General features: G+C 33.6%; 3 protein-coding genes and 1 long non-coding RNA gene across 6 annotated transcripts; 1 reads left to right on the top strand and 3 right to left on the bottom strand.

Moving 5' to 3' along the window:
• Nucleotides 1-4,270: 4,270 nt before the first annotated feature.
• On the bottom strand, nt 4,271-164,170 carry LOC126746624 (tetratricopeptide repeat protein 7B). Of its 2 annotated transcripts, XM_050454954.1 has the most exons (16): nt 163,938-164,170; nt 141,149-141,300; nt 111,998-112,125; nt 111,744-111,806; nt 95,250-95,458; nt 95,051-95,177; nt 81,497-81,671; nt 54,426-54,623; nt 45,186-45,384; nt 44,964-45,132; nt 33,828-34,110; nt 33,620-33,770; nt 33,326-33,564; nt 25,497-25,693; nt 12,451-12,597; nt 4,271-4,638 (listed from the first exon to the last, which is right to left on the bottom strand). In XM_050454954.1, the coding sequence occupies exons 1-15, from the start codon at nt 164,062-164,064 to the stop codon at nt 12,465-12,467; spliced, it is 2,550 nt and encodes an 849-aa protein (XP_050310911.1). In that variant the 5' UTR covers nt 164,065-164,170; the 3' UTR covers nt 4,271-4,638; nt 12,451-12,464. The 2 variants fall into 2 exon arrangements, with proteins under 2 accessions (XP_050310911.1, XP_050310912.1); XM_050454955.1 differs by lacking the exon at nt 111,744-111,806 and having other exon boundaries at nt 163,938-164,169.
• LOC126746625 (uncharacterized) lies at nt 24,495-25,352 on the top strand. Its single transcript, XR_007663936.1, has 2 exons — nt 24,495-24,669; nt 25,093-25,352. It is a non-coding gene; the product is annotated as an uncharacterized LOC126746625 (long non-coding RNA).
• A 10,427-nt stretch (nt 164,171-174,597) lies between the features above and the next one.
• LOC126746230 (uncharacterized) lies at nt 174,598-195,813 on the bottom strand. 2 transcript variants are annotated; one of them, XM_050454384.1, is made up of 6 exons: nt 195,645-195,813; nt 188,246-188,420; nt 184,938-185,150; nt 184,533-184,867; nt 175,223-175,497; nt 174,598-175,128 (listed from the first exon to the last, which is right to left on the bottom strand). In XM_050454384.1, exons 1-6 carry the CDS (start codon nt 195,796-195,798, stop codon nt 174,796-174,798), a joined length of 1,485 nt encoding a protein of 494 aa, XP_050310341.1. In that variant the 5' UTR covers nt 195,799-195,813; the 3' UTR covers nt 174,598-174,795. The 2 variants fall into 2 exon arrangements, with proteins under 2 accessions (XP_050310341.1, XP_050310342.1); XM_050454385.1 differs by lacking the exons at nt 184,533-184,867; nt 184,938-185,150; nt 188,246-188,420; nt 195,645-195,813 and adding an exon at nt 183,065-183,147.
• An 11,679-nt stretch (nt 195,814-207,492) lies between these two features.
• On the bottom strand, nt 207,493-225,408 carry LOC126746229 (DNA translocase FtsK). Its single transcript, XM_050454383.1, has 3 exons — nt 225,244-225,408; nt 208,565-208,788; nt 207,493-208,053 (listed from the first exon to the last, which is right to left on the bottom strand). Exons 1-3 carry the CDS (start codon nt 225,253-225,255, stop codon nt 207,678-207,680), a joined length of 612 nt encoding a protein of 203 aa, XP_050310340.1. The 5' UTR covers nt 225,256-225,408; the 3' UTR covers nt 207,493-207,677.
• Between the last annotated feature and the right edge of the window lie 18,385 nt (nt 225,409-243,793).

Here is a 243,793-nt window from a genome sequence, read left to right as displayed (position 1 = left end):
ATACGTAAAGCTAAGACGGATTGATGGAGAAGGTTCTGCGAGGACGTCAATGAAACGTCTCGCAGTGCAAGGATCTACAAAGTGCTCAAGGGAACGTGACCAGGAGCTTGAGTCGATAAAGCGCCCAGATGGCACTTTCACACAAACCAGACGAGAGACGCTTGAAGTTCTGGCACAAAGATACTTCTCCGGGTCTGAAATGCTTCATCACTTTGAAGAAAATTGCTAGGCCAGAACCTTGGCGACCATAAAAAGAAAACTAGCTTTTTACCAAAGACATAATTTTTCCCTAGTGCGGCTAAAGATGCTAATTAATCATTTCAGCCCTTTAAATCAGCAGGAGGGGACGGAATATATCCAGCACTTCTTCAGTTTGGGCTGGACTTACTTTTACCCCACCTGTTAGTGCCCTTAAAGGCAATCTAGCATGGAGGTACATTTCAATGTGCTGGAAAGCCACTAACGTAACATATATATCGAAAGCCGGGTGACCAATTGCTGAGGCATCTTCGCTCAGGCCAATAATCCGGCCATAATGACATCTTTTTTGTTGAAGTCTTTGGAGAAGGTCATTAATGTGACACATTAAAGATGTGGCGCTAGAGAAACGCCCGCTTAATGGCCACCAATGCAGGTAAATCAACAGACTTAGCTCTCAACGATCTTGTAACGAGCATCAGTAACTCGCGGAAACAAAAGGAAGTGGCAGTGGCGGCCTTCTTAGACATAGAAGGCGCCTTCAACAACGCACTGTCACGCTCACTCTATGAATCGAGAGGAGCAAGAGGAGTCAGCCCTCGTATTAACTGGATCGAAGCCATGCTAAGTGACAAAAGAATAACGACCACCTTACAGGGCGAACATGTACACACTTCTGGGCCGCAAGAGGTTGCCCGCAGGGAGGGCTATCTCCCCTCCTGTGGTCGGTACTCGTTGACGACCTGTTGGCCATAATTCGACTATGGGAGGTCGAAGTCCAAGCTTACGCAGATAATCTAGTGATCCTGATAAAAGGAGAAAAAAGAAAGCAATCTCAATAGCACTACGAGAAGTGCTGAACATCATTCTAAAATGGTGCGATAGGGAGGAAATGTTCATTAATCCGCATAAAATAGTAAATAAGTCCCTATTTGTATAATAATGTCCAATAGTGCCATTCACCAGAAAAAGGAATATGGGAGAACTCAAACCGCCAATCCTGAGAGGTGAAGCCATTCAATTTGCAATGGAGACGAAATGTCTTGGGATAACCTTAGACGAGGTGCTTTATTGGAACTCACATCTTGACAAAACAATCCAGAAAGCAAAACTGTCCCTATGGAACTGTAGCAGGATATGTGGCAAAGTCTGGAGAATGAAAAGAGAGAGTCCCAAAAGAGATGCAGTGGTTATACTGTACCATGTCATAAATGGCATCTCGGTAAACAACGTCTGGATGGAATTAACTAAATTGGTTGAGAAGGTGTGCAATTACAGCACACTTGGTATGTCATCAGTCAAATTATCGAACTCTTAAAGAGGGTGGACTTGATTGGGGAAGTATAAACAGCTAGCAGTGAGCCACAATAGACCTAGGGTCGCAGTGGAGGGATCCAAGGTGCCCCACTTATAACAAACCTAACTTAACCTAGTTAAGTTAATAAATTAAGTTAATTTAGACCTTCACAAAGCTTATCCTTCAGGATTCGATGTTATCGATGTGTTCGAAATAACAACCAAAGGATCCACAAATTATTTATGCTTCCTCTACAGAGCACTCAGCGATACACACTACAGAACGATTTTCAAAATCGACGATCTAGTCATGGCTAAACGTAGCTTATACGGGTGCCAACCAGAATCCCTGATAGACAGGGAGAGACAGAGAGATAGAGAGCCTCCTGCCTTTTCTGATCTGCTTCTCGCGACACCTCCTAACTGGACAATATTACCGTACATGCACCACCAGGAACACCAGATTACAAATTATTAACCTCAACGTGTGAACTAGAAATAGAAAACTCAGGATTCACTCAGGCCGTGTAGGGTTTGGCATTATGGATCAGCCAACTGAAGACATTTAAAACAGGATCTCTCTTTCGTTTCCTTGGAATGATGTCTGTTTCAGGACAAATTATTCTTCAACGTGTGCGACCAATTCCATTTCAGAGGTGATTTTGGCAGGTATGGAGGTTTATATTCCGAACAGCTAGAAAAGTCCTTCAGACTTCAAGCCCAAGACATCTCAGACAAACAAGCCCTGCAAATCACGTCAACTTTGTTGCCTTGACAAATGCCTGCAAACAGACGATCGATACCTGCAATGAAAAATATAATGAGAGCGAAGAACAAACTTCTTAATTGCCTAAATGGATCAAGATCGTTTTGGTCTGTAGCAAAAAATTGGTCAAGGTTTCGGTAGGTCAAAAATTCCACCATTGACAAGAGAAGATGGTTCCATTGCAACAACCGCGGTCATTGCAATGGAAAAGGCAGACTTGCTAGGTCAGACGTTCGCATAAAACTCTACCCTAGACTCAGAAGACAAAATACCACCGACTTTGCTAAAAAAGGCTTCTTTAATGCCAGAAATAGGCTTCTGTCACCGAGATCTTGAAGAAGTTCGCAAAGGCTTGAAAGACCACCGGCTCTGATGGAATACTGCCAATAGTATTAAAAAAGTGTGCAGTCGTGCTGGCACCACAATTGTGCAGACTATTTTCTCTTTTATACAGAAGAGCTCTCTTCCCTGGAGACTAAACATTTGTGCGGATTTAACCGGTAGCCAAAAAGAAAAAAAGACGGTGCCCATCAATTACCGTCCAATTGCTTTAGTCGGCAATGGTCAAGGTAATGAAGAAACTTGTCAATCAGCAAAATCTGAAATACCTGGAGTCGACCAACATCATTAGCGACCGTAAAATGGTTTTCGAAAACACAGCTCTACTGGCTATCTGTGTCTAATACTGGTCTGTCATGCATGTTTAAAACGAGGCTATCAAGAAATATAATCAATTCCGCACATGAAATATCCACTCATGAAATATCCGCTGTGGATATTTCAAAGACATTCGATGGGATCTAGCATGAAAACCTCCTAAACAAACTGTATTCTTATGGTTTGCCACCAATTTTCGTTGCTTGATTTGAAAGTTTCCTCGAGAACCGATTCATTTAGGTTGTCATTGATTGGCACACCTCGCAGAGGTTTCAAATTAACGCTGGTGTCCCTCAGGGACGCATCTTGTCCCCTAACCTGTTCCTGTTTCTATCAACGACCTTCTTGACAAGACTTCTAATCCTATTTACAGCTCTGCTGATGACAGTACATTGGTTTCTTCCTTCAAGTCTCGGTCAACCAGATAACTTCAGCCGACACCCAGTGCCATAGGCGTTTTCAGGTAGCCACTATTAATGCCGACCTTAATATTATTTTTATTGATTGAAATTAACGCAGGTAAGGCTTAGACTGCTATATTTACAAACAGGGCTGCCTCTGCGGCCTGAGCCTTATTCTGTCCGGCTTTACTTTACCGCTGTTCTCGTCAGTTCGCTTATTAGTTATGAAGATTGATAGCAATATGTGTCGGCATGATCATGTAGCGGGAATAATCAAAGAGGCTTCTTAAAAGCCTTAAGGGTCTCTTTAAAACAAAAAGGCTGTATACATCGCAACAGCTTTTAACGCTTTACGTTAGACTTAGATTCATCCATTTCTGGAGTATTTCTCTCACATATGGAGCTCTGCACTCAAATATACTGTGAAGCTGCTTGATTCCATCCAGTACGTCTTATAGGAGATCCAGACATAACTAGAAGCTTGGACAGTTTGGCGCATAGAATGAAGGTGGCGAACTAGATTTTATTTTATCGATACTATTACGGTAAATGCTATTTCGAACGGGCCTAGATCATTTCACCTAGAGCTATACGCGCAAAATTTTATCAACTGATATCCACAGACACCTTTGTGGTACTGGCGCTGCTCGTAATACTCGAGTACTATAGCGTTTGCCCTTTTATGCCAGTCTGTATGTTAAATAAACATCTAATCGGCAGTGGTTGCAGATTTTGCAGAGTTCTGTAGAAAACACCTTTTCAAAAGCAAATATGTAATAATGGCTGAAATTGTCAAAAATAGGTCAAAACCACATAACTTACCTTTACTAACCTTAAGAAGTTGAGGAGAATAAGGCTACATCTAGATAAAACTGCTGCTTTGCTGGTAACGTTACGTAATTTGTACCTTCTACGATATTTTACGAATAAAAGGATAACAGAAAAAAATACGTTTAACATGAAAGATTTTTATTAACGATAAAATGACACATTTAGTTTCAAAAATGATAAACAAAATATACATGACAGAAAACAAAATATATACAGGTAACAAAAAGGGATTCATAAAAGTACTATCACCAATGTAGAATAAATTATTATTTGTTAAATTACACATATGATTTAATGTGACGCATTCGGCTTAACAATAAACTAACAAGTAGTTACTAGTATTGGGATACGAATGGTTAATACAATTAATATTCTTAAATGTATATTTAAATATAGAAATTTTAGAAGACTCCAAAAACTTAATATCGGTACATTTTCTAACGAGTGCATATACTGATCCGTATCATTTCTTATCCTTTAGGATAATACCTAAAATTATTAAAAAATTATTACATTATCGGGTAGATTAATTCTTCTGCTTTACGCTTCTTTCGCTTTGTAACAATGAAGGTATAGTTGACGTCAGTGATTTTTCAACTTATTTTAAAGCCGCCATAATTCGAACCCATATGATCTTTTATTCTAATAATAACTAAATCTTCGAACTTGTGCAATGCATTTATGTTTAAATTTAACAGGACGTTTCGGTTGGTATGTATCTCCAACCGTTATTAGGTGTAAACTAACAACAACTACTATTCTACGGACTTATATAATAATGATGTGCGTAGGCATGTGGAACTTTTGGTCATGCGTGAAATGCATTATATTGTGCAGAATCTTGATAAAAGAGGTCTCCAGATGTTGGGAATTTTGACACTGGGCTGGCTGTAGATTCCTTGATTTTACGCGATGGACGTTGCTTCACGAAACTCTCTTTTTTCCAGTGTTGTTCCTTACATAGAATTTTTGCTTCTATCCAATGTATGTTGTGACCGTTGGGCCAAGCATGTTCTGCAATTCCTGATCTGGAAACTTCTTCTCTTCGGGTCCACTTTTGGAGCGCTTCCAAGGATCGTTTTGTCTCGCCAATGTATGAGTCAACGCATTTACATGGTATTTGATATGCATATACAGTTTTTAATTCCCACCAGGCTTTCTGGTTTGGTCTTCGACGCAAAACCTCGTATGGTTGTATTCGACGTAAAGGCAATTTTCACGCTGAACTTCCTAGCGATTATCCTGATTTTCTCTCAAGTTCCCCTGATGTACGGGATCGTTACAAATCCTAAGGATTCTCTATCTCTTGTAATTCTCTTCTTTTTGTTACCGCTGCTTTTTTATTTGTAGTTTTAATCAACTTTAGTGGGTACCCATTTTGTTGAAGGACCTTGGTGGCATTTTCTATCTCCGTCTTAAGGTCATGACTGTTGTTGCAAATTGTGGCCGCCCGTTTATATAGTGACTTGATGATTCCCACCTTTGTTGATTCCGTATGATTCGAGTTATAGTGCAAGTACTAGCCAGAATGCGTGAGTTTGCGGTAGACTGAAGTTTTAAGGCGTCCGTAATCGTTTATCGCAAGAACGTCTAAAAAGGTTGCTTACTCAGTTTCCAACTCCATCGTAAACTTGATGCTGGGTCTAATGTTGTTGAGGTGTTCTAATGATATTTAAAAAAACCTCTAGAAAGTTCGGATGTTGGCAAATCATTGTTGGCAATCAGAGACATTAGAGACCGAAAAAGGAACACCGACATCAAGATCCTTCCAGTGGACAAGAGCGACACAACAGTCATAATGGACGTTTAGAACAACAAAGTTGAAGAGGTCAAAGAACAAAGGTGAATATCGGCTGTTTATTAAAGATCCTACACCAACAGTATAGGGAAGATTCTACAGGGCACTCAAGAAGTATTCAGCTGATATTTCGGATGCACGGCGGACCAAAGTCACTCCACACCACAGGAAACTATTACACTTCTATGGACTTCCCAAGGAATATAAGGATACATAAGGAATCGATGCCATTACGACCATTTACCAGCTTCAGGAATTCGCCAATATTCGAAAAACCTCCAATACAACGAAAATCTAGAAAATACTTCTAGGTTTTTGTTGAACATCATTAGAGTAAGGGAACACGGAATCATTCGTCAAAAACCCAACCCACTTGGTTGAACTAATTCAGGCCACCAATATCGGACACGTTGACAGACTAGTAAGCTTTGGTGTTAAGAGTCTGTATACGAATATGCCAATCGAAGAATCCTTAAACATCATTAAGGAAAGGCTCAGGAATGACACGACCCTGGCTGAACGCACTGGATCACCACTTGAGGGAGTGATGGGGCTTTTGGAAGTTTGTCTTTGTAATTCCTACTTACCTTTAAGTCAAAGATAGGTTTTACACCTAGGAGGAAGGACTCCCAATGGGATCCCCACTATCTCGAGTCGTAGCCAATATTTAAATGGAGTGGTTTGAAGAGCACTCTATAAGAACAGCGCATTCTAAACCCAAGATGTGGCTTCGATACGTAGATGACACATTCATCATGTGGGACAAAAGCGACGCAGAGCTAACGGACTTTCTGGAACACCTCAATAACATTAGACCCAGCATCAAGTTTACAATGAAGTTCGAAACTGAGTCAACCCAACCCTTTTTAGACGTTTTTGTAAGAAATGATAACAGGCGCCTTAAGACCTCAGGTGTTGAAGTCCAAACCAGAAAGCCTAGTTGACATCAAGAACTGTATATATCAAATACCATGTGAATGCATACTCATACATAAATGTTTACTCATACATTGGCGATACCAAACAACTCTTGGAAGAAAAAAGGAGCACCAAAAGTGGACCCGAAGAAGTTTTCAGATCAGGAATTGCAGGACCCGCTTGATCCAACGGCCACAACATGCAGAAGCAAAAATTCTATGTAAGGAACAACACTGGAAAAAAAGAAAATTTCTTAAAGCAACGTACATCGCGCAAAACCAAGGAATCTTTAGCCAGCCCAGTGTCGAAATTCCCAACATCTGGAGACCTCTACTGTCAGGACTCTGGACGATATAATGCATTTCACGCTTGACCAAAAATTACACATGACTACGCAAATCATTAGTATATAAGCCCGTAGAATAGTAGTTGTTAGATCACACTCGATAACGGTTGGAGATACACACCAACCGAAACATCGTGTTAAATTTAAAAATAAAGACATTGCAACTTCGAAGATTTAGTTGTTACTACTGTACCATTATCTACCACTTTCAAAACTAGACCTTTTATTCTATTGAGCAAATTTAAATTCCAAGATTTTTAAACGCGGACGTATAAATCCTGCAAAAGTAATTTTGAAAAAAAAAGATTTTAATTTCTTTAAAAATTGAACGTTTAATGAAAATTCTTTATATATTTAAAAAAATCGGCACGTAGAAAGTAAAACAAGGCTCCAGACTAAATTATAGACACCTGAATGATGCTTGCTAACATATTCAGAGCCTTACTGCTTTTCCTTTCTGATTTTGTAATAATTTAGGAGACCGCGTATACGAAGAAAATACAACAACGTTTACAGTAAAATCTTTAACAGTGATTTGGGTAGTGACTCAGTCGGGTTTATAAAACTTTTCTTTATGCGTATTCATAACTCATCTGATCATGACGTTTATCTATTTTATATATAATTTATTTATATAGGGTAAAAAAATACAGAGGTCCAAAAAAGTTATGAGCAACACTATGGTGTTCTATTAACTAATTCTAAAGTCATGAATTGGCAATTAAGGATACGCTGATGTATTAACTTAAAAGTTATAAGTTCGGCATAAGTGCTCTGAATAGATTTCGAATGCTCATTTTCCAGTAATGACAAAATAAATGAAATAGAAACTGCAGAAAACCATGCAGGATTTGGCTTAGATTTTTTTGCATCGGTAATTAATAATATTAATATTTATCAAAACTTAATTATAATGTTAACTATATGGTTATACAATTTTAAGATTATGGCCCTATTATTGACTCTTTATTCACATTGAGTTGATTTGGGGACAACTCGATAATCTAAGAAGCATAAGATGCAATAAATGTCCGAAATTAAACAGCAGGATTATAGAGGTGATGAAGGAAGAAGTTAATAAAGAAGATCAGTGGACAACATCTGAGAAAATCATCAGTTATGAAGAAGAATATAGGAGGTTACACCAACCATATAATTTTCAGTGACTGGCTTCCCATAAATTTAAAAAACCAATCAGAAGGCTAAGAAGAACTTCCAGAAGATCTAAACTTTAACTTTTTTTTAAGTAAGGCGAATATTTAATTAGTTAAAATCAGTATTTGATCTTAATTTATATTTTTAGATTCTTAGATTGTAGACGACCAAAAACACATTAAATTGACTGCGTTATCTTTTCATCTATTAAACGCAGGCTAACTTTAATATTCTAATGGTAATAATTTTAGGATAACTGTGTATTTGTGGCTGAAATATTGATGTTAAAAAACATGATAAAACAGAACAAAACCTTTGTAAAAACCTAAGTTTGTGTTTTATCTTTAAATGTAAAGCTTCTTGTATACTTCTAACATGTATCTATTTGAATATATTTAATTTAAATTTCACTAATTTTTGCTACCTGATTTTATTAATTAAAGTATCTATAGGTGTATATAGTTAGTTTTAGGAGAGAGAGGGGCAGTATATTAATAAATTTGTATGGGAGTTTGTAATTCGCGAAGATGATTATTATTGTACCCAATATGTTCTCTCAATAAAATACTTATAGAGTTTACTTGTTATATTTTGATATTTTTCCAGGACAAAATGCTAGCAGATTAGCAAAGAAATCCTCATTACCTCACTTTTATATTACTAAAATGATAATTTTTATGCAGCTGAAAATACCTGAAAAAACAAATAAATAAAATATGAATAACAATAAAATTTTAAATACAGTGTGTCCAAGATAAGGATGTCTATCATGAAAATCTCGGCAGCTATAGGAGATACGAGGTTGATTAAATTAGAGAAAAGTTGCGCATTTTAGAGCCTAACAATACGCCGTTTTGAAAGTTTTAAAATTTTGAGTAGTTCCGGAGATATTCGCAAAAAACCGAAATTTGCCGATTTCGTTTTAATTTTTTTCTGGCGTTATTTAAAGAGATATGGAAAAACAAAATACACTTTCTCATGGCCACTTTTTAAGCTCTAAAAAATTACATTGCGAGATTTTTCGTACGACGTTTCGTTTCGAAGAAACCATCATCAACTTAATTTTTTTATATGGCGCGTAAAAAAGTACACCCTGTATAAAATAGCACATTTCAATTCGATTATAATGATGCGCAATATGTCCCTACAATATTTAAATGTTAAAAATTGGATTTTTATTAAATTCCGATGGTTTTAATGTAGTAGGCAGTAAAATGATGACACTGAGTATGATGTAGTAGGCTGCTATTACTCATATTTTGAAAAACTAAATAAAAATCACGTTATTGACAACTTAAAAACTTTATTCATATACCGTCACGTAGCTAGGTCACGTGATTATTTTAAAGAATTAAACACATTATTAAATTAAAAACTACCTACTAGAAACCCAAAAATACTAATTTAAATCATAGTAATAAATGTTCAAACAAATTACCATTATCATACCATTATTCTTCAAACACAGATAATATCTTTTAACAGTAGAGTTTAAAACCCTTCTTAACACATCAGGTGTAATGCTCTTAGAAATGCTTCAAGAACTTTTCTTCTCAGCTGATCATCACCGCACACAATGCTGATCTGGCATTATGTACGGGCGCACCATCCTGCTGAAACCAACAGTTTCTAACCTTGGCAAGCGGTAAGTTGTCCAAGGATTCTTCCAAATGGCGTTCCAATAAGTTGCGATACCGCTCCGAGGTAAGGGAATTGTCGTAAAAAAAGGGGCCTATTAAATCTGTTCCAAAAATGCCAACCCACATATTAAACCCGAAACGGTGCTGATGTCTAGCCATTCGGTGTACTCGGGAATGATCGCTTGAGCAATAATGGGTGTTCTTCCGGTTAAAAATTCCATTATTTGTAACCATGCTCTCGTCGGACCAGATAATCCTATGGGGAAATGTTTCATCCTCCTGACACTTCCTAGTGTACCATTCACAAAATGTTCTGCGCCTTTCTTTGTCACCAGGCCTTGACAGATTCTGAATTTAAGCGGGTGGTATTTATGTTTTTTCAAAATGTAATGGGCAGTAGATTTTGGTATTGCAGTGGTATTTTCAATTTTTCTAACAGATATTTCCGGATTTTCAGTTACAGCTAATACCACATTATTTTCTTTTTCTTCATTGCAGGGCTTATTTCTTGACAATACTAGCTTCTTAAACGCACCATACTGTTTAAGATTGAAAACCAATCGTCCGAAAATTTTTGTACTAGCTTGTTTCCTGTCTGGATAGTTATTTAAATACATACGACCAGCTTCAACGGCGTTGCTGTAGCAGAGGATATAACATTTCAACATATCAAACTTTTGCTCAGGTAAAAAAGCGTCAAAACACAATGTCAACTAAATTTATTAAATTATTAAAACTATTTACTTCACTTAAGATAAAAAGAATAGAAAATAATCGTTATAATAAAAACTACTTTGACATTTAATTTTTATATAATTTTGACATTTTCTCAACGTCATTATTTACAATTTAAATATTGTAGAAACATATTGTGTCATACATCGTTGTAATCTTAAAAAAATATGCTATTTTATACAAAAATAGCATATTTTTGTATAACTTATACAAAATTAAGTTGATGATGGTTTCTTCGAAACGAAACGTCGTATGAAAAATCTCGCAATGTTATTTTTTAGAGCTTAAAAAGTGGCCATGAGAACGTGTCTTTTGTTTTTCCATATCTCTTTAAATAACGCCAGAAAAAAATAAAAACGCAATTGGCAAATTTCGGTTTTTTTCGAATGTCTCCGGATCTACTCAAAATTTGAAAACTTTCTAAACGGCGTATTGTTAGGCTCTAAAATGCGCAACTTTTCTCTAATTTAATCAACCTCGTATCTCCTATTTATAGCTGTCCATGATAGACATCCTTATCTTGGACACACTGTATATGTAATTACAAATATTTAAAAAAAAATATTCAGTTACTACCCTGTAAACTTCCTTGAAAAGAAATATGTTCGCAATTTTTTAATATATATTTTTGACTTTATATAGTTTGAAAATGTTCATTTGGTAGAAATAGAATATTTTCAAGATGCGCTACACATGAAAGAAAAATGAATTGACCACGGGTGCATACGTTTAATCTTTTTGGAGTATAAACTTATAGTGTGTACCCACTCGTAACAAAATCCTAAATATAAAACAAAATGCTTAAAGCCAAAATAAACATGAGCAAAGACATAAAAGATTTAAATACAAACTCATACACCAGCATATTAGTTCATAACCAGTTCCAAAAATACATTATTATATTTCTGTGAAAATGGTTTTCTAGATAATAATGTATTAATATATCAGATAGATAAGATTGGTATTTGTAAATATTAATATGTGTGAAGTATACAGGACACAAACGCCCAGACTATTGCGCTCACATGAAAGGAAATAGATTATCGTTAACGGCAACTATACCAACCGTTTTCAAGCATAAGCTAAATACGATTTGAAATATTTATATATTTAGTTTGTTTATATAAATGGCAATTAATTTAATTAGTTATGATAATAATTTTTGTTCAATTTGTGAACTCGTCCCCAATATACTTGTTTTGGATATTGTGTTTTTGAGCAACACCAATATCCACGAAAAATAGAATAAAAAAGTTTAAATTGGTTTTATTTAATCATTTTTGGAAATTGTAAAATGTAGATGCATTAAAAAGTTTAAAGGCAAAATGCTAACTGTTAGTTTTTACTCCCTTTCTTGTATACTTTATGATTTACTTATTTAGATAGACTTACATTATGAATTACTTATTTTATTGCGTATTACGTTACTACTCAGATTTTTTAAAAATCTATTATACCGCAAGTAAATTGTTGTATTTAAAACTTATTAAACTTAAATTAAATTAAATATAACGAAAGGTATCATTAAAGATTTAAGTTCATATTTCTTTTAAATACGTGAATAAGTCTATTTTCTTCTTCTTTTCAATTTTTGAGCGCGTGAGATAGTATTTTCTAAATTGATTTTTACTGTAAATGACGTAATACCCAATAAAATAAGTAACTCATTATGAATTCGTCACAACAATACAGATTTTACTTAGACTTACATTGACTAGAAGTTTTATTCAAAACACAATGGCACGGAATTAAATGGAAGAATAGGGTTATTTTTTTCCTCCATTAGGGAGGTGGCCATAGCGCTGCTAGCCTTTTCGTATTCTCCTAAAGCTTCTAACACTTTTCCTAAGTTATACCTGAAAATAAAAGGGCCAATGCAGTTAACTAATATAAACTTGTTACAGCATAATTAACAGAATTAATAATTATTTAAGCATTTACGTAAAAATTTAAAAGGGGAAACGGGTGTAGAATTAATATCGTACGTAAAAAATAAGAATTATACTAACATTTATCAACTCTATGGTAAAAATATTACCTTATGTGTTAATGTTTATTAGAATTAACTTCTATTTACAAAATAGCAGGATGTACCCATGAATGCGGATATTTTTTTAATTTTTTATATTCTGACGTGGTTACGCCTATTTTAATTCTTGGTAATGTTTGTCTAGATCATTTGTTCAGCATTTTTATATCAGACCTTTTTCTCTTATTTTTTTGTTATTAGTCTATAAATTAGTAGGTTTCTTACACCTTTTTCCCATTAAACGATTAATAAATAATAATAATAATAATTATTATTATTATTAATATCATAATTATTATTATACCGTTTATTTTTTACAACACAATCAAAACAATAGAAAGTTAACGTTTTAAGCAAAAAAATTTTTAAATACAAAATATGAAACTATACTAATAATATTAAAACGCATAAGTAATACATTTTAAAAATTAAAAAAACACACTAATCTTAATATAAAATACCTAGACTTATAATTTTAATTAAATATGATGGTACAGCAATATCCAATTAAAAAATAACAAAAAATATTTAACATTTCTAGGTACAATAAAAAAAGCATTGTTTAATCAACTGTATAATTTTTTAAAAGCTTTTATTGAACAAGGTCTAATTTAAAAAATACACAAATATGGTTATAACTTTTAAACTATTCACAATTGCATAACAACATGAAGCATGATTTTGTTAGGGTTATTTTTTTACATAGATCATCATTTATTTAGTGGTCAATATTAGAATGCATTTAATTAGTCAACATTATTATTATATCCAATAAGATTACAAATAGAAAACCTTCTATCTGATTTAACCATTTATTCTGCATAAATAAAGTACAAAGTGAATGCACTGTATAATACAAAAGAGTGATAACATGAAATTAATAACAAAATGCCTTCTATGAATTAATTCTTAATTTGGTACACAGGTAACTTGTCGCACTATTACCATTTCATGTCTTCATTGTTGAATCTCCACAATTGTTCAATTCACTCAGTATTGTCTAGCAGGCAGCAGTCAGAGAATGTCTTGTGTGATGGAAAATTTCATAGCTATTTGTCCTCATCCATTCTGTGAATAATTTAGGGAATCAATTGCTGAATTATCCTTTTGTTTTGTTTTCATGCCTTATTCCTTATTAGGGGAAAAGACCTTTGGTACTTACCATATGATTGGAAGTGTACTAGGAAATATTAATTGTATTAATTTATTTTCCATATTTTATTAGGAGAAAACAAACACAACCATTATAGATTTTTCAAAAGTAAACATGTCACTTTCACTGTTTTACAGGTTATGTCTGACATTCAAATTGTGGACATTGCTGTTTCGGTTAGAACACGGCAAGTCAGTACTGCGGTTCTAAAATTACGATTCGACACGATTACTCGATATGACCACGAACTTATAAATATACCTGGACTGCCAATTCAATGAAAAGTAAATGACCACTACTAGGGGGCCGCCATTTTGCGTGATTGTGTCCTTTCGATGTTGGTCACTCTGACAAATTTTAATTGTGCCAACTGTAGGGAAACAAAACAATTAAAGTTTTTGAGAGGTTATGTTTACAAAAATACAAAATAGAAAGTTACATATAGGTAAGAATTTAAGATAGTTGCGTTAGATCTGTGATTTTTCTGGTACTTCTTTAAGAATTTCGTTAAAATTTGTGAAAGAAAGTAATCCTCACCTAAAATAAGACAAAATTTCAATCAACTTGGAATAGATGCATGCACTTTAAAATATTTGTTTTATCATTCTGATAATCTTGAATCTTATAAATCCTAATACCATTAAAATCATGATATTCATTTAATTTTTTGCTTGTGTTTACTTAACAAAGTCAGTTAAAAACACTTATTTTATTTCTATTTTTACTATTACGAGTTTAACTTTTCTTCCATGTACAGTGTTTCCGCATCAATAGGTACAACCATCTATAAGAATCAAAATATAGATGATTTTATGAGGGTTTGTAATTATAAAGGGTTTATATAGTAAAAATATATTATTCTGTCAACAACTCAATATATGTATTATTCTATTATAAACCACAGAACACAAATATATAGTTATAAATAACACAGACGGACAATTCAAAATAATTCGGTTTTGAGAAACTGAACCAAATACCTTTAAATAAAGATGGTGATACATTATTCACGTATTAAATAAGGAAAAATATACATCGCCTGTTCCAGACGACATATCCAAGCGTCATTTACAAATCGCCAAAAACTAGGCAATCCGCTATACTCACACGTCAAACGTCAACTTCATTAACGTCATTTAATATATTTTTTGTTGGCAACACTAAAAATTTTCAGAGTGACCAACATCAAAAGGACACAACCACTATAAAAATTGCGGCCACCATGCAGTGGTTAATTTTGGGTATCGTGGCCATATGCATTAGCAGTCCAGGTATATTTATAAGTTCGTGGATATGACTGATTCTAAATAAAATTTTCAATCGTGAGTGTCTTGCGGATTGCCTAGTTTTTAACGATTTGTCGACGATACGCTTGGGTATATCGTATGCACCAGACAATATAGCTTCTACCTTATTTAATACGTGCATAATATGTCAGTTTCCTTTTTTAAACGTATTTGTTTCATTGATTGTTTACCAATACCAGGTTTTCATTAGTATATCAAGAAGCTTACTTAAACACAACAACTAATAGATTTAATTCGACACTATTTTCCACAACCTTCTCTTAATAATAGAGACAGAGGAGTAGAGTTACCATTGAATGGGCAGTTTTGGTATGTCAAGATTTTATGCCACAGATTATTACCAAAGAAGCATTGGACAAGATTTTAAATTTGGAATTAGCAAAACTATTGCAAATCGTTGGATACATAAAATTACTGAAGTAATTGACAATCACCTTGCTGACCGATTCATTAATTTTCCAAATATAAGAGATTAGAGACAAATTAATAAATTAACACCTATAGATAGGTCCTATTGATTTGAACAGAAAGTTTTTGTGTTCATCCACATTTTGGTTTTAAACGACATTTATTTATTTTAAAGAAATAATATAGGCATATATTTAAATAAAAAAACACGGAGACGAAAAAAATTAACAAAATAAATGAAGATTCTTAGGGTAAGTTCCGTAACCTAACCTTCGTGAATCGTCGTCGGTTAGAAGCGGTATTTTTACGGTTCCTGAAAATATCGGTTTGAAATGGACCGCTCAGTGCTGGGATTCTAAAATCCCGACTCGAGCTCGATACGATCACGACTTCGAATTAGATCGCGACTCAGTCGTGACGACAAGGGTGATTCTAAATTTCAATCGTCGGCTAAACTCGTTTTATTCGATTTGATTTAGGTTTCTTGGTAAATATTTGTCATTTTCCCTAATATTTGACAAATGGAAACGTCAATTGTCTTTTTTATTGATAAACAGTAATCACTAAGAATTTTAATTTATTTTGTTAATTGTTTTTCACCTTAGTGTTTTTTTATTTAAATATATGCCTATATTATTTCTTTAAAATGAAAAATGTCTTTTAAAACCACCACTATTCATTGGAAAATAATAATTCAGTTCATGGAAAATCACAAAAACTTGTGTTCATCCACTTTTGGTTTTAATATGGCAACATGGGTGCAATCAATAGGACCTATAACACCAGGGAAATTGGATCTCTCTATAAATATTAATTTATTAATTTCTCTCATCTGTTATATTTGAAAAATTAATCGGTCAGCAAGGTGATTGTCAATAATTTCAGTAATTTTATGGATTCAACGACTTGCAATAGTTTCGCTAATTCCAAATTTAAAATCTTGTCCAATGCTTCTTTGGTAATAATCTGTGGCACAAAATCTTGACATACTAAAGCTGCCCATTCAATGATAACTCTACTTCCTCTGCCTCTATTATTAACAAAAGGTTGTGGAAAATAGGGTCGAATTAAATCTATTAGTTGTTGTGTTTAAAAAAGCTTCTTGATATACTAATGAAAACCTGGTATGACTATTGGTAAACAATAAATGAAACAAATACGTTTAAAAAAGGATGCTGTCACATTATGCACTTATTAAAAAAGGAAGAAGCTATATCGTCTGGTGTTTACGATATACCCAAGCGTGTCGTCAACAAATCGTTAAAAACTAGGCAATCCGCAAGACACTCACGACTGAAAATTTTATTTAGAATCAGTCATATCGAGTAATCGCCTCGAATCGTGATTTTAGAATCCCAGCCCTGGTTTCTTGTTGGTCGTTGGTCTTGTTTTCGTTTGTTAATATTAGGTTTGAAATTCCATTTGTGTATTATAGATACCTATAAATTATTATTTATAATACCCATAATGAATGCAAATGAAAATGCTGTTGGTATATTTGAGCTCCTGCTCCTAAACAGTGATAAAAACTTTAGTAGTAGGGATGATGAAGAAATAGGTCCTGTTTAGAAATCTTTATTTTATTGTTTCTTGGTAAATGATTGGAGACTATTGAATGGGTAGAACATTGAAAATAAATGCATTTCAACCTTATAATAAATATTAATTTCAGCACATATCTATATTCAAAATAATTAGGCAAAATAATCTTACTTTTTTATCGCATCTAATATACAGTATCGCTCTGTATAATTTCTTTTAAATATATGCACAGATCGTCTTTTTTCGCATCGAGCATGCCCATAAGTGATAAATTTGGCAAGCCCAATTTGAGTGGGGAAAAAGAACGAGAACGGACTCCGGTGTGATAAGTGACGGTACCGTCACTAATTTCTGGATTCAACCCAAATACTTGATTAATTGTGTGTGGGTGATGAATTGAGTAATCGCCATTCCAGTAACCAAGTCCGATTTAGAAGTCTTATCAGGTAAGAGCTTGTGCGTATGGCGTCGCGCCGATTAAATCAATTTTTTTCTACCTTATATTCACTCATTCAATTTCATTATCTATTTCCTGCATTTCAGGTCCTGTGCGTAAGTGTTTTTTCAAAAATGGGGGTTTGTACCTTTTTAAAAAAATATATAAATACCTACCTCCATTATATCAAGATCAAGTCCTGGATTAGAATTGTAGTCAAATATATGAATGAATATAAATGAATTGAATGAAACAATCAAATGATCAAATCTCATAAACAGAAAAAAACCATGAAAAAATCAAACCAAAACTTCATAACACCTACAAATCCAGGATTTCCAGATGTCGTAGATTAAACTCAGAATAAATACGTTTAATCCACGACATCCGTACGAATAACCGAAGGTACCGATAAAAATGATCATTCGTTTCGGTTGACATTTCCCACCAATTTTTCAGGAACCGCGTTTCATAACCGAACCAAATTTCAGAAATTGTATAGTTATGGAACGGTAACCGGCACAACCGGAGGAACCGGTTAAGTTACGGAACTTACCCTTAGTGTTTATCAATAGAATAGACAATTGACTTTTCTATATGTCAAATATTAGGGAAAATAACAAATATATACCAAGAAACCTAAATCAAATCGAATAAAACGAGTTTAGCTGACGATTTAAATTTAGAATCACTCTTCTCGTCACGACTGAGTCGTGATTGTATCTAGATCGAATCGTGATTTTAGAATCCCAGCCCAGGATAGCTGCATGTATTGACAATAAATTTAAGAATCTATTTTACGAGTGATGTCTCACCTGGTGAAAATCACGGTAATTCTGCAGTTTAGCGGCTTTTGTTAAAACTAACGAAAAATGGTCGGGTTTTTTGCAAAATTGGTAGATTTCGATATATATTTTTCACTAAGAGTAAAAAGATTCGGAAAGCCAAATTTTATCACGAATAGGGTGTTATCACGCACTAAATCACTCACTATGGGACATGCATAGAATAACGTCATTAGAATAACCCTGTATTCGATTAGTTTTGTCAACAAATAGGTGACAACTGAGGTTAGGTTAGATGTGGTGTTGCCAGTTCTGTCGTCTACTGCGTTTTGTCACTCTGCAGCTTCAGCCTTGTCCCCAGTGTGGCTGACTCATGAGTACCTTCTCTAAAGTGGCGAATTCATTCTATAATTTTTAGTCATGTGAAATGTTAGGTATTATGCGTAAAATAAATTGACAAAAACTGTTTTTACCTTTTCTTGTAAGTAAATCTGTTATTTTCATGCAACAAACATACCGAAGACACCCATAATGTATTATTAATTTTTACATTTTGGTCCGAATTAAAAATAATATGATTCTGCAGTTTAGCGGCTTTTTCAAATTTGGCGTATTTTCACCGGTTTTCTTTTTTAAATAGCTTAATTTTATCTGGAAAAAATTAATAAAGTGGCGGAAGGTGTATTTTGCAAATAGTTTCTTTATAAACAATGTGAAGTACTCACAAATGGAGGTAAACTGATTTATTTAAATTTTTTGCTCTTTTTTTTGCATAGATTTAATGACAGTCGCTATCTATCAAATGGGTTGTCGACTTTGGGAGTATGTGTGCAGTGTTTTGGTTTGTTCCGTTTTAGGGATGCGCCGAATCATCGATTCGGCTTCGGTATTCGTCCGCTTCTGCCGATTTTTTAACTATTCGGTTTCGGCCGAAGCAATTTTTTGCTTGGCGACCATACGGCGCGAGCCGCGTAAAAACTTGTCGAGACTCGTCGTTCGGAAGTGAACTGTCAGCATTTTCGAGCGTGTTTATTTAATTCGGTTCGTTTCTCTGTTGTTTTATGTGCGAGAGGATTAGCTCAGTTTATTTCAAAATGGAAAAAAGGAGTAGTGATGTTTGGAGTTATTATGTGATATCTGAAAATAATAATAAGTATGCAAGGTGTAGTAAGTGTAATTGTGAGATATCTAGAGGCGGAATTGGTAAGAGCGCTACAACAACATCAATGATTAACCACCTAAAAAGAAAACATAAAGACGATTATAAGGAGTTCCAAGGAAAATCTGCGATCAAAAAGTTAAAACAGCCAACATTTGCTGATTCTCTACAGTCACGTACTAAATGGGAAATTGACGATCACCGTGCAAAACCTATTCATTATGCAATAGGTCAAATGATTGCTTTAGATAATTTACCTTATTCTATTGTAACTAATTTGGGTTTTCAAAGATTGATGTTCAAAGTTGCGCCCCAATATACCTTACCCGGCAGAAAATACTGTTCCTAACATTTATGACCGCTTAGTGACAGTGATAAAAAACAGTTTATTAAATGTAGACTCTTTATCGTTAACATCTGGGCTATGGACTTGCTCTCACACAAATGAGAGTTTTATTAGTTTCACGGGCCATTGGTTTGATTCTGACTTTAAGTATAATCATGTGGTGTTGAACTGTAAACATTTTCCTGGAAGTCATACTGGTGAGTCAATAAAAAATGTATTCTTTGATATGTTAAATATGTAGAATATAAACATTTCCAAAGTTCATTTGATGGTACGAGATAATGGTGCTAATATTGTAAAGGGCTGTAACGATGCTGGGATCCCTAGTGTGTCATGTTTTATTCATACCCTTCAATTAGTGATTACCCAAACTATAGACACTCAAAGATCTGTTTTGGATTTAATAGCAACTTGCAAAAAAATGGTGGGACATTTTAACCATTCATCTGCCGCATGTACAAAATTAAAAGAAATTCAAACAGAGTTAAATAGACCATGTAATAAGTTAATTCAAGATGTCCCAACTAAGTGGAATTCCACCTTTTTAATGATCAAAAGAATATATGAGCAAAAGAGAGCTTTAACTATCTATGCAGCCGATCATAATGTGGATAATTTAACATCAAACCAGTGGGTGTTATTAGAATCATTAATAAATCTTCTACAACCATTCGAAGAGATTACAAAAAAAATTAGTTCGAATGAAGCGTTGATATCGGAAGTTTTGCCAACTGTTGTTACGTTAAAAAAATACTTGATGAAAGACCAGGCTGAATTTTTTGGGGTTGGAACAATGAAGCAAATCGTTTTTGATCAAATTTCAAGGAGATTCGATGTTTTATTTAAAAATAAATTCTTTGTAATTTCAACTATATTAGACCCTAGGTTTAAGTTAGCATTTTTTCAAAGTGATAATCTTGAAAATTATAAACAGTATATAATAGATGAGTATGAGCATTATTTTTCAGTACAAGGACAATCAACTAACTCTGACGATGATGATATCCCATTATCAAGAATTTAACAAACAGTATATTTATAAAATAATTTATCTGATAAAACTAGTGAAGAAGTAGGATCATCCCAAAGTAAATTATGGCAATGTTTTGACAAAATTGCAGCTAGTTCTGCAACCAAAACACCCAATAAAAATAATAAAAATAGCATTAAAGATGAATTTGAAATGTACCTGTCTTTACCTTTAATTAATAGAACCGAGAATCCAACTACTTGGTGGAAAGACCGAAAAACAGTTTTTCCTTACTTCAGATAGTTTTAAAATTTCTTACAGCCCCTGCTTCTAGTGTATATAGTGAAAGGTCCTTTTCGGAAGCAGGTAATATTTATGATGAAACTAGAAGCAGACTACTTCCAAAAAATGCGGAAAAGTTTCTGTTCATCCACCATAATTTACCTCTTGTAAATTTCCAGTACTGAAAAATAATGCTCTTTTTCATGTTTTCAGTTCGTTTTTTTTTATTTTTTTTTTTTTTATTTTTTTTTGGACTATGTTTTTTAGCTTTTATGAGAGTTATTTTTTTGTTTGTTATAAATATATCGAAATAACATTTCCTATATTTGGGTTTTTAATGTGATGTTTTTATTAATAAATGTTTAAAAGTCATGTTTATAATGACATATTTTTTTATTTTTCCCTCTTGCTTAACAAATTTAATGTTCGCTCAATAGCTTTAATAACAATTCGTTGCAAAACTTAAACAGATTCGGTATTCGGCCGAATCGGAAAAATTACGCTTCGGCGCATCCCTATTCCGTTTGTCTATCACCGCGAGGGGAACATAAGGCGGTGCGCACAGACCATAGATATACCAAACCCAACCCAATCCAATCCAATCCAATCCAATCCAATCCAATCCAATCCAATCCAATCCAATCCAATCCCATCCAATCCAATCCAACCCAACCCAACCCGACCCGACCCGAGGAGCTTACGCTTAGCATAAGCTCCTTGGTTGTTGGGTGTTGATGGAATGGGATGGGATGGGATGGGTTGGGTTGGATCTTAAATTGCTCAAGCACCGCTCATCAAACTTTGCGTATTTTTACAATTTTTTTAAATGGCTTAATTTTACCCAGAAAAAAAAAGTGGCGGAAGGATACGATATAATTCGCTGCAAACATGTGAATTTTGATAGAACTTAAAAAAAAAAAATTTAAAAATGATGTACTCCTAAAAATAAATTTTCAATTCAAACAAATTTGTGTTTATTACATGTAATTGACATTTTAAGTGATATGTAATAAAACTAGTGTATAATGTTATGCTTTCGAGGGGTCATATAGCTTTCTCACTGCAATAAAAAAGTCATGTAGCCTCTCAGTGTGATGTGGGAAGCGTCTTCGAAAGCAAAATTCGGCAAGGTAACCCGGGAAATGGTCTTCTCTTCTTCCATAGTTCTTCTCTCTTCTCGCCATGTTCGTTCTATATTTTGTGTATGCGCTCCAGTTGCAGGGTCCACGAAATAGCATGAATGGTTTACAGTTTGGTGCTTGTAATATTCTGCATGAAGTCCCGTATAAGCTTTCTAATAGTCAGACATTATGGTGGTACCAGGTAACATTTTTCTTCTTTCTTCAAAAATTTGAACTACAAACATTCTCTGACCAACCAACCAACCAACCAACGTTCAAAACCGCCAAAAAGCCATTGACCCTCGATTATTCTCCCACAATTGTACTTGCGTTTACCTACTTTCGTCTCGTCAATCTCAACAACTACTCCCTCTTCGCCCAATTTCCCATCATTAATTCCAAGAGATTAATCAATCAGAACTTCTCTACAAAAACTATTCCAATCAACTACACTATGGTCTGACAAATCAAATTCATTCATTAAAAAAGCATGCTTTGGAGGATTAATGTCAAGGGTGTAGGCTGCAAATTGAGTGATATCACAAATGGACAAATGCGATTTATTAAAAAAATGTCCCTTCTCTGATACTTTTTTTGAAATTACATTTAAGAATTTTTATTTTTTTATTCCCTTTGATAACCTGACTACGCTGGCATCTCCAAAATAAATCTTTAGTTAAAGTAGACTGTTGCAAGCATTTCGGGCATTTTTTCTATGGTAGAAGTACACCGTGATTGTACAGATATTTAAAAGTTTGATTTTCCGACATACTGAATTAAGAATGACAATTTACGATTTGTGACATGACAAAGTAGTGAAATTCGGAAAAATCATTTTTAACAGTGGATTCAAAATAAGGAAAGTATTTAAAAAAATTGTATTGTTTTAAAAAAATCAATGTATAAATACCTTAGAAATGCTGATAATTACTAAATGTTTGAAAACAATTAAGCGAAAAGTTAAAAAATTTGCTCCGACTTTTTCTCGCAAAGTGAAGTAACGTTGACAAAAGGTTAGGGTCGATTCTTTAGTAATGCACAGGACATGAGCTGCCCTCTGCCGCTTCTGTGCGCAGCGCCTTATGTTCCCCGCGCAGTGATAGAGGAACGGAACAAACCGAAACACTGCACACATAAACTCTTAGAGTCGACAACCCATTTGACAGATAGCGCTTGTCATTGAATTTATGCAAAAAAAGCAGCAAAAATATTAAATAAATCAGTTTACCTTCATTTGTGAGTACTTTACATTGTTTATAAAGAAACTATTTGCAAAATACACCTTCCGCCACTTTAATATTTTTTTTTAGGTAAAATTAAGCCATTAAAAAAAAAACGATAAAAATATGCTAAATTTGACGAAAGCCGCTAAACTGCAGAATCATAATATTTTTAATTCGGACCAAAATCTAAAAATTACCAATATACAAATACATTATGGGTGTCTTGTGAAATTATATTATTTTATTTTATGCATAATACCTAACATTTCACGTGACTAAAAAAATACAGAGTGAATTCTCCACTTTAGAGAAAGCGCTCATGTGTCAGCCAGACTGGAGACAAGGCTTCAGCAGCAGAGTGACAAAACGCAGTTGACAACAAAACTGGCAACACCACACCTAACCTCACCTCAGTTGTCATCTATTTGTTGACAAAACTAATGGAATACAAGGTTATTCTAATGATTAATCGCGTCCTATAGTGAGTGATTTATTGCGCGATATAACACTCTTCGTGATAAAATTTGGCTTTCCGGCACTCTTAGTGAAAAATATCCTATATATATATATATATATATATATATATATATATATATATATGAAAACCCGGCCATTTTTTGTTAGTTTTGACAAAAGCCGCTAAACTGCAGAATTACCGATTGCGCTGGCTTCAGTATGACCGAAGGCTAATGTAAATAGGCTATTGATGAGTATTGAAGGGGGGTTTAACGGTGATAGATTAGGACTTGCTGGACTTTGTGTGGGAAAGCGAAGTGCGAACATTAAAAAATGTCGGATTAAAGTTATCGGCTAAAATTTTGAATTAAATTTTACCATCCGCTAATGTAGTGGGATTTACTTGATCGACGATGTTTCGAGGTATTATCTAAGCATAATATTTTTGGAAAATTTCCCTTCGAGAGATTTAATTTTCGGAAATTTGATGTTCGACTTAATGTCGTTTCAATTTTCTTCACCTGCGTCACCTAATTGAAAATCCTGTTAATTCAGGTTAAGTTTTTTTTATTTGTGCTAAATTACGACCAACCATTTTCCTCGCATCGTATTTTCCTTGCAAATTCTTCCTGGGGGTTGTTACACTCAGAAAGTACGGAGCAGGAGGCAGCCCACCAACAAAGGAACCTGAGGGACGGCGATTTTGGCAAAGTATGTAAATATTGTTTACATATTAATTAATATTTTTTTCCTGTCAATCTGAATCATTGAATAATTAAACTAATTTCATAAAGTGATAAGTTTCAAAAGATTTTAATTATCTTTGTGAAGTAAAAAATTCTTGTAGTTTAATTTGAAATAAAATGTTCTATATTCATTTCTCTGTAAAGTGAATGTATTAAATAATTTGTAAGCTTGCTGCAATTGCGATAAGTAATTGAAACTTGTAAATATAATTTCAATCAATATTAAATTGATATAAGAATAACATTTCAATCATTCTCAAGTCCTTTTAAAAAAATCTATCACCCTTCTAAATCACAAGTTAAAAATGCTTGTTAGTTTATTAATTATGTAAATTCTAAAAAATCACTGGAGAAACTTATGATTTTTGAAACTTTTTGAAATTTACAGTAACAAGTTGGACATACCTCATGGACCTGCAGTTTGGTGGAGTGTCTCATGCTCCGCTATAAGTTACAGTTACGAGTTATGAGTTGAAGTAGGAAGTAAAGAGGAATTACTTTGCTGAGCTTATCCTTTTCTTCAATACTGACTAGGGTATTATTAGGGATTGCATTACCAACTCAATCATTACCCGCCAATTCAGGTTATCACATAATTTAGCAATGCATATTATATAGCATAACTCAATATATATATTTTTGTTTTAATTCTGATTGAAAATTACTCTTTCTATCCCCTGTTTGAGTTTGACCCATCACTTTTGGGATCCACTGGATATAGGACCTTATTTTCCACATTTCCGAAAGTTAAAGTGAATAATTAAAACACAAATGTTTGTCATTCATACTTACCAAGTAACGGTGTTATGAGGCTCAATTTTGGCTGCTTCCCTTAAAGTAGTCTCAGCTAATCCTTGTAATCCCAAATAGTGATAAACCAGCCCCAATTGTTGCAACGATTTTACGTGAAGTGGATTTATTGCAACTGCGTTTTGAAAACAAGTTTGGGCATCGGTCCATTCTTCTTTATGCATATGTAGCAGTCCTTTCTGTAAAAATAGTCTTTTTTAAAGCTTATTCAAAGCAAGTTAGTTCGATGTTTAATAAAGTAACTATATTTGTATACATTTTTACTGGGCTTAGTCCAATATAAAGCATTATACAGTGCGAACGTAAAGGTTGGAATAAATTCATTTAAAATTCAGGGGTATGTTTAAAAAAAAAACGCTCGGACATGTCGATTTTTATTTTTAACTGCGGGTTTTCTTACTATATTTTTATGTATACAGGGTGGCCCAAAAATAACTTACGGTCATCAACGTAATTTTTTTAAATGTAAACACCTATTTTTTATTTTAGATTTAGGTTCTACATCAAATTCTAAGTACATTTCATGTACCATGTCCTATACCTAAACTCGACCGTTGACGATTGAACACAATAAAAGGCTATTTTTGGAAGAGTTATTTATATCAAGCAACCTATCAGTTATTGTTTGGTTATTTACATTTGTGGTTGGTGTTTTTGATTGTTAACTTGTCATAATTTGTTGACATCAAATAATTTTGAGTGAATTTAGTTTGATTTAGATGCCTAAGCAAAGTTTTGCTTGTGTTAAGTTTATCAAAAGATAAAATTAAAATTTCAAAAAATGGTACGTCTTAGTGAGCGAGAGCGAATAGAGATTTTGATGATGATTGGTTATGGAAACAGGATGCGCACTCAGATGGAAGTCTGTGAAATTTATCAATTGCAAAATTTTGAAATACAAAAATGTGTTTTTTGGCCCCTAGGGATATTTATAACCCACCTAAAAATCCCGCTGGGATATATTTGTCCCACAATTTTTTGCTCTCCCTGTATATATTTTTTTTATTTTAACTAGTATATATTGTCAAATAATCTCTTAAAATACCATAACTCGCAAAAACATCCTTAAAATCATTAAAAATAAAATTGGGTCCCAAAGGGTTAATAATGCTCCTTTTTCATTTATCAGTGATTTTCTCATAAACGGTTAATTATATCGAAAAAATGCAAGCAACCAAAATTTTAAATTTTTTCATAGCTAACTAGATGGTGTTGCTAGATTTTTAATTTTCTTATGGGAAGCATAAGATACTGGCCATCAGAAGGGTAAAATCCCCGAGTCGATTTACATCATTTTAGCCATGGAAAATGAAACGAACCCCTAAAAAATGGATTACTAAAGTTACGGTTCCAAATAGCTGTAGCTCCGAGGGAGAGCATTTTAGGACACATGAAAAAAAAAACCATATTTTCACTCCAATAATACGCTCTGAAAATATTTTTACCGAATTTTGTAACAGCCTGTATATACTTTGGACAATCAACCATAATATATCATATTTTTTAATATAAACGTATTTAGCCATATTTTCATTTGTATATCTGAATATAAATTGTGACTTAACAAAAGCCCTTGATTGCGCAAGTCGCCGGGAATTTCTACGCAAGATAGAAATCTATGGGGTAAGAGAGTGGACTGGTTTTAATTAGAGATATAAAAAATTGCATCATTTCAATAATACGATTATCAGGTTTAGAGAGATCTAAATATTCGAATTTTAATGTGAATTATAAATCACTCATATTCATAATCATTCTGGAGGGTGCATTGGCAACTGTGATGTTGCGAAAAGCTTCGGTTTAGGTCATGGTAAAATCGAAGGCGTTAGCGTAATTTTTAGTTGATTTATTGAAATCTAAGTAACAAATTGATGATATAACCTTTCGAAACCCTTTCGAAACTAGCAAACTTATCTACGCAGCATATACGTGCTGTTTTTATGCAGGAATAACAACAATATAGATTATAATAATCTTTGGCCTTTCCTTGATATTCTTAACACATAGAGGAACATGATTGTAAATTTTTTTACTTATGTAAATTAATGAGTTTTTGGTAAGGGAAGACGTAGGAATAGGTAGGGGAACATCATTTACACGACGAGTCAAATGGCCAGTGTCAGAGGGTAGTTTGGGAATTTTGTGAATAAAAGCAGCTGTTTCTAAGATAAAGAGTGAAAAAAGAGTTAGGATTTTTTCAGAAATGAAGAGGGGTTTGCAAGAATCTCTTAACTTGTATGTAAAATATGATCTTCAAACCGAAGGCGACCATCAATGGTAATTCCCAGGAACTTGCAGCACTCTTTATTCTGCAAGAGGGAATTTTTGTCAAACATCAGACCCTGAACATCGCACTTAAACCCCATAATAGACGTCTTTCTTACATTAAACATGAGCCTGTTGGAAGCACACCACCCTGATAAAATCTGAAGGTCTTCAAGGATACAAGTCTTAATATAATCAGAATTTTTATGGCTCCATAGTATGGTAGTATCATCAGCAAACTGAACCACCTTGCCCTGCAGTTTCAATGAACTCAAGTCATCCACATACAGTAAAAATAACAGTGGTCCCTGGGGAACGCCGCATTTTAGGGATCTAGAAGCAGACAAACGCCCAGACACTGTAACCTTCTGAGTACGATTTGATAGATAGGACTCAAACCATCGCAACGCTATGCCCCTAAAACCATATTTATCGAGCTTAGATAACAGTATTCCATGATCCACACAGTCAAATGCTTTGGATAGATCACAAAACACTGCAGCCGATGACTCTCCAGAATTCAAGGACACATAGACGCTCTCCAAAAAGCTAAAAACAGCATCATGAGTCCCTTTACCGGCTTAAAATCCAAACTGATTTGCAGACAAAATGCCATTATGATGTAAAAAGGACAAAATTCTGCATTTTGCAAGTTTTTCAACTATCTTAGAGAGGGTAGACAAAATAGAAATGGGACGGAAATTACAAGGCTGATCCAAATCTCCACCCTTATGAAGAGGGATAACCACTGCCTCTTTTAAACATGAAGGAAAAATGCCAACTAATTAGTCAGGTCTTAACTCCGGTTCAGATACTTTTCTATGGCAATGTCTAAAATCATTAATAATCGACCAACACTCTCTTTGCCTATTTGATGACATATTTAAGCGATCCCTATAATAATTAGATTTTGCTGCTTTAATTGTCTTTCTGTACAGACTACGGTATTTCTGATGATATACAAGGATATTTTCATTTGTGACACAATTTAGTCAAAAAACGGAGGTTTTTAGCTGAAATTCTAAGGCTACAAGAGGCCTGTTCTAAATGGGTTAATAATAAACCCATGGTTTTCGTTTCTTAGTTTTAAGCCTCATTTTAGGAAAGCACTGATTGATCTTATCACACAGAACTTGAAAAAATAAAGTAAATGGGTCAGAAGCCGTTGCAAGTGCATTCCAATTTACCGAAGCTGTAGCAGCAAAAAAAGCATTGAAATTTCTCCTGCTGAAAATTCTTCCCATATAATAAGATGAAGATAATACAGTATATGGTACAAAAATTGACGTCCCTCCAATAGATGTAGAAGTGAAGTATAGCGGGTTAAGGACAGAAATTAAACCTCAAAATTTGAAATTAGCCGACGTTTCGACGTTTATTTAAGTCTTTTTCAAGGCTGAAAAAGATACAATTGGTACAAAATGGTGAAAGCAATAGTTATTAATACAATAGTTAAGAAACGACCCAAACAAAAACACAAATAAACGGAGACTAAAGCATAAAAGTTAAAATTAAGACGACTTACCAAATTTACATTAGAGGTTTACGTAACAACTAAAACCTAGTGACATCTCCATCATACATACACCACAGATACAATCGTTATATATTAAAATACGCAGCACAACCACTAAGTAAAACCAAAAAAAAAAAAAAACACACAGCATAAATAAACTAAAATTGGCTTATGTCACAGAATGATTCACAATAAATAAGTAGTACGTATAGTAATTATAGTAAATAATGGCACCTTCTTAGTCAGTGTTTAGTAGTAACTGTACGCAGAATTTGTTATCAAGCATAAATGATACACATTCTTTTTATGTCTGTAAAATAGGTTTAATTACCTGGGCTCGTTGAAAAGTTAAGTACTTAACAGTTTGGATTTATACAGCTTTAAGATGTGATTATATTGTGTACTTAAGCCCTGAGTATCGGTTCGGTGATTAACAGAATTATGTAATTGGATGTGTATCATTTCACTGATATTGCGTTTAAGATAGTGCCTCTCACTATCAACTATGCTAACATCATTAAAATTGAAGTTATGCCCTGTGGAAGTGATGTTGTGCTAAAGCGGTCTTATCTTTTTTGTTCATATTTATGACTCTACAATCATATTGATGCTGATATAGTCTGTTCTTTAAATGCTGCCTAGTGATACCTATATAACACTAGAATTTAAAATACTTAAAAGAGAAGTACGTGGCAAGGTTTCTTCAGTGTAGTTGATATTAAAGTCACCAGCCAATATAACCTTAGAGTGTAGGGACAACTGGGATAAAAGATAATCAAGTTTGTCCAGAAACATAGCAATATCTCATGTAGGTGGCCTATAAACACAAAGAATATATAAATTAAAACGCTTACAAAAAGAAAGAGAGAATTCAAAAACATTATCTAACAGAAAATTATCATACTTATCAATATCACAAAAAATCGTTTCAATTATTTGCCTAGCCAAGATCATGGTTCCTCCATGTATAGATTGTTGACGACAAAAATTTGATATAGGAACATAATCAGATATTAAAAAAACACTCACTAGGCCTCTAAATAAAGTAATTTATATATTTAAATTATTGTTATACATATTTAAAAATCAAGAACATTTCTCCAAAGTAAGTGGTTTTAATAAATATAATGTTAGCTGTAAAGATGCTTTTTATTTGCCAAAATTTAACTTTGTTTATTTTAAAAAGACCCCCTTTTATGAAGGAATTAGCTTATTTAATCAACTCCCTGCTTCGTTAAAACAAAGAGATAACTTCAACATATTTAAAAATAGACTAAAACGGCTTATTATAAGTTCTGTCGTCTATGAAATCAAAGAATTTAGCAACATGCTGAAAGTCACTCCTGCCTAGTCAGTGTCTGTACTTTATTTGTACTGTTTGTTGGTACTTTTGTGATTATTATAGTTTTTAAATTTTAGATGTGTGCAATTAGGTTTTTTAGAATAGTTTTACTCTTTTAAATAATTTTTTTAAGTTTTAAATAAGTTTCTTTCTCCTGACTTGTCTTATTCTATTTTATATGTAGTATCAAATGATCAGATAAATCAGTAATCAGTAAATAATTATGACCTACATATTACAACTCATCACCCCCCGGAGAAGAAAAAAAAATACATAATTTTTTTCTTTTTTTAACTATGGTATTTCTAATTCTATTTTGATGCACCAAAACTGACATTATCAATATTTAAAAAAAATATTTGGCGATGTTTTATTACATTATAAACGTATTTTATTAAACTGTCACATAATTATTATATATAAAGCTTTAAAAAAAATTATAAAATAAGATTTTTTATAAGTCAGAATTAAGTTAAGTAATATTTTATTGTTCAATAAACAAATTTGTAACAGACTTTATGTGCTGCTTGGGCGTTACTTTTGTTACACCCTGTATTTAAGGAACGAACGAATGGAATGCATAAACATTTTTTAACGTTAAGTTCCAAACCATTGTTCCCTGACCACGAGATAATACCATCTAGATCCTCGTACAAGAATTGGGCATCCAATTGGGACTTTACAATTTTCTATGACACTGCATATCATTGATAAAAAGATTGAGTAAAATAGGACCAGGGTGTGAATCCTGAGAGATATCAGAGAAAACATCAACTTCATGCGAAATAAAGTTACTAATTCTTTTCTAAACCCCATTCTAATCTGGTAGAAGAAATGAAATTTCCAATTGTCGGGCTATGTGTAACCAATCTGAGTTGCCAAAGCTGCTTGACTGCCTGGTCAGCCGTAGAATTGCCTGGAGTTTTAAATCTTTATTTAATCCTGAGCAATTTGAATTTATAAAAGCCAGATCTACTGATGCTAATTTCGTGCTGAATGTCAACTACCTCTACCGCTGCTTGGAGAACGGACTTCAGGTTAACTCGACATATATAGATTTTTCCAAAGCTTTTGATCGAGTCGGCCTCTTCTTCAGTGGATCTCGGGATTCATTAGAAGTAGAACCCAGATTGTTAATCTTGGAGGTACATGTTCCACTGAAATTTTGGTGCCATCTGGGGTACCACAGGGCTTCCACTCGGGCCCTGTTTTGTTTTGCCTCTTGAAAACTGTCGCGTGCCAATGTTCGCTGATGATGTGAATCTATTTAGGCTTATCACATCCCTTTATGATGCTGTGCTTCTGCAAAAGTCACATCAATTAGGTGACTGGTAGGGCAATGAAAATGCTGGATTTTATCCAACGGGCTACAACTGATTCGTCTTTGTTTACTTTTAGATTACTTTATTGCTCTCTTGTTAAGCCCATCTTGGAGTATGGCTCAATTCTGTGGTCCACTTCATATAACTGCTACATTGAGCAGATTGAAAAGACTCAAAATAAATTTTTAAGGGTGGCTGCTTTTAGACGTGGTTATAGGAGACAGGACTATTACTATCAGTGGGTGAGGGATAACCTGAACTTACCCACATTAGAGTCACGAAGGACATTACTCGACTTATGTTTTATGCATAATATTTTAAATGGTACTATAGATTGTCCCGAGTTATTGTCTCTTTTTAAACTTAGGGTGCCTTCCAGATTGAATAAACAATCAGAAATATTTTCAGTTCCATTCCACCATACCAATTATGGTATTAATGAGCCAATTACACGAATGGCTCGAAGTGCTAATGGCCTGTCGAGACAGATAAGCTTTTTTGACTCTAGGATTACATCTTTTAAGGGGCAGTTAAAAAATATTATTTTATAGGGTCTTTAATTAATTAATTCATTTATACCTTTCATTGATTTATAGATAGTTTTGTATCTGTGTATATAGACTTTTTCTTGTTGTCTAGGGGTTTTAATTTAAAAAAAAGCAATAAATCCTTTACTTAAAACTAAGTTTATTGTTAATGGAATAGTTGAAAAAAACAAAAACACTGGTTCACAGGTAAGTATTTCTGGTAAGTACGGCAATAAGGTATAAACTTCTTTAATTAAACGTTTTAACTTCTTTAAACAACATATGAGAAAAAATGCGTCTTTAGTTGGCTTTTGGTACGTCTTTTAATAGAAAAAAAAACATTGGCCTCTTGCGTCTTTTGGTCTCAAACGTCTTGCGTCTTTTGGAACAAAAAAAACCCGGCTCTTACCTTTTATTCCCGTCTTTTAATTTAATAGAGAAAGTAACCCCGTCCTATTTCTAAACAGTTCGTTTAGAAACGTACTAGGAACTGAATTTAATATTTCTTTATATATAAATTAAATATGTGGTTTTACATTATTATTGGTTATTAAATAATTGAATCACATATATATGTTTGTATAGGTATGCTATGTAATACTTTTGCTAATGGATGTAAATAAATAAATAATTTGTACAAGAATGCGTTTTGATATAAAGTTTTTAATCTATAGAACATATTCTAGGACAGCCTGTATAAGCAGCAAAGGTTGAATACCGAGACCCCTTCAGAATTAGTTTAAATAAAAGAATATAAAAATAATACTCTTATTACGATTACTATATTACTAATAAATATGAAAGATTCTATAAAATTATTAAAAAATTAATTCACATACCATATGCATAATGTGATGACTCAAAGGATAAATATGCATCGCTTCTTGTATACATTGCTGCACGTCTGTCACTTGACCCAATGCCAAATACAACTCTGCTAACAGAAGCCACACCTCTACTTGCAACATCCACGCCCTTTGGGGACCTGGGCGTGGACTGAAACTACTTAGAGAACTGGCAACCTCGCTTAATGCCTGTTCCACCCTGGTTGCCGCAATGTTATGAAGTTGAAGAGAGCCTGTCAAATAATTTATACTTAAAAATATATTCATTGAGAGTCTTTCAAGTCTTACTTGAGTCTTTGTCCGACATTTCAGATGTATACAATTGGAAAACAGATCTGGTGTCACTTTTTCTGTCACACTCGGGCATGTCGGAGATAGTCTGTCCCTCATACAAACTTTTCCATAATTCCAACATTTGCTTGGCTGTTACTAATGCTACCTAATATAGAAGCTCTTAGCTGCCATGTCTTAGAATTACAAACAAAATATTACATACCTCTCCACCTTTCTCATGCAACTCCAAATGGGCCTTTACATACATCAAATTTAAACAGTCTGGGTATTCCTCTAAGGCATCTTCGACAATTGACAGAGCCAATTTAAATTGACGTTCAGCTGTGAGAATTAGAGCCAACAAATGTAGAGTCGAAGAATGTTCTGGTCGCAAATCCAGGCTGACTCTTATATGCCGTTGAGCTTCTGATATTTGTCCCAAGATAGCCAGCTGAAGGCCCAGAAAGTATCTGGCGAGGTGATCATTTGGCTCGAGTTCTACAGCGCTAGAGCGGAGTAAAAACTTATTACAACCAGCTAGCTTTACTAGGACATAATGCAAGCAAAATTATATTGAGAAATATTCCTACAAAAAAAAATTAGTGCACTTGAGACCACGCGACTGGAGTAGAACTTTTTTATTTTATACACTGACTATGATAGTAAAAGAGAAAGAAAATGTGCGCGCGGACGGCTCTCTCTTTCTATCTCCACTAACCTATATCTCCTTATACAGGGTGTTTCGGGAGGAAAGGGAAATATTTTGGGAACATATTCAGAAGGTCAAAATAAGATAAATTAACCCACATGTTTTAATCCGATTCTTAACAGTTTTTTTAAATAATCGGCTCTAAAGAATTTTTTTGTAAATTTTTGGCATAATTACGTTTCCTGTATTTCTAACTCACATTGCAGGTATTTCCTCATTGTTTGTTAATACCTATTTTAATTGACTGGTAGTTTTGACAAGCATGATTTGTCTGGTATAGATGTGACAACTTGAATTTAAGGACGCATTTAAAACGTTGGTAGACAACGATATGAGTCTAATAGACATCCAAAAGTTCTATTACCTCAGGTCGTCACTCGATAAAAATGTTCTCGACATAATTAAGTCCATGGATGTGTCAAATAACAATTACAATATTGCATGGAAGTTTCTTGTTGACAGGTTTGAAAATAAAAAATTGATAATCCATAACCATATTCGGGCCATTTTTGATCACCCCACTTTGGTGACCGAGTCATATTCTGATCTCAGAAATCTATTCGACTCCATCACAAAACATATGAGATCCTTGAACAGTCTAGGTGAGCAAACAGAAAGTTGGGATCGATTAATTATCTACATTTTATGTAATAAATTTGACCTAGATACTCGTAAAGATTGGGAGTCCTATAAATATCCTGGTGAATTACCCACCATGGATGACTTAAACAATTTTTTAAAGTCAAAAAGTGAGGTTGTGGAGAAACTAGAAATCTCCCAACTTAATAAGCCCGTTCAACAGTTTGCTCAGCCGACACATTTCAAGCATCAAAAAAGTCAAAGCTATGCAGTTACGAACAATGTAAATACAGATGTTCCATTTATTAGAAAGTGTTTTTATTGCCATGATTGCAACCACGGTATATACAAGTGTTCAAAGTTTCTAAGTTAAAGTGTGCAGGATCGATTAGCAGCCGTAAATAGGCTTAAGTTATGTCTCAATTGCCTTCGTAATTCCCATTCCCATTGGAAATACCGAAGGCAAGCAAAATTCTTTCCCTAAATCCATTTATAAAAGATGGCATTTTACACGTGGGTGGGAGAATAAAAAATTCTAGTCAGCCTTTTACTAAGAAACACCCTATGATTTTGCCACAAAGACATATCTTAACCACCTTGATTTTGTTTGACTTGACAAGAACATGAGCGCTTGTTGCATTGTGGTGTGCAAGCATTGCTATATACTGGCCGAGAAACTTATTGGCCAATTTCAGGGCGCAATAGCTGTAAAAAGATTGTTCGGGATTGCATCCATTGCTTTCGTGCAAAACCAAGAGACGCGTCGTATTTGATGGGCGACTTATCTGAAGTAAGATTGACGTCAGATTCAGTTTTTCATAACAATGGTACCGATTTTGGAGGTCCTTTCCATTTAAAGGATCGCCAAACTCGCAATCCTAAGCTTATATCTGTTTGTGTGCATAAGCACTAGAGCAGTGCACCTTGAACTCGTGTCGGCCTTGACTACTGAAGCATTTATAGCTGCCTTACATCGGTTTATTATTCGACGTGGTAAACCACTTACAATTTTCTCCGATAATGCTTTGAGCTATGTAGGAGCGAATAATGAGCTTTCAAAGGTTTATGATTTTCTAAATAAGAACTCAAATGACATTGCTAATTATCTGGTAGATGATCAAATAAAATGGAGTTTTATCCCTGCGCGCTCACCTAACTTGGGGGAATGTGGAAAGCGTGAATCAAAAGCGCAAAACATCATAACAAACGCGTTATTGGAGATACTGCTTTAACTTTTGAAGAATTCGGTACCATCTTAGCACGGATTGAAGGTATTTTGAACTCGCGCCCTATTTGTCCAGTTACTGACGACCCCCAAGATACACCAGCACTTACGCCAGGCCATTTTTTGGTAGGAAGGCCGATTACAAACCTTCCTGAATTGGATCTACAAGACATTCCCAATGGTCGCCTTTCCAAATGGCAAAGACTCCAAGCAATGGTCCAGGACTTCTGGAAAAGATGGCAGGTCGAATATCTGGCGGAACTCCAAACTAGGACCAAATGGAAACAGCACCAGTCCAATCTTCAAGTTGGCACTCTCGTGTTACTTAAAAATGAGAGCGCACCAGTGCTTCATTGGCAGCTAGGAAGAATCCTCAGTTTACGACCAGGGAAAGACGGAGTTATCCGTGTCGTTGTCATAAAGGTCAACGGAGGAACTTTAACTCGTGGGGTCAATCGAATTTGTCCGTTGCCCATAGAAATGAGCGACAATGTATCTCAAGACATTCAGTGATCAATCTTAATAATAAATTAATGATACACATATATGATCGTTAAAATAATTTTATTGTTTTAGTTGGTTTAGTATACCTAAATTGGAGTGTACTAGAATTAAAATTTTAGTGACTTTGTTTACTTTTATACTTTGAAGTATTTAGGTAAAATATGAAATTAGTTGTTTAACCACAATTTATCCTGTTTTTGTTGTTTAGTTGACCATTTTGTTCATTGCTAATTGATAGTGTTCATGTATTTTTAAGTATGTCACTATTTAAGAATGTAATTATCTTTTAAGTTCTGTTGAAAATACATGGTACTTCCAAGAGGGCCGGCATGTCCTTTTATAGATGTGACAACGCCGCGAAAATTTCATGCAACCCTCTCTCTTCAATACGACATGGCGTGTTGAGTTGCCATCAGTCGGAGCATCACTTAATTTAAGATTTTATACAGTCCACAAGTCAAATTAATTATTAATAAAACAGTGGAAGAGTGGCAAAGTGACTATTCTTCACAATTTCCCCAACATGGTTGTCAGTTTGATTGATTCTGAGCATTTCAATTTGAAAAGAGCAAAGTTTCTATTACGTAATGCCTCACACATTCACCCATAGGGAGTATGCTGACATGATATTCGTGTATGGTTTCTGTAATGGTAGTGCATTACATGCTGTTGATAAATACCGACTTCGTTTTCCAAATCGAAGAATTCCTAATCGAAAAGTTTTTCAGAAATGCTCAGGAAACAGGAATGTTTCCAAGCGTAAGAATTAATTCTGAACGAGAGGCGGGACTAAATGTGGAAAATGAAGAAAATGTTCTGAATATGGCTGAAGAGAACCCGGGTGTTACGAGGCAGATTACAAAAGAACTTCGATTAGCATCACATGTCAATGTTTGGAAGACACTTAGGAAAAACGGCTTTGAGCCTTTCCATATTCAACCGGTTCAACATCTTTAAGAGGGTGATTATAGCTTAAGGGTTCAATTTTGCGAATGAATCCAACAAAATCGAGGCTTACATAAATACATTTTGTTTAGCAATGAAGCTCATTTTACCCGCAATGTAATTAATAATCGACACAATGAACATCAGTGCTCAGATGAAAATCCTCATGCCACGTTTGAACGAAACTTTCAACATCGATTCAGTGTTAACGTGTAGTGTGGAATGCTGAACGACAGTTGTTTGGTCCTTTTGTATTAGATGAGCGTCTTACTGGAGAAGGATATTTACGTTTTTTGAAGACCATTTAATACACATGTTGGATGATGTTCCGCTAATTGTTCGACACCGAATGTATTTTCAACACGATGGAATCCCGCCTCATTTTAGTCGCCGAGTGCGTAATTTCTTAGACAATCGTTTTCCTAATCGTTAGATTGGTAGAGGAGGACCTCAAGTTTAGCCACCGAGGCCACCAGACTTAAATCCACTGGATTCTGGCCTCTGGGGGTGGATGAAAGCTCTAGAAACACCAGTAGAAACCGTAGAAGGACTCCACAATCAAATTTTGAATGCTTCAAATATTATTAAAAACAATCTCCAAGCAATTAAATGTGCAACACGAGCGGTTAACAAACGTGCTGCAGCTTGCCTTGAAGTTGGTGCGGGTATTTTCGAAAACATTTTAAATTAGTGGAATTTTGTTTTTTTTTTACCAGTATTTGTTTGCGTTTACTTTTAAAAGACAAAATCTTACAAAAAAACTTTAGAACCGATTATTTCAGAAATGGTAGAGAATCGGATTAAAACATATGGGTTAATTTATCTAATTTTGACCTTCTGAACATGTTTTCAAAATATTTCCCTTTCCTCCTGAAACACCCTGTATACACACAGTTGCAAAGGTAATAATTCGTTTCTTGGGGCAAAGTTTTTTATTAAGTGATAAACATTTTTGAGCCGTTATAGGCTGCTTTTATTTTATTATAAATATGCGTCATACATTTTATTGAATTGTCGATTATAAGACCCGATAAGTTGTTCGTGTCGGTTATCAAGGAGATGTTAATATTGTCGAATTGAATATTAGTATAATCGTAAAGAAAATCTCTTTTTTGTTTGTTTTGCTCTTTTATGACAGCTCGAGATTTTATTGCATTTAGTTTTCAGTTAGATAAGATAAGAATATACTTTATTGTTAAGAAATACAAAGTTTTCTATCAACAAAAGCAGGCTAATGACTAAATCGTAACAATCTGATTTGTAATTATACTCCAAACTAAAACTAGATTAAAACATGTAGAAGTTGGATAAGCACAATTAGATACAAAACATTTAAAAGACAGTTTACAGATTAAAGTTTGGTAGAGTACAATAACACTTTTTAAATTAAAAAAGAAAAAACAAATGGATACAAGTATAAATATGCTTAAAATACAAGTGCTAGGTTCTCAATTATGTGGGTACATATACAGATCGTGTTTTCGTTCGTTACTTATAGGTAACCGCATAGAGGCGAAATTTTGCAACGTCGCGCGTGTACGAGTGCCTGCGACAGAGCACCGCCCCGGCCGGCCCGAGGACGGGATTAGTAAACATTTGACTTTCGTGGGAGCTGCGTCGTTTGGCGACAAAATGTCCCAAAATATTACGCGAAAATCCAGGCATTTTTAAAATATTTATTCTAATGCGGGTTTTACAGACATGACAATGTGTATAGAATTGTAATCTTAAAATGTTTAATATGCTGTGTTTTGCATAATGAAAATTAAAGCGTTATTCTAATAAAAAATAAAATATCACGTTGGTAAATAGGGCGTTTAAAGTGCCATCAATAAAAAATGGCCCTATAACATTGTCGCCCAAAATACCTGCCCAAACATTCAATTTCTGAGGATACTGGGTACGAAACTGAAAACTTCTGTGCTCGTTTTCCTGAGACGAATAACGAACAATGGAAGGATTGTGTTTGCCATGTAATGGAAAAGAAGATTCATCAGAAAACAAAATATTTTTTAAAAAATATTCGTTTTCATTTGCCTTTTCCATCATGGTTTCACAAAATTCCATTCTTCGCCACTGGTCTTCAGGAAATATTTCGTGAGTTTTTGAATACTTGAAACATTTGTACCCATATTTTTTCCGTATGAGCAACAGTTTTATTGCTCATTCCCAGTTCCTCTCCAACACTTCTAGTGGACCGTGTCGAATCAAGTTCTAGGGTACTGCAAACTATTTCTTCCCGCCGTTCTATATCCTCGACCACTTCAACAGGTGGTTCTTGACGTTTTGTGTGGCATTTTTTACAATCTTAAAGACAAAAAGATGTCTCAAAATTTGTAACCACATTTAAAACCGTTTTTGCACAAAGAATCGGTCTATTCTCAAATGTCACGAAAACAAATCTCTACATTATACTGCCGAATTGCCTCCATAAAACTATTTAATTAGTTGAACTTTTCGTAAGGGGTATAAACAGCCATAGTGAAAAAAACACGAAAATAACGCTCAAAAATTATTTGCAACGTGCAGTAACACAGCAAAGTGAGGTCTGCCGACTCCCGGTTCAAAAAATAAAAACGAAAAATTCCGCCGCCTGCAAGCCGAAACCAAGCGGTGTTGCCATTATTTTGGGTAATACGTAGCTCACGATAACACGATCTATATATATTCAAAATCTTTTGTCAAAAAACTCTCCCATGGTATATAGATTCCTCCAATAAAAGAGTTTTTAATTTTCCTCAAAACTGCCCGACAGAAACAGCACGTCTAATATTCTTAGGAAGATGATTAAATATTTCCCTTCCCTCACATATAAATGGTTTGTGAGTAAGAGTACTTTTCGGTATCGGTAAGGGAACAGTAAATTTTTGTCTGGTTGAAAGGTTGGTTCTGTTATTATTTATTTTCTGATTGCAGTATTTATAAACAAGACTAGCTGTCTCAAGAATGTATATCGAAACGAGAGTCAAAATTTGGAGTGTTTTAAAATGCGGTCTACAGGACTCTCTCTGGTGAACATCTGCCATAAAACGAACTGCTTTTTTCTAAAGTATAAAAGGTATTTTTAATAAATATTGGCTAGCTGAACCCCAAAAAGCGATGCCATACCTGATATGGGATTTAAAAAAAGAAAAATAGACTGTCCTGGCCATTTCAACTCCCAACTCCAACTTTACACACCTAACTGCAAAACATCCCGAAGAAAGTTTTTTGCTTAATTTTGCTTTAAAACGCAATTGGCTGTCAATGTGAACTCCTAAAAATTTTTATACAGTTTTACTGTCAAGAGGATTATCCCTAAGTTTTATATTTTTTATATCGCGTTTAAAATTATATTAGATTTACCAACATTAAAAACAAGGCGGGTCGCATCACACCACCTTTTAATTTTTGTGAGGTCTTCCTAGATTATTTTTTCAAGAGTGTTTGGGTGTTGGTGGTGCCATACGACAGATGTGTCATTCGCAAAGAGAATAATTTCACCAAAGATAGTTAAATGAACGAGATCGTTAATATACATTAAAAACTAACAGGGGACCTAATATCGAACCTTAAGGTACGCAACGTAAGTAAAAATTAAACCACTACAAGACAGACGCTCTAAAGCCATAACGTTCCAGCTTCCGCAGCAAAACTTCGTGATTGATGCAGTCGAAAGCCTCCATTAAGCTCAGAGTATACCCTATCCAAAAAAGAAAAAATAGCGTCATGGGTACTTTTAGAGGATTAGAATCCATATTGCTTGGGTGTTATGAGCTTAAATTGAATATTTCCACATGCGCTTTATAACCACTTTTTCAATAACCTTCGAGAGTGTAGGTAGCAGGGAAATTCGCTTATAATTTGCAGACTCACTTGTAGCTCCATCCTTGTAAAGAGGGATAAAAATCGACGATTTAAGACACTCGGGAAAACTGCCTGTTTAAAAAAAATCGTTAATTGACGAGCACAATGAGATAAGTGCATCATGTGGTAGTTTCGTTAAGATTTCCGCCGTAATCTCGTCATTGCCGCATGATTTTTTTTTTAATTTTTTATATGATTGACAGCCTCTAATAACTCCCACGACTCAACATTTTCAAAATAAAAAGAGTTTGGCACAGATATACCAGACACAAACTCTAAGGGATCTATATCTGATAAAATGTTGCTAGCCATCTCGCTAGCCACGTTACAATAGAAAGCATTTGAAGTATTCCCGTTAACTTTGATCTCTTTTGCTTGTAATGACTTACCATTACGTCGAAACTCATTTATGATACTCCGGCTCTCTTTTTGTAAGCTTTTATTTACCATAATAGTTCACTCAACATGTAAATTTTGTATGTAGATTATTCTTTTTTGTATGGTAAATAATGAACGTTATATTATTAGTATTATTATATATCTACTCTACTTTTTAGAAAGGGACTTCAAAACGACCACTGAACAATGGAAAATTATTGTTCAGTAGATGGAGGAGAATCCGGTCCTTTCATAATATGGATAGAGATAATGAAAATGTAAAGGCCTTGTGGGAAAGTATGGTGACCCAATTGAATTCTATGGGGATGGGCTTCCTATCCGTGGAAAAGTGGAAGGCAGTAAGTACATATTATATGAATAAAAAATTCTATATATGTATTCTCAAAGATATAAAATTCAATTAAGACTTTTTGTTTTATTTTAAAAATTTGAGCCATAGTTTAATAATTATTTTAGGCTATTGGAAGGTGGAGATCAAAAACCAAATCAAAGGCAAGTGCACTGAAATTAGAAAGAGAAAGGACTTGAGAAGGACCATCCAAGGCTGTCCCTCTCACACCAATTGAAGAATGCTTGATGGGTTTATTGGGATGGAAGGCTGTGACTGAAGATCTTAATCAGGAAATAGGTCTTGTAAGTATTTAATTCTGAAATCTTAATATTAATATTTTCTTAAATTAAATCTTAATATTTTTTTTAACAATCATCTGTGTCTATAATACATCCCATTCCGGGGCCTTCAGGCATAAAATTGCCAAATCTTATCTCCATCGATCGATTTATTAAATACCATAGAGCAAAAGCATAATCCCCAAAATTCCCCAAGAGGGACAAAAAGGAAGAAGTGTTCAAGGGGTTTTAATGAAAACACAAGACGCATCCAAAATGTTAACAGGATGCACGAAGAACAAATGAGTTCTTCTTTTTTTTGTCTATCTTCAGCTGGCTCTAATATGGCAATTGATGCATTGATTGTACCCATACAATCAATGCATCCTATGGTTCCAGGAGACTGAAAGGCATCCATAAAATCTATTCTCTTCTGTTGTTTTTCTGCTGTTGATATTGGGAACTTTATCCAGTTATCGGCAATAGCTTCAACTGCATTACACACTTCGGATAAGGTTTTACTAACTGACAGTTGAGCCATTGATACTTTGACTTCATTACCAACACATCTTTGATAAGATCTTTAAGGGCAGAAACTCTTAGTGCAGTGAAAATTCTATTAACTATTGTAATTTTAGTGCTTCTTTGACCCTGATTCATATGTGGAGTGAGTTCTTCAATTAGGTTTTTAGCTAAATCCTTGCTTAGACGAAAATTTTTTCGAAATTCCCTTTCAGGTAATTCAAAAACATTGCTTGTGTCCCGTAATCGTCTTCTTTCGATTCTTAATTCCATCCTTTGTTCTTCCTCATCCATTTCTAAGGCAAAATCTAAGAAATTAGGATCCATCATAAAATTCGTCGTCTTATTGAGAACCTTTGTAAGAAAGTCTACTTCAAAAGCCTGTATAAGATGTAACTACAAGAAATTGTTTTCCTTCCTAAAACGTGGACACCGGATAAAAACAAAAACAATAACAAAGCAAACTTAACCAAAGAGATTGATAATGTCGAATAACATTTCCGTAATTGACATTGTTGGCTGATGAAAAATCCCATTAGCCATAAAAATAGGCTAATGTTTGTAGATTGGGTAGTATAAGAATGTCTAAAGCCGAACGATGCCGAATGACATAGAGAAAAGGTTAGCGAGTGCTTATCACGCATAGAAAGAAATACTCTTTCTATATTTTTTCTTGTCTATTTCTATGTCTATCGAGTTACAGAGTTCCACTGCTGTTTTGCTAGTTTAATTAATTTTTTAAAAAGATTTCTAAGCTTATTGCAGTATGCAACTAACCACTCAACTTTAAAAAACTTTCGCATATAATTAAGGCCTCGTAAATTTACTGCCGATTGCCGAAGTTGTGATCCTTGGATTATTAAAAAATGTTTTTAAGATCTAATTTAAGTTTCTATTGACACTCTTTTTAACCTGCGCAGTTTATTAGTAAATATACCTATGAGTTTTCTGCATATTACTGTAAGGTGGGAATATTGCAGAAGACTATTCATATATGCGACATAAACAGAAAATCATAAAAGAGACAATATGGGCCTTTGTGACACACCTCTTGATATTGGCATGCTAGACTTCCGTCCCATTGTGTACTTGCTTATAGAGACACTGCCAGACCTTTTCCTGAGGAAATTGTCAAAAAAGTAGTGGACAAGGCAAGCATTCTTTCTGAATCGGGAGTGTACTCCTTAAAATGCGGGGATTACAACGCAGTATATATTGGCCAATCTGGTAGGAAAATCTCTACACGCATTAAAGAACACGTTGCGTTTTTTAAAAAATATAAAAATACCAATGTCACTGATATAATATCACCGTTTGCTAACCATTTGCTGACCTCTACACATAATCTTTCTCCAGGAGCTGAAATGCTTCATGAATGTCCTAAAGGTAGGAAGCTTGACCTTCTGGAGAAAATGGAAATTACAAAAGCTAAAAAGAGTCCTGTTTTCGTGTGTGTGAATGACGTTTTTACTTTTGAACCTAATTTAATCTTCAATAATTTAATTTAGCTAAATATTTTTTTTTACATATTCTTCAGCTTACATTGGTTAACGTGTTAAGTAATTTAGCATTAGGTCTATATAGGTTTTACACCCATACTTCTAACCTTGTGGTACTGGGTTCGATTGTCGAGTCTATGTTGTTGCATTCTACTTTTTAATTTCTTATTTTGTACAATTATAACCTAAAAAATTATTGTTTATTTATGTAGTGTGAAATGTGTGTATGGCTTTTAAAGTTTTTTAAGGTAAGTTTTTAGTTTTGTTTTAAGTAATATTTTTGATTTTAGGCCTAATGATGCTCTAGCTAGAGCGAAACACGTGTAGCCTGTAATTATATGTTGTGAGACCGTGACATGTTGTGTTTTCTTTGTTTTCGTTAATTTTGTATGTTGGTTTCTTGGAGAATAATGGATGAGATTTTTGTAGTCGTATAAAACTACCCGCAACGCACTATTTCATATTACAGGAATATATTGTAATGAACATCTTATTTTTAGAATTATCAGGTTTTATCATTACCTTTTTAGATTATCCAAAGCTTTACATCTAAGGGTATCTTGTTCTTTCTTCAACAAACTTGATTCTGCTCGCAAATAATACCCAATACCCGCATATAAATGGCATCTACTTAAAAGCCCACAAGGATTCTTAATTTCCATTTCACGTGCTTGCTGACTAAATTCAATACCTAAAAATCATAATATAGACTAAACAAATTTTAAATGTCAAATTAACTGTTACCTTCATCAAGCCGATTAAGATGTTCATAACAAAGTTTAGCTGCCAGCAAGCAATTGCTGGCATTATCACTTTCTAAACGAATAACTTCCCGTAATACCGATAAGGCGTGCTCATAGTTCCCTATTGAGATTAGAGTAAGAGCCTGCTGTCGCCAGAGGTGGGGATCTTCGAAAGAGAACTTCATTGATCTTTCTAATGACTAAAACAAATAAAATAGTTAGCCTAAAAATTATGAAAAAGTTCAAAAAGCAATCAAAACAAAGAAGTGATAATTATCTTTAATTATTAAAAGAAAAGATCTCAAAATTAAGCAAATTTTTTATATAAAAACATCACAGCGTTGAAATATTTTTTTTTATCCGGCTAAATAAGTTATAATGTCTCTGCATTCGAGTAATTGGGCAGTCATCACCATAATTAGTTTGGCGGCAGTGACATCTAAACAGATCATTACTTCTCGTTTTAAGGATGATGGAAATTTAGTCGGTCCAACAGATTTGTAGTATCAACTAAACTATTTGTGAGCTTATAGACGTGCATAAGCTGACAATGTCTTCTAAGTATCCAGATCCGGGTGAGAAATATCAATACCCCCAATTACTTTAATAGGTTTGCATATGGTCTGGCCTTATGAAAAGTAGATCTCAATGACGAATGCACGTTGCTCTCTCGCCCAAAGCAAACTTTTTTGCAACTGACGATAATTAACAAACAAAATTTCCCCACCAACCCTCTCTGTTAAGCGTACTAACGCGCTGCAACTACCTCCGGTCGCGCCACCATGTAAACGCCACATTGGAAAGTCTTTTCAATGTTTTTCCACGAAAAATTGGAAAGTCGATTTTACATCATTGTCTGAGAGATGGTGAACTCAAACAACCTCGCCTATGGTTTACAGCTAGACTTATTATAGACTTACAGCTAGACTTATTATAGGCATTCAATGTTTTAAGACTAAATAAACTACATATATAAAAATTAGAGTTGTAAAATATGAAAGCGGTAGCAAAAATCGTCAGCAAAAAATTAGAACTTTAAAGTAAGCTCAACTCACCTTTGTAAGACGCAAACACCACACTAAAGATTAGTGGGAAAAATTTAGACACAGCCTCCACGAAAATATGTGTTAAACCATTTAGGAGGTGTTTTGTTCTCTTACGGTTTAGATACATCGCAGACAGTTGTTGCTGTTGCGTGATCCTTATTTAGACAAGAGTTTACTCTGATTCTTATGTAGGCAGGGTCAGACAAGGATGTGTCCTATCGCCTTTGATATTCAATTTATATTCCGAAAAAAAATTCAACGAAGCCCTTAACAGAATAGAAGAAGGTATCCTTTTGAATGAAGTCAGACTGAATAATATTCGATATGCCGACGATACCATGGTGATATCAGATAGCTTGGAAGCACTGCAAAACTTATTTGGAACTTATCGCGCTTTTCAACAATATGGTCTTAACATCAATGTAAAGAAAACAAAACAAATGATCATCAGCAAAAGAGATATAAAAGAAAACTAAATTCCTGGGACATGTTATGAAAAATAAAGACCGATACTCACTACTGCAAACCATAATACAAGGAAATGAAGATATTGGGTAAAATAGGACCCGGAAGAAGAACACTATAATAATAACAATAATAACATATATAATAATAATAATAATAATAATAATAATAATAAGAATAATAATAATAATAATAATAATAATAAGAATAATAATAATAATAATAATAATAATAATGATAAAGAAAGCTAGAAATGTCACCAATAACGACAGCGGTAAACCACCATCTAAAGGACAAGTCAGGGAGTTTTGGGAGTCAACGACCAAATTCATAACTTTTGGTACAAACGGTTTAAATGCACTCATACACATTTAGCTCGTCATTTCAACAGATTTTTGCAGGAACCAACCACAGTACCAACTTACATTGCGCAAGCACTAACATATTTGCTGCCAAAAGATAACGATACCGAAAATTCTGCAAAATATAGGGCTATCATCTGCCTGCCTACAATCTATAAACTGCTTACAGCATGTATTGCAAAAATTATTTATAAGCACTGTGAAGACAACGGAATTATCGCTCTAGAACAAAAGGGTTGCATTAAGAGGTCTCAAGGATGTAAAGAAGTTACTTATAGACACTCTAGTTATGGAACAAGGAATACAGAAGCAGAGAAACTTATACACCGCCTTTATAGATTACCGTAAGGCTTTCGATATCGTTCCACACACTTGGCTGCTTAAGGTCCTTGAGATTTATAAAGTCGCTCCACCGCTTATCAATTTATTAAAACATATGATGGGTATCTGAACCACACAGTTGAATCTTAACTGCAGAAATAAAACTTTAGCGATTGAGCCTATTAAAATACAACAAGACCTTTTCCAGGAAGATTGCCTGAGTCCCCTCTGGTTTTGCCTGGCTCTGAATCCCCTCTCCCATATGCTTAATCAAAGTCAACATGGATTTACCGTTAAAGATAACAGGGAAAACCTATATAATATTACACATCTAATGTACATGGATGATATCAAAGTCTATGCTGGGACATCAACGCAACTCATTGCTGCGAACAATTGAAATATTAATTTCCCACGACATTAAAATGAGCTTTGGCATCGATAAATGCAAAACTCAAACAGTTATCAAAGGTAAACACAACACCAACAACTTTGAATTACAAGATGGTAGTCTCATTCGGGCTATGGAAGAAGGGGAAACTTATAAGTACTTGGGCGTACATTCCATACAGTCAGCCCATACAGAGCACAAGAAAATGAAGCAGAACCTCCAAAAGGAATATATCAATCATCTTAAACAAATTTTAAAAACTAAACTGAATGGTAAGAACATGATTAAAGCGGTTAATATCTACGCTATCCCTGTCTTAACGTATTCTTTTGGAGTCATTAGGTGGACAAACACTGATATAGAGGAGATTGAGAGGAAGACCAGAACAACCCTCACGACGTTTCGAGCACACCACCCTCAGTTAGCCATCGAAAGACTTACTCTTTCCAGATCCAAGGGTGGCAGAGGTTAACAGATATTTATTTTCTCTTCAAAAAACAAGTAGCAGATCTTCAGAAATACTTCCTCACTATGAGAGAAACCTCTTCATAGAGCAGTGGTGCTAGCGGATAACAGATACATACCCTTGAATCTCCGTGCAGGTATAGCAGAACACATTACTGTAACAAGATCAGCCATTAAAGTTAACACATGGAAGCAGAAGGCAATACACGGAAAGCATCCCCACGAACTTAATGCCGAACATGTCGATTATGAAACGTCGAACTACTGGTTGACTTGTGGAGATCTATTTCCTGAAACTGAAGGCTTTATGATGGCTATACAAGGCCAAGTGATTGCTACAAGAAATTACCTTAAGTACATTACTAAAGATGAGAAAGTAATCGACGATCGATGTAAAAAATGCCTGCGCGTACCGGAGACAATTCAACATATAACATCAGGATGCACATCTCTATCAGCTGCCGAATATCTGCACCGACATAACTGTGTGGCAAAAATTATCAAGAACTGGCAAAACTTTATCATCTAATTGGCGAAACTTGCCTATTACCAGTACAAACCAGAAACTATACTTGAAAATGACGACTTTCGCCTCTACTGGGACAGAACTGTTTTGACCGATAGGACGCTGACTTCAAACAGACCAGATATAATCTTAATAAACAAAGCCCAAAAGAAAACCTTTCTAATTGACATAGCAGTGCCAAATACCAATAATGTCCTAGAAACGACACACACACTAAACTTGCTAAATACGCAGATCTGGCTCACGAGAAAAAACAACAATGGAGGCAAGATAATGTATATATACTTCCTCTAGGTATTTTATCCACTGGAATTGTCTCTTTAACACTGTCCAAAAACCTTAACGCATTAGGTCTTTCCTCCTGGACGATTGTCACTATACAGAAATCTGTTATACTGAATACATGCAACATTGTTCGAAAGTTCCTAAATCTACCATAGCAAAACTCATCTTGCCTTCAGGCCAATGAACCGAAAATTTGGTCATTTTGCAATTACATTTAATTGAATAATTCAAGATTCGCTTATCAAAATTTTTTGAAACTTTGCACGAGGGTTTGCCAGATTGGTCTCTTCAAAAAGTTACTAAAAATTGAAAGTTAAAATATTACACTTTTTCTGTAAAATGTACAGGGAAGCCAATAATTGACCCTCTTAAAATTTACATGGGATTGGAAATATTTCTATGTTCCGCTCGGCGACGCACCACCCGGTATACTACAACTGTTGCCCGCAGAAAACTGAGCAAAAGGTACAAAAAGAAATACATGTATATTATAAACTTTGATCAAAGCATCACATAAGACGTTACCAAACACCATGCTACTAAAGCAGTAATTTTACCTTTTTTTTTAAAGAGCCCTCCGATAAAGCTTTTAGATCTGCAGGAATATCATTATAAAGCCGATAAAAGTTATAAGAGAAAGATCGCTAAAAAAAACTGGTCTTGTGGGGGGGTGGGGTAATTAACCGTTTAAATATTAAATTTAAGTTATAAACGTCTGTTCCGTATTTAATCTTCTCTAGCAAGTAAGGAGGACACTCATTAATTATAATTTTTTAAAATAAAACGAAAGAATGTAGTTTGCGTCTCTTCGCCATATTTAACCAGTTATAGTCTTTTAGTTTATGAGAGACCGGCTCATACTTGAAGTAATTTTCCAATTTGCCAAAAATATAGCACTAACACCCGAAAACTGAACATTTTTGCTAAATAATTGCATCTGTTTTATGAGAAATTAAGCACTGTACATCAAATATAAAATTGCATTAATAACCCAATTAACTTAGGGTAAAAGGATGGGAGATGGACCAGGAGGGTAGACGGTCCACTCAAAATATCCGGCAAGGTTTGGCAACAGGGCAAGACTAACCTGTCCCGTTCTGTTGACTGTTTCTTAGCGTCAGTTGCCTTTGAGACCACATGGATGAAACTTGTATGGTGAAAATCGGAATCGTATATCGGCCATCTTGCTTGGCAAAATTGACAGGGAGCTGACAGACAGTTGTTGACATTGACTGATAGAACATCATTTGTCATTGTCATACCATTTGAGTTTGTTTTTCATTTCAATGAATGCCAGCGTGGGTTGAGTTTGCTATTTGTTTTAAGCATGTTATTTTAAATTCATAACTTTTTTTCTAAAAAGTTCTCTTTCAATATTGGGAGTAGTATTTTAATTAATTTGCGGCAAGCAATTCCAGGTTTCTGGTAAGAAAATCTGATTTTATTTATTACTATTATGTTTTTGTATTGTCAATCTTTTAGTCTTTAATAAAATCAAATTCAGTTGATTTCCATGAAGAAGTTTCACTTTTCAAGTATTTAATTTTTAACTTGATTATTATAAATACATATTACAAAATGTCTGGCCTCTCATTTTCTACTCAACAATTAAAAATTGATTGAAATTTTCCTGACCTTGATGTAAGAGTATGTATATTTTAAATGTTTCTGAGAAACAGTAATAAAAGATTATTTTAATTTCCTTCAGTTCATATTACAAGAAAAACATGGAGAGGGATATGCAATGTAAATATTATTAAGACTTTGAGCTATAGAATTTCTTCTGTCAGTTCTTCTGTAAGTTCTCCACAAATTTTAATAATGCTGATACCCCTGGCTTTGCACTACAATACATATTTATTTAAACATTTATTTTGTCTTTTTTTTACATTTATAAGGTTTGCACTGTCTATTTTTTTATTTTATTTCCTGCTCGTATCATACCACTTCCTGTGTTCACTGAGACAAGACATAGGTATAGCGGCCAAGAGACCTGAGCACCCAGAATGGATCAGAATTAATCTTTTTCTTACAACATGTTTTTTAAAGAGTTTCTTTTTATTTTATGTAAACATCTATCCTTGAATTAAGTTTTTAGTAATATTATAGTTCCAAGATATGTTGTTAGTATTATAAGAGACGAACAAATTATATTCTATGTAAGTGACATATGTTTATACTAAAAAGTTGTTTTCATTTTGAAAGAGTTTATTTTGTTTTGTCGATGGATATATTGTTTCTTTCGATAATACTCTGTTATAGAATTTTTAATTAATTTTAAAAATTAATATATAGATTATAATTTAAATAATTTTAAAATCTGTTTAATTTTTCTTTAGGAAACAGATACAAGTACATATTAAATAAGAATAATTCATCCTCTATGTGTCAATAAAAATTCAGATTCTATGTGTCAATAAAATGAGGATATTATTAACCTAATGGAAATGCCTTTAGATGTATTATGAGAAAATAGCACAAAAATGTTGACCTTTTCTAATCTGTATAAAATTAGGGTAGTTCAGTGCTAACAAAATAATTTTAAACATTTTTAGATTAATTCTAATTTATATAATGTCTATTATAATGAATTATTGAATATTATGTATATCATTTTAAGTATTTTTTTTCCAGGAAAATTAAATAATAAATGTATTAAAGCAAAAAAAACATTGTTTTATTTCCATTTGTCCAATTGGTGATATGTCGTACACTATTGTTAGTACACTTTCGTAGATTATTGCAGTAAATTAACCTATTTAGATATGTAAAATAAAGCTGAAAAGTTTTATTTTTGTTCAGATCAATATCTGATGCTAACACCTAAACAAAAAGGCTCTTTTCTCTTTGAGTAAGCTTTTTGATTAGGCGTTTGCTTTAGATATTACGATTAAATGATAAGATTGTCAGATTAAATAGAATGTGATTTCCCGCCTTAATTTGGCCACGCCTTTCTACCATTTCGATTGGTCCAATTAGACACGTCAAACTGTCAAGTTAATTACAACAGAGCGAGAGGCCGCTAGCTGATTTGTCAGCGACTGGAACGCATTATAACGCACCTTCGCGAATGTTATTTACGATAGTTGACATCACCACGTGCAAAAATTTTATATCAGTTTTGAGAATCTTATTTTTTTTTAAATCAGGTAAGTTTAACCGATTTTTGTTGGATTAGTGTTTAAATACCGTATACAAGGTGTACTAGAGAGCTCTCCAATCGTAGCTCTAATCGGCATATTTTAGAAGCTAGACACTGGTCCATCTATCCTCAAATAGGAGGATAGATGGCTCTCTTAAGTAGAGGAGAGTTGGACCAGCCTATTTTATTTTAGGATTATGCCCAATAAATAAATCCGAAAACAAAACGCACCTAAAAAAGGTTCTTGGACGGCTTGGATGCTGTGAAGAAAGCCGATATGGGCATTAACGAAGCCGCGAAAGCATTTGGAATCCCAAAAACAACTTTTAAGCGCAGATTAAAGGCAAATAACATCGATAGCTGTAATCGTCTGGGGCCAGATTGTTCTTTGGGATCGAACGTCGAAACAAAAATAGTCAGTCACATAAAAAAATTGCAAAATGCAGGCTTTGCACCCACCAGAACCGAAGGTAGAATCATGGCGTTTAATTTAGCTGAACGATTAGGGATTCCAAATAAATTTAATAAAAAAGAAGGTATATAAAAAAAAATAATAAAAACTACATTGCTAATTTATTATCATCTTTTTTAGGTAAAGCTGGCCAGAAATGGTTAGAACTGTTTTTAAAGCGAAGACCTGAAATTTCAATCAGAAAATCCGAGAACACCTCAATTGCGCGAGCTTTGGGAATGTCAAGAGAAACCGTTAATAATTACTTTTCGGATCTACAGAGAATTATGACTGAACACAATTTTTATGATAAACCCGGGCATATATTCAATACAGACGAAACAGGATTACAGCTGAACAATAGGGCTGGTCAGGTACTAGCCGAAAAAGGATCAAAATGTGTTCCAAGCGTAAGCCCTAGGGAAAAGGGTGAGACAATTAGTGTCATAGCATGTTGTAGTGCAGAAGGCACTTTAATCCCCTATATTGTATTTTCAAAGGAAAAAATAAAAAAGAAGACTGGCATGAAGGTATGCCACCGGGTTCTAAAATTAGAATGTCGGAAATATCTACTTACGTTAATAGCGAGCTTTTTTTAGAATAGTTACGAACATATTATCTACCCTCGGGTAAAACTTTACTAATAGTAAATGGCCACACGTCCCATACGACCAACCAGGACGTACTAGAATTTGCTGAGCAAAATGATATAATTTTGTTTTGTTTACCATCTCATACCACTCACTACCTGCAGCCTTTTGATCGCGCCTTCTTTAATTCTCTTAAAAGCAACTTCTACGCTGAATGCCGTTTTATGGTTCAAAATAGCCCAAACAGGATCCTTAATCGTCTTCAATTTGGTAAGCTGTTAGGTCGAGCATGGGGAAACTCAGCAACTGTTCAAAATGCGGCCTCTGCATTTAAATCCACTGGGATTTATCCATTTAATCCGTTAATTATCCCGGAATATGCTTTTTCAATACAGACACCCCTTGAAAGTCCTGAAACAGAAGCATTACACACGGTCCAGGCGGATAACTTATCAGTTAGAGCTGAGTCTCCTTAACCAGGCCCCTCCGGAATTGAAAATCTAAAAGCCTTACCCATCAACCCTAACAAGTCATCAGTACCTGATGAAGATACAACTCCCGGAAAGGCTCTTGATGAAGTAACGCCTGTACCTGTTTTATCTGCAGCAGTGAAAAGAGTTCGTAAGAAAATATACGGAGAGATAACAGCTAAGGAATTTATAAAAAATAAGAAAGATGCACAACTCAAAAAGAACGTAAAACCTGAAAGAAAATTAAAAAGTAAGAGAAAGGTGATTGAATCTTTGTGTCGGTTGCAAGGAGGACTATAATTAAACGTCTAAAAAAGACGAATGGCTGCAATGTATGATTTGTAAACGTTGGTTACATGAAACTTGTTCTGGCTTCGTTAAGCTTTGCAATAAGTGTGGAAAGACTGTAGCCACTAAAAAAAAGAAAGTATAGCATGGTATGTCTATCCTACCCCTAGTGGTCCATCTCATCTCCACAGAGCAGGATAGATGGACCAATGGCAAATTAATATTTTTAATGCCTAATTATACCAAAAGAAATACCTATGTTATGTTATATATATTTTTTCCAATTTTGTTATTTTTTTTTATTAAAGAAGCCCGTTTAATTTTTTAAAATGTGGTCCATCTCTCCTGCTTTTACCCTATAGTAATCGCTTTTACATGTAATTGTGTTAAGCCATGAACCAAAAATACTACACTAGAAATTAATCGAGTCATGCCTTACCTCTTGTAATAAAGCGATTTGTCCCCACCGAACGGTAGCAATAGTGAGCAAATCGTATACAGTGGTAGCGTCCTGTCCAGCACTTAATCTAATATCTTTGAATTCCGGACTTTGGGAGAGCACCGCATTTTTCACAGCCATTGACTCTGCAATCAGCAACACTAGGATCACCTCTTCGTAGTCACATCGTGGAATAAACTGAAAATATAATAAATATTAATAATTTTGTTTCAAGCCAAAATTATAAAATTTGAGAATGTGTATATTATTTAGACCATATGGTTTCTGAAAGCGGTTTTCATCCTCAGAAGTAAATTGAACGCTAATTTAATATGTTTTTTTTTTCATATTTCATCAAAACAGCAGAAGGTACTAAAACGTAGCTTTTAATACATGTAAGGATTTAGGTCATTCTGTTTTTTTTAATACTATGATCCTCAGTAAATTCCACAGTTACCTTTTATGTACCTGCAACAAGGCAAAGGATTCTAGTTTTATCATAATACAGAAAAAATGTCCAGACATTTCTAAGGATTTTTATTGAACATAAGTTTTAAAACTAAAGAAATACCATATAAACTATTTATAAAAAACTAAATATGGTAACAGATCAGTTACTGGGCTAAGAAATGCGAGTCAGCGGCAAATTAATTTTAATCACTGGATAAATTAAACTTTTTGAGATATTATTCCAAGGTAAACAACGCCTGCATGCGTCTTCATAAATTGCAAAAAGTGTGTAACCCTGCCTGTGTCAAATTTGTCATTCACCTTTATGTCAAATTTGAACGTTATTTAACAACCGAGTTAATTTTATACTGAGAACTTTTGCTTTTTAGCTTACGCTAGTGATGTTTTTATTTTTTTTAAGATATCCTTGACAAGATCAAATCCAGGTCAAATGTTGCAAAAGCTCTTAAGGGCTGTTAACTCAAATTTTAATTTTCGAACAGTTTTTGAGAAAAAAATGAAAATCACTTCGGATTTAAATTTCGCGTACTCTTCGATATCGTTGTAAAAACTCTGGCTTACCTTAGAATATCTCAAAAATTTGAATTAATGGGCTAAGAATTTCCTTCATTACAAAAATTTTAAAGGAAATCATTTTGGACCTACAATTGCTTTTTCCGAATACATCAATGTAAACTATTTCCAGTCATTTACAAAAGGTTCAAGTACAAAATAAGCACCTAAGTAACTTAATACTTTGTATGCCTACATATAAATATATTATTAAAGAAATCTGTTAATCTTGACCACGTTTGGATTCCAGCTCTTTCTTAAAGTTGAAGAGAAAGAAAATATCAGTTTTTATTTCAATAAGAAGGGTACAGGCTAAAAAGGGGGAATGTCAGTTTTTGCTCATTTTGAGCTGTTCAGTCCGTTCAACTTTTAATAGACAGAAGTATCACCTAGTAACATTATACAGGCGAAAAAAGGGAAGAGTCGCCAGATATCGACAATTTAAATTAAGCTGTACTGGCTAAAAAGGAGGAGAGTCCGCGCGCCACATGCTAAGAAGGGGGAACGTCACAAATGCACGTTATTCAGGAACTGTCAGAAGGCTCTCTTGACTGCAGTTACTTTTATTTTCTGATTGTGTTTACCGGTTCTGGTGTTTATTTATTGTTCGTCAAACTTGTGGACTTTGAAGACTTTGTTGTTATTCCAGTTCAGGGAAAAAAGAGAAAAAGTTACGAAAGACTAACCGATGTTTCTAAAAAATTTAACCTACAAAGCCACGTGACAGGAAGCGACTGCCAATGTAAACGTCTCAAGTGTTTTGATAAAGTTCCACTTAGTGCAAGACAAAAGATAATAAGTGAGTTTAATTTATTAAATCCGTGGATGAGCAAAACATCTATTTGTGTGGACTTATTAGTGTCTGTCCTGTACAAAAGCGACGTCCACGTAACGCAGAAGAGGTCGCAAGATTACATGAGAGTTAATTTGCTTATCGTGTCAGAATCTCTTTAGATGGTGAGACAACAGAAGTACCAGTTTGTTTTAAGGCTTTTCTTTCCTTACATGGTATAACCAAAAAAAAAAGCTTGAAATTCTCTAGAAATCTTTAAAAATGATTGGTAGCGCCCCAATTGATAAACGAGGAAAACACTTAAATAGGCCTCTCAAGTTGAAACAGGAAGCTAAAGATCTAGTAGTCAATCATATTAGTTCTTTCAAAGGACGGACGACAAAGCCATTACAGCCTAAAGGATTCTTCAAAAACCTACCGAAGATTTAAATATCAGAAAAGTGTACAAAATGTACAAAAATACCGTTACAGATCAAAAATATTGTGTGTCATATGAAACATATCGATCTATTTTCTCACGAGACTTCAACATTTCATTTGTCATTCCAAGGTCGGATACGTGCAGTATCTGTGACGAATACTTGGCAAATATTAGGTCCCTAGAAGGAAAAATGAAGAATGTGTCAGAAAATGCCATAGAAAAAAAACAACTAGATGACAAAATCACTACCCTTCAACAGGAAAATCTACTTCACAAGCATAAAGCTGAAGTATTTTATTCAAGAAAAAAGGCTGCAAAATTATCTAATCGGGTATCTAGTCGGGTAAATGAGAACAAAGAAGCAATATGGTTGGATTTTGCTAAAAATCTGCCAGTGCCCAACATCAGCACAAATGATGATTATTATAAGAGACAGTTATCTGTATTCTCTTTTAATATTCTTGTTTTGTCGACTAGTCAAAGTATTTTCTATACTTAACCTGAAACAAACGGTCGAAAAGACTCTGACGATGTATGTTCGATGTTGCATCATTTTGTTTACAACTTTCTACCTAGTAGTGTTCGAGTCCTCGATATATTTTAAGACTCATGTGGGGGACAGAATAAGAATTACACAGTTATCTGTTACCTCCATCACTTAGTGCATGTGCAAAAAACGTTTGATGAAATCAAGATCAGTTTTCGCATTAGAGGACATTCATTTATGGAATGCGACAAGGATTTTGGACTAGTTCAGCAAAAGTCGCATGTGAAACTTCCAAATGAATGGGCTGAAGTTTTCAGAGCTGCACGAGTAAAACCAAATCCTTTTGATGTTAGGGAAATCACTTTCGATTTTTTTAAATGCTGGACTACACATTTTTCTACACTTTACAAAAATAAGTGTCCAATGAAGATCCATCCTATACGTGAACTAAAAGTCGTTAAATATCATCCCAGGCTTGATCGATCAACATGGCATGGTATATGGAAATCGGCTGTTTTGATTGAACCGAAGAAAAAATTTATCAATAATTTACCAAACAATTTGTTCGAATTACCAGGCCAATTATACAAAGGTACCTAACTATACACACAATATTATTTTCCAATGTTAAGGATGTTTTATCTATTTGCAGGACTACTGCCTATAACACTAGCTAAGTACCTGCAGTGCGTAATGAAATTCTGTCGCAATCCAGCCGCTAGAAAATATTTCTCTACATTGAAACATACCAGAAATGTCAAAGACGAGGCTTCCTTTCCAAAAGCTTCGTGTGTAAGAAGCGCAAAAAAAAGTGTTTGAATTTTTTCTGTATCTTTCTGTATCTTTCCCAATTAAATGAGAAATTCGAATTAACCTTTGCTGTTTTGCTTTAGAATTGCTTGTGTATAAAAAACTGATGATACCACAAAACTACAGTGAAAATATGTGACATTCCCCCTTCTTGTTCGTTACAATCTGAACTTTCGACTTATTTTTTGCTCTAAAAATTTTTTTAAATGGAATTTTATTATTATGTTCTCAATTCCAATCCCAAATAGACATAACAAACTAAATCCATTAATACATTAAATACAAAGTAATAAAATAATAAGTTATTGGGTTTTAAAATTAAAAATTGATTTCCTGAAAATCAACGATTTTTGACATTCCCCTTTTTAACCTGTACCCTTCAAGTGTTCAAAATGTTGTGTTATTTTGCCGTCAGTTACATTTGTGACAGTCTTGGAATAGTGAAAATTTATTTGTTGAATTGAAGATTTTACTTCCAAAATGGTTTACACACTAGCCGAAAGAGTGGTAATTATTCTAATTTATGGTGCCCAAAATCAACGTGCTCGGCAAACTGCCGTCACGTTTAACGTCAGACTTTCGGAGAAGATAATTTCGCATAGGTATGTTTTGGACCTTGTTACTAAGTTTACTGAAACTGGATCTGTTGCAAATAAAAAACGTGATCATCGGCGAATTTTGGATGAAGCCGCTCAAGTTGAAGTTTTGGGTCATTTTGGAATAAATCCTAATACTTCATTACGCAAAATTGTTGCTGCCACTGGTATTTCATTAGGTTCTGTTTACACAGTTACCAAACTTCATAAATTTCATCCATTCAAAATGAAAATATTGCAAGAGTTAACCGAAGGCGATTTCGATAGGCGAGTTGAGTTTTGTGAAAAAATGAGAAATCCTGAAAAGGTTGAAATATATTTCCAGCAAGACGGCGCTCCTCCTCACTAGGTTCTTCCCGTTCGGCAATGGCTAGACGACGAGTTTCCAGATAAATGGATAGGGCGAAGAGGGCCTATAGAATGGCCTGCTAGATCTCCTGATATAACGCCGTTAGACTTTTTTCTATGGGGGCATTTAAAATCTATTGTGTTTACTCCCCAACCTGAAAGTTTGGATGAACTTCGTCAACGCATCATCGACAGCTGCCACAACATGTTTTTGAAAATGTCCGTCAGGAATTTGAACATCGCCTATATCATTGTTTGGCCAAAAACGGGCAACATTTTGAACACTTATTAAAATAAAAACTGATATTTTCATGTTTTTATTTTCTATCTGAACAAATTAAGATAAACAAAGATTTTTCTAATTTTCTCGAAAACGAATCGACCGATTTAAAAAAATCAAACGTCAAAATAAAAGAGTTCGAAAGACCTTTTAAGCAAAGTGAAGTAATTTTAGGTTAGAAAGTTGTCCCCCTTGACAAACGTTTTGACGTATTTCGGCGTTTTTTTTGAAACAGTGGTTTTCGATAAATCCATGGTGGGAAGTTTTCAAATGAACACCCTGTATATGTATATGTTATTCGGGTATATCAAAAAAGGGTATTTATTTTATTAAATTTAAAACTACTTGAGATGCTAAAATGGCGTTATAGATAATTTTTGTTGTGTAATAAATTAGTTTCCAGCAAAAAAAGTAGTACATAATGTATATTTACCTTAACTGTATTGCCAATCTTTGTAAGTAAAGTCTGATGGATCCATTAATTGTTAAACTTTTAATTAGCAAAGTAAAAAAACAAGGTTAAAATTCACCACTGACTTCACTGAATAAATATTATAAACTGAGGAAATACAATAAACCTAATTAGGTCCTTAAATATTAATCGCACCTTCGATTTAACGTGGCTAGTGTATAGAATATTGAATAAAAAATACACGTGCAGCGACCTTATTTTTGCCCAATAATTTCTAAAACGAATTAACTTTATTTAACGAAACGACTCTTTATTTAAATTTAGTTGTCAGTTTTTTTAGAACATTTACCGCATCATTCGTAAAACCATTAAAGTACTAAAGAACATATTATACATTCGAACAACAATACCTGCAATAAGGAAACGTTATTATCCGTTTTAATTACATATGATTACAGTTTGAAACCAAATATTTAGCAGCAAATTGAATATTTATGTAATTCGATTACTGATATTGTCCATGTGACGTATGCTGTTAACAATAGTCCTGCGATTTTTTTTCTGATCGGTTTTATTAAGGTTGACATAGTAAAAAGCTGTTCCCAGCCTTGAACGCGGTTTATACAGGGTGATGGGTGATTATGTGACAATTGCAGTCGGTCCACAAGCAAGATTGTAATTGAGGGGGTCAGAAGCCAAGGGGTCCAAGTAAATTAAGAGTTTTGAGAATGTTTGATTTAAAGTTTTAGGTCATTAACACGTTAACTGCCACAATACAATTTTTTTTTACCCCACGAGCCAGAAGCTATTTTTTATTTGTTTCACTTCCAAAATAATAAAAATGATGACCCACAATAATTAATTACTTGTCAATACCTGTCAAAAATTGTGTTTTTGAACATGAATCAAGTGTGTCTCATAAGGCCTGGCTGACGAAAATTGCACAGTAGGCCACGTGAATCATACTTGATTCAAAACAAAACTAGCCTATTCTTGTTGTTTATCGTCATTTATGTGTGATCAGTCAAACAGTAAAGAACTAAAAACTTGTGTTTTGAAAAGGTGTGTGTTTTGATATTTGTTTATTAGCGGTCTTTATTATTGACTAAGGTATGATTTTGTCGCAAATCTTGTTTTCCAAGCTAATTTTAGTTTTTGAAAAGATGGATAGTTATAATAAAGAACAGCAGCGTCTTCAAAAGCTGATGAACGAGATATTTTCTGATGAAGAGCCCGATCCTTTCGGAGAATCCTCAGATGAATATGAACCTGATAGTTCGCCTTCATCATCTTCATGTAGTTCGGAAAATAGCAACGAGCCATTAGTAAAAAAGAAGAAAACAATAAACATGCGCACTTCAGTAGGATTTCCAGATGTTGGTGGAGAAGGTTCCAGTACGCAACTTCTTAACAGAGCTGATGATCCACCATTTTTCCAAAACGTAAATAAAAATGACGTAATTTCGGAGAGCATAGAGGCAGTTATTCAGCAGTTTCAGTTAGATAGTTCAGATGATGAGGAACTTGTTCCAAGATTAATGAGGCAAGAAGTGACTGGACAATACCTAAAGAACTTTCCAGTTGATATTCCTAAAAGTGGTATTGTAAATCACTTATTTCAACACATTGATAAGCCCCGTTTTTTTTTTCAAGCTGATGGTGGATAACAATTTTGTAAGTAACATTGTGACGGAAACTAATCGTTTCGCTGCGCAGAAAAAAGAATCAACACTTTTAAAATGATCCCGTATAAATAAATGGAAAGATACTAATCCTGAGGAGATTTTAACTTTTATCGGTCTTCAAATTTGGATGGGCTTACTTCGTGCACCTAAATTGGCAGACTATTAGTCCAAAAAGAAAATTTATGTAAACCAAATATAAAATGTGACGTCATGCAATAGGTTTGAGTTGTTGTTGGCAAATTGGCATTTTCAAGATAATGAAAATGCTGATAGTTCTAATAGATTATACAAACTTGGACCCCTTTTGGACCAGCTGAAAGGGAATTTTCAAAAGTTCTATATTCCCAAAGAGCAAATATGCGTTGACTAAACGCTTGTCCCTTTTCGTGGAAGGCTGGCTTTCATGCAGTACATCAAGAATAAACGGCATAGGTTCGGCGTGAAGTTATACAAATTATGAAGGAGGATATACTTATGATCTGAAAATATATTGTGGCAAGGAAAAAATAGATGCATCAAGCGTGCCAACTAACGTTGTTATGAACCTTTGCGAACCACTTTTGGACTGTGGGCGGTGCATTTACGTAGATAACTACTACACAAGTATGGAGCTGGCTCACAAGTTACTAGAAAGAAAAACTCATTTAGTAGGTACGCTTAGAAAAAATCGTAAAAATAATCCAAAAGATCTTATAAAAAAAAAGCTGAAGAAAGGCGAAGCATATAGTCAAGAGAGTAATACAGGAGTTGTAATTACAAAATGGCAAGACAAACGGGATGTCCTTACTTTATCTACCAAGCATACTGAAATGATCAAAGTACCAACATGGCGTAATGCAGATATAGAGAAGCCAGATGTCGTTGCTGACTATAATACAATTTTATTTATCGATTTATCGGACCAAATCAAAGCATATTCCTCAGCTTTGAGAAAGGGAATTAAATGGTACCGAAAAATTGCAGTGTTGCACGTACATATTGTTTAGGGTAGTACCTGGACAAAAAATGACAATAACAGCATTTAGAGAAGAAGTTGCTACATCCCTTTTACATCTTTCCCAAGAAAACCAAAATGAGCAAAGAGATTCACAAATAAACGCAAATCGAGTGAAACATATTTTGGAAGACGTTGCGCGTTGGTACTGCTAACCGGCGAAGATGGTTTTTGTTATTCGAAATTATCCCAAGAAAAGGGCAGGTCTGTGGCAGCTAATTTTTTTTTTAAATTACCATTGATTTATATGGCTACTGAGAATCACCGGCGAGCTACATGCTAAAATTATAATTACAATAGTTTTCCTGTGAGACACACTTGATTCCCGTGGCAGTTAACGTGTTAAAAAATATTTGGTGATATTTTATATTTCTGTTTTTATTAAATATTGTAATTTTAATGTTTCAAAATGCATTTCACAAATTCTAGATTTTTTGGTTTATGTAAGGCTTTTTTGCGAGTTAAACTCATAGGCCAGTCACTTAAATTCATTTGCCTTAAAAATAAAATACATATCAATTTACCAAAATAAATAAATGTTTATTCTAATATAAATGTAAATTAACATGAACTCAATATAAAGAAAAACATATTAATCATCATCGGATTCAAAACTTCTGTATCTGTATCCTCTTCTTGGGTAATATTAATTTGTTGTTGTTGAAGCCTTGTAGCTGCAAGAGATTCTGATACTTGGCCAGTTTGATTTTTGGTGGGGTAACATGCAAATTTGGCAATGCTACAGTGGTTGGCTGATTCCTTGGGCGTCCAGTAGTATTTTTTTGTTTTAGGTCCATTATATTAAATGCGATTTCTTGGTTGTAGACTTCTTTATAAAACATCTTGTAAGGTTCGGCTTTTTCAAAATGCAACCATTGCATCTTACTAAGGCCTACAATGTTTGGTTTCATGTAGCTATCTATTGGAGATATTGACTTAAAGTGGGCTGCATTTTAACCACAATATATACAATAATTTGCGACTAACGCCTCCCACAAAATGGATCCAATCATCAGGAGTAAATATGTTTGTAAGCTTCCTTTTTGATTTTTCTATAAGGGCAACATCCTGGTCGCACTCCATGAACAAATGGCCCGAGACAAGAAATTAATGATCTACGCTTTTGATGTGGGTATGTTGCACAATATAGGTCCAGAATTTCACCATATTTTTATTTTTATTTTGTCCGCCGCAGTTGTCACTGAACGCGTCTATATGGATAATAGTTGGTGGCAGACATCCAATATATTTCATTAGACATGCTAAAACCTCCTAAGACCCTTTCGCTGCCATTCCCTCATGCCACATATACATGTTGCCAGTACCAGTAGCTAGATCATGTATTCCAAGGTTGTATGTCCAAAGTTATATAACATATGGCACGACGAGTTTGGGAGGATTCTTTAGCTAAGGTAGTGGTCTGATTCTTCAAGGATTTAACAGAAGACACTTTCCCTTAATGAATCTCGTGGTTACGGAGTAAGGCTCTCTTTTCTTCAGAAACTGGATCTAGGGCATCCATTTTGATTTTTAAAATATTGCAGGTTGAGCAAGTGTCGGTGTAAGGCCGGTGAAAACTAAGGTTGAACTGAGTGTTAAAAATATCCCGGTATTTGCTGCTTTTTACAGGATCTGTTCGTCGTTGTGAACAAAAGTCTTTATACAAACTGTACATTTTTGAAATATTTTATTCTGGAGATAGATATTTACGGTTTGGGTTATCCTTTCTTGTATAATGGCTAATAAACTTAGGAAAGGATTTTATATGCTCTTTCACTAAATTAATCGTGTCCTCGCTTAGTTTATTTCCAGGAGTATGACGACCTCTTTGATCTGTATGGGCGATTCTTGTTTCTTTATGTTTACTGACAGCGTTATAGAACCTCTTCTTAGAAATATCTATAACGCGATAATTTTTCAACATTATGATTGTGCTGACGTTTTTTTTGAGAAACTGCAAGTCAATTGGGTCGTTTAGGAATATCCTTATAAACACATGAAACAATGAATGAAGTGTGCAAGTCCCAACCATTTTGCTTCTTTCCGAGATCCCAGAAATCTGAAAATATAGACATGCGCACTTCTTCGGTAAAATTTTTATTACATTTGTATCTATCTACAAATGTGATTGTACGGTTTAACTAATTTTGCTTTATGAACTTCACCCCGCCGTCCAACGTATCTTTGGCCAGAGTTACGATTTAGTTTTGCTTCGGATCGTTTCTTGGATGTACTTGCTTGAGGTTCTCTTTCTGCTATGCTAAGCTCTGAATCTGAAGAAGACTGTGAACTATTTTGATTTGTAATTTTTTGATCTAAACGGATCTAAAATTTAAAAAAAAAAACGTCAAGAAAAACATATTTCAACAAATTATATAGCACTTTGAGAACTTACCATTTTGGTCTTCATCAGAAGTAACCATTTTGACTTAAAAAACTTCAAAACAACTTAAAAACTGTAAAAACTTGCAAAACTTAACATCTTCCACTTCGCGCGTAATCTACTAAATGACTGATGCTTGAGTGGCAAAGGCGTTCAAGCGCACTTAGTTCCCTATGCCAATTAACAATACGGGCGACTGAATCTGCTGATTTTCTCAACAGTTCATAGAGAGCACTAGTATTAAAACGCACTTAGTTCTCTTTGCCATGATATAAAATAATGTTTCACCATTCAGTTTTTACACTTAGATCGATGTCTGAAAAAAAGGTCACTTGGACCCCTTGGCTTCTGACCCCCTCAATTGGCCTCTAATTTCAACAATGATCTGACGATGTTGGTGGGATCTAAAATTACAGATTTTAGCATTGAACGGTATGAAGAATATAGTATATCCATTTACCACACAGTGACCCACTATCAATACAACTCTATTAGTGTTTTTTTCTGTATTTTTATAAAACGCTAAATTGAGGAATACCAGCTCTCACCACATCCTGCGCTTCTAGCAAGTGGTTCAAGAATGTCACATACCTTGGGCACTGAGTATATTGATGCGACAATAGCACTGGTTTTGGTCGCCTGACTTATAAATAGGTTTTAGGAAATTCTGTTGGAAATTCCAGTGGTCCGGGAAAACTCCAGTTTAAAAAGAGTGATTGAAAATGTAGCACAAAGGTTTTACATTATAACATTATTTTAGGAATAAAGATCGCATTCCACCGTCTGATCCAAGACCCTTGTTAATATTTAAGGATGAGAGTTTAGTAAATATATGCGATATTTTAATGTGAAGGTGAGGGATATGGCGAGGTGTCAGATGTGGACAATTCATGAGTGGGACACTTTAACACTATGGTGTGAGTATGCTGTGAAAAAATAATCAGCAAATATGCTACCAATCTCCTCTCCAGCATAACTTGTCTTATCTAAATATCTTTATGTATTTGGAAAAGGGCTATTTTTCCTTTTATGGTTAACCAATAATCAAAATTTCTTTATGTTAGAGCCAATAGCTATTTGAGTGCAATAAATATATTGCGTATTCCTGTATCAGATCCTTGCGTAGCTGTCTCTGTTGTGTCGAGGTTCACTTTTTCTTCTTTGAAGGACCACCCATGAGGGAACTAAACTCTCCTTACTTTTTTATGTATTTATTTAAATTAAAAGTACAAATTGAATGCTTTTATGCTTCCTACAGCCTAAAGTTATAAATCGAGTCGTGAACGTGAACGTAACGTGAGAGAAGCGAGAAGAGTCTATCTTTTTGACAGGACCGCTGCAACATCAAACCAACGCGCTTCAGTTATTCACGCTGTTGTCGCGTTTTTCACTAATTCTTATTTACTGAGACGGAACATGCCGCCCCCGTTGAAAAGTCCTACTTTTCAAAACAAGTATACTATAGTACTATACAATAGTACTAAAGATAGCTAGAATCTATGATAACATAACATGAAATAAACGAAACATGGATTCTTAATTTTACATAATTTAAGCACTTTAACGTTTATAAGTCTTCCACTGGTAGAACACAAATCTTCGATAAGGATCTTCTTGACGTTGTCTCATTAGCCAGGCGAACTGAAACAACCCTCACGACGTTGTCCGCTCCTGGGTGCAACTCCACAATCCGCGCCATAGGCCAGCGCAAAGGTGGCATATTGTCCTCCACCAAAACCACAAGCGTGCCCACCTTTACCGTGTTCTCGAAGTTTTTCTTCCACTTCGTGCGTGTCTGGAAATTGGCCAGGTATTCTTTCGACCATCGGGTCCAAAACTGTTGATACAGCTGCTGCAACCTCTGATACCTGGATAATCTGGATACGGGAATGTCTCGTACATCGGCTTCAGGAGAACTGGCTAAAGAATCGCCTATGAGGAAGTGGGACGGTGTCAAAGGAATGTAGTCATTTATATCATTAGAAATCGGTACGAGAGGACGCGAATTTAAACATGCCTCGATTTGCACTAGTAATGTGTACATTTCATCAAAACGCAGCGACGAATTGCCCAAAACTCTTTTTAAGTGAAACTTCGTTGATTTCACTGATGCCTCCCACAAGCCTCCTACATGGGCTGATCGCGCCGGTATGAAATGCCATTTTATTTCGTCCCGTGCCAAAAATGAGGTAATCGTCTCATTGTGCGCTTTGCTATTTAATAGTGTATAAAGTTCCATAAAATAATTGTTCGCTCCAATGAAATTGGAACCGTTGTCCGAATATATGTCGCTAGGTTTGCCGCGTCGAGAGCAAAATCGTTTTAACGCGTTAAGAAAGCTATCTGTCGTCATATCCGTTACTAACTCCACGTGGACTGCTCGCGTCGCGAAACAAATAAAAATACATATGTATGTTTTAATTAACTTACTTCTGCGTAATGTACCCTCTTTGACATATATCGGTCCCGCGTAATCTACCCCACAATTCGTGAACGGTCTACTTGGTGTGACTCGTGAACGCGGTAGAGACCCCATTAAAAACTTACTTGGTTTTGGAGCTACGCGGTAACATCGTACGCACTTGTGAATTATTCGTTTAACTGCATTCTTGCCGTTAATTGGCCAAAATTTTAGTCGAATAACTGATAACAGGTTTTGAACACCCGCGTGTAGGTTTTTTAAATGTTGCTCTAAAATAATAAGGTCAGTCAACTTATGTTTGTAAGGCAAGATTATTGGATGTTTCTGATAATAGTCTATATCAGAGTTTGTCAATCTACCTCCTACCCTGAGAATGCCATCGCTATCTAAAAAGGGGTGTAGACTGAGAATCTTACTATTACTGCAAACATTTTCCAATTTTTTAAGATTCGCGATTTCTTGCGTAAAACATTCACCTTGTGCCTTTCGAATTAAAAGTAAATTAGACTCATGTAGCTCTTCGACGGTTAATACATCGGAAGAAGCTTTTATTTTCTTTAACGTGCGATTTTTAAATCTACTAATATAAGCTACCACTCTACGTAATTTGTTCATAGTCGAGAACTTGTCAAAAATATTTATATAATTTTCTAACGCTTTACTCGCAACATTTAACGATATTGTTTTTGTTTTTAACTCAGGTAAATTATCCATCATATCTAAATTTTCATCGAGCACACAATTTTGAAAACCGTGTCTTAGAAATTCGGGTCCGTAAAACCACATTTGGTTTCCGATTAGTTCTTTTGGGTCTAACCCACGTGAGATAATATCTGCAGCGTTTTCTTCACTTTTGACGTGCCTCCAATTTCCTATACTAGAAATTTCTGTAATCCTTGCAACTCGGTTAGCTACAAAGGTCTTGAGGTTACATGGTTCAATTTTAAGCCACGATAACACTATAGTCGAGTCCGTGAAATAAATAGTGTTACCAATGTCAATATCGAAAATTTTCCTAATTTTGTATACTAACTCCGCGAGTAAGTGCGCTGCGATTAACTCTAATCGAGGTAAAGTCTGTTTTTTAATAGGTGCTACTTTAGATTTTGCCGTTAGAAGTTGTATTTGTTTTTCGCCGGTTTCGTTTACAGAGCACAAATACACACATGCGCCGTACGCCTTTTCAGAACTATCGCAAAACCCATATAGTTCGATTGTCGCTGGATTAGAAACCAATACTTGACGATTTATTTCGATTTTATTTAGAAGAGGAATTTGTGAAAGAAATCGTAACCAATATTCTTTTAAATTGTTGGGTAATTCATCATCCCAATCTAATTTAAGTTGCCATAATGTTTGAATAAGCAACTTTGCGTTTATTATGGCTGGGCCTATAAGTCCGAGGGGATCGAATATTTGCGATATAACAGAGAGTACTGAGCGTTTTGTAACTTTATTATTGCTAATTTTAACGTTTACAGAATATTTTAATATATCCCGACTTGCATCCCAAAATATCCCTAATGTTTTAAGTTCTTTCTTGTCGTGAAATATAACTAAGTTTTCTTTTGGTTTTTCGGTTGTCTGTAAAATATAGTTTAAAATTGACCTTTCGTTAGATGACCATTTTCTTAAGTTTAAGTTGGCCTGAGATAAAACATCCGTGATTTCGTGATAAATTTCTATTGCTTCACTAATCGAATTTACGCTTAAATATAGATCATCCATGTAAAGAGAGTCTTCAATAATTTTTGAAATCCTAGGATATTTTTCTTTATTTTTTATAGCAAGCTCTTTTACGCACCGGGTCGCTTGAAATGGTGCACTTGCCGTCCCATACGTCACCGTATTTAGTTTATAAACTTTAATCGGTTCATCGGGATTCGTTCGCCATAAAATCTGTTGAAACTCACGTTCGCTAGGATTGATTAAAAAGCATCGATACATCATTTTAATGTCCGCACAAATAACATATTTTCTAAGTCTTGATCGCAAAAGAATCGAGAATAGATCTGATTGTATCGTCGGTCGGGCTAAAATTATATCATTAAATGAAACACCGGTTTCACTTTTCGCGCTCGCGTCGAAAACTACTCTGCATTTTGTCGTTACCGAGTCTCTTAAAACTGCAGAATGTGGCATAAAAAATGATTGATTTGCGATCGATTGGTCCGAGTCTAAATAACATTTAAAGGTCATGTGCCCCAAAGTTTCATATTCGTTCATAAAAGCCGTGTATTGATCCTTTAAGTTTTTATTTTTATTTAATCGCGTTTCTAAGTGTCTGAATCGTTTGAGAGCCACTGATTTAGATTCGCCTAGTTCGCCTTCAACATTTTGATTGAACGGGTATTTTACGATAAACGTTCCGTCGCTACTGCGCGTCGTCGTTTCTTTAAAATAGTTTTCGCAATATTGTTCATTTTTTGACAATATTTTTTCATTCGAAATTTCTTCGAGTTGCCAAAATTTCTTTAAAGATTCGTCTAAGTCCCGATTCGTAATTTTCGCAAAATTACAAACTGTTTTTTCGTATTGTTCGTTAAAACTTAAATTCCCGCTAAAAATCTATCCTAAACAGGTTTTTTGTAGGATTGGCATGTTATTTCCTAGTTTTATTTTTCCGCTTTCGAGCAATTCAAAAAATATGCCAGCACCGAGTAACGCGTCTATTTCCTTTGGCACATTAAACTGTTCGTCTGCTAAGTTAATGTTTTTAGGGTAATTTAATAAGGACTTATCAAATTTAAAAAGTGGCAATTTTTCTGTTATAACGGGTAAAACTAAAAATGATAAACCTATCTGAAAAGTATTAAATCGCGATTTTATATTTGTGTAAGCACGATGCGAGATATTCGTCACGATTTGGTTAACTCCAGATAAAGGTAAATTTATTTCTTCACATGATAAATTTAATTTTTTACATAGGGATTGGCTAATTAAATTTGACTGGCTTCCCGAATCGAGTAAAACATTGCATTTATGCCAACACCCGATATTGTCGGCAATAAATATCGTTGCAGTCGATAATAGGACGTGATTTTTATTAAATGTCGAGAAAGAAATAGATTCATCAGACATTCTTGGTTCATTTATTTCATTATTATCGTTCTTATTTACATCCTTACAATTAAAACCATCCATACTGCAGAAACTATGAACGCCCGGCCTGATTTGATCCCTCATGACATCAGCTCGTCCATCCGAGTCGCGTGAATCATCGAAGTTTCTTATTTCTCCATCCCTTTGATTTACTTCGCCGTGTCTTGACGGCTGCTGCGCTTGCTGCTGCCACAGCATAAAGAAACCAGCAGTCGCACTCCGCTCGAAAATGTAAGCGAACTAATAGCATCCTTAGCCATACCGCAGCCATATTCTCCGGATGCCGAGCTCACTGTTTATCAAACTGTGTTCATAGGTGTATCGTCTAGTTCAGCGCCGTACTTAGTGACTATTTTGATAGCGTTTTTACAAAGCGTAGCGTTTGTTATAAAAACTTTTCTGATTTTAATTAAAATTACTCAAAGAATGGTCTCTTAAATTTATGGTACATACCTAATTAACTTCCTGCACGTATTCTTCTATATCGTCGTTGTTAGATGTAGAAATGCGATGTTTATTTTTGTTTAAATATTTTGTTAATGTATGAACTTTAATAATATTAAAAAATAAATATTTGTACTATGTAGGTATTTTTATTTTACAAGATAATAATATCTAAAAAAATGTTTAAGTCCGGCTCTAGCCAAGGCAAAAGCCGCGTGGACCGTAGCGAGTGTCAGCGGCATCCCTACTCTAAGCAAATATGCCGCGCCTGCATTAGTACACATGCACCGAACTCGCTTATTCAAGCCAATGTATTTTTATTGAAGTGCGACTGCTGGTTTCTTTATGCTGTGCTGCTGCTGCTGATTTTCCCGCTGCGACGTCATCGGCGTGGCTTCGGTTTCTCTCCGTCCGAAGTGGCGCTGGTGAAAGGAAGTGTTGCCGTTGTGAGGCGGAGGTTTTCTCGTTGCGGGTCGATACTGATCGTTATGCAGAGATGTGTTGTGTTTTAATTCACATTTCTTACACCCCCTGGATTTACAATCGAATTTTGAATGCCCCGGTCTCAAGCAATTCGTGCATAACCTGTGCTTTTTTACTTCGTTATATTTTTCGGATAACGATAGATTTATAAAGCGAGGACAGTAATAGATGAAATGAGTTGTTTCGTGGCAAATATAACATTTGTTTTCAAAGGCATTCGGGTTAGGGGTGGAATAAAAACACTTTGGGTTGTTTATATATATTTTCTTTTGAGGTTGGGGATGTGTATTTTCGCGATTTGCCGATTTTGTACTGTCAAAATTAATGTTAATTGCCTCAAGCGTGAAGCATTTTTTAGTTAAAAATTCGGTTAATTCTTGCAAAGTTGGTAAACTGTTGTTCGATTGTTTATTTTCCCATTCTCTTTTACTTCTGTCATCAAGCTTTTGTAAAACGATGGGAATTAGAAGCGTGTCCCAATATCGCACGGGTAATTCTAACTTTTCAAGGGCCGTTTTATGTTGGTGTAAAGTGTCGAGTAGCTTTCGTAGCTGGGCGGATGATTCTTTTACTACGTTTGGCAGATTAAACAAAATATATTTACATGGTGATTTATGATTGCCCTTTTATTTTCATAGCGGTTTCTCAATAAATCTAACGCGATCGTATAATTTACCGCGGTTACGTCTAAAGAATCAATTAGTTTTAGCGCGTCATCTTTACAACAAATCTTTAAGTATAAAAACTTATCGATTTCACTGAGATCGTGCCTATCATTTACCACCGAATTAAAAACATCTATAAACCCATACTCTCACGAGATGTGTTCCATGAAAATTTGGCAACCCCAGGTCTGGTAGTTTGGCTACAGCGGCCGTGCCCAATGCCAACGTTTGCTGAGGTTGAAGCATTGCCAAACCGGAAGAATTTATTTTCGCGCGTTGATTAAATTCGTATTCGGATAAAAGTTTCTTCGCGTACGAGATAACCCTATAAAAATTCAGATTCTGTGTCTAAACGGTAGTCTTTTTCTTCTGGCAATAAGAACTCTAACCGTGTCTGAATCCGATCAAATTCCGAGAAGTCCTCTTCAACACTCTTTAAACGCGTTTCGATTTGAAATATTTCGTCTTTATATTCGCGCAAAAAATTAGAAATCCGATCTAATCTTTCACATATTACTTCACGTGCGTGCTTATACTCCTGAATTTCATCATCGGCAATGGTTATATTTTTCTTACCCATTTTTGGCTCGATTCTTGTCAAAATGGCTCTTAAACTCGATAATACTTTCGTGTCAATATGCCAAATGCTTAGGCAAACGAGATATACCGTGTAAAATCAACGACCGTTTAAAAAATTCGTGTAAATTAACAATATACGATACATAAAAATATATACGTGAAAAATCGAGTGATTTGGCAACGTCGCTTGACGCTCCGATTACGTGTACACACAACGAGAACAAGGAATTTTTGCAAAATGGCCGAGTCAATAAAATTATGAAATATGCGAATACCAATTTCTAACTACATAATATGCTACGGAAACGAGAATAACTAACGAGAAAATACGTGAAAGAAGGATTAACGTGAAGGATAGGCTGGATAGGAAGCATAGAACGATCTAACCTTATTCGTGTGTCGAGATGCAGGGCTTCAGATTTTTCTATTCGCCGCCATTGTTTACCACCATAGGCCGTGTTGCTTGGATCTTGAATCCGCTCGATTGGACCAAAATGTTGTGTCGAGGTTCACTTTTTTCTTCTTTTAAGGACCACCCATGAGGGAATCTAAACTCTCCTTACTTTTTTATGTATTTATTTAAATTAAAAGTACAAATTGAATGCTTTTATGCTTCCTACAGCCTAAGTTATAAATCGAGTCGTGAACGTGAACGTAACGTGAGAGAAGCGAGAAGAGTCTATCTTTTTGACAGGACCGGCTGCAACATCAAACCAGCGCGCTTCAGTTATTCACGCTGTTGTCGCGTTTTTCACTAATTCTTATTTACTGAGACGGAACAGTCTCAACCTACAAAACTCCCGATAGTCGGTAACTGATCGTCTTTGTTTTTATTTTGTATGCATTCTTTTCTTTTCGAGGGAAAACGGTTTTTAAGTTCACTTAAGAACCATACTGGGAAATTCTAACCGAGTATTTTCAGAGGTACGAATATATCAATTACAACAAAGATAATTTCATAGAAAATTTTTAGCACTGTTTCAAGAGGCTTATTCAAAAGTAAAAAAGCCCAGTCAAACTGATCCAAAAACATTGCAATCTCGTGCAAATTGGCAGACTTAAAATCCCTGTAGAATCCATGAAACGCGAGACCCTCTTCGGCCCCTACGACGTAATACATAGTGGTGGGTGAACAACTGGAGGAAGTAAAAAATAGTCTGCTTGTTTGACATCTGTTGAAAACTCTTGTGTTAATACCAGATCGAGAAGGCTTTTGTGTGAGGTTAGATATAAGTTATAAAATTACATGTCTTTGACATAACTTGTGCACTTTTCAGGTCGTGCTCTATTTGTTGTTACTGTGAAGCTAAAGCTGCCGTTTTCCCATATACAAGGAAGTTGAAATCACCCATAAAATGTAAAGTAGAATCTGGCACTTTAAGAACAAGTGAGTCCAATGTTTCAGAAAAAATAATGTAAGATTGTGCCAACGAATTTGAAACAAATATAACTGAGACAAAAACGTGTTCAATATTATCAGAAACTTGAAGACGTTTACTAGGTATAGACTTGTGTATAGCAATTAAGACAACTCCCCCTCTCTTGACGACACTGGCATTGTTTGAACGGTCCTGGCTGTAGATATAAGTCAGTGAGGCCAAGTTATGCATTATATATGCCGCTATGCAACCAAAATTCTGTAAATACAATTATGTGATTATGAAAGGCTGCTGAGTTATTTTCCACATCCAACTAAGTTCTTAATTCTTAAATGTTCTGGTAATATACGAAAAAACTTTTAGTAGAATTTGGTCGTCTTAGTTTTTGTGGATAATTTTTATCCATTCGATAATATTTGCCTAAATTCAGCTCCTACTGTGGCCTCCGCCTCTGCCTGCATCTTGGTCAGATCTAGACCTTAGGCAAAAATCTCTACCTTTTAGATTGGTTCTGGAATTAATAACAAGTTGTGCTTCCTCTTGATTTTGAAAAATGACTTTTAACAGTCCTGAGGCTATTTTTGTTATATTTTCTCTTTCGGACTGTGTTTTTTACTTCTACATTGGAGATATTAAGAGAGTTGAAGAGAGTATTTACACTGTTTAAGTCCTTATTTTGCTCAGGCAAGTTGTAAATAATAACATTGCTGACACGGCTTTGGCGATCTTGAAATTCAACAAAAAAATCATTATTTAATCCAATAGAGCTAGAAGTGCTATTAAGACACGTGTAGGTGTAGGTGGTTTGTTTTTGGGAACTCCTTTAACTGCCTCACTTTCTCATTTATTTGATCAATAGCTTTTAAAATTGAGGGTATTTGTACCCTAAACCCTACCCTTTAACTTTATACCGTGCAAGTTACCCATCTTGAGGTAATAGACCACACATTTTTAGAGAGTGGCCACTTATATATGGAGGCCGATTCGATGCATGGCAGAGAAAGCTAAAAAATTTGTCCCAATCTACACAATTCAAGATTGGCTTTCTATATTTTGAATGACAAGGTAAATGAGTTAAAGTTTTCTGACTTTTATGATCTAAAACATTTGTCATCGATTCTAATAGAGAACAAAAATAAGGCTACAAAGGGTAAAAGTATAAACTGATTGCTTATAACAAATCTAAAGTACACTAAAGAAAATCTAGGAATTATATACTTTAAGTATCAACATTCGGATGATTATAAATCTATCAATTTAAATAACAAAGAAAAGCCTCAAACACTACCTAAGCCACTTAAAAAGTTGTATAACAAAAGTTTACCAGGTAGTGTAAAAAAATTACTTTTTAAAACTATGTAAGTCTTGAGCAATACCAGAAGAATTTCGTTTATGGTACAAATCAATACCAACTTCGTCAAAAACAGAAGATGTGACTCAGGAGCCATCCGTGGATGATAGTGGTACCGTAAAGTGGGGTGACTTCGGACGGCGCTGGTGACTTCGGACATTGGGGCCTTTCGGTTTTTATCGCGTCCAATCGGCTACCGGCGCGGCGTCGTAAAATTAAATTTGCTCCATGTAAATATTTTCTCCTTAGTTGAACTTATAGTGGCAATGAGAGTTGACGTAATGACAAAATTAAGGGATCCCACACAAAGCGCCATGGCGGACAGACAGTGTTATCGGAAGAAGAGGAAAACGCTTTTGTAGAAGCGATATTACTAGCGGCTAAATGGGGTTTTCCGCTAACCGAACTTGACATTTGTTAGATTGTCCAACAATACTTAACAAGGCAAGGTAAATCAGTTAGAAAGTTCAAAAATAATCTCCCTGGCATAACTTGGGTCAAAAATTTTCTCCCTCGGCATAGGACTCTAACGACAAGGTTAGCACAAAATATCCAGAGAAGTAGAGCAGAAGTAAATTGCGCTACTATCAATAAATACTTTGAGGACCTAAAAAAAAAAACAATTAAAGATGTCCCAGCTGAAAATATTGTCAACTATGACGAAACAAATTTTAGTGACGATCCAGGAAAACCCAAGATAGTGTGCAAGCGAGAATCTAAACATTGCGATCGAGTCATTGATTCATTAAAAACAAATATGAGTGTGATGATGTCGGCATCAGCTTCCGACGAACTTTTGCCTCCGTTTGTGGTTAATAAAGCCGCACACAAATATGAAGAGTGGGAGCAAGATGGACCGACTGGTTGTCGCTACAGTAAGTGGCTGGTTCGAAACCACCACATTTGTAGAGTGGTTTGGCCAAATTCTCCTGCCATATTTTAGGCATAAAGAAGGGAAGAAGGTTTTAAATGGTGATAACCTTTCAAGCCAGATTACCCTAGATGTGATACAGGATTGTCAAAAATATGGCATAGAATTTACACTGCTTCCCCCTAATTCGACACATCTATGTCAGCCATTAGATGTTGCATATTTTGCTCCTTTAAAGAAGCATTGGAAATCTCTACTTACAAACTGGAAAATGAAAAGAAAGGAACCATTTCAAAAATCAGATTTTCCTCGATTTTTACGAGAAACGTTAGATGCACTGTATGATTCATCAAAGAAAAATATTTTGTTTGGGTTTAGAGCAACTGGCATTTATCCACATGATCCAGAGGCCATTTTAAAAAGATTGCCTCAAAGAAAAGATGTTGCTTTAGCCACCAATTCCAATTCTCCCACGCCATCATCCATACGAACTAATGTGTCCGAGACATTATTAAACTTTTTACAAAAAACAAGAGCACCAAAGGTTCGCCCCAAGGCAAGAAGAAAAAGGATTAATATTAACCCGGGGCAACAAGTTGTACCAGCAGATTTTTCTAAGTCTGATCCGAAATTACTACAATTATTAGATCATGATAATCCAACTCCAAAAACAAAAGAAAAAGATGATGCCGACTTGTCTGATTCAGATCTTCCAATAATCGAAGATCAAGGTCCACTTTAGGAAGCCGAGAGACTGATAAAGAGACCGATAACATTTCTTCCACTGATTCAGAAGATGAACTTCCCTTGTTGTTCCTGAAGGAAAAAATGACAATTCATTAGACTGATAGCTTTGAAAATTTAGTTCCTAAAGTTGACATATTTGTAGTGATAAAAGTGCCTTTAGCCTTCTCTTCTAAATATAAATATTTTGTTGCAATGATTAAAGAGGACCTTACATAATCGGATAGCCCTTCATATTTAGTTAAATTTCTAAGAAAGAAGAAAGGCAATGATGGCCAGATATTTTTTTATTTCTCTGTGATAAATGATGAAGTTTCATAAGACTCCGATATCGTCAGCATTTTAAAGCCTATTCCTTTCAGAAGAAATCGATATTTTTTTCAAATCTACCTCAGGATATTAATTTAGAGTAGGTTACAAAAACAAAGGTAAGGACACAAAGTCACGGTCTCATCAAAGAGTATTGTGAAATTTGATGAGACCGTGACTTTGTGTCGTTACCTTTGTTTTTGTTTGGTCTCTTAGAGAAAAATGGATGATACGTTTCTATTAGAGTAGGTTGTTTATTTGTTTGTTATTTTTTTATTTTCTGTTAGAAGAAATGCTTTGTTTTTTATTTGTTTAGAATTTATTTTAAGTTAAGTTTCAACGTTGTAACATTTATATTAGAACAATATATTTATATATTTGAAGATAAGTGTTTTAATTACACCACTAAGGTTTAAAAACACTTAAACAAAAACAAAGAATAATGGGCTTAAATTCGTTTAAATAGGATTTTAAGTACTGTCCAAAGTCACCTCGAAAGTGGAGGTGATAGAAGAAAACAAAAAAAATCCCCAAAAGGTGGTAGAATAAAAATAATAGTGGACATTTACAGGTTAATCTATATATATAAAAGAGTTTGTCCTGACTCACTGACTCATCATCGCAGAGCCCAAACTACAATAGCTAGAAACGTGAAATTTTGCCAACGGGTTCCTTTTATAATGTAGGCACCAGATAAGATCGGATTTTTCGAAATTTCACCGATAAGGTGTAAAAAATGGGAAAATTGTTACCCGTGACCTCGAGAACTAAGGGGGCGTGGCTTCGAAGTTGGAACGGAGACTGCCCGCACCAACGAGTCGCAGGCATCAACTTAAGAAAAGAAAATTAACTGCAACAATGTTTTTTTTATAATGTAGGCCCCGGATACGAACGAACTTTTTGAAATTCCAGCGATAAGGGATGTTAGCGATATGATAAATATCGCATAGCGGCATAAAACTGATTAATAAATACGATTGAAAAAGTGCCTCTGTATTATTTATATTTTGGTAGACATCCATCCAAGGCGAGACCATGCGAGACTGATACCCGAGAGGTGACTCGACTCAGTCTTACCGCTCGCTCTGCATCTAACGAATCATTTTTAAGATTATTTGTGTCTTGGTTTTATAATAATTATATTATATTAATCGCGCCCATTGACCTCAAGAAAAACGGCGTGGCAATTGTGGGTTGCATGTACTATCAATGAGGCGAGGCTTCGGATTTTATTTTTGTGTATTGTGGCTTGCATTTACTATTATTGGAGGCATTCTTCAACTTTTCTTTTATTTTCACGCGAGCAACGCCGTGGGCATTCAGCTAGTAATACACGTATCTCTACGATTTTTCGCAAAATGTTATTAAATTTATTGACGCAGCTATTAAAGAAAAACCTAAAAAAACTGTCCGAAGTCACCTCACTTTACTGTACTGATCCTGACTCGTACGATGAATTCACAAAAGAGAAACATCAAGAAGAGCTGGATGATTCAGATGACGACAAGCCATTGTTTTCCTATGTCACAAGAAAGTGACAGGAAAAATATTCTAAGTCCATTTTTTATTAGCCTGTGTTAGAAAGAAAATAACAAATGTTGTTTTGACTTAAATATTTTAGATTTTTTTTGTTCTTTGTTACAATATACCCTGTAGTACATAAAAAAAAAATAACAATAACTCTAAAAACTATAACTGTATTTTACATGGATATTGAAAGTTTAAAATGCATTTTCTCGAAACCTCTCTATGAGGACTTTGTGGATTTTCGCCGTACGCCCACGATATTAAACTCAAAAGTCTACTATAGGTTACTATTTTAGAAATTCTTGAGAATGGACAAATACAGGGTGATTCATTAAGAATGGGCTCTCTGAACTGGAGATACTACATACCAAAATATAGCGATTGAACTTAACATGTCTTATACAAATGTTGCAGGTTTACGAGACACAGGGTATTTAAAATTCGAATTTTTATTTAAAATTTCTTAATAATTTTGTGATTTTAAGCAGTATCGTTTTGAAAATTGGCGACTTTATATGTTTTGACATGAAAATTGCGAATTTTCAGGTGAATTTAGCATTATTTATATAGGGCATTAGTTACACCCTGTTTTTTAGGTAAATTACAACATATCTTTTTTGCCCAATCAGTTATGGCTAAAACGACTAGAACATCTAAAAGGCAGTTTATTTTTAAATAAAAAAGATTCTCTTGTTTATTTCATGTAACTCTATCAGTTTTTAAGTTATTTGCATTTTAAACATTCAGCGTAAAGAATCCTAAGCCACCGTTATTACATTGACTTTCTTTCAAGTAGGCTTGTGTCAGCACTTATGCGCAGTTTTTCCTGTAAAGAAATGTTATGACAATTTTACTTCACTAAGTAAGAGTGTATTATTTATACTAAAAATTCTAAAATAAGAAAATGCCACGTCATAGTGAATATTCCAACAGTGAAATGCGTGATATGATTTGCGTTTTTGCTCAGTCAAATTACAGTGGACTTGGTGCAGCCAGAAGGTATTTAGAATTATACGCAAATCGAAGACAACCCAATCACAACTGTTCAGACGTATTTATATCCGCCTAGGCGAAACAGGGTGTTTTCGTCCTACAACCTTAAATGGTGCTCCAAAAAATATCAATGTCGATGATGAAGAAGAGATTTTAGCTCGTATTTCGGAAAATCCAGATCTCAGTACTCGTCGGTTAAGTACGGCAACAGGAATAAGCCAATCGTCTATCTGGAGAATTTTAAAGAAAGAGAATCTCCGTCCATATCACTATACTCCTGTCCAAAATTTGCTACCTCAAGATTTACCAGTTCGCCAATAGTTTGCTCAATTTATGTTAGATAAACAATCCAAAAACCAGGAATTTCTGAATGACCTTCTTTTCACCGATGAGGCGACGTTTACTAGACGAAGTGTTTTTAATTGGAAAAACAATCATTTGCGGGACTCCGAAAATCCACATGCTTGAAAGGAACGACATTTCCAGCATGAATTTCAGGGTAAATATTTGGTGTGGTGTGAAATCTGGTTTTTTTTGGTCCTTTTGAGCTTCATCCTAATGTGAACAGGCCCCTCTATTTAAACTTCCTTGAACAACAGTTAAACCCACTACTAGAAGATGTACCACTAGCCATAAGGCGGAACATGTGGTTTATGCAAGACCGCTCCGCCACATGTTTCTCTGCCAGTACGGTGATACCTGAATGAATATTTTCCTCACCCGTGGATAGGGCGTAGCAGTCAATTTGTTTGGCCACCTAGAAGTCCAGGCTTAAACCCTCTAGACTTCTCAATATGGTCACACATGAAGGACATGGTTTACAAAAATACTACAAAAATTCCAGCGAAAAATTACGATAGAAAATTCAAGAAGCTGCTAATATTATCAAAAATATTTGACAAATGTTATTTAATATTCAAAGATCTTTAAGGAGACGCCTTAAAAAGTGTATTGAAGTGGAAGGCGGGCATTTTCAGCATTTACTTTGAACTTTTCTTTTAATATTGTTACTGATTGTTATTTGTTGTCTTTACTATTGTTACCCAGCATAGCAGTAATTTAAAAGAATAAATTCCTATTAAGCCAATGTAATAACGGTGGCTTAGGATGTTTTACGCTGAATGTTTAAAATGCAAATAACTGAGAGAGTTACATGAAATAAACAAGAGAACCTTTTTTATTTAAAATTAAACTGTCTTTTAGATTTTCTAGTCGTTTTAGCCATAACTGAATAGGCAAAATAGATATGTTGTAATTTACCTAAGTAACAGGGTGTAACTAACGCCCTGTACAAATAATGCTAAATTCATCACAAAATTCGTAATTTTCATATCAAAACACATAAAATCGCTAATTTTCAAGACGATACTGCTTAAAATCACAAAATTATTAAGAAATTTCTAATTAAAATTCCAACTTTAAATACCCTGTATCTCGTAATCCTGCAACATTCGTATAAGACATGTTAAGCTCAATCGCCATATTTTGGTGTATAGCATTTCCAGTTCAGAGATTGTACAATGTACATTCTTAATCATTCACCCTATGGGAAACCGAAACTAGTACGATAATTGTTAATTAAAAAATCATAAACGAGTGGAGGACGACTTAGTGTCTTTTATGAAAGAAAAAAACAGAACGTACACTTGCCTGCTTTTTAAATCCAAACCTTATTACAAAACATTAAAACAGAAAAACAAGTGCGGAACGTACTCGCGAAAACTAAATGCGTATTTATACAAAGCATAAACTTTCGAAATATTACAAGATCAATATTTAGCCCTTTAATTTATGGAATAAATACATAAATGCAACATGCCATAATACCAAAATATTTATTATTCGAGCACAACTCGTAGCCCATTACCATTAATTGTCAGGCCATAATAACGTCGTAATTTAGAGCGGTACAAGGATAATCAATGAAATAAAAGAAAATGTTTTCAGGAGAAAAAACATTTAAGACTTACCTGATTAAGTGATGCATAATATTTCGGTCTCCAATAGGATGATTTAGCTGAAACATTTATCGGAGGTTGATATTTGTCTCCAACAAGCCCTTGAAGCAATAACTCGGCGAGTTGGGTCATAAATTTCAGACGTATGCTATTTATACCGTGAGCCTCTATTGCACACAAAGTATTTCTGTAAAAAAAAATACAACTTACATTTGTTCGGCCGTAGAGCTAAAAAGTAGAATTCTTGGAAAAACATCACTAAAGTCAAATAGCTAGATAAAGCTTTTCAGTTCATACCACACATAGTCTGTCACGTAACATTAATGTTGTAAAATAAAAATATTAATAAAACACAATAATATAAAATGCTCTGAAATTTATTAAAATAATATTAAAATTCAAGAATTACTTCATATTAAAATAACATAAAAAATTACATATAATAACCATATGTAAGTAAGGCCTATACAGGGTGTCCCATAATCAACATCACACGCTATAACTTTTTTAGTTTAAAATATAATTTTTTTTAAGAAAATGTTTTTTTAATATTGTGAAGAAATATGTAGTGAAAAAAAAAGTATTTTTTATAGTTATAGGACCACTACCCAAAATTACTTGAAAAACTAGCACCGACAAATTCATACCCTAAAAATCACTCCAACTTTTTTTTTCAAATGGCACCACCATTATTTCTTCCATTGTTTGTCATGCTTGTAAAATTATTAAATAAATTTGATTAAAAAAAAATCATGTGTTAACATCAACGTAAGGCACAGAATATCTTTTATCGATTTTCTTATTAGTTCCCTCATGCCTTTGTTAAAAACCTTAGCAAATTTTCAAGTTATTAGTATTTTATTTAAGTAATTCAAACAAGTTAGGTAAAAAGAACAAGAGTGTTTGTCAATAACGCTCCAAACACAATTGACACTAGTTAAAAATTATCAGCGGCTAAATTAAAACTAGCGTATTTTTAAATATTTGTTTAAAATTAGGGTAGTTCAGTGCTAACAAAATAGTTTAAAACATTTTTAGATTAATTCTAATTTATATAATGTCTGTTATAATAAATTATTGTATATTATGTATATCATTTTAAGTAATTTTTTTTCAGGAACATGTTAATTGATTATTGCAGTAAATTAACTCATTTATACAGGGTGTCAATGAAATGGTGTAAAAAAATTCGGGGGGTGATAGTACTCCTAAAAATTTTAAAAAAAGTTCCTATAACTATAGGGTGGAAAATGCATATTAAGGGAGTTAGGGGCACTAAAAGGGTAAATTTAAAAAACGGTTTTTTGAAATTGTAGGCTTAAAAAACAAGATAAAATTTCGAAAAAAAATCCTCTGCCATAAATTTTGACCCAAAATCAAATGGTGATACTGAAAAATAATTTGGAAAATCGGAAAGGGTAGTTTTTGCAAGGGTAGGGGGTTAATTCGTGAATAACTTTTTTTAGGTTATTTTCTTCGCAACGTGGGTTCATTTTTTAAAAACTACATACTTTTTCCTACAAAAAAGGTACTCTTGTTGCACATCGCCCAGAACGATGGTTTTCGAGAAAATTGAAGGCAAAAAGTTTGCTCTGATGGGCTGCTAACTGGTTAAACAACATAAACTTATGAAAGTTATGGGGTTTCAAAAGTAAACAAGTAGTTATTAAATAATTAATTGAAAAATCTAAATTTCATGATTTTTAAAACATCGTATTGCTTTAAAAAAACGAAATAAACCAATTACCAAAATTCCTTATTAAATGCATACTTATTTGATTCATTAGCCTAGTTTACACCGCGAGTACCAAATATTCAATACGCGGACCCAATCCCCTATTCTCAAACTCAACGTGCGCGAGTTGACAAGTTTACACGTAAATTATTCCAAATTGTGACTTAATAGGTTTGAGAATAATGTAGAGGTTTTAGTCCGCGTACTGAATATTTGGTACTCGCGGGGTAAACGTAGCTATTGAAGGTATGCGGTCTTATCACTTTATTTATTTTGCATGTACGCAAAAGAAATGTTCTGGTTCATAAATATTTTTGTCAGTTGATTGTTGTTGAAGTGTGCGTAAACGTAAAATTTCACAAATTATGGAATACCCTGTGTGTGAACTGGCAGATATGCATTTTATTTATGGAAGAGCAAACGGAAACGGTCTTTTGGCTAAGCGCTTGTATGTCCAAAAATATCCAAATCGCAGGGCACCTTCTCACCGGATATTTGCGAGAATTCATCAGCGCCTAAGAGACACAGGTTCATTTGGACATAGAAACCAAGACCGTGGCCGTAACTTGATGGTACGTACACCTGATGTTGAGGAGCGCATTTTAGCACATGTAGAGGAAGATCCGGGGATATCTGTAAGGAGAATTGCAGCGCGGGAAAACGTGAGTCGCCATTCTGTGTGGATGACTCTTAAGACTCAACTCCTGCATCCGTATCACATCCAAAGGGTACAAGCTCTTGCTCCGGCAGACTATCCCGCTCGAGTCATCTTCTGTCGTTGGTTATTAAGAAAACAGGTACAAGATCCCCTTTTTTTGGCAAATATTTTATGCACGGATGAAGCTGGGTTTACAAGAAATGGAATTTTCAATTACCATAATACACATCACTGGTCCGATGAGAACCCTCATGCTGTTGTGGAAAGTCGACACCAAATTCGATTCTCAGTTAATGTTTGGGCGGGAATTCTTGGCGATAGACTTATTGGACCATTTTTTCTACCCCCGAGGTTAATTTGACACCTTTTGAAAAGTCGCTTGTCATTTATAATAATAAACATTTTAGGCTAAATGGTCAAAGTTACCTTAATTTTCTAATACATGATCTACCAGCACTTTTGGAGGAAGTTCCCATAGCACAGAGGCAGATCACGTATTTTATGCATGATGGTGCACCAGCTCATTTTCCGCTAGCGGTGAGGAATCATTTAAACCAAGTTTTTGAGAGGCGTTGGATAGGACGTGGTGGTCCACAAGCTTGGCCAGCAAGATCACCAGATCTTAATCCATTAGATTTCTACTTCTGGGGCCACTTGAAAACTTTGGTTTACTCAGTGCCGATTAATACTGAAGAGCAACTACGTCAACGCATTATCGACTGTTCCAATCAAATTCTTACAACCCCAGGGATATTCCACAGGGTACGCAGATCATGGAGAAGAAGAGCAGATGTCTGCATTGAAATGAATGGTGGTCACTTTGAACATTTACTATGAATGAATTAAGAAATGCATTATTTTAATAAGGAATTTTGGTAATTGGTTTATTTCGTTTTTTAAAGCAATAAGATGTTTTAAAAATCATAAAATTTAGATTTTTCAATTAATTATTTAATAACTACGTGTTTACTTTTGAAACCCCATAACTTTCATAGGTTTATGTTGTTTAACCAGTTAGCAACCCATCAGAGCAAACTTTTTGCCTTCAATTTTCTCGAAAACCATCGTTCTGGGCGATGTGCAACAAGAGTACCTTTTTTTGTAGGAAAAAGTATGTAGTTTTTAAAAAATGAACCCACGTTGCGAAAAAAATAACCTAAAAAAAGTTATTCACGAATTAACCCCCTACCCTTGCAAAAACTACCCTTTCCGATTTTCCAAATTATTTTTCAGTATCACCATTTGATTTTGGGTCAAAATTTATGGCAGAGGATTTTTTTTCGAAATTTTATCTCGTTTTTTAAGCCTACAATTTCAAAAAACCGTTTTTTAAATTTACCCTTTCAGTGCCCCTAACTCCCTTAATATGCATTTTCCGCCCTATAGTTATAGGAACTTTTTTTAAAATTTTTAGGAGTACTATCACCCCCCGAATTTTTTTACACCATTTCAATGACACCCTGTATATGTAAAATAAAGCTGAAAATTTTTATTTTTATTCAGATCAATATCTGATGCTAGCACCTAATCCCTTTTCTCTATAAGTAACCTTTTTGAGTAGGCGTTTGCTTAAGATATTACGATTAAATGATAACAGTGTCAGATTAAATAAAATCTGATTTCCCGCCTTGATTTGGCCACGCCTTTCACCATTTTGATTGGTTCAATTAGGCACGTCAAACTGTCAAGCTAGTTACAACAGATTCCGTTGCTAAGCGAGAGGACGCTAGCTGATTTGTCAGAAGAATTCTGTTCAATCAGTTTGTAGGCGCGTTAGAGGCTACATTGATTTTTGGAGGCAGTGTTTTTAACTCTTTCCCTCTAATCTCTTATTGTTTGTATGTATGTTATTTAAGGGTAAGTTGAGCTTACTATAAGTTGTATTGGCTTACATCATCTGCTTTTTGGCTAGAATTTTTTTCATTTTGTGCATGCTTGTCTTAAATTTCTGCCTTCAATTAAAGTAATATGAGCGATACAGGGGAGGGGGCGGCCCCCCCTGCCTAAGGTAAAAAGTTCAGAGGAATGTGTTGTAGGTAATGCTGGCATTCTTCAAGATTCTACAAATGCAAAACTTAAAAAAGAACCAATTCTTCATTCACAAAGTGATAATGGTCCATTTTTAGTTTATCTGGAATCCACTGAAAAAGTGGGCTTCAGTATAGGCAAGTTTAATAACATAAAAATTGCTAGAGGTATCTTTAACCTTAATCTTAATGATGTAAAAAAAATTAAAAATAAAGGCCTAAATAGAATTTCTGTAGAATTCATTAATTATCAAGCAGCAAATAACTTTGTAAAAAATAAACCTTTACTCAATAAAGGCTATAAAATTTTCATTCCTTTCAATTTTGTGACATGCAAGGGGTTAGTCAGGCAGATAGATTTAGAAATAGGGGAAGGAGAACTCTTAGAGTGCTGTAAAACAAATAGTGCAGTTGAAATTCTTGAAGTCAGGAGATTAAATCGTAGAATTGTTACTGGGTCAGTCCTCTTTACGTTTAAGGGTGTTTGTCTTCCTAAATCTATAAATTTATATAGGCTCGAAAGACCAGTATCCATATATAATATATCTGCATTGTTTTAGATGTTTGCGCTATGGACATACTCGTACAAATTTCAAAGGCAAAAAGAGGTGTTTTACCTGTGCAGAGGAAAAAAATAGCAATGAAGAGGAGCACTCCTGTTGTGAAATTAAATGCTTATATTGCAAAAACACACATACGTCAACAGACAAAAGCTGTCCAGAGTACACCAGACAGAAAAATATTAAAGAAGTAATGGTTTTTGAAAATATTACTTTTTATGATGCTAGTGAAATAAACTACATCTATCAAGAGATGGATTTGTATATCGTCCTACAGAATTCCCAAGCTTACAAAATACAACTAGACAAGACCCTTCAGAAATCACAGAGAGAGACGCACACACCATGCAAAAACAGCACCTGTAAAAAGATCTTTTCAACAAGTTGTCACTGAAAATAATAGGAAAAACGCATAATCCATAAGGGTTATGACAAAAAAGCACATAATGAACAGTTATTGTTTCCAATTCAAGACCTCAAAAAGAAACTAGAGCACCTATTTTTCCACAAATTTCAGAAAATAATTTAAATACATCATTGCCTAGTACTAGTGCAGTTCACACTTATGATTTACAAGAACCTCCTTACCCTGATGATGTCGAGCACATTATTAACGCAATTTTAAACACCTCAGAAAATAATAAAAGATTAAGCCAAAGTATATTATATAACCAAAACCTTGACTGGGATCGATCCAGTTTTCAATCTGATTCAACCTAAAAGCCTACCTTGCTTCTCACTTTTATGTTGAACAGAAATAAACTAAAAATCATCTGCTGGAATCTGAGAAGTATAAATTCCAAAAGGGACAATTTAAAAAGCCTTGTGCATAAAGAAGGTCCCGATATTGTTTTAATAAATGAATCATGGCTAAAAACTAAGGACACATTCAATCTAACTAAATACATATGTCACAATCAGGCAGGACAGACATGATGGTTATCGGGGAGTGGTCACCTGTATTTAAAAAAATCTTAATTTTAAGGAAATCGAAACTTTTTCATCAGACCACACACAATATATAATAGTAGAAATAGGTCATTTACAAGTGGTCAACTTCTATTGTAATTCACATAACAATATATCTATTGAAGTTTTGAGTAAATTGATTTCTTATAATGCTAAAAACATTATAATTATGGGACATTTTCACTACCATCATCCCTTATGGAATAAAGTCACACCTAATAAAGGTAGTAGAATTATCAGTGATTTTATTCAAGATAATAGACTTGTGATTTTGAATGATGGCTCACCAACTTTGTTTCAACTAGCCCTTGCAACACCAACTGCCGTAGATTTAAGTTTGATAAGCGGAAATTTAGCTACACAAGCTACATGGAATATTATCAAAGACTGTGGTAACAGTGATCATTTTCTCATATGCGTTATTCTTAACGATAACGGTGATGTTAATTTACATAATAATATTACTAGTACTTATAATATCAGAAACTTCAAAAGCGCAAATTAGGAAGCCTATCATGATAAACTCTTAATACAGCTCTCAGATCTTAATTATAATCTGGATTACGACCGATTAATATCTATCATTTTTGAGGTTTCTGAACAAGTAATTCCAATAAAATTGGTTGGAACACCTATGAAGAGCGGTAATCCATGGTGGGAAGATGAATGTACATCATGGGTTAGAGAAAGGAAAAATGTCATAACAAATTTTAATAATGTCCCATCTACTGAAAACTATATTATGGCTAAAAAGATAATTGCAATAACTAGGAAAAAACTAAAACATAAAAAAACGAAAAATTCAAACTTTTTTGTGGCACTTAAATAGGAATTCGAGTATCACATATGTTTGGAACAAAATTAAAAAATTTAATAACAACTCTAAAACGTATATAAGTGTACCTTATATTATATAAGGTACACTTATATATCAGGTGTTTTGTGTATGTTATGGTCTGATGATGCTCTAGTCGAGCGAAACTTGTAACCTTCGTTATTTTATTAAATGTATTTGTGATGCTGTAGATTTCGTATTTTTTACTTTTTATAAAAGTGTATGACCAGCATCTTTGGGATAATGGATGCATTTTTCGAGTTTAACAACTCTAAAACTCTATATAATCTACTTATTATATATAAGTAGTTAATCATGTAATTTCAGACAATTTTAAGCAATCCATTCTAGACAATATGTCAGTTATAAATATAGACCCAGTTTCAACCTAGTTCCGACCCAGGTGACAATTTCTTGCATTTTTCCTTAAATGAGTTAAACCTGGCCTTAAATAAAAAGAAATCATCTGCACCAGGTATGGATGATGTGTCCTATCAAATGTTTAAATGTCTGCCCTTTAAAGCTAAACAAATTCTTTTAAATATCTACAATAAAACCTTAATGGGAGGGGAAATACCAATATCCTGGAAAAAATTCAATGTTGTTAGTATCTTGAAACCAAATAAAGATCTAATGGACCCTGACAACTATAGACCAATTGCATTGTCATCATGTGGTGCTAAAGTTTTAGAAATTATGCTCAAGAATCGTCTGGATTAACAACTGGAACATGATCTAAAATTTTCAAATAGACAGACAGGTTTCCGTAAAGGAAAGGGCATATATGACAATATTGCATTTATCACATCTTATATTAATGATGCATTTATTTCCTCTGAATCAGTTATAGCAGTCTTTTTAGACATAAAAGCTGCATATGATAATGTAAACATTTATAAAATGTATAATAAACTACAAAACATGGAAGTGCCCAGTCATATGTGTAATGTAATCTACAGACTTTTTACAGACCTACTACTGTATTGTAGGAGTAATAATGGGTCATTCTTGGGTCCAGTGCTGACAACTATGGGTCTTCCACAAGGCTCCCCTTTAAGTACCGTCCTATTTAATATTTATATAAAAAACATTTTTAACTTAAATCTGGGGGATGCATTTGTAATAGGATATGCCGATGACTTGACAGCAATAATTAAGGGCAAAAACGTAGCTACAATGATTAATAAAATTAACATTGCCCTGGAACGCATAAATTTATATATACAACCTATCCTTATCGATTAATAAGTGTCAAGCAATGTGGTTCACTAGGGGGAGAAAAAGTGTCACCCACCTCCCATATAAATTAATAATTCAGTTATCCCCTTTAAACAAAATGTCAAATATTTGGGAATAGTATTGCAAGAGAATCAAAAGTGGCCACCTCACATCTTAAAGATTAAAAATTAAGCAAAAAAGTCAATGAACGTCAAGAGCATTGTGTAGAGTATGGTGGGGTGCAGATCCAAACACCCTTTTGACTGCCTTTTTTGCTTTGGTACAATCTCATCTAGATTTCGGTTTCATATTTTTTAAACCACGTGCAAGAACTGCTCTTAATGGAGTGGACGTGGTGTTTTACGAGGGCTTACGCATATGCATGGGATGTATGCGCTCTACGCCCAGAGTGGCATTATTAGCGGAAGCATGTATGATAGACCTAGAACACTGTAGCGTTTTATTTTTCTATTTTTTATGTTCACTAACGCTCCATTGACATTTCATTAATTTCAATAATTACATTAATAATTTCAGTCAACTTCTTTTATTCATATTTCTTTAAATTCACACTGTCAACGACACATTACTACTGTAACGCATCACTCTCCTGGTTTAATTATCCATGCTTTCTGTTGACGGTCCGTCACTTCTCTGATTGGTCATAATTAATATTTTCTCTGATTGACTGATATTGATAGCTCAGGCGACAGGTGGGGTCGTTATCGATTTAGTCGGTACTGCGTCCATTTTTCGACGACTTGTTCCCGTGTTGCAGGTAGGAGCGCACCCAAAAGGCCAGTTTTTTTATTTCCGAAGTTTGTGAAGCAAGAAGTAGCCAATATGGTTTATAATTTATGGTTCTTAATCTTGTTCCTTTAGGGAACCGTTTATTTCATAATTCTGGTGCAGGATGCCCAAGATTTTGATGGATAGATAATGAAAGTGAGAGTATAGCAAGATGAGTGTGTCACATTTTTAACGCCATTCATTTTTTATCGACAATGGCAACCGTTATTTTAGGGTTTTACTTTTCCGTTTTCCTCTTTATTCTTCTTCAATTGTTGATGGCTGCAGGCTTTTGATTTCCCCGGGAAATTGCTGAAACGGGTGGAGCTGGAGCCAGAGTTAAAGTTAGTATTAGAGATTTCCAGTTCGGATAGCTAAGCTACAAATGGCATACATTCACAGCTTTGGTTTTGAAGGCTAGCCGTTTATTTCTTGGAGGAATATACAGGCCAGTTTATTCCATTTATTTAAATATTACTAACCATAGATTTGTCTCACTTATTTACATTTTTATTAATATACCTTTTATTTCAATTTAACGTTATAAATATTTAATCAATGTCATAATTTATTACGTCAATTTCTTATCTATAATATTAATTATTTTTTGTTCAGTATTTTTCAGTACCCTTTTTGGTAGTTAGTAGATATAACACGGTTAAGGCTGATATGCTTTAGGTAAAAAGGTACATGAACTTTGCCCTGCGTAATACAAATATATACTAAAAATTTTAATAATTGCAATTTATTTTTCAAGTACTGAAATCTACCTAGTAGCGAACTCATAATTTAAATGTTACTTTTGTCAAATTTATTTTAATCATATCAACATTACTCATATTTTAATTCATAGCAAATTGATGTAAATATAATTTGGTTATATTGAGATTTTTTTGCCTCTTTAAATTTACCTTATCCAGGGTCATTTAATTGTTAATTGAAACCTATATACCAAGTCTTTTTCTTAGTTTTCCTTCATTTATAAAAAAAAACCCAGTAGCGCCCTCTTATTTAATAGTTATAATCAAGTTTAGATTCTTTAATAGCCAGTCATAAGTGAACCTTCGAACAATCCCAAGCGTCCAATAATTCTGAGCTACCGTCTGCAAACTCTTGGCAAAATAGTAACACTGCAAAGTTAACGCCACAACACAGAAGAAAACTACTGGGTCTTAAACTAATTTCCAAATTTTTATTAATTACAAATCACCCTATTATCCAAATCATAAATAATATTAGATCTAAAATAATGCATAGACCTAAGTTTTGGAATAACAATATAACTCCATATTTAGTGACTGCATTTCAAAGCTACAGACCATACATAACCCTACTCTATAGAGGAGCAAAATTTCCATGTTACGAAATCCCCTTAAACATTCTAAGTGGGCCTCTAAAAATTATTAAATGTAACTTAAAAATTGGGAGATATCATGACAGGAAATAAATTTATAGACGAAACCAACATCTTAAAAACCTGCAATATATTTATTTATTTTGATGCTTCAAAAAAGGGCAACAGGGTGGGATTTGGCATATCTATCCCATTCTTGAACTATAGATTCTCGTCACGTTTGCCGGATAATCTTAATATTTATAAGGCCGAAATAATTGCTATTCATGATGCTGTAGAAACCGCTATCAATCAACAAATCAAGAGAGCAATAATATTTTCAGATTCAAAAGGTGCAATCACAAAGCTCAGTGGTTCTTTTTTTACAGCAAATTCTGAATATTGGGTTCTTGAAACTAAGATTAATTGCCATGACTAACAACAATGGCTATGATATTAGACTGTCTTGGATCCCAGGTCATTCAGATATAACGGGTGGTTCAGAAAGTTGTTCATTTTTCGACGCTTCGTATAAAATTTGGTAGGGGGGCTAGAATCGTGCGAGCGTGCTCAATCGATAGCTTGGTTCAGGGAAATTTAGTCACCATGCAACGCTATACGGGAGAGCAACGCTCGTTTTGTGTACGAGAGTATTTCCGTAACAACAATTCGGCCACCATTGTGCGCCGTAGATATCGGACACATTTTGATTTGCATGACATTAACCAGTGCCCAAGCCCACAGCTGATCGTAAAAAGGGTACGTAAGTTTAACGACACCGGTTCGACGTTAAATAAACGAAATTTGGGTCGGCCAAGGACAACGAGAGTTCCCGAAACGGTTGCTCGGGTGAGAGCGTCTATACGCCGAGAACCGACCTTGTCTTCTCGCAAGCGCGCAGCGGCATTAAATGTCACCAGATCGTCGGTGCTGCGAATTCTTCACAAAGATTTAAACATGCATCCTTACAAAATTCAATTAGTGCAGGAATTAAAGGAAAATGACCCTCCTGCAAGACTTTTGTTCGTCAACGAAGTAATGAATCGATTTCAACGATTCAACAACATTTTTTTCTCCGATGAGGCTCATTTCCACCTAAATGGCCATGTGAACACACAAAATTGTCGCTACTGGTGTGCAACAAACCCGCAGCAAAAACATCAAAGGCCCCTGCATAGCCCAAAGGTCACGGTTTGGGCTGCAATGTCGGGATCAGGAATAATCGGTCCCTATTTTTTCGAAGACGCTCGAGGCAACGCAATTACCGTGAATTCGCAGCGTTACATAGACATGCTTCAAACATTTTTCACTCCCTTCAGGAGTTTGAGGGATACAATCGAAACACTTGGTTTCAGTAGGACGGTGCCACCTGTCACACCTCCAACCTGTCTTTGCCTATCGTTCAGGCGCTTTTTCCCAATAAATTAATCTCCCGAACATGGGACATTCAGTGACCCGCCCGAAGCCCGGACCTGACTCCCTGCGATTTTTTTTTTGTGGGGATACCTTAAGAGTAAGGTGTACAGCAACCGACCCGCCACCCTGAATGATCTAAAGGCCAATATCCAGCAAGAAATTGAAGCGATAACTCCAGAAACTTGCCAACGCGTTATTGAAAATTTTAGGGCTCGGCTTGAGGAGTGCCAGGAAAGAAATGGGACACATTTGGACAACGTAATTTTTAAGACATATATTTCCCAAGTTTTCTGTAAATTTTAAGAATAAATTTGTTACAATTGATCAACGGGTTTTTTTAATTTAATTTTATAAAATTAACAACTTTCTGGACCACCCAGTACCAGGCAATAATGAGGCAGATAATCTGGCCACTGATTTAAACATCAGGATATATTCAACATTCTAAAGCAGGAAATAATAAATACATTTAGGGACAAGTGGAAAATTTTAGTGTTAAACTATCATCGCAGATATGCTAGGGTACAACCCACATTTACCAACAAAAAATGGTAAACTTAAACTATAAAGACAGAAGACATATCACAACAATTATTAGAATGCGTACAGGACATTGCCTGACTAACTCCCACCTTTATCAAATTAACATGAAAGATAACCCTTTGTGTGATTGTGGTTCATGGGAGGACTTGAACCATAATTTTTTTGGGTGCCCAATTAATCGCGTTATTAATTTTGACCTATATAGGATCTTTGTATTAAAGAGAAGAGTATCACCATTAACTATGACTGATATTCTATCTGCTCCAGACGATGAAACAATAGAGATAATCATGCGATTCATAAACATTAACCAGATTAAAATCTAAAGCTCAACTTTCCAATTACCTTGAATTATCCTATAGTCCTGCCTTAATTGCTTGTTTTAGTGCATTGGTGTGGTCATATATTCTCTTTGTTGTATCACTAATATTCCTCCTATTTTACAGCCATAGATAGAAACAGAATACGCCTAGAGGCCCAATCATAAGTTATATGTGCTTATTAAAGAGTTACAGTGCAGCAAAGTATCCTGAGACTCCTACATGGTCCAGAGCCAGATAAAGTAGGATCTCACACAAATTGGGCTGGCAATTGCCTTGCAGCAGAGCCATCAAGTCAACAAGACAAGACAGTTTGTATGCAACCACCACTTCTCTATATATTCTGTGCCGTTAACTTCGATGCACTCTGATGCGACCCAATAATAAAAACATAGGCGCCTAAAACAATCAACCATTAGACCGGCAAGAGCTCCAACGCTAGCCCAGATTAAGTCAGTGCAGAGAGAGAGACCGAACGGTCATATTTCAAAGAAGTTTTTCATATAATGCTGTCAAATATTACAATGACCTGTCCGCTGATCTTGCCTCGTTTTCTGATATGCAGTTTGGGGCTAAATACAAACAATTTCTGCTGAGATATTTCCTATTACTGTAATTTTTGTGATTTGCTTATTTTAATTGGGTGGGGTAGACAGGGTATTATATAATTTTTTTATGGTTGCGCCATATGCTTAGTTTAATATTCTAAACATATTCTTTACTTGATTCAGTCCAGTAGCTTTTAGCTAGTTCAAAATTATGATAACCGGTAAATTGGATACAACTTGTTGAATTTGTGTACAGTTTGTTTATTAATTACTTCTCCTTACTAAACTCAAAGATACAAAAATTCTATAAAAGGTATAGAAAATAATAATTAATAATTACATGCTTCTTGTCTGGCATTTCAAGTGGTAATAATGACGCAACACATTATATGCGACGTTGCCACCAAGAATATTAAAGTGGAATGGTCATTACGAATAAAAATAAGAAAAAGCAACAGCTAGAATGCGCAAAGTGGGGATTAAGTAAGTTGTTTAAAAATTGGAAAAATATTATTTTTGATTAATTTGATTTTTATAAATATTGATAATAAATCTATTGCACCATCTAATTGAAATTACCTTACCCTAATGTACCCGTGTATTTTAAAAGCATACCTATATCTTTCAAGTGCAAGATCTGCCTTTCCATGCTGCAAAAGCACCACTGGAGCCGCTTGAAGAGCCTGTTCCAGAACTTCACCTAATGCTTTTTGGTGACCAGGTGGTAAAGGAGAATGACTACCTAAACAGTAAATTAAGGAAAATTATAGTACGTATTTGCAGATTTTGCGTTTCTTACAATTTTATGACCTACCTGTATTTCCTGAGCCAGTCATTGATGTAGAATTTATTTCCTTATCCAAGTTCTGCATATACAATAGGCCCAAATCGGAGGCTAAGTCAAAACATCTGGCCATTTCTTCCTGTTTCTCCGCTTTCTTAAACTTGCTTGAAGCCGATGTATCCTTTTGTAAGCAGAGGCCTTTTATTGCATATGATTCCGCAACTATTTTTAAACTTCGCCTGGAAATAAAAAATATTGTCTGTATACAGGGTATTTTTCCGGAAACTTCATCGAAGGATATACCTAGTAAAACTTAAATGAATACTAAAATATTAAAAATTTGGCATTGAGGCACGATCATTGGAGAATATACAACTAAAACATTCTGAGAGTTTTGGTATATGCGGTTATAGCGGAAGTAAATGGCAACTTTGTTAATGTAAACACTAACTTTATACGTTTTAGGATTCTGCAGGAAAAATCTAAATATAATTTATATATACCTTATCCTATACCTTAAGTCAATGGTTTTTGAGATATTTTAAATTTTATGTGAAAAATAATGTTTACAGGGCGCCAAAAAATCATAAGCAGATATTCATAAACAATCGAATTATTTTAGTTGTGTGTTCTCCAATGATCCTGAAATAAAGCAATTTAAAATAACAAGTTTTTTTCCTTCATATTTTAAATACAGTCACTCAGTTACAGAAAATAATGATAATAAGAAAAGTTATAAATAAATTTTAACTACGAAAATATATTATAAATTTATTATTATGTGAAAAAAACACTTAACATATATTATACCTTGCAAAATGCAATCAAAATCAAAAGATTAATAAAATAGATTAATTTAATTTAAGATTAAAATTAAATTAATACAATTAGAAAATTAATTATTAGGTTAGTTTACAATCAAATTATAGCAGCCGTCTGGCGGGGGCGGACATAACCTTTAAAATCTTAAATGGAAAGGGAGGTGGAGTGATACCTCATTTTAAAGGTATTTTAATTACCTTTTCAAAGATACCATATACTTTATCTTTTTATGAATACCTTATAAGAAACTAATTAAAACCGTAAAGATATTTATTTTTTTAAGTAATAACTCTTGTAATTAAATAGAACATAAAAAAGTAAAAAAAGTAGCTTAATTTATAAAATGTTCAAAATGTTATCCATTTTTTTCCAAACAGTAATAAAGTGTGCTCTCAAACTCCTCTCTAAAAACTTCTGCCTGTATTTCTCTACACGCAGCTGTGATTCTTCTGTTTGAATCTTCCAAATTACTAGGTTAAAAATAATTTATTTTAAATACCCTCATAAAAAAAATCTGAAGGTGATAAATCGGGTGATAAGTCGGGTGTGGTGAAGCTCGAACTTGTTGAAAATGTATTCAATTTTATTGCAGAATCATATTACCTGCTGCATCAGTTTGATTTTCTAAGCTAGATGTTGCTAAGGGGTCTATTGTGTCTATCAGCAGATTAAAGTAGAGTTTACTGGTTAGACTTTCTTCAATAAATAATGGTCCTATAATAGAATTTCCAAGAATACCAGCCCAAACTTCCAGTGGTGCAGCTTCATCCAAAACACGGCGATGACCTTCTTGTTTTGTTGCAACTGAACCAGTTTCCATAAACTTAGCAATTAATTTTAAAACATATTTATGATTTAATTGCCTACTAGGATATCTTTCGTTAAACAATGCTGCCGTTCTTCTTTCACATCTTTCACTTTCCCCGTAAATAAGAATATCTTCCGTTCTTTGCTTAAGATTAAACACCATATTTTAAAAAATACTTAAGAGCGCACAACGCTTGACTTTTTTGAGTTTTTTTGACAACTTTTTAACTAATTTGTCAATCGTTAATAAACTAATGATTACCACGGTACTTGCGTCAAAGTGGGTGACTTGAAATCAGAGGGTGAAGTGAAAAAATTTACGCGGTCGGACGGATATTTAAGTTATCACATATGCACGGGAGCACGCTGTATAGGCACTGCCGCGCATTTGACCTTGGTACATGTTTACTTTTAGCACAGCATAAAGAAACCAGCAGTCGCACTTCAATAAAAATACATTGGCTTGAATAAGCGAGTTCGGTGCATGTGTACTAACGCAGGCGAGGCATTTTTGCTTATAGTAGGGATGCCGCTGACACTCGCTACGGTCCACGCGGCTTTTGCCTTGGCTAGAGCCGGACTTAAACATTTTTTTAGATGTTATTATCTTGTAAAATAAAAATACCTACATAGTACAAATATTGATTTTTTAATATAAATAAAGTTCATACATTAACAAAATATTTAAACAAAAATAAACATCGCATTTCTACATCTAACAACGACGATATAGAATAATACGTGCAGGAAGTTAATTAGGTATGTACCATAAATTTAAGAGACCATTCTTTGAGTAATTTTAAAACAAAAAGTTCATATAAACATATGTCCAGAAATTCTTCGTTCTCAATATACAGGGTGTTAAAATTTAACAACAACTAAAATATATGCCACTGACTTTTGTGCAATTTTTATTATGTTCTGTGGATTATAAAAATAAAACTTTTCTGTGTCTTGAATTTTTTTCGTATCTTGCTTAGTTAATAATAAATTCCAAATGAAACTTTTCCCCAAATTCCTTGTGTGATCCAAGGATATGCAATTAAGTGGACTTTTTTTTTTCTCGAAAAATAAGCGAGATACGAAAAAGTTGTATTTGTATTTGAGTAAATCAAATAACATATTAAAAATGGCACAAAATTGAGGTGCCCCAATTTTTTTGCCACAAATATTTCTTCAGGTCCCGTTCGAGATTACACTGGACCTAATAAATTTAATCATGTTAGGGGTAAATTAGCTCCTTAATGTTATAAATAACACCGCCATAGAACTTGCGGACCTATGTTCATATGAACTTTTTGTCTTAAAATTACTCAAACAATCGCCTGTTAAATAATTTATGGTACATACTTAATTAACACCCTGTATAGTAACGCTTTTAGATTAACATCTGACTACATAGTAGTTTAAGGATAACTAATTATACAAATAAAGTAATATATAATATAAAGTAAAAGTATACAATTTTGCAACTCTTTTAAATATGGCAACACTGTTAAAATGGCAGAAATATAAATTATGTCCTTAAAAATCCAAAAAAAAAAAATTACATTGCTGCAACTTTAATTGATGCTTAATTATGTTATTTAAGCCATACAGCCAAATTTGCAGCTATTAAAAACTTTGGCAAAGTCAATTATTTTGCTTCATTAATTTATTAATTTATTTAATTTTTGACATACCTCTCTTTTAATACAAAAGTTTTTATAAAAAACGCTACGCTTTGTAAAAATGCTATTAAAATAGTCACTAAGTACGGCGCTGAACTAGGCGATACACCTATGAACACAGTTCGATAAACAGTGAGCTCGGCATCCGGAGAACATGGCTGCGGCATGGCTAAGGATGCTATTAGTTCGCTTACATTTTCGAGCGGAGTGAGACTGCTGGTTTCTTTATGCTGTGCTTTTAGGCTAAAACTTGTCGCGCCATTCTGAATTAGTGTGCCGTAGCCGTAGGTCAAAGTATCTCATAAAAATTGTTGATTTTGTGAAACTTTTACTTCTGAGCCATAGTTGGAATTCAGTCAAAGGTATGAATTTTTAATATTAGATGGAAAAAATAGTTTTTTTTTGAAGATGTTATCACAGTTTTGTTTTAAAAAAATATTCCACATTTTTTTTTTTTATTTTTTACTTTTGGTTATATTTTTAGGGTGACTTGAAAAATCATACCACAGAAATATAAGAAGAAAATTGGCAGACGGCGATATGTGAATTATACAAATGACAACCTAGAAAGTGCTCTAGCCGCAATTAGAGATAGGATGTCCTATTCCGAGGCTTCTCAAACATATAACATTCCTTTGGTGACCCTATGGAAGAAGATTAAGAATAAACACCAGAAAAAGTTTGGGGGACATCCTGTTTTAAGTAAAAGAGAAGAAAATGCCATTGTAGCAGCTTTTGTTACGGCGGCAGAATGAGGCTATCCATATGAGAAGAAGGATATAAAATTATTAGTTAAAAACTACTTGGATCGAGCCGGCAAACAGGTGACCAAGTTTTCTAATAACATGCCTGAAAAAGATTGGTGCACGGACTTTCTTACAAGGCATAAAGATGTATTAAGGTTCGTTTAGCTGAAAATATAAAAAGATCTAGGGCAGGCGTATCAAGAAAAGTTTTATATGAATATTTTGATAAATTGGAAGTTTCTCTCAAAGACGTACCACCAGAGAATTTCATAAACTATGACGAAACACATGTTGTTGATGATCCCGGAATGCCTAAAGTTGTTATACGAAGAACTATGAAGCATGCAGAGAAAGTTTATAATTCCACCAAGTCTTCCCACTTAGTCATGTTCTCTGTAACAGCGGCTGGACTTTTGTTACCTCAATACGTTGTCTACAAAACTGAAAATTTGTGGTCCACTTGGACTCAAAGTGGCCCTGAAGGTTGTATTTCCAACCGCAGCAAGTCTGGGTGGTTCGATCAAAGTTTGAGGATTGGTTCTTCAAGATCATTGTTCCTTATTATAGACGTCTAGATGGCCCAAAAACTATCATTGCGGACAATCTAGCAAGTCAGTCAGGGGCTGTAATAAAAAATGCAAGGAAGAAAATATTAGTTTCATTTTCTTACCAGCAAACAGTACCCATTTGACACAATTATGATACCTATATTATATAGTTATAATATACAGTTATGGTCGTATAAATAGCACACTTTTTTAAATTGCGATAAAAAATATTAAATACCATTTTCTATTTTTTTTCTAATATATTTAGCTTAGATGTTCTACAAAGAGTTGTATTTAATTAAAATTAAAAGAGTATTTTAAATATATAAGAAACATAACAAAAAAACTAAAGAAATGCTGGCCATTTAAATAGCACACTTAAAAAATATTTACTTTCACCAAAACCAATTTAATATTTTGTTGGGTATCCTTTATTTTTTATAACTTCACTTAATCGCTTGGGTATTGACTCCACCAATTTTGCACACACGCTTGCCGGAATACTGTTCCAAACCTCTTGGAAGTTTTGCCATAGTTCATCCAGATTTGAGAGATTTAATACCTTAATTTTGGTTTTAACGTGTTCCCACAAATTTTCCAGAGGGTTCAGGTCTGGGCTTTGTGGCGGCCATTCCAAAACATCTACCACATTTTTAGTAAACCATCGTTTTATTGATTTTGCAGAATGTTTTGGATCATTATCGTGCATGAACTTACATGTAATTGGCATAAAATGCTCCATGTATGGTTCCATAACATTCTGCAAAATCTCCCTATACTTGTATTGGTCCATTATTCCCTCTATACGATGAATAGGTCCAACACCATGCCATGACATTGCTCCCCATATCATAATTGATCCTCCTCCATGCTTAACAGTTTTAATTGTGTACCTAGGGTTTAAGGCACGATTGGGAGGACGTCTAACATAGCATTTTCTATCATTTCCAAATCTATTAATCTTGGTTTCATCGCTCCATAATATGGTTTTCCAAAAATTAATGTCCTTATTTATATGTTGTTTAGCAAATGCCAATCTTTTTTTAATATTTCTTTTTGAAACAAGTGGTTTTTTCCTAGCTACACAACCTTTGAGATCTTTTTCACATAATCTTCTTCTTATTGTTCTTGCAGAAATATTGACGCCATATTGGTCTGCTATTTCACGTTTTATTTGGGCGGAACTTAAAAATGGATTACCCTTGCTTATTCTAATAATAATTTTATCCATGTTATACGTGGTTTTTCGAGGCCTTGTTAATATTTTCTTGTTCATTGTGCTTTGAGTGGTCTCATAGAGAGCCAGAGCATTATAAACCATTTTCCTAGAGCAATTTAAATCTTTTGCTATAGCAGAAATAGAAAAGCCTTAATTTTTCTTTTCTATAATAAGAGCTCTCCTATTTGGTCCACAATGTTTCTTTCTACCCACTAAAAACAAAACTACTCTTGACAATATTCAAAAATTTAAAAGTTAAAATAATACTTACTAATTAACACTCGATATATTTAATAAGAATGAAAGGTGTGCTATTTATGTGTCCAGCCTTAAAACGTTAATATTGGAATGAAATTCTGTATGTGCATATATTTTTAAAATAAACATAAAGTCTTGCATATTAGGCGGAGATTAACTGCTTAAATATTTTCTTATCAGTCAGGAATTTGTTTTTTGTAAGTAATATATGAAAAGGCTAAGTGTGCTATTTATGTGACCACAACCACAGCACAGCATAAAGAAACCAGCAGTCTCACTCCGCTCGAAAATGTAAGCGAACTTATAGCATCCTTAGCCATGCTGCAGCCATGTTCTCCGGATGCCGAGCTCACTGTTTATCGAACTGTGTTCATAGGTGTATCGCCTAGTTCAGCTCCGTACTTAGTGACTATTTTAATAGCATTTTTACAAAGCGTAGCGTTTTTTATAAAAACTTTTGTATTAAAAGAGGGGTATGTCAAAAATTATTAATGAAGCAAAATAATTGACTTTGCCAAAGTTTTTAATAGCTGCAAATTTGGCTGTATGGCTTAAATAACATAATTAAGCATCAATTAAAGTTGCAGCAATGTAATTTTTTTTTTTTTTGATTTTTAAGGACATTATTTATATTTCTGCCATTTTAACAGTGTTGCTATATTTAAAAGAGTTGCAAAATTGTATACTTTTACTTTAGTTGGTACTTAATAATATAACAAAAATTCGCAGATGTTAGAATTGTTTTGAATTGTTGCCAACTATTTATCTATATTTATTGGCCTAAGAGTTTCTATTTGTTTTGAAATATTACTTTATTTGTATAATTAGTTATCCTTAAACTACTATGTAGTCAGATGTTAATCTAAAAGCGTTACTATACAGGGTGTTAATTAAGTATGTACCATAAATTATTTAACAGGCGATTGTTTGAGTAATTTTAAGACAAAAAGTTCATATGAACATAGGTCCGCAAGTTCTCTGGCGGTGTTATTTATAACATTAAGGAGCTAATTTACCCCTAATATGATTAAATTTATTAGGTTCAGTGTAATCTCGAACGGGACCTGAAGAAATATTTGTGGCAAAAAAATTGGGGCACCTGAAATTTTGTGCCATTTTTAATATGTTATTTGATTTACTCAAATACAAATACAACTTTTTCGTATCTCGCTTATTTTTCGAGAAAAAAAAAGTCCACTTAATTGCATATCCCTGGATCACACAAGGAATTTGGGGAAAAGTTTAATTTGGAATTTATTATTAACTAAGCAAGATACGAAAAAAATTTAAGAGACAAAAAAGTTTTGTTTGTATAATCCACAGAACATAATAAAAATTGCGCAAAAGTCAGTGGCATATATTTTAGTTGTTGTTAAATTTTAACACCCTGTATATTGAGAACGAAGAATTTCTGGACATATGTTTATATGAACTTTTTGTTTTAAAATTACTCAAAGAATGGTCTCTAAATTTATGGTACATACCTAATTAACTTTCTGCATGTTTTCTTCTATATCGTCGTTGTTATAGATGTAGAAATGCGATGTTTATTTTTGTTTAAATATTTTGTTAATGTATGAACTTTATTTATATTAAAAAATCAATATTTGTACTATGTAGGTATTTTTATTTTACAAGATAATAACATCTAAAAAAATGTTTAAGTCCGGCTCTAGCCAAGGCAAAAGCCGCGTGGACCGTAGCGAGTGTCAGCGGCATCCCTACCATAAGCAAAAATGCCTCGCCTGCGTTAGTACACATGCACCGAACTCGCTTATTCAAGTCAATGTATTTTTATTGAAGTGCGACTGCTGGTTTCTTTATGCTGTGACCACAGCATAAAGAAACCAGCAGTCTCACTCCGCTCGAAAATGTAAGCGAACTAATAGCATCCTTAGCCATGCCGCAGCCATGTTCTCCGGATGCCGAGCTCACTGTTTATCGAACTGTGTTCATAGGTGTATCGCCTAGTTCAGCGCCGTACTTAGTGACTATTTTAATAGCATTTTTACAAAGCGTAGCGTTTTTTATAAAAACTTTTGTATTAAAAGAGAGGTATGTCAAAAATTAAATAAATTAATAAATTAATGAAGCAAAATAATTGACTTTGCCAAAGTTTTTAATAGCTGCAAATTTGGCTGTATGGCTTAAATAACATAATTAAGCATCAATTAAAGTTGCAGCAATGTAATTTTTTTTTTTTGGATTTTTAAGGACATAATTTATATTTCTGCCATTTTAACAGTGTTGCCATATTTAAAAGAGTTGCAAAATTGTATACTTTTACTTTAGTTGGTACTTAATAATATAACAAAAATTCGCAGATGTTAGAATTGTTTTGAATTGTTGCCAACTATTTGTCTTTATTTATTGGCCTAAGAGTTTCTATTTGTTTTGATATATTACTTTATTTGTATAATTAGTTATCCTTAAACTACTATGTAGTCAGATGTTAATCTAAAAGCGTTACTATACAGGGTGTTAATTAAGTATGTACCATAAATTATTTAACAGGCGATTGTTTGAGTAATTTTAAGACAAAAAGTTCATATGAACATAGGTCCGCAAGTTCTATGGCGGTGTTATTTATAACATTAAGGAGCTAATTTACCCCTAACATGATTAAATTTATTAGGTCCAGTGTAATCTCGAACGGGACCTGAAGAAATATTTGTGGCAAAAAAATTGGGGCACCTCAATTTTGTGCCATTTTTAATATGTTATTTGATTTACTCAAATACAAATACAACTTTTTCGTATCTCGCTTATTTTTCGAGAAAAAAAAAGTCCACTTAATTGCATATCCTTGGATCACACAAGGAATTTGGGGAAAAGTTTCATTTGGAATTTATTATTAACTAAGCAAGATACGAAAAAAATTCAAGACACAGAAAAGTTTTATTTTTATAATCCACAGAACATAATAAAAATTGCACAAAAGTCAGTGGCATATATTTTAGTTGTTGTTAAATTTTAACACCCTGTATATTGAGAACGAAGAATTTCTGGACATATGTTTATATGAACTTTTTGTTTTAAAATTACTCAAAGAATGGTCTCTTAAATTTATGGTACATACCTAATTAACTTCCTGCACGTATTATTCTATATCGTCGTTGTTAGATGTAGAAATGCGATGTTTATTTTTGTTTAAATATTTTGTTAATGTATGAACTTTATTTATATTAAAAAATCAATATTTGTACTATGTAGGTATTTTTATTTTACAAGATAATAACATCTAAAAAAATGTTTAAGTCCGGCTCTAGCCAAGGCAAAAGCCGCGTGGACCGTAGCGAGTGTCAGCGGCATCCCTACTATAAGCAAAAATGCCTCGCCTGCGTTAGTACACATGCACCGAACTCGCTTATTCAAGCCAATGTATTTTTATTGAAGTGCGACTGCTGGTTTCTTTATGCTGTGCCACAACTGTAGGTATCATAATTTATACCTATATTAAAACATTAAGGTTAAGTTTTTTAAATTTCTGAAAATATAAATGTTTTTTTTATTAGCAAGCTTATTTGCAATATACCTATATTATATTATATTCACATTACAATTATATACCAGGTGGTGCGTCGCCGAGCGCAACATAGGAAAACTCATGTAAATTTTAAGGGAGTCAATTATTGGCTTCCCTGTACATTTTATAGCAAAAATGTAAGATAACTTTTTGAAGAGACCAATCTGGCAAACCCTTGTGCAAAGTTTCAAAAAATTTTAATAAGCGAATCTTGAATTATTTAATTAAATATAATTGCAAAATTAGCAAATTTTCGGTTCAGGTAAAACCAAACGGGCACCAGTAAAATGAATATTGTCACTGACGTGAGCAAAAGTGTCAATAAATCAGTGACAGTCGATATTTGAAAACAAGTATGAATTATTCAATCGACGAAAAAATAACCATAATTAAGTGGCATTATGCGGGAAACAGTTTTAGAGCAGTATCTGAAATGTTTTCAGTTTATTTCCCCACCAAGCCCATTCCGTCCATTTCAACTATTAAACGTATTGTCAATAAGTTCGAGTCCAAAGGTACCGTAATAAATAATTGTAAATGTTCAACTCAGGATATCGAAAATAGAGCCGAAGAAAGAGAGAACAGAGATCTTAATATTCTACTGAGTGTGGAGAAAAACAAGATGGTTAGTACGAGGGTTCTTGGGCAAGCGGTAAATAAACATCATACAACGGTATTGCGGACTTTAAAAAAACACAAATATTATTCGTATAAATTCGAAAAACATCAAGAGCTGCAGGAAGGAGATGAAAAGCGAAGAATGGCATTTTATTTTGAAATGATGGAAAGAGCAAATAATGATAAGAATTTTTTAAGAAATATTTGTTTTGGCGATGAATTGGACCCGCCTTGGAAGAAGTTGTTCAGGAAGATTAAATGATCTGGTACCAAATGGATGGTTGCCCGGCCCATAATGCCCGTATGGTTTTTTTAAGCATTCCACAATTTTTTAAAAGCATTTTCCAAGCACTCTCTGCTTGAAAAATGCTTTTAATGGCAATATTATTGGTCCACGGTACTGGATACTTTGGCCAGCCAGATCACCTAATCTTTCACCGAATGATTTAAAAAGTGTAAAGTTTGAGAATCTAAACCACTTACAAAATGCTATTTCGTTAGAATGTAATAAAATTTCCCAATATCAACTTAGTAACGTTAGAAATGAATTTTATGATCGGTTAGGTTATTGTTTAGCTGTTAATGGGGGGTTGTTTGAACATTTGATTAATTGATGTTTTTATGTAATTTTCTATTATTTTTAAAAAAGTTATTGTATTTTATTTTATTTTGCCACACTTAGTAAAATATTAAGAGTTCTGTTCTGTTCTCTCTTTTTTCGGGTCTATTTTCAATCTTCTGAGTTAAACATTTACAATTATTTATTGCAATGTATTTGGACTCGAATTTACTAACAATAGGTTTAATGGTTGAAATGGACCAGATAGGCTTGATGGGAAAATAAATTGAAAATATTTCAGTTACTGCTATTGGTTTAATTAAATTCTAAGCATGATAAAATTATTTTTTTAATAATAATAATACTAATTGTTATTGGTTTAACTTCATCGTTATATTAAATAAAAGTTTAGATAAAAAAGTAATGTACGTGTCTTACTTTAAATGTATGGTTGTGAGATTGATAAAACGAAAAAAAAAACATTTCTTGTATTCGGCTGTACGTTAGATTTGACAAAGCTTTATAACAAATTGTTTGCTGGTGGCTGGTGTCTGGTTTTACCTGAACCGAAAATTTGGTAATTTTGCAATTACATTTATTTGAATAATTCAAGATTCGCTTATTCAAATTTTTTGAGACTTTGCACGAGGGCTTGCCAGATTGGTCTCTTCAAAAAGTTATCCTACATTTTTTCTGTAAAATGTACAGGGAAGCCAATAATTGACCCCCTTAAAATTTACATGGGATTTTCTATATTCCGCTCGGCGACGCACCACCCGGTATATTGATTTTTTAAATCATACTTACTAAAAACACAAAAAATTTGTATGTTTTTGGTAATTTACAGTCTTAAAAGCATTGGAAGTTTCAAAAAAAATAGCGGTCAAAATCATTTTAAAAAAGCATTAGAATTTAAGCTATATTTAAAATATTCATGAATTAAATAGCTTTGTACTGCAGTTTTCGTCGTTGAAAAAAATCTATAATATAAATAAAAATACAGCAATTTTTAAAACGCGTTACTCAAACTCCGCTGGTAACTTTTCAAAGGAAACAATTCGATTTGAAAATTGTTAACTGTGAACCCAACCTAACCCAACCGCGATGAGTTCACACTGTGTTACTCGACCGCTTCAGTAACAGTTTTTTTCAGAACTGAAAATCAGGGTAACTATCGAATAGCATTTACAAATTAGCAGCATTTGAAATAGCAGCCCATCTCTATTGGCGACCCTGCAGCTAAATGCATTCCTGTATACGTCTAGGCAGTAAAATGGTTTGTAGGACTTCATCAACATAACGCGCAGTAGTCATATTGCCTAGAACAGAGAGAATGGGTGGAAGGCAATAGCCTCCCAACCTATTACTCCAACAGTCCTGTGTACAGGGTGTCCCATTTTCGTGCGTTTTATGGGGTATCTCGCTTATGCGTGGAGATAGAAACTTAAACTAGCGGTTTTCGCGACAGTTTGGTACTCTTTTGTGAAACTTAATATGCCGTTGTCAAAACTTTGATAGCTTTAATAGTTTTTAATCTACAGGGTCTTTTGAAAAATTTTAGATTTTCTAACACTCCTCGTATCTTTGTTACTGTATAACATATTGAAAAAGTAAAACTTGGTTTTGATAGGATTTTTTCCGTATAATTTGATTCCAGCATCCAATTTATTGTTTTTGAGGTTTTTTATTTTTGAGAAAAAAAATAAAACATAGTTTTTTTTTAATGGACTTTAAATTGGTCGTATTTTACCCTTTTTAAAAATATATAACACTATGCACTTTTTTTCAAAAATAAGCAAATAAATAACGATTTTAGAAATTTAAATACAAATTTTTATATAGTAGGCCATGAATTAATAATAAAATTTATAAAAATTAGGTGCTTATAATCAAAATTACACCGATTTGTATTAAATACATATATCTAATTCTACATAAAAAAGAAGGAAACTTATAACTTAGAATAAAACATTAAATAAATTAACAATAATTATTAAGGAAATGCCACTACATATATAAAATTATAAACATTGCTCAAATTGTAACCCATTTTCTCTAATACACAGCCGCCATAGCTTTTGGATTCTTTCCAAGGCTTTCAGGATAATCATAGGGCGACTTCTCAAAGGCATATTTTATAGCGCCAGGCATATTTTGAATTGAATCATATCGCCTTTTGTAAACCTTATTTTGAGCCTCATAAAAAAATCCAAAATCGAAAGGTCAGGGGACCTAGGTGGCCACCGAACAAGTCCATTTGTCCGGATCCAATGATTGGGGAAATATTCATCCAGCCAGTTTGTCATAGCTCGCGCATTGTACGCTGGAGCTCCATCTTGCTGGAAATATATATTTTGAACTTGAGCTAGACCAACATCATCCAAGAGTTCGAATAGGTTGGCGTGAAGAATTTCCAAGTAGCGATTAGCTGTTAAGCTACCTTCATACATAACATATGCAATTTTTCTTCCAAAAATAAATATCACCTCAACTCACCTCACCCAACCGGTGGCAACCAAGCAACCAGGAACCAAGTGGGTGAGACACTCAACCCAAATCCGGATCTACAGCAACACTTGCTAGAAAAATATTTAAAAGTTTTGAAGTATTATGATACAAATATACGATTATATTACGATTATAAGCACCTATCACATTTGTATTTAAATTTCTAAAATCATTATTTATTTGCTTATTTTTAAAAAAAGTGCATAGTGTTATATATTTTTGAAAAGGGTAAAATATGGCCAATTTAAGGATCTATAAATATACAGGGTGTTCTATTTAAGAAAACTATATTTTATTTTTTTCTCAAAAATAAAAAACCTTAAAATAAATAAAAAAATTATTAAAATAGTAAAATGTATGCCGGAATCAAATTCTACGGAAAAAATTCTATCAAAACCATTTTTTACTTTTTCATTATGTTATACTACAGTAATAAAGATACGAGGAGTGTTCGAAAATCTAAAATTTTTAAAAAGACCCTGTAGATTCAAAACTATGACAGCTGTCAAAGTTTTGACAACGACATATTAAGTTTCACAGTTTTTTTACAGTTTTCCCGTAGTGTTTCTTATTACTTCGTTGTTAATTGTTACTTATTCTTGTTGTTAAAGTTCGCTTTTTATTTTTATTGATTTATTCATGCCAAAAAGTAAAAAAACTCTTACACAAGTAAAGATACAGAAAAAAACCATTACAATTAACATTACAAAGTAAAAATACATCAAGGATTAAGCATTAAGTAAAACTAACAAATACAAAGCAGCTTTAACAGAAATACAATATAAACATAAAAAACACAATACTTCTAAAAAGCTACAGTGGAGTGAAGAAATTCCTCAAATGAGTAAAAAGGTTGTTCATTAAAAAATCTTCTGAAATATTCGTTTCACGAGCATCAGCAATTAAAGAAGTTGTGTCATCCGCGTAGAGATAAAATACAGAGCCAGTATCGCAAATAGGGAGATCGTTGACGTAAATCAAGAATAAAATAGGCCCCAGAACGGAGCTTTGTGTAACTCCATGTTTCAGTGGTAAACGGCTGGTTTTAAAAGTTTTATATTTGTTTGTTGTTGTTATTAAGTGTACTGACTTACTATAATGGCTTTTTGGCAACTATTTAAGGTGGAGGAGGAGGATAAACCTTGGTCAGAAGGGGCTGGATTGAACACTTGCAGTAGTGAAATTGCGGACAGTTTTGAGTTTGAACAGAAAGATCTCCATGTGCAATGCCAAAGAATAACTTTAAACATGTTTCAATGTTTAAAACGAGAAAATTCTGATCAGTCAGAGAGATTTATTTTAAGACGCATTGAACAATTAACTTTAATTCCGATGTCAACAATATATCGTTTTAGTAAAGCGGGAGATGTAGATCATTCCTTAAAACGGAAAAAAATTAACCAAAAGTTCCGTAAAGTTGACGATTCAACTAAAGATGTTATTTAGCGAATCGTTTACGATTTTTACAAAGCAAATTTAGTGGAAAAATCAGAAATGGTTCATGAGAAATTAAGTATGTATCCCGACTATTCATACAAAAGTTTGGAGACACTTCGAGGCATTTTAATAGAGTGTGGATTTAGACACAAAAAGTTGGACAATAGAATGGTGATTATGAAATCTCGGCATATAGTTGATTTACGACAAGAGTATTTAAGGAGTATAAAAACATATACAGAATCAAATCAAAACATTATTTATTTGGATAAGACTTGGTTTGATACTCCTGATGTGTTAAAATATGGTTGAGTAGATAATAAAAAAAAATGCGTCTTACATACTCCATGTTTCAGGGGAAAAAGACATGACTGCGGATTTGTTTTAAAAGTGGTTTTCTGAACAGCTTCTGCCTAATATTCCAGAAAATTCAATTATTGTAATGGATAACGCATCATACCACTCCAGAATCCTGAGCAAAATTCCTAATACAGCGACTAAAAAACAGGTATACTAAATTCAATGAGAATTAAAAGTATGGAAATCCCAGAAAAGATACTCATAATAAAGATTTATTAACCATCATTAGGAGACATAATTTAAAAAGCGAATACGTAGTTGACAATATTGGCAGATCACATGGGCATACAGTATTAAGATTGCCACCGTATTACTGCGTATTCAATCCAATGAAAATGGTGTGGGGAACTATAAAAGAACATAAACCAAACTTTCATTTATCGGTAAAAAAAATGTATGTCCATTCACGCTCTAGCCAATTCTGATGTTCTTCGGCCCATCCTAATCTCCTTCCGCGATTTCCAAGGAATAGTACTAGAGCTTTAACAGGACGTCTGACGTAAATATTGTTTTCATGTAACCTGTTCCTTTGTTTGAAGCAACATTTTGAAGCTCTTAGCTTGTTGTTAGGGTTGCGTAATGCTTGAAGACGAATAAACCTATCATGTACAGGTACTGTTAGTCTTATTGGATTAGTACGTCTTTCTCTCACATCACCAGTCTCTTCAAATCTCTGCCACAACCTTCCTAAAGTGCTCTTGGTAGAATATACAGCTTTTGCTATGTCGCGGATGTTCATTCCACCCCGTATCATACCAACAGCTCGTAACTCTGGTTCATAATTAAGATGTTACCTTTGAATATTGACTATGTTGCTCAAATTCAAAACAAATTCCCACTACACTAGCAGCGGAAACTGTATTGAATACATTTTTGAGTTTACCAAATATATCTTGAAGGCCTTAAAGTATTTATTTGATATCAACAGGAAAAAATTAGTATAATAAAATATATTCAAAGGAACGTCCAACAAATAATAAACATAATTTATCTTGGAAAACAAATTTTTCGTCTAAAAAAAACGAATTTTTTTCCTTGTGCCTAGACCATTTTGAGGTATGTATTATTTAATTAAAGAAGTTTCGACCTATTACTAGATTTTATATTAGTTTCTTATAATGAATTATTCGTTAGATGAAAAACTGCAGATAGTAATGCTGTAATACAAGTGTCAAGAAAATAGCAAAAAGAAAAAGCGGTTTAGTAAGTGACCAAAAGAAATTAATGGAAAGAATTTTAAGTTCCTAATTCTGGCTTAAGCCTGCTGGTAAGAGGAGAATCAAATCTTCTAAGAAAAGATTTGATAGTTAACAAAATCGTCATATTGATTAAACATTTTATTAATTTTTTTTTCAATTTTTATCGCACATATTTGAATATCGGTAGAACTTTTTTATTAATTGAAGAATTTTTTCTGAATGAAAAAAATACTTTGTTATTTTTTACCTTTTTTCATTTATTATGGGCTGAACCTGCAAGCTACCTGAACTGAATAGATCTGGTATGAACCTAGAAAGATATTGATAATATAAAAAAAGCCAATTGCCTAAAACTAACCGGCAGTGAAATTGTTGTGCGCCTACAGTAAAAGTAAGTGAATATAGAAAGAAAAATAAAGCTTCATACCACAATTAAGATATAAATAAAAAATAACAATACAAAATTGCAATTTCAAAACTATTGAAAATTATGCTACTTACAGAGGCAATTTTTTCTCAGATAAATTTTGCAAATCTGCCAATTTATAGTTTTGAAGAGCATCTCCATACTGGCCACAGGCATAATGTAATTTACCCAAGAGTAAATGAGCATCCATTGCTACTCCAGCCTGAAAAAATAAAAACTATAATATATAAACTTTAGTGCAGAACTTAGAAGGAAATTATCTAAATGTAGCATGTTATTCTTACAGTGGGATTTATTAATATTTAACAATTTCCTTTTTGCTGTGACACCTGTCAAGTACCAAATCCCATCGATTTTTATAAATTTGGATTCAGTTTTCATAGGCAACTTTATGTGACGGTTAATTCAAGAAATATAAGCAAAACATCACTTTATCAGCGTTATCTTTAAATTATCGTCTTTTCCTAAGGAGGCGATTTAGGAAAAAAATATATTTAAACTTTTGTCTTAAAAAAACGTGTATATCACGCCCCTGAAGTATCGGCCCAGACTTTTATGACACCCTGCATATTGATTATTTTCAGGTATAATATAAATGCATACGTATTTTTACTCCGAGAAGTATAATTGCCTGGTTTTTGCCAAATATGCAAGGATTTTTCGGATTTTTATAAAGCTGTTTAGAAATTATTCGAAATTAATGAGAATAATTTACTGCTTTACTTATAAAGTATCGTATTTTCAAGATATTTATGTATAAAAGACAGAGATATGAACTACGAAACGATGTTTGTAGAAGATTTCCGAAATCTAAGGAAAATATATCTATGGTGGATCTAAATAGGGTGACCTATTAGGAGAATAAATTTGGAATTTAATAAAAATGTACAGTTATAAAAACTAAAAATCAAATCGGATTGGAACGAACAAAAATGTTAACGTATGAAGTAGAAATATCGGAGTTAGAAATTAGTGAACTATATTAAAAGCAAAGAACGACTTGCACGCCAGTAAATAATTGAATGTTGGAGACACCATTACACTATTGCAAGCATGGCAGTTAACAACAAAAATGCTGCTTATCGCAAATGGCGCCAGGCCCTGCAAATCGTGTCAACTGTGTTGCCTTGAGAAATGCGTACACGCAGACGATCGATACCTGTTAAGAGAAATATAATAACAGAGTGAAGAACAAACTTCCTAATTGCCCAAATGAATTAAGATCTTTCTGGTCTGTAGCAAAAGCAGTTGGTCAAGGTTTCTGTAGATTTAAAAATCCACAATTGACTAGGGGAAATGGTTTCATTGCAATGACCGCAATGTTCGCATAAATCTCTACCGTAGCCCTACAAGGCAAAACATCATCGACTTTGCCAAGCAAAGCTTCTTCAGAGATAGTCTTCCGTCACAGAGAACTTAAAAAGGTTCTAAAAGGCTTGAACACTAACAAGGTTTTCGGCCCTAATGGAATACCGCCAATAATATTAAAAAGGTGTGCGGTCATGCTGATATCACCCTTGTGCAATCTGTTTCCTCTTTCATACAGAAGAGATCTCTTCCCTAGAGACTGGAAGCTTGCGCAGATCCAACCGATACCAAAAAAAGGAAAAAAAGGCTGTGCCCATCAGTTACAATATGATTGCTTTAATCAAGTAAAATTTTGAAATACCTGGAGTCCACCGACAGGGCAATCTGGCATGAAAACCTCTTAAACAAACTGTATTCTTATGGTTTCCCTTTAACTCTCGTTGCTGTGCTTGGAAGCTTCGTCAAAAACCGATTAATCCAGATTGTCGTTGATAGACACACCTCGCAGAGGTTTCAAAGTAATGCTGGTGTCCCTCAGGAATGCATTTTTTATCCTCTACCCTTTTCCTCTTATATATCAACGACCTTTTCGATATGACTTCTAATGCTATTTACAGCTTCACTGATGACAATTCATTGACGTCTTCCGACCAGATCGCCAGCTAGCAACTATTAATGCCGACCTTAATCGTCTTTTGAGTTTAATGCAGCTAAGATTCAAGCTCCTGTAGTTTACAAAGAAGGCTGCCTCTGAAGCCCCAAGCCTTATTATGACTCTTTTTAAAATGAAAGACTATATTCGCCGCAACCGCTTTTAATGCAATGAGTATTACTTTCAGATATAGAGCTCTGCACGCAAACACACATTGAAGCTGTATGATTCCATCCAGAAGAAAGCCATACGCCTTATAGGATATCCAGAGACTAGAGGCTTGACAGTTTGGCGCATACAAGGAAGGTGGCGGACCTCATTCTGTTTCATCGATATCGACCATCACGGTAAATGTTCTTGCGAACTGGCCCATAACATTCCACCTATAGTCGGATTACCGAACAGATAGAGTAAATGATGTGCGCGAAATATAGGCCCGCCCATCGATGCAACCTTAACAGATTTAGACGAGGAGAATTATGCCTACTTATTTTAAATTATTTTACCGTACAGCTTTGCTTTGTAAGCAGCTTTTTTTTTTAAATATAATACGGTCGCCTGTAAAATGGGTCCAAACCGATTTTGAGGTTGTGCCAGGTAATGATATAATAATCCCTTTTAAGTATTTTGTTATGCAAAGTTATGTTAATATATTGGGGTTTACCGAAAAGGGATAGGTAATCCTTTTAAGTAATCGTGCCAGGTCAAACATTTAGAGTGTAATTGGCGAGGTTCATCAGAACCGAGCGCTACCTGAGCGCTGGAAGTTTTGCCTATAATAAGTAACCAATAAAAATTGTCATACCTGAGCAACAATCGAGCGCTTTTTTCTGATGAACCCGGCCATTATAAAATATAATTTTATGATCATAATCTGGTTTTGAGAATTACTTAAGTAGCCTTTATCTTTTTTTAAATATGTGTTTTAAAATGAAAGAAGGAATAACAAGTTAGGGGCTGCGCTGGTAGACCTGTGAGATTTAAATTTATAGATTGAATATAAGTATATATTTGTTCCTTATTTAAAAAAGGAACAAATACTACATTTTTTACACATTATGTTTATAATTATGTAAAAAATTAAAATTAGTTTTTACCTAGGTAACATTATTTAAAAAAGCAACATTTTTGTTTTTCTTTTTGATGAATGGAAAATCCAATATATTAATTTAATATGGTAATTTCATATTTGATCGATTATTAAATAATCCAATATGTTAATTTGTTAACAAACAAATTAACAAATTAACAAAAAAATAAACACAATCTTAACTTTTCAGTATTGCGAAGATTCAAATATTCGAATAGCAGAAAATTCAACCAAAACGATCTAAAGCCGCTCGACTAATAAAATTAAATAAAACCCCAAGTCATGAACCCTATCGAGGCTCTAGGCCACACCTCCGGCGCAGAACGATCACGTGACCACTCCATCTGTTCGGTAACCCAAGTATAGAGCTATACATGCAAGATTTACTCGACAGGCAAATGCGCCTCATGAATATCGAATACATCTGCAGACACCTAGAATCAACTCCCAAAGCTCCTCCTTCTCGAACACTTACAACTTACAAAGCTTTAAGAAAAATATCCACTAAACACCTTCGTCGCAATGCGCTACTTGAGTATCATAGGGTTTGTTTTTTTGTGGCATGCTGCTCAATAATATTGGACACTTACTAAAGTCACATTTGCTTACTCATTGAGTGTACCCAATCTCTGAAAAATTCTAGTAAGTTCACCACCACACGCACTGCTTTGGAAGAATTTGGAAAATATCTGTATTGTTTATAGAATTGGAAATAACTAAACATTGGCGATCGTTCAATCTTCAGTGGTACACTACCGTCTTTTAGACACAAGTCTTTTTTTGCTCATTCGCGCTGTGCCTGTCCGAAATTAATTACAAGCAAAAAGTAGGAATGCACTAAAAGCATTTTTTAAACATATTAATTCTATGCTCGAAAACTATACCTTATTCCTTTTTCCGTAGGACTTAGGACTAGTTGTGATGAGTTGATAAGGCTATGGAGCTGTGGCGGCTAGTCACGGCGGAGATAGACACCGGGATTTGATAGACTTAATTGACTTAATATATTGGCGTGATTGAGGGCGGTGGCTAGGTATTTGTTCAGTCTTTTTTAAGAACTCTTGCAGTGTTGTGAGTAGGTATAGGTTCCGGAGGATCACTGAGATTCTTGCGTATCAAGGAGCTTTCAGGATTATACGAAAGGCAATGTTCTCGACGGCCTCGAAACGTTGTAGGAGGCGTGGGTGGATATCGGCCCAGGTTGGGGAGGTGTTTGTCAGGAAGGTGTAGTAGATCCTGATTTTAGTTTTTTGGGAACGTCAGCTTTGGAAGTTAAGGAGAAAATAGCCGAGGCGAAATTGACGTTTGGGCTTATATGATATTTGGAGACCCAGTTGGTCGAAGTTTACTCCTAGGTATTTGGCTTGATTGGACCAGAAGAGGTCTGTGGTTTTCCGACAGAGTTGAGGCGGAGGAGTAGATCTACGTTTAAAAAAAATAGCCTTGATCTTTTATGGATTTCCCTGAAGATGCCATTGGTCTATCCAACTATGGAGTTGGGTGAGGTGGGTTTGGAGTCTGTATATGATCCAGTTTTTTCTGGGGGCGATGGAGGAAATCGCGGTGTGTTGGCGAATTGTAGGATTATGTTGTTTGGGTGGGTGGGACGAAACCAACCGGATCAGGTGGATGGGAAAATGGAGGGAATCCAATTTCTTAGGTACAACCCAAACAGGTGAAGACCAGGGTGATGTTGAATGTCGTATGATGCCTTGGTCTAACATTTTTCCTACCTGTGTTTTCACTTCTTCTTTGTGGATTTGTGGGTACCTATAAGATTTGGTAAAGATCGGTCTGGTGTTATTGGTTTCGATTACATGTTTAACTTCAATGGTAAATGTTAAGGTGTCTCCTTCGATATAGAAAATATCTTCAAATTCCACTGCAAAGGAACTCGGTCCCATTATTGCACAGGCTAGTTATTCAGGCCTTGGTGGAATCACATTTAAGATACTGCGTTCCATTCTGGAGTTTCTGGACCCAATATCTTTTTCAATCCTCTTTTGTTCTACCAAAAAGAGCTGTTCGGTCATTGTGTCTGGTACATCCACATATTCATTGCAAACAACTATTGATTGAAAATAAAATCCTCACCCTACCAACTCTTTTTGTTTTGGAAAGAGTGTGAATTGTTCACAAACATCTAATTCATTCTTGTTTTCCCCAAATGCCAGAACTTATCAAACATGCCAGGAACATGATTTATGTTTGCCTATTCCTCACTTTAGTTACATAAAGGACTTCATTATTTATATGGGCAATGAAATGTATAACCACTTGCCATTGAGTGTTAGTTGTATTGAGAATTTGAAAATGTTTCGAGAAGTGCAAAAACCTTTTAACTGACCATGCATTTTATTCTGTTGATGAATATTTGTTGTTTAATATCGAGTAGCATCGTCGCTCTATTATGCTTTTATGATTCTCTAATTTGACCAACAACTGTATTAGCAAAATATTTCTGTCATTGTTAAATGTTGATATCCTTGTGAGTTCTATAACATTTTATTGTGTATCTGAATATTATAGGTATATTTATTTTATGCTTTGTTAATAAGAATTAAATAGGGGGGAGTGGGGCAAGTGAATCATAGGGGGCAAGTGCGTTTCTAGAAATATGTCGAGCAACCGGCATCATAGCACGACAATGATCAGTGTAGTGTACATGTCTATTAGCACGTATTGTGTCCTTAAGCATTTAGCTGAAAATTACTAAAATTAAGGTAAATATTAAAATTTTTTAAATTTTGCGTGTTGTTTTATAATATTTTAAATTTGCTTAACACCGCGTTATGCTTTTCAAGATTTAATTTTTTATATTTACTGTAGTATAAAAAGTTCTTATAAATATATTTTATATAGTGCAGAGGAAAAATGGTGTGTAACTACGTGCGCAAAACCCAAAAAGGATCATCCTCAGAAGATGCCATTGGTGGTGCCTTAGAAGAGATTCAAAATAAAGAGATGTCAATTAAAAAAGCTAGTGTGGTTTTTAGTATTTCAAGAACCACCTTACAAGCACAATTAAAGCGTCGACAGCTCACTCCACTTGTAAACCACGGCAGGTTCAAACCCGTATTCACTGAAAAAATGGAAAAGGAATTATGTGAACACATAATTTTGTTGGAAAAACTGTTTTATGGACTTTCGACCACAGATCTTCGAAGGATTGCATTTCAATTTGCTGAAGCCAATCAAATAAGTCATCCTTTTAATAAAGATCGAAAACTTGCAGGAAAAGACTGGGTGAGCTCATTTTTAAATCGTCAGAAAATCCTCTCCATTCGAAGACCTGAAGCAACCAGCATTGCAAGAGTCACAGGATTTTCCAAATCTAGGGTTAATGATTTTTTTTCAAAACTTAAAAAAGACCTTGGACAAGTTTAATTTTCCACCGCATCGGATTTTTAACTGTGATGAGACGGGGATTACCTGCGTTCAAAAACCGGGAAAAATTTTAGCTGAAAAGGGAAGAAAGCAAGTGGGAAGATTAACTTCTCTAGAGAGAGGAAAAAACACAACTTTATTAGCTTGTGTCAGCGCTACAGGTACGTTTATTCCACCATTTATGGTCTTCCCTCGTGTTCGAATGAATCCTGGTTTTTTGAGCGGTTCATTTCCTGGAGCAGTAAGATTTCCTGCTCCATCAGGCTGGATGGATGCTGACCTATTTATTACATTTTTAAATTATTTTATAGGCTGCACCAAAACAACAACAAATTGTCCAAGTCTACTGATACTAGATGGACATTTAAGTCATAAGTCCATTAATTTAGTAAACCTGGCTAGAAAATCAGGAGTTTTTATTATAACCTTACCTCCTCACACATCAAATAAGTTGCAATCGCTGGACGTAAGTGTCTTTGGACCATCTAAAACCTATCTGGCAGGAGAAAGGGATCACTGGCTTACAAATCATCCAGGCTCTAGGATCACATAATATAATATGCCTCCTATTATTAAAAATGCGCCTATTAAGGCTTTTACACCAATAAATATTATTAAAGGTTTTAAAAAAACAGGAATCTACCCATATAATCCAGATGTGTTTCAAGACAGTGACTTTGCGCCAGCCGAGAACATTCTTCAAAAGGACTGTAGGACAGAAAACATTAGTCCCGTCGAGGGTCCCGTAATAAGTGATGAAGTCTTGTTGAGAAAAGATGATAACTAGAGTACTTCTAAAGAATTAGTAAACAATTTTGAACAAGAGCAACCACCATGTAGTTATGTTTCAGTTTTAACTTTAAGCCCAGTTCCAAAACTCTCTCAAAAGAAAGAAAATGCCAAATCCAAATCTAGGCGCATAGAAGGATCTAAAATAATAACCAGTTCTCCTTACAACACTTTAACTGCCATGCCAAATTCAATGGAAGGGTGACGTGCGCCAAGGTTATTTTTTTATAGAAAACTATTTAAAATGGCTCTGTAACACCCACTCATATGTTATAAATTTTAGTTTTATTATTATTATGCCCTTAGGGCTAGTGTATAAAATATATACACGTGGCGTAGAAGTGAAAAATTATATTCATTATTTTCGTCTGGAACGTGGTGCAGTGTAGTTCTTGTGTCGCATATACCACATACGGTGTTTTTGTTGTTGAAATGGACACATACGAGGAAGAACAAGCTAGGTTGCGTATAATGTGGGAGGAAGATTCTGATATGAGTGTGGATGATCCTTATCAAAATGATTCAGAGGATGATTCTGACTCTGAGTTGGAAAGTTTCAGTAGCGGAAGTAGTACTGCAGTACCAACTAAACGAGCTCGGAGAGCCAATAAAAGTATGTTCTTGTAACAGTTGAGACGTATCTATATTCTTTTATTTATATTATTTTTTATTTAGATAATATGTCTCAGAGTGATATAGAAAGTGCCTCTGACGATAACAACGGTTTACCTGAGCCTGCGCAGAACTCGACTAGAGGTATTTAGTTATAATAATACTTTTTTACCCAGTGAAATATACATTTAAAAAAATTAATAAAAATAATAAACGCCGGCAGCTATGCTCTCACGTCTCGCTCCCGCCAACCGATGTAAATTCCTCAAATATTTTGTTTTTAGTCAGGCGACAAGAGCGCGGCGTTGCCGTATCGTACCTTTCTCGTAGAATGTTGTGTATTTTTCATATACTTTTTTAGATGATTTATATATTTTTTTTTGATGATGACAATGAAGACCATACAGATGGGACATAGTGGTTGCGAAATTTTGGTTTTTAACAAGATGTAGGCCTAACACCAGAAGTTATAAACTTGAAAAATGAAGATGAATTCGTTTATTTTCGACTTTTTGTGGATCACGAAATTATGCAGATAATTGTCGAACAAACTAATAAATACGCGGATAAGAGGAAACAATCGCTCACTCTTCACGCCTAAATAAATGGAAGGAGACTGACTTTGGAGAAATGTACTGTTTTTTGGGAATTTTGATATGGATGGGTTTGGACAAAAAACCTAAACTGGCTGATTATTGGAGAAACAGCGATTTATATTGGTCAAAAGCATCTGGATATATGTCTAGAAATAGGTTTGAAACTTTACTACGAATGTGGCATTTCGCTGACAATGATTCATGCCAATCTGATGATCGACTGCAGAAAATTAAACCTATAGTAAACTTGCTAAACGAGAAATTCAAGAGGTTGGTGCTACCAGACGAAAATGTATGTATTGATGAGACAATGGTGCCTTTTTGTGGACGTCTCAAATTTCGCCAATATGTAAAAGGGAAACGGCATAAATTTGGGATAAAACTTTTCAAGCTCTGTCTGTCTGGAGGATATACCTATCACTGCAAAATTTATTGTGGTGAAGATAAAACTAAAGAGATGGCAGTGGCAACAAAAGTTGTTTTTAAATTGTTGGGGGATTGTTTGGATAAAGGGGCGACTTTATATACTGACAATTGGTACACAAGCATAGAGTTAGCAGAAAGCTTTTTGATAGAAACACACATCTTGTAGGAACGCTTCGTAAAAATCGAAGAGGTATTCCCAAAGAACTATTGACTACTAAAATAAAAAGGGGGGAAATCATAGGTAAGGAGAAGGATGGCATAGTTATTTTTGAATGGATGGATAAACGCGAAGTGCTTATGCTTACTACCAAGCATCAAGCAAATCTGATAGAGGTTCCTGGAAGAGTCGAAGGTAAAACAAAACCAGAAGCTGTAGTTGACTATAATAATGCAAAAAGTTTTATTGATGTCTCAGACCAGTTATCGTCATATTCAACCTCGGTTCGGCGCAGCATCAAGTGGTATAAAAATGTAGCTTTTGAATTACTTACTGGAGCTAGTGTGGTAAACGCGCATTATTTATTCAAAAAAAACAATCCCCAAAAAAAAGGAGGTATTATCGATTTCAAGGAGAAATTGTGCGTAAAGATGTTATCCATGGGAAAAGCTATTGCTCCACCTAATCAGCCATCTGCACCAGTACACAAACTAATTCAGGTAGAAAAAAAAGCCGTTGTGTTATATGCTATCAAAAAAATAAAAATAGTCAAGACAGAAAATATGCTATACCTAAAACCAAGCAAGTTACAACTAAATGTGAGTCATGCATTAAAAAGTTTCTGTGTTTAGTATGTTTTATCAACAGGCACAATATTTTGCCTAAAATAAATAATTAGGCTCAAAGTAGTGTACTTACGTTTTCTGTGTTTTTTTTTCTTGTTTTTTATGTAATGTTTCAAATAAAGTTCCGCTGTCAAAACTAAAAACTGTTTTTTATTTCAAAGCAACAAAAAAAATATAATACAATAATCAACAAAAAAATAAATCAAAACTCGAAGCTAAGATCATTTTGTCATTGCCCCACGCCATGCTAAACGATATCCAATAAGAAATGCACGTAAAGCGTTCTACTCGAGGATACACGCGGCAAAAATTTGTTAAATGTATGTGTATACCAGAATATACACGTGGCGATATCGGACAATCTATTGTGTATACTATGGGATACACATGGCAGTTAAAGTGTTACAAAGATCAATCAATCAATTGTGTAGGCAATTTGGCAACAACGATTAAATTATGAAGTTCGAATGTTTTTCTTAGAGTTGTTATGGTTAAGTGCTTATCGGTGTTCGCGGAAAATGCCAAGGCGTCAACATCCCGGCTGAGCTTTGAGAGAAGACCGTCTCGACCGTTTTAATTGGAAAGATTGAGTTTAGTTGTTCTTTCACTATAGTTGGTAGTTGAAATAATTTTAAAACCGTCTATTCGGTCCGCAAGTTGTTATACCTACTTTAATTTGTCATCCGCTATATATATATATATATATATATATATATATCTCATTTAATTTTAAATAAACCATTCTGACGAAAATTTATTGTTTTAATTGTCTGAGAGATTTACCCAAAATGCCCTACAAACTTCAGAAGTGAGATGTAAAAAAAGAAAGGTGGCAATTTTAGTAGTGTACGCGGTTCGCGGCGGTTATGTGACAAGTTTTGTTTGTGTTGGCGATTGGCATTTTTTTATTCGGTGAAGTAGTGACGTCAGTTGTGTTGGGAAAATAAACAAAACAAGCATTGGTGCGTATTGGTTGCGTTTGTTTTTCCTAAGTCGTCACCTCAAGTGGAGTTGAAAAAAAAATGTCGGCGCAAGATTTTACGGTAAATGAGTTGAAGGAGTTTTTGAAGCTCCGTAATTTACCAGTAACCGGCAGTAAGGCTGAACTTATAGACAGGCTGGACAAAGTGTCCGAAAGCATTTGGGAAGATTTGGTCAGCGAAAGACATCAAAGACAGGTCGATGTTGCTGCGTCTAGATTGGCTCAACATGAACTAGAAATGTTGAAACGTGAGCAAGAATTGGCAAGAAGGGAAATTGAACTTCTACGACGAGAACAAGAGTTGTTAAATTCTCGTACGACGCCAGAGAGGTCTGATAGCAGAAGCAGCTCCGCAGCTAGCAGTACAATCAGTATTCGAGCAATGGGCGATTTATTGAGTGATTTTGATGGCTCCAATAATTTTGGAAAATGGGAGCAGCAGGAACAACTTCTGCGAGCATCTTATCAATTGGATGATAACGCTGTCAGAGTTTTAATTAGCTCTAAACTAAAAGGTCGGGCTTTGTCTTGGTTCCATTCAAAGCCAGCTCACCTAACAATGGATATCACCACTTTGTTAGATAACATGCAACACATGTTTATGCACCGTCCCAGTAAATTGTTAATGAAGAAAGATTTTGAAAATAGACATTGGAGAACAGGTGAACGATTTACGGATTATTACCATGACAAGGTAATTTTGGGAAATCAGGTGCCGATTGAAGAGGAAGAATTGATAAAATATATAATTGATGGGATTTCGGATCGACAATTACGAGATCAGGCTCGTATTCAACGTTTTCGTTCAGGAGCAGATTTGTTAGAAGCTTTTGAAAAAATCACATTGGATTACAAGAAAGCAAATGAACGGGAACGTAAAGTGAACAGTGCGGTTGGCAATAAAACTGTTCAATATTCAAATCCGGGCGTTAAACAAGTAAGGTGTTTTAATTGCCGAGAAACGGGACATATTTCGACAAAATGTGTAAAGCCTAAGAGATCTTTTGGTGCGTGTTTCGAGTGCGGGTCAACATCACATAAGTTGAACGAGTGTCCTCGCCGTGTTTCTCATCAACCAGTTAGAGGCTCACAGGAGGAGCCAAGTGCCTCAACGTCAGCCAATTTGCTTCAGACGGCTCATACCAGGCCGTATATGGTTTCCGTAAGTTATGAGGTATTTTGTAAGACTGGACAACACTGTAAGTACACATTAAGTGCTATATTAGATTCCGGATCACCGATTAGTTTAATTAAGGAAAGTTTTGTACCGTTAGAGGCGAGATCCCCGATTTGTTCGGATGATAAAGGGTTTTGTGGTATAAATGGGTCACCATTAGAAATTATAAATATTTTTTACACTAAAGTAAAAGTTGAAAATGTTGATGTTGAATTAAAATTTTATGTGGTACCTGATCATACAATGGCTTTTATGGCTTTACTTGGGCGTGATTTTTCTACATTACCCTTTATCACAGTCACACTGGGAGATCGTATAATAATAACTAAAGAAAGCACTGAAAGCTATTCAACCAATGATTTAAATTCGGCAATTCATCAGATTATGAATATTGAAGTTGATTCGGATTCACTAAAAGTGTCGGAGGAATTACAAATTAATTCCAGCATTGATAGAAAGTTTGTTGAAGAGCTTAGGTGCATGTATTTTGACTATTTAAAGATTAAAGATAGTGGGCTGAGTAAAGTTGATTTTGAAATGAAAATTGTGTTGAAACACGATCAGCCCATAAGTTTTAGACCTAGACGTTTATCGTATTCTGATAAAGAAAAATTACAGTTAATTTTGAATGACCTTTTAAATCGCGGTATCATAAGACCGAGTGAATCACCGTATGCCAGCCCTATAGTTTTAGTGGGGAAAAAGAATGGTGAAACTAGATTATGTATTGATTATCGTGAATTGAATAAAATCACAATTAAAGATAATTTTCCAAGTCCGTTGATTGACGATAATATTGATTTATTAAGGAATAAAAGATATTTCACCTCTCTTGATTTGAAAGACGGTTATTATAATGTGAGAATAGCCGAAGAATCTGTCAAATTTACATCCTTTGTGACTCCCATGGGTCAATATGAATTTCTTTTCTGCCCTTTTGGTTTAACAAATGCGCCTAAAGTGTTTGGGAGATTTATTAAAAAAGTTTTTTCTGAACTTTTACAGAGTGGTGAAATGATGCAATTTTTTGATGATTTTTTGATAGCAACAACGACCTTGGAAAATCACTTTGAAATATTGGAAAAGGTATTTCGATTGGCAGGCCAGGCAAAGTTAACATTTAGATTAGATAAATGTTTCTTTATTCAGACTGAAATTGATTACTTGGGGTACCGTGTTAGTTACGCAGGTATTCGACCTACTGACGAAAATATTGCGGCAGTATTAAATTATCCGGTTCCCCGAAACGCCAAGGAAGTATTACGGTTTGTCTCTTTAGCAAGTTATTTTCGCCGTTTTATTCCATCATTTTCTACGGTGGCGAAACCCTTATATGACCTTGTTAAGAAAAATGCTAAATTTGAATTTGGTAGTAAACACCATGAGGTTTTTAAAATTTTGAAAAAACATCTCGCGAGTAAACCTCTTTTGTCAATTTATCTCCCACTGCTGAAACAGAATTGCATTGTGATGCTAGTGCCTCTGGATTTGGGGCAATATTATTGCAAAGACAAGAGGATGGTCTTTTTAAGCCAATTTTCTATTTTAGCCAACGCACCACTCCAGCAGAGGCAAAGTATCACAGTTTTGAACTTGAATGTCTTGCCGTTGTAAATGCAATAAAACGATTCCATATCTATTTAGGGAGAATAAAATTTAAAATTATTACCGATTGCGATAGTTTTCGATTAACTCTTAGTAAACAACAAGTCAATCCGCGAATATCACGTTGGGCTATGTTTTTGCAAGATTACGATTATGAAATATGTCATCGTCCGGGAAAACGCATGAGTCATGTTGATGCGTTGAGTCGATGTCATAGCGTTTTAGTTATTGAAGCTAACACTTTTGAGCAAACTCTTTCAATTTGTCAGAATCGTGATTTAGAGATAGGGAAAATCCGTAATGAATTAGAGAACGCGGAATCTAAATTCTTTGAATTAAGAGATGGTCTTGTATATAGAAAAAATAAAAATAAAGAATTGCTTTTCAATGTTCCTCAGTCCATGGAAAACAATGTAATTAGAACCTGTCATGACGATCTAAGGCATGTTGGATATAAAAAGGTGGTAGATAGTATTTTAAAAGTATATTGGTTTCCGAAACTGCGCGAGAAAATAAAAGAGTATATTGCCAATTGTTTACGTTGTATTGAATTTTCTCCTATTAGCGGAAAGCCCGAAGGACTTTTGCATAGTATCGATAAGGAAAAGTTACCTTTTCAAACTTTGCATATCGATCATCTTGGTCCGTTAGAAAAAACATCAAAGGGTTATAAGCATTTATTTGTTATAGTGGACGCGTTTACAAAATTCTTAAAACTATATCCATGCAAATCGACTAAATCAGAAGAATGTGTGAAGCATTTGACGGATTATTTTAGGGCTGATAGTAAACCTGGCCGTATTATATCTGACCGTGGTACAGCTTTTACCTCTGTTCTGTTTACAGACTTTTTAAACTCAGAAAAAGTTGATCATGTTTTGATAGCTGTAGGTACGCCGCGCGCGAACGGCCAGGTTGAGAGGTTCAATAAAACCATAACCCCAATGATCGCGAAATTATGTGAATTGCCAGAAAATTGGGACCGTGTCTTGGACAAGGTTGAGTTTGCCTGTAACAACACGGTATCTCGAGCGACAAATAATACACCAAGTCGATTGTTATTTGGAATCGATCAATTAGGTAAAACAAATGATTGTATTAAATTAATTTTAGAGGATAACTGTGAGAAAGTGCGGAATTTAGAGCAAATTCGGGAAGAAGCATATCAAAACATAGTGAAAGTGCAAAAGTGTAACGAGACTAGTTATAACAAAAAGCGTAAAGAAGCTTCAGTATATGATGTGGGGGATTACGTAATGATTAAGAATGTTGATACTACTGCGGGGGTCAATAAAAAATTTATTCCAAAATTTAAAGGGCCTTATATATAGGCCTTATTTTAGTTATATATTTTTTTTTGAGTAGATTTAGTTTTTTTTTAATTTTGAGTAAGCCGGGACGGCTTATTGTCAGTTTGGCCGATTTGTAGGCAATTTGGCAACAACGATTAAATTATGAAGTCCGAATGTTTTTCTTAGAGTTGTTATGGTTATGTGCTTATCGGTGTTCGCGGAAAATGCCAAGGCGTCAACATCCCGGCTGAGCTTTGAGAGAAGACCGTCTCGACCGTTTTAATTGGAAAGATCGAGTTTAGTTGTTCTTTGTATGTATTTCACTATAGTTGGTGGTTGAAATAATTTTAAAACCGTCTATTCGGTCCGCAAGTTGTTATACCTACTTTAATTTGTCATCCGCTATATATATATATATATATCTCTCTCATTTAATTTTAAATAAACCATTCTGACGAAAATTTATTGTTTTAATTGTCTGAGAGATTTACCCAAAATGCCCTACAATTGGAAGAAAAATTAAAACCAGTGAAGGCTAAGCAAGTAAAAAAGAAACTAGACGACAAAGCAGGGAGGGACAAGTATGAGCCCTAACAACTATATATAGGAACAAATAATCATTTTACGAATAAAATTCCAGTTTACCGTAATTCTTTTAATTGATTTTTTTTATTTAAAAATAATAAATTAATAACATTTTTTATGTTTTAGAGAATTATTTTTAATAAAATTTTGATGTTAAATAATATTTATTTAATTGTTTGATAATCAAAAAATGTTGACAACTAAATGTTGGAACGTGGGTTGCTTTTGCTCAAATTTTTCCAGTTTTATTAGCATGACGCGAAGATAGCTTTGAATAAACAAAAGTAAGTAGTGCGTTGTCAACAATAAAAATTTTGATGCGTCATTTGACCATTAATAATCAATTACTGTCATTTTTATTACGAGTAAAATACAATAATAGCTCGTGGAAAACCTACTGATCTAAAAGTGCGAGAAATTATTATCCGGCAGTACCATAAAGGGAAAACAATGCGAGAAATTTCCAGTGAATTAAATGTTGCAACAACTACTATATTTAATATAATTAAAAAATATGGTGAAACTGCCAGTATTGGTGTTCGCGGCAAAAGTTCAGGACGTCCAAAAGTTGTTTCTCAAAGAAATGTAAGGAACTTGATTAAAATTTGTAAGTCGGGAAGAAGAAATACTCTACGAGAAGTAACTGCAAGGTGGAATAGAGAAAGTGGGATAAATGTTTCCAGAGAATGCTGGCGCAAATATATCCACAAGAGCGGTCTTAGTTTTTATAAGGTATGTTTAATAGGCTGTTCTGTGCTATATTATTTTCATTTTTCTCATTTTTTCGCCTAGGCCAAAGAAAAACCATTGTTAACGGAGACTCAAGAAAGGAATCGTTACATTTGGGCCAAATCAAAACTCTCGTGGACCAAAGAAAATTGGAGCAAAGTTATTTATAGCGACGAAAGCAAATTTGATGTCTGTGTCGGAGATTATCGAAAGCGTGTGATTCGGGACAAAACAGAAGCATTCCATAAGGATTGTCTTAAAAGGACTGTAAAGTTTCCACAGGGCATCATGGTGTGAGGTTGTATGTCAGCTAAAGGGTTGGGAACGTTACACTTTATTGATGGCATAGTAAATGCAGAAAAATATCAAGACATTCTCGAACATTCGCTTTTACCAAGTGCAGCAAATTTATATCCATCTGGAGATTTTATCTTTCAACAGGACGGTGCCTCATGTCATACTGCTAAATCTACCAAAAAATGGATAAGGGAACATAATATTAAAGTTTTGTCACACCCCTCTAGCAGCCCGGATCTCAATCTAATCGAAACACTTTGGCACAAAATGAAGCAACGCCTAAGAAATAGTCCGCAGCGTACTTTGCCACAACTATGTGCTAAACTACAGGAAATATGGGATAGTTTCACCCCTGAATTTTGTGAAGGTCTAGTTGGTACAATGCCTCATAGAGTTAAGGCTGTTATTCAAGCTAAGGGCGACGTTACGCCTTACTAATTTGTATTTTCCTTTTTTAAAACTCACTTGTTCCAATATTTAGTTGTCAGCATTTTTCAATTATTTACCAAGTAATTAAATACTAAATAACTTAAAATATATAATTATAAAAACAATATTAAACATTATAAAAAAGCTTGTTCATTTCATATTTATGATTAAAAAAAAATTAATAAAATATTTTTCAATTCAAAATAACTGCTTGGTCCAACATATAGTTGTTAGGGCTCGTACTAGTAATGGAAAAAAATTAAAAAAAGGACTTTTAAGCAAAAGAAGCAAAGTGCCACGTCAAGAGCAGAAGAGAAACAACACAACATAAAAACAATGCCGGACGAAGAGAAAAACACATTATGCATTTACTGTCATGGGACCTACGAAGGAAGAGACTTGTTATGAAGAATGGATAATGTGCATGCAATGTGGTGCCTGGTTACATGAGGACTGTTCCGATAATGAGCCAGGGACTAATAATTATGTTTGTGACAATTGTCGTTGATTAATTAGCATTCGGGCTCACTTTCCCCATATGGGTGACTCACTTACCTCTATAATTTGGGACAAGAGAGTGATTTTTTGTTTTAAGTTTGATATTTTTTCAAAGAGTTAATGTTTAGTTTATTTTTAAGGTTATGTTAGTTTGAAACCAATTAAACTCGTGTTACAAACGATGAAAGTTTTTTTATTTCTAAAACTTAGTAAGGTATACGCCGCAGAGCCTTAAGGTGTCTCACTTGCCGAATCCTCCACTATGTTGTAATTTTTGAACAATAAAGTATGTTACCTATTTTCGAAAAGCTTTTGAGGTATCAAGATTTTTCAATCCTTTTTGTAAATTTTTTCCAATCGAAGCTTTGTACGCCAATAAGCTTTAGTTTTTTTGCTGTTCGGATTGAATTCATAGAACTATGACAGTACATGAATAAGTGTATGAAATGATTCTTATGTTTATATCTGGAGTGTGCAATAGGAGAGAATAAAAAAGCCATCCTGAATACAGACATCTCTGATTAAGTTTAATTAAATTTCCATAAATCCATGAGGAACATACTTAAAAAGCATAAAATTCATAAATTCCCTTAGGTTAAGTAAAGTGACTGCATAAATGTCTTTCTGTCAAAAGTAATAACACGTATATTGACATGGTTCAAATAGGGTTGGTTATTTTATTACTTTTGCCTATAACAACCCAACGAAATGTGCAACCTATCCCAAGCTTCACCTTTCAGTATCGCTTTATGGTATCTATTTTACAAAAAAAATTACAAAATTTGGAGCAAATCTGCACAGGTACTATTGTTAATCAGTTTTTTGTACTGACCTCTGGTTCTTGCATTTATGGAAAAAGCGAACTTCAAATAGTGTGTTTATATCATTCTCGTAGACCTCGGTATAGGACCGTGCTCAATATTTTTACCCCACCTAATTATGAAAATCCCAATTATTTAAATGCGTTTGATCAACATGTAATTCATAACGATATAGGACTCCTGGAGTTAGAGAAGCCAATAAATGCTGCACGAATTAGATATGTGAGGCTACCTTACGGCGGACCATCAGAAATACCTTGTACGAAGGCTTTCATAATAAGTTGGAACAAACCTTGGGAAGTTAATGCAAGGTCTTATACGAATCATCCAATGTTCTCCTTAAGAGTTAAACTGCAACCAAGAGAGGTGTGTAATAAAAAATTTAAGAACTTAACTTTTGGACCTAATGAAATGTGCTCCGATTGTACATCCGAGTGTAGGGACGATATGAAAATGTGTAACTTTCAAAGAGGGGGCGCCGTTTTCTGTCAAAAAAAACAATACGGCATAATCAAGTTTGGATGTGGTTGGAGAAATCAAAGCCTATTAGGAATAACTACTATAAGTCCGCACGTGGAATGGATTCAAACCATTTTTCAAGAACAAGAAGACGCCATGAACACTTGTTCAAGATTAAACGTTCTAAAGAAAATTCAAATTATTGTATTATACTACTTTGTTTATAGTTCTTATTTAATAGTGTGCTGATTTAAATTTATAATTAGGACAAAAGATATATTATTATTATTGATTATATAGTTAAATAAATAAATAAATAAATAAATTAGGCCTTTATTTTATACTCGGCAAAGGGCAGCGAATGCTCTTAACTTAAGCGAGTACACATAAAATTACGATATTATTATAACTACTTTTAAAAAAGTAAATAAAACACACAGAAAATATTTAACTAACTTAATATACAAAAATATAAACAAAAATTTAGACAATTTAAAAAAAGAGAAAAAAACTCACCTAGCGCATGACCGACTTGGCTTAAAAATACAAATACTTTAAAAAAAATAATGATATTCTACAATAATAGCAATATAAATTGTCATATCTCATCGCGGCTAACAAGTATAGCACGTATATTTTGCTATTAATAAAAATCTGCCTAGTTTTCAAGTTAAACGTTGGAAAATATAATTTTTTTGCACCATTCGATAGTGTGAAATGTGTAGAGTTGAAATGCGCAATGTGAGCTGTAATGAAAACTTTGATCAACTGACCGCTATGAGGGAGTCTATCGTGGCATTAAAAATTGAGCTGTTAGACAAAATCGATATACTGAACACTAAAATCAGCCATCTTGAGACTCAAACGAGGACTCCAAGTGCTGTTTTGGAGCCAAAAACGTTGGAAGAAGTTACTGCCAAAGCGGTTTAAAGAATAAATAGATCTAAAAACGTCTTCATTAAAAGGATTCCAGAATCTCTTGGTGACATCACAACTCGTAAACGAAAGGATACTACGGAGGTCATGAAAACATTAACTGTCATAGATGAGCACGTATCAGCTCCAATTTCCTTTTTGAGATTGGGCCAAGTACCAAAACCCGGAGGACGCCCTCGCTACATTAAAGTTACCTTTACTGATGCTAGCACGGTAAAGAAACTGCCACGTCACAAAAATAACTCCTGGATAATGACCTTACCCGCTCTATCAAAATATCAGATGACAAAACCAAAAATCAACTTAACTATTTAACCCAATTACGAGAAGAACTTGAACGTAAAAATGCTAGTGGTGAAGATAACCTTACCATCAAGTATATAAAAGGGGTACCAGAAATTGGGTCTGTTGACACAAAAAACGATCAGATACATCTTTTCTCCGATGAAAAATCTTATATACAAACCTAGGCAATTTATTGGCCAAATACAGCGAGTTTGTCTACAAAATGTAACTAACAAACCCAAATCTTATTTTTATAACCGAAACATGGCTTTCAAATAAAATACCTGACTCCTTGGTTGACTTACCCGGGTATACTATATTTAGAACAGATAGAACAAACAAACCTGGGGGCGGAGTTTGCGCCTATGTAAGCAATCAAATTTTAATTGATTTTTCTTCACAAAAGTTACCATTTTCTTCTGAGAACCTAGACACCCTAATATTAAAAATAGCAAGATATTTCTTTTACTTTTATGGGTATCTATCGGCCCCCCGCAAATGATACCAGTTTGGAAAACAACAAAAAGCTTTTTGAAAAGATGCAAGACTTGTCAAGGACATGTGAAAATTTAGTAATAGTCGGTGACTTTAATTTTCCCAGTTTAAAATGGCCGCTTGCGTTATTTCCTGAACCATACAATTCTGAAACCTATTTTAGTGACTTAATATTAAATAGTAATCTGTCCCAACTCATCACTGAACCAACCAGATACAGACAAAACCAGGAACCATCGACCCTCGACTTATTACTAACAAACGAAGAATCTCTTGTTTGCACAATTAAAATCGAGGACCCTATTGGAAAATCAGATCATAATATAATCAATGCAGAACTTCAATTTTCTACAAAATCCTACAATAGAAAACAGAGCACTAGTCAAAATAAACCCTTAGTGACAAATTTCGAACATGTCTGTAATGATCTAGGAAAGTTGGACTGGGACCAAATGTTTATATCCTGTGAATCCTCATCTGAAATGTGGTTAGTTTTTTATAATATTCTTTGCGACTCTATTACTTTGAATTCTCAAGAAAAACCAATGCGACAGGAAGCAAAGAAACCTTGGAGAAATAAAAATCTTTCTAAGATGGTTAAATGAAAGAAACATCTCTGGACAAAATATAAGCGTTCAAGAAATGACATTGACCTTACGAATCATCGTAGTTTTTCGAAAAGGCTTACAAACTTAATAAAAAACTCCCGCCAAAATTTTGAAATTAATTTAGCAAACGACAAAAACCCCAAAAAACTATTTAAATACATTCGCTTCTCAATTAAATCAAGGGTTTCAATACCGTTACTAAAAAAGGGCAACAACAGCATGTGTGAAAATGAAATGCAAGTCGCGGAAGAGTTGGCGAGAACATTCGAACAGGCATTCACTAAAGAGCCTGAACAAGATGTATTACCTACCCCACACTGTCCTCGTACCTTAAACTCACTAACAACAATAAATATAAATGAGGAAAAAATTAAACAAAAAATTCAAAAACGATTAGTCTGCAGGTTTGGACAAATTAACGGCAACTATACAAAAAAAATGCAGTGAAGTGATAGCTGCGCCTCTTGCAAAAGTTATGAAATACTCAATGATTAAAAACCCTGTACCGAAACAGTGGAAAGTCGCATCGGTCACGCCAAATTTTAAAAAAGGCGACAAGTTATCAGCAGGCAACTATAGGCCGATAAGTCTAGTATCGATTGTTTGCAAAATTAGAGTCCATTGTTCGAGATGAAGTGCAAACATTTTTTACTGAAAATTATGTAATACCCAATATCCAACACGGATTTGTAAGGGGTCGCTCTACGATTACTAACCTGCTTCAATGCCTTAACCAGTGGATAACAGCCTTAGACAAGAATCAACCAATAGATGTCATCTACCTCGACTTTGCTAAGGCATTTGATAGAGTTCCCACGAAACGATTGTTACATAAGCTAGAACATCTTGGCATTAGAGGAGAATTGTTAAATTGGATTGAAGACTTTTTAAAAAATAGAAAATTTAGTGTGAGGGTGGAGGGCACCATGTTAAAATTCTATCCAGTATCCAGCGGAGTCCCTCAGGGCTCCGCTGGATACTGGATAGGGACGCGGACAAGTGTGTGGTGTTACATTTAGGAAAAAATAATCCCCAGCTACCCTACCAAATAAATAACATTGAACTTAAAAAAGTCGAATCTTATTGTGATTTCGGAATAATAGTAACTAAGGATCTCCCTTGATCCCAGCATATTGCCTCAATTGTGAAACGTGCAAATTCTATGTTGTATCTGCTACAAAAAGCTTTTCTTAAAATTCCATTCACAATTTTATGAAATTGTATACCACGTTTGTCCAGCCTATTATTGAATATGCAGGTCCCATCTGGTGCGTGGACTTGGTGCGCGACAAAAATTTACTTGAATTGTTGCAGCGACGCGCTACACGATCTACGTATGGTTTGCGTATGCCGAGACCTACCTACAGCGAGAGACTTTCAAATGCAAACTTGCTAACTTTTGATAAACGAAAGCTTCGTGGTGATTTAATTTTTACATTTAGAATCCTGTATAATTATTTGGGCTGTGATTTAAACGAACTATTTGAAAGAAATCGGGATATTAGACTTCGCGGTCACACTTTAAAATTAAAAAAACAGATGTATAAAACAAAAACACGTCAAATGTTTTTGCCTAATAGAGTGTTTGATGTTTGGAATTCGTTACCCGTAGATGTCATAACTGCTCCTACTGTAAACTGTTTTAAGAATCGTCTGGATAAATTGGACATGTTTAGTGTTTAAATTTGAAAGCTGACATTTGAAGATTTATTGAAGTATATTGTAATGCCTACTTAGTTTATAGAGCTATACAGAATGTAAATTCTTGGCTTTTATCTAATAAAATAATAATAAATAAAAAAAAGGAGAAGAACTAACAAACAAATAAATTGATGAAATAAAATTAAAATTGTTCCTAAGTTGAACAAAGTCATTAAGTACTCTATTTTATTATTGACTTTCAACCAATACTGTTTTTAATCCTTTTTTGAAGCTTTGAAAAGACTTGTTAACATAGTCATTAATATTATATGTATTTATTAGCTTTGATGCACAGAAAGAAAATGACCTTTGAAAAATTGCAGTGCTGTAACGGGCTATATCAAATTTTAAAACCGTGCGTGTTGTTCGGTTATGTCTAGAGATTCCTGTTTTAAGTTTATTACGTAAGTAGGCTGGATAATTGTTTTTTTAAAGTTTAAACAAGAAACAACAATAATGAAGTTTTTTCTCTATTTTGCACATTGAGCCAGTTTAATTCTTTCTTTTTTAGAGTAACACTTGGTTTTTTTAAAAATTTTAATTTTTTTTTGCATGTATATGGAGTAATAAGACTTAATAAACAGATTAATTAAACTTGTTAAAATACATTTATTTGAGGTTATTAATAAACAATACATTGACTTATTGTATTTTGCATGTAAGGGTTGACTTAGTGTATTTTACTTGTATTTTTTTTTTAATAACAGATTTATTGTACTTCTTTTTAACTTTTATTTTAGCAAAATGAATACCTAAAATTAACACTTTACATGGGAAGATAAGCACTAGTGTTAGTATGGTATTAAAAACAAACTTTAAGTCAAAAACTCTAAAACTATTTTATACATTAAACTATCTAATCATGTTTTGGTCTTCTTGGTCAGTATCATTTTCAGCTGGTTCGGCTGTTACATCTAAAACCGAAGATGAACAAGGCAAAGTGTGATACCAGTCACGTAGTGTCGGCGGAATAATGTTTCTGTCGCAAAGCTTTAGAAGATCTTTTTTTTTAGCCACCGATATCGGCAGTTGTCTTTGATATATCTTCAAAGCTTCTCTCCTTAGTCATTCGATTCGAAGCTCGTCTGGTCAATCCAATATTAATTTGTTCATACTCATCGACAAAATCATACTTATACTGAACTATATTTGAGAACTACTTATCATATTTAAAACATTTTACTTTTAACCAGTTAACAATAGTTCCCTTTTGGTCTTTATTTTTGTTATTTATAGTAAGTTGAACCAATTTTTTCAAATCCAAAAATTCGTTGAATTTCAATTCTCGTGTTTTATAAGGCGATGTATCACGCTTCCTTCCAACTCGTGCCATTTTAAATACATTTTCATATTCATGGATACTGTAAATATCAATATGACGTTTAGCTGACTCAATGGAGCTGTGCATCGAGTCCATCTCCATAAGAATGTCCGCTTTCCATAAACTGTTGTTCGATAACACTAAGTGTTGGGTGAACTTTCACAATATGTAGAAGGAGAGCTGTGACCTGTACATTTCTATTTTGATCTCCACATGTGTCGGAAAAATAGTTAAATATTTCACCTCGGGAGATAATGAATTTATGTATAAGGATAAGCAGGTATCAATTTCACAGCTTCCACGCTTTCCATTTATTTCGGTCCAAAAGTAACAAAAGGCTTCGTTTGTGGAGCAGATTCATAAGTTGTAAAATTATATAAGTTAAGTTTGCGAAGATAATACAGTAAACTGACTTGTGATGTTGGGATTTGGAGCACGCTTTGCATATCACATGTTATAGATTTACTTTAACTTTACTAACTTTTATCACCAGTTGCTATTTTTTTATCTTTATCCTTTTCTTTCATAGACTCTTTCCTACTTTAACTCTAACTTTTCTTTATCTATAGCTGTTGCCTGTTGATATTCGTTGCAAGTGGGACATTGGTCTTTTTTTGGTTTAAAGAATGATAGATTGTATTGGGTGCAAAATATTCTTCTATATGTAATAAGACTTACTCCCGGCGATTGATTTTTTTTACATTCTACCATAAATAAATCAAACATTTTCTTAATATTTAGATTAGGATCTAAATAAAGCCGTTTAGTGGATTTTCTTGTGTAATGGCTCTCGCCAACAGGAAAACTTTCAATGTGTTCTTTTACTCTTATTATTATGTCTTCTGGAGTCTTATTAGCTGGAGCTTTTTGACCTATCCTGTCTGTACCACTGTGCTCACGAGTTTCACTTCTATTTTTAAATGCATTTAGGATTGGAATATTTGAAATGCATAAGGTTTTGCAGAAAAAAGACAAACTTGATGCCAAACTTCCTTTTTAGAAAAAAAGTATGACTTTGCATTACTCCTTTGTTTACTTTCCTCTCCTTTTCGAAGCCGCCGATATTTTACTTCTTTTATTAAAACATTCATAACTATAAAATCTTTTTGCCAGGGTAGGTATTCCAGATTTCAAAATGTCTGGCATAATACCTTACGTTCATCGTCAGAAAAATATGTCGAACATTTATAACGGCACTTCTCACAATTCACTGCCTTGGGAATTTTGAGAGTTTGTATCTTTCCTGTTACACTTTTATACGGTTGACCTTGGCTTCTTTTCTTCTTTTCTATATTTCTCTTCCAGCTTGAAGGCCTTGCAGTGCTCCATCTAGTTTTCTTTAAGCTAGTTTCATGTATAACTTCAGTTCTAAACTCTTCACCATCTTTGCCTTCTTCACTAGTTACTGAACTATCATTGTTTTTTTCTGGTACATAGTCCTTATCTTTTAAAGAATCGTCCGAGTCCTCTATATCCGAGCTATATTTCGTTACTTGGTAATTACCAGGTCCGGTACATCCGGATTTAGCCCAGAGGGAAAGTTGCTTTGGTTCGGAAGACACTGAGTATTAAAGCCGTCCACATCTAAGCCAAAGTTCACAGACGCGATATTGCTTGGTACAGAAATTTCAGTTCTTATTTGTCCGTCTGAAGACACGCTACTGTGACGCTGGCTTAAACGATATGTCACAATCAGTTGTATGCTCAGTTCTTGAATTTAAAGAAATGCTTTGCGATGACTGTCCTGAACTCCGATGTTGTCCTGAAGAAGATCTAAAATAGTCCAAAAATTTTTAATTTGTTCTCTTAATTTAATTTTTAAACTCTATACCAATTAAAAATATTTAACATTATTTTTTTAAAAATTAGGTAGGTATCTACTTTAAAATGTTTTTAAAAGTTATCTTAAACTAGGCAATTTTAACTTTAGAGCATATTTATTAGGTACAAGAAATATTAAATAAACCAAGTGGAAATGTACTGATTACTCTAATGCTATATTATAATAATTGTCCATTTCTTACCCGGGAAAGAGTCATCTGCCTTCACAGGAGATAATGTGGTATAAGTTCGGTTTCTCGAGTCTGTACAGTTTATTTGCGTAGTGGAGTCTGCAAAAGAAATATTCAAAAATAAAAAAAAGCGATTATTTATTAATAACTCAAACAACTGACAGCACTGTAGATATTTAAATTATATCGAAAAAGTTATTAGTTAAGGCCAAAAAAAACTTAAACAATGTATTTAAAACACTAGTATAAATAACAAACCACTTACCCCTGACACTATGCTGAGCCCTTAATTGTTGAAATATTTTGTCCACACGCTTCATTATGCACATCACTCAAACTCTACACAAGATAAACTCTTTTGTAGCAAATTCGATCTAAATCAACGAGATTTTGCAGGTCCATACGAGTCATATGTCCGTTATTATGCGGTAAAATACATTAAGTCAGAATTTTTGGCGATGTCCGTACAAAACGCTTACAAGAAATATACATTAAGTCAGTTAGTGTATTTTGCCAGAACGAAATACGTTATTATTGACTTAGTGAATCTATGATTTCTGCAGAATAATGTAATAAGAAATTCTCAATCGACTTAATGGATTTTACCATTAACAAATTTTATGAAATGTAACCAGGTGGTGTAAATAACTTAAAACTGAAAAAAATTGACTTAGTGTGTTTTGCTTGTAACCCGACGATATGCTCTTTGAACTACTTTAGATACCTGCGTTTTAAATCTTAAATTTGTGTCAAACACAATACCTGAGATTTTATGTTCTTTTAAATTCGAAATATTCTCACCATCTATCATGAGATCACAGTTCATACGACACCATGATGCCAAGCGGCCAATATAGATGACTAATTTTAAACCATTTTGTTTTTAATAATTATGTACTGCGTCCAAGCACCGACCCAATGATTCCCTGGATTCAAAAACATTATCCTTGGTAAACTGTATATAAATTTGTGTATCGTCACAGTATTTGGCCATACGACAATTTCGAATTTTATTTTTTAGGTCATTTATATAAAGTATGAAAAGTAATGGGCCTAGAATGGATCCTTGGGGAACAACTCTTGTTAAATCGGCTGGCGCAGAGAATGAGTTACCCACCCTTGTTATCTGTGATATATTCGCCAGGTAATTACTAAAAAAACGCACAGCTTTCGGTAAGAAACCATAAGAAAAGCGCTTCGCCAAAAGCAAATTATGGTGAAGAAATCTGACAAAACTAAAGCTGTTGTCTCGCACTTATCGTAAGTATCAATAATATCGTCCAAGACTCCAAGAAGAGGTGAGGCAGTACTATAAAACCACGACGAAATCCTGACTGCGATTCCGAGAGCAAATTATTTTTATCAATGTATTCAATCACCTGCTTGTATATAATCTTCTTAAAAATCTTGGACAATACAGACAGTAGGCTGATTGGTCGTAAATCAGAACAATCATTCGGGTTAGAGATCTTAGGCAGTGGCAACACTATTGCCTTTTTCCATAAAGAGGAAAATTCACCTTTCTTAATGCAAGTTTTAAAAATGTGAGTTAACACCGGTATGACACTGGGACAGCACATCTTAGCCATCTCTAATGACAAACTATCAATGCCACTGGCATTCGATTTTATTTTCAAAATAGCTTCAGATACGCCACCAGTAACCAGTTCTACTTTGCCACCCAGATATTCCCGAATGGTCTCCGCTGTAACTGGTGTAGACACCTGACCCACCGATTTAACAAAAAACTGATTAATTGCTTCCGGATTTTTTAAGCTGTCCGGTAGGTTTGAAGTAGAATTGCTATTTACTTTACTATAAATATTAAGATTGTCCAAACTCTCTTATTCCTATGTCTATGCAAAAAATTAATATAGGCCTTCTTTTCATTTTGTTTCCTTCTAAACCATGACTATGTAGGCCGATGAAAAGGTCTTACAAAGTTAAAACAGCAAAGTGAAAATCGTTTTTCTAAATTAAATAGATTAAAGTAAAAAAAGTCGACTTTCAACGCATCGCCTCTGATAATCCCAATATTTTTCATTAATTAATTCTAAAATTAATAAGAACGCTGTTAATCACTTCTGACCAAAATTAGCTGACCTCAGGAATAATTCAAGTAATCAATAATTCAGGCAAATTTCAAGATTAAATAAAAAGTCACTTCATTGGGGCACGGAAATAGAGCAATATTTGGATGAAAATTAATTTTCGGAATCCTCGTTAGATGAATAATACCTAATTTTATTTTAATTGTTTTCCTTACATTTCATTTAAAAAAATATATCATTTTATTTTTAATATCTCCTATATTTTTTTTAATATATTAAACTTAATTCACGAAAGTTTTTTTGCTTTTGGTTTCAGATTTCGCAAATAAAAGTAAAAACTACTCTACTTGAGTTAGACTCAAAAAATCTCACATATTATCTTGTTGATAATAAGGTATGCCCTGTTGCTAAGCGCATTCTATTACGAATTGTTCTATTAAGTGGTATAAGCATTTTTATAAATACCAGAAAATAGTAATATTGCTTACTGCTATTCATATAGCTTTGCTACCGCAAAATTTTTACAAAATCAAAGTTTTTTAAAAACGATTTTCTAAATTAGAGAATTTAGAGAATTAGAGAAAATTAGAGAAAATAGAGAATTAGAGAATAGAGAATTTTTGTTATTAAGTTTTTTCGAAAAGTAAAATAAATAAATCAAGTATTTGGTTAAAAGTTAAAAAATTCAATAGTGTGCTAGATTTTTTTGAACATTCTTTATAAGAAATCATTTTTTTCGTTGGATTTTTACAGATACCTACATACTTACATTGTTAGTATCATAGCATTTTTACTATTATAAATATTTTACATTATTCGCAAATATAAAAAAGCATAATTAAGATATTTATACCTTGTATTTCATCCTGTATAATGTTTGCATTTATCCATTCTTAAAATTTAACGCTTTCTAGTTCTTGACAAAAGTGTATGAGTTTCGATTTTAAAATTAAAATAAATATAGTCTTAAAGCAATGAATTTTGTCCTCATTACCCTATAAGACAAAACACAGTGTGCCGGTCAGTGCATCGGGTTATATAGAGAACGGATATGCGCGGTACTCTAACAGTAGTGGTAGGACGCGTATTAAACGCGATGATGAAATAATAATGAATGCGGTCGCGCGTTCATTAACAAAATAGATACTTTCCTAAATTTCTGGGCAAAGCTTAGTTGTCAATATGAATGTTGACAATTATAAATTTAAATTGGAAAAAGAACCGAGTAATTCTATAGATAGATAAGAGAATTACAGATAGTTTAGTAACTTCGTTATATTACAAAAGTATTAAACTCACCTTTACTCCTGCTTCTGTTATAACCATGTTAAGATATCTCTTAGCCTCAATTAAACCCATCTTCGCTTTATTAATATTTTGATCTATGGGCGGATGATCTTCTAGGAAGTTTTCAAGTTTTCCTTCTCCGATTAAAAAATCTGATAAGCAAACTAAAATTACAAAGGATTAGTATATAGACAACATAAAAACGCAATATTTGGTGCATATAATCGAATATATTTATGAATTTTGTTTAGTATAAGTCAAATCATGGGTACTTTGAATCATTGAGGGTTTTTGATATACAAACAGAACATGTTCAAGACTATTATTATTATATTACAATTATAAATTAACAAGGTTAATTAAATATTATATTAGAATACTTGAAATCTTGTATTTTTATTTTCCATATAATTAAATAATATGTTTTTGTGTACATAGAATCATACAGTTGTTTTTATTCCTGTAATTTAAGTAGACATTATTACTGAAAAATTATTATTTTTTGCATAATTATGATATGTGTGTATCAGTATTACCCGAGAACATTTTTTGAAGTAGAGAAAGCGGTTTAATGGTACAAAAGTTTTTTAATTCTTTGGTTTCAAAAGTTAAATTTGCAGGTTATCTTCTATACATATTTGCCCAATTTAGAGACCTACATTAAATTGCACATTCAGCTTGTGTTTTCTTGGTTAAAATAGATTTGTATATGGGAACTTTGTCTCTTTTTGTACAATATTTTATTAACATAAAAAAAATAAAAAAGAAAATATGAAGGAACAAGTATTGATGACAATCTGTTTTGAGTGGAGTACCTGCAGGTTGTGCATTTAGGAGTTTTCTCAAGTTTGGCCCGTCTTAGAACTCCAATTTTTCGCGCTTTATTGAATTCAAATTTGGTGCTGGATTCGACCACGACACCTTCTTTAGAATCTGATGGGTTGAACCTTGCCAAGAGTTATGGCTTAAAAATGTCAAAATTAGTTCGAATTATTACACCTTCAGTAGAGGGCCAAAATTTCTTCGCGTTAACAAGGCAACCCGCGCTTTTCCATATTTGCGTTCTGCGCTTCCCAGCTTCTAGAATTTTGCAGACGTTTCTTTTTATTTTTACTGCCGAATTTTTGAGTTTTAACAAATGCAAAATTACGTTATTGCACTGCAGAAGAAGTTAGGTCATTCAGTTTAAAATTTAATACCTTTTTTATTTTACAACTAACATTTATTAAACCTAAAACAATGTAAAATGTACTATGTTCTCTCACTGCAAATTTTACTTTTCCTCAATATTACATAAAGTAATAGCCAAAATCAAAGTCAGATATAAATCAAAGTACCAATAATCAACAGGGACATATTAAATATATAATTCATTACACAGAGATGCTGGGATACTAATAAATAGTCACTAACCGCTTAACTAATTAAAAACGCATATAAAATAATATAAATATCAATGAAATAAAATATATGTATATAAAATTTGAAAATATAAAAAGTTGTAAATAAAAATTGAGGATAAAATATTTCGCAACAATCATTTACATATTTATAAGAAGTAAAATAGTAAATTGTCAGCCAAAAACAATAAGTACTAAGTCAAGGAATAACAACATATTACTCTTAAACTCGTTTTAATATAAAATGTTTTAAATGAAAACTCTAAACTATTTGGAATGTGATTATATAGCTTAATTCTGTCATAGGTTATAGATCTCTCAATTAAGGATGAGTGGGGACTTGGAAGATGTAAGTTGTGTATTCGTCTCGTGTGGATAATATTGCTACATTTTAGTTTTTCACGATTTTTGGCGAATAAGTGATGCTCTTTCTACAATAAATAAACAACACAGGGTTAAAATTCTCTCCTGTTTAAATAGAGGTCGACAAGAATCTCTACTAGCACCTCATAAATATCTAACAACATGTTTTTGAATTAAAAATATGGAATCAAAAAGATGCTGGCTACAAAATCCCCAGAAACAAACTTCATAATTATCTCATCCTAGATGCCATAAGCGCATAATATACATTTTTCCTATGGACTTTTCTAGTTCACTAAGAGTAATTCTAACTGCATAGCAACCAGAGGATTTTTTTTTCCAAGAACATGTGCCTTAAAACTTAGCTCACTGTCAACAGTAAAAACTTTAATGCAGGTCATAATAGTAACATTGTTAAAGGAAGTATCAACAGGCCGGTCAGATATAAAGGTTACAATATTAGTTTCGGCAAACAATGTAAAATTGAGACCAAATGCCTTTAAAAGATCACAGAAAGCTGCTGCAGCAGGCTCCCCATTATATAAGGTCTCCAAAATCTAAAAATGACATCATTTATCTTGCAGTTTGGCTGAAATCCAAGTTGTGGAGTACATAACACCTGTCTATCAAAGTCTATATCATGTCTATCCAAGAAGGAACATATCGTCGCCCAGATGTTAAAACCTCGTAACTCAAAATATATCTATTTTGAGATATAAGGTTTACCGTGACTAGAAATCCATATTTCATCGATTTTAAAACCAAGTAACTCCATTAGTTAATAAAGATAATGTGCTGTCCTAAATTTAAATTCCTCGTATCTCGCGAAAGGAAAAATTGAGGTGTCAAAACCTCGTATCTTCTTTTGATTTCATGTAAACGCGTGTGTTGGTTTACGCGGCGTTTAGATGGTTTATTTTTATGTGTTTTGATTAAAAATATTGTTAATTAAGGTAAGTACAAATGTTTTAAATAATGTTATGAGTGTTAAGAATACGGTGTTTTAAATGGTTTCTAATTTTATGATTTATAAAGGCAAGTTTAAGTAAATATTATTTTGAGGTTAGGTTGCAAAACTTTAGTTAGAACTATTTTTTACATTTTTTACTAGTTTACAATAATTTATTTAATATTTAATGGGTATTACTATATTATTATGTTAAAAAAAATTGAGATACGAGGTTTTTAAACTTACCTACAATACTAAAAAATATGGATATTGTGGAGATACAAGTTTTTGATATCACGTAAAAAGTACTATTTTCACAATAAATCAAACAAAACATCCATTTTCTTAATTTTTAATTTACTTTATATATTACAGGTGTCTTTAATAAGTGAACAAATGAGATAGTTGAGTTTAAAGGAAAAGGTTATGCATAAATCTGGTATCGGTACTCTTGATGCCAAAATTTTTGATTATTCGGAAATGGAGGATAATAGCTTTATCGAACCTAATACACAAATTCTAAATTTGACCGTACAATCAGAAGAATTATCGAAGCCTAGCTCATCATATAATAGTCTAGTACTTTTACCTTCTGAAAATGAAAATTTCTCGACTAATGGTTGTTATACTGAGCTTACGCCGGTACCTAATGTTATTATTGAGGATTTAACAGTAATAACAGAAAATCCATTATTAAAAGGTACAGAAGAAATGCTTGTAATATCCTCTAATAAATTAAACTCTAATCAGGAAAATGCATTCAGTGATTCAGAATCTAGTTTTCGACCATCAGGTAATAAAAAAAAGCAAATTTTTTATTAATATTAAAACAAGCTAATTAAATAAACCTTACTTTTAGATACTGACTGGCATTCGGATGCATCCTCAGACCACCGAATAAGTGTGATCCTTTAAAGCCCGGTGCTAAAAGGGCGAAGAAAGCAGCCGCCGATCCACTTACATGGCAAGTAAACAAAACTAAGCATCAACGCATGAAGGGCGAAAAATACGTAACTTATAAAAAAGAAAAAGATGGTGGCAAGAGCAGAGTTGAATGGAAATCGCGACAGTTGGGAAAAAGATGTGAATTAAAAAAAATGTCAAAAATCTAAAACAAAAAGGCAGTGTCATTTAATAGGCGAAGAAGAAAGGCAGGAGCTATTTCGACGTTTTTGGGCCGCCATGGACTGGAAACAACGTAAAACTTATGTTAATGCAATGGTAACTCAATGTAAAACAAAGCAAAAGACTACTAAAATAAAACTAAAAGGCAAACAACGTTCTTTTATCACTTGAAAATTGAAGAAAAGTTGCTTCCAGTCTGCAAGAAACTATTCTTGTCTACTTTAGGGCTGGGTCAGTGGAGCGTCATTAACTGGGTAAAAAATAGTAATGCTGGAATACCGAATATTACTGAAAAATATCCCAAGAAAATTAAACTGGCTAATGAGAAAAAACGTGAAGAAATCCGGAACTTTTTTGAAAAACTTTCTAAACTGCTCTCTCATTATTGTAGGGTTTCCACGAGCAATTTATACTTGGAGCCAATTTTTCGGTCGTACTCTGAAGTTTATCAAGTTTACAAGAAAGAGGTTGAAAATCCTAGTGGCAAAGATATTTTTGTGGCGGAAATGAAGAAACTAAACATTGATATCTTTCAGCCACAAAAAGATCAATGCGATCTTTGTTTTTCACACAATTTGGGTCATATCGATGACGATACCTATAATAAACACATAGAAGAAAAAAATAAGGCAAGAAAAGAGAAGGAAAAAGATAAAAAGGATGCTATTACTTAAAAGTCTGCTATTACTATATTTACGGTCGATGTGCAAGCTGTACAGCTTGTGCCACAATTGTAGTCAAGAATGCTTTATTTTAAACAAAAGTTAGCATGTCACAATTTTACAATTTATAACGTGGTCACAAAGGCTGTAATTTGTTACGTCTGGCATGAGAGCCAGGGTGGCATGGAAAGCAACTGTTATGCTACATGCTTAATTGATTTTTTAGATAATGAATTATCTAAGGAAGCAAAAAATAAACCTATAATATTTTATAGCGAAGGCTGTGCCGCACAAAACAGGAATGCTTTGCTTTCGAACGTACTGCTCGATTATTCCATTCGTACAAATACGGAGATTATGCAAAAATACCTGGTTAAAGGACACTCACAAATGGAGTGCGATAGTGTACATTCAAGCATTGAAGCCAGAAAAAAAATCGAAACATCTATTCCCCATCCAATTATGTGTAGATTATTGAAGATTCAAGACGACGTTCAAATCAGGACCATACAAAGTAAAATACGTTGATGATACACTTTTCTTAAACTTCTCTGATCTAAAATATTCCGACTCGATACGTCCTGGGAAAAGAACTGGTGACCCTTGTGTTACAGATATTAGAGCACTAAGATACACAAAGTCTGATGGCATTCAGTATAAGTTAGACTTTGAAGATAAGTGGATTCCAGTTCCTTCACGAAAAATGCTGTTAAATGATAATAAAGCTCACAAGAATTTATATAATAATTCCCTGCCAATTTCTCGCGATAAGTATAATAACTTACAAACTCTTAAATCTGTAATTCATAGCGATTATCATTATTTTTATAATTCATTGAGTCACGAATAGTTTTAGTTTTTTTTACGTTATTTAGCAATAACTAAAGTTAGTTTGCTTTGAGCTAGTTTGGTTTAAGTTAAAAAAGCTTACTTTTGTTGTATAATTTTTTTTGCAAGCAAAGCAAATTATTTTGCTTTTAAGAATATCAATCAACCAATGTAGAATAATCAACATTCAACCAAATAAAACAATATTTAAAAATTAGTAATACGCATCTCATTTAATCCATCAACATTTATTTTAAATTATTTTCATTGTAAAAAAAATATGCGGGTCTTATCATCTTAAGTACATTTCGTAAGTAACATTAAACTAATTGGCAAAATTTTAAATCAAACAAAAAATCGCTAAACATGTGATAAGTTTTTTTCATTTCCTGAAAATTGTGGTTTTTTTGAGATACAAGGTTTCAACATCTGGACGACGATATTCGTTTTTTTACTAATTTCTCAACAGTTTTAGAGAGAATGGATAATAATGAAATTAGCCATAAATTAGATAGATTCTCTTTAAAAAAAAGGTTTCACTAATGCAAAAAGAAATGCTTTATTAAACAATTGGATCATAATTATATGAAAACTTTTAACTGGATAATTTGGCAAAAAAAACATTTAATTTTAAAGAAATACATATTTTATGATAACTTTTTTGTGACCCACCTTGCATAGATAAAAGTATTTTTAGTCTCTAGATTTTTGGCACCCTTACAACTTTGCCATAGAACTTTTTACTATTATGTCATATAGGTTAGACACTATCTTTGCCATACGCCTTATTTACGCACTAACCTTCATTGGAGACTTTAACTATTAACTTTTCTATTCCCCAACTTAATAAGTTAAATGATTTTATGGCATTATGCAACTTTAAAGAACTTAATAGATTTAAAAATCCCTACAATAATATATTGGATCTTCTGATAAGTAATTTCAAGTGTAAGGTTGCTAAAGAAAATTATCTAATTGTTTCTGAAGATAAATCACATCCCAGTGTCATTATCTCTCTAGTCTTGAGAGAACATATTGTCATATTTGGCTGTGAGAAAAGTAAGTTTTTAAATAATTTTTTAAACTTTTACAATCTTAATCAACACAACTCTGTTTATAACAAAATGCAAAGGCAACTAGATCTTGTACTGTCAAATATGAACATTTTAGACTTAAAACATTGCGATAGTCCAATTTTAGAGGATTCATACCATCCCTCCATTAGTATGACTCTGCCTATATCACAACAAAAGAGAATAAGTCTTCCTCACAGTGAGCATATCTATGATTATTCAAGGGGTGATTTCTATAAGTTGTATAATTTATTGAAGGATGTTGACTGGTCAGATCTTGAAGTTACTAAAGATGTAAACATATGTATTGATTTATTTTACAAAAAGGTATATGAATGCTTGGATCAAGCAATACCGAAAAAAACAGTAAAGAGCGACATTTGCAAAAGTAGTAGCTATCCAATTTATTTTTCTACAGAATTAAAAAGAAACATAAAGTTAAAAAGTAAACCCCACGGACAAATAAAAAAGGGGATGCTAGTTTGGAGGTCAAAAAGCAGTTTAAAACCTTGAGAGCCACAATCAAATATCAAACTACACAAGAAATGCAATTGTATCATGAGACAGTTGAAAACAATGTTTTTATTGACCCAAATACCTTCTGGGACCTTATAAGATCTAAACGTTTAAAACCTAATATTCCGACAGAGGTTTCATTTCAGGGTCATTCTGTTAGTGGTGCTCTAGACATTGCTAATACATTTGCTGCATATTTTGAGTCAGTTTTCCGGCAGTCTGAGGAGCCTAAATTTGAAGAATGTTCCAGCAGTTTTATGTTTTCCTTTATATCTGACGACGACATTAAAGCAAGTATCAAAAAATTAAACCCAAAAAAGGCCACTGGTAACGATCACATACCTTCCTATATTTATAAGGGATGTTCTGATATTTTGTGTGCTCCACTAAAAACAATTTTTAATCTGTGTCTAATGACGAATACATTTCCTGAAATGCTGAAGTATGCAACAGTAACTCCAATATTTAAATCGGGAGATGCATGTTTGGTTAACAATTATCCACCAATTAGTGTTCTCAATTCTCTTGCAAAAATTTTTGAAAACATTCTATACCAAGATATCTTGCACACCTTTATAAATAAATTTGCTCTACAGCAGCACAGTTTCTTGCCGGGAGTCTCAACTGTCACCAATCTTGACCTTCTGACAGAGGCAACAGCTAAGGCTATTGACAATAAGGAGCAGTTAGATGTGATCATGACGGACTGTGGAAAAGCTTTTGATAAGGTTGATCACGGTCTGTTGATCACTAAATTGGGTAAATTCGGTTTTTTTTCTGTCCGCATATAAATTTATAGCTTCCTATCTAAAGAAAAGAATTCAACGGGTTAAGATGGGTAGAGAATTATCTGTGCAGTACATAGCAGTGTCTGGAGTGCCACAGGGCAGTAACCTTGGTCCATTACTGTTTGTGATTTTTATTAATGACTTGCCAGATTCTGTAGAATGTTCTGAGTGTGTCATGTTTGCAGATGACTTTAAGTTATTTAAACATATATCATCTATTAAAGATTGTGATGAGTTGCAGAGTGATTTAGACTTCAGTGTCTGAGTGGTTTAAGGTCAATAGAATGTCATTAAATGTTGGTAAATGTCATGTTTTAACTTTTACACGAAAAGTGGAATGTACCAAGTTTAATTACATGATTGATAATTTGTCACTAAGCAGCAAAAGTGAATGTAGGGACCTTGGTGTGTACATGCAGTCAAACTTTAAATTTAACCAGCACTATGAAGCTATTGTCAATAAAGCATATAAAGTTCTTGGATTTGTAATTAGAAACACTAAAAACTTTAAGCAAATAAAATCAATCATAATGTTATACAATACATTGGTTAGACCCCATTTAGAATATGCCTCTGTTATTTGCTTACCACAGTCATTGGTGCATATTGATATGATTGAAAAAGTGCAAAAGAGGTTTTTAAGGTATCTATATTTAAGAACTCATAATACCTGTCCCTATATGATTTCTTATGAAAGTATGCTGACTGAATTTAGTATGGTTAGATTAAGTATTAGACTCAGTTTAAATGATGTACTATTTATATATAATATTGTCAACAATTTAAAGTATAAGAAATGTTCCTTAATTAACAACATAACTTTTGTGGTTCCTAAAGTAAACTTAAGAATAAGAAATAAAAAGCTGTTCCAATGTTTAACTCCAAGTAGTTCACCTATAAATCGAATGATGTACCAAAGTAATGAATATATACAAAAATGTGATATAGATTTCTTTAATAGTTCTGTAGGACAAATTAGATCTGTGATTTTAGGTAGTTCAAAGTATAAGTAGTACACATATTTGTTTTAGAACCTGCTATATGTATTTGTATGTTTTTTATGTTTTTTATATTTTTTTTATATTGTTAATTTGTTTAGTTAGTATATTTTAGTTGTAGTCTTTCTTTTTCTCGCCTTTACTGGCTTAGTAAGCACTCTTAACATGTAATTATATTTCCAATGTATTTGTGAGAGTGTAATAAATAAATAAATAATATGACTTTTTTTTATAAGCATCTATATCATATACTGAACCACACAGTGCCTCTTTTTAAATACAACAAAAAAAAACTCTGTCTTGTACACTAATGCCGAGACTAATTCAATTATCAAAAATTTGCAAAAAAAAGGATAACTTCATAAAACAAACAAGAAAAATAAACTTCACTCTAACCATATAGCATTCTTTAATATTAGAAGAATAACAAAAATGAAACTTGATAATGCATATAAATGCTATATTAACATTTCTTAAAATCCTGCTTTGGTGGTTTTAGGTTGGTCCTCATGCACCCCAATGCATTTTCAATGATTTTGCTAATTTCTTTAAGAGTTTGTGTGTACTCGCCACATCAAATTCTTACATATCTTGCTTCTCTTCCATACTCCTACTTCCATAACATATGGATAAATCTTTTAACTAAAAATGAAGTTGAAACTACACTGCCAAAAATGAAAAACAAACACACAGTTTTTATTGTTTGAGATTATGCACAATGTTTACAACTGCTCTGCTTCTCATATTTAGTCTTGCTAGAAGAATGTCCACTTTTCCAGAGGTTTGGAAGAGTGCTAAAACACCAGCACATAAGAGCAGTGCAACAGGAAATATTGAAAGTTTTAGACCTGACTCCATACTGTCCAACTTTTTAAAGGCCTTTGAGGTATATATCTATAACATCTTGTTTCATTGACACAAAAATCATGGTTCCTTCTGTAAAAGATCAACCATCACAAATTTCATGTGTTTTTATAAAAGTATACAAAGTTATGGGACATAGGTGACAGTTGGATGTTGTGTATGCAGATTTTTCAGAGGCCTTTGCTAAGTTGGATCATGGTCCTAATAAAATTATATCTATGGGTTCCTTTCATGGCCTTGTTCTAACACTGAGTAGTGCCTATCAAGAAAGCAATCTTGCATCATTGATCTTCTCTATATTTGTCAATGATATCACTAGTACTGGTATATTTGAATATCTGGTTGTTGATTACTTGAAAATATTTCACATTATAATGAGGATTGTTTTCTGCTCAACTCTATGAGCAATCAGCAACAACAAACTCACATTTAAAAAACATATTGATGAAGTGTTAAATCTTCCTTATAAACTCTGTCAACAAAAGGTTGGACAATCTTTTTAGATTATATAATAGCCTAATTAAATCTAAATTACTTTATGCAGCAATGGTGTGGTTGCCCAACTATAATGTCCATATAGGCAAACTCAAATATGTGCAGTGCAGGTTTTAGAAATATCTATGCTTCGAAATTGATGGAATATACCTGCTGAAGGCATATGATTATAAGTTACTTCTACAAAGATTAGATTTTTTATCTTTGAGGCATTGTGCTATTCTAAGCAACCAGCTCTTTTTATTTAAACTATGCAAGTTTAAAATTGGTGCAGCTCATCTTTTAAAGAAACACCTTATCTTATCAAGAAATGTACCTTCATATTGACCTTACTTATGATTTAATATGTCACACAGCAACATTGATATTGACCTTTTTAATGGTACTATAGCTACATTTGAAAACAATACTACTTCGATGATTATAACGTTATAACCAACAAATCTCTCTGTCTATATAAACCACTTATTTAATATATTTTTTTTTGTCCGTACTATACTCTGCAGTTGTAATTGTAAAAACAATAAATACACGTAGATTCTCGCAAGTTGGAATTAATAATTTCAAATTTCATTTCAGAAAAGGTATTGTTTTGAATCCTTATGAAACTAATACAAATCTTTTGTTTGATCAGTTTATGATCCATTTTAATTGGTGTTTTAATGCAACAAAAACAACATTAGGTAAAATAAAAAGCCAAATTGAGTTCTCTGAAGTTTTAGCAAACTTAGACAAATTAAAACCGTTAAATTGGTTAAGAAAGCAGACGAATTCTGATTTATTAAATAATTATTATAAAAATTTAAAGAAAGTTGTTAATAAAAATATACAAGATGAAAGGCGAGAGTTTTATGAAAGCAAAATTTGTAACTCTAGGAATAGAACAAGAATGCTTTGGAACATTACAAATGAAAAGTTGGGCAGACAAACAAAAAATAACAAAGATTCCATTATTGCCATTACAGATAATAATAAAAAAACCGCAGAGTTGTTCAGAGACTATTTCGCCAATTCAGTAAAAAACAGATTAGATAATTCAAAATTAAGTAATAACAATTATAGTGTCCCACAACAATATATAACAAATACTTTTTATTTTAAGCCTGTAAGTTTAGGCGAAATCTCTTTGGTTGTAAAAGGTTTAAGAAATAAATTTTCCAAAGGACTTGACGAGATCCCAGCAAAAATTTTAGAACAATTCTGTGGGAGAGGGAGTATTTCCCATGCAGTTGAAGTGTTCAAAAATTCTGGTGTTTAAAAAAGGTGATCCTAATAGAATTGAGAACTACAGGTCCATTTGCGTTTTAAGTAGCTTCTCCAAAATATTTGAAAAGCTTATGCATGATCCATTAGTACGATTTCTTGATAAATATAATATTCTACATTCTTAGCAACATGGTTTTTGAAAAAATATGTCTATTGAAACAGCTTCTCTTGAATTAATTCAATATGTCTGGGATTTCAATATCTTTTGATTGGCAAGTAGCTAAACTATCCAATTTTACAACAAATAATTTATGTAAGTCATATAACTTTAAGAGATCTGATTTTCCAGGTCTCTATACATCTTTGTATAATGTAAACTGGTCGTTTCTAAATCATTTAAATAACATTAATTTGGCCTGTCAACTATTTTATGATAGGCTTTATCAACTGCTTGATTTGCATGTTCCTTTATTTAAAATTAATAAAAAGAAGAGGTGGTTTCCATCCTGGTATTCTACTGAACTTAAACACAATATAAAACTTATTTGCAAAATATCACAAGGCATTTAAAAATTCAGGTAGTAACTACCACTTTACTGAATTTAGAAGATTTAGAACTGTTGTTAAATCACAGATAAATACTTGTTATGCATCTTATATAAATGAAATTCAAAATAGTATATCTACTAATCCTGCTTTATTCTGGTCATATATACAAACAAAGAAGGGTGGTTCAAGAATACCAGGTAGAATGCATGACCATAACGGAGTGTATGAGAAACCGAATCACATAGTAAATGCATTTGCGTCCTATGTCCAAAGTGTTTATACCTCTATAAACAATGATGAAACTGACCATCTGTTATTCAATCCAAATGATAACCATGTAGTTTCAAATCTCTGTGTGCATATAGATGATATTTCTGAGTTGGAAATTGAGCAAACTTTCAACAATATGAAGAGTAAGTCTAGTTCGGGCCATGATCTTATTCCCTGTTTTCTACTAAAAGATTGTAGTGCTGTTTTCGCTGAGCCTCTTAAATATCTTTTTAATTTGGCCTTAAAGACATGCACATTTCCGTCATGCTGGAAACTGGCTAGGGTATGTCCGATATTGAAAAAGGGGAATGCTTCTGATATTGCCAATTACAGACCAATTGCGATTCTCAGTAGTTTTGGAAAGGTCTTTGAGAAAGTCATATACAACCGTATGTTTCCAGCAGTTCACAGACTCATCGCCACTCAGCAACGTGGATTTATGCCCCAACGTTCTATAATGTTTAATCTGCTTCAATTTACTCAATTTTTAAGTGATGCTATTGATGACGTCGGCCAGACTGATGTAGTTTACACAGACTTCTCAAAGGCCTTTAACTGCATTGATCATTTTACTGTACTTAAAAACTATGCTCTTTTGGATTTAGTCCATCACTTGTCTCTTTTTTTAGATCATATCTTACTTCAAGGCAACAATTTGTTTCTTATAACGGCTTCAAGTCTGAGTTGTATTTGGCTTCATCTGGGGTGCCTCAAGGATCGAATTTGGGGCCTTTACTGTTCTTACTTTTCATCAATGACCTTTCCCGCGCCTTAACTTGTGAAAACTTACTGTTTGCCGACGATTTGAAAATATATAGCAGAATCAATAGTATTGACGACTGTGTATTTCTCCAACATCAACTTAATATTTTACACACCTGGTGTATAAAGAATAAACTTAAAGTAAATATATCTAAATGTAAAGTAGTGACATTCACTCGGAAACGTAAACCATTAAATTACGTATACAGTATCAGTTCTGAAGAATTAGAGCATTGTGAAAATATACATGATTTGGGGGTTATATTTGATACCCACCTGACATTTATTCCCCACACTCAGTCAGTCCTTTCATCCACAAATAGAGTTTTAGGTTTCATAATGAGAAACTGTAAATAATTCACTAATATTACATCTCTTAAAACACTGTTTTACTCACTAGTTCGATCAAGACTTGAATATTGCTGCTTAGTGTGGTCCAATATATCAGATTCATGTTATGGCTCTAGAGAATGTTCAAAGAAAATTCCTCAGATTTTTGCATTTGAAGGAAACTGGTGTCTATCCTCAAAGAGGATTTGATAATGCTCTTTTACTGTCTCAGTTTAATATCGATTCTCTTAATTTTAGAAGGATGCTTGTTTCTAATAACTTTGTATATAAGCTTACTCACAATCTTATTGATTCGCCCCATCTTTTATCAATGTTAAACTTTAGAGTACCAAGATGTAACTCACGGCTTACCGAAACATTTTATTGTCCTCATTCGAGAACTAACGTTGGTAAGAAGTCAGCAATTTTTGTTATGACCACAAATTTTAACAGCATCTCTGCTTTGTGCGATATACATAACTGTTCTCTTAGACAAGTAGGTATTTTCACTAGGGAAATTTTCTCCCCTCTTATTTAAGTTAGATGTGTAGGACTTATACCTTAAGCACATATTGTATTTTTCAGTTTTTTTTTCATATTTTATATCTGTTACTTGGTGTGCTAGCTTTGTTCTGTAAATGGTTTTGTACTGTTGAACAATAAATAAATAAATAATATTGAAAAAAGATTGAATGTAGTGGCTTTTCTGTTTCACCTATCTCGAGCTTTTGAAACGATTAATCCGATTTTTATTAAGCATAAATTAGAGAGATTAGGAGTGCAACGTTGAGTATTGAGTTGGGTTATATCATATATGACTGACAGATTCTCTGTTGTAAAAGTGGGTGATGATTTCTTAAGTCAGTATAACTGCGAACTTGGAACTCCACAAGGTAGCACTTTGGGGTCGTTGCTTTTCCTACTATATGTTAACAATCTCTCAGAATTCATTGGCAATGTTAAATTGTTCATGTACACAGACGATACTACTATTGTAGTTACAGGAGAAAGTATGGAGAAAATCGAATTCAAAGCATGCTCTATTATAAAAAAGTTTAACCATTGGTGTGAGGGAAATCACCAGCAACATGCTGAAAGTCACTCCTGCCTAGTCAGTGTCTGTACTTTGTACTGTTTGTTGGTATTTTTGTGGTTATTATAGTTTCTAAATTTTAGATGTGTGTAATGAGGTGTTTTTTTTTATAATAGTTTTACTCTTTTAAATAAGTTAATTAGGATTATCAGTTTCTTTCTCCTGACTTGTCTTATTCTATTGTATATGTAGTATCAAATGACCAAATAAATCAGTAATTTTCAGATTTCAGTTGTTTTTGAGTCATTTCAATTTTTATAGAATGTTAAGTTTTTATACACTGTTAAAATAGGTTAGGGTCAAGTGGGGTAAATGTAAGCAGGGGTAATTGTAAACGCCATAGGCAATCTTTTTAAATTTGCCGCTAAAACCTTATATTTTCCGGGCACAGTCTATTACCCCCTCCTTTCATACTATACAAAGATGCAGGTGTCCGCAGGCTCGATTTTAGTTTGTTTTGTGCTTTCATTCCAACCATAACAATAATTCTGTTTTTCCATTGGTGGCCACTGTGTGAATATTTATGTGAAAATTTAATTTTAAAGGTAAGTACTATAAAATAAGCTTTGTATTGTTAAAAATACCCTAATTGTTGTGCATAAATATATTTTTAAAGTGAAATATTACCTTAATATCCAAAAAAAGGTGTTTACATTTACCCCGAAAAAAAGTGAATGAGGGTAAATGTAAACGTATGGGGTAAATGTGAACATAAATTTTAGTAAATACATTTGTTTCAGATGGCGAGAAAGTATATTAGAAAAACTAATGAGCCAGCTTATACCAAGGAAGACCTAGAAAATGCCGTTCGAGATATGCAGAAAAGAAATATGTCTTACAGGCAGGCACAAGAACACTACTCTGTACCAATTTCCGGTATTTCCCAGCGCCTTAATGGAAGAAGAACCGCCATTGATTCTACAGGGTGAGGTCGTAAATTAACGTTTGCTCATGACACAGAAAAGAAAATTGTCGATTGCTTGTTGGCTCGTGCAAAAGCTGGATTTCCGTACGATAAGGACGAACTGTTGGATCTCATTCAGGAGTATCTAAAAATCACGTAATATATCTACACAGTTTGTTAATGACCGCCCAGGTATAGATTGGTATTACTCATTTTTAAAACGGCATAAAAAACTTTTATCTTTAAAAAAGCATGAACATCTGCAAAAATGTCGGATAGACGCTAGAAGGCCGGATGTAATTTACAAGTTCTATGAAGATTTAAGCAACGCATTTAATCAATTCCAAATAACATCTCCAGAACAGGCATGTTTCCTTTTTAATGCGGATGAGACGGGCTTTAAAAGTGACCCAAGTCGATTAAGGGCAATTAAAAAAAAAGGTCGCGAATCTACTACAGTCCTAGCATGTGTGGGAGCAGATGGTTCTGTGCTTCCTCCTCTTATTGTATTTAAGGGCGCTGGTGTACAAGCACGCTGGGTGTTCGAGAAAGCGTATCCTGGAACTCTGTATGCAGTGTCAAAAAACGGTTGGATGGAGGAACCACAATTTTTCACTTGGTTTACCAAGGGTTTTATCCCTCATATAAAAAATATAAGACACTTTAAGAATCTTCCAAACCAAACTGCGGTGCTAGTATATGATGGACATATTAGTGTTCGCATAGTTGAAGAAGTATCTCTAACAATGTTTTTTGTGAAGACTTTTTGGGAGAAAAACTTATCGCGTATGGAAAGAAACAAATGGGTAAGGGAACCGGAAGAGTGTCTAAATCGGAATTTGTGGAACTACTAGCCGAAGTTTGGTCTCATGCAATAAAACAAAAAAATATTGTATCTGGTTTTAGTAGTTGCAGGATTTTTCCTGTTGATAAAACAAAATTTCCGATAGCCTCCTTTAAACAGCGTGAATTAGAGCAGTATCTGCAGAATCAGAATATTTCATCAAGAGAACCTAATAATAGTTTACGAAAAATGGACAGCCCAAGAAATAATTATGAATTTGAAGTTCCAGAATTCGAAGAATATCTACAGAATCAAAACGATTCATCTAAAGAACCTAATAATGGTTTACAAGAAACAAAAAGCCCTAAAGATACTCCTGAAAATATCCCACTTGGTATTTCCGATAATCTCCACGACGATTCAATTACGTCGCTAGAGGTGAGGGTAGGAACTCCAACACTTGACCAAAAAAAAACAATCTTGTAAACACCTTACCACTGAAACTGGTATATATGTCACTACAATAGTAAAGCAAGTAATACCAAGATTAGGACAGCAGACATATGGTGAAATTTTAACAAATCAAGACGTCCTTGATAGGCTTAAACAAGCACACGAAAAGAAAATGAAGAAACCCAAACAAGACAAGCAAAAAAGGAAAACACTAGAAACCGAAGAAAAACTAACAAAAAAACCTAAAAAAACAAAACAGTCAATCAAAAAGAAAAGCAAACAAGATAGTTCAAGTGAAGATGATAATATTGATATAGAAGCCATCGTAAGTGACAGCGAAAGCCCTTGGGATTGGGAAGATGAGAAAATTGAAGACCCAGTTGATATAAACAAGACAGCTCTTTCGGATTTAAAAACTGGAAGTTTCGTTCTGTTTGTTCAGTCGAGACTATCATAAATAATGATGTTGAAGTCGTAGGATTAAGAGCTATTGATGACACCAAACAAAATTTTGCAGTCAATTCTAGCGATTTGAGTTATGTTAAGCATGATCAAATACTAGGTGTTTTGTTTTTCCCCATAATTAAAATGAAAGGAGAAAGGATATATTACTATTTTGAGAAAAGTGTTCCAGTAGTAGAAGAGTTCTTGTATTACATTGCTGTAAGAGTACCAACCTTTTTTTATTACTAATAATAAAATATTACCAAGTTACCAAATGCTATCAAAGTTTTCCTAGGTTTTTACACAAATCTATATGGTTTTCTTTATTATTATTTGTTATAAGGCAAAAAAATAAGTTATTTTGCATTCTATTTTTAGTATTTTTTAATACTTACCTAAATAAAAATCAATAATAAAATAATAATAATAATAATAAACGACTTTTTATTAAACTCGGCGAAGAGCAGCCAAAGCTGTTTGCTTAACTGAGCACACAGAAATCAGCAATACATAATATTATAAATTACATGGTATAAATAGTCCTAATTAGTTACAATAATTATGATAATGAGAAATTTACAAAATTCAATCCAAATATATTTAAAAGTTCACAACCCTGGTATAGAACTATATTTACTCAGCATAAACCCTTTTACGTTTTTCTTAAAACTTCACAAACTACAATTTTGAAGTTTATTATGCAACAAATTGTTATATAATTTTGAAGCAAGAAACGAAAAGCTACGGCGAAAAATAGCTGTGCGATGCTTTGGTATATTTAAAAGGGTATTTTGACGTGTGATACGATCATGAGTGGAGAATCTAAAAGTTAAACGATCTCTAAGATACTCAGGCGCTCCACAAGAGATGATTCTATGAAGAAGTGTGATGCGAAGTGTACCGTCTCTCGATCCTGCATATTTAACCACTTTAGTGCAGGTAACTTGTATCTGACGTGATCACGGGCCCTTAAATTGTAAATAAAACGTATACATGAATTCTGCAAGCGTTGTAATCTTTTTTTTGATGTTACAACCAGGGCTGGGCCATACACAAAATCACAATAAGCAGTATGAGAGAGAACCAATGTTTCGCATAAAACCTTTCTCAATGGCAGTTCGAGTATATCTTTACTTTTGTACAGATTCCGCAATGACATATACGACCTTTGAAGGACCCTTGCCAATTGGCTGCAAAATCGTAACTTAGAATCAATTATGATGCCGAGATTCTTAAATTCTCTCACGATCGGGATTGGAGTTTGGGATACATGAATAGCCAAATTATTCATTGCCCACTCATGATCAGGACCAATGTATATTACGACTGACTTCGACGGATTTAGTCGCAACCCAATATTTTTAGAATATTCAGCTACTGACTCTAAACACTCATTCAATCGAAGAACAGCTTCGTCTGCATTTGCCTTAGAAAAACTGGTATATATTTGGCTGTCATCCGCGTATCGTTGAATTATATAATTATTGACAATAGAGTCCACGTCACACATATAGATAACAAACAGCGAGGGTCCCAAAATCGGTCCCTGTGGCACGCCTTTAGTCAAAGGGTTCAAAGATGATTTCCCATCCTCAAAACGCATTGACTGAGTTCTACCTAATAGGTAGCTCTCAAAAAAATGAATGGACGAAAGAGAAAATCCCAAAGAACTCAACTTAGCGCACAGAAGCTTGTGATCTATCGTGTCAAAAGCCTTGCTGTAATCAAGCAGAACCAGTGCTGTAGTATTACCCTTATCAGCTGCTTCATATATGTCATCTAGGACGCGCAATAAAATAGATGTTGTACTATAGCCTTTACGAAAGCCTGATTGATTAGGGCTAAGGAGAGAGTAGTGCTTTAGATAAGTAGTCACTTGGGCATAAATTAGTTTTTCCAGGATCTTAGAGCACACACATAACAAACTTATAGATCGTAAGTCAGAAAATGTTACTCGTTATTATTTTTGGGCAAAGGAAGAACCACAGATGATTTCCACAGATCAGGGAATTGGCCACACAGAAGGCATTCATTAAAAAGATGTGTAAGAAAACGGACTATAACCGGACAGCAAAGTTTAATCATTTGGATCTTTATACTATCCAACCCACAGGCATTTGATTTAATAGTAAAAATTGCATTTAATACATCAGTTTCTAAACACAGTGTAAACTGAAAACTGCTTATTGGATGTATCTGTTTATATTTTTTTTATTATACCATTTATTTTACATATTGTTAACGAGTGTATTAATAAAAACTACTTTCCCAAATGCTGGAAAGAAGCCTTTGTGTTGCCATTGCCGAAAGTGCATAATCCAACTGATTTTAGTCAATTTAGGTCTATTAGTATTTTACCAACGTTTTCAAAAATTCTCGAACGCATTCTAGACTCTCAAATTCGTAGTTTTCTTAATAATAATGATATTTTACCACCTAAGCAATCTGGATTTAGAACAAATTATAGTTGTACTTCGGCTATGGCGGACGTTATTGATGACGTAATTCGGGCTAGAGATGAGGGTAAGATTTCTGCTCTGGTGTTGTTGGATTATACTAAAGCTTTTGATTTCGTTAGCCACTCAATTTTAAAGTCTTTGTTTCATTATATTGGCTTTTCTGATGCTGCTATTAATTTAATTGCCTCTTACTTAAATAATAGGATTCAACGTGTTAAAATAGATAACGACATATCTGATCCTTTGGAAGTTGAAAGTGGTGTGCCTCAGGGTAGTATTTTAGGACCCTTGTTTTTTATCATTTACACGTCTAGATTTTATTTTCAATTAAAGCATTGTGCCCATCATTTTTACGCAGACGACACGCAGTTATATTATTCATTTTTACCAGGAGATTTTAAAATGGCTGAGTTTAAAATTAATCAAGATTTACAAGCTATTTGTGATGTTTCTTCAAAGCATTTATTAAAATTAAATCCTTCGAAGTCATCTATAATGTTCATAGGTAATCGAACTAATGTAAATAATATTTTAAATGGTATAAACATTAAATTGGGGGACGAAAGAATTCCAGTTGTTGACAAATGTAAGAGTTTGGGCCTTATAGTAGATAATAATATTCGTTTTAAACATCACGTGTCTAATATTCTTAAAAAGGCATATCTTGCTTTGAAATTAATTTATTTGCATAGACACTATTTAAGTAAAGATATTAAGAAGCTTTTATGTGATTCATTGGTCCTTTCACAATGTAATTACTGTGATGTAGTGTATGGCTGGTGTCTTGATTATGAGGATAGGGGTAGACTGCAAAAGCTCCAAAACTCTTGCATTCGACTAATATTTGGCATTCGTAGGAGAAACCGCATTTCCCATAAACTTCACGAACTTGGATGGCTTAATATGCATAATCGAAGAATTGCTCATTCTTTAACATTTTTTTATAAATTTTCCACACTTCAATAACATAGTCAAGTCAGCCCTGAGAAGGCTTGGGTTCATAATTAGAAGTTCTCAGAGTTTTACTTTGGAGTCTACATTAAAACTGCTTTTCTGTTGCTTTGTGAGATCAAAACTGGAGTTTGGCTGCATTATATGGAACCCGCTCTATCAGAATCATGTTGGTCTCCTTGAATCTGTTCAGCGTAGATTTGCTAAGTTTTTGGCCTTCAGGCAGGATGGCATATATCCGGTAAGAGGGTTTGATCATCGGCAACTATTGGAACGCTTCAATCTACATCCATTACAACTCAGAAGAATGATCTTCTCTGTAAAATTCCTGCATGGGTTACTGAATGGATTCATTGATAGTCCTGTACTTCTTTCCGGTGTACGTTTCATGGTGCCTAGGCTTAATGCTAGACATCCCCTAACATTCTTTCTGCCAAGGCCTCATACTAACATCCTGTTGAAATCGCCACTATATACAATATGCTCTATATTTAATCGGATCTGTCACATGTGCGATATAAATTTCTCTCCGGTTCATGTGATTGTCGATATCTTGGTGGATCATTACTCTTGGGATTAAGACCCATGTGTTTAAGTTATAGTTAGTAGGTATATTGCAGTTAATTTAATTTAATTTAATTTTGTTGAATATGTGATTATCTTGTTAAACTTTTATAATTGGGTTTTTATATCATATTAATAGTTATTTGTTCTAATTCTTTGGATAACTTTTGAGAATGTGAATTTACTTTACTCTTTTTCTTTTCTTTTCATTCTTTTAGGTTTGTTTGTGTGTGTTTTTTTTTTAACTATATTTTTCATTGTTTTGCAACTGTTTCCTGTTATTGGGCAAGTTGCCTGTTGGAAATAAAGGCTTATTATTATTATTATTATTATTATAAAATTTTAATATATCGTAGTCCGCCCTATCTCTATCAAAAAATAACTTTTAGAAATGATGTACACCATTTAAATTTAAGAAGAAATACTATTCTCATTCCGAGACATAAAACACAGTTATTTAAACGATCATTTTCTTACAATTTTGCTTATCAAATAAATTCTTTAAATTTGGATCCGGACCAATTATTAATTTCTTGTAATACTTTTCGTAGGAGGATGATTGTAAATCTAATGAATCAGCAGGGTATATAATTTAAGTTCTTTTTTTTTTTTAAACTTTTTGAATGGTTGTTTTCTTAAGTAATTTATTGCAATTTTTGGTATTGGGATCATTTTATTTATTTATTTATTGTCTGCAATAATTTTTCTATTTTTTGTTATTTAACAAAAAATTTAATCTGTTTTTTGGGTATTTGCAGTGTGTATTGTTTTGCTTGATGTTAAACTGTCAAATTTAGAATTTAGAACTCTTATGTAGTATTATGTAGGTTTATTAGGTATAGGATTAAAGAAAAAGCTGTATTTAATCAGTTATTAGTTAAGCGTTAATGTTAATGAGCGTTACTGAAATTACCATTTTTTTTTTTTAATGAAGTGTGGGGCCACAATGTTAAAGACCAGAATCTGCCATGGCAGAATTCTGAATTTGTAGGCCTTTTATTTGCGTAAATTTATTGCTAGATTTTGTAAACTTGTATTTTTTTTGTTTCTTCTATGCAAATAAAAAATATTTATTATTATTATTATTATTATTATTTATTTATACAAATGTCAGTGATATCTATCGCTAAAGCATCAACTGATTCTATAAAATTTTGGTATTGTTATATTGTGTTTTTGTTTCCCATAAATATTAAGATCATCTAGAGCTTTCCATGTATCTTAATGCCTTTTACTTTTTAGGGGTAAATGTAAACAGCCTCTCAAACTAAATAGGAATGTTTTTTGTACTTCAGTAATTCAAATGTTTACTATTGCCCCACAAATTTTCTTATTTACTTAAATGGTTTTTGTAGTAGCTGTTTACAATTACCCCAATACCATTGGGGTAAAAGTAAACAGTGACAACTTTTTTTTTTATTGATTTTTTTTTTAATTCTTAACTTTTTTAATGTTTTTTTGGATTTTCGCAAAATATAAGGTCTATGCAATATAGTAAATTAATTGTAGCTAAAATATTTAATAAACAGAAGTTGCGCCACACAGATAAAAACCATAAATTTTTAAACTTGACAAAATCATTTACAATTACCCCACTTGACCCTACCTAAAGTATATAGTTTTTAGTTTTTTTTTTTAAAGATATCTGTTTTGTATAATTGCTTTTTGATCTGTCAAGCATAAGTTTATTTTAGGTAGTATTTACCTTTCTTCCGAAGCCAAAATCTTGACATGGCAGCTTACTTTATACTCTCAGGAGCAGCAATTTAAATACACAGGCACAATAATAAGACACTAATAGCTATTAGACAATATGATAAATATAGCAAGAATCAAAATGTAAAGAACACTGATGAATCTCAATGCACCAAACCAACCAGTTTGTCTAATAATATTAAAAAAAACTGAGTTAATTAATATCATAATTATTTAAATAGCAAACACGCAATTATGGTTTTTTTAGCTCCTTACCAAAGTCTGGAGATTTTTCCTTCAATTGCTGGGCTAGTTCAATAACTTTCAGCCAGTTGCCATCTTCTCGGTTTTTCTCAATTTCCACCTCGATTCTAGTAGTTGCCGACTTTCCTCTAGTAGTCATCGTTGGCAAATCTCATAAGATAAGCCCAACTTTGTATAATTAAAACTTTGTTTAATTTTTATTGTATATTTATATTATGAGAACATAATAACAATAAAGACATAACCTATTTTTCGCTTGGGAAAAATTGACTTTTGGTAATTTGACTGACGTTACACGTTATGCTGCCTTCACACTCGATTTGAAAAGACATGTAAGAAACCGTATTTCTAACCTTGCTTCATTTTTTTTGTTGGATATCGGTCAAAAAAATCTTCTTTAGACGATGGATTTATAATTTTTATTAACGTTTCGATCTGTGTGAGTTCATCCTTAGGACTATATATTGTCTTCGTTAATAATAATAATAGTTGTAAACCATAATAAGTACAAGGATATACAGTAGGGCGGGCCGAAAAAAATTTTTTTTGAAAATGTATTTGGTATAATGTTAAAAAGTTGAAGGACATAAAAAATATTTACCTGTTTTTTTAAATTTAATTTCCTCTTATTTTTTACTGCGCCCCCCGGCTCTTAAAAGGGTCAAAATTTCAAGGTCATATTTTTTTTTTGTATAGTAGTTAAAATTTAGGTATTGACGTATAAAGTATCCACAAAAAAAATTAAAGCGAAAAAATGATTTTTCACCACGCGCCATCCCTTAAGTATATAAAAACAGCTCTTCACTTGAGAATTTGATGAACTTTTCTAGAAAAGTTTTATTACAGGTGGCTTTATTTGGTAAAGTATACCATATTTCATCAATTACTCAACCCAGAACTCACCACGAGGAGGTGGCTGCCTAATCGAGTTCTTTAATTTGTAATACTCTTCCTTATTTTCATATGATGGAAGATCACTTCTACCTTCAAATTTTATTCGAATGTAGCCATCTCTTTTGTCATGGCCACAAACTTTCCCTGATGCTTCAGTGATAATTTTAACACATCTCTCCACAGCTTGAGTGTGACATGGAAATTTATTTAACATAATGACCGATTTTTGCTGTATTGCTTCCGTCAAATCCTCATTTGAAATGTCCATTAATAAAGGAGGTTCGGTGACAACGCATCTGTTCCAGTCTATAAGATCGGTGTAGTCTCTTCCATTCCAGTTGAGAGCAGGTATTTTAAAAACTCTTAGATTTTCTTGACTTTAAAATTCGACGAAGCCCCAGTTCTCGTATATGACTCCACGAGTCAGTAATCATTCCTAACAGAATGTTTTTGGGATGGGCAAAGTAAGCGTTAGTGCTTATGACATTATCAATTATTTTCTTTATGTTTTCGGGAAATTCTCTTGCAAAAAATGTCGAAGAGGTAACTCGTTGGCGTGAAGCAAACATATCAGCCATTGGACGGGTTTTCCAATCTGCTTTTCCATTAATCTAATCACACCACCTTTCCAGCCCGTGTTAACATTTGTACCATCACAACCGATTGCCCTAATGGAGTTTAAACTTATTGATTTGGCCTTTAAACAAGAAATCATACTTTTTACAATATTGGCAGATATTCCAGATCCTTTAATTGTTAAATGGTCAAGATACTTGCTTTTTGGTTCTTCTATAAGAGCTATGTATTCTTCTTGTCTGATAACACGGCGTCCATTACTTGGAACCATAGTCTGATCTTTTCTTCCATCAAAATAAATTTCTTGTATCTTAATTTCGATATCACAATTTGGTTTAGTTAGCTTTCTTTTCTTCTGTAGTTCCCTTCTAATTTTATTTTTGTCAATTACATTGACTGGGTTATCTGAAGAAACTAATCCAAAATCTTCAAGGGTAGCAGTGGCAATTTTTGCCACAGTCCTATTCGAGGCACCAGTCATATCCGCCATTTTTGCAACATTAGATAAAGAGACTCGCATTTGGGTTTTATTTTTATTTAAGGCACTTAATACTAAATCATTTTCTAGAGAATAGGACCACCTAAAGTTTTCGTCTTGTGATATATCATCATATTCTTCACTAGAGGAACTGTCTTTTAATGGTTTTTTTGAAGTGGTATCTTTTTGGTAACCTGAGGGTGATTAGGCTATGCGTAAATATTAGTGGACAGGGCCGGCGTAAGTTTGGTTTATAGATGAAAAATGATTTTAGGTTGGGGCGCGGTTAATTATGATAATATTAAGATTATAGATATTTTTGCGATATTTTATTGGTGTTTTAAATATATTATTTATGAACTATTTACAGTTATACCAAATCCAAAATATTTTTTTTATTTTAAGGTCATTGGGGCGCGGTCAAATTTTATTTTAATTTTGAAAAAAATACAACATTAGTTTTAAACCATTCCACAACTATTTTCACTATACCAAATAAAATTTCGAAAAAAACATTTTTTCAGCCTTTTTCAGCCCTCCCTAATATACAGGGTGTTTGGAAGGTGAGTAGCCAAACGGAAATGGTGAATAGGTGAGGTTACTGGCTATTTAAAACACATAGTATAGTATTTTTTTTATTTTTCCTCAAATTTAAGGAGTAATATATTTTTTCCTTTTTTTATTAGATTTTCCCCGTTTTTTTTACTTTAACCTTCAATTGTTTTTTTAATTTTTGGCCAAAATGGCGCACAATTAATTTTATTTTAAAGACTAATGTTGTCTCATTCAGATTTAGGTTATAACTGAGAAATATTAAAGATATTTAAAAAGAAACTAATAGTGGAGTAACAAACTTCCTCAAATCAATAGAAAAAAAATGTTACGTCAACTTTACAATGGAAAAAATAATAATAAATAAAGTTGTGTGATTTTAAAATGTGTTAAAAAACTTCTCTAGTTAATAGTCTTTCTAACGATGTGCACATGTAACAAAAATAATTAGGTAGCTTACGAAAAACAAATAAGTTTGTCTTCAAGGACGCTTGAACCAATTTCTTGAAAGCCACCTAATTGAGCAGGTATAAACTTATGTCTCTTTCTAACACTGCTAAACCTGTTGTGAATACCCAGAACCATCGTACGTTTTGGAGATCGGCCGAAAAAGGACGAAAATGCGTATAAATTTACAAAAAATATTTTTATCGGCTTATGTTGACTCGCCGCTTTTTGCAGGATAAGTTGATGGGCATAGCAGTGCTAGCAATAAAGTGTGCATTTGGGTATATTTCTTTAATTTTTATTTATACTCCTAGGTAATACATACATAGATAGTATTTAAAGATGCGGCAGAGAATCATAAAAGGCATGATAATCATGTTCAATTACTTTTTTTAGTTCTTGCAAGTGTTCAAATTTTTGCTTTGTTATTTTTATTTCAGCTAAATGTAGTTGCTGCGGTTCAGACGGAAGCTCTGTAGATTGTAGTTTATTGCGACTTTGACGAGGTTTTTCGAATTCAATCCAATCATCGCTGTGATTCAATTTGTACTTCATGATGCCGGATGGCAAATATAATAGTCCACGTATATCTGTTACTTTTGCGTCTCTTCCAGGTTTTATTGAACCAAAACTGCCTTTAACATTATCGTATTTTAAAAAAAAAAGTAAAGTTAAAGTTATGTACCCTGTATGGATGATGGTCTCTTGCCTGCCTCATTCCACTGATATTCACATGGCGCATAAATTGGGGGCTTAAAGTATGCTTCAAGCGAGGAATGAACTGAGTCAGCCTCCATTATTGTATGCCCATGTTCTAAGATGAGCTGCTCTATGGTAATATTTAAATTTTTTGCTAAATTATTAAGGGCACTAGAAAGAATCTTATTGCGGTTCTGATACCCGCAACCATCGGATATCAGAACAACATGCTTGTAAGTTTTCTCTTGAATAGCATTTTCGATGTAATGAACAATGCACGTTGTAAATTCGTTTGAAGTTACACCGCCATTGCTTTCGTGCCAAACATAAAGATCCACACTTTTGTCGTTAAGTGCGTAAACTGTAAAATTATGGATTTGCAATTTCTGTTTGTAATATACTGCAGACGCTTCCAACTTTGGCGCCAAAAGGACACTTTGCAAGTCCATTTTTACAATTAGCTTTTCATTCGAGGCAGATTCTTTTGCGCTTTTTTACCTGTATTCCACGAGCAACATAGATCACATTGATCCTTCCTAGGTTTGTGAATAGCAATTTTCTCAGATTTTAAGATATTTGTAAATAGTGTATGTGATACTGGTTCTATGTTCTTTTCTGTGCAAAAATTAACGTACACTTTATAAATATGGAGGGTTGATCTAAATACAGATTCAAGGTACATTTTTGTAGAAGAGCTCCGACAATAATGACTCGGGACCTTCGGTAAGTCTTTCAACCACTGACGGGCTTGCATTTTCATACATTTTCTTACATTTGATTTAGCCTGATTTGCAACATAATTTTCATCCGAGTTTTCTTCACTGTCCATATCTTCTCGGTTATTGCTTCTTCTCGGTTTGATGAAAATTGCTGGTCCATCGTTCAAACGTATTTCGTCCCAAATTGAAAGTATGAAGTAGCATTGTTCTGCATACTAACACTTTTTTACCTGAAACAACAGAACCAATAAGAAATGGTCATTTTACTAAAATAAACAAGATGTTACCAGTTTCCAGTGGGAGATAACAAGAATGAGACTGTTTTTTGCGATTGTCTGTTTTATTGCTATTTTCTTTTCTCCTTCTTTTTATATCTGTGATCGAAACTAAACCTCTAAGGTAAGAGTTTCTTGAAACCCAGCTTGGCAAACTCCAAAAATAATCGAATGCTTTCTTTCTTAGTTCTTGCGTTATTTGATGACACAGAAAACTCTTGCTTGTCTTTTTTCTAGATGTTTTTACTATGACAGCATCTACATTTCATACATCTCTCCTTCCTTACTTTGTCATGCCTTATAATTTCTTTTTTTGACCAAGTGTACCCTATGTAGCTCTCACTTCTCAGTCTTTTTAGTTTAGTTACTTCTCGGGATTTTTACAGCTTGTTTATGGTGCTACTAGCTTCTGCAAGAATTTCCCTCTCATTTAGCAAATTATCATGATTTTCTTCTTCTAACATTTCTATTTCTACTTCGCCCTCAACGTCATGATTAATATTTTCGTCATGTCCTGAGCAGTCTAATACTTCTTTGTCATTAATTTGGATTATTAGGTTCTGACTTTTCATTTCATGTAGTACATCAGGAGACAACATAAAATTTTCATTAACTGGGACCTCAAATAATACAGTCGGTTGAGCATCTGCATTGACTACCTCAGAAGTTGTTTCATGTACATCTATAACATAAAAACATAATGACAATGTACTAATGTAAAGTTAATAATTATCTTTAATTTGACAATAACCTAGAAAAATAGCAGATACATAATTTTTAAATTTGTTGCCTTTTATATTGCAATTTATATCCACAAAAACACCAACAAAATACTACTTACGGATAGTTAATTCTTAAGGGTTAGATTTATTAAGGTTCTTTGATAATAGTTCACCCGTCAAAACACCAGCATTCCACCTGCCAAACAATGTCATCCACCTTCTATTTACATTGTTTGAGAAGTAAAATGCTGGTGTTTTGACGGGTGATCATTCTAATATATCGTTGCACTGGACTTTACTAATTAGGAATTCTTCTTTTGGGGACCAATATTGCAAATTATGAAAGTTGGTCCCTCCCTTGAAAACTTGGATTCTTCTGTCTACAGTATGTTTTTCGAGAAATCGCGGTTATCCACGTCCATATGTAGCAGAAGGCGGCAAAACTGAATGCGTCTTTGGTAGTCGTTTTCTTCAAGATCTTGCACGGGAGTGTAATGAAAGGGATGCTTTCCGTTGGCATGAAGAACAGACCAGACCTTCCATACACTTAGATTTAGATTGGCAGCTACAGTCCGGATGCTCGTTGTGGGATTTTCGTCAAAAGCCTCCAGAATTCGTTCGTCATCAGCAACATTACGTTGTCTGCGAACTCCATGTTCACGGTGATTTAGACTACCAGTTTCTCTTAAGCGTCTCAAGGTCGTTTCAAAATTATGACGATTAGGTTGGCGTCTATTGGAAAATGCTCTTGGTAAATTCTTTTTGCTTCTCGTCCATTTCCATCAGCTCTATTATATGCCATTAGGATATCGGCGTACTCCTCGTTTCTAAAGGTACCAGCCACAGTAACAATAAAACAAAGTTAACGAAAATGAACAACAAAAACCATATGCGTAGAGCGGAGTTAAAAATACGTGAAGTAGCGGAGAAAGACAAGTCTCGAAAAAATAATACTAGGATTATGGTTAGTGACAGGTAACAGTTTAAGGTAGCGGGGCACAAAGGGAGTGTCGCCGAATGATAAAGGAGATTATTACGTAACAGGTTTAGCTGTGTTAGAAAGAGGTATAAGTTTATACCTGCTCAATTAGGTTGCTTTCAAGAAATTGGTTCACGCGTCCTTTAAGACAAACTTATTTGTTTTTCGTAAGTTACCTAATTATTTTTGTTACATGTGGCATATCGTTAGAAAGACTATTAACTAGAGAAGTTTTTTAACACGTTTTAAAACCCCGCAACTTTTTTTATTGTTATTTTTTCCATTGTAAAGTTGACGTAACATTTTTTTTCTATTGATTTGAGGAAGTTTGTTACTCCACTATTAGTTTCTCTTTAAATATTTTTCTCAGTTATTACCTAAATCTAAACGAGACAACATTAAGTCTTTAAAATAAAATTAATTGTGCGCCATTTTGGCCAAAAATTTAAAAAAATTGAAGGTTAAAGGAAAAAATATATTACTCCTTAAATTTGAGGAAAAACAAAAAAATACTATGCGTTTTAAATAGCCAATAACCTCACCTATTCACCATTTCCGTTTGGCTACTCACATTGCAAACACCCTGTACAGGATTTTCGCGGTCTTAGAAGTTTTTATTTATTTTTTTTACCATTTACCTTGGGAGATGAATCATCCAAAAAAACATAAAATGACGTAAGAAAAAAATTGATGGTTTTCGAGATATTTTGTTGAAATCAAAAAGTATGATCATTTGATGGAAGAAGGGACATTCAAATTCAAGTAGTTAGTATATTGCAAGTAGCTTAAATTATATATTATTTATTTGTACCGTTCTCCTTTAGGCTTAAGAGAATTTTTTGATTGTCTGGACTATATTCTATCAAATATTTCATCTGCTTCAAAGATTATTTTGGCCGGCGATTTTAATATTAATTTTAATGATAAGGATTCTTTAAACACTAATCTTCTTACTAATATGCCTGTTATATATGGATTAGAAATGCATGTTAACAAACCAACGCGGATTTCAGATAATTCTAGAATTTTGATTGACTATTTTTGTTCAAATTGCAACAATGTAATCTGTTTAATGTTGAATGCAGGCATATCTGATCTAGAGACTTTCCACTATAAATATTTCGGTGTGTGTCAAAGCAGACATCCTAGCGTATTGCTGGTAGAATATTTAGTACTGCTAATTTTGGTTAAGTATCAGAGATTGTGTGACAGAATAGAATCACAGAATTTAAATCTTACTTCAGATCCTACTGCTAACTTTTACAAGATGTTTACTGAGATATTTCTTAAGGCGTTTCCCATACAACTAATTAAGAAAACACCAGAAAGAATATGCTCTGGCTTACTAAAGGTTTGAAAGTCAGGAAATACTCTACGGTCTTGAAGAAATTCACCGATAACGTAAGATTTATTAATTATTGTAATAGTTATCGTAATATTTATAGTAAACTCATAAAGTCTGCTAAGGGAATATACTACTACTTAATAAGGCCAAACATAAACAAAAGGAAAGCTGGTCATTAATTAATGAATTTCGCAAAAACTCATCTCATTCTAACCCTGATCTTAATCCACACCACTTAAATACCTTTTATTGTAATGTAGCTAATAACCTAACCCAAAGTATGACATCTACCGCAGATCCCCTTTCTTATCTTAAAGATCTTTCTATTCCTCGTACATTCGCTTTTTATGATACAAACCGGCAAGAAATTAGGATAATAGTCGCCGAAATTTAAAACGAAAAATCTAGTAAAGAAGATGATATCTCTTCTAAAGTGCTCTTGCGACTACCCGATAAGGCCCTTGACTCTCTCTCTATCGCTATTAACCATTCTTGGTGTGTCTCCAGCTTGCCTAAAGTCTTCTCTGGTGGTTCCCGTTTATAAGGAAAATCGATGATCCGTCGAACTATCGCCCAATCTCCTTACTTCCAACCTTATCAAAAGTTATAGAGAAGCTAGTCAAAAAAAGAGTCTGTGATTATCTTCGATCTCTTAAAATTATAACACCAAGACAATTCGGATTTTAATCATCTAAAAGTACTCAGGATGCAATTTACAGCTTCTTCGAGAGTGTTTGCTTTGGTGTGAACCAAAGTAATGTGTCGGTAGCAGTTTTCTGCTATCTATAAAAGGCACTTGATTGCGTGGATCGCGGAATTCTAATGTCTAAGCTGGAAAGATATGGGTTTTGTGGAGTGGCACACTCATGGTTTAACTCCCACCTTGAAGGCCGAAGCCAATCAGTTATGCACTTGGCTGAGAGATCATCAGTCCTTAACATCAATTGTGGAGTCCCTCAGAGCTCTCTTCTTGGGCCACTTCACCCTATCTGCAGACGACACATCTATCCTATAGAAAGTGAAAAAAATTGTAAGGCTTCTTGAACTTATAGCTAGCTAATGATCTTAAGATTAAGGACTGGTTCACATCTAATCGTCTTTCTCTGAGCCTGAGTAAAACTCACATTATTGGGTTTAAATGTGACGTAAATGGTCTTCTCTTAAATGGTCATGCATTGCCAGAAACTACAACATCTAAGTTTTTGGGTATAACAATTGACCAGGAATTACGCTTTAAAAATCATATATTATCATTAGGAAGAAAGCTCTTAGCAAGATATTTTGCTGTGCTAGTGGTTAGGGAAAAATTAGGCCTAAATAGTTTACTTCTCATTATTTGAGTCTCACCTTAGGCATTGTATCCCATTCTGCTAATCAAGACTCACTAAATATAGTTTTTGTTCTTCAAAAAAAAAGCAGTCCGCTTTAATGTCAATATAACACAAAGAGAATCATGTAGACCACACTTTGTGACTCAAACAATTTTAACTCCTACCTCCCTTTTCATACTGGAGACATGTTCCCTTATCTTTAAAAACCGTGATCAACTCGGAGAGCCTATTCCTCAACACGAAACACATCAAACTAATTTTTTTCCTTTACCGATACCAAATTCATCACTTTTCACAAGGCAAAAATAAAATGATCGTTTACATTCTGCGTCAAGTTTATTTAACACAATTTGTACAGCATAAAACCCACTGGCTAATTTTCAGTCTCAGTGTAGAAATATGTTCACAAAAGTTTAGTTTAATATGAGGTGACAAAATCCAAGAAACCTGGCGCCGGTATGTATTTCCAATGGCTTTTCCTGAATAATCATTTGGTCAGTTGTCTAAGGTTCAATCTAAAACATTTGAATTACACCAATTTTTTACCCTAAACAGAAATTTTTACCCTATTCAGAAACATCTTGCATTAATAAATGGCCGGAGTCATTAATATACAGAAAAAACAAGCACAGGCTCCTCTGGAATTCCATGGTCTATGGAACACATATTGGTAGCACTCCCTATAGATGTTGATTTCTACCAGATAGGATAAATCCAAACCAGTCAGGATCGACGTCTTATTCATATAGCTAAGCCAGCAATGCAGGATTTACATAATCAAAGGCTCGGGAGAAATCAGAAAATATAGCCGCGACCGCCACATCGTCAACATTCAGACTAAATATTAAATCAAACTGATTGTTACTTAAAATGTCGTATTAAGAAAATCCAGGAAAACCATTATACCTTTATTGTCTCCCGAAAAAAGTTTCTTATTTAAGCTTTAAATATGGTTCTCAAAATGCACGGAATTTAGACTACCGCAACTTTACATTTAAATGTCAAACTACATGAGTTTTAGTTAACTTAAGGCAAGGACGGTAAGAATTAATCAATTCTTTAAACACCTTAAAGTTATTCAAGATGGATGTTTTATTTCTTTAGTCTCTTCATGCAGCGATAATATGGTGCCACCAGCAAGAAGAGTGAGGGTCTTTTGCAGAACTTAAAGACCGAAGCCATTAATGTAGAGCATAAACACATTAAGTCCGAGAACAGAGGTTTGCCGATTTAGCTAGAGATCTTGCTACTAACTTAAACACTGCTTGACTCTGACAATCATCGCAAGATTTATTAATTAATGAATATTAATAATCGATTTCGATATCTTAAGAGCTTAGGCAAAAGTACTATAGGACTCGCACAATCAATCATACCTTGAACATCTGTGATCTACACCATCGAAAATAACCTAAAAAGCTAAAGGTGGCGTAATGGGAACCTGTTTATTTTGAAAAGCGAAGTTATCTATATAGATAACTTAGTAAGTAACTTAGAATATTTCTATGGCAAAGAATCTACAGATCAAACTTTTACAGATTAAAAGTTTATCAAGATAAGGCAGTGAATACTTTAGCTTTTTAAGAAAATAGTGCCTTCCTATAATATATATATATATAGTAAGAAAAATCTGCGTGTTATAAAGAATCTCTTAAAACTGTTCAATTATTCGTTTTAGTATTTTTCTATATGTTGTTTCATAAAATTAGTACAGGAGAGTTACTACATGCCTTACAGTTCACTTATACTATTAGTGCAAACTTTATGCTGGCCTAAAATCAAATTTAAATTACATAACTTGCTACAAGATTATACTTTATATTTTTTTAATTTTAAGGATATTATTTCTGATTCTAATTGTGCTTTTTCTTTAGCCATTTTTCAATATAAGTGACAATTATCTCTATAATAATGCTATTGCAGGCGACCAGCAACCCCATTAACCAAATCGTAAAAGCTGCTTGTAATTGACTGGGAGTAAGTGGGTGGACCCCAGGATCTGTACCATCTTGGTCATCATCTTCATCATTGGGCTCGTTTTCAGATGCCGTATAATCTTCGCGAAAAATTTTAGACTCGTACTGTTTTTTTATTTTTTCGCAAACACCTCCTTGAATTATAAACCTTTGTATAATATAATTCAAAGGATCTTCTAATAAAGTATCTCGTCTCATCATAAAAGCAATCTAAAAATTTAAATATTTAGTATTAATAGATTTATTTGAAAAATGTAATAATTTACATATTTTTCTCAAAATTATGTGACTAATTTTTATATACCTGTTGAATTAAAATTGATTTAGGTGTAATGTATATTTTAGGTTGCCCATGTTTATCCACGAATCTAGGATCGTTTATTGAAATTAAATATTTTACAAATAGCTTTCCTGCTAATGTTGTCATATTTTTGTCATTTGCAACTTTGACTAACCAGTGAATGTACGTATCGTTGACATCATCTCTGGTCTGATATGTTTTTAATAATATTTTAGCAGTTTGGGTCCTTGACACTTCAAATATTGGTTTATATTGTTTTAAAGCTCCAAGTACCAAATCTAAAAAAATTAAAAATAATATGATCTTTATAACAAAGAAATAAAACTTAAAGTACTTCCATAGAAAAAGTAAGATTTATTCCTAAGCAAATTTGTTCTCCACAATGAAGGCATGAATTATAAGTAAGAGAAAATGACATAGTTATGAAAGATATATATAAATTTTTCTACTTCTTAAATTGTTATTACATAACTACATATATATTCTATTCACATCAATATTTAGGTCTTGTTGTCTCATCTGCAAATAAAGCAGTTTTACTCTTTTTGGTTGCTTTAACAATACCATTTATGCAGGGTGTCCCATAGCCTAATGGACACAGAGCAGCAGCATATCCTTCGCTCAAAAATATTACGATTTGACCAACTTTTTCTAGTTCAAAAACAGATTATAACCCAGATACAGGGTGTTAAAGTTTGAATTTTATTTTCGTTATTTTTTAGTAAGTCCTTCAAAAAGTAGCTAATTGGCACAAAATTTGATAGTACGGATTTTTGGGGGCGAGAAGTTTATTATAGATATTTATTATTATACAACGTTTTTGTGCCTCAGTGTATAAGAGTTTTTCATGAAAATCTCATCTCTTCAGTTAATATTAGTCTAAAAAGGTATACCTTTGTCGAGTCGCTCAGAGGGACGAAGGCCTAAATAAAAAATATGTTATTTACACATTTGTCTCTAGGGAATTTCAGATTTTCATTTATTGAGGGACAAATTATTCAAAAAATATACAGAGCTAAGCAATGCTAATCGAAACTAACATAAAAAAATAATAAGAAACCGCCACATCCTGCTTTATCTAAACCGTGAGCTTTTGCATAGCCATAAATTTTGCAATATTTTTATAGTAGGCTTTAAGAACAGCAACGTAAAAGAAGATTTCCAAATTATTATTCTCGAGAACTGATTAAGAACATTTATAGGAAAGAAAAGGCTTTCAAGGACTTTCAAATGTACAATTCTCCATCTTTTCAAAATAAATTCCATTCTCTTAGACGCCTTATCAAACTACAAATACGCAATGAATATAAGTTGTATATATCAAACACCGAAAGGAATATTTCTTTGGAGCCATCTAGCTTTTGGAATTTTATTGGTTCTAAGAAGGCTGGCACCAGGATTCCTGGTATGATGAGGCTACCCGATGACGTGGTAATTAAAGACCCACAAGACATAGTTGATGCTTTTGCACTGTTCTTTGGTGAGGCATTTATACAATCAAATGTCATTAACCATTCGTCGACGTCTGATAATGTGCCTCACTTTGACATTTCCAACGTTGATGCTTCCCAAATTATTTTGGCTAGTAAAAAACTCAAAAATAAGTTAACATCTGGTGTAGACGGTGTACCTAGCTTCTTGGTTAAGGATTGCATTGGTGTCCTGGCTGATCCGCTGACCTACATTTTCAACTTAATACTGTCAACAGAACAAATTCCTGAAATTTGGAAGACTGCTAAAATAATACCTATTTTAAAAGCTGGGGACTCGTGAACTACAGGCCAATCTTATTACTCTGTAACTTCTCAAAAATTTTCGAAATTATCCTGAATCGGTCGCTATTTAGTCACGCAAAAGAACTCATCTCTGTAGACCAGCATGGATTTTTAGCGGGCGATCTTGTGTTACTAACTTATCCTGTCTGTCTAGCCACATCTGTAAATCACTTGATGTTAATACTCAAGTCGATGTTATTTATACCGACTTCCAAAAAGCCTTTGATCGAATAGATCACTATATTTTGCTGCATAAATTAACTCAGTATGGTTTTTCAGGGAGATTATTTAATTTATTTCATTCCTACTTGATTGGTAGATCTCAATATGTTGAATATGAGGGCCTTAAATCGAAACTTTTTAACGTAACGTCGGGTGTGCCACAGGGCTTGAACCTGGGTCCGCTCCTATTTAGTTTTTTTTATAAATGACTTGATTGAGTCACTCACTTGTCATCGGCTGGCTTTTGCCGATGATTTGAAGCTATATTTAAATGTATAAGGTTTGGAGGATTGTGTTTTTCTTCAGAACTGTCTAAATACATTGGAGGTATGGTGCGCTGTTAACAGGTTAGGCTTGAATGCGGCTAAATGTAGTGTGGTCAGTTACTCTAGATCAAAAACACCCTTAAATTTTAATTACTTTATTAATGATACTATTTTGAGTAGATTAGAGCAAATTACTGATCTTGGTATCACCTTTGACTCTGAATTTACATTCGTTCCACACTTCAACAACATAGTCAAGTCAGCCCTGAGAAGGCTTGGGTTCATAATTAGAAGTTCTCAGAGTTTTACTTTGGAATCTACATTAAGACTGCTTTTCTGTTGCTTTGTGAGATCAAAACTGGAGTTTGGCTGCATTATATGGAACCCGCTCTATCAGAATCATGTTGGTCTCATTGAATCTGTCCAGCGTAGATTTGCTAAGTTTTTGGCCTTCAGGCAGGATGGCATATATCCGATAAAAGGGTTTGATCATCGGCAACTATTGGAACGCTTCAATCTACATCCATTACATCTCAGAAGAATGATCTTCTCTGTAAAATTCCTGCATGGGTTGCTGAATGGATTCATTGATAGTCCTGTACTTCTTTCTGGTGTATGTTTCATGGTACCTAGGCTTAGTGCTAGACATCCCCTAACATTCTTTCTGCCAAGGCCTCATACTAACATCCTGTTGAAATCGCCACTATATACAATATGCGCTATATTTAATCGGATCTGTCACATGTGCGATATAAATTTCTCTCCGGTTCATGTGATTGTCGATATCTTGGTGGATCATTACTCTTGGGATTAAGACCCACGTGTTTAAGTTATAGTTAGTAGGTATATTGCAGTTAATTTAATTTAATTTTGTTGAATATGTGATTATCTTGTTAAACTTTTATAATTGGGTTTTTATATCATATTAATAGTTATTTATTCTAATTTTTTGGATAACTTTTGAGATTGTGACTTTACTTTACTTTTTTCTTTTCTTTACATTCTTTTAGGTTTATTTGTGTGTGTTTTTTTTAACTATATTTTTCATTGTTTCCTGTTATTGGGCAAGTTGCCTGTTGGAAATAAAGGCTTATTATTATTATTATTATTATTATTATTATTAATAGAAACAAATTAATGCAATATGGTAATAACAAATATTATTTCTGTTAAAATGTTAGTGCTTAATTAGAACCATTCTTAAAAAGTTTTCTAAGCAAAAATCTAATACAGGACATAATATGTTTATATATACAAGAAAATTTTAACGTACGAATAACGCGTCTGTTTCAAATAGAAGATTTGGAGAAAGCGGTTGTTTTCGTCCTTCGCGAAATTTAGGAAGGCGCTCAAAAACTATTACACCCGAGCAGGAGGTAATAGTTTTTGTAGTTCGTGTTGCTAAAAATCCGGAAATCAATACGAATCAACAATTTCTCGAATATTCCATTAAAAAAAAAAATTTGCTAGCCTTCGATCTACAGAAGAGAGTTGAATCCGCTCGTTTCTATAATAACCAACAAACTGCCAAGCCATTTTTCTTACGTAAAATTTTGTGTAGTGACGAAACGACTTTTATATACTAGAAGAGGAGTTTTCAATTTCAGAAGTAAGTAAGCGTGGGACATTGAAAACCCCCGTTTGACAACAGAACGTCGCACTTCCAGCATGAATTCAAAATAAATATTTGTTGTGCTATTATTGGTAACTACATTCTGGGACCGACACAGTTACTACCGAACGGCAAATACGATTTTTTACGAAATAAACTGATCGAGCTTTTGGAAGATCTTTCATTGCAATAACGGAGACGCATACTTGCTTACTCGATCAAGAATATCCTATAATAATATAAACCACTGAATTGGCCGTGGGAGCCAAATGTCTTGGCCGCTTCGAAGCCCTGATTTTAACCCCCTTGACTTTGCCACATAAGAACACATAAAATCAGTTCACTGCGCAGAAAGGTATAATCAATACTCGGGGAAAGCTAGAAAAAAAATCCAAAATGCAGCAAAATTATTTCAAGATAATAAGATATTGTTTAATATTAGGCAGTCTTTCAATAAATGGGTGTATTGAAGAAATAAAATTTTCAATGCTGTTGATATTATCGTTTTGTTCTTGTTGTTATTTAAACTAAGTTAAGCTAATCTTTTATGTAATCATATTATTATAAATAATATAATTTATTTTGTAATAAATTATTGTATTCAATACATATTTAACAATTTTATTAAATTAAGATCTCATGTCTTTACAAAACACATGCCCAATCTATTCTCATACTTCATTATTGAACACAATGAAAAATTAAAGCATAATATTAATAGTAATATAGTATGTATACATAGTAATATTGATGGAAATTTTAAGATTTCGATGAAAAATCCGTACGCACTAAGGCTTTTTTGTGCCTTGTACACATTTTTATCCAGTCGGAGTGCTGCCCAGAGCGCCCTCTAGATATTACAAATAAATTAACATTGAATTCGAATGTCTTGCCACCAAAAACCCTCTGTTACCAAATTTTAGGCTAATATGTTTCTTTTTGTATGAGTTATTAAGAAATAATTCAAATAAAATTAAAATTTTAACATACTGTTTCTCGGTTACTACCACTTTTCGAACTAGACAAATTTGGTCAAAACGTGATATTTTGAACTAAAGAATATGGTGTTGCTCTATGTTCACTAAGTTATGGGATACCCTATGTATTTAGGAAGTTTAATTTTTATTTAATCTTTTGCTAAATAAACCTTAATAATCAGGTTTATTCACGCTTTTGACACATAACTTTTTTATGCTAGCTTGAATTAATCTTTAAGTAAAAAATAATAATTTCTATAATTCTCACGTAAAAAACGTATCTTGGTGGAAGTTACTTAAAGCCACCGTTTTTGAGATATTTGAATTTAAAAAGAATTACTAATATTTATTTAAATCTTGAAAATAAAAAATCAGAGCTAAAGCTTCTGCCTATTTACGCTTTTTCTCAATAAACACGTACCTACCTACTTTAACTAGTTACATAACATAGTTCATTAACTCCTAACCCTTATTCTAACCCACTTTTTGTCGGCGAAGAAATTCTTTAGGAATACCGGTAGTTCTTGAACGACCGGTAGTGTGCAACTCCGTGACTGGTTACTTACTAAAACTTCCCTGCTGGGTGGTGCTTATTGGTGGCTCTCTGCACTGTGGTCTGCTCTATTTCAGTCCTATTGTGACTCATAGTTTTACTCCCACTTGATCAGTTCTATTAGGAAGTCCAGTATTTTGCTCAGTGGTGTAGTTCTTAACCTCTCTGATGAGCGTTTGGCTTTGCCCAGGGTTGTCGCCCTGGCTTGGTTAAATGCTTCGCAGAAGCATAGAATATAAAGAGTGGTTTTTTCCTCTTCTCCACAGACTCTACACAGCGGTGTGTCTACTTTCCTGAGTCTGTAATAGTTTCCTGCAGGTTGCATGTTCTGTGAGCTGCCCTGTTATCTTTCGAAGTTGTTGCCTGGTTTGGCCCAGTATGTTCTCCCTCTTCCTGATGGATGGACTGCCCAAAAGTTGTATGTGAAGTTCCAGCTTTATGGGCAATAGCTTTTATGCTTCAGTTCCAACGAGTGTCTGATATCCCTTTTTCAGGTTTTATTGCTGACACAGCATGTTGGTTCACGGCCTATGAGTTTATTGATGGCCCCCTTAATTGCAAGTTGGTTGCTCTTCTTGCAGCACCATGGCTGTCCATATTCTGTGCTAGGATTATCTCTGTCTGTTGCTTCCAAGCCCAAGTTCAGCATGAATTCTGCGCTGTTGTCCATCCTCTAGCACGATCACTACTACCCCGATCTTTGATCGTGTGGCCGCACTGTACCATACTGAGTAGCCGCCTTGCCTTAGCCGGGTAACTTCTGTTCCCAGTGGTCCCTTTCCTTCTTTGATTACAACGGGTCTGTCTGTCTAGCTATGTGACCTTGGTTTTGTCTGTTTGTCTTATAGGCCCAAGGTCCTGTATCTTGTCGAATAGGGCATTGTATCCAGTTTTCGTAAAAATTGTATTCTGTTGTATTTGTATTTGTATCTTGTTGAGTGTCAACAGTCCTCCTTCCTGCCGCATGCCACCATATTGGTGTTGCATATGTGGTAATAATGGATAATAATGGATCTCACTATTGTTGTATATACCCAGTATATCATTTTTAGTAATAGTCCCTATGATCTGCCAAACATTCTCTTGCAGTACATAAGAGTTTTCATGGCCTTGTTTGTGTTGTTTATTACATGCTTCTTGTAGCTGAGTTTTTTATCACCCCTAGATATTTGACCTTATCTTCAAGTCACAGGTGTTCGCCAAAGAGCTCTAGGTCTCTAATGGACTCTATTTTGCTCTATTTTGTGAAGGCAACTAGCGTAGTTTTTGCAGGGTTTACCCGTAGTTGTTCTTCCCTGCACCAGCGCCCGACAACGTATAGAGCTCTTTGCATTTTTTACGAATACATGAGCTTGGTTGCCCCCTCGTACCGGTAGAACGATATCGTCTGCGTATCCCAGAGCGAAGATATGCTGTCTCTCCAGTCTTCTCAGCAGGCTGTTCGATACAAGGTTCCACGTTCACGCAGCTGCGAGAGTATTCTTTTGCTTACGGTGTTCTCCTGCACCGCTTGGCGGTGGCGCTGTTAAGTCTCGCTGTCACCTTCCATGGATTTAGCATTTGGTTGACGCAAGCGCTTATCATAGCATGTATGCTTCGTGCCGCTATGGCATGGTTAATTGAATCGTATATGTGGTCAAATTCTTCTTTGATGTCAAAGAAGGCTCCTAGGGCTTTGTTGTTTAAAGATTGTTTGACCCTCTGGGTTATCTCGTGGATCGCTGATTCGCAAGATTTACCCATTTGATAAGCATATTGGCGTCGATGTAGATTATGTAGAGGCCTAGCCCGTAATACATCGTCCCTGATATGCCTTTCTATAAGCTTTTCCTCTATTTTCTGGAGAAATGATGTAAGGTCAGAAGGATTTGGGTTTCGCGTATGAGTCGCATCCCACTTTTGGTAGGAATATTACCTTCATTTCCCTCCAACCCTCTGGTGCATTATTTTGCATAACGCAGGGTTTCTGCAGCAGAAGTTCTTTGCCCTGCTGTAGCATGATAGGTATAATAGTATCTATTCCGGGAGACTTAAATGGATGGAAGATGTCTATTGCTCATTTAACTTTCTCGTAGGTTACAACCTTTTTTGGCAGTTCCCAGTTCTGCTTTTTGCTTCTGTTTGGGATAACAGGAGTCAGGTATTAGGCCTTTGTTGATTGAGGAATTTCTGATCCCGGGAAGTGAGTATTCAGCATTAGCCCGAGCGTTTCCTCCTCGGCTGTCGTGTATACTCCATTGGAATTTATGCATGAACCAATGGTCTGTTGCTATTGCCTTGTGAAGTCTTACAGAGAGATATGCTTATGAAAACGGATATATGAAAACAGCACTTAATTGGTAACTAAATGACCTACAACTTTACCCATTTAACCAATTTTATATCTCTTATAGTTTCCAAGATACCCATACATATATACCCAATTTGGGCCACACCATACCTATATAGACTCCAGTTCGTTTTCTGAAATTCCTGCAAATCCTCGGAATTGTGTCCTCAGATTCTAGTTCGAACCTCATGTACCTGTGATCATCATCGGATTCGTGCCACCTCGTCACAACATCGCAGATGCGTCCACTAGGTAAGGTTAGATCAATTACTTCTCTGCCGAGTACGTTGACGAATGTCGGCTCGTCCCCCACGTTAAGTATATTTAAGCCTGAGGCTGCACAACAATCTAATAGTGACTCACTTCGTTTGCTTATTCCAGTGCCCACCCAAATGGTGTGGTGTGCATCGCATCCTATTAGAAGGTTATCCAATCTTTTCTGGTCTACCAGCCTCTGAACTGTCGTGGAAGGTGGTTATCCTTATTGACCGTGCAAGAACTATGCTGACACTATTGTTGTGTCATAGATCTTCTCCGCTGTCTAAATTTTCAATTTGACTGTCGCCGTGTCCCTGTCGCTAAACTGTTACAGCAAAGTGGCCTCTACATCTACATTCTAACACGAGTCGTAACGAAGTGACAAGATGTTATTATACTATATTTTCAATAGGTAGAGAGTAATAAAATGCAAATTTCCGACAGTTTTGTGGTCATCCATGGGAGTAAGAACTTGGCAGCTTTTAAAATTTTTGCACCACGTTCAGATACTTTTAGTCAATCAGTCAGTAAATTTTGTCTGGATAATCAATTCACAATACCACATTGTCACAACACTCGATGTTTTTAGAAGTTGTCACCAATTGGACCAGATAAATTTTATACTTATCAAACATCGATGGAGAAAATCACTAAGATTGATCCCGATGATAATAGATTTAACTATTGTGTATTTTACAACAAGCGTTCATTAAAAGACCTACTTACAAAATGTCACCAAAGATTGTTTCAAGCCCAAGTAAGACAAAATAAGGTGAATGATTCTATATATTAATTTAAGTCTAACTAAGGAATGTCTTCTGAAGGAAATCAACGTAAACAGAAGAACTAAAAAGTTTCTGGATTTTCGGTGCAAACGCTAACTAAGCTTCGTGAAACGCCATGTGTTTCTGTTAGGCAGGTTTTTTTGCTTAAGCAATACACGTATGTGCTTTTTATGCTATATTTTCTTCCTGTCTTTCCACATTTGTTGCACTACTTTTCTAATATTTATACAGATCTGTCCAACTCAGGTTTTGGAAGCAGAAATCAATGTATTAACAAGAAATTTGTTTTTTTTGAAACGCTTAAAGCACTATTTAAATTTATGTAGTTGGTTTTTATTCGTTGATGTCTATACAAGTTGTTCGTGCAATAAATCTATGACTAAAAACAAGATCGCCCTATATAACTGTATAACTATTACAGAACGAGTTAGAAAACAACGTGGATCAAATCACATAGTTCCCACAACATCATTCCTTAAATTCTTAGTGGTTTAGTAAGTAATTAATACAATTTATAGATTGGTATTACTACTTACTATTACTGACAATTTCTTTTCCGGTTTTTATTTGATGTTGTCGAATGGGGGTCTGCAGATAAAATATTAATGAGGAAGTATAAACAGAAGACATTATGATAGCAAAAACTGCTAAGCTAATAAAGTATACTCTAGTGTACTTTGAGATTGGTTGATGTACCACAGGGTGAGCAATTAAAATTTGATATGCTGCCTCGATGCATTTTTGGTAACCCTTAAATGAGCTCTTTTCTATTGGTTTTTTAAAAATCCAAAATATTGTAGCAAATCCAAATATTACTGTTAAGCATATTGCCCATAATGCTGGGCTAAATATAACAGTTAGTATTCGCCACCTGTGGACAAGAAAAAACGATTAATATACATTCATAAATGATTATAAAGCCTAGGTGAGTACATACTTACTTTGGAATTAATGGAGCAATAGGAGTAATAAATACAATTTTAACCCAATGATATCCAATAGAGAAAGTAAAATCTTCTAAGAGGTTGCGTTCCGGTGAAATGTTTCCTATTCCAATATCCCAGTCTTCATAAATTGGTTGTGAAAAACCGGTCCAAGAACCATTTTCTATTTTTTCTCCAAGTGATGACGCGGGGTACGGATACAGTTGAATTCTATAATATTAAAATATATTCTAGCAAATCAATATTTTTTATTTTATTTAATAAATAGGCATGATCACTCCATTAGAGTAGTGTAGCCACAAGAAATTTTTAAAATTATTTATCGTATTCATTACATTCTAAAAATAGAACTAATTAACTCATTGTTTCCTATTACAATGGGCTATGATAAATATGATAATGAAGTTTACATTATTAATATAAATCGATTTTTATCCAATTAGTCTTCAACTAATAATATATCAAGGGAAACTGAACTCACTTAAATAATATTTGGATTCTAATGTAGATGAAAAAATTTGCTATCGGTCCATACCAGCCTTAACACTAAAAATTGTAATAAAACCACAAAATAGTCATAAGGAATTTAGAGAGATTTTTTTTTTACTTTTACTAATTTTAACTGATGTTTACACTTGTACGTTAGTAGTATACTATTAATAATTGTAAGGATTGCCACAGCGATAATGAGAACCATATCTAAGAATCTAATGGTTTAGGTGTTTTGGACAAAATATTTCCTGGAAAAGTAATTTTAATATAAGGAACATAAAACGTATCGAAAGCTATGATGTCTTTATGCCTACTAAACTTTGCACATTAATCATCTTTCGCCCCTTGGGAAAGAAAAATTAGGTTCTTATGCCGCCCACTAGGAATTGTAAGTGTAATTTTTAATGTTATTTAAGAATCTGTCTCTTTTCTCTCAGTCACGTTGTTGTTCTTTATGGTTTCTTTCCTCTAAAACCTGTTCCCAGATGCCTTCCGAACCTTAGCAGATGGTTAGTTAAGCTCTAATTAGGACTTTGCGTCTTCTTCCGCACAGTTAACACGTTGTTGTTCTTTATTTTATTTGCTTCTAAGATCTCTTCCTAGATGCCTTCCTAATCCCAACCTGTAGTTAGCTGAACCTATTCACGTCGGACCATAAAGCCAAAGTATATAGATTTCAATTTTTTTAGACTGTGATAAAGCGATTTGCATATTCATAGCAGCTTAGACTAAGTCGCTGAGGAAACTCAGAAGATAAAAGTGAGTGTAAAATTGTAATATATTGATTTTCGAACGCAATACCTTAATTGGCCAGAGGTGCATATACTCTCGAAAACATTAAATAAGTTGCATCGAAATCTATTTCAATTTTGTTAGTGTTCTTCTAAATCTACCTATCGCTAAACAAGATCGCGAGATATTGTTAAAAAATCATTCAACCTATAACTGTATAAAGGACGGGATATTGTTTTCGTCTTCTTTTAAGTATGTAAGTTTTATTTTTAAGTCTTTACAATAGCATATTTAGCTATAATTCAGATTTCTCGCTTTGAAAAATGTATTTATTCATGTTTTTCTATTTTGTGTCTTACATGTCTACATATCTTACTAGTACTATGTTACAGATCTACAATGTCTTGTTAAACCTACAATGAGAAGACATTGCGAAATGATAAGAGATTTGTTGGAAAATGATGACGTAAAAACCTTAATAAAGGACAAGACGTGAAGATGATTATGAGAAACACAGCGATAAAGAGAATGCAACAAACTGTACTTTCTTTGTAGAAAAAGGTAAGGAAACCTGGTGTATTAGATATTCTTGACAGGATTCTTGGATTCACAAACCAATACTTGAATATCCAAAACGGTTATAATAGAGAATTAGATACTGATATCTGGAGAGATACTGGAGATACATGATGAGAACTGGGGCCTGAACCGCAACAACTGTATTTGAACTAAATTGGTTTATTGTACACTGAAATAGCATGAGTGGAATCATCAAATTGCTGATGCGTTATCTGAGGGTTGAAGATTGAAAGACATGAATGGAACAGTCAAATTATTACCTACTTGCGCCGATTCAGTTTACTTATTAAATATTTCGCTCTGACCCTAAGCATCACTATACTGATTTGAAAATTTGTCAATATTGATAGCAAAAACTCAAATACTTTACGCCAAAAATTAGAAGCGCTGCATAGAAATATATGTTTCTAAAAAAATTGGGCTAAAAACTAACAATGGAAGAGTTAGTACTTGCCTATTCTGCTGTGTCTAGTTCCAAAAACCTCAATATTACTATCAGTTTAAATTTTAAAAGCTTGACAAGGAACTGCCAGATAGACTCCGAATGAATTATCGGCATTGCCAAATGTGTAGCTGTCTTGTCACATAAGATTCAACTTCAGGAAGATACTCCGGAGATGGACGAACTCATCAGACAATTCCTGCGCCTAAAGACACGCAAATTCGGCTAGTGATCAATGTTTTAACTGGACATTGTCACTTATTAAGATACCAGGAGGACGAAACTGTAGACCAAATCATTGATGAGTGCCCAGTACTCACGCGCCTTTTCTGTTAATATTTTTAATATTAACAGAAAATCCTCTCCCTAAAGGAGTCAAAACGTAAAATATCTATTGATAATTTGTCTATGGTTAGATTAATTTATTGATAATTGATTGTTTGATATTCTTAGTGAATTTCTTAAGTTATATCCTTTACACCTTTTAGGTAGCGCTGATGTTGGCTACTTATTAGCTGAAAGCGCTTTGCTATTACTTAATGGAAAATATATACACGTTATACAAATCTCTTCTCGCATTTTATTAGATCTACGTGTACACAGTCACTCTTGCAAGTTTCATTATTTTATTTAGGCCACTCTCCTTTTGGAAACGCATGATTTTTTCCCGTGCTATTAGTACCCGAGACTTGGTATTTCGCTTACCTTATAATAGAAAAAGATAATATAGTAACACTTTTCAGAGACTTTGAACCAATAATGTAAATTGAAAAATGTGTTGTAAAGCAGATTGCTGCATATGCTTACCCATAACTTGTATATATTTGATGATAAAAAGCTTAATCAACATGAAGTAAAATAGCACTAGATTGGTATTTATTTGTATTATTAGTTTTTTAGATTATTTTTGATATATTTTTAGATAATTAACATATCTTTTATGTAATAATATATTTTACTAAATTTTCGAACCACGAACGAAAAACTTGTTGAATTAATATCATTTACTGTTTTTTATGAAAATAAATTACCTTAAATTTGGAAAACAAATAATATTTACCTAAAGGATATATTAAGAATCCTACCCACTTCTTTCGCAATATCTATTTCTATTCCACTTTTGTTACTTAGCACAAAAGGGGCGTAAGGTAACGCATGCATCCGTAAATAGCAACCATTAAAATATTTTATTAGATGCTTCCAGAATACATTTGCATTGTTTGTTTCCAAAACGCCTGAAAAAAAAACAATTAATTTAAAAAAGAATACATCTGTTTACAGATAAATAGATAATATGAGCTAAAAATTACTTCATCCCGGAGACCGAAAAGTCTAAAGTCTGTATTGAAAGTTCTACTTATTTTTCTTTCCGAAATTGTAAAAATGTTAAAAGTGACTATTGTCAAAGTATATAGATTTCAACTAAAACAATTTTTGTTAATCATTCAACTTATTATAATCATCAATTTAACAATTTTTGTTAGACTGTGCTATTGTGGTCAATTTCAATATATCAAAGCAATGTTAAAGTGGGGCTGAATTTATGAACTCCTAGAAGAGTTTTTGCCTGGTCTTGATGGGAGCCGCGTTAGATATTTGTGGTAAAATTAATAAAAAAAAGAAGGATAATAAATAAGTGAAATTCGAGTAATAATATTCTCATAAGCGCCAAAACTTACATCAGTGTAAGAAGCATCTTTTTTCTTTTTTACATAGTTCATTATTCTAACAATAGCGGAGGAACCAAAAACTATATAGTTATAATAATAATAATAATAATAATAATAATAATAATAATAATAATAATAATAAATCGTATTTATTTAACAAACCCTGCAAATTACAGTATTTGCCTGAACAGGCGAAGATTAGCTAAGAGCTATTCTTTATCTCTTAACCTATCCAGTTTAAAAAAAAAACCTAAAATTAATACTACTTTAAAGTAAAACATATGTTCCATCAGCTAAGTAACAATTAAATAAATTAACCTACAAATAATCAATCATTGCTGTTTCAAGAATAGATTTTTATAGAATCTTCGATAATAATAAATGGTAAAATAAAAATTAGGCCTTAAACCATTAAATAGAATCACAGCTTGATAGGTGAAAGAACGTTCAAACATTGATGTAGTGTGACGTGGCATTGAAAGTATATTATACCTTATATTACGACTATGAACCTCAGCTCTGTAAATCATCTTTTCACACAAAGACACAGGTGTGCGTGTTTTAAATAGGCGATACAAAAATACTAATAAATACAACTTAAATATATTCACAATTTTTAGCCATTTAAGTTGAAGTATAGCCTGAGATACATGGTCGTATTTCCTAAGATTATTAATAAAACGACAACATGTGTTTTGAATACGATTTTGCGTTATTCTATCTAGACATGAGTAATACACAGTTATACAATAATTAATGATAAACATAACCAAGGATTCAGAAATATTTTTTCTTGTTTTGTAATTTAAAATACTTTTATATTGCATAAAGCATTCGCAAGCGTAAATAACATTTTTGTAATAACATATTGCAGTGATCCCTAAATCTGAGAGATGTGTCAACAATGAGACCCAAAATTTTTACGTGATTTGAAAAAATGAAAGTAGTATTATTAAGCGCAATATTAAGTGTATTTTCTATGTTATGCCGTTGATTGCGACCCGCAAACAATAGAACTTTAGTTTTAATAGGGTTAGTTAAATTTAGTTAAATTATGTTCACTGGAGAAATTCATTATCTCCTCCAAATCAAAATTAATGGAGTCTGCTGCAAGCTGAACATTATATATGGATTAAATAGGTGAAGAACCTGAGTATCGTCTGGATACAGGTAGATGTCCAAGTTTAAGGCTACGTTAGGTAGATCAGAGGTATACATTAGGAACAAAAGTGGCCCCAATATAAATCCCTGCAGTATCTCGGAAACTATTATTTTTGATTCAGAATATTCATTTTGTACCCGTACTCGCTGCGACCGTCTCCATAAATACGATTTAAAAAACGATAAGACGGAGTCATCACAACCAAAATAAGACAACTTAGCACCCAGCAAGTCATGATCAATCAAGTCAAATGCCTTGGAATAATCCAGTGCCACCAAAATCACAGCCAAATTTTTGTCTAAGGCTGTAATGATATTATCTGTAATATTTAGAAGAGCACTAGTAGTGCTATGACCTTTTCTAAATCCGGATTGTTGGGTTGGCAGAATATTAGTCTCACAAAAGTGATCCATCAGTTGATCATGTACTATGCTTTCCAAGATTTTAGAGGCAAGAGACTTATGGGCCGTAGGTCTTGAACATTTTTGGGATTAGGAACTTTAGAAACTGGGCAGACTATAGATTCGCGCCATGGTCTAGGAAAATAACCAGTTTCCAAGCAAGTGTTTACAATGTGAGTAATATGATTAATAAGATGTGGCAAACATAGACGCAACATATGAAGAGAAATTCCATAATTTCCAGCTGCATTGGATTTAATATTATCAATGACTTTAGAAACAGTATGCCGCTTTTTCACGCCTGATGGATGCAAGGGCAAAATTACATCTATCCCTGTAAAGACTGCAATTTTCAGGTGTCTTACATTGTTTATGTTTCGTAAGTGCTCTATCCCTTTCAGTAAGAATTAATTTTAAGTTAGCTGTTAGCCATGGGGCTGGCTTCTTACTAGCTCTAATTTGTTTAAGTGGGGCATTAAATAAGAAAATTATGTTATTTTGCAAGAATAAAACCTTTTCATTTATATCTTTAATGTAAAATAAGTGGTCTCAAGCAATATTTTGCAAATCAGTTTCAAATTTAATTAAATTAAAATTCCTAAAACAACGGAGACTAATAATTTGTTGCTTCGGTTTTTCCATTTTTATATCTAAAGTAGAGAATAACATATAGTTATGGTCACTTATATTTGAAATTATAGTGTTACTATTGTGACAAATATATCTGCAACTTATAAAAATTGGATCAAGACATGTAGCTGATGAGTTAGTTACACGTGTAGGCTCATTTATAAGTTGAATGAATCCGTGAGCATCTAGAACATTGAATAATGAATTTGGCTTAAGCATATCAATATTAAAGTCACCCATTATAATTGAAAAGTCATAAAAAGTAAGCAAATTAGGAATGTATTCATCAAAAAATTCAAGAATGTTAGAAACCCTTGTGTGGGGAGGACGATAAATCATAATCAATGCTACACTAGAGAAATTTAGTTTTAGTTTTAGAAAAATAAACTCAAAACTTACATCGATCTCGATATTGACAATCTCACAGGGAATGCCTCACATAAACCCCCACACCACCATCTACTCTGTAAACTCTATCTTTCCTATAAAATGAATAGCCTGGTAAAGATACATTATTGGATGGGATAGCTGGATTTAACCAAGTCTCTGATACTTCTATTATATCATATTATTATACATCAGTTACTAAATTATTAAGCTCTGCAATGCTAGACAAAATAGATCTAATATTTGTATTGGCAATATTTAATAAAGAAGGCGCATTCTGAACCATTTAAGAAAAAAAAACTGAAATCAACAGTTATAATTAATTTTAGATCTTAGTTTCGAAAGATAACCTACATATACCGGACAATCCTTGTTATAAGCGTAATGATCGATTGGTGTTTTATGCCTATTTTGCTTGTTTAGTCTAACACAATTTAACTCTTCTCACTGGACTAACACTATTTCAGATTATGGTCCTTTCTACATTTGGGACAGATATCCTTGCGCTCCATACAGTCCCTACTTGTGTGGCCGTATCCACAGCCACGGTAGCACTTAATAACACGTAAATAGTCCTCAATTTTAGATTTCCTCCATCCAATAAAAATAAAGTCCTTTTTGAGAAGCATTCCCCGAACTGTAGGGGAGAATTAGCAAGTCATATATGTTATTTGAGTACTTTAGCTTGGTAATAAACCTGATTTCAGAGGAAACAGCCTCCAAGTTATCATTTAAAGCAGTGGTGTTATTGATTATCTGCTCAGGTGTTTCCAATCCCTCCAATCGCACATCCCTTACAAGTAACCTTGGATTGTATTTTAGAGCTTCATCAATTTTGTATTTGTCGCCTACTGTAGCACTAAGAGAGGTTTTTAAAGCCTGTAACGATTTATCATCCTAACAATGGACAGCAACACCCCCACGCATTTTTCTGGTGTTATTAATACAAGCCTTTATATCCCCTGGAATGATTGAATGTGCTATTTCAGCCAAGATATTGTCCTGACCGTTTCCGCCATTGTTTTTGATAAGACGAACAGAACTCGATTTTAATACATTACTATATGAGTTAGTAGCTGCTGTAGAGATATAGTTTTTACTATTTGGATAATATTAGTTAGACATCAACGTTCTTCTAAATTAAGATATACAATAGATATCAACGTTCTTATTCTATTAGAATTTAATATCTAGCTACATCGAAGAAAATGAGCTATTTATTATATTTGTTGAGGAGAAATATTACAACCTCGGTAATAGCTGTAGGTAAAAGATTATCAGATGGCAGGTTTTACTAATACCTTAGATGGTTTTAAAATTAACAGGGGCTGCGTCGGGTTTATACTCCAAAGTGGAGGTATTTAATTAAGCATAACACAAGCATGAGGTGCAATGTCAAGCGTTCTTCAAATGGTAATATACAGGTTGGAGAATTAAAGATTATCATTTAAAATAATTGAGCATCATTTAAAATAATGGCAATATCGCTTCCTCTCACTGATAAGCGGTGATAGATATGCATTTGCTGCATTATTTTTACAGAACATTATTTAAGTTTTTATTTTTTACATAACAAACAATAAGAATAACGACATGCCTCATTTTGCTGTGTGACTACACGCTGCACTGATGAATTTTAAAGCGCTGTTACTTTTTCTTAACTTATTATTGTTGTTTATACTGCTTCAAAAAGAGTTCAAATTATTATGTTGTTTAATGGTGACAATAATATGACGGCAGCACGTAGAGCAACCACACGGTTGACAAAAATTTGGGAAGCATAACTCAGAACACCAAATAAAGATTAATACAAACGCTAATTTTTTCCATAGCAACATATGCAGCCGATACCTGAACAATCAAGAAAGAAGACAAGAACAGAATCAATGCTTTTGAGATGTGGGCGTACCGACGCATGCTGCGCATACCGTCGATTGCACACCACACAAACCAATCAATCATAGAAGAACTCGGCATAAAGAAAAGGCTGATCACGACCATATTCCAGTCATACCTCAGATTCTTAGGATATCTCGCGAGACGCGATAATTCCATGGAAACCTTAAAAATTCAAGGGAAAATGGAGGGACGCCATCCGAAGGGCAGGTCGTCAATGAGATGAATAGACCAAATGAAGATAATAACAGGACAAACATTACAAAAAGCTACCCACATAGCTCATGATAGAGATATCTGAAAGACGACTGCCAATTCAACTACTTAACGAATAATGCCACCATACTTAGGGGGTACGAAGGGTGGACGGAAGAGGGAGAGATTTAGAAAAAACATGATATTTCCCAAATACCTGTGGTAAAGAATTAAATTTTGTGAAACTATGATGGAAAAAGCAAATGAAAAGAAACATTTTTTCGAAATATTTTATTTTCAGATTATCTCCTTTTCCATTATATGGGAAGCCCAATCCTTTCATTGTTCGATATTGGTCTGAGGAAAATAAGCACAAAAGCTCTCAATTTCTATAAAATACTCAGTATCCTTAGAAATTAAATTTTGGGCAACCATATTATAGGGACATTTTTTATTGATGGTACCGCCCAAAAAATACCTTGAGTTGCTGCAAAACCGAATTCTTCCTGCCATTCAAATCCTCCCTGACTCAGACTATAAACAAACATATTTTAGAAATGCCTGAACCTTACAGAAATTTATCCATACGCGTTGTCATATTTTTCCTTTAAGCACCCATTCCTGGCGGTGAAATGATCAGCGGTAAACAGTGTACATTCACATAGATTTCAGACAAATAATTTTTGTGCTGTCTAGACCACGAATTGTCGTCAAAAGACCACCGCAGGATTCTGAAAGCTTCCATCAAAGCAGGGTACGAGTAGGATTTTCTGGCTAAGAGGACCGTCCTCTTCAGCTACTGCCACAACCAATTTCCTTGATTGGACTATGGCAAACATAAGAAAGCTAATCAAAACATACGTCTTTTAAAAAACTATTGTTTGATACGTATGATTGCAATTTATTTAAGAAACTTATCAGCTTCCCAAGCAAATCAAAGGTAATTCGCAAATTATTTTTGACTAGAAGAAAACTACGCCTTGCAACAGTCTGGTCACTATTAATTAAATAGATATCTATTCAAATTATAACTAAGCACGACAATGACATAAGAGATTACTTTGGCATAAACAACACATACTCTGTGATTGTTTTCCTCTCTCGTGAATTTCCAACAATCTCGGTGTGATCTCATCCATCTTTTACAGAGGTTAGAAGATCTTTCCTCAATAAAGTCGTTACACTCAATTATTCATTGGGTAAGATAAAGAGCTACGGATGGCTATTCTCCTCTCCAAGCACAGGTGCACAATGGATCATCTAAGTGCAATGGTCTTCATCACCTTCTGCACCTCACAGATAAAGAAAACAAAAGATTTAGTACTGACACTCCAGTCAGAATTTGAGTCAGTCACGAGCAAATCTAAATGTGCTTTCATCCAAGCATTGTCAGAAGCATTTAATAGATGTACAAAAGCAATAAAACATGCAACTTCATGGTTAGTAACAAGTTACATGGAACATTTATCAACAGACAGGTAATGCATATTCCACGCATTAAAAACAAAAGCAAACTACTAGGAAGGCAATGGTTGAGAAAAACCTATCATAAATTGATGCTGGGAAGAAATGTCTTAAGATTCATTATGATGAAGATATATCCATTATCCTTAAATATAATGAGCTTAGGAGACATTCTGAAGGTACTTTTTGCACTGCATGGCACATGGTAAAGAAATTTCTATACTGGACTCTAAATCAAGCTGGTACCAAAATTTGGATAAAATATCGACCATTCAGAAACTATCCTTAGAATAGCTATTAGTACAAGAACAGATATGGAACTAATGATTCCTTTTTTGCCAAAAGGAAATAGAACCTGACCAACATAACCTGCGCATGCGAGACTCGAAATGCAGAAGATATTTGAAGAAGACACACTAGATGCAGTAGAACTCAATAGTACAATACTAAATATGTATACTGCTGCTTACAGGAGAAAAAGTTCTGTAGTGATTTACATCGCAGTCCCATAGGAAATGTAAAAGCAAGTTGCTAGCTGAAAATATTACACACTATCTTACGTTAAAATAAATCATATCTGACTTGCGTGTGAATTGATCAACATTTAGATCCGGTAGCAAATTTCAGAAGCTAATATACTAATTTTTTACCCACCCTTACTGCAATAAAAATACAACGATTTCTTCCATTCCAATTGCGTAAAACACTGTTCGTTCTCGACATTTTTCATTCTTCTCAAATAAACGCCAAAATGAGTGAGATTTCTTGGAGCCAAAAGAACCATATGGATCATAGCTTCCATCACCATCGTATCCAAAATATTGATAACTACATCCACACTTGTTAATCCTTTAGTATAATATATTACAAATAATGCCTTTCTGCTAAAAGTTAGAGTTTCAGATATGTTTTTCAATTTGTCAAACAGCGTTTTATATTCATCCACAACGAGAATATAAAGGGATGTCTTAAAATTTATTACGTGATGTCTGGAGCAATTTTCTGGTTGACGTACTCTTTCGGGGCTGTGGTGATCAAATGTAATGTCAGTAATGCAATTTTCAGAATAAGATTGAAAATTTATTCTGGTGCTACGTAGAACTTCTATCTGCCATTGTTTCTTGCGATATAGATTCCGCAATACCTCAGTTTGTATTTCATAACCTGGAGTGGTGAGGTTTTGAGTTATAACGTAAGTAAGAAGAAACTTGTCTCTATATTTTGTTTTTGATTTAAGAAATGCATATCCATGATCTGTGAGTTGTTCGAGACATTGCACGGCATACTTTCTAAATGTTGGGCCCTTTGGTTGTATAATCGATATAATACTTTGAGATAAACTTGCTAAAATAATTAATTTTAATATAATGGACATTTTCAAACACTGATTTTTAAGCCATCTAAATTTATATTATTTCTTAAAATCTTGCGTGTCAGGTGGCAGTTAGTAAAAGGTGCATAATATCTAAATGGTGTAATCCAAAGTTAAATACTACATGAAAATAGTTTTAGGTTTATTAAAACTTTTTTCATAGCTATTATTTTATGCTTATTTCCATCACTAATACCATTTTCATTACGAAATGGAACATATTTATGGCATAGTATCCCCTGGGTATAACCTATTGTGCATTTTATTGTCTAACTATTTGCATTAAAGTAATTTAAATGAAAACTTTCAATTTGTAAATTACAACTAATATAGGCGTAAATGCCCAACAAGAAACATACACATAATTATTCTAGAAAATTGTTGACTTGCCGTTAAACCAATGGAGACAAACAAATAGAGTTATTCTGGAATAAGTTGCTGGAATCGAAGAGAAAAAAACGCAACAAGAAACAGATCGTTAATAGTTAATACAGTTAATAGAGATAGTTATATCCTCGTTGATATCCTGAAAAACCTGAAATCAGAAAATCGAATAATGAAAAAATTATTAGTAGATCATACGATCAACTTATACCATTAAGAAGGTAAATATAGAGCTTACTATAGAATTATTTCATTGACAGTTATATTCGTGAAGTTAGCAAATGTAATGAGTACATGGTATGGAATAAGTACATACTAAAAGAGAGATATTCAATAGCACAACTTACTTGAGATCATGAAAGATCTGAAGAGAGAAAATAAAGGAATAAATAAATTGATGATATAGAAAAAACTTTATTTATTACTTCTAAGATTGCAATTACAATAAGGGAGGAGGACTTCATGACCTTAGACGCCCATGACTATGAAAAACTAGAGGAATTAGAAAAATTCTTTATGGTCAGAATTATACGGTAAAAACTATCCAAAGTTCTGAAGTAAACAAACTGCTAAAGAGAACTTTGTAATTTCAGGAAAAAAACTGTGAAATTTTGATAAATCGCATAATCATGTATGGATGAACAAGAAGGCAAATCAAATGATCAATATATAATTTTTTCACGACCAAATTTAATCTTGAAGATAGCGAATGGAATAGTGGATCGTATAAAAAGTAAGGAATAATTAAAATTCAGAAAAGTAGAGAGTATTTTAGAAACTGATCTGTGCCATATGTTGTATTCCAATTTAGAATTTTTGCATTCCACACATGTTATTACACACATAGATTATACTCAATTCATTATTGTCTGAATAGTTTTTTGACTCCAGATACCTTAATTATTATTTTAAAGCATAACTGCTAGATGGCGCCACGGTATAAAAGGGAAAAAGGAACATATATTTTGTTTGTATAGCTTACCTTTTCAGATTCACTGACGTTAAACCAAGACTTTTAGATGAAGCCACATGTACTGCAACCTATATATTTGTGTTCTGTGCTGCAACCCCAGCGTCGATGTTTCCAAAATGGTTCCCACAGTTGTAAGAGAGGTTTTTTTTGTTCGGAGGCATACTTTTTGTAAATCTTTAGAAATCAGATGGTATTTGCTAAGAGCGCGAAAATGAATTAAAATTGTTGTTTTCTTCTGTGCAATTAGAGTTCCTTTCAATGGGGTTCTACCATAAAATTCCATGATTCACTTTCTTCTGGTACTTTCCCGGACAGGCGGACAAAATCAACATTTACAAAGCAGGTGATAAAAGCCAAAGTTCAATAGTATGAAATTCCTTTAAAGCTTTCAAGATCATACAATTTATGATATACTTTTTCCTCAGGCAAAAGTTAGATCGCAGAACTAGCATGGCTTTTTGCACAATAGGTTAACCTGTACAAATTGATTTAATATCTTCAATCTTCGTGTGAGGCTATATACACAGATGTTGCAAAAGTCTTTAACGGGATATACACAAGAGTTACATCAAATGGTGGACTTTTATATAAATCTTGTAAAAATTTCCTTGTCTTATTTAGGTAAGCATTTCCTACTTAATTACTTCCTTGATCGGAGGAATACTAGATATAACTAGTACTAGCCCCCTTAGAGGTGCAATATCGACAGACCACCCTACTACGGGTCTGCCTGCCATCTCACGTATATTTCCCGTTATCTCCCTTTGCCACATTATTGCCCAGAACTACCACTCCTATCATAGTCTCGACCCAGTAGCAATCTGTCTACATGTTCTTGAAATGTTTGGAGGCGTGTAAGAATAATTAGTTCTTAGCATTTATAGGTCTAGAAATTCCCTACAGTCCTCTTTTCCTTTAAGAACTTTTATATTTGTGTTAACATATATCATAGACGCAATAGCTTTTCTCACTCAAGTGTTTCCCCTAATCTTAAGACGCTAAAATCTTTACAGAATAAGATCACTACTAATAACTTGACCTTAACTAAAGCAGACAAGGGCAATTGTCTTGTGATCTTGGACAGAGTTCAATATGTTGAAAAAGTTCAAACCTTTTTATCCACAGATAATTTTTCGGTTGTCAACCTCTGTCCTTCTGACAAATTTTTGGTCAAATTTAAAAATACATTAAAACAAGTAAATACAACTTTAGAATATTTTAACACAAATAAATTTAAACTCATAGCTATCAATCCGTCCATCCCTTTCTTGTACGGCTTGCCCAAGATCCACAAGCATGATATGTCTATTCGTCCAGTGGTTTCTAATTGTGGCTCTCCATGTGACTGGCTGAGTTCTTGGTCAACCACACCTTACTTTATCTCACTAAGTTTGAAAGTTCATTTTCTATAAAAAAATTTCACTCAACTAGCTCAAGAGTTGAAAGATATCATTCTACCCGATTCATCCTTTTTAGTATCTTTTGATGTTTCTAACCTCTTCCCTAGCATTCGTTCTGAAGACTGTTTATCTTTAGCAGACTTACTTAGAAAAAAACTGATCTTGAGAAAGTCGATATTGACAACCTTTTTGTTCTGATTGACTTAGTTTTACAACAAAATTTTGTTCAATTTAACTATGAATACAAAAAACAAAGCTCAGGTGTTCTTGCAGCCTGTCCCCTCTTTTAGCTGAATTGTTTATGTCAGCCTTGGAAAATAAAATAAAAAATAATCCCCTCTTTCAACACATTTTCTTTATCAAACGATATGTGGATGATATTTTTGCCATTTTTAAGGGTAGCCCCTCTGACCTTCACAATTTTATCACGTTTTTAAACTCTTTACACTCATGCATTAATTTTACTTTTGAAATTGAAAACAACGAATCTTTAACATTTTTAAATCCTAAACTAACATGTATAAATAATAAGATCAAATTTTCAATATTCCGTAAGCCTAGATAAGATACATGATTGGCAACGTCGCCAACAGTAACATCGTATTGTTTTGTTGTCTAATGATTTTCCTGAATTTATATTAATTGTGAAGTGAAAGTAAACTAGTATTCTGGTTCAAAAGGCTAATCAGCATTTAAGGTATTATATCTGTCTATCCAAATGTGATAAATGTGTGAATTACAGCCGGAAACATAGAAAATACGTGTAAGTAATTTTTCCGCCAAAACTAACCTAAACTGCCACTCGGCGTCACAGGCTGCAAAAAGACATCAACAGCCAAGGAGGTCAGAGTCATCAAGGTTGCCAAATTGTGCGGGTCCGTCCTTTGCACAATATACAGGATGCTTCTTGTTGTGCTGTAGATTGTGATTTAAGTATGACAAGTGATATCACTGTCGAAACCTGTGGCAAATGCAAAGATAATTTTATTGTCAATAAAAAAGCCGTCAAATGTAGTGGGTGCTTGCGAAAATACCATGCTGCCTGCTATAGTCTTACAAATTCATTGCTCAAAAGTATTGGAGACCTGTCGAGTTTACATTGGCTGTGCGAAGATTGCAATGAAAGAGCCGTGGACATTTTTAATCCAACAGCCATTAATAATTTTAATGAGCTTGCTATAGTGAAAAAAGAAGTAGATTGTCTGCAACGGGAACTTGAGTTGACAAAAAAGCTCCTCGAAAATTCGGAGTATACCATCAAGCTCCAGAAATCAATTCTTGATTCTCATGAATCTAACAAATCAAGAATTGATCTACCCTCTAACGGAAATTGTCTGATCAAAAGCCATTCAATAAATACATACAGTGATGCTCTTAAATCAAAATCAACATGAAGAACAACAGAAAAACGTTTTAAATGAAATAGCGCAGTCAATCAATCCAGGGCAAATTAAAGCATGCATCAACAACACAAAGAAAATACGTGGAGGTATTGCTTTTCATTGTCAAGACGATAAATCTTTAGAAGTTTTAAAAAACTCTCTTAGTGAAACCATGAGCAAGAAATACAATATCGAAAAAGCCCAGAAATTCAATCCTAGGTTGCTTATAAGAGATGTACGGTTGGAGGGATTGGATTCTCCGGATGATATTATTAAAAATATTTCATCATTGAATGATCTAGATCATATTCTTAAAGAAATAAAATATGTTACCAAACTAAAATAACGCAATAATATAAGCAACCTAATAGTCGAAGTCTCTCCAGGTGCCCGCAGACTGCTGCTGCAAAAGGAGTCAATTTTCGTTGGATGGAGGAAATCAAGAGTGGAGGATTATCTGCGCATCACTAAGTGCTATAGATGTTGTGCTTACGGCCATACAGGTAAAGACTACAAGGAGAAAAAAGACAGTTGTCCTAAATGTAATAAAGATCACAAATTTAGAGAATGTACTTCAAATGACAAAAAATGCCTAAATTGTATTAGGGCCAATGCGCAAAACAGGAATAAAGTAATTCCAACTGATCATTTTTCTTTTGATCGGGATTGCCCGACTTATCTATATCATCTTACCAAGCTTAGGTCAAGGGTAAACTACGAGTAATTTCTACCGCATATTTATATAAGTGTTCTTTTTTTTCTTTTTTTGTTTTTTTTTCTTTCTTTGTCTTCCAAATTATAATGGCTAGAAGAAAAAATGAAGATTTTTTAAGCATTGCCAACATTAATGTAAGATCTCTTTTGCCAAGTTTTGTAGAATTTACTCAGCTGGTGAAAGAGAATTATGATGTTATTGGAGTATGTGAAACATGGCTGAATAATGCAATAACCACTGATGCTATTGACATGCCAGGTTACTCATTTTTTCGAAAAGATAGATTAGGTAGAGTGGGAGGTGGTGTAGGAATTTACATCAGATCATTTCTTTCATGTGAAACTGTGGAAATCAATGCTAACAATGTGAGCTTTGAATATTTGTTTTTAAATGTTAAATTTGGCTTATATAAGATTGCTCTTATTTTAATATATAAACCTCCAAGATCCAAAGTATCAGAGATAATAAACTTTCTCGAAGAAATTATACCCCATATTTTGGCGGATTATGACTACTCTGTTATATTTGGCGATTTGAATATTGATATGCTAAAGCCAAATTTGCTATATTCTACCCTAAATTCCTATGGATACGATCAATTAATTAATGAACCTACACGGATCACCAACATATCTGCTACATGTCTGGATCCAATATTTATTAATACAAAATCTATATGTCATAAGAGCGGTACTGTTGATTCGGATATAAGTGACCACAATAAAATGCCTTTCTGTGCATTAAATATTCTCATTAAAAAAGTTAAACAAAAAGTTATTAAAATACGCGATTTTAAAAGTTTTGACTTAGATGAATTTAAAACGGATTTAACTCAAATAAATTGGGACCATATTTTTCATTTAAATGATATAAATGCAAAAGTACACTTTTTAGAACAAAATATTAATATTTTATTTAACATTCATGCACCTTATAAATATGTTAGAATTAGTAAAAAGGCTGCACCTTGGCTAACTGATAATCTCAAGTTAATTATAAAAGAAAAAAACAATGCATTAACTAAGTACAAACAACACAAAAGTCCACAAAATTGGAATCGTTATAAGGAGTGCAGAAATTTTGCACTTACCTTTATTAGAAGAGAAAAGGCTGCATATCTAAATAGCTTAAAAGTGCAAAATCTGGTAAAAAAATTTGGCGTGGTTTGTACAACTTAAACATTAAAACTGCAACAGACAATAATGATCTACCATCTATTTTAAATAACCCCAATTTAATAAATGATTACTTTATAAGCATTTTCAATAAGTGTGATAAGTGTGATATCTGTCTTGACAGAATTAGCTTTTATACCAATCAAAAATATACAAATAACATTTTTCAGTTTTCTCTGGTAGATCAAGACACTGTTTTTAAAACAATACAAAATATTAAATCCAATGCTGCGGGCTCAGACAATGTCACTAAACAAATGCTACAGCTGTGCTTACCGAACATTTTAAGTCACATTACCAATATTATAAATAGTTGCTTGCTAACAGGCTATTTTCCAAGAGCTTGGCGGGAATCAATTGTTTTGCCTTTTCCTAAAATATTAAATCCTCAGTGCTTGCAAGACTTACGCCCCATAAGCTTATTAAATGTTATATCCAAGGTTCTAGAACGGGTGGTTTATTTACAGCTTATTGATTACTTCATTAATAATAATATCATTCCCTCTGAACAATCCGGATTTAGAGCCAGCCATAGCACAGCAAGCGCCCTTTTAAACATCACCGACAACATAATACGAGCTCTTGGCAAGAAACTTTCAGCTGTTATGGTAGCCCTTGATTACTCAAAAGCCTTTGATGTTATAGATCATGATTTAATTGTTGCTAAGCTAAAGTTTTATGGGTGTAATGACGTTGTCTTATCTTTTTTTAAAGGTTATCTCTGGAATCGAACTCAAAAGGTGCGACTGCAGGATAGCTTTTCGGATCCCAAGCATGTGGTATCAGGAGTGCCGCAAGGGTCAATACTTGGTCCACTTTTATTTTTAATTTACACGTTAGACTTGCCTAATATTGTCAGTACATCTGAAATTTACCAATATGCTGACGACACGCAGCTGATTCACTACTTTGATTCCAATGAATATAAAGAGATAGGCAACAATATAAGCACTGAACTCGACCTAATATCGAAATACTCAAAGGAACATACTTAATCATAAATCCTAATAAAACGAAGATGTTGCTATTTACTAATAAAAAGTCTCGTAGAATTATAACTTCAACTATAAAAATTAAATTAGATAATACATTAATTGCAACTTGCCAAAACTTCTGTTATGTCAATTATCCAATATTGTCTGATAGTTTTCTTTCCGTGCTTGGACCAGCAGACACAATATCGGTTACAACGTGTGCAAAATACCTGCTGTAGACTTATCTTTGACCTAGGAAAGTTTGATCATGTGTCCCAAGGCATGTATGATTTGGGGTGGTTAAAAATACCTTATCTATATAAGTTTTTGTACTGCACCTTAGTATATCGCCTTTATAAGTCCAAAGCTCCGATATATTTATTTGAGAAACTTATACCTAGAAATCATGTACATGCTCGAATTATTAGGCAAAACACTCTGACTATACCCCATCACTCAATGGCTCTCTTTGAACGATCATTCACTTACAACGCAGTCAAATTTGTGAACGTCTTTAGGCCTGATTTTAGCAATGGCCTGTATGTTTTTAAAAAACATTTTAAGAACCTGTTTCTACAGGAATCATTTAGGTAAATCAAAAGATTTTCTTATTTCTGTTAAATGAATATTGTTTTATTTTCTACTGATTTATGCTTGTTTATTTTGTTTTTTTTTGTGTAATTTAAGAAGGTTAAGAGTTTAAGAGTAGCTTTTAGCTAATCTTCGCCTTCGAAGGCAAAACTATGTATTTGCTAAATAAAGGCGCTTTATTATTATTATTATTATTATTATTACATCCACTGACAGTACCATCTCATAACTCAAATCACCCTAATAGCCAGAAATTCGCAGCTTTCAGTTCCCACTTTTCTAGACTTTTCTCGATTCCCCTAGATAAAGCTCAAACTCAGTGTAGACTTCAACACAGAGTTAAATATTATAAAACAAATAGCTTCTAATAACCACTTTCCTTTAAAATTAATCAATAAAATTTATTTCAAACATTTAAATAAAAATCTGATAATCATACAATCAGACGATCAAAAATATTATCTAATACCCTTTTGGGGTACGGTTTCATACCAAATCAAAAATATATTTAATTCACATAACACCAATACTAAACATACATTAAGATCTTTTGTTATCAACTGTAAGGACAAAATCCCGCCAGAACAAAAATCAGGAGTCTATGGGATAGGGTGCTCGAGTGAGAATTGCAATGCATTTTACATTGGACAGACCGGTAGAAGGTTTTCTACACCTATCAATAAACATTGTAGGGAGATTGAGAAGAGCACACCGAAATATTTACCCTACAAGCATCAAATCTAACTTTGCAAGACATGTTTATACTAACAACCACAGTTTTAATCTGCTTTATTTTACATTTCTGCCGGAAAAGCAACAAACTTGATCTGTTGGAAATACTCGAAATAAATAAAGCTACACAAAACAACCATCATTACTGTGTTAATGATCAAGTACATCATTCTTGTACTCACTTTTTCAACTCACTGTGTCTTAACTCTTCATAGTCTCTTAATACATCGTTCTTACCCGTTATAATTTCATTTATATAGTACTTATCCGTTACTTTCTTCTCCACAGCGTACGAATCATTATGTTAACCGCGCCATCCAATATGTTTTCTATGAACCTTCGGTTTTCCTCTTGCTTTTACCAAAAAAAAATTGTAGTAACATACCATCAGGTACCATGGCACTTTTAGAACTTCTCCCATAGATGTCACCTACTAGTGCTTGTCAACAACAGAATGTAAACAAATAAAAATAAAAAATTAAAATTAAAAACAATAACAATAAATAGAGAGTTTTTGATATGTAATCAAACCCTGGGGCGTGTGCCTGTTACCAATTTTAAACCTTTGTAAGTGTACCTTATAATAATTTTTTAACTTTTTTCTGTGTCTTTTTGTTTTTTGTTCGGAACTATTTTCTTTTAGTACCCCCTGATGATGGACACCACTGTGTCCGAAACGTGTAGGGAATTTTAAGTTAACTAAATGTTTAATGAATAAGTGGAGAGAGACTGAAGGATTTTCATTTTACCTTAACCTACTACTCCACTGCAAGTACGGACTATTTCTTCACTTTATATTTGTATTTAATAGCCCGTAAAAAGTTGTTATCATAAAATAAGTAATTTAAAAAGATATGACAAGACACATATTTTCTTATTAGCTAATTCAATAATACTATATTGCTATGAAACACAAAAATCGTAAAAACTGGTGAAAAAGAAGACTGACCTGGGAAATAGTGAATTGTTGCAGCATCAGAGATATGCGAGCATTGCAACAGACAGAAGGACGTCGCTACAATACAGGGCCCGATGATGAGGGCCCTGCGTACAGTGCACAAATGGTGCCTCTCCGGGGTCTCAGGATCACCCCTAAAAACGCAGAGCTACTATTATTCACGAGGAAAGGTAACTTTGGCACATCACTTGTCGTGTCTCGTGTCTAGGTGGAGTGCAGTTGCAATATTCCAGGACAGTTCGATTTCTGGGAATCGCATTAGATTCCAAACTCTTCTGATATGGAGACATCAGAAATAAGAAGGCCACCTATGAGCTATGGGCTTTTGGCAACACTTGGAGTCTGTCCCGTAAGATCCTTCACTGGATCTATGTATCTATGGTCAAACCTCTTCTCACATACAGGGCGATCCTTTGGTGACCATGTGACTGCGCATAGGCTACATGTCCTTAGTGAACAGCCCATAGTTGTGGTGGGACTGTATGGCACCTAAGACTAGCAATCTACAGATTACAAGTATTTTCTGATCCACATCGCAGGCAGAGGGGAATGGCCTATATAACTAAATAAGCAGACTATCTCCTATACATATGGCTCCACAATTGATTCAGGGCTTTGTGATGGAATCCCACATATCAGCAGGTTATACTGGCTGGTGAAGCATGCTGCTGTCTTCCAGGCTAAAGTTTTTGCTGTGTTAAAATTCGGATAGAAAATCCTAAATTGCTGACACCGCAACACAGACGTACCTGGGTTGCCATTAAGGCTATTACGGCCGAAAACTTGAGCTCTAAGCTCGTACTGGAGTGCATACAGATCTTAGAAGAACTGATAAAGGTGCGTTTCACGATTCAGCTTATCTGGGTGCTTGTACACTTGGGCCATGCTGAAAACGAATAAGCGGACCTCCTTGCTAGACTCGGATCTGGTTTAAATTTGTGTATAGCACCTACAGTGTACCACCGAGCGGTATAATTGGTTTTTTCCAAGGCTATTGGCCTCTGGTAACCAATAAGCTTTTTATATCCCAGATGCTATCATTGGGGACAACGTTCTTGATGCAATTAGCGCGGTTGTATCAAGAACTGCTCGTGCTTCGTATGCCAAATGCGTATCCGCTAATTGTTGATTGGTAAAGTTTTCTATTAGCAACATTTAAGTTTTGTTAAATTTTTGCTGACTACTATCGGTGATGCAGCGCCTTATATATTCGGCTAAACGCTGTTCCGGACGATTCTCGCCAACCTTCTAGACGTCGTGCGATATGCCACTTGTTACTTCAGAATCACGGAGAAGCAGTTGGTTTTTTGGTGTTTACAATATCGTTATAATACTATGCATTACAGAATTTAAATTGTACCTCTCAGCAGCAAGGTAAATAGAAAATTAAGAAATTTGTATATTATTATGTGAAGTATTATTATTGTCTCTTTAATTTAAGGCTTTGCATATTAATTTTTGTTAATGCTCAGGTATTTTGACACCCAAGAAGATTAATATATTATACATAACGCATATTGACAGAGTATAGTATCCCTCAATTAGGTTTTATGGTGAAAATGTGAATGGATTAGGGACAATAAATCAAACATCAAATTTTTTAATTGGTCGACGTTTCGAGGATATATATTTTTCGTCTTTCTCAAGGCTAAAAAGAGATAAATTGCCTTTGTTGATTTCATTAAAAATAAATTTCTATCATTCTTTTTCCCTTTCTTTCCTTTCTTTAAAATATATTTCATCGAAACGTCGGCCAATTAAAAACTTCAGGTATGATTTGTTGTCCCTAATCCCGCCACCTACATCTTCTCCATTATACATAAGGTAAATAAAGCAAAACTCTACCTTATAAAATAATTAGTTTTATTTTTCATATTACTACACTCATTACAAATTAAACAAATTACTTATTAATTTGTTCAGTCTCACAGCATATTTATTCTTATTTACACAGTAATAAATAATACTCACATTGCCACAAAAGAAAATATTATAGATTTTACATAAGATATTTAATTAAAAAAAAAACACTTAAGCCTTATTGAAGCTAAAACTGAAACCGTCAGGTAATCTGTTCAAGGACAGTTTACCGGGTGGATAGAACCTGTGGGGAGCTGGGGTAGTAGTAGTGTATTGAGGTTGAGGCTGATATTGTGGCTGAGGTTGGTATTGAGGCTGAGGTTGGTACTGGGGCTGTGGTTGGTATTGAGGCTGAGCTTGGGGCTGATATTGTGGTTGGGCTTGTGCTCTGCTCTGTTGAGGTGGTTGGTAGTCTGGAGGGTTATATTGGGGTTGAGGCTGGTATTGGGGTTGAGGAGCTACTGGCAAAGTGGTTGGTAGTGGTTGGGGGATTCCATCACCGGTTGCCATAAAACCGTGTTTGCCAGCGGTAAAACTGATGGTGTGCCTGCAAATAGATTAAAAGGATATAAATACAGACAAAAAATAAAATAAATCATATTTTAAAATGGGAAATTAGTGTATCCACACATTCTATTTTTCTAGAACATTGACTAAAATACGATTGCTTTTCTAAAATGACATTTTAAGATAAAAGTTTGGTAAGATTTTCAGCTAATACAAGTTTTTTACGTTCCTACGTAAGCCCTAACGTTCTAACGTAAAGTTGTACTTTTCGTTACGAAAATCTAAGTGACTTATACCCAAGAGAGCTAAACTCTGTTGAACATGAAGAACGTCTCGAGAATCATTTTAAAAGTGAAGGTTAAAATGCTCCTCTGCGTAAGAGTTTTAAAATATGGAAAAAAATATCTACCCTATTGAAAAATCAATCGGCTTTTCAATCTATTATTTGGAAAAATGTAATCGGTAAGTTTTGGGTTAGATCATTCTTAGAACAAAGTCGTTTTGTCGCTTTCGTTAGTAAACCACGATTAAAAAGGAAATACAAATGTTACCTTTGTCCATTTGGATCCACATAAGAATAACTTCCTTTCCTTGTACCATCAGGGTCGCTCTCTTCTTTATAATTGACTCCGTCTTCTTGGGAGTAAGTAGCACCAAATCTTCCATCAGCTACGAGATATCTTTGCTCAGCTAAGATAGCGGCGTTTCTGGGATCGCCACGATAATTGCTGTTACTTTGGGCTAAGGCCACGCCTAATAGCGCCGCGAGTACTACCTAAAAATATAAAATTGTTAAAAATACGCCTTATTTATAAAGAAAACGGCAAAAATGTAACTCAAGTTTTATTAATATTATTCAAACACTAGCAGTGCAATATAACGAGTGTGAACTAAATTTGTGTCAAAATGTCGCAGATGGTAGATATAAACAGATCATAGATAGTAGATATAAATGGAAGAAAGTATTGATCCTATCGAAATTGATATTGAACATATGCGTCGAAAATATACACTTTAAGAATTTAACTAAATTAACGTTTAAAGCCCATAATTGCGAATACAATAGATGATAACTTCAAAGTATAGAGAGAGGCTATAAAAAAGTTCTTACAGCTTGTAAGTCATACAGAGCCAACCATAAGTAATATGTAGGTTTGGCCAATTCAGGTCTTGGGTACGGAAATCAATATAATATCTTGCACTAACAAATCCCATAATATGCAGTAATAACAAATCAGAAGTTAAAATGGAAAATAATAAAATATAATTTCTTTTACTCCCCTTTTATTTAGTAAGATTTCAACCCAAACTGAGCATAAAGAAGGTAGCGAGGTGAAAAAAGCCTGGCAGGGATGTTCAAAAATAAATTCCAGTTCTCAGTGACCATCTCAAAATCAGTAACTCATGGTAATTTTTACTTTGATAAGGCTTTGCACCTAAGAAAGAATTTGGACAGTCGTGTATATAGGTTGCCATCATTGAATTTAGGTATAACTGCGATACACCATATACCATACAGTGTAAGTAAAGTCAGTGGCGGTTCATGGATTTTTGATTTGGGGGGTGCAAGTAAGTAAATAGCTATATAAAATGATGGATAAAAGGGGGCGGCGTAGGTGATCCATCGAAGGCTGAAGAAACTAAAGATTATGCGCCCAAATTCTTCACCAAAAGTCATTAAAGAAAAACAATTGTGGAGGATTCGAATCTTCTTAAAAATTATGGCTTTGCACTAAGTAGAATTCATCTGTTTGAACCCTCATATTATCAAGCCGGGTGAAACGGAATGTCGGAAAGAAAAGTATATAAAGAACTGAAACTACAAAATCAGAGTGTTTATTTATATTTAAGATCTATTCTTCTATTATTTTAGGCAGCAAATACTTCACACCACTTTATTATCAAAATCTAAAGTATTCTAGTATTCTCTATAAGTTTTTTTCTGTTGAAAGCATAGCATTAAGTCTATCCTGAGCCATCGTACTTCTTAAAAAATACTTAATTCTTTTTAGTGTTTTTTAAAAGTAGTCTATCAGATTCAGGCAATTTAATATGTTGTCGTTTATGCATTTGAATATTATTTTCAGTGTTAGCTTGTTGAAATAATAAATAAATTTTCGATATCGAATTTCTTATACATGTGTAAAATGTATTACATACTTGTATACTATCTGCATTTTTTGACTAATCTAAATTAAGAAATATTTCGACTACTGGAGTTATGTGATGAAGGGCTTCTAAAAAGAAATTAAAAACCACCAAAATTTAAATTATTTGTAAGTCCATTTGACGATGACATTATTTTACCATCTTTATCTCTGGTATATTTTTTTCCAAGCATTCAGCATACTACCGTTTATTTTATTAGTAAATCTAATCTTTTCTTCAAAGTACGGTAGCCTATATTCTAAAATATATTTAATATTATTTATTATTAATAATATCTACATTTAACACAAAAAAATAAGTCCAACCGAAACGACTACACAAGATCCGCAATGAAAATGAAAGCAGTGCTGAACCTTAAAAGGTTGCAAACATTTGTGCCCGCAGCAGATGCATGACGCTGCCCTTTGGCATGGCAACCACGAATCTACTCGCCAGTCTATTGGCCGACATGCTTCACGTGACGTCACATTGGGTTGCATTCAATTCGAGACCCTGTGGAAGTAAAGTTTAGCTACCACCAATGTCCACTCATAATTTTACTCTTGCGGAAATACTCAAAATTATTTTTCAATAAATCTCAATGCACGTGGATCCGGCTGCTGGTTTAGGCTTGGATGGGAGATTAGGTTAAGAGGAGGATTAGGAGGCTATAAGTTTAACCTGTTTATTTGTATTTTTAGTGACGTTAATATTTTTAATTTTATAAAAAAATAGAGCGGTTTGTGCCCCTGTGCCCCTGGCAGCTGAGTACAGTTACTTAACTAAAATATTATCGATAAAGATTCTAAATTATTATCGATATAACAGGTCAACAGAGGTTCATTTAATTTTGCTCCGGTATCACAGATCAACATTATGAATATTTTGAGTGAGCTCAGGTCTAATGCGACTGGTCGCGATAATTTAAATGTGGGAGTTAATAATATTTTGCTACCCATTTATTATGCCGCATATTACCAAGATAATTAATACTCGTATACTAACTGGGGAATTTCCCACCCTCTGGAAACAAGCTAACATTCTGCCGTTAGCTCGCTCAATATCAATTTTGCCAGTTTTGTCTAAGGTTCTTGAAAAGTGTCTGGAGTCGCAGATCAATTTATTCTTGGAAAAATAATTCTGTAATTCCCATAAAACAATTTGGTTTCCGCTCCAATTATAGCTGTGCGACGTAACCGATGACATTTTCAGATTTTTGGACGAAAGCATGTCGACGGTGTTGACTATGTTGGATTACAGCAAGGCTTTCGACATGCTTAAACATGAGATATGTTGTCAATTCTTGGTTTTGTAGGATTTTCTAGTAAGGCAGTAGATCTCATGAAAAGCTTTGTCACTGATAGGAAACCGAGGGTTTGTTTGGATGGCAAATATTCGGAGGATGGGAGTCTTTCATCCGGCATACCACAGGGAAGTATTTTGGGTTCCCTTCTTTTTTCTATTTATACGTGTCAACGTGCTTAAAATAGTCAAAACATCATATTTACGTTGACGCCACCCAGATAATTTTCTTTTGATCCTTTTAATCCTGAATATGCCAACCATTGTTTAAATGAAGACTATGAATAAAATTGCTGTTTGACCAATCCTTAAGGCATTGTTAGCAGCTAAATCCGAAGAAGTCTGTCGCTATGTCATTTAATAAATACGCTTTAAGAAAAAAACCTTCTTAATCGCATTCATTTACACATCAATAATGAAGCTATTTCATTTCAAAACATGAGTAGGAATCTTAGTGTAGTAAGGATATTGATTTGAAATATTCCCACCATAAAACAAAAAAGTTACAAAAAGGTTATTCAATTCTTAAATCCCTTTATTCCCAAAGATATGTGTTGAATATAAAAACAAGAAAGATGCTGTGCGATTCCCTGATTCTTTCACATCTGAATTTCTGTGATACTGTTTATGGTCCTTGTCTTGATCATAGAGACAAGAAAACGTGTGCGTGTGCAAAAACTTCAGAATGCTTGTATGAGATACATATTTGGAATACAAAGACCTCATGGGGTATCACACAAATTGAAGAATATGTCTCAAAGAAGAAAGTTAAATTACACTGTGTTTTGCTATAGAATCTTAAAAAATAAATGTCCTCCCTTCCTGTGTGAATAAACATCTACCAGACCTCTCGCCATCTATAAATGCTTTTCGAAATAATACAAGGAAAAGGCTTATAACTGCTTCGTCTTAATGTTGTTTTAAGCCCATACAAAATTTGTGTTACACCTAAGCCTTAAGGTTGTAACTTGTATTTTTGTAGGTTAGTATTTTAGTTACTAGGCTGCAACAGCTCTTAACTTTTTGTTTAGAAGCTGAAATTTCTCTCTTAATGCCTATTTTCGCTGACAGATGTACTGATATTTTCTTGAGGATTAAAAAACGTGTTTATTATTATTATAAATGATTTCCGGGGATTTGGAATATTAGAATGAGGTGAAAAATGAAATTACTGTCGGGAGTCTGAGAGAAAGAGAAATGTATTGAAGTAAATAACGAAATTATTTATTTAAATTGACGAGTTTAGTCAAGAGGCGACCACTGTGTTTAATGTATGACTGCTGGATGGTCGATATATTCACAATACCATGTGTATTGAATTCTCGACTGCTTTTGTTTGATGCGACTGCGTAAATCTTTTATTAGAAGACATTGAAACTCGGAAATAAGCAGTCATTATCAAATGGCTTCACAAACTTTTGTATAATTCAAGATAAAGTGTTGGTGGTATTTGTTTTTTGGTTTTGTGGAATAACCTTCTCTCCTAAGCGCTTTAGCTTCTCTAGATAATTACTTCACCAGGCTGAAATTTATTTGCTGCTTTTATTTCTCTAGGCACGTCTCCTGGTATGTTTTTTTTTTGTATTATTGCTCTGTTGTATTTGGTCGACAGCTAGATCAATATTCTTTGCTATTCCTTTCCGAAGACATTATTCAGGATTCTTTAAATATTTAGTTTTAGTTAAAATAACACTTAAGATATTAATATTTTTAACTTGTGAAAATGTTTTTCCACTCCTGTGCATAACTGACAAATGAGTAAATTTTTATCTCCTTATCTTTAGTTTTCAGGTCCTTTTTCCTGTAAAAAAACACATAAAACTCTTTTTAAAATAGCACTGATCATTACTTATACGCCGAAACCGCTCTGCAAAGCTAGTAATAAATATTTTGCTCTAAATACATCTGGTTTGACTATTTGGCCATCCTTTTGAGCCACTTCCCTCTTTCATTTTGTATTATTTCCCTGTTGATTTGATCGAGTGCTATAGGTGAATACTTTTCGGTTTGACTATTGTTGCTGTTCCTTTCCGAAGACATTTTTGAGGAGTCTTTGAATACTTAAAACGAAATACAGGACTCAAGGATCTATGCCGGTCTAAGCATTATATGTTTGCTCTTGAGAACCCTAACTAAATGAAATTAAAATTTAATATTCCCCACAAGGCTGCAATGTATAGAATAATACAAGTCTTACTTGATTCATAATCCTACATTTTAAATTTAGAAGTAGTAAATTCCGAATGGATATAAATGCAAGGTTTTGCAATCAGTTCGAGAGTTATTAGCTTTGGATAACTGGTAGAGTTGAACGAAAATATCAAATGATGAAAAAATTAGAAATAATAATTAAATTAGCAGAGAAATTAAGGAAAAACTGTCGTATTTCAGCAACATTAGAAACAGTTTTTAAACAAAAAGCAAAAAGATTTTTATAGAAAATAATGGCTTTTAGCATTTACATCTACTATTATATACTTTTGTTTTTTAATGATTATAATAATGGTAAAAAATTAAGCTGGTGAACTTTGAGACTTTCATGTGGAGGGAAACTTCTGCTTCGGATATAAATTGAGAGAATACTAGTAAGAATTATACGTTACATACTTTCCTTAAAGAGCTAACTTACCTAAGATAAAAATGATTTCCGACTGATGAGGTTGAAATAACCCTGAAAAGGTCAAAAGCGTACGGTGGCAATCCAGGAAACGAAATAGCGTATATACTGGCAAAGAAGGTGTCTAGGAGCACACCCATTGGACCAGAGCCAATTTTTTCTTTGGCCATGGATAGTGTATAACCATCAAATGAAGACAGACCAAAGCCATTTTATCAAGAGAATATTAAAAACTTAACAGAAATACTAACAGGTAAGTACAGACTCAACGATCACCTAAATGCTTAGAAGATGATGATTCGGTTGAAGATGCTCTTTCTGTATGTTTAAAGGTAAGACTGCTGGATTCTAAATATCTTCATTTGGCACTCACATATGACCTCTATTTCTATCTATATCCATATCCACCATTTCACGAATACCTGTCTTACAGGCTAAGAAACTAACTGGTAACTGTTATATCACGTTTTATTATGCATTATGCAAAATCCTATTGAAATTAAAGGTTAATGTTACTTAACATAAAAAATCAAAAGGGAGTGCTATATGCCACTGTAAAAGTGCAACGTAATTTTATTGTATGTTTAATTAAGCACGAAAACTATGCATATTTTTATCGATAGATAAATGTGGTGTAATATACAGGTTTATTTCGACAGCAAACATATTCTGTATAGCTGAACGAATTTTTATCAATTAATAAAACTCCCCATATATGCATTAATTATGTATAAAAATAATATAATAAAGGTTGTGTCGCCAGCATTTTAGATTAAAATTTGTGATATGTAACAATGGTTACGAGATAAGACATTGGTCTGATCGAGTTTTCTTACAGCTGTTGACCTTGATACGAGTAGCAGTAATGCAAGAATTTATTAATACTTCCTGTACAGTTTATTTTATTAAGAACTTTACTTCTTGGAATAAATTCTGATACAAATTATAAAAGAGGTTGACTGAAGGCCAATATAAAAATTGCTGATATCATATTGGAAATTAAATTTTATTGAACATAATATGCAATGATTTTGTTTTAGGTGTATCAGTTAGGGCATAGGTAGATATTTAACTATTAGGATCTTGACAACAATAATAAAGTATTTTTCGAAAATATTCGAAAATCAAATTTAAAGGAACTATTGTTTTCGAATTGTCGATTATAGAAATGCGAAACTCTACTTGAATTTAATTGTCATCGTCATAATTTCAAAAGTCATAATTGAATACAATTTTTTGTTAATGTTTGTAATATCACATCATTTTTTTCCATGTACACTCTGTATATCTTAAGGTATATAGGAACTGTTAGATATTTACCAGTCAAGTAGTCAGAAATCAAATATGTGGAAATCTTATTTCTTTTACCCAATACTCATTTTAACAAGAGGAGAATTTTGAAAGAAAGAAACGTTTTGTTATTAAAAATACTAAACTTACACGAGAGTACTTTCAAAATCAATTTAGTAGGTTATTTTTAAACAACTGAAGCATCAATCTACTTGGGATATCTTGTACATATTCTCAATATGTTTAGGTTGCTTGTGCTTCTTTAATCAAATCGTTATTTAATTTATCACAACTTAATGTAAAAATTATAGAAAAAAGATACTTTTAAGTGTTAATTTATGAAAAATGTATATAGTCGTAATCCACCATCTCGGTTTGTCTAAGAACTGACAATTCGAAAAATTCTCTTTAATATATCACATTAAAAATCTTTTGCGACAAATATATCAAATAAAAATGTATGCGGGATATACCGTTCCCTTCTCTAAATTCCAAAATATTGTTAAAACTAAAATTACTATCTACGTAAAAATTAAAGGAAAAAAGATATAAATATCGAAATATCGATATAAATATTCTCGTGTATTTCTCTATTTTTTTTTTAGATTTATATTGTTTTTAGTAAATTATGGATCCGGTGCCTTTCATAACTAATTTTATTAATTATGCCCTTAACATTTTACTTATTGTTACTGAATAGCAAGTTTAAGTAATAAAAATGCCCATATTCTACATCAACTTAACAGTTCTTATAAAAAACACACAATTGTAAAAACTATTTGCAAAAATTGATGCATTATATAAATTAATTAATATAAACGAAATATGTTACGTGACAAAACTTATTTCGGTCATTAAGCAAGAAAAGTAGATTTAAACAATATATTTTTTATATAATACAAAAAATTCTCCTATTAGCAGCCTTGTTAGTAAGCACTGCACTGTATATAAATAAGCCATATTTTTTGGTGCAATCATTAATTAATTATGTAAAATATTAAACTTACTAAACTCAATATTTTGAGGAATATAAGCCAAATACAAATATGACTCCAGATACTATCTTGAGAGGAATCTCTAGGGGTATCAAGACTCTAAAAGTATAAAATAATTTTATTTGTTTTTGTTTCATTTTATAGAGGAATATATTTTACTGAAAAATAACAGTAAATAGTATTTAAGAAAAAAATATTTAACATTTAAATTATTTTCTATATGTTTATTTTTTAATCTTCATTATATCTACTTTCATTTAAAAAATGTAATTTTAAATACACTAAATAAAATCAACTTTAAATAAATAGATAAGACTTCAATATTTTATTAAAGTAAATTTTATATTAATTTTTTTACCTAGTGGTAATCAAACTTTTGTATACTTCAAAAAGGGTTCCATACATCAACAAAAATTTTTACAAACCCAGAAAATCAATATACAAACAAATTTCAAATCGACAGAGGATTGAGACAAGGAGATGCGCTCTCTGCCAAACTATTCGTAGGTTTATTGATCAGTATGCTTAATAAAATAAACTGAAAAACGTAGGAATAAATAGGAATAAGGAATAAGTAGGAAGAAATTAAAAAACGAGAGTATAAAACATACAAACAAACTTATAAACAAACACAACATACGTATACATACAGTGACCGCCTAAAGTTCCGCATAAATTCGATAAAAATTAGAGAGATTATTTTTTGAAAAAACGCTCGGACCCGTCGATTTTTATTTTAAGTTGCGCATTATTTCACATAAATTTTTGTATACAGGGTGGAACAAAAAAAAAAGATACGACGTCATCGTTCATTTTTTTAAATGGAATGCTATATTTTTTATTGCATTTATGAAATATAAAAATATCTTATCTCAAAACTCAACTGTTTCCGAAATATTTACATTTATATAACAAGAAAACAAATAAGTACGTCTATTTACAAATTAAGGTAAAATCGAGGATAAAAATAATATTATAAACGCTGCCAATTGTTTCTATTTCCATGGTTGCACTTATAAAAAAATCTCCATTTCCAAATGTCACTGTCAGTTCGAAAATTAATAGTTTTTATCAGAATAAATCATGGCTAATTTAGCGCAAACCCAACGAATTGAAATTTTGATGATGCTAGGGTACCGGGATCGAATGCGCACGCAAAAAGAAGTAAGTGAACTGTTTAATGCCAAATACTCAAACCATCCTATTTCTCAGTCAACAGTTAGTAGAATAGAGCACAAATTCATAACTTCAGGTCATGTTAAGGATTTGCCAAGATCAGGTCGTCCAAAAATTTCTGAAGAAACAAAATTAAACGTTCTGCTCTCCGTCGAAGAAAATCCAAACAATGCAACTTCACAAATTTCAGTTGATAATAATATAGCCGGAACGTCAGTAAGACGCATCTTAAAAGCAAATGAATACCACCCTTATAAAATTAAATGAATACACGAACTAAATGAGGACGATCCTGATCGAAGAAACCAATTTTGCGAGCAAATGATGAACATTTGCAATAATAACCGTCAGTTTGTGTTACGAGTTTTGTTTTCGGATGAAGCAACTTTTTGTTTAAACGGTGTTGTAAATCGGCAAAATTGTCGGTACTGGTCAGTGTCAAATCCACACTGGGCAACTGATCCTCATACACAGTACCGTAAATCTATTAATGTTTGGGCTGGTATCGTGGAAAATAAAGTAATAGAGCCATACTTTTTCGAAGAAAACTTGATAGCGCTATTTGAATTTTCTTCAAGAAGATCTTATCCCTGCTTTGGCTGCCCTATACCCAGACGAACAAGACTAGACAGTGTTGCCAGGAAGATGGATAGGACGAAGAGGGCCAATAGAGTGGCCGGCCAGGTCACCAGACCTAAATCCCTGTTTATAACATGTTATCCTCCATTTTATCTTAATTTGTAAATAGACGTACTTACTTGCTTTCTTGTTGGTTAAATGTAAATATTTCTGAAACAGTTGAGTTTTGAGATAAGGTGTGTTGTACGAAACTTGCTTGGAATTTGGCCTACATTTTATAAATGCAATAAAAAATATATACGTATATATACGTATATTTATATTTTATAGGTATAAATATTTATAGGACATGATAATTAACATTGGACGAGACAACTAAATACACGAGATTCGACGAAGGATAGGTTTAACATCGGCGACTTTTGGTAAGTAAGCACAGTGCTAAGTCCAAAGTGTCAATGTCAATATATGAAGATAAAAGTCCTCAACCAGTTTTTCATCCCTGTATTGACATATGGTGCGGCAATGCTAACGTTAACGAAGAAAAATGGTCACAAAGTACAAGTGATGTAACGAAAAATAGGAAGAACAATGCTAGAAATTAAACTTTTTGACAAAAACCCGAATCGAACCATACGAGAGTAAACAGAAGTACGAGATACTGTTGAGATTATTCTACATGTCAAAAATAACTGGGAAGAATGAGTGGCTGGAATGAGAGATGGATGAAAAAGATTATAGAATGGTGAACGAAATTCAAAACTTTTAGAAGTAGAGCCCCGGCAGGCTAATTACGCGCTGGACAACACAAAACGTATTGCAGGAAACTGGATTAGATCTGCACAAGATTGGAGAGAGGCTTTTGTTGAACAGTGGACAGTATAAGATAAGCTCGAAATATACTTCATTTATCACATTAAAAATTTTAAAATAAATATTAAGATAAGATTTAAAGATGACTTTGCAACATTTTATTCGGCTATTTGGATTAGAACCTACTCAAAAGCTCTAATATAATATACATATAAAAAAAATAATTAAAAATATTACAGTTTACGTAAATAGTACAATATGCTTTATTATGCCTAAAGCAAAAAATATCATGAAATATGGATACATATGTCACACTAATTCAGACTTGAAGAGAACATCTTAAACCTTGTACCGTTAAAAACATTTTATTAACGACGCGTTGGCATTTGAAAGGAGATGAATCAACCTATCCATGAAATAAAATAAACAAAGGTTAACAAATGAATTTAAAAAAGTTATGGTATTCACTATTATTTTATTAGTATATTTATAGGCTTGTTACACACGAATCTACCACACGAATATTTATAGAAATGAAAATTGAAAAAAATATAATATTTACGATGTAAGTCAAATAAAATTATATATTATTATATTAGTATACAACATTTATGTCTTTTTTGTCGTGTTTTCATGAAATTTTTTTTTTATTGGCACAAAAACAACATTGTTTTATAACAGGCATAAATATATCTTAAATTGCGTTTTAAAATATTGTTTGGGAAAATTTTTTGACAATTTTGAAAAAAGGACTGACTGTTCAACAAGGGTCAAAGTTCAAAACTATACTTATGATTTTTTGTCATCTAACACTAAAATTAAGTGAATTTAAAATGTTATTTCATGAATATTATATCATTGTGAAATTTACCTCACTTTAAAAGTAGTTGCAAAAGCGATTTAAGTATAAATAATTTTTGATTTTTAATTTTAAAGATCTCAAAAGTCTATTTATATTTTTTTAATAATCGTTTAATAAATTATTGTGCTGCTTTATATAAAATATATATTATGTGCTACGAAAAGCAAAATAATTTTTTTCTATAACTTAATTGCTTTAAATTACTAAAGCAAGTTATAATATACTTTGAAAATCCGGTATATTGTTTTTTAATCTTAAAATTCTTTAACAATAATATATTTTTTAATTTCTTCTTGAAAATTTTATTTTTTTCTTAATTTAATACAAAATATGATCAGTTTGTTGTTCCCTTTGCCCAAAAAATTTATATACAATTTAGTTGGCGAATAGAAGACTACACATAGGCATTATAAATGCCTACATCGCTTCTCACATACCTTCTGGTTGATACGCGCCGCGGCGGATTTCGATCGTTTGATTTGCTATTTTCGGCACGCCATAATCAGCAGACCTCATTTTGCTGTGTGATTGCATACTGCACTATTGACTCTTACAGCCCTTTTATAATTTTTTTTAAATATTTATCATTAGGGCTGCATATACGCCTTCCGAAAGAGTTCAATTGATTAAATGGTTCTATCGAGGTGATGTTACAAATGAGTCCTCTTTTCTATTGCATGGTCAACATAATCCTCCCATTGTTCGTTACTGCTCTCAGGAAAACGAGCACAGAAGTTTTCAGTTTAATACTCATTACATTAGGGCTGTTTATACCTCTTCCGAAAAAGTTCAATTGATTAAATGGTGCTATCGAGGTGATATCACAGATACCTCTTTTCCATTGCATGGTAAACATAATCCTTCCATTGTTCGTTACTGGTTTCAGGAAAACGAGCACAGAAGTTTTCAGTTTCATACTCAGTACGCTCAAAAGTTGAATGCTGATATTTTGGGCTACCATATTATTGAGCAATTTTTCATTGATGGTACTTTCAACGCTAAAAAATACCTTGAGTTGCTACAAAACCAAGTATATGAATATATATAGACCTGGCATCAATCTATTTTCAACAAGATTGCTGTCCTGTTCATAATGTAGTGACTTTTCTTTGTGGGATTATCTTAAGGAAACTATTTAGAAACATCATAATAGTAAGGCAACGAATTTAGAGGAGTTAAGAAACAAAATTTTTGAATCTGCTAATTCCGTTTTACCTTAAACTCTTTTGAAAGTAAGAAACAGCTTTTACGATAGGCTAATTTTTTGTTTAGCTCAAAATTAGGTCTTTTTGAGCCTTTTATTTAAAGAATTATTTGTTAGGCTTATTATTCAGAGTTTTATTTTCTATTTTTTTATAATTTTATTTTTATTAAAGCTTATATTTTATTTTAATAAGAACAACGATTTAATTTTCAATGTGCAATGCACAGCATAAAAAAATTGTAATTACGAATCTATGCGGGTTTTACACATGTAATTCCTGCATTAGAAAAATATTATACCAACGCCGCGTAATATTTTTTTAAATTTTACCGCAAGAGATGCAGCCTCCACCGACGTAGGACGTTTACTAAAATAAAATTTAAAATAATCGAGGTGAAACCTCGAACACCAGCCTACTATCGCGGTGGCGGCGTTGCAACATCTTGCCTGTTAGAAACTTTATATGTGTGATCCATTCGCCAATCTGTATATTCACACATCAAAATGGTCTAGAGGGCAAGACAAAAAGCCGTTTTATTTTTAGATGAGAAGAATGGTTTCCAAGATAAAGTGTATTGATTATTTGTTGGATTTTCTTTTAAACATACCTTATCACATTCATCATATTAAGTTATTCTTGTTGGATTTAAATAAATAGTTTAAATTCTTCAAGGCGTATTTGCTAAACTGAAAAATGTGTTTAGAAATGATGATGAAAAATGTGCAGTACAATTTTTGCTACCGAGCAAACAAAATTTTTGTAGTGAGAATTTGTTTTAATTATGCTTACAACATAGTCAATATGCAAAGATATCTTGATCATGAACTCCGTTGACGAGTTGTTGGTATGAACATCCCCAACGTCATAGAAGCTGTAAATTTTACGAAGAGCATTATAGGAAGATTGTGGGAGACATTTGAAAAGATGTAAGAGAAAACATATACATGATATGTTGATTCGCCTTCAGGTATTATGAAACCGCAATATTACTGCCAACGAGCTGAGAAGTGAGCTTCAAAATGTTTATTGCGTTATACTTACTACTTAAACAATAAGATTAATAGGTTACATTAAAACAATCTTTACGCTAGACATCCCGTTAGAGCTCCAGTACTATCCCGTGGAAATCGCAGAAGGAAACTAGGATGAGCCAAAAATTATCAGAATTGGCAAGAGCCTGAATGGGCATGCATTATTTCTACTGATGAATCAAGGTTTGGTTTACGTCCTGGTTGAAGAAGGATGAGGGTGTGGCGAACACCTGGCCTCCTGGTCTCCCTCAGAAACCATTTAAGAAATTAACAGGTACCAAGGTAGAAGTTTGATGGTTTAAGTTTTGGTAGGACTAATGTAGTTCTGTTTAAAGGACCAGACACATAGATTTCATCTTAAGATTGTGCATGCAATAGACATATATAAACACAGACTCGAAAAAATTATCCCTATTTTTTCTTAAAGGAACCGGCTTAAATTAAATAGTTAAAATTAAACTCCAAGTCACTTGTTTACAACTTCAGTTTAATTTTTACTATTTAATGTAAATACAGGGTGATGGCATCGCTTGATTATAAAAAAAGCTGTGGCTGAACAAATTTTGAAAATAAAGCAACATACTAAAGTGACTTATTGTTCAAATATTGTGACATTGGTGCATTGGGATGTAAAGTGAATGTCAACATGCATATTTTAAATAGAAATTTTCTTTAAATTTTATTTGAAACTATGATCCTTATATTTTGATAAAGGTGCTAATTTGTAGCTGAGTTTTTTTTGTTTTTTATGGTTAAAAAGTAATGTTTTGGCATTTTAAATGCCTATATGATTTATACTGTTTCACTTGGATTCAAATGAAATGGTCAATAATAACTGACAGCGATAGAACAAAAGGAAAAAAAACAATACAGAATTTTAGCATGAGCAACCGAAATCCAATATATTTAATAGTTAACTCTACTTTTTTTACGAAATGTAGATACTGACAGAAATTTAATCCATGCTGGAATCTTGTTATAGACACCCACAATGTTATATGAAAAACTACATCTAAGAAATAATAATAATAATAATACGTCTATGTAAAAAAGACCCTTAATACCTTTATCATAATATGTTAAGAGTTTTCTTGACATTTGGAACGCATTATGGAAAGACATAGATGATATTCTATTTTAGGCAAGCAAGTCGTTGCATCGAATACATCACGTAATAAGTTTCAGGTCTGATATACTATGCACCTTTTGCCTTTTCCTTATAACATTTAAAATACCTTCAATTGTAAAAGAAAAAACTGTGACGCATCAAAATTATATATCATGTCACGAATATTTTCCAGAACTGGCTTCTACTGACTACGTCACTATGAATGCTTCAGGGAAAAATATTGGGGTTCCTATGATTACCGAGGTTCATGTTTATTTTGAAAGCAAAAGAGATTCATTTTACAGAATAGGTATAGAAAAGTTAGGAAAACATGCAAGTATATGTGTAGGACACTGAAGGCCTATATTAATAAATAAAAATCTTTGCTCATTTTTTCAGTTTGTTCTATGTACATATCCTTAAAAATCTAAAATCTGCAAGAAAATCTGGTATATACAATATAGCAAATATACATAGAAACTCTATTTACTTATAGACCTGGAGGATTACCTCTGCAGAATTTGATTATTTATGGTCTTTCAGAGTTGTGTGAAGGCCTAGAGGAAGAGATCTCACCAAAATATGGAAACAAAAATCAAAATCAAATAAATTTTGATTTATCACAACGCGATTATAAAAGAACCTATTACATCTGTATAGAAGTCCTGGTCAATCATATAACTTCACTGAAGCATTATTATGAAATTTACGTACACAGATACTACAGCGCATCAACCAGTCACTATTTTTTTATCAAGCAATTTTTAAATACTTCAAAACAACAGTAAACAAAAAGTTCTAAAGAACTCACTAGTCATTAATTTATTTTTGTAATGTTTGATATACTCTGAAAATTTCCTTAATGATAAAAATTTTGCTTTATTGTAAATATATTTCCTCACTTGAGTTGTAGAAAAAAATCAAAGAAGTTTTGTTTTGAAGATGCAGAGTGTAAAACATTTTAATATTAATTCGCATTTTAATGACACTTATGCTTTATTGAAACAAATAACAGAGATCTCCTGGACTAGATCTCGATAGAGTTCTCCTAGATTTTCTCCGGAATTTTCAGGAGTGTACCCGACAAGCTAATAGACTATTTTTGAAAGGAAAAAATTACCTTGTAGTGTTGTTTTTGCTGTTTTTGTGTGACTATTCATAAGAAATGACTAAAATACAAATCGTCTCTTAATTTTTTTAAGGTCTTACTTTATTTTCGAAAAAAAAAAGAATACCATTTATTGAAATAAAGAAAAATAAATAATTTGGATGATTTTTTCCTGCAAAATATAATTTATTTGCTTGCTGGGTATATTTTTTTTACAATTATTTATTTACTTATTTTTATTTGGAAATCTTCGTATTTTTGACTTTATTTAAAAAAGAACCTACTTAAATTAAAACTTTTAATTTATAATTTATCTTAGTTAATTTTATCTACAGAGTGTCAAGTTCAACATTTGCCTTTTCTTTAATAAGAACTTGTCATTAAAAAATATAAAAGGCAATTTCACAATCAGAGAACCGAAATTTTAGAATTAGATTTATGTACAAATTTTACTTAGATTTTTTTAATAATTGAGTAAAATTTTACAATTATTTACTTTTTTTCTATCAAAAGTTTCACTTTTAGCGTGAAACAATAGTATGGTGTATGAGTTATACGTATGATTAATAAACAAAAATTAATAAAAAATAAGATAAATATAAAATACAATTATCGTTGAATTAATTATAGCATTAAAAACAAAACTATTTTTTTTTAAAAGGTGTAAGAAAATTTTAAAAAAATGAGGAAAACCGCGATAAAATATTGTAGATATAAAAGTATTTTGTTTTCAAACGAGTAACAAAAACATAAATACTTTTCGAGTGATTTTTGATAAAAAACTAAATTTTTAATATTAAACAATAGTCAAAAGGATGTTTGAAATATGTATTTTAAATGATCCGAATATCAAAGGTACAATAAAATTTACAAATAAATAAAATTTAACCTGATAACTTTGCGGAATTAATTACAGCATTAACAATAGAATCGAAATTTAAGAAAGATGGTGTGTTAAATTATTAGAAAAAAACACCGATAAAATAATATACTCACAAAATATCTCATTATTCGTTAAAAAAATTATATTCAACCAATAAACCCTACACCAACTGTCACCAACTACTGCCCCCCAGTCCCCTGCATTTACTTCTTATACCTGACCGTCCAACCTTGGCCAGTTCGACCCTGGTAGCAGCACTCCCTAAACAACAGGCACGTTTCGTATAGTACAGTACCATACCCAGTACCTCTTGTTCAACGTAAATAGTGCGGGAGTATTGCGGAACTCGGATCGTATAATGTTATGTCCCCTACAGTTTCGCTGTAGTCCGAATAAGCTTTCTTGCAACAGTTTAGTTTTAACGCCAGTTTGAATAGATATCTTGATTATAAGAATGCAATGGTTGCATAATACATTTCAAGTTATGCATTTAAAGGTTGGAGACCTGTACAAAGTATAAAGTATTACCGAGTAGTAGCTAAAATAGATATTACAGTCTAAGGGTTAAATAAAAATCGTTTTACCATTTCACCAAATCACTTTGACAAACCACTTCACAAATCACTTATATGACTTTCTACAAGTCTTAAATAGATTCTACGCTTCAAGATGTGCAGTAGATATTTTTTGAAAAGCATTATATTGACCATACTGCATTTTCTCATAATAAAAATTTATTTTTTCCAGACAGCAATCATCTGACAAAGAGATAAAAGGGACTCTAACTCAAGTACTTGGAAAAATATTATTAATTTTGCCAGACAGTTCAATATACCCAACCACGTGATAGAGAGAAAAAAACTCCAACTCAACTGTCAGGAAGAATGTTTTAAGTTCTTCCAGGCAGGTGAGTGTCAATATTGTGATAAAGAGAGAAAAGAGACTCTAACTAAAGTGCCTAGAAGTTTTTTTCCTTTCTACTGGTACTTTACCAAAATCTTTAAATTGGAAAAAACCACAAAAAAAATAATTATATTGATAAGTCTTTTATTATAAATCTTTAAGTATATTTGATTTTTACTTTCACTGGACCATCCAGTAACAGCATCTTGAAGTAAATTTTGCATATTTAAGGCTTAGTGCCTTTGCCTGAGTCTGATCTGGGGCCAGTATTGATTTTTTTGCTGTTGAATACACTAAAAAACCTTGGTATACAGAGAGGGAAAAGAGATATAATTCAACTAGATGTAAGAATAGTTTAGTTTCTTCCAGGCAATTGAGTGTATTCAATCCTATGTCAGAAATGAAAAGAAACTCCAACTCAATTCCCTGAAAGAATAATTTCATTTTTCCAGGTAGTTAAGTTTACTTAAATACCATGTGACAAAGGGAGAAAAGAGACTTCAACTCAAGTGCCTGGAAGTTTTTTTCCTTTCTACTGGTACTTTGCCAAAATCTTTAAATTGGAAAAAAACAGAAAAAAGTAATTATGTTGATAAGTATTTTATTAATAATCTTGAGATGCAACATGCGCACATCCGACAACTAGCACCAACCTTGCATTGACAATACCATTCAATATTCGGATTATGACTTGGACATGTTCTTATCCATATAGTACATATTTCAGTACTCATGTGTCGTGATTTCAAATAAAGTCAGGCGATTGAAACATCTTCTCAATGTCGTTAAAAAACGTATGGTTAACTTAGATCTTCCTGATTGTAAAATTGACTTTGCTTAAGCTGAAAAGATGCCAAGAGTAAAATGCCGTAGCTCTTCCCGTATTGATCGTGGAAAATCTGAGTCTCTTAATAGAGCCCATATTACCCTTTTTCTGTCCCAATCATTTTGTTCAACAATTCGGTCTAAGTTATTATGCTAACTAAATTTAATGTTGTTACATCTTGTTGGATGGAAGGCATTAAGAATCGCAGACACGATGTTGACATAATTTCCATATTTCTAATATACAGGGTGTTCCTTAAAGATGTGCTAATATTTAAGGAGGTGATTTCTAAACCTATTTTAAGAAAAAAAGTTCCTATGAACATATGTCCTAAATATCTTAACTTTTGAGATACAGGGTGTTAAGGTTTTCAAAAAAAATCAGTTTTTTAATAATAACTTAAACAATATTGTAGAAATTTTTATGAAATTTGGTACATGTATTCTAGGCATCAAGACGCATTTTTTGATGTGCAAAAAGAAATATTTTCTCTGCCAGTGGCGTCCCTACAGGTCTTTTATTGAATATTTTTAGTAAAGAAAATACTACGCCACTGCTTTTTCTTGAAATCAAAATTATTTTTAAAATTCCCCAATCACTTTCTAGCACATTTGATCTCTTGGTTTTTTTATCCGACGCATATCTTTTGCTTAAAAAAATAAAAAACATATTCATGAAGGATGTGAAATAATAGTTTTTTTTATATGTGACTACTTAAAGGAACTTTTAAAATATTAAGATTTTTAAGAAAAGAATTATATTTCTTAACAAATTTTTTGGTCAAAAGTATATTTAATAAAACTGTCATATGTATGAAGAAAAGTTCTAAAAATATAACATAGTGGTATAATAAATAACTTAAATTACCTCATTTTATTTATTTTGTGATAAATATTTATATAATTTTCCAACTAATCAAATGGCTCTTTGTGGGTTAGAGTTGCATTTAATTGGCATCTTAATTGGTAATCTGGTCTTTACTACCTCAGTGATTGAGGTAGTAGTCAACGAATTTTTGTCACCAAACGAGTTCCGTTAGCATCCTCTCTCGAGAATTGGGCTTGTTTGTAAAGAAATAAATGCCTCTTTGGTACTAATTCCATGTTTTCAAAAAGATTTATGCAATACCCGCAACTTCTATCACTAATAATAACAGTATTAAGTTTGAGCCATGCTCTAATATTATAGAGATCTTTTTTTTAATTAATGCGTCAAAATATTCGCATCATTATTTTTGGAATCTGTGATACGGTTCAGCGGAATAAAAAGATGTTCGGCAACGCCGGAGAGATGGTGGCGCTGGCGGTTAACTGTACATGCCGCGGTGACGAGGTCACTCGGCATCGAGAGCCTGATGAGCGAGGGTGATGCGCTAAAAGTTATTAATTTTGGTTGTACGAATAAAAAGTTTGAGTTTGACCGGTGTGTTTTTGTAATTGTGATTCCTCTGACGACCCAGAACGAGATAAAGCTCAGCTTGAGCTGTTTCATTGGCACCCAACTAGAGGCCTGAGGTTTACAGTTACCAATTGCTTAATAACCGGTAAGCTCTTTCCAATTTCTTGGCGTGCTGTTGCTAGGCGGATCATTAAATAATTTGCTGTCAGCCGACGAAAAACACGTCTTATGGGTGTTTAGTTAATCGCATGTGGTACGTTGTCTACGTTTTGGTACAGTTCAACATGTTTGGATGTCTTCAAGGACAATAGACTATTTTACGAGGATCTACCTAGTTTTTATTAAAATAAAGGTTATTAAAATAATAGAATCCTCACGGAACTATATTTTTTTTGTACTTTAGAATACTTTAATGAATATTCGGAGTGTTTAATATTTATCACAAAGTTGGTTTTTTGTAGAAATCTAGCCTTATTCTAGAATGTTTAAGTTTGATAAGGTAGAGTTAGTAGTTTGGTAGTATTTTGTCGAGTAACTTTAATCGTGTAGGCAGTTTTTGTTTGTTGGTGGTCTTACTTTGTAAAAAAAAAAGAAAGCTAAAATGTCACCTAAAAGAAAAAGTAAAAATAGGAATCGAATGCCGGATTTTGTTTATGATTCGGATAATGATAATGCGGAGGGTTCGCAAACAAATAGTGTTACCGCACACGAAAACATGACTCAGTCTAATGATTTCAATATGGTGTTAAATAAATTAATGTCTGAAATGAGTATATTAAAACAGGCTGTAACCGATCTATCTATCAAGCAAAATCAAAATAGTGGGGAGAAAAATAAGACCGCGAGTGTAAGTTTACCGGTGGCCGGAGCGATAGTTCAAGAGGGCTTAACAATAAATAGGCAAAATGCTTGTTTGGGGGATAGATCCTATATTTTAAATTTTAAGGAATTGGGGGGTAATAATTTATATTTTTCTCCTGCGGGAAAAATGAACCCTAAAGCCTTTTTAAATAAGGTTTATAAAATTTTTGACGAGGCCGGCGTGCCAGATAGACATAGATTGGGTTTGGTATTGCCGTGTTTAAAAGGCACAGCAGCTGACTGGGCAGCTATAAAAGAAAGTAGTTTTCATAATTTTCAGGATTTTGAGGTGGCGTTTTTAAACAGATTTTGGGGGGTGGACAAACAGAGAGATTTATTTTTGGAAATAAGCTACGGGAGATTTGAATCTGGCAATCGCGCGGACTACTTTTCGAATCTTTTTAACCAGGCGGGTTTCTTATCGTCACCAATTCCCGAATCTAAATTAATATCGTTTTTGAGCAGGCATTTTCCGCCTGACGTTCAGCGGGGTATTGTAACCAGGGGGCTGAGGACGTTCGATGAGGTCGATGAGTACCTGCGAGACATCGACGCAACATACGCTTACCCAACAGAGGGTAACGCTGTTAATAGACGAAGTGTGCAGACTCGCGGGGATCGTGTAATGGGACCGACCCAAACTTCAGATAATAGCGGACCGGGGAATCGGGGCAACACGGGGCCAAACAATAATACTTGGCGGCGAACACAGGGTTCGAGCGCTAATGGGCAAACGTCGGAGCCGGTCGACAGAAATGATGCGCGGGTCGATAGGCAAAATATGAGAGCTATGGAAATGACGCGTTTTAACGAAGATTTTGATTTTTTCAGCGAGTCGGAAAGCGAGAATGAGGGTGAATTTGAGGCCTGTAAACCATCAATTAAATCGCCGGTTATCAAGGCTGTGGTCGGAGAAAAAGGCGTTGAAGTTTTAATAGACAGTGGCAGCGAAATTACTGCTATCTCTGAGGATTTTTTTAAATCCATTGCGAATGAGTCTAGAATGTCAGTTTTACCGGTTACGAATGTGGCTATTACGGTTGCGATTGGCGGAAAACAACAAAGGGTTAGAACGCAAGGGCTTATTAATTTATATATCCCTGATGCGAAAGTTTACCTAGATGTTAAATGTTTGGTAGTACCGGGATTGAATCGAGATATATTATTTGGGTTCGATTGGCTCTTGGAATTTAAGGCTAATATTGACTTTAATAAATCCATAATTGCTTTTTACGTAAATGAGAACGAGTATGTAGTTAAGTATAGTCAACATATGACAAGCTCTTTAGAGGAGCGTTGTCTTAATTTATGTACTAGCGCAGGGGCTATTTCGGTGATACAGCCGGGTAATATTAGTGCTTATAAACACAAATATAATGAAAGTGATATTCGCGCGGCCGTCGATATTATTAATGCATCCGAATTAGATAAAATTCATTTGTTTGATCTTTTACGCCGCTTTGAGTCTATATTTTCAGAATGTCCGGGTCATATAAGATCTTACCAACACGAAATAATAATGACCAATGACAGTCCTTTTCATTGTGCTACGTATCCTATTCCATTTGCATATCGGGACGAAGTCAAGTCTCAGATTGACGAAATGCTTCAGTGGGGTATTATTTCAAGAGAGAAAACAAATTATATTTCGCCATTAGTGACGGTTCGAAAGAAAGACGGTAGCATACGCATATGTTTAGATGCTCGTATGTTAAACAGCCGTAGGGAGCCGGATTTTATAAATCCGCCTAATCCAAATGAATTATTTTTTCATTTTAAGACAGGCATGGTAATAAGTACCATTGACCTAACATCCGCGTACTGGCAAATTGAAATTAAACCGGAGCATAGAAAATACATAGGTTTCATTTATGAAAATGACTCTTATACTTTTAAGAGACTTCCTTTTGGGTTGTCAACTTCGATGGCCAGTTTGATACGGTGTTTAAAAAATGTTTTACCATCGGATACGCGGGATTTTACAGTAATTTATGTAGACGACCTATTCGTATTTTCGGAAAATATAAGTGATCATTTCAGTCATTTGGAGCGACTTTTTACTTATTTTCAATCAGAAGGTGTTACGGTCAAACTAAGGAAGTGTCAATTTCTTAGCGAGAAGGTTAAGTTCCTTGGGCATATAATCTCGAGTAAGGGGATAGAAATGAATCCGGAACGCATACAGGCCATTAAAAATTTTCCTGCACCACGCAACATTCGGGAGCTTCGTGGATTTTTAGGGTTAATTAATTACGAGCAAAGGTTTTGCCGCAAATACTCGGATGTGACATTACCATTATTGAAATTATTTAAAAAAAATAAGAAATGGTCTTGGGAAGAGGAAGAAAAAGAAGCCTTTAAGACCATTAAGGACCGGTTTCTCAGGGCTACCTTGGCGGTACATCCTGATCTTAAAAAAAAGATTTTTTGTACAATGTGATAGTTCGAATTATGCTGTGGGGGGTTGCCTTTTTCAGAAATCTTTGGAAGAAGAAAGGGAAGTTATAAGTTATACCTCTACCACTCTTAAAGGAAGTCAGATACGGTATACTACAACGGAAAAGGAATTGCTAGCATTGGTGCATTGCCTTAGGCAGTGGCGTACCCTTTTATTGAGACAGGCATTAACAGTAATAACCGATCATAAATCGCTATGTTTCTTAATGACGTGTAAATTAAAATCGGCTAGGTTGACTAGATGGACACTTCTTATACAAGAATTTGATTTTAAAGTGGAACATTGTCCGGGGGCTGAAAATAAGGTTGCCGATATTTTATCAAGAAATCCCCCTAATAAAAGTTTATTCTTGACCCCAGAAAAATCTTCGAACCTACACATTATGCTGATAGGTTTATCAGAATCTTACGATAATTTAAAACAAAATTTAAAATCTCTGCGGGCTGATCAATTAGAGGAGGCTTGGATACGACAAAAAATTAACTTTTTAGAGCAGCTTAATAGAGATCCGCGAATTTTTTCAGAGAAAGAGTATCGGATCTTTTCATGGTTTCGAGAATATAAAGGTTTGCTTTTTAAGAGGGGAGACCATCTGAATCCGGGGTACAAATTATGTGTTCCTAAGAATCAAGTTAGAGATCTGATTTTAGCACATCATATCGGAAACGGGCATTTCGGGCGAATGAAAACATACGCTCAAATGAAAGAAATTTTTTACTGGCCGAAAATGCAACGGCATATCGGTCAAATTGTATCTACTTGTGACCTTTGTCAAAAGGCAAAATGTTCTAAGCTAAGTAGGGGTGAATTACATACTGTCATTGTAGAGAATCCAGGTGACTTGGTATGTACAGATTTAATAGGTCCATTACCAGTGTCGCGAGGTGGGGTAACTCAACTACTGGTTTTGGTAGACGCTTTCTCAAAATTCGTTAAGTTGTATGCCTTAAAACGTGCTACTGCTAAGGCTATCATAAATAGAGTGTTACTGGACTATATACCAAAGGTTCAGAAACCAAGGTGCATTTTAAGTGATAACGGGACACAATTCACCGGGAACTTATGGAGGAATAAATTAGGCGAAGAAAGTATCCGGGTTAAACATACCTCCGTTTATTTTCCCGAGGGAAATATGACGGAGCGATATAATAGAGAAATTGGCCGACTACTGCGTTCTTATTGTTTTGATAAACATACTAAGTGGGCATGTCTTCTCGAATTCATTGAAGGCTGTTTAAACTCTGCGGTTAGTGAAGTTACAGGGTTTACACCGATGTTTCTGCAATTTGGAGAAACTCCGCAGCGGCCTATAGAAAAATTTATATCATTTCCACGTGAAGATAATATGGGGTTAGATTTGGAAAGTGTAGTAATACTTGTTCACGAGTGGTTGCGCACCCGAGCTGAACGTCGCGTGGAAAAGGTTAATAAAAAATTAAATCCTACGGTTTTTCAAATTGGTGATAAGGTGCTGGTTAGATCTCATGCCCAGTCATCTGCCGATGATCGAACCATTAAAAAATTCTTCCTGTTGTTTACCGGCCCCTTTTATGTTTTGAAGCACAACGGTCCTAACTCGTATGTCATTGGTGATTCTATGGGTAGGGAACATTCATGTCAGAATATTATTAACCTCAAGCGTTATAAAGATGTAGAAGGCTTAACCAATTAGTTTGTAATAAATATTTTCCTATTAGTTGTAAGGTTATTTGTACGTGAAATTTTGTAATCAATGATCTTCCTTTATTTATAGAATAACATCGCTGATTGTATTGCGTCGCGCAAGTACGTTGCGTACGTTGCGTGACAAGGGCGTTGCGTTTTTGTCTTAGTCAGAAAAGGGACGCCCACATTCTCCACCGGTCTGCTTCGTGTTTGATGACCTGATTTGTCTTTTCATGCCAATTCAGGCAGCTTATAGTTATAAGAAATACCGATTTTACTTGCATTATAGGAATGATGACTGGGATTTGAAGATTTGAAGAGACTGGTGATGTCAGAGAAAAACATACTGAACCAGCAAGGCCAACCTATACATAACAGGTTTATTCGCCTTCAGGTGTTACGAAGCTCCAGTATTACTGCAAACCTGTTAGTGTCACTGCTCAAACAAAATAAGGAAGCTGCTTGCTCAAGCGCAAGGGGATTATGATGGGCCGAAGAGTGAATGAGCATGCAATTTTTTTACAGATTTTTTTACATCCTCAATCCTTACCCTTACCTTCCTTATCCTCATCTTTAGACTCAAGAAGGCTAAGGGTCTGACGAATAACTGGCAACGCGTCTCGTTTGCAAATCATTCAAAAAGTTGTCAGGTAACAAGGCGAAACTTTAATGATGTCTGCTTGAGTTTCGATAGATTTTTGGACTAATCTGGCTTTCAATAAAGGACTGGAACCTGTTGTTTACCCACATGCTACAGAATTTGATGAAACATTGAGTACTTATGCACGACAATGCATGCCCGCATATTGCAAGAACCGCTTTGACAGACATTATATAAACACAATAAAAACTAACAAAACAATTTTTTATTAGTTTTCGGCCACGTAATATTTTGCATTTTAACACAAAATTAAAGAAACTACTTAATTTAATTAAAAAGAACCAATTGTTTGCCAAGCTATTTATTAAATATAATAAAAATAGCAAGTTAACAACAATAAATTATCTTCACCTACAAAATTACAGTTAAGAAGTAAAACTAAATACAAATTTTGCAACATAAAACCTGTTAAGATAATGTCAAAATTGAAAAGAAATTGTGATCTTTCGCAGCAGCAATACTTCTTCTGATACTAGTTCATCACAAAAATCACAACCAATTTTTATTGTCTTTGTCTTCGGTGTCACTGTTTAATAATTTCATGTATATGTTGCAAGAGATTTTTCCCTTATTTTCTACAGTTTGTTTGATCTTTATTAGTTTTATTGATTTTATTCCTCCCTGTTTCAGTTATTTTTTTTCTTTAAAGAAAAATTTACTTTTTCTTTTAATTGCTCTTTTTAGGAGCCCTTTCATCATACATTAAAAACACCAATTAGATATAAGTATATCGTGATTTTTTAAATAGAGCATTAAAAAATTGGTTATGTTTATGTTGAGATTTATGGTACCCACACTTCGATTATTAAGTTTAATGTCAATATTTTGATATCTACTTGATATACATGAATGTCACCAAGAATTCAATTATCTATATAATAATAATAATAATAATAATAATATTTATTGACAAAATTCCCATTTACAAAATTTAAATATAAAATAATATAATAAAATAGAAATCTACATTAGAAAAGTTATAAATAACCTTTAGGTATAGTACAATAGGAATATAAATTAAAATTAAAACACAATCCATTTTTTGACAACAATCTTTAAATGTACTACAAACTGTCTCCAGCAAAAAAATACTTAACATTATACTTAAATTAATACTTACATTTAAATTATCAATCTTGTTATTTGTAATCTAAACTGCAAAAAAGGCATACAAAAGATATCAATTTCCTTGGCTAAATCATTGGCCAGTCTACATTTTCGATCAAGAGGCCTATTAAAACCATAATTAGTTCTATGCCTCATATCTATTTCTCCTAACAGGTACATGAAAATTAACTAGCGCAAGGAGATTAGGAGAATTGATCATACCATTCAGTAATTTAAACAAAGTACATAAATCTATATAAGTTCGTCTGTCTATTAATTTAGGAAGCTTTAGTAACACATAGTGGTCATCATAATTATATAATATTATCTACAGGAATATTCAACTTGTAGGCGATGAATCTTAGGAATCGTCTTTGAATCCTTTTCAGAAGATCGATGTGGCACTGATAGAATGGTGACCACACAGTACAAGCATACTCCAATACAGGTCTTACAACAGCACAATAGACATGCCTAATGACATACACATTATTAAAGCATTTGAGGGATCTCAATAAAAAACCAAGCAATTTCATAGCTCTGTTGTATATCTGAGCAACATGAGAAGCAAGTGCAAGCTTTTGATCTAAGGCGACGCCAAGATCCTTTATCCCTTGTGGTCTTTAGAGAATAATACTGCCAATCTCATATGGGAATAAAATTGGATTCCTTATGCGGTGAAAAGTTATTGATTTACACTTATTTATATTAAGCTTTAATTTATTCAATTTGCACCACTGCATGATTGATGTAAGATCATGTCACGTCAGTGTATATTGTATCCATTTGATAATGGCTCTCCAGGGCTCCCAGCACAGTACATTGAAATTCCAATAGGTTAGATCTAGTTGACTTAAACCTAATAAATCCGTGTTGTTGCTGAATCAACATATAATTAAATTGGGATGTTAGAGCTTTAGTAATAAGAGATTTCAAAATTTTCGGTATAAGAGACATTTTGGATATAGCTCTATAATTAACGATATCAGAACGATCATCATTTTTAAATATAGGGGTAATGTCGCTCTGTTTCCAGAGCACAGGACAAATACCCAAATTCAAAGATCTAGTAAAGAGTCTTTGCAAGACATTTGGCAGAACACACTTTGTTTTTTTCAAGAAAATAACAGGAATTCCGCCTGGCCCACAACCTAGATTAATATTTAGATTTTTAATGGTGTTAAAAATATCAATAACATTAATGTGTACATTACAGCAACTATTGCCAATAGAATTAGAATTATAAGAACAAGTATTTTGAAGAAAATTTTTATCATCAACACAAATCAGGTATTTCAACAATAGATGATGCATTTCTTTTATGATCCAAGTTGATATTATTTGGTATACCATATAACCACTTTAAGAGCTCAATTTCTGAATTACAGTCATAATGAATGGTTAGGATTGGCAGTATAGGATTGTCAGACAACAATGCTTTTAATTCAAATGTGGTAAATATTAGATCTAAATAACCTCCTTTAGTATTAGAGATGGAATTAAACTGTCTTAAGTTATAATATGCCATACACTGAGAGAACCTGTGCCGTAATTTTACCCTCCGGCTCTGATCCTAAAGAATCATCACCACAAACAATGATATCACAATTATCTGGCAATTCATCTAAAACCAAAGACAAAGCAGAACAAAAACCATCATACAACTAAATTCTTGATGATGGAGGTATATATACACAATAACACATATGAAAAAATAATAATATAAAACATATAAAAAATAAATATGTTTTACAGCACTAAATGAACTAGACAGTTGTTTAGACTGAATATGCGAGCCAACAGCCACCAGCACTCCACCACCTCTTGTGCATCTGCTTGTCAGACTAGATCTATCACTTATGTAAATATGGTAGCCTATAAAGCCAAGTTCATCATTATAAATATCATCATTTAAGAAAGTCCCTGTAAACATATACACAAGAAAGTTCTCGACGGAAACAGAAATAGCTAAATCATTCAACTTTGTTCTTAAGCCACGGACATTCTGGTAATAGAGTGTTGAAGATAATGATTGGTCACTGGTTATTTGCCAGTTATGGCCAAATCAGCTTGGCTTAGACACAAATGGCTTTGCAACTATTTCCTGAGGCCAAACTGCCAATTCCAGAATCCTAGACACCAAATCCGGTACAACCAAAACTTTAAAAGAACTCGAGAATGTACTACTCATTACATTCAGTTTATCTATGCTTATAGATGGTATATTTACATTTGTGATATCATCCTTCAATTTCTCGACTGTACATTCAGGGTTCACATTACCAATATAAAAAGCCCTAAATTCTTTTGCAGCAGAGATTGATGATGGCTCGTTCGAAGAACCTCTTACTACAACTTTTACCATTTATTGATGAATTAACTGAAGAATGCTGTGATACAGAGGCCTGGGCAAGGCAGGTGCTAATAGGCTAATTCACTTTAATAGCTTGAAAAGTGTACTTCCTCATAGATTTCTGATTTGGAACCTTGGTTATTAATAGTGCTGGAGGATCCTGCCAAGGCTGATGGGTAAACATCTTCACAAGCTCCATATTCGTACTTCTTATCAGCCACCACAGATTTAAGCTTAGTTGAGATTAAGTCTGTGAATGAGTTAAGCATTCTCGAAATCTCAGAGGGAATAGCACTGGGCAGTGGATCAACAAGGATCACATCAGATGTAGATTGCCGATCAATAATCCCAGTTGGTTTATTTTTTAAAATGTGCAATTCCTCTTCTAAAATATTAATTTTCAGCAAAACATCAGAAAACTCTTGGCTAGAAATGGGAGAGTAGATCCGGTCTGAGCCACCCAGTGATAAAGATGAGACAAACTTTTGCAGTGTATGCAAATTTTTAAGATTCTGCAAGCAGTCAGGGTATAGGTGGACCAACGTTCTAGAAGAGCCAAGACATGTTTGGCATATAACTCTCGAGCAATAGTCACACGGATATCCGAACAATTTAGCTTTATCCTCTTAAAAGTAGAAATAAGTTTACATTTAAAATAATGCTGCGATATTTTTATGTCTAGAAACGTGCGTTGCAAAAGTCACAAAATGATTAATAATATTTAAAGTCGTGTCGGATTAAGCACCTAGCACCTAAGCACCAAAGCCATTTTATTCAAATTATTGAAATTGTTGCGTATTAAAAAAAATGTTGTTAAAAACTCTACAAAAATATAATTTTGTCAGTGAGCAATTTAAATTTTTAGGTGTTATTTGCAAATTACCTACAGTTTTTGCCATTCTGACTTCATAGGCGTAAAAATGCTAACATCAGCTAGCTGTATATATGAGTGGTGTTCAGACATAAACCATACACTCAAACCATAAAATTACTTTATTATTATTATACCAGTGACTTATAATAGCTATTGTAAGATGTACGAATGGAATAACTGGCCTTAAGATATTTTCTCTATTCAACCAATTATTCAAATCATCCCTCATAAATTCAAATAAAACATAGGAGGTCAACCCTGATTTTCCCAAAATCCAACCACTTGTCGTATAATTGCCCACAGCTCTACGTAGTCTGACATACAGAAATAGAATGAAAGGAGGTGCAAGTTAGTCAACTGTAAGCAGACTTTTCCATTGGAAGCGCAAAAAGTAAGATTCTTTTAGGATCTTCTATAACTCTTCTAAATTATTGCCATCTAAAAACTCTTGAAAACACCGAAACCATTTCCTCAAGGAAGACGAAGGAAGAAGTCTTCTTTTTATAAAATTAATATACTAGGTTTCGTTTGGTATGCTCTAATTTTTAAAGATACAATTTTCAAATCACTACCAATCTCTTTATTTGAAAAAAGCATAACACAAATAGCATTATGCTTATATGCAACTGCCATACAAATAAGTTTAGGGCTATCTTATACTTTAGACAGCCGAGAAATCCTAATTCTCATCTATTGAGACTAGAATCGTTTATAGTAATTTGGTTTTATAAATTTGATATAATTTATCAGCCGAACAAAGATAATTAATAAGGTTGCTTCTCTTATTTTAGTATGGCGGCGATTTTTTTTTTAATTGCTGAACTTTTTGACGAAATGGCAGAAATAAATTTTATGTTTAATTTTACGTCAATTTTATTCCTAATATGTATAAATTAAACATCTTCAAAGATACCCTATGCAACAAAAATCGTCTGTAGCTTTTTGGAGCCAATTAACAGCTACTAAACATTTTAATGACATATGTAAACATAATACGAAAGAGGTAACGAATAAAGAGTTTTTGTTAGTGATAAAACTATTTGTGATTGGTAAAACTATTTTGTGATTTGAATGTCACGCCAGCGGTTCCAACCATAGGACTATATTTTCGCATATGGTAGATAAAAGTCAAACTTTAAAATTAAAAAGAAAAATCTGTCTCTTTGCAGATGATACAAATTTTACTTAGAGCACCCCGGATATTAAGGCTTTACAGCGAACCGTATCAAATGACCTAAATTAAATAGTGGTGGGATTTGAAGATTATGTGTCTTAATATTTCTAAAATAAAAATAACTTGGAACTTTCAATACTCTGCAACATCAGCGTAAGGGTCGTTAAATCTGTGAAGTTTTTACCACTTATTGTAGCAAAATATTTAAAATGGGACTTGCACCTCGATGCCTTATCTAAAAAATTTAACTCTGCATGTTTTGCACTTAGATTGATTTCCAGGGAGTTAAATTTGGTAACGTTTAGATGAGTCTATTAGGTCTTTCTTAAGTCACAGCTCCGACACGTCCTTCCATTCTGATACGTGTTGTTCGACTTAATTTTTCGAAATTTCGAGCGTATTTTTAAACTACAAAAGAGATTTTTTTATTATTCGCCGATACTTAATACTAAGAGTTCCTGTCAAGGAGTCTAAAAAATATAAAGTATAAACTAATTTTGTTTTACTTAAAATTTGGACTTTTTTCCAAATGTTAAATTGATTTCTAAACTATTTGTACTAAAACTATGTAATATTGTATTAAATTATACATTATATTATTAAATTATCATATTATTGTATAAATTCGGCCATCAGGTTTGGCAAAATTGACATTGTTGACGTTGGCTGATGGAAATTTTAGGTGTCACTTTTTTTAAGTTTTTTTAATAATTCAGGCCCGGGTTGGTTTGGTTAAATGTTTTATTATACGGTTATCGAATCTGCGGCTACGAAAAGAGTTCGAATAAAAATCTTGAGGTTGCCAAGAGATCAATTGCAAAAGAGGAATTAAGCTGGGCCTGTAGTTGTTTTAATTTAAAATTCAATATTGCACAATCATAAAAAATATCAGAATTAAAACATGATGACCCGATTGGACAATGGACATAAATCCCGCGTGAAATATGAGACTATTCCACCCTACCCTATTTTACATGACCTTACGTCCTTAAACATTGTATTAATTGATCTACTGGTTTGTTCTATGCATTTCTTGCTGCTGCTATGTATTTCTTGCTCTTGATGTGTTACTTGGTTCCCTAGCCTCACTATTCTACTGTACTAAATATATGGATATGGAGAAAAACAGAGGTCGTTCTCGCAATTACTAGCTACTTAAGCTATTTATGCGAACCCATTGTACGCCTATCTCCCTGATGTAGGCAATAATTCTAGTGGGTTTGCTTTCCTTAATATTAAGCATATTTAGCCATTGATTTCTCAAGTAACTTAATCTTTCTGTTCTTACTGTTCGACATTTAAAAAGGACATGTTAAGCTGACTAACATCATCTTCTAGGTAATCTCTGCCTGTAGAATCTTCCAGGGCACCAATTTTCTCGAAAAACTGATCATTGAGTTGGCCTCTTAGTATTTCTGTTTTAATGTTTTTTCTTGAAAGTTAAAGTACAATACGCTTTGGAGGTAAATTATCCTTGTCCATTTAGAGAGTCTTTGATCTGAGTGAAGCCTTCTGAAGCTGTTCCTCTTGTTTTCATATTATTTAGAGCACTCGCACTTTGTTTTGGTGCAGTATTATTGGAAGCATATATTCTGGTCAGCCTTAGAATCGATTTTATTCGACTCTTTTTTATTGAAAAATTTTTTATCTGAAAAGAATAATAAACTTTTTGACTTTCAGCGTGAGAATTTTTTCCACATTCAATATTTTTTGTGCGAAAATCAAAGGCTTACGTCAGTTTTTTGCTAAAAATATTTTAAAAAGCTATTTTTAAAAAAAACAGGAAATAAAGAAACTAAATGCTTGAAATAAATACCAGTACACGAACTAATTGAAAATATTTTATTATCCAAAAAAAAAGAACCTAAATTAAGCAGGAAGTTTGTACTGGTATTTTCTGATGGCACATTGCAAGGTGGTCAGTTCCTGCTCCGGTTAAGGTCATTGTCAGAAGAAAAAAAAAGTGAACTGACAAGTTTTTGGCCGGCACGCCTTAATCTATATTTTAGAATTAAATTGTGTTAAATAAAATTTGTGTCATTGAAAATTGTAATTATAGTGTACCTGTTAGCATACGTCACTTTCATTGACTAATTTTTCTAATAAATCTATAGTTTTTCGTGATTTTAGGTTATATATTGTCACAGACAATACAAATAAGCGATGAAATACAAATTTAAAATCTATTTGACTTTTGTTTGGGTAAATTAACTTGAAAAAAATAGTAAAGAACCGAACTTAAAAAATAGTAATACCTGTATTAATTTGTCTATGTTTTAAAAAGTAATTTTAACTGGAAAATACTTAATTTTAAATATTTTCAAGGCAATGATTAGATTTTCACAGTGAGTACGACGTTTCTCCTTTCTCAACTCCCAGAAACATAAACATATCAAGGTTTTTATTAAAAAAAACCCAATCACTTGCTTCAAACCTAATTCTTCATAATACAGAGTCGCACTTAGGAGCATATTTTAAACTACCAGGGCTTCTTAATGTAGACGAAGAGATTACCAATCTAAAGATCTAGATAACTTGATGAAAAGTATTAAAGAGCAAAACGGCGCCATTCAACCTCATGAAATTATTAGGCTTAAGCAAGAAAATTTAAAAGTTAAAAAAGCAAGCTGATTGAATATCTGCAATTGATTTTGAAAATTTTGCACTGAAAGTTAATGTTGTAAGGAACTTGAAAGAATTAAAAGGAACAAATATATATTTGTCAGCAAAGATTATATCAAGAAAGATTACCAGAACTAAAAGATGCTAAGATAACATCTAAAAATGTGTGAGGAAAAAGATCAGGTGGCGTTTATGAAAAAGCATATTCTTTTTATTAATGGGAAGAAACACATGATAAAGGGATGACTCATGGAACCGAATTCTCTAAGTCCCAAAAAGAGTACCATTTAGTTTGTTCCCGATTGGATTTGATTGGAAGGTTTATATTTTCTTTTAACAATCGGCCAATTCCAGTAAAATCTACAATTTTGGAAAAGTCTTAAAAATATAGATATTTACGAGATTGTCGTAAATGTACCCATGTAGCCATAGAGCGACTGGTTCGACAATTAGAGAAAGAATGGAAATTAGTTGAATTTGTTGAATTCGGAAAGAGCATGAACCAAACCAGTTGGTATTTTGTAAAGGAACAATGAAGTGTCCGTCAGGGATGAATTATTCATTGGGAATGTTTTATTTACAGATGAGTCATCTTTTTCCCGTTATAGACATCACAATCTATCTGTTCAGGTAGGTACTCAACAGAAAAAAAACGTTTAAATATTGGAATTAAAACACAATATCCTTAAAAAGTTTATGAGAGCTCACCTGGAGCTTTGAATTCGAGTATTTCCCGAGGGAATTTTTACTTTAATGAAGGCTGTTAAAAGGCATTTTTAAAAAATTGGAAGAGAACATATAATAACCAATTAAAGACCAATATAAATTTTAAGCGCAATCAGCAAAATATTTGAAAAAAAGAATTTGAATATTTGTTATTAGCACTCGATATTGATATTGGTATAATAAATTAATAACTTAAAAATTTTTTGGTGACTAACTATCCTTTGCCAATGTTGGAAGAAAAGGTCATTTGTGTATTTTTGGATTTGACTATAGACTTTGACACTATTGACCATATTACTCTTATGAAGGTTTTAGGGAGCATTGGCTTTTCGCTTTCGCCAGGGCATGGAACATCCTTTAATTTTTAAAAGTTACCTATAAAAGCAGTTAGTGCGTACCCATAAGCAACGAATACAATGAAGATATTCCCGTATATATTGGAGGTCTACAAGATACTGTTTTGAGCCCAATTTTGTTTATACCATATATTAATAATGTATTTCACATTGAATTAACGGATGAAGCTTTGTGGATGGATCTCATGCATAACTCATGTGAGCGATAATAAGGAGATCTTATTATTTTTAAGTCAGCTTTTCCACCCATCTTTGTAGATTCTCTTGCTCTTAAGAGGAGTGGCTCTGAAGTTCTGGTTCCCTCAGATTAAGTGGTGTGTAATCGTCAGTTGCTATGTGAAGCTAATGACTAAAGCTCTTATATAAAGGTGACGACTACACACCTCTACGTAGGAGCAGAGCGAGTCTCCGGATCGAATAGTGATGTGAATGGATCTCATTCATAATCAAGTGTGTATTTCCATTCATGATGCCAGCGATCGAATGAAGGACGTATATAATGTCAATGCCAAAGACCAGACAACACGGTCACTTGGTTTGGCTTTATAACCCTAAGAGGCGGAAAAGTTTATCACCGAAACTTCATCTTCGAGCTTTAAGACGTGTTCTCTAAAGAAGGAGTTGCTTATCGAGGATCTAAGAAGGTTATAAATTCCCAAACTTGCATGCTCGATAACCT

The sequence above is a fragment of the Anthonomus grandis genome, chromosome 17, assembly GCF_022605725.1.
Source record: "Anthonomus grandis grandis chromosome 17, icAntGran1.3, whole genome shotgun sequence".
Taxonomy (NCBI): Eukaryota; Metazoa; Arthropoda; class Insecta; order Coleoptera; family Curculionidae; genus Anthonomus; species Anthonomus grandis.
Note: the sequence above shows the minus strand (reverse complement) of the source record. Positions and strands in the feature narration are given on the sequence as shown.

Excerpts from the sequence above, each read along its gene's own strand:
- LOC126746624 (XM_050454954.1), bottom strand. The coding sequence starts at position 164,064 with ATGACTACTAGAGGAAAGTCGGCAACTACTAGAATCGAGGTGGAAATT. Across the intron at positions 34,111-44,963 it reads GCTTTGGATAATCTAAAAAG|CGCTGTAGAACTCGAGCCAA; the intron begins GTAATGATAAAA and ends ACTCCGCTCTAG. Across the intron at positions 12,598-25,496 it reads CCTCATAACACCGTTACTTG|GTATAACTTAGGAAAAGTGT; the intron begins GTAAGTATGAAT and ends TTTTATTTTCAG.
- LOC126746230 (XM_050454384.1), bottom strand. The coding sequence starts at position 195,798 with ATGGTGATGGAAGCTATGATCCATATGGTTCTTTTGGCTCCAAGAAAT. Across the intron at positions 185,151-188,245 it reads ATTCTTAATATATCCTTTAG|AATTCAACTGTATCCGTACC; the intron begins GTAAATATTATT and ends TTAATATTATAG. Across the intron at positions 175,129-175,222 it reads AATCAATTTTAATTCAACAG|ATTGCTTTTATGATGAGACG; the intron begins GTATATAAAAAT and ends TTAAATTTTTAG.
- LOC126746229 (XM_050454383.1), bottom strand. Across the intron at positions 208,054-208,564 it reads GTGGATCCAAATGGACAAAG|GCACACCATCAGTTTTACCG; the intron begins GTAACATTTGTA and ends ATCTATTTGCAG.